We start from the raw sequence: 288,358 nt of genomic DNA on the forward strand, positions 1-288,358 counted from the left end.
CTTTAGTCAAACTTCTGAATGCAAGACACAATGAGGCATAGTGTTGTAACACCAATAACATTCTACCTGTGTAGAGACAGAGTTGAAAAATCATTCTGACATAATGTGCTTGGAACTTTCAAAATCTTTGACAGTTATGTCATCTTGTAAGAGAGTTTAAGATGTATATTTCAGTTGATCCAAAGTTTATTGCAGAGTATACACCTCATTCTTTGTTTCTACATAAAAGAAAAAGATGTGTCTGAGACTCTTGATGACTGCAATCCCAGAGTTTTCTTGGTAAGGGTTTGCAATTACTTTAAAATTTCCCAGTCCAGCCAACAGCCTTAGAATCTCCAGGTAATTCTTTTACCCAAATATTAATCAGACAAAAACCTGCTCAGCTTCTCAGTTTAGCCAGGGTCAGCAAGGTATTGTCCTTTTCTAAGGTACATATTAACTATTAATGAAAGTTGACTTGTGTCTGTGCTCCAAGCAAGTATTGGATCAAATGTAATTTTACGATTTCTTAAAGTTTCTTAGAGTTGCAATGGCATGGTTTTGGATTGCCTAAAACTTTAATGGGTTGCAAACTGCCAGTTCATTCAAAATGATACATCTATGGATACTTTAAAAAGTCTTAATGATTATATCTTTAAATAGGGAAATCCAGGGTGAATTTGTATATGCTTATTCTGCTGTTCATACCACTGAATTCAATACTTGTAGCTAACTTTGGCTCTTTTGCCATCTACTAAATACATCTTCCAGTTATTTCTAAATGTGTATCAAAGCTGACTCTCTGAATGGCTAGGTTGACACAATGTACTAAGTCACATTTTGTTTTTAACCTTTTAAAGTTAGGCCTAGTAATCCTGTTTACACAACGTTTATCTTTACAAGCTAATTCACAAATCCCAGCAATTGGTTTTACACATTGTGCTAAGCTAAAATCACACTAAATAAATTAGAGATTAGTATGCTATACAAACCTCTACAAGGAGAGATTTTGAGAACACTCAGTGACGATAGATTGTTTGGAGATGTAGAATTTCCAAGCCTACTTACCAGCTACATTTGTAACAATTGTTTTCAGTGTGCCAAATGAAACAGTAAGGTTATTTTCTATGTGAGAGTTCTTCTTTTTGATAACATTGGGTGGTGATAAACAAAAACATTGTTAAAAAAAAACCCCAACTCTATCTTTTTAGCCCTGTAATATTGTTCGTTCTTCTCTGAAAAGTAGCCTGAGTAACCTTTGGCTGATAGTAGCCAACTAAACAATGGAATTCAAGAGATTAAATCTATTCACTTTACCCCAAACTTTGCATCTGCAGACATTACCATTGGAGGCACTTAGTTTTAATTGGTGCTCCCTTCAGGTTGTTTCCAACCTGGTTAACTATCCTTTGGTCACAATTCTGTGCAGACTTAATTGAAAGGACCACCAAAGGAAGAATTATGGTATTATTCTCTTCGCCTCCTCTCCAGCTCACTAGAGTATATTAAACAAACATCAAGCCACTTCCTCAGCTTGGTGCCTCTTCAGCTTCAGTAGTTGGGTGAATTCCCAAGGTTCACTTCACCCTTTCTGAAACCATCCAGTGGACCAACAGCTGTAGCTTACCTTATGTATGCCATCCTGGGAAACAGGTTTAAGTTATTATCCTAAACAAGGGATCTCTAATGGGAGGAGGTCGAAATCAATTTTGCCAGATACTCTGATCTTTCCACGGCAGTGCGAGGCGATTGTTCAGTTTATGGTAAGTAAACTCAGAAGAAATGGGCTAAAGCTTTTTTTTTTTAAAGCGGGTAATAAAATTATAAAATAGCAACGGCATCGCATCTTTTTTATTTCGGCTCCCCTTTCAGTCACTACCACTGAACGCTTGTGTGGCGAGACACAAGCAGGCTGCTAAAATAATGGCTTCAGCGTACACCCACCAAGGATACAGTTACATAAACAAATAGGCGGATCAAAACACCCATTTCTTTTCCAAATGGTTCGGTGCGGCTGCTACAACGTTTTGCCTTGAAAAGATATTGCAGAAAAGCATGTCTGCGCCTTCTCTCATTCCCAGCCTGGGGTTTTTGTTTTGCTTTTCTCTGTGCAAAGCGGTCGGGAACGACCTGCGATTCTTACTCCCTTCTCTATGGAGATTTAGCTAACACACAAGATGGACGGAGCAGGCAAAGCCACTCGAAGCAATGCTTCACCGCCTAGCCAGGGGAAAAAAAAAAAAAGCTTCGGCGCCCGCTCTCACGCAACGAGACAAGGCTGAGAGAAAAGGCGGGGCTCGCTAACTGCTCCCGTCGCCCCATTGGCTCGCCTTTAATCATTTTGCATGTCTCGGAGCCTTCTTTTATGCGCTCGGCTTTGCCACGTGATCGGAGAGGTGGTTGGGACTTCCTGTTTGAGGTCAGGGAGGGGAGGGAGAGGGATTCTCGCCTCTCTCTCTCTCCCTTCCTCTCTCTCCCTTCCCCTCTCTCTCTCTTTCTCCTTCGCTCCTTGCTCCCTCCCCCTCGCCCCGTTGTGGTCTCGCGCTGGCTGCCTGCCGGAGCTCTTGTCAGTTAGTAACAAAATGGCTGCGGTGGCAGCAGCTCTGCTCCTGAAGCGGAGGACACAAGCGGCGGAGGCGACGGCGGCTGTTGCTGCTGCTGCTGCTACTACTACTGCAAGGAGGAGTGGAGGGCCGGGTCGGCGGCATCACTGAACCCAGCGGCGTTGCTTGTCCTGCCAGCGGCCCAACCCCTTTTCCCTTACAAGCGAAAAGCTCGGTCCGAGAAGCCGTCCCTGCGGCTGCTGCCTCCATAAATCCCTCTGGTTCCCCCAGAGAATCTCTCGTCAATCGCTGGGGAGGGACAGGAGAGCGAGCGGCTGCTGCTGCTGCTGCTGCTGTGGATTCTGCTCTTGACTGGGTGGATCCCGCGGGGGAGAGGAAACGACTGACGGACCTCCTTGCGAGAAACTCAGTTGCGGGATCGCCCCGGGTTTTGCGGATCCTGTCTTTGTGAGAAAGAGACTGGATTTTGCCTTCTTCTCTGGATCCACCTATGTTTGGCTTGTCTGGGTGGATCCGTATGAAAGACAGTGGTGGGCTCCCTACTCACCACGAAGCCTATTTTCTGGATCCTTTTTAGGATTCCGGTACATGAGAGAGACTGCTGGAGCTCCTTTCCTTGGATCCACGTATGAAAAGCACTGCTGGTGGATTTCCCTGGCATTTGTGGATCCTTGCCTGGATTCTTCTCTCCCTTGGATCTTCCTGAAAGAAACTGTTAAGACCTTTTTTTTTCTGCTTGTGTTCTACGTCTCGCTTTCCTTTAAAAAAAAAAAAGACTTAACTGGGTACTTGGATCTCTGTCTCAGAGTCTTCTGGCTGTTTTTTGTTTTTCTGACCTAATCTTTAAACTTTTGAATGGGTTCGATATTATCCATTTTAATTTGCACTTTTGAAAACAAAATATTCAAATGCTCCTCCGTGTAAACTGAGAATCTACCAACACCTTTTTAAAAGCCGTATCCTGAACAACTACAAAGCATACAGATTTCACGCTCATCCTGACGGTATATTTTTGCTGCAACCATCTATGTTTAATTTTAAAAACAAAATTCTCTGTGCAGAGTTTAACTGAGAACTCATAATTGTGAGTTTTGCTTCATTGAAGAAAAGAATAATTCTTGTTTTGGAATTGGACCTGCTTCTGCTGCACTTATCTTCTGGGCTGGAAATAAAACTGGAGCATACAGCTCTTTTACTGTTGGTTTCTTGTCTGATTTTCCCAACCCCCTTCCTCCTCTTTTGTGGCAGAATATTTTTGGTGGTTTTTGTTTTTCGTTTTAATTTGGAACAAGCATAGATATTGAAAAAAAAAAAACTGACTTTGGCCGTGAGAGATTTTTTTCATATTCAACGTGAAAAATACGGGTATTTTTTGTAAGAAAAAGCATTAAAAGAAAGGAGCACGGTAGTGAAACTCCCAGGCGCCGGACAAAATATTCATTTGTTCTTTTTCAAGGAGACCGAGTCGAAAGCTGCCAAAGAGCCCCAGAAGGAAACGAAGCAAGGTAAGAGAAGGACCATTCACATTTTTAATGTGGAGGCAGAAAAGTTAGATGGAAAAAGACCTCTTACGAAGTTAAGTGCCTGCAGTTCCCTATGAAGTAGCTCTTGATCCAGGACTATACTAACTGTAATCTGTTTTTTAATCATGTAACTATTAAAATGAAAAATTAACAAATCTCCCACTCAAGCTAATGTATTCACAAGCTAAACATATCCCCAATTGACAGCTTCAGATGCTTTAAAAACTTCAATATTTCTCACATTCCTTGTTGCTACTGAAAACTCCAAATGCCTCATTTATTAAAAAAGATGGAAGAAAATGGAAATAATGAGAAATGATTTCTTGAATTATTAGGGTTTGCATGCTGTTGTCATGTGGTGTGCTGTTTGGAAAATAGTGACAATTAATCTTGGCAATTTCAGTGTATTGCTACACTAGAGAAGCTGATTGAATGTAACCAAGTGGTCAAACCTTGAACTTCATCTATGATTAGTTGGGCATTTAAATAATGATAGGTGCAATTCTGTATAGACTTATTTGAATTAAGTTCCATTGTGTTTAGTGGGACTTACCAATTGGTAATGTGCAAAGGATTGCTGTCCCCCTTCCCAAGTAGTTTTTCTGATGTCTCCATTTCTTTGCTGAAGTATTCTTAATGCTAGATTCCCCCCCCCCCCTTTTCATGGTATTTTTCATTCAATGTAACATGATTAAGAATAAACACAGGGATAGAATGACAATTTGCATATAATTTACTATGGAATTTTGCTGAAAGTGTACCCAAATTCCTTAGGTTATTTAGATAAAAAACTGGGCTGTCTAGAAACATAGTTGATGCATAGAAGAGTATTATACTTTTAATATTATAAAGGTGACTAAGGCTGATTTAAAATTATTAATGATTTTGTCATTTTATAAACAATGCTAAAGAATGCTTCGATTACTTAAAAGTCTGCATGTGGAACAGTAAACAAAATAACATCTCTGTAGTACTCTAAACAAATGTTTTTTTATATCGGTAGATTCCTAACATATAAACCTAGATTGTGAGAAATACCTACATATGAAATAAAGCATCTATAATAATTATTGAAATGCTTTTTAAATCCGATAATTTGTTTCATTATTTCTGCATAATTGAGGTTTTGCTGTTTTGTCCATATAGTATAATTATTTTCATCAGAAATTAGAAAAATGAACAGTTTTACACAGGAAAAATTCAAGACTTAATATAACTTGTTATAGGAATTTCTGATTATCATCCGATTTGAGGGTCTCTTTAGGTTCTGTTTCAACTGTATATTCTCAACTTTGATCTAAAATGCCTCAGAAATATTTAAATTTCATTCATGTTTTATTGCTATTATTATCTTTTAAATTTTAGATTTAAATTTTCTACACAAGGATATTAGTAACCCTTCAATTAACAAAATATTTTATCATAAGTAACTTTTGAAAAAAGGATATTGTCTTTTTAAAATTAAAGTATTTTATTTCTTTCCAATGTAATTATAGTTATTGATACATTTTGGTTAACTTTTTAGCATATTTGTAACATAACATGCTTTCCATTTTTAATTACTGTGTTAAGTAAACTATGAACAAAATACAAGATTTCTAGTTTTGAAATGATTCTGTTGCAATCTTAATTTTAATGCAAATTTTTACTGATCAAAAATTAAATGGACTTAATGATAGGGTTTGAATGTAGCCCTTTTAATGCAATATAGAGGACAGAAATGCATTATGCTTTCCCTTATTGATTTTTCATGTTTCCTGAAAAAAATTGTCAAGCTGAGAGTGACTGACCAGAGCAAAAAATAGTGGGTTTATAATAGATATAACTCAATGAACATGTCAATACAGTGCGCAGCAGCTGTGAAAAAAATGTGAATTCCATGCTGGAGATCATTACAAAGGAGCCACAAATACTATTCTGTAATGTTTTAATGCAAATATATGATGTGACCATATTTGAAATACTATATATGCAGCCAACAACTGTACACTAAAAAGCATTTTATCAAGCAGAACATGGTAACCATTATTAGACAATTCCATAATTTTCATATGTAAATTATTGTTTAGTGCTTTTTAATTGAGAAAATGCAAAGTAACTGGGCAAAATAGCAGTATATAAACTGTACATGGTATACAAAGAAATTGAAGTTTTTCTTTTTCAAAATACAAGAATCAAAGGTTGTCAAATGTGTTGAATGGTGAAAATGCTTCTTCACACATATAGATTCTGAAACATGGTATCACAACATGCAGCTATAACCAGCAACTTTGATAATTTTAAAAGGGCTTATATACATTCATCCAGAAGAAAATTGCTAGTAAATGAGGCTATATACTATCTTTAGGATCAGAGATAGCAAGCTTTATCAGTTACTGAGAAACATCAGCAGAGGAAGATGTTGTTCCTTTTTTGTGGGATTTCCATAAACATTTTGTTGGCCATTATAGAAATAAATATTGGACTAAGTAGGCCGATGGTTTGATTCACTTAGGTTCTGGTGTCAACAAGCAGTCTGCAAAGCACTTTAAAACAATTAAAATGTCCCAAATGTAAGTTATCCTCACAATATGAATGAATGTTGGAGGTCCGATATTGATAAAAAATACGATGTCAATGCTAGTCTCTTTATCAGCTAAGCAGGCACAGATTCATGAAGGGTATTTGTATTCTTAAATCATAAGCTCTAAAACTGTATATACTATTTCTCTTGTGATTCAGTAGTCATGCCTTTGTAAAATTCATCACAGTTCTTGAATAGATAAGCTGATAAAAGAAAAGTGAATAATGCATACCTTATGGTGAGAAATCCTACTTTGAACCTCACACTTTTATAAATATGTACTAATAAGATAAATATTCTATATTTTGAAATTCTGTCCTTGTAACAGATTTTTTATTGGGTGAAAGAGATCCTTTCACATAATAATCACTATTATCCCCATTGAAAGCAGTAACTTAATCTTTAATCTGCAATTGTAGCTAATGTACCATTTTGCAACAGTGATTAACATTGTTGGGCAGACAAATAGTAAGGTATTAGTTAAACTTTTGGACTATTTTTGCTTATTTAAATCTTACATCAGTATTCAGTATATCATAAATTGAAGGATCACATGGTAAGTATTGGAGTATCATGTCTAACAACAGGTTTTTTGGGTGTGTCTTTGGATGTGTTTCAGAGATTCAGTATTTCAGCCAGGTGTGAAAAAGGGCAAAAAGGAATACTCACTGTAGCAAAGTGCATATAAATATTTTTCCTTCTGCCTTAAGGATGCAAATTAATTTCTATCAATGGAGAATTCACTTTTATTTACAAGGATGATTGTTTCCTTAATGATAGTAAGCTATAGGAATACAGTTACTAAAGCATCAGTGTAGTTATAATTTGGAACTCAGCATCTTAATAGAATAAAAAAAACAAGGCCATTGAGAAGGAAGAATAAATAATACCTAAAATTACATTTAGTTGTTCTCTGCAGCTGGTCTTGTTGAGATAAATATGCACTTTTCCCAATACTGACATCTGGCTGCTTTCCAAAACAAGCTGGAGGAGGAGAAGGTCAGGGGTGGGGCAGCCTTTTCCTTCAGCAAAGGCGAATTTCAGATGGAAAGAATTGCTAAGAAAGTCTATGTGAGAATACCTACAGACTTAATGCTTAGAAATAAGAATAAATGCTAATTTTTTTGCCTTTCAAATCTATCACTATCCTAGTTGATATAATTACTTCATATAAAGCAGTATTAAATTTAATATGTTTTTGTGAAGCCAAAAATACATTATGAACTATAAAATTGTTTTGGCGGCTGCTTAGCATTTGTATTCCTTGCTTTGCAGGATGTCACTGTGTGATGCATCATCAAACTCTTGTTAAAAACTAAAATCCATATTACAAGATAATGTCATACTTGAAACCTTTTCCCCACTGGTGTTGAAGCTGTAGAAAAGAACTGATCATTCTATTTTAGTACTATAGATGAATGATATGAAGCATCTTAAGTACCTGATGATGATGCAGTCTACCCAATTTAGTATCAGCTGATACCTTTTGGTGATAATGTCTAGAGCTTTGCAGTAACTATAAAGGTACTAGCTGGGTCAGAACTGGAAGACTTAAACATTTTGTTGAATTGTAATATGCTCTGGATGTAACAAACTGATTTACCAAATTAGTTTTCGATGATGCATGACTTTTGCATTGATGCATAAATATAACAAGTTGTAAAGAAAGATAAATCACCATATAAAACATTCTAAATTGGACTGTTCATTGATTTCAGTGGAACTTGCTTTAAACTATGTGTACTAAAAGCTGGGATTTAGAGAGCCACAAAACACTATTGCTGACATACAGAGAGAGAGCAGATTTTTATATTTCTTCATTCCTCTCTAGTTGTGTCTATTTGGAGCAGTGCTTCAATTTTGTTTGTGTCATTTGATTGGATGACAATGAGAAACTAAAAAAAAAACACTCTTGGGCATTTGGCATGTTGTATAGTTCTTTGAACTTTGGTCTACATTTTGAATTAAAACAATATTTGCAACTGTGAAATTCCAAATACAAAGGTATTTAAGTAAGTTTCTGTTCTGTAGTCATATTGTAATCCATTTTATTTGCATGAGTGCTATCTATTTTCATCTTCTCAATAAAAGCTATTGGGAAAGTCATCAGATATTACTATGTAACAAGTCATTTTTGTGTTTTTATTTCTCTGCAATCTAAAAGGTTAACCTTGAATACCCAGTTGGGCGTGTACCCAAAGAAAGGATTCAAAGTGAGGGAAATAAACTTTAGCCTTTGAATCATAAATAGTCTGCGACATATAGGCCGTTACCAGAACTTCTCTTGTTATATTTTACAGCTGTGGAGAGTTTAGGAGTGAAAGCAGAATCTGCTATAGAAGTAATGTTTTATGGCTGGCTGCCCAGATTGTCTAGCTTTGTACACAGCTCTGTGGTTTGTCTTTGGGGGGCTAGGAAGGTGAAATGCATTCTTAATAAACATTTTTTTGGGAATATTGTTTTGTCATTTAATTTTTAAATAAACTGTACATAATCATAACACACAACTAACAAACTCTAGGTCAAGTTTTTTTTGCATGTTTTTAATATGTTTTAATAATGTTTACATTAGATTGCTTCTGCTTATTATTCAAGTTGAAAACATTTTTCAAGAATGAGCCTAAAAATAATTTTAGCTTTTTTTCCCCAAAATAAATTGATTTCCTTGGAGTAGCCATAAATATAAAGCTATTATTAGTACCTTGACATAAAAATATAATTAAACATACAGCACTGTAAGTCCGTTCTCAAGTCCTCTCATTACTGTGGTATATTATAGACAAGGAGAATCATTTACATGCTTTCCTATAGCAGCATTGGTAATATTTTGTTACTAAAAGCTTATTAATTCCCTTTTTTTGTTTCTTGACCTTGTTCTTTTATCTTAAGTTAGGGTGTTTTTCTAATTCAGGTTTTATTTTGTTTAATCTTTGAAAGGATCTCCAGGATTTTTTAAGTTAAAAAGTTAAACTGTTTATAATTAATAGCAAAGATAAATATTTAATATTTAATCTTGGATTCAATTTTGTTTATATACCTGACACTTGTGTTTTGAAACTCTAGGCAAAGTAACTAGAGATTTGTTCTCTGAATATACTGTATGGGAAGGATTGTAGGCAAATGAAAGATTCAACCCAATAGCGGATTTGCTTTACTGCTCCTTGCAATGTCACCTAGTTGTCAGAGATATGGAAATAATATCTGCCACCTGTGAAATTGGAGGAACAAATAATGTGTTGTTTTACAGTTGAGGAAGAGCTGAAAGAACTAATAAGCTTTTTCACCTTGTTAAAAAATATCTGCTTACTTTGAAAGTTGTGGATAATATAAATTGCTGTTAGTTCAACTTCAAGAATACAGTTGCAGAGGTATAAAAAGTATTGTCCATTATTGTATTTTGGCTGTCCCGTGTAGTTGACATACCCAATTCTTACCAGTTTTCAGTGTTTGGTTATTATTATTTCCATACTTTCAAGTCAGTCTTAACTCTTGGCAACTGTTTGTACCTAGTACCTGCAGTTTTTCTTGAAAGATTTCAGAAGTGGTTTACTATCACTTCCTTCCTAAGGCTGAGAGAAGGTATGATCGGCCCAAGGACACCTAGCTGACCTTGTACCTGAGGTAGGACTAGAACTGAGGCTCCCACTTATGTAGTGCCTACACCACTGCACCAAACTGCTCTCCCACCTGATTTTTAGAGGTGGAAAATTAATTTAAAGCAACTACTCAGAGCACAGTTTCTGTATTAAATCTGTAAGGATAGTATGAAATGTGAAAACAACTTAATTGACTAAGTTTTATTTCAGTTCCGTTAATTTGTTTATATTGCATCTTGTTAACTGACTAGTTTGAGCAAAATAAGGAAGAAAGCAATAATAGAGATTTACTTCCCTTGCTGTAAAATATTACTGTAACAGTATTGGTTGAAATATTTTAAATGATAATATTTCATAAAAATTCAGGATTAGTTCATAGTTGTTCAGAAATTGATTTTCAACCGGAAAAATTATAGCTTTCTTTTACTATCTTAAAGGGTTTATTTATGCTTTGGAAAAAAAAAATTATTGATGCACGCTAGCATTTTTGTACTCACATTACAGTTTTAAAGGTAGTGTTGAATGAAAAATTATTTAAATGTCATTGAGTAATGTTTATGCTTGTAGGATAATGAATGTCTATAGGAGCCATGGTAGCTCAGTGTTTATAATGCAGTATTGCAAGCTAACTCAGCCCACAGCCAGGAGTTTGATCCTGATGGCTCAGCCTTCCATTCTTCTGAGGTCAGTAAAATGACCCAGATCGTTGGAGGCAATATGCTGACATTTAGTCTAAGTGCTATTGATATAGTTGGTATTAATACATTTCCAAAATAGTGCTACTTTGGAATTAATATTTAAGTACCACTAGAAAGTAATGCTTACATATAGGTTTAGAATAGTTTGAATATTTTTCTTACAATTTTTATAGGGTTTTTTTGTATTTTTTCCATTATTCCTTTTAAAAAATAAAGAGAATACATTCTTCTATTTTTTGTACCTTTATGAAGTATATTATTTTAACTTTCTTGTACATTTATTGTATTTATGAAGTATATTTATGAAGTAAATTTATGAAGTATATTACACACTGTATTAGTTTCTCCATTTAATGCCTGCAACTGCCTGCTACATAGATGTCATTGTCTTTTCAAAATGCATATACGGAGATCATGCTAACTGGAATTAGGCCATGTGAAGGTGATTCCTTACTCTCTCCAAAAGGCACTTGTACTTGGTCAGAGCTTTGGGGGTTTGATAGGTAGGTCTGCTTCATGAAATTGAATATCCTTCTAGTAGTTTGAACTGAATATTTTTTCTGAGGAAAGCAGCATGATTCACTGAATGTTATCTCACATCAGCCTACTTGAATTTTGCTTGTAACCCTTTCCAGCCCAATCCCATCCAGTTATGCTGAGGTGACAGTTTCCAGAATTCTCAGCTATCTCATTAGTATAAGTGCACAGAACTTGATAAAGTAATCCACCATACTGATTATACTTTATACTGAAATATGTGAGAAACATGTCCCTAAAGGAGGTGTTTCCTGACCTTGAAATGATACCAATTTATAAATTATACCAGTGTGTTTTTAAATAATTATTCTTCTAAAAACAGAAAACATCTTTTGTTTTTTAATATACTGCAGATGCAGATGCAAACAAATATTAATATGATTTCAGAGCAGGTGCCACATTAATAGTTTTGTTTCAAACAAAGTACTGAAGGGAAAACTACTGTTTTATTTGATTGGGGGGAGGGGGGAATGGTTTTTGCTTGGTACATTTTCTTCACACTTATTTGCTACTAATAAAAAAGAGCATGTTATGGATCAAACTTTTAAGAAGCTGGATTTATAGTAGTATTTCTTTGTAATTCAGCTTTGTTACTGAGTCTCCAAGACCTGCATGATTTTTATTCAAACAGGAAGCATTTTGCTTTATTGTGATCCTCAAGTGAAGAAAGCATAGAGCATGAACCTGCAGATTGCCTTTCCCCTCTTCTCCTGCTTTTGAGGGGTCCTTGGTGCTGTCTGAGCTTGGTTGTTTTCTTGCAAACATTTCACTACTTTCACTACAATAGTACGTAGACTTATATACCGCTTCACAATGTTTTACAGCTCTCTCTAAGCTGTAAAGCCCACTCTACAGAGTCAGCATATTGCCCCCAACAATTTTACTGACCTTAGAAGGATGGAAGGCTGAGTCAACCTTGAGGAGATGAGACTTAAACTGCTGGCAGTTGGCAACCAGTAGAATTAGCCTGTAATACTGCATTCTAACCATTGTGTCTCCATAGCTCTTGTTCTGGTTTGTATTGTAATGGTATTGCTATCCTTTCTAAAATAAAATTAATTTCATATTTCTGAGTTCCATCAATCTATTAATTGGATTTATACATCACTTTAGGCATGGTTTGGTTAATCATGATTTATTGAATCAATCACAATTGGTTGGTGTCACAAAACATGCTAAGCTATTAATAATATAGTATAAGTTGAAGCATAATTCAGCTATGAATTATAGTAGGCTATGAAGAAATATATTCATGAGGTGCATAAAACACAAATTTAAAGAAGGGCAAAGAGTATGCACCAAATGTTCTGTACTTTAAAAGTTGTAACAGAAAAAGTAAACATTTAGAAAATGCTAAAACCAGCTGACAGACCTTAAAGATAGACATACTGCCTCTTAAATGATGCTACCAGGTAGGTTTCCATTAATTTTAGGTAGTAAGATAGTTATTGAAAACATTTCTGTTTATTTGTTTGACTTTCAATATAGTGCCATGATTCTCAAACTGTGCTGTTATGCCCCAGAGCACCATAGCATACTCATAGGGTGCCACAGGGTATTTTACTATTTGATAAATGTCATTGTTCTGTCTCCAGGGCACTATGACACATAGTTTGGGAACCACTATGCTTGCCATTAAAAAATTACTTAGACAATAAGACTACCATGAACTGAAAAAACTTGGAAACCTTTGATAGAACATGTGGATTGTTTTATTAAGAAAATATTTTGTAAAATGTTTGGATGTATAGTGAGACACTATTTAAATTTGGATTTCACATATTAAATTTATATTTTATTCTTCCTTACTTTTAAACATCAAATATCTTATTGCAATGCTGCTTGGATATTATTTTCATTAGTTTCTCTTCCCCATTCACCTTTCTTTCAAACATAGCAAGCATAACTGAACTATTTCTTGATTTTCAGAAGTTATTTATCTAGCGTATCACTTTAAATTTAAAAGTTTGGTAAATGATAAAGTGTCTTACCTTGGTTTTTACTTAACTGAGTGCAGCATCTTGTACATAAGAGGTTTAAGTACACATTTTGTTTGAAAGTTTTCAGATACATGGTAATAACACAAAATGGTGATATTCTACTTGACTCTTTCTACAGATATAGTTTTCTTTAGGTCAAGAATTTGTTTAGATCACTTCTAATGAATTACATAGAAATGTTTATGTAACTTTCTTGACAACAATATAGAAGTGGCCATTACTTTTTTGTGGGATGTTTTGACTCCCCTAGCCTAAGTCTGCACTACATTATTTCCTTCTGGTCACCCATCTATATAGGAACTGTATTCACCCTACTTAGCTTTTCTAGATAAGTCATTATCGGATAGGCTCTATCACATAAATATTGTTCACTTGATTCTTCAATTTTAAATCAGTTGTGATACATTTCACACCAGAATTTTAATTTAATATGTATTTAAAATACCTTTAATACTTAATTGACTATTAAAGAGACTATAAAATAGACTATAAAATAAAAAGATACAGACCTTATCTGGTCTACAGATAAGCTAAATATTTTTGGACCCATTTTGGCACCTGAAATGTTCAGTTTATATGTGAGTATATGTTAGTCTGTTAGGCAAAATTGAAGTAAATTTTAAATAATTTAAAATGCAACACATTTATTTTAGAAATGTTAAATATAAGGGTTGGAAAGAATCTTGAAAATCTTTTCCAAATCCTTTGGACAATTTAGGCCCCTGACAGAATCTACCATCTTTCAAGGCAGCTCTTCCATTTTTAAACAGCTGTGTTAAAAATGTACCTGATATCTAATCGACAGGAATTAATGCTTCCTTTTGAACATTTGTTCAGTGATTATTCAAAGTTACAGTGGTGCTGAAAAAAAATGAGCTTACAGTGTGACTGAAATTATGGCTTTTGTAGCACCCCTGTGGTCACATGATAAAAATCCAGGTGCTTGGCAGCCCACATATACTTACAACTGGAAGGATGTTTCAGTTACCTCCACCCCCTCTATCTTCTCTCATTTATGACTCTTTGATCCCCTGATGCCCTATCTTGTGGGATGGCAAGTGTAGCTCTGGAACTGCCTACCACCCCCTAGGAAACTTCATTTCCCCCCAGCCAACACCAGTGAACATTCACCCAGGTGCCTTCTCTCCCCAGCTTCATGTGGCTCCCTGGTTCAGCAAGTGCCAGCAAGTATTCATTTGCTCCCCAGCCCACTTCAGCATGCACCAAGGAGTTGGTTCGTTCATTTGTCCCTCCTAGTTCTCTGTACCAACCTTTCACTTTTTGCTGCGTCCTTTTCAGACCCAGCTTCTCCAGTGAACATTTCCTACAATGTATTTGACTCTTGTTTGAGCTTTTGTAAAGTTTCACTATTTTCGTAAAAGGCGGAAGTCGCATGTAAAGTGATTCTTAATTAACAATTGCAATGGTGATTGCTGGGATTGCCATCATAGGTCGTGGATTCATGTGATGTCTCACTTTTGACTGCCCTGATTTATGATGGCAATCTTGATCCCAATTGTGGTTGTAAGTCCAGGACTACCTATAGTGGTGGTTTGTTATAATTTGAACCTATTGCATATTGTCCTTTCTTTCGGAACAGTTCTGAACAATTCTGTCCCATGTTCTACATGATAGGGATTCTGATAGTTAAAAACAGCTGTCATGTTTCCCTCCAGCTTTCTCCTGTAATAGACTAAGCAAACACAATACCTCCAGATAATCTTTATAAGTATTTCCTCACACACCACCTTGGATGTTCCTGGATACACTTCAGTTTATCACTCTCCTTCCTAAAATCTGATGCCCAGAACTCAATGTAATATTCTAGGTATAGTCTAAATCTGTGATGGCAAACCTATGGCATATGTGCTGAAAGTGACACACATGCCATCTCTGCCAGCATGCGAGTTATCGCTCTGGATCAGATCCACTGTGCACACGTGCGCCTCCCAGCCAGCTGATTGTCGGGTATCTGCCATGCATGCGCAGGGGAGGGGGACATGCAGAAGACATGTGTGCATGTACAGAGGCACGTGCCACATAGGGGGGTCATGCGCGCAGGGGGCAGGGCGGTCATGCATGCAGGGGCAGGGGACTGCATGCGCAGGGGCGGGGGTTGCACGCGCATAGCATTATGGGTGCAGGCACACACACACGTACACTTTCGGCATGCAACGACGAAAAGATTGGTCATCACTGGTCTAAATAGTGGAGAATACTGGAGAGAAGCGTAAAGGCTTTTCTTGTTGTTGACCTTACACTTCTGTTGATGGAGCCAGTGATTGTTTTATTCTTTTATGCAACTGTATCACAGGGTTGCTTCTTTCGGGCACTTGATCCTCCAAATCACACGGTTCTTTTTCACACATACTGCTGGACAGATTCACTTGTAGATTTACTTTTGTTGCACTACAAGACCATGACCCCTTTTTCAACTTTTAATTTCCAAACATTATGGGTGCTCAAAGTTGTGACATGCTTTGGGGATTGGATTGTAAAGATATTTTGGTCACTTTAATATAGTTCAGTTGTGCTTGGTGAATAACCACATAAATATCATAACTTTTTAACATTTTGTTTCATTTCACAGGTTCAGCTGTCTTTCTCTTTTTGTTAAACATTATTTTGTCTGAGAGTGTTAATATAGCTGGCCTCGTTTCCTGTGAGTGTAATAACATATGTAATGGCTTCTAAAAAAAGAACAAGACTGGGAGGGAACATTTACTCATATGCACAACCAAATTGGGACTGGCAGAGATTTGTTGCCATCTGAACTACCAACATTGTGAGACATTCTCAGATATAGGCTACTCTTAAGAGAACAAAGTAGTGATGATGCTAGAAACTACCCAGCAGCCAGTTTTGCAAGAGACATATGTCCAAAAGTGTTTGAAAAGTGGAAGTGAGCGATTCTTTTGTGTCCCCTGTTGTAAATTCACAAGTAACAATTTTGAACAAGATCCAAGAGAGTTGAGATTGAGCCAAAAACATATGTCTTGGTAGAGGAAAGCTAGATGTCAAAGAGACTTTCACTGTGAAACTTGACAAACTGTTTGACATCAAGTGTCAAATTGTTCTGTGTGTCGAATTCAGCTGCCCTGCTGGCTGCAGAAAAGCAGCTCACATAAACTATACCTCCCCCAAGGAGACTACGATATCATTGAAGGAACCTGCTTTCACTAAAGGTCAGAGAGACATTGGTTCTTTTGAATCTCACCAGATTGGCTTGCCAGATGTCTCAAGCAGAAATGACTGATCAAAAGGCAAAAGCAGCAAGATGATGAGAGACAAAGTCTCGCTAAATATAAGCAGAGAAGTATTCAGACATTTTGATACCGACAAATGAAGTACTTATGTCTTATGATGAAAATGAAGGACATATGACTGATGATGAAGATGAAGAGGAAAGTGATGGAAGTTATGAAGAGACCTTAGACCAAATACACGTGTTCTCTACTTCAAAAGAAAAGACAGAACACAATAGATTAGAAATAACAAATGTTGCTATGGACAGCATAAGATGCAATGGTGTCTATGTGCCATGATGCCATTACCACAGCTGCCTTCACAGATGCTGGCTTCATCACAGAAGAAGATAAGAGACTTGCAATTGACCCACAATAAAGTCAAGAGAACCCAGGAAAAAATTATGAAGTCCCTAGATCAAGAATGTAATGAACTCTGTAAGAAGGGCAAAATAGAATGCATCTTCTTTGATGGCCATATAGATGCAACTAAAGTTATGCTGAAATCAAACAATTCAGACCAGGAATTTCCCAGTACCATCAAAGAAGAACATTTTTTCTGTGTGCAGTGAACCAGGTGGAAGATAGATTGATCATGTTACTCCAGAGAAAGCCTCCAAAATAGGAAAACCTGCTCAAGATTGCAGATAATCTGGTGTATTTCATGAAGAACGACATTGACAAAAGCTTGAAGGCCACTGGAGGAGATTCTACAAGTGTTAATATTGGCTGTGAAGGTGGTGCAATGCACTGGCTAGAGATCAAGATTGACTGGGAGTTGATCTAGTTGGTATATGCACTCCACATGAATGAATTACCCCTATGACATTTAATGACAAAATTGGATGGGAAGACCTTGTCTAACAACAAAATGGGCAGGTAAAATTGGCAACTTGCTAGACACTGCAACAGAACTTGACATTGATCCTTCATTCACCAGAGTTTTAATTGGTGAGCCTCTCATTTCACTGAGTGACAGTTTTGTAAAGGATCTCTCTACTGATCAAGCACATGGATAAAAGGATCACAAAGGCAATAAGGACAGGAGATGTTAAAGAATAAATCAAAACAAGATTTGATGAAACTCACTTAAATATTTTTGTAACTCAGATAATTGCTTTCTGATGTTAATTTATGATTGCATGGATTAGTTGTTGCTTAGCTAGATAAGATTCATGCAGAAAAATAAAATTCATTTTTGTAGCACAAGGTGTAATTTTGAGATGATAAAGTGAACAGTATTTGTGGGGTATATGATCAAATATTAGCTAAATGTTATACAATTAACAGCAGATTTGAATTCTTGGTGTAAAAACACATATTTTTAGAACCCCTCACTAAAAAAAATACCAAAGCTAATTTTCACCCCATTAAATGACATGCCCTAAACCCAGATAGTTCCCTAACATTCCTCTGCAGAATTTGGCTCATATTTTCCAAGATCCATTGTTCCTCCAATATATGTGAACTAGCTAGGTAATGAAGCTGCAAAGCAGCCCTCCTGCTGTGCTTTATAGTTAGGATAAGATACTTATGTTGAAGTATAGTGTTTCATTTTCTCCAAAATTTTCTCATTATTGGCAAAAAGTTCTTTCATTTCATCAGTTCATTGAACATCATTCCAGTAGCTTGCTGGATCATCCAAGTAATTTCTGGCAAAACTGAGCTAGGAAGCTATGTGCTTTCTGAAAAGTTATAGTATGTTTTAAATAATTCTTTGCATACTATTCATGTTCATTGTTTCCTTTATGATGGATGCCTGAATAGTGACATCAAATAATGCAAACATGACCTGACTTACCTTGATTTTTTTTGAAATTCCCAGAGTATTATGTACCCTGTTCTTTGTATGATTTTTTTTTTAGTTTCGAAAAGGAGTAGTGTTGATGTTGCATGTTCTTTACACTATCTGCCTGACCATGGATTGATAGAAGCCAGAATATTTGGCAATGGTTTCTTGTCTTGTGCTTATTCATTATTTTTACTAAATTCTGCATACATACACTTTGTTGTTTGTAGCATGAAGTTCATGAAGTACAGAGGAGATTGCAATGGTAGCATCAATGGTGTATGTGGTTTTTTTTTTTCCAATAGGCAAGGGCCCTGCAAATTACACTTGATAGTCATCTCATTGATTGAAACATCTGCTTCAATCTACCTCTTCAGGGAACTGATTATCCCTATTAGAATACGGCTTCATGTATGCTTTCTAACAGACAGTGAATATCCACCCAGTGATGTCATTAAAAATGTGCTACAGTATGTTGTTTTAATGGTGTTTGTTCAATCAGCAAGTGTTATTATCAGTAGTCAAATGCAGTATTGAATGTACCGTAAATGATAGTACTGTGGGATTGCAGGTGTTTAAAAAGTATTCTTAAGTCTCATCACTATAGCCATGGCTTTGCTTTGCAACCTGATACCTATTTACCAAAAGAAGTTATGTGACCTATTTTATTAATCTAAGTATTCTGTATCATGTAAGAGTCTGTTACAGAGGCAAGGACGCTGATAATCCTGCTCCAATTACTTAGTGTTATTAGTAATTTTGTGATGATTCTGATATCTAGGATTGCAGTGGATGTTGTGACAACTGTTTTTGTTACTCTTGCAAATAGAGATTTTCTCTGCTTTAGATAAACACCCACTCATGCATGCCAATGAATGAACGTACAACTACAGGTAGTCCTTGACTTACAACAGTACATTTAGTGACAGTTCAAAGTTACAATGGCACTGAAAAAAGTGACTTAGGATTGTTTTTCACACTTAACGACTGTTGCAGCATCCCCATGGACTCATGATCAAAATTCAGGTGCTTGGCAATTGGTTCATATTTATGACGGTTGCAGTGTCGTGATCCCTTTTTGGAACCTTCTGACAAGCAAAGTCAATGGGGAAGCCAGATTCACTTAACAACTGTGTTACTAACTTAACAACTGCAATGATTCACTTAACAATGGCAAGAAAAGTTGTAAAATAGGGCAAAAAATGTTTCATTTAGCAAAATAAATTTTGGGCTCAAATGTGGTCGTAAGTCAAGGACTGTATTATTTCTTTCCTGCTTCAGAATTGCAGTATACAAACAGCCCTGCTGCTAAGCATGCTTTTGAAGAAGCTTCACTGTCCATGACTCTAATAAAATGATGTAAATATGAACAGATAACCTAATTAAGAGTTACCTTAAATGCTGTAAGACTTTCATATATGTTAACAAGTTCCTCATTATAGGTCTTGTATTTCCTATAAAACCCTCTTTTCAATTTAATTTGGCAAACTTAAACCATTCAGGCAGAGAAACATTCTGTGAAAAGCTTTTTGCCTCAGGCTGAACATGTACTGTAAAGTTTCAGGGTTACGGTTCAGCCATTTCAAAAGAACAAGATGGGGAAAATGAGCTCTTTTAATGCTTCTGTCTTTTGGAGAAACACAACATGAAAAATAGAATTCCTTATGACAACTTGGTTAAGTGTACTTGCTTATTGATTTCAGTGATGCTGTTTTTTTTTAATAAACTAGTGTGTCAGTCCCCTTAATAAGCATGCTCTATTGCTTGGATAGACACATACTCTATTTTTATTTGCTTTTGCAAACACGACATGACCAACTTCATTATTTTAAGTAATATATGGTGCTACATGGAGTGTAAGGAACTAAAGAATAATCACAATCAAGAAGGGGGAGCAGAAATAGTTCAGAGAGGTGTTGAAAGGAAACTGAACAGAAAGTTATACAATCAGTGACATAAGACAGCTTGTCATTTGGATGTTGCTAATTTCTTGGGTAGGCGATGCTTACAGAAACAGGATGGTCTTATGCTGGGATAACATATAATGTCAGCTGAACTTGCTGAAATATGAATTAATGGTTCACAGGCTATTATGTTAATGCATCTCCATGTTTCTCAAACCACTTGCCAAATGTCTGTTAATTCAGAAGCACAGAGGAAGAAGTCTAGAATTTAAAACCAGAAGCATGAATATGTAAGCTTTTTGCTTTTTTACAGAGAAATGGGCAATCAACTCTTGAGTTTGCGATTTAATTGTCTACAATAAATATTCTAATTCAAACAAGTTGCGTCTTGAAATCCCCTGCAAGTCTAGCAGGGTGATTTACTACCAAGTCTGTTAGTAAAGAGCAAGAACAAGTTAATGGTTTAGTGTGTTGTTGAACTCAATTATTGTGCTTTGTTAAAACTATGACTAAACTCCCGTAGTGTAATCGTTTGGACAAAGTCAAAGACTTCAGCTAAACCTTTGTTTGTCTTCTATTATCAAGTTACAGATAGAGCAGACTTGCACAACATACAGACTGCCAAGCACCCTTGAGCAGCCCACTGGTGGTGTTTTTTTTTTAAACTTATCAAATTCACTGACTTCAAAAAAACTAAACAGGATTAAGTTGAATCTGGTTTGCATTGGATAAAAGCTACCAGAAAATACAGTACCTGTAGTGAAGTACTGGGAATCCTTGCTTAACAGCCCTAATTGGAATCAGAGTTGCCAACATGAAATGAAGCAGTTGGTAGGCAAAACATCATATGACTGTACCATGTAGTGATGGTTAATTCCAGTAGTGTCATTTGTAGTTGGTCATTGCTCAGGATTACATTGTTGTTAGGCCAGGACCTCATGCTTCTCCTTCCCTGTCACACTTGCCTCCTTTTCAACTCCCCCTCCAGGCTATGTCCTTCCCACAACCAAGGTTTTTACCCCAATCTCTACCATCTACGCCTGCTGTCCTCTGTCACCCCCAGCTAATTTTTGCTGCTGGCCTGGGTAAGAAAGAAGCCTGGGATGTTTGTGGCAAGGCACAACCTGGCATGTCATGGCAGCAAAGTCTTATCCGCTAAAGGGACCTTTCTCCAGGGAGCTACCACAGCTTCTCCTGAGCACTGTTCTTCATGTCACATGTCTATCTGTCTGCCTCCTTCCTAACCAGGCTAGGTAAACTGAACTGACCAGGTTCTGTTTCTTTGCTGTGCTCACCACAAGCACCCGGTTCCCAGGCCAGCAGTAGGAGGAAGAAAATACTTAAGATTACCTGGGGGTTAGGTGGGAGGAGTTGAAGTGGCTAGCAGTCGTAAATGTGAGTGGACTATCAAGCGCCTGAATTTTGATCATGTAACCACATGCAATTTCAAGGACCAATTGTAACTAACATTTATTCAACACTGCTGTGACTTCACATGTTAAATTTATAATTTCAGCAAGTTGGACAGAAAACAAATTAGTAAATGGTCATTAAACAGATGGCTGTTAATCAAGGATTACCTGTATCTTGGGAGAAATGCTATCAAGAATAAACATGGATGTTTCCATGAATTTTCTGAAACTAAGTTTGACTCAAATATAACTTTATTTTATCTATCCATATAAGTTTAGAAGTTGATTTAAATGTTGTGCTTAATTAAAACATAAATTTGAGGGCATAGTTATTTTAGGATTGGCAAAAGGTGAAATGCAAAAAAAAAAGGTAATAGGAGAAGATAGTTCTGTAAAGTATCAATGTTTAATACTTGTTAAAGCCCACACATTTTAAAACTGGAGTCTACATTGGGGGTACAGAATAAAGTTTTCTCCTGCAAATAACCATGCTATATTTGTATTCTGAAGAAATTGACTTCATTTGGGCAACTTCAATGAAGCTAAAAGTGTATTTGTAGCTTTTACGGATTACATATTTTTACCATAAAATATCTTAATAGAGTTACAAAATGTACACATTCTATACTTAGTGGATTTGGTGTTACAAGTAATAAATAAGAATCAGATTTTCTGTTTTATGGGTTCCTTGATTTATTTGCTGATATGGTTCATTCTCCATGCTGCATGGAGAGCCCAGGATGGGTTGACGCCTTCCTATGACATCATTTAGCCAAGCCTGTACTAAGATATAAAAGCCAGCCCCCGGGAGAGTCCCCAGCTTTTGACTCAGCTCCTTTCAGTCAGTAGCTGTGTCTCTGAAAGCGTTCTGTTAGATAGCACTCACCAGCTATCTTCAGTACTTTTTTCCTCGCTTCAAGCAGCTCCCAGGGATCTGGGCAGCTGCTCTTCCAGGACAGCAGGGCTCTCTCTCCTGCAACGTTGGGAGCAGCATTACCAGAGCTCTGTGCAGGCAAGCTGGGCAGCATCTGTAGACCTCCCCCACACCTGCGGTTTGGAGTGATTGTAAAAATAATTGGCAAACCTATAAGAGCACAAGCCAGCTGATCGTGTGGCCAGTTGCTGTGTTTTTCCCTTGCTGACTTCGCTCGAGGCTCTGTATAGCCTAAGGAGCAATTCTTCGATCTCAGAGCCTGTTTCCTCTAGTCAATGGCCATCTTGGATTGAAGTCTTCCACCACGAAGTGAGCGGCCATTTTGTAAGTCCAGGGGCCATTTTATACCCTAAGGGGCTTAATACAAAAAATTACTAAACAGTTTCTTTCCTACGCAAGAGCCTTTATTCTACAAATGGAGCAAGATAAGGCTCAGGCAGAGCTTTCCCCCCCAGTGGAACAGTCTCTTAAGCCCAGTAAGAGAAAAAGACGTAGGCAATGCACCAATGGGTCCAGAGGGAGGTGGCTGCTAAAATCAGAGCTAAGGCTCTAGCCCCTAAGAAGGCAGCTCAGGCTGAATTGAGGGCAGAGAAGCACAGACATGCAGCTCTAGAGAGGCAGTTCAACAGAACTATTCAAGAGAAGGGAGTGCAACTATAGCATGTTCCAGGTGATACTCGTGGGCCCCAGCCAAGCCCTCCCAGGGGAGGAGAAATTATCTATGAGCCTTTCCATCCTCCTTCCTGGTCCCCTGAGGCTCTTGCAGTACAATCAGATCCTCAGGATCTAAGCAGATCTGGGCCTTATTTCCAACAGGCTTCTGGGCCCTATGCTCCTCCGCCACCCTCAGGCTTCGAACCCCTCCTCAATCTAGACCTGAAGCCACCTTCACTCCCACAGCAGCGGACCTTTGGCCTTCTGCCTCTACCTTTGAGCATAGACCAGGGGATATCCAAGATGTTGTCTCATTGGCCATTAGGCAGGGATTGGCTGAAGGCTTCAAGCAAATTCTTCAACCTCTGGAAAGGGTTCAAGCCCTTCTTCCTTCTCAATCTATAAGTTGCTTGCCTCATCACCCTGATTTACACAGGCCCCAGGCCCTCAGGGTCCATTCTTCTCTACCAGAATGAGAGGCGGTTGATGAGGAAGGAAGGGCTTCACCACCTGAACACAGTTACTCTTCTCATTCAGAGGGTGAAGAGGGTGAGATTTTTGACCAAAATATTTCAGAGGAAGAGGATTCTCGCCCAGAGCAGACTTCCTCTGCATTGGTCTTCAAACCTACCCTCTTCAGGCCATTATTCAGCAAGGCCTTGGTCACTGCCAAGCTGTCACCAGAGGAAGTGGCTCCCGAGCCATAAGGAAATCCCTCTAGCCAAGGGAATTCACTCTTCTCCAAGCCTGTAGTGCATGCAGAGGTTTTGCCTTCTCCCATTTTGTTCCTGGACATGGTCAAGGAGCAGTGCGCTTCTCCTTCGGCAGGTCCCCGCCCATCTTCTCTGGATAAGCGTTTCTACAATGTCAATGAACAGTGAAATGGGATGATAAACGTTCTGAACAGACCCTCCAGCGCAATCACCAGGCCGCTGCTTGGGCTGTTCGGGCTTCAACAGCAGCATCCTTTTTCACGAGGGCATCCATATGGTGGCTGTGCCAACTCCAGAATAGATTGCCTGCTTCTGACCTTCAATCTCACCAAGACCTTAATAAGATTATCACAGAGGCGGAATTCACTGTGGATGCCACTCTCAATTCCACCAAATTTGCATCCAAGGCTATGGCATCTTCGGTAGCAGCAAGAAGACTTTTATGGCTCCGAAATTGCCAGGCGGAGTCACACTGAAAATGGAAGCTAGCTTCAGTTCCATTTGCAGTCGATAAGCTTTTTGGCGATGCTCTGGAACCTTATCTCATCGAAACCAAAGATAAATGTAAAATTCTCTCTTCCTCTGGGAAGAAAGCCGACTATCGCCCTGCTCCTTATCACCCTCCTGCTTTCCGAGAGGAGACCTCATCTCGCTTCCCACACTCTCACAGGCCGTACTCCCAATGCCAAGACCAATGGGTGGAAGCATCAGGTAGGCAACAACCTTCTACTGGTAAACGGGGGAGGGGGTCATTACTTCCATCGCTCTAAGTAATCCTTCGTTCTCCCCACCCATCGGAGGTCACCTAGCCTTCTTTGCCTCCAAATGGGAGGAGTCAACAACGGATGCCTGGGTCCTCAGCACTATTAGGTCAGGGTTACAATTGGACTTTCTAATGCAACCCCCCCCCCCCCATTTTTTGATCTGTCCTGTCTCTCGGGACATTTCAAAGCAAGCCCTCATGAATCAGGCCATTCAGCACGTTCTTGAAATCAGGGCTATTCAACCTGTTCCCCCCTCTCAATGGGGATGTGGGCTCTTTCCTTTTCATCGTTCCCAAAGCCTTGGGGAGGTGGCAAGCCATCCATGATCTAAAATTTCTCAACCAATTTGTAAAATTCAGGCAATTTAAAATGCAGACTCTGCATTCTATTTTAGAGAGCATTCGGGAGGGCGACCTCCTCTCTTCCATTGATCTTACTGAGGCTTACCTGCACATTCCAATTTGGCCTCATCACCGCCAGTTTCTCCGTTTCTGTTATCAGAATACCTATTACCAGTATCGAGCACTTTCCTTCGGCCTCTCATCGGCTTCAAGGGTCTTCACAAAGGTTCTGGCAGCATTGATGGCATCTCTGCGTTCTGTTCCAGTGATGATCCAATGCTACTTGGACAACATTTTGATTCTGTCCTCTTCCATCCATGCAGCCCATCGGGATCTGCAAATTACCCTGTCATGTCTCCAGAGCCATGGATTTTCCATCAACACCAAAAAGAGCCAGCTCTCTCCACAACCAAATTGCAATGCTTGGGAGCAGTCATCGCTACCAAGTCGGGCCAGGTTTTCCTGTCCCCAGCTCATGGAAAGAGCCTTGCAGAGATCATCAGCCAGATCCAGCAACATCAAACTGTCCCCCTGTCGCTGCTGTCCAAACTTCTGGGGAAGATGGTCTCCTGTATTGGCATCGTCCCGTGGGCTCGGCTCCACTCCCGACCCTTCCAATGGTTCCTGCTTCCCTACCAACAAGCAGGAACCAGCCACTCCTCCATCAAGGTCCCGCTTCCACCATAAATCCAGAGATCTCTCAATTGGTGGCATTCCCCGTCAATCTGGAGGGGACTCCTGTTCAGGGATAACCACCGATGCCAGCCTCCTGGGTTGGGGTTCCTATATGCAGGGCCAGATAGCTCAGGGCATTTGGTCCAAGTCAGAGCAGAACCTTCCCATAAATTGGCTAGAGCTCAGAGCCATTTTTCTGGCTCTCAAGCATTTCAGGCAATCAGTGATTGGCTATCATGTTCTAATCCTTAGGGACAACATGGCCACAAAGGCTCATGTCAACCGGCAAGGGGGGACGAGGTCCAAAGCCCTCACGAGAGAGGCTGTATGGCTGAGGTTATGGGCAGTGAAACACCTGTTGTCGATCTTGGCGGACCACATCTCCGGAGTCAACAACTCCCAGGCCGACTGGCTCAGCAGGAGCCTAGTCGACCAGGCAGAATGGTCCATTCCTCCATCTCTATTCAGGGACCTTTCCCTCAGATTTGGAATAGCAAAGGTGGATCTCTTCTCCACTCCTCAAAACGCCCAAGGCACCAGATTCTTCACCAGGTTTCCTTGCCAGGGAGTGGAGGGGACCAATGCTCTTCGGTGCAGATGGCCCAAGGGTCTCCTCTACGCCTTTCCACTGCTTCCCATCATTCCGGCAGTAATTTGGAAGATGTTGGAGGAACGTGCAGAGCTCCTCCTCCTGGCACCCTATTGGCCAAGGATGCCCTGGTTTGCAGACCTGGTCAACTTATCAGTGGCTTCTCCTTGGAGGATCCCAGCCCATCTAATCTCCCTTCACCAGGGGCCCCTGCTCCATCCAGAGCCCCAGTGGTTCAAGCTGACCATGTGGCACTTGAGCGGCAGCGGCTAGAGGAGGCTGATCTTCCAGAAAGGGTCATTCTCACTATCCTGGCATCTCTCAAACCTTCCACAAGGCGCATCTATGATGCCACCTGGAAGACTTTTTCCCGATGGTACCTCAGGGAGGGTCTTTCTCCTGCTTCAGCCCATTTGGCAGAAGTTCTTAGCTTCCTTCACCATGGGCTGGAGAAAGGTTTGGTCCCCAACACCTTAGGCAGGCAGGTTGAGGCCCTCTCCTTGGTCCCTTCACGGGGTTCGCTTCCTTCCTTATCCCATCGCCCTTCAGTCAGGAGGTTTCTGAAAGGGGCTTCCAAACTGCACCCACCGGTGGTTCACAGGTATCCTTCCTGGGACCTTCATATGGTCCTTAATGCCCTTACAAACCCCCCCCCCCTTTGAACCCCTTAGAACAGTGTCTCTCCATTTCCTGACTCTGAAGGTAGTGTTCCTTGTTGCCATCACTTCTACCAGGAGGGTTTCCAAGTTTGCTGCTGTTTCCATCAGACAGGACCTTTGTTCCTTTCATGATGATAGGGTTGTTCTCCGTCTGGACCCCTCATTTATTCTGAAGGTTAACACCTGGTTTCACAGGTCCCAGGACATTGTTTTGCCTGACTTCTGTCCTCTCCCGCACCATGACTTAGGGTGGCAGTGGCACACACTAGATGTAAGAAGGGCTCTTAGAATATACATTAAGCACACTTCCTTCTTCAGGAAGTTGGAAGCCATGTTTGTTTCCTTTTTCCCTTCTCACTTGGGGAACAAGGGCTCTTCTCCTACTGTTAGCAGGTGGGTCAGGTCTTACATTGAGCAGGCCTACAAAGCTGCGGCCCTTCCGGTTCCCCGAGGTCTGATGGCGCACTCTACGAGAAGTGGTTGTGACCCAAACATCCTTGGAGGAGATTTGTCATGCGGCCATGTGGACATCCCCGTCTCCTTTCATCAGACAGTACTGTCTGGATGCCTTTGCCTCGGCGACTGCAGCCTTCGGCAGACGGGTGCTTCAACAAGTGGTTCCACAGTCAGTGTGATGAGCTGGACGAGGACCCACCCATGGACATGCAAGCTTTGGTATGTCCCATCCTGGGCTCTCGATGCAGCATGGAGGAGAATGAGCATTGGTAGAAGTTACCGTGAACGCCCTTTCTAGTTGTGCTGCAAGAGAGCCCAGCCCCTCCCTTCATTCGTCCGGAGAGGGTAAGACGTATTTCTATTCATTTTGTGCTTTCAGAGACACCTTTCAGTCTGTCAAGTATCTTCACCAAAGATGGGGTTTCTCCGGGGGTCAAGAGATATATCTTAGATATATATATCTTAGTACAGATTCAGCTAAATGATGTCGTAGGAAGGAGTCAACCCATCCTGGGCTCTCTTGTAGCATAGATAGAAAGGGCGTTCATGGTAACTTCTACCAACGCCCATTTTAGAGACATTACAAATGTAATATTTAATATTTAAGGTTTTGAAGGAGACTGTTTATCAACATCATATTTTAGTTGTTTTTATGAACTTAAATTTTATGATAATTAAAAATACATTCAAATCTACTTTTATAATCTAGTGAAATCTGAAATTCTGAGTTTTTCAGCAGAAATCATGTTCAACATATGCTCACTTCAGTGAAGAACCAAATTCTTAAATAACAACAAAAAGGCATTGTGGCTCTCTTTAAAAGATTAAGAGAAATTTCCTTTTTAAGACAGCCACATTGGCTTTTTGTTGTTGTTTAATCTCTCCATCTGAATTTTTTCTTAATATAAGTGTTATTTAATAATTAAATTTGGGTAGAGGGAATAAAGTAAGTGGCTTAGTCCTGATGATTGCATATTTCTTCCATTGTGAGAGATAATATCAATACCATCTGTTAAAGAACAAGGAGAATGTCATTGCACTCACATCCCAGTTGTATGCTTCCCAATACAAATGCCTGGAAACAGCAGGAATAGAGTGGTTTACTATTAGAAGGATTGGGTGATGCTTCAGATTCATTTTCAGAAAGGTGCTTTAGAATGTATGCAACATCTTTTTACAACTCTTTTAGGCACCCTAACTTTTCCCTAGGATGAAGTGGCAATAGTGCAATTTAAGGAAAAAAATGAGTTTGCTTTAGTTTAAAGAGTTGTAAATAAATGCTGTGTTTGTACCCATCAGCATCTTTCCAAATTATTTACAAAAGCATACTGTAGCCCACTCAATAGCTATTGGGTTTAATCTAGCATGGCTCTGTTTCCATTTTACATAATTCTATTATGTTTCTAAAATTTTAGAAAGCACCAGAGTCTTAGCATCATAACTTTTAGGATTTGCCTATTAATTATATACAGAGAGCCAGAGCAGAGCCATTAAGTACCCTCTCAATGAACAAAATAAGAGCATTGATATATGTATTGGTGAAATGTATTTTGGTATGCTCTTTGTTACTATGAAGCAAGTTATCTCAGGTAGCCCCAGACAGGTTACATTACAGTAGTCCAGGTGCACGGTAATGCTCAAGGTAGAGATGCAGCTGGTGCACCAACTGAAATTAGATAAAGGCCTACTTACCCATGATACAAAGCAGTGAGTGGATCACAAATGACAGATCTGCTGTTTCAGGGCAGTGCCCCATCAAGAGAAAAATCCTGGAACAGTCAAGGGCTTTGAGGAATGAATATCAAACCCTTTTTGCTGGGATTCGGCCTCTTCATGTTTTATCCCACCCAGACCCTAACAATCTCCTGATACTCAGATAAGATACTGATAGCTTCTTCTACCTGGCATACTGATGATACCACAGCCTGAACTGTTAGATTATTTGTCCAGCCGCTTTTATAGAAGTTTAAAAAAAAAAACAGGGAGAAAACCAAATTTTGCCATAGCCCAGAGCAGCATTTGGCCAGCTGATCTCCCCACTGTTTGAAACTATTGACTGGAACAACTCTAATGTACTCAGTGACTAAGTCTTGACAATCTTTCCCAGAAAGAGTGAATTAGAAATGGAGGTCATGTAGCTATTTGAATAATAGGCAATGAGACTTGTGTTTCTGGAACTGGGTAAGAGTATCTTTTAAAATGTTACATGTCTTCCTTTTTATCTAGCTTCCTTTTCACAGACAATATTGGCTTACCTTCTTGGTTAAGGCCCAGGAATGCTGCACCAAGATTTAGACCAGATAGAGAATGTTTGTGGGTGTCCAAATATTACAGTACTAGATTTTCTAGAATCCTTCAGTGCTGGTCACACGGGCTAAGTATTCAACTTTTTTATAACAAAATACTTTTCGATCACATTAAAATGCTTTAATATTCTTTTCATCTCTATGTTGCAATACATTGATTTATTAGTAGAAAAAGGGATTGGAGAATTACCCAAAGTGCTCACCCTATGGAGGCTGAAAAAGGATGGAGGGGGGAGCTATTTTCTGACCTCGTGTTGAAAACATTAAGGGGCTAACAGTTGGCCCATTTGTTGACATCAATTGGAAGTTGGTAAGGTTTTTTTGGAACATGGTAAGGTCACAACTGTCAGGCACAGGAAATAAAATGGGTTGCATTTGCTGTATAGTTAAGCACTGGCTTGCCCATAATTTATTCAGAATAGAGCATTGGCCTTGGCAACAAAGACTTTTATTCAGATTCTCAATATCAAGGGAGGGACTGCAGCATTGAATCCACAGCATTGAATCCACTTATGAGACCTACTCTATGCTATCAAAACAAAAGACCTAGTAACTTTTCCCCTGAATGTAGAATAGGCAGCAGTTAGACCAAAAGATACACTTCATAAGATTTAGCACTAAAGAAATACAATCAGTCTGATTAAAACACAGTGTTTACACTAATAGTGAGTATATCTTGATTGCTGATAATGCCCATCATGCTGCCTATCTGTTTGAAAGGTGTCAAGATTCCTGGAAGAGGCTTTTCCCCTACATGGTATACTGCTAGCTACAGAGTAGCTGATCCTCTGGGTGTTGGAACTCAAATCTGCTATGAACTGGCTTGCCAATTTCCTGAAAATTTAGCCATTAGCTAAATTTTATTAGCTAAATCACATTTTTTCCTCAATCTCTCACATGGCAAATAGAGAGATTTGTTTTCCATAGTCTTCCATGCTGAAGCCTCCCCATCTGGCAAAATAGCAAATTAACATGTCCCATCATAGAAACAATTCTGCTTCAAAAATTGTATCTGTAGTGATAGCACTGTTTCTTTATATTTAGCCATTAACCCAGAATATTGCAGTTACGTGATGTCTTGTTTAACAACTATGGTGTTAACTTATGAGTGCAGGGAAAGTTACATTGTGAGTCGCAATCATGTGGTGTCTCACTTAATGACCATGTCACTTAACAATGGAGTTGCCATTCCCAACAGTGTATTGTTAAATGAGAACTACATGTATTGTGACATAGATGTATGAAAATAAGTATTTGTTATGTCAATAGAGGACACAAATGGTCCTCCTGCAATGGAAACAAAAGCCAAAATGAACTCACAGTGCAGAGTGCCAAGTATAATTCAGTATTCTTCAGATCCATGTTTGATCTAAAGTTTCCCTATTGAAAATATAGAGAATAATCTCTTTTTCTAGCTAAGAAAGGCAATGGTTTTTTTTAATCCTGGTTTTTTTCCCAAGCATTGCATATGGAACTTTGAGGAATAAAGGAGATGTCCAGTATATACAAAGTTCTGATTTGGAGTAATATTCTGAAACTCTAAGTGACACCTGCTAGATATTATCAGAAAGACTCCTTGTTTCTTCTTCTACATCTTTTCTTGCACTTTTGAAATTGTTATTATTAATGGATAATAATGCATAAAAATTAACTTGACTGGCAAAAAAATCCCCAATCCTATTTTGTAAGTGCATGTGCATCTATGTAAGGGTAAACATAATGTAAGAAAACATTCTACATATATTCATCAAACCTCTGTGGAAAAGTTTCTTAAACTTCAAAGGCATAAAGTTTTTGCCTCCTTCCTTCTCCCTCAGTTGCTTATGTAATTGCAGGGTTTGATATGGTAATTTCTTCCTCAATCACTTTTGCAAGAGACTGAAACTTAGCAAAAACTGTCAAAAATTAAGAACAGGAAGGCTTCAGGAGAGACCATGCTACCAGGTCATTTAAGACAGGTGACATATTTTCTGCAGCAGAGGAAAGTAGATTGCATTTTGCTTGGTGCTTTTCTATGGTGCTCTTCCCACCAATTGCCCTATACAGGAGAATTATATCAAAGAAAAAGTTCTGTTCACTTGAGTGAATATTATTATTATAGAGGCTGCCCGCCTTAGCCTGTCCCTTTAAAAACTAACTTTTCTTGATCTCCCAATGTTCTTGGAATAATCATATTCCTCAACCAACCATCTAAGGATAGTTGTTGTGGGGAAAACTGAGGGAGTATTGTGTATGCTTTCTTGACTTTACAGATAATAGTGGGATATTAAACCAATAAATAACTCAAGTTATGCAGTGCTACAAAGAGCACTTGGGTCATATTTCTTTCCATGTCATGATCTGGTTATTCCTCCCCCCTCCCCCCATACACACACACAAGGGAATGTTTTGTTACATTTGTAGAAAAAAATAGAAAAATTTACAAGCTCTTGTGTCTACTTAGAATGTATGTTAGCATCCTTTATTTCTTGTAAAGAGCAAATTTTTATCTTTTAAGTTAAAAAAAACTTCCCATATTTTTAGCATTCTGTGCTATATTTCTACATATCTATTATATTTAGTTATTCAACAATATATTCTAGTTGATTAGCACCTATAATTGATATTTACCATGTCACATCCAAATCTTTTGAGTCTGTGCTTTCCAACTTGAGTCAGATGTCACTTATCCTGATTTTTTTTTTTTGACCCATTTGTGCCATATGTAGTAGCATTTTACAGATAGTCATTGCTTTCAGTCCACTTGTTCAGCGACCGTTTGAAGTTGTAATAGAGAGAGAGAGACGACTGGCTAAACTCTTTCCAAAACCTTAGCTCTAGAAGTTTTGGATAACCTATAAATAATATATATGTATTGATAAACTGTCACTTGAGGTTAAAGGGAGTTTACCATTTACTTCCAAATTCTGAGTTCCAAGTGTATTAATACTTTAAAAAAATTGCATTTTATACACCTTCTTATAAATAAAACTAAGTGCACCTAAAATTCTTAAGTTATGCAACAAGAAATGTATTTCATATTATATTTCCTTGTATTATGTTCGTGTTCCCCTTTGAAAAATCAAGCTGTAATTGAATAAAAAGATAATGGAGTTTTGAACATTTTTTAAATCCCTATTTATAGTTAATATCGCGGCTGCTGTCAGTATAACAGCATAATTCACAGTTTATTGATTTTGGTTGCTCAGAGCTGTGGTACAGGGTCAAAAGTTTCATCTGCTATCACAACAGGTCAGGATTTTGTGCCCTGGATATTTGACACTGAGTAAAATTGGCAGAAGAATGATAGACTGCCTATTTTCTCAATTTTGCCAATGTACAAACTCTAGCACAATGCCCATGAGACATAGAGTTTTGTTGTTATCAGCCAGGAAAAAGTTGAGAAATGAGCTGTAACTATGCCTATTGAAAAGCAGCTTAGCAATATGCTATGCAGATTTTTTAGCTTAATCCAAATATAATTATTAAATCAAAATTACATTATTTAAATTAACTAAATATAAATTATGAATTAATTTGTCAGTATGTATCATTTTTGAAACCAATCTGAAAATGCAAATTCATTTACCGGTATTTCCTAAAAGATCCCTAAGATTTCTCTGAAATCTGTTTTGGTGTAGTATAGTACAGACTGGGGGATCATGGCTGTTAGGAAATATCTTTCTGTCAATGTTAGTTTAGAACTTGGTGTTTTTTTTTTTAAATAAGATCTTGCTTATTTTCAAACACATATGTAAGTTATAATGCAGAATAAAAATGGTTAAAATGGTTATTAAAATAACAGACTGTATGCTTCATTAAGCAAATTGATTGTGCAATGGACTTTGCTTAAAGATAACTTACAGAGAAGGTTTGGGAAGTACCTGGCAGGAGGGGAACAAAGAATCCAATCCTCTGGCAGATGATGGCCTATCAAAGGAATGATAGTACTGTGTTGGATAGAGTTTACAATAAAGCATGGATTGTTGCCAGTTCTTAAAATTGTTTTCCAATCCATATCCTTTCTACAGCCACTTTTTATTTTGTACTTTTGAAATTAGCATTTTCTAATTACGATAGACATTCTGATTTTTATTTTATTTATACTTCCTGTAAGATTTACATTTCTGGCACATTGGAATCAGCTATGATTTTTGACAAGATTTCTTTTGTCTCATCTCAATTTATAATTGTTTCACATCTTTTTAACTTAGGCTTTTATGGTATATGCAGCACAAGAATCGGACCCAAACAGTAAAGCAGAACATATATCCTCTAATTCTGTCCAAATTAAATTATACTATTGGATGCAGTTTAGGAATTTTGGAGTAATTGTTCCTTTTTAAATGTTTTTTTTAATATAATTTGATGATCAAACTGATTTATTTTTTAGTGAGGAGATTTAAGGTGATGTTTTGTGCAAAGGAAGCTTTTGGTAAATAGGAAGAAAAAAATGTTAATTTTGTTTTGTTCTGTAGACAAGGTGTAAGAAAACTGTAGCCATATACTAAATAAATAAATAATAAAACTACAGAATGTGCAATTGGTATCCATTGGCCAAAAAAACTGTAAAAAAAATTTTACCCTCCATTTTTTGCCTTTCTGGGCCTTAGGGAAGCCTCCTAAGTGAAGCAGTAAGTAAGCGAGGGGAATCCTGGGACAGCTGATCATAGGAACAGTGATCGTCAGGAGGGGGGCCGAGAAATACCTTAAGGAGTGACTGAGCAGGGAAGAATGCAGTCAGCAATGTTGGGCACGCGTGCAATGTCGTGCATGCGGATAAGGACTGACTGGATAGGCAGGGGAGGGGCAGGTGGAGAGGGGTGGAGCCAGCCAGGGCCACGATTTTCCAGTTCTCCAAACTGCATAGAATCATAACCGGTTCTATAGAACCAGTCTGAACCACCCCTGAGTTAAATACAATGTTTGAAAGTGGAGTTAGACATAGAGCAGGGGTGTCAAACTCGATTTAATTGAAGGCCGCATCAGGATTGTATTTTACCTCGGAGGGCCAGAGTGGGTGTGGCTGGAGTAGTTGTGGACAGCTCGACATCACTCGTGTCAGGGGTGCCTGCGGTGGCCCGAGCCCTCTGCCAGAGAAAACAGGCTCCTGAGCTCCATTTTCGGCTGCAACAGCCTCCTGTAAGTAACCCTCTGCCAATGAAAACAGAGCTCAAGAGGGCTGTGTGCAGCCCACCCGAGTTCTGTTTTTGCTGGTAGAGGCACTGCAGGCCAGTCTTTTGCCGTTTCCAGGGTGCCCCTGCAGGCCAGATCTAATCACCTCGCGGGCCAGATCTCGCCCCCGGGCCTTGAGTTTGACACCCCTGGCATAGAGTCAGTGTTTTTGAAGTCCTTAGAACCAGTGATTTCCTCATAGCCCTTTTGATTTCTTCTAATTGTTTCAGAGATACATTGAAGGTACATTTAGAGCTACATTAATTTTGAGAGCCACAGAAGCAATTCTGGTTTATATCTTTGTTTTTAAAACTCGCTGGGTAATTAGACCTGGTTTAATAATGTTTTGTTAGTGTTCAGTTAGCAACTACAAGTAAAAATAAATGGCAACAGTGTAATACGTAAGATGTCTCTCATATATGATTGTTTATTTAAATTGATGTTGATTTAAATTCTGTGATGGAAGTAATTTAAATATATGGTGGCAGATAATTTTAGTGTCTACTGTAATTCAGACTTTCCTGATTTATATAATTGTCTAAAAGAAGTTCAATTCTTTTTTATAAATAGGGAAAAAGAACAAACACAAGAAGAGGAACATTTGATGGAAGAAAAGAAAAAGAAAAAGCAGGAAGAAAAGAAAAAGAAGGAAGGTGCTCAGAAAAAGGTTTGTTAAAGATCTCAGTTGTATAATTTAACTCTTAGCCAATTTCATTAGTATGAGTTGGAAAAAAAATCTTTGTTGAGAAATATAGTCTAATTAGGTTTCATCATTTGTAAAAAGGCCCAAACATTATGCATTAAGTTTGTTCTTATTTTCACTTTTTCAAACTACTATATTCTACTACAAGCAGATTTCCTCCTGATCTGATCAAATATTTTTTTTAAAGCAGTTTTTAAGTAGTCTATGAACAGTAGCTAAACATTACCATCTGAAGCAATTCCCAGATGAATTATATACACTGCTCAAAAAAATAAAGGGAACACTTAAACAACACAGTGTAACTCCAAGTCAATCACACTTCTGTGAAATCAAACTGTCCACTTAGGTAGCAACATTGATTGACAATCAATTTCACATGCTGTTGTGTAAATGGAATAGACAACAGCTAGAAAGCATAGGCAGTTAGCAAGACATCCCCAGTAAAGGAGTGGTTCTGCAGATGGTGACCACAGACCACTTCTCAGTTCCTATGCTTTCTGGCTGATGGTTTGGTCACTTTTGAATGCTGGCGGTGCTTTCACTCTAGTGATAGCATGAGATGGAGTCTACAACCCACACAAGTGGCTCAGGTAGTACAGCTCATCCAGGATGGCACATCAATGCGAGCTGTGGCAAGAAGGTTTGCTGTCTGTCAGCGTAGTGTCCAGAGCATGGAGGCGCTATCAGGAGACAGGCCAGTACATCAGGAGACGTGGAGGAGGCTGTAGGAGGGCAACAACCCAGCATCTGGACCTCTACCTCCGCCTTTGTGCAAGGAGGGACAGGAGGAGCCCTGCCAGAGCCCTGCAAAATGACCTCCAGCGGGCCACAAATGTGCATGTGGCTGCTCAAACAGTCAGAAACAGACTCCATGAGGGTGGTATGAGGGCCCAACGTCCACAGGTGGGGGTTGTGCTTACAGCCCAACACCATGCAGGACATTTGGCATTTGCCAGAGAACATCAAGATTGGCAAATTTGCCACTGGCACCCTGTGCTCTTCACAGATGAAAGCAGGTTCACACTGAGCACATGTGATAGACATGGCAGGGTCTGGAGACACCCTGGAGAACGTTCTGCTGCCTACAGCATCCTCCAGCACGACCAGTTTGGCAGTGGGCCAGTAATGGTGTGGGGTGGCATTTCTTTAGGGGGCCTCACAGCCCTCCATGTGCTCGCCAGAGGTAGCCTGCCTGCCATTAGGTACTGAGATGAGATCCTCAGACCCCTTGTGAGACCATATGCTGGTGCGGTTGGCCCTGGGTTCCTCCTAATGCAAGACAATGCTAGACCTCATGTGGCTGGAGTGTGTCAGCAGTTCCTGCAAGACGAAGGCATTGATGCTATGGACTGGCCCGTCCGTTCCCCAGACCTGAATCCAATTGAGCACCTCTGGGACATAATGTCTCGTTCCATCTACCAATGCCACGTTGCACCACAGACTTTCCGGGAGTTGGGGAATGCTTTAGTCCAGGAGATCCCTCAGGAGACCATCCTCCACCTCATCAGGAGCATGCCCAGGCATTGTAGGGAGGTCATACAGGCACGTGGAGGCCACACACACTACTGAGCCTCATTTTGACTTGTTTTAAGGACATTACATCAAAGTTGGATCAGCCTGTAATGTTGTTGTTTTTTTTCACTTTAATTTTGAATGTAACTCCAAATCCAGACCTCCATGGGTTGCTAAATTTGATTTCCATTGATAATTTTTATGTGATTTTGTTGTCAGCACATTCAACTATGTAAGGAACAAAGTATTTAATAAGAATATTTCATTCATTCAGATCTAGGATGTCGTATTTTTGTGTTCCCTTTATTTTTTTGAGCAGTGTATTTCAGCAACATAACAAGTCTGAACACTTAGAGATTATGTGTCTTCTAGTATTTCATAAAATTCTGTAACTAGTAGATTTTATTTATTAACAAATATTATTTTCCAGGTACATTTTTCAGCACAATATACTGAACACAGATTATATTCTCTCCTAACTTAGAAGTTCAGCTTTTATAATTTTCAGTTTCTGTAGTATTTAGATAAAGGCACTATTGTACTCTGATCTGAGGGCCAGAAAAAATAATTTTCTGTAAAATGTCTGGTATAAAATGTCAGTCTCATTTCCAAGTTCACACAATAGGAATAAGAAGTAGAGTCATGCAACCAAGAGTCAAATAATACTTACTACAGACAATAGCGTGGTTCCTGTCTAGTTCAGAATTCAGGCAACAAAATGTAGCATTAACGGTAAAACTGTCAGATCAAGTAAGAGATTAGGCTTTTCAGAAAGTTGTACAAGACTTCAAGCCAAGTCTGAAAATTAAACTGTTATAAACATTATTTTGATATTTGACTGGTCTCAGAAAAAGCTTAAAAATTAGAAATACTTGAACTTGATTCACATTCAAGTTTTGCTGATTAAAGCTAGTTGAAGAAATCAGCTACTTAAAACTGATAACTATTACTGAGTAGGTCTTAACTGCCAAGTAGACCATTATTCCCAATGTATTTTACCAAGCACTCCTGCACTCCTCCCTTTATTTGCTATTTAGGATTGAATTGAATTGAATTGACATTCTTGCAAGCTTGAAGTCTGTGTGTCAGGAGCACTTGGGAATGAGTCCATCAGAATCTCAGAGCTGGGCATTAACACTACTTGATCAATTTGAGAGGCATTTTTTCCAGTTCATATTCATTCTCTTTCATTCTCCCTCTCTCCACTTTCTAAGGAAGATTTGTCTGAGGGGACCATGGCAATAACTTAAAATTGTACAGTGACTGCTTTTCATTAAAAGTGAGGATTAATAATTACTAACGCTTTTTAAAATATTGCTCTTTATAATAACAAGCTTTATTCCAAGCTTTATTAATATGCTGCAAAGATTTTGCCAAGACCCTTCCAACCAGTGGTGGGATTCAAATTTTTTTACTACCGGTTCTGTGGGCGTGGCTTGGTGGGCGTGGCAGGGGAAGGATACTGTAAAATCTCCAGTCAGAGGTGGTATTTGCTAGATCTCCAAACTACTCAAAATGTCCACCACCGGTTCTCCAGAACTGGTCAGAACCTGCTGAATACCACCTCTGCTTCCAACATTTTGAGGGATGGGGCCGTTTCACCCCACTGGGATTGACCCATCCCACTCGTGTCAGCAGAAAAAGCATGCTGTCAGCTCAATTATTCCAGCTAGTAAGGTCTAGAATGAAGGCCTAGGACAGTGATGGCTAACCTTTTCAGCACAAGTGCCCAAAGCGCGTGCGAACCCCCAAAATGCAATTCGCATGTGTGCCTCAAGCATGTGACCCTCCATAACCCCATGAGTGCGTGCCCCACCCCTGCGCATGCATGGCAGAGACCTGAAGGCCAGCTGGCCAGTGCACACACACATGCATGGCAGGGCTGACCTGAGGCGATGGCTCGTGTGCCCAGAGAGTGGGCTCTGCATGCCACCTCTGGCACAGGTGCCATAGGTTTGCCATCACGGGTCTAGGATCTAGGATCTCTGCTATTGCTATTGCCCACTGGAACAACTTGTCTCCCCCCCTCCACCCCGATGTGAAGTTGCTCCAACCATCTCATCCTTTCTAAGGGCCTTAAAACCTAGCTGTGCGAAGTGGCTTGTGGCCCCAATGGGGAAACAGCACAGTGAAGGTTGGTTAATTGAACAACAGATACTACCTCAGAATGCATGATAAAATCAAATATCTAAAACAGCCTTAAATATAATAATTTAAGACAGATAGAGAGAAGGCAACAGACTTCTCTCAGAATATTGTTTTGCATTTTATTTACAGTAATAATGGTTTTGAGATGTTTAAAGCAGCAGAGCGGGAATCCAGAACTCTGAATAGATTCACGTTCTTTATATATTTAAAACTATCTGAATCATGCTCATTATAATATTAATATGTTTAATATTCACTGATTCATGAGATACTTAAGTAGTTATATCCTTACTGTGTTGCCCTGGAATTGTTGTAAACTATACTTTGTATGTAGGTATACACATATGCACACGTGTATACCCACTAATGTACATATTTCATTACCCAGATGAATTAAATCATTGACAGTCTACATTCTTTTTAATTTGTATAATTATTCAAATACATGTGTAATTAATTTGAAGAGTTCAGTGTAAATATATTGAAGTGTCGTATTTCATAATATGTCACTTTAGCATACATACTGTATATTCAATATTTTCTGGTGGCAAAACAAAGTTACTTTGATCACTATAAACTAGAGCCAGTATAAATTACCTTGTTTACTATGTTTCTTTCATTATTTGTAACGAAAATGTTTTGAGCCTATGCTTTTTTAATGAAATTATGAATAAAATATATGTGGAAAGGAAAGGTGTGCAACCTGATGTTTTATAATTGCTTAATTCCTGGGTTTGTGAAGTTCACTCAAAGGTTTCTGAAAAATTCAAGCTTATATACCACTAAGCTAGAGAGTCAAGAGTCAACAACATAAAATTTTGCTTGTCCTCATGACACTAAATTGGTCCTGAAAGCACTTCCATATTTACATAACCAACAGAGAAATACCATTCCTACGTATTACAATGATTCAAAAGCCAGTAACAGTAAAAATACAATTGAAGCCACAGATGAAATAAAAATTAAAACACTATCATTGAAATAAACCACCTTCCGGGGTTCTACTGCTGATCTTCCTTCCTGCAAAATTGCACAAAACATCAAACCAAAAATTGGCCAGACCATATTAATATGGTGATCATGTTTTATGTATGCTATGACTTATTGTTGGGGCTACATTTTTCCCCACAATTATCTTTCATAAAAAACTGGCTACTAACTGATCATTTTGTTGTTTTTGTCTTTCAGGCTGCTGAACAAAAAACCAAAGGTAATTGCATACATATATTGATTTAAATTGTTTCTATATCTATTAATAGCAAGAATATGGTACAGTATATAATAATATGACAAGAGCATGTTTCATAGTATTATTCAATTTTGTGATTACAAAGGGGCTGCAGATTAACCCTGGTACTGATCTTAATAAGCAAGTTGGTAACTTTATAGCAGTTCCATCCTAGCAGTACAATACTTAAACTGTATGAAGTAGGGACACAGAATATATAGCCAACTTGTAGATGACAGCAAAATTGCAATATTTTTGTTGGTTTTATTATTGCTTTATTACCTTGCTTATCTAATAATGAGGGGATGGGGTTTGGACATAACTATTATTTTCATGTCCAAAAAGAGACAGTAAAAATCTAAAACCAAGTCATTTCATGTAACTTAAAAATAACAATGGATAATAAGCTCATTCATTTCAGTAGTTCTAGAACCCACAGGGAGAAACTGCATTCATTATAAAGGTCACTAAGTATTAAAAAAGCAGATGGTGGAGCATTCAAGCATTGTCTGGGAAATTTTTCTAGTATTTGGGCCCAATTAAACTAGCAAAGTCATAGGCTAATTCTTGTTATTCAGAAATAATAATTATTTAGAATTCTAGTCTAGGTTTTGAAATTTTGAGATACTGCCTAAACCATTTTGTTGTTCTTTGAGCTTAATATGTTGCCTAAGACAATTTCTAGCCTTGTCACATCGTAGAGACATAGATCTAGTTTAGGCATAATAAGCAGATCCCGTTTCCTTCATGTTCCATTGCCTTTGGATTGAGATAAACATTGCTACTGCAAATAAATCAAGAAAATTGGGTTTTCTGTCAACTGTGTGGAGAGCTTCCCAAGTTTAATTTGTGACATAGATTGTCAATCAGAATGATAGATTATCATATAGGCAGGTCTGAACTAGATTTGAGATAAATTTGCTTTATCCTTCATCTAAATCACTATAGCTGTGATGCTGCGAGAGACTTAAATGCCATGTCCAAAAAGTGAAATTGGAAAGAAGCTTGTTTTTAAACTGTAAAATTTCACTACTGTTTAGATATTATTTTAATGTAAAAGTAAAGAAACATTCTCCATGATTCTTAAATATGCACTTAGCCCCCGCATCTGTTTTTATAAAGTAGAATAGTAAATTCTGTGTCCTATATAGAGATTCTATATGATCTGCACTTTACATAATCCTGTAAAAATGCAAAACGTAACATTTATATGGCATAAACACCATTGCTTCATATCAAAAATTCAAATTGTGATTAGGACTAAGCAATACTACACCAAATGGAAAAGATAAACCAGAATTTTCGGAACCCTGAAGGGACTTGGAGTCATTTTGAGCAAGTATGCACTGGAGTTGTTAATGTGCTAAAAGAATCTCTCCCTACTTCCTTTCCTTGTGAAAAGGTTCGTGGACAATTGAGTTGTCATGCTTGGATTTTTCCTTTTATTTTATTCTAAAACAACTAATGGTCATCATTTATAAGCATCCATGAAAGACAGAACACCATTGTTCATTTGAATAAATAAATTAAACTGAAAACAAGAGAGGGATGGTTTACAGATGCATTTACATTCATGATAGCATGAACAAACCATCCAAATAAAAATATATAGTATGTTTTTAGAGAGAAATCTTTTGGGGAAAAGAGGTAGAGGCTTCTGTGTCTGTAATCTGACTACTTTAATAAAGATTATATTTGACATAATATAGTGTGGCCAGTCAAACAGTGCTTAAAAGCTTGCAAAAAGACTATAAAGATAATAGCCATTCCTTGAAGATTAAAACACATTTCTGATAATTCCAGGCCCTTTGACATGAGGCTCCATTCATACATTTTTCTACTAATAGCTTTTGGCATTTAATGTCTTATCAAGTGTTTTAACCTTTGTTTAAAATCATCTAAGCTGATAACCACAGGTAGTCCTTGATTTACAACCCTTTATTTAATGATTGCTTGAACTTACAATGGCACTAAAATAAGTTACTTACAACTATTTTCCACACTTATGACCATTGCAGTATCTGCATGGTCACATGATCCAAACTGCCATGTATTTATGACAGTTGCAGTGTCCCGGGGTCATCTGATAATCTTTTGTGACCTTATGACAAATAAAATCAATGGGGATACTAGATTCACTTAACCATGTTACTAATTTAGCACAACTGCAGTAATTCACTTAACAACCATGGCAAGAAAGATCGTAAAATGGGGCAAAACTCACTTAACCGTCTTGTTTAACAACAGAAATTTTGAGCTCAATTGTGGGCATGTCAATGATACATGCTATCTTAATGCAATTACTTAAGTTAAATATGTGCTTTTGCTAAAATATTCCTGTTGTTTTTCCTAAATCTGATAACCTAAAATTCCTATATATTCTCCAATGAGCGGCTTCCCCCCCGCCCCATTCTTTACTGATCATGATCTTAGTTAGTTTTAAAATATTACTTTTGATATACGGAGCTAGAATTTATTAACCAAACTCTGAAAAAGGGCACATCATATATCACAGATAGCATTGTAGTACTTACTTCCTGATTGATTTTAAATTCCAAAATCAGCATTACTGTCATTAACAATAAATCCCATTGTTGAATGCAGATGGGACTGTAGATAAGTCAAAAGGTAAAAACAAGGGATTATTGAGTATTGGGGGAAATCCAGTGTGTTTAGGCTTGATGAAGCCCACAAAACATGCAGAAACTCTTTAATTAATTAATTAATTAATTAATTGTATATGCCTATTGAAAAGTAAATCCATTGAATTTTATTTAACTTTTCCCTAAAATAATTGGTATTGTAGTTGAACTATTCCATTGAAGGATTACAATTAATACATCTACAAATCATTCTTGCTTTTTGTGGATTTTGTGGATTGCTTTGAATATTGAGGTCATATTCAGGGCAGGTTAGCCTTATATCATGAGATGGCGAAATAAGTGACAGTCCCTTTTTCACTGCCTTTACTTGGAAGACAAACTAACTATTCATGTCCCACAGCCTGTTTTGCACTTCCTAAATTTGCTTAGCAGTAAAATATACTTCAATAGATTTGCATTTGCCCATTATTGGCTTACTGGGCTTCTTCTGAAATATCATTCATTCATTAATATCTATCTTCTAATACCGGTATCTAATGTCTGTTTTCTGGACCAAAGATTTTATTTGAGTCATGCACATCTGTTGCTCCTAATTCAACTAAAAATGGATGTGCCATATCTATTTACCTATGTTTGTTTGTTTGTTTGCCTTTGAGTCAATTTTGATTCTTGAAATTGCCTGGACTATTCCCTGAAGTTTTCTTTGTAAGGTTTTTGGAAATGGTTTGCCATTGCCTGCTTCCTAGGCTGAGAGAGAAAGGGACTGGCCCAATGTACCAAGTTGGCTTCATGCCTAAAGTGGGACTAGAACTCATAGTTTTCTCGTATGTGGTTAACCCTTAATGCCACATGGGCTCTCATCTGCCTATCTACCCACAGGTGCTGAGTAAGGGAGGCATATTACTCTTGGTTGTCTGAGCTCTATCCAATATCTTATAAGAATTATCACATCAGTAGCATTTCGAAAAAATACCCAACATTTAAGCACATTCTTTTTTCTTCCCTCCTTTTTTTCCTCTATCTCAAGTTACTTATATTTGTTTTTATTTAATTGTGTGGTGTATATGTCTTTTACATTTAATTATTTTAACAGTTCATCAATTCACTTTCCACTTGCTTCTTTATCTGATTGATTCTTGTTCCTGTAGCCAAAAACTTACAAAATAAGGCAAAAGGAATGATTTTCAACAGTCCTTTCTCTATGTCTCTGATAACTTTTGTATGTGTCACTTACTTCAATACTTGGTCTCAGTGCCTCCATTACTTATTCTACTTTTGGAATCTTTTCTCATGTTTGAGGCTTTAAGCTACCAGTTATTTTGAAATCCAAAGGACATGACTGCTTCCAAGGACATGGCTTGTAATTTAACTGCCAAGTCCTCAGCACAACTTTATAATCTAGAGAGAAGCTGAGAAATAAATATTATGTAGATAAGCTAAATTCCTCTCTTGTGCCACTTTCAGCATCAGATGCTGTAGTTTCCCCCATGCACCATCCAGAATGAATCCAAAACACACATTTTGTTTCAACACCTACCGTGTTTCTCCAACAATATGGCCTCCAGCAATAGGAAAGCCCAGCATGATTTCTAGGCATGAGGTGAAATTAAGCCCCACCCCCAAAATTTAGGCCTATTTAATCCATGCGTTTCCCTGCCATTTCTCACATCGTTCATTAGAACTACACGAGGTGAAGAGAAATGGGGGGGGGGGGAAGGACGGGGTGGGGTGGGGAGAAAACTTGCCTTTAGGAGTGCCCTGCAGGTAGCCTAGGCTAGAATACCCTGATCTACCGATAGAACATCAGCCAGTAGAAGCTCCCCAAAGGTAGAGTCCCCAGCCGCTTCGGGGCAAGGCATGGCTGCCAGTGTCCCCTCGCCATTAGGCAGTGTCTTTCGGGCAATGGAAGCTCCCCAAGGGCAGTCACCAGCCACTTCGATCGACCCTGGGGACTCTGCCTACAAGGTAGCTTTTGTCGGCCGATAGAAGCGGCCACACGGCGAGGGGAGTGTGTGTGTGCACTCGCCCCAAGGCCGCTTCTACCGGCCGATCGAAGTGGCTGATGACTGCCCTTGGGGAGCTTCCATCACCCGAAAGACACTGTGTTATGGCGAGGGGACACAGGCAGCCAGGCCTCACCCCAAAGCGGCTGGGGACTCTGCCTTTGGGGAGCTTTCCTCGGCCAATAGAAATGGCCTCGTGGAGAGGTACATGCGTATGGGCTGCTCTAGGTGGGGGAGGAAATTAAGTCATCCCCAAAAAGACGGCCTAGCCGTTCTCCTCCATGCTGCATCGAGAGCCCAGGATGGGTTGACGCCTTCCTATGACATGATTTAGCTGAGTCTGTACTAAGATATAAAAGCCAGTCCCTGGGAGAGACCCCAGCTTTTGACTCATCTCCTTTCAGTCAGTAGCTGTGTCTCTGAAAGTGTTTCTGTTAGATAGCACTCATCAGCGATTTTCAGTACTTTTTTCCTCACTTCAAGCAGCTCCCAGGGCAGCTACTCTTCCCAGAGAGCAGGGCTCTCTCTCCTGCAACTTTGGGAGCAGCATTACAGAGCTCTGTGCAGGCAAGCTGGACAGCATCTGTAGACCTCCCCCATGCCTGCGGTTTGGAGCGATCGTAAAAATGATCGGCAAACTGATAAGAGCACAAGCCAGCTGATCGTGTGGCCGGTTGCTCCGTTTTCCCTTGCTGACTTTGCTCGGGGCTCTGTATAGCCTAAGGAGCAATTCTTCAATCTCAGAGCCTGTTTCCTCTAGTCAGTGGCCATCTTGGATTGAACGAGGTGAGCGGCCATTTTGTAAGCCCGGGAGCCATTTATACCCTAAGGGGCTTAATAGAAAAATTTCTAAAACAGCTTCTTTCCAACGCAAGAGCCTTTATTCTACAAATGGAGCAAGATAAGGCTCAGCAGAGCTTTCCCCTCCAGTGGAACAGTCTCTTAAGCCCAATAAGAGAAAAAGACGTAGGCAACGCACCCAATCAGTCCAGAGGAAGATGGCTGCTAAAATCAAAGCTAAGGCTCTAGCCCCTAAGAAGGCAACTCAGGCTGAATTGAGGGCAGAGAAGCACAGACATGCAGCTCTAGAGGCAGTTCAACAGAACTATTCAACAGAAGGGAGTGCAACTACAGCATGTTTCAGGTGATAGTCGTGGGCCCCAACCAAGCCCTCCCAGGGGAGGAGAAATTATCTATGAGCCTTTCCATCCTCCGTCCTGGTCTCCTGAGGCTCTTGCAGTACAATCAGATCCTCAGGATCTAAGCAGTTCTGGGCCTTATTTCCAACAGGCTTCTGGGCCCTATGCTCCTCCCCCTCCCTCAGGCCTTCAACCTCTCCTCAATCTAGGCCTGAAGCCACCTTCACTCCCACAGCAGCGGGCCTTCTGCCTTCTGCCTCTACCTTTGAGCATAGACCAGGGTATATCCAAGATGTTGTCTCATTAGCCATTAGGCAGGGATTGGCTGAAGGCTTCAAGCAAATTCTTCAACCTCTGGAAAGGGTTCAGGCCCTTCTCCCTTCTCAATCTATAAGTTGCTTGCCTCATCACCCTGATTTACACAGGCCCCAGGACCTCAGGGTCCATTCTTCTCTACCAGAATGAGAGGCGGTTGATGAGGAAGGAAGGGCTTCACCATCTGAACACAGTTACTCTTCTCATTCAGGGTGTGAAGAGGGTGAGATTTTTGACCAAAATCTTTCAGAGGAAGAGGATTCTCGCTCAGAGCAGACATCCTCTGCATTGGTCTTCAAACCTACCCTCTTCAGGTCATTACTCAGCAAGGCCTTGGTCACTGCCAGGCTGTCGCCAGAGGAAGTGGCTCCCGAGCCACAAGGAAATCGCTATAGCCAAGGGGATTCACTCTTCTCCAAGCCTGTAGTGCATGCAGAGGTTTTGCCTTCTCCCATTTTGTTCCTGGACATGGTCAAGGAACAGTGCGCTTCTCCTTTGGTAGGTCCTCGCCCATCTTCTCTGGATAAGCGTTTCTACAATGTCAGCGCAGCTCTGGACAGTGCCCTGGCAGTGCCTTCTATTGACATTCCGGTTCTGGCCTCGTTCTCATCTTCTGGCACTCCTACGGAGCCAGAAGATATCCTGAAACCGGATGATAAACACTCCGAACAGACCCTCAAACACAATCACTAGGCCGCTGCTTGGGCTGTTCGGGCTTCAACAGCAGCATCCTTTTTCACGAGGGCATCCATACCGTGGCAGCGCCAACTCCAGAGTAGTTTCTGACTTTCAGTCTCACCAAGACCTTAATAAGATTATCACAGAGGCGGAATTCACTGTGAATGCCACTCTCAATTCCACCAAATTTGCATCCAAGGCTATGGCATCTTCTGTAGCAGCAAGAAGACTTTTATGGCTCCGAAATTGGCAGGCAGAGTCACGCCAAAAATGGAAGCTGACTTCAGTTCCATTCGCAGGCAATAAGCTTTTTGGTGATGCTCTGGAACCTTATCGAAGCCAGAGATAAACATAAAATTCTCTCTTCCTCTGCGAAGAAAGCCGACTATCGCCCTGCTCCTTGTTGCCCTCCTGCCTTCCTAGTGGAGACCTCATCTCGCTTCCCCCGCTCTCACAGGCTGTACGCCCAATGCCAAGACCAATGGGTGGAAGCATCAGGTAGGCAACAACCTTCTACTGGTAAACAGTCCTTTCGGGGGGGAGGGGGTCATTCCTTCTGTCGCTCTAAGTAATCCTTCGTTCTCCCCACCCATCGGAGGTCACCTAGCCTTCTTTGCCTCCAAATGGGAGGAGTCAACAACGGATGCCTGGGTGCTCAGCACTATTAGGTCAGGGTTACAATTGGACTTCCTAACGCCACCCCCCAAATTTTTTTTGATCTGTCCTGTCTCTCGGGACATTTCCAGGCAAGCCCTCATGAATCAGGCCATTCAGCACGTTCTTGAAATCAGGGCTATTCAACCTGTTCCCCCCTCTCAACGCGGATGTGGGCTTTACTCTTTCCTTTTCATCGTTCCGAAAGCCTCAGGAGGGTGGCGAACCATCCTTGATCTAAAATTTCTCAACCAATTTGTAAAATTCAGGCAATTTAAAATGCAGACTCTGCATTCTATTTTAGAGAGCATTTGGGAGGGTGACCTCCTCTCTTCCATTGATCTCACTGAGGCTTACCTCCATATCCCAATTTGGCCTCGTCATCGCCAATTTCTCAGTTTCGGTTATCAGAATATACCCATTACCAGTATCGAGCACTTACCTTCGGCTCCAAGGGTTTTCACAAAGGTTCTCGCAGCATTGATGGCATCTCTGCGTTCTATTCCAGTGAGGTTCCAATGCTACTTGGACAACATTTTGATTCTGTCCTCTTCCATCCATGCGGCCCATCGGGATCTGCAAATCCCCCTGTCGTTTCTCCAGAGCCATGGATTTTCCATCAACACCAAAAAGTGCCAGCTCCCTCCCACAACCAAATTGCAACACTTGAGAGCAGTCATCGATACCATATCATGCCAGAGCCCCAGTGGTTCAAGCTGACCGTGTGGCACTTGAGCGGCAGGAGCTAGAGGAGGCTGATCTTCCAGAAAGGATCATCTTCACTATCCTGGCATCTCGCAAACCTTCTACAAGATGCATCTATGATGCCACCTGGAAGACTTTTTCCCAATGGTACCTCAGGGAGGGTCTTTCTCCTGCTTCAGCCCAGTTGGCAGAAGTTCTTAGCTTCCTTCAGCATGGACTGGACAAAGGTTTGGCCCCCAACACCTTACGCAGGCAGGTTGCGGCCCTCTCCTTGGTCCTTTCTTGGGGTTCGCTTCCTTCCTTATCCCATCACTCTTCAGTCAGGAGGTTTCTGAAAGGGGCTTCCAACCTGCATCCTCCGGTGGTTCACAGGTATCCTTCCTGGGAGCTTCATATGGTCCTTAATGCCCTTACAAAGCCCCCGCTTTGAACCCCTTAGAACAGTGTCTCTCCATTTCCTGACTCTGAAGGTAGTGTTCCTAGTTGCCATCACTTCTGCCAGGAGGGTTTCCAAGCTTGCAGCGCTTTCCATCAGACAGGACCTTTCTTCCTTTCATGATGACAGGGTTGTTCTCCGTCTGGACCCCTCATTTATTCTGAAGGTTAACACCTGGTTTCACAGGTCCTAGGACATTGTTTTGCCTGACTTCTGTCCTCTCCCGCACCGTGACTTAGAGTGGCAGTGGCACATGCTAGACGTAAGAAGGGCTCTTAGAATATACATTAAGTGCACTTCCACCTTCAGGAAGTCGGAAGCCATGTTTGTTTCCTTTTTCCCTTCTCACTTGGGAAACAAGGCCTCTTCTACTATTAGCAGGTGGGTCAGGTCTTACATTGAGCAGGCCTACAAAGCTGCAGCCCTTCCGGTTCCCCGAGGTCTGATGGCGCACTCTACCAGAAGTGCGACCACTTCTGCTGCCTGGGCGACCCAAGCATCCTTGCAGGAGATTTGTCGTGCAGCCACGTGGACATCCCCATCTCCTTTCATCAGACACTACCATCTGGATGCCTTTGCCTTGGCGACTGCAACGGGTGGTTCAACGAATGGTTCCACAGTCAGTGTGATGAGCTGGACGAGGACCCGCCCGTGGACATGCAAGCTTTGGTATGTCCCATCCTGGGCTCTTGATGCAGCATGGAGGAGAATGGGCATTGGTAGAAGTTACCGTGAATGCCCTTTCTATCTATGCTGCGAGAGAGCCCAGCCCCTCCCTTGATTTCTCCGGAGAGGGTAAGACATATTTCTGTATTTATTTTGTGTTTCAGAGACACCTTTCAGTCTGTCAAGTATCTTTGCCAAAGCTGGGGTCTCTCCCGGGGGCTGGCTTTTATATCTTAGTATAGACTCCGCTAAATGACATCATAGGAAGGAGTCAACCCATCCTGGGCTCTCTTGTAGCATAGATAGAAAGAGCGTTCATGGTAACTTCTACCAATGCCCATTTTTTCGGGGGTCAAAAAAAAAAAAATAAATAAGGCCCGGCCTTATTTTGTGAGAAACACGGTATTTAGATTGTATCAGCTGGTGAACCTTGTCAACTATTGCTCAGACTCTAGATCCTGAATCTTGTTCCCCTGTTTTTTTCAATTTGTATTATGCCAACAACAGCGCAGATATGACGTACAGGGCTTCAGTAGGAGGGAGGGATTGGTGAAAATCACAGGTCAATCAGGCTTCAACAAACATGCTCTTTCTTTGCCCAATACTGGATCCAGTAATAGTTTATCATTTTCTAAGATGATTCTGCTGCATTGTTTGCCTCCCAGCCTTCTTTTTCTTCCATCTAGCATAAAATTCATACCATTCATCAGCATATAACTCTGGCTGAAAAAACACAATAAAGGCTTCTGGTTCCTTTAATTTATTATCTGAATCCAAGAAATGAAGGTATTTTACTTACTGTAGGCATAATCCTGAAAGGATTGTTACTTTGTTTTTCCATCAAAAGTTCCAGGACCTTCTGCTTCCTGTTTGTTTGTTTCTCTCTTCATCTCTTTCTATCATGTTTATTATTTTTGTTATATTTTATCTTCTAAAAGTTTAGCATCTATTGTTTTATAAGAACTTAGTCAGGATTCTGAATGTGTTAGGGGCCCCATTTCTTGGCTTTACTGTTAAATTGGATAATTGCCTTGGCTGCTGTATCTACCTATTTTTGCATTGTTTGTGTTATTTTGAAATGTTTTATTGTTTTAAGAAATGTACACCTCACAGAATGACATGGTTGAGATGGATAGCCATAAAAAATTATATAGATAAATCTTATTTGAAATATGGCTATCAAATCTTTGGTCACTAATGGTCTCAAGCTATTCTTAACAGCAGTCTTAGCTGATTGTTATAATATCAGAACTATTTCTAAATAGATTATATACTTCCATTGCCCATTTTATTCAATATGATCTTCATGAGGAATATCAGGTGGTTCTATCCTTTAACATGTATCATTTCCTTCCTGATTTTCTAGGGCAATCTTAATACCAGTGACTGTATTTTTTATGTTATCAGTTTCAGTCCATAGATACATTACACTTTTATTGGCACTGCTTTATTTGCTTTTTAGCAACATCATAATCTCAGCAGATGACAGCACCTGGTTGGCCTTGTCTAAGCTTGAAAGCTGATCCAGTTTAGCACTTGGATAGGACAACTCTTCATTTTTTTTTCTACTTCTGAAAAGCTTTGCCAAGAAAACTGCAATGACTTCTCCTGGCAGTCTTGGAAAATCGGACATGATTAAATAGAAGAGGAAAAAAAGATTACTCCAGAGAATATCAAGGGTACAGGCTGGGAAATTAAAAAAGCATTCCAGGAGAAGGCAGAGCCAAATTAGTTAAATACTGTTGCAAATAAATTTACATGGATACATCTGTTAAATCGTCAGTAGTTGAAATGTCAAACTCAGCTAAGAGACTCAGTTTTATATTTTGATATAAAATATTTTTATGTGCCACAGCATAAAAGTTGGGCAGTATATATTGTAAATTTAATAGATAATAATCATGATACGGTAATGATTACAAAATTGTTTTTCCTGAATCATCTGATGCCATTTTCTTCCAGCTGTTTCAATACTTTTTGTTTTGGAAAAATTTTATGTTGAAATGCAGGCTTTTAAAACATGGTAATTGAACTTTCCTCTCGCCATTCTTGGTAATATTCCTGCTCAGTGTTACCAGCAGAATTATAGCCAAAATAAAACTATTAAAAAATAAGGGAAAGATAGTCATATGCTTGAGGGAAATTTCAGGTTTACAGAGTTATTTAGGTAGGTAATAAAAATTAAAGGATTAACTGACCTCAAAACATACTTGGAAAAATTGATTTTTTTAAAGAGAAAAACTTAGAGGATTAGAGTCTACTTATTCTGTACTTTTAATAAATGGTTTACTGCTTTTTCCCTTTGAGCAATACTAAACACCATAGAAACAGTGATCAGACTAAGAATATTGAGTGCTCCCTCTGCTGTTTGCAAAGTGTTCTTCTTTTCGATTATTCATAAAGAAGGCTCCCATACGCAGTTCTTTTTTCCCGTTGTCAGGATAATAAGCTATATTAGGGCATTGTTGCTTTTCCTCCATATCTTTTCCACATTTTGCATTTTTCTGTGATTCTAGGAAAATCTGAATTGTATGTGATCCTTCAATTGCTGCTGAATATCCAGAATGTCTTTTTTGATGACACTGCTTTGAACCAAATACCAGTGATTCTTGAGTTCAGTCTGTGGTTGTTTAGAGAGCTACTATGAAACTTGAAATGAAACATTTTAGCAGCTAATACTTCTTTGCTTATAACTATAATTTATGCAGAAATGGAACCATGAATACCTACTTTATTTGTATCCTTATTTTGGGTTCTGCTTCATAAATTAGGATTTTTATTCTGCTTACAAATAGTAATACTTTTAGAAACTGTTTACATCTAAGTCAATAATAGTGTAGAATGGATGACATCCCTGAAATCAAGTTTTTCACTTTGTATCATAACTTGATACAAGCAATGCTGTAACAAATACTGATGATTTATTAGTTATATTGCTGCTTAATACAAAGCATGTATCTTGAAGTAAACTGCATAGAATTTTGAATGAATGAAGTAATAGCATAATATTATTAGTAGTTTTAATAAAACATTTAATTCATTTTAACATTGATGTAATAGAAACTGATTTACTGGGAACGGCATTTAATTAATTTAATCCAATTTAGAGAGTTAACTCTATTACATATTAGTACAGAAAATTACCTCTGAACAGTCATTTCTCATTGGTGACATGCAATAAGTTAATTTAGCACTGAGTTCGTTTGGGTGCTTTGTGAGTTGTGCTCACTGTTACCATGGTGATGGGTGCTCAAGCAAGAGCTGTCAACTAAAACAATAAATAGAATAAGCCAGCTCTGCACATTGGCACCGTTGTTGGTAGTCTGTAAACACAGATGTCGGGATTCTGTTTGGTCCACGCTTGATTTTGGTCTCTTTGAGGAAGTCACTTGCTTATGCATTTATAATTGATAAAATTGCCCTGGAAGATTTAGCATATATATCTTTGAAGGTATCTCTGATTATATAAACGAGTGGATATATGTGCACAGAAGAGTTCATTGTTATGTGTGCAACAACTGAAAGGAGTGTTGCTAGTTTTCATCAGCTCCGTGATTGTAGAACTGATTTTGCCCAGCTTTGTGTGAGTGCGTATATGCTTGTATATATGGGAGAAAAAGAGAGTGAAGATGAAAGAGAGGGTGCTTTCTTCCTTCATTTCTTTTGTACAGAGTTGAGAATTACAAAAACTGCTAGATCTGCATTCCCAGTGTTCCTGAATAATTTAAATGCTGCTTCCCATATATGTCATTAATATATGATAGCCCTACAGACATAACATTCTGTTAAGATTCAGATGAATTAATGGAGACTCTTCCTGATAGTGTATCATTCCAGTTTTTCTCTTTTAGACACTGGAATGTGTCTGCTTTAAAAATTTATTAGCCATCTGAGGAAGGAAATTCTTTTGTCATCTTTTAACTAGTAGATGTGATAAGTTTATATCACTTGAATTGTGCCCCTGCACAATTATTTTATATTTTGAAAGCTTCTCTTGTTTAAATATGGAAAGGCTAAAAATATAGAACTCCAAAGATTTTTTTTCTGCAGCGGTACTACATTGAAGTGATCAGAATTGAACAGCAGCTGCAACATATAGCATGCAAATATTAATTAACCATACTTATTTGACTGCAATATGTGAAACATTAAGTATGGGTATGCAGGTAAGAAAGTCACGTATATAATATTTCAATGTGTCCAAGTATGCTTAGAATAGACTGCAAAGATGTTGTAGAAATAGACAAGTGTGTTCAAATGAAACATGTTTACATGTTTCCTACGCCCAGGAATGGGTTTTAATTCTTACAAAGCTTCTTTAGTAAAATACATATAAACCCTTTTTATCTTTTCATATTAAAAATGCGAAGTTGTGTAAAGGATAGCTGGGGATGGCTTCTGTACATGTCCATAGCTATTCCATGGTTGAAGACAACATATGGTTAAATCCAGGTAATGGTGAACCCATCCATGAGGAAGGGAGTGGTTCCACTGGAGCATAAAGAGATTCCACCTGCTCCTGAAGAATTCAACAGTGCTAGACGATGTTTGTTTTGCACCCAAAGTTTCTCTTTTCTAGGGAATATTGGTTAAAAGGTGACCAGTATGCAGGTTTTAGATAAGCGCTAGGGATTTGGAGATTTACTGTCTTTTAATTCTGGAAAAGGTTCACTCCCTCAGACAGAATTGGTATCCAGCTCCCCATTGAAGAGTAGGTGACAATCGTGGCAAGAGAGACTTTACATAACACTGTATCTTGTGCCAATTGCTCCCATTCTTGCATCAGGAGATTCTATATATAGTCTCTTCCCAATTGGACTATTTGAACAAAGTCTACCAAAACTGCAGTACAGGATGGAATAGTATGTTACTGATGAGTGTACCATAGTACTGTGGTCCCCAACCTTTACGGTTTGACAGCCTGGTGGGGAATGAGAGAGGAATTGACCCATGCAAGTGGCAGCCAGGTGCGCATAAGTTGAGCTTTGTGCACACATACGCCAAACAGTTATCCGAACAGGCCACAGCTCAATAGTGAGTCACAGCCCAGGGGTTGGGGACTTCTGCCATAGTATGTCCACTACTTAATGAATTGCACTGGATTCCCATTGGCTTTCAGCTGATGATTATTACCTTTGAAGTTCTTCATGGAATAGTATCAAATTATCTGTGAGCTCCATAGACTGGTATGAAACAGTAAGGAGCTTTCATGCTCTATGGCCTTAATTTAGTTTTTTGGTGCCCTGGTGTTGTGTCAACCCCTGTGATTGGCATCTTCAGAGCTAGAATAAGCTGCTTTGTAGTGTACTTCTTGGCAGCTCATAGGCAACTGAACACAGGCTAAATGGACTATGTATTTGAATGCAAAAAGCTGGTATCTGACTGGCTGATGTCACAGGAGTCCAAGAAAACTGGTTACATATTTGTTCTTAATCTAAGTAGACTTCTGATTGGTCTGTTTTGAACAAATTCCAGGAGAATCAGTTCCTGATTGGCTGGTTTTGGAATCAGGCTGCTGTTTTGTTTTTTGCATAGATAGACTTCTGATTGGTCCCCTCCATGAAACAATGCCATATAGTGGGGCCTAGGAAATGTGCCTTTTCTGTTGTCATACCAGCTCATTGGAGCAGCACTGGATTGGAAAGTCAGGTGAGCCCATTTGGAAAATAGATTTTCCACATGTTGTATTTTGGACTTCAAATTGTGTTGTTTTATATTAAATTATTGTAAATTGTTATTTGTCTGTTTTTGGTTTGTTGGTTTGTTTTGAAATTCCATTTTAGCTACTCAGAATCTCAGTTTACAAGTTGGGAAGCCATATAAATAATTTGCATGTATGTATACATGTATCAGTACATACATAGATCCCCAGCCATTTGTTAAACATAAGTAATGTTGTCTGGCATATTTCAAAACTAATTTCCCTCTAATGTTTTCATTCATTCAAATCTCCAAACTCAGTTATACCTGTCTTTATTTATCTTTAATGTTCAAACATACCCAGAGTACCATTGGATACCAAAGAAACCAAATGCTTCCTCTAATCTGGCTGAGTTGATTATGTGGTAGTATTGAATGTTACAAGAATTCTTACACACATAATTTCAGGATGTATCTGAAGCTTGTGATTTGACTACTGCTGTATCAAGTTTCGATTCTGTCTTAAGTGATTGTAGGTGCTGTTCATGCTAGAATTGTTAATGATAGTGACATTACCCTTTGAAGGCTGAGATCCCTAACTTTAACATGGATATAGATATATGATATAGCTGATGTATTGATCATATTGCTGAATTGTAAAATAAGTAGTTTGCTGGCCTCGGCTGGTACGCTACTGCACTTAAGAATCCTTTGAATTGTTGTAATAGCACAGAGTCTGCTAGTATACACAATACAGCTGAGGTTAAAGAATGGGAGATTTGGCTGCTGCTTAGCTTGTCTTAGAATGGAATGTAGTGTATTAGAGTGGGCTTAAATTGGATAATGGTCACTTGTAACTCAATCTTGTAGTGACAGAATTTATGGGTTACAGTCAGTTAGTTGTATGAAATAGAGCCATAGACAGTACTGGGCCACACTATAAAACTAGGATCATGATTGCATGTTGAGTAGTAGCATCTCTTATTTAGGAAGATCATATGGCATCTGACCTTGGAAAAGCAGTTCTCCAGCCTTTGTTAAAGACATCAACTCTACTGCTGAAGCACTTGAAGTACCTTTTTCTATTAAGTTTCAACCTCTTGTTGATTTGAAGAACTCCCTTCTCCTTTAGTTTCTTTGTTTCAGATCTGAAAACAGCACCCACAGCCCTCACTGATATTTTTTTTTAGGATTAACAGAGGATTTTAGGCCTTACCCATCCTACTAGATCTTAAAATAGCCCCCAAAATAGGTCTCAAGATCTGTCAAACTGATTGCAAAAATTGACAAGTGGTAAGGATCAGTAGCTGAATTTGATTTCAGACTAAGAGAAATGTAACACTATTTTTTATTATCAGATTTTCATGGGCAATGTAGTCTTATTCTTATATAATCTGACCGCAAGTAATAACTGAATGTAAATGATCAAGCTGGAGCAGATTCCGGACTATTTTAGAGCAAAGATATTCTCTTTCAAAAACTGGAAAATTAAGCCTTTGAACGATTACAGACAAATGAATATTGAATCAAAGCTAAATTCCTTCCATATTTTGCTCTGCAGGTGGAATGAGGGGGAATGTGGGAAGAAATATAGAGTTTATCTACACATTGCAATATTTGTCTGTATTGAAATGTCAATAAGTTCAGATAAAAATATTATTCATGACCTTTTCATTTTTCTCTGTATGTTTCTTTTGAGAACAAATTGTATGAATGGGTATGAATGAAGATAATTATTTCAATTCAGTAATCTAAGCAGTGTTCCATATGTTGAATATATACTAGGAATAGTCTGCAAAAAGGAAGCAAGCAAAAATGAAGCAAATAATGAGAATTGCTGTTAAGGATGTAATATGGGGGGATAATTCTTTCTGCTTTGTAAGATCTAAATTAGAGCTTCATATGTTATCATATTGGGGTTCGTTAAAAGGTAAAACCCCTGAAATTAATTTTAATCTTCTAAATTGAAAGTTCTCATATTCAGTTCTCATATTCCTAGTCTGAATGCCAGGTATTATAAATATACAATAAATGTAAATGTAATTGTAAATAAATGTAAATATAAATAATTAATTCAGAGGACAGGTTTGTTCCCCCTCTCCTTTACAATTTGATCCAAATATAGTGAAACACTCTATCATGAAATGTGTCATACAACCAGGAGACTCCAGAATACTCAGATAATATAATGAGTCTTTAAAGTCATTTGGCACATCACTCTATCAGTCATATCATATATGTATGAGGATTAAGTGAATGCTGCATCCAGTGTAGTACACAGTAAACAAAAATGTAATTATAATTAAATGTAACTATATTATAGGAGTATATTATCCAGAATGGCATTCTTTAAAAAAAACAAATCAACAAAATATAGCAGTTAATCTTAAAACAATTAAGAGGAAACATTCATTTTCTTTACTAACAGAAAAAAGGATATTCTCTGACTCAGCAGCTTTCTTAAAAAAAAAAACTCTTAAGAGAGGTAGGCTCAATCCTCATTCTTAAAGCTGAGTGATTGATGGTGCCTACTCTCTTCTGCCTAAGGCTAAGAGATATGATAAGGGTATTCTATTCTATTCTATTCTATTCTATTCTATTCTATTCTATTCTATTCTATTCTATCCTATCCTATTCTATTCTTTCTCAAATTAATGACTCTCTACAGCTAATAACAATGTACAAAAACATAATGTAAAAAACCCTGAACAAATATAATCAGTAATCAGGTTTAAATAAAACCACCAATAACAAATTAATGTAACTATTGAATGAGTTTTGCCAAAGAGATGCATCCCAGAGTCCTAGCACAAAACCACATCCTTAAGGCCTTTCAAAAAGCCTTACATTTAATACCTATTTTGTATGCAAGCCAAAAATAATATCCCCCATCCCTATATATCTATGATTCCACAAAAGTACAAAAATAAAACTCAATTCTCATATAAACTGAAGAACTGCTTGACTTCATATATTGTAGAAAAGCAACTCCTGCTAATCTGCAGATTGATTGCCAGCCAGCTTAGTCCTCAGCAGAGTTCTTAGTTCCAAAGGTCCAGATTTCATTAAGATACAGTTTAAGTTCCACAAATAACTGAGAGTTATTCTTTTCTGGATGTTTCATATTGTCCTTTTACTTTGAGAATCAGCTAAATAGATTTGTTACCTTCTTCATGATATTAGAAACAAAGATTCTCCAAGATAACTTCTCTTTGGCTTCCTTGCCACTGAATATATGTACTGTGTATTTCAAGATCCATAGAAATGGAAGCAAACCCTTGCCACTAGGATTCCTTTACTAAACTCATTTCTGTGAGAGGAATGAAAATCAACTTAATATAGACATTAGCTAATCAGCATAATTAGTATTACTTTTGTTCAGTTCAAAATGATGAAATAATTTCTGGGTGATAGTTCTAGAGCAGGGGTGTCAAACTGGTGGCCTATGGGCTAGATGCATCATGTGCCGGCCACGCCCACCGGAGCTCCATGAATGGGAAAAATGGGAAATGTCACATGATGGCAACATGATGCCACGGGTTTGACATCCGTGTTCTACAGAGTGTGAAATATATAACTAGGCAACATCAATGTATTGTTTTTTGTTGCCATTAGGCATTTGCCAATTCCAAAATAGTTTCAACAGAGCAATTTTAAGAGACACTGTAGCAACTCAATTGTAGTTATACCTTTTTCTTCCTCCTTAGATGCATAGCATTATAATGCACTTTGATGCTATACATTTTCAGATACAATGGAGATAGCCATCATAAGGTCCTCAGAATGGTTTTTTTGGATAGCTATAGAGTTCTAGATAAAATTTGGATTATAGGCAGAATGAGAGAAAAGGGATTGAAATTTGGTGGGAGCAATCTTTTTCTTCCTATAGTATTCATGGAAATGACCCTATATAATCACACCGTGGCATTTTGGAACCAGTTTTAAAGTTTACAAAAGGAATAAAGGCAGGGAAAAGAATCCTCAGATTACTCCATAATTGCTGTACGTTCTTTCATTCTGAAAAGGAAATATGTTTTTTCTTCCATTCACAAATATTTTCTAAAATCCCCTCTACATCCTTTGTAGTTCTCAATTTAAACCACAATTGAGCCAAATATTTCTGTTGCTAAGCAAGACAATTGTTAAGCGAGTTTTCCCCAATTTTACAACTTTTCTTGCCATGGTTGTTAAGTCAATCACTGTAGTAGTTAAGTTAGTAACATGGTTATTAAATGAATCTGGCTTCCTCGTTGACTTTGCTGCTTTGAAGGTCGCAAAAGGTGATCACATGACCCCAGGATGCTGCAATTGTCATAAATACATGCTACTTGCCAAGTGTCAAAATTCTGATCGTGCTACAATGGGGATGCTACAATGGTCATAAATGTGGAAAAATAAGTCATTTTTCAATTCCGTTATAACTTCAAATGACCACTAAAGGAATGTTTATATTGAAGACTACCTTATTAGATGATGTAGTTTGGTAATGCAATTGTTACATAAGTATTTGTAGAAATACTGTTGCCCTAAAGTTTCTACAGATATTTGTGTAAGAACTGTATATCCTAGTATTTTGTGTGATACAGGATCTGTCCTTGCATATCAGCATTTTCAAGATTGGGTCAAATATAAGCATCATTTTTCCATGAGGACAGTTATTGATGAGGTAGTAGAAGGGTGCTATCAAGAAAACTAAACTAGCTAACAAAGAAAGGAGTCAGTATATTTTAAACCAAGATAGCAACTTTTCTTCCATATTTTCTACAAAGATTCAATATAGATAGTAAGACAGTAGTTCCCCAGGGAGTCTGAAGAGATGGAAAAATAATTGAATTTTAAAAGCAAACTTTGAAAGAGATTGTTAGCATAGAAAAGTATATATACAAGCAAACATTTAAGGCTCTCAAAATTAAGGTGAAAGAAATTATATGTGGTTCTTAGCATAATAATACATTTAAGGGACAATAAAAAACAAATCCAAGTGATTCGTGTAATTTGTATAAAGAGATAGGGCATGCTTAGAATGTTCAGTTCTGGACATAATAGTCTTTTTTATTTATTTTATTTTACTGGGTCAGTTTACTTGGATCTTTTTTGGGCTCATGGCAATAATGGTTCTTTTTCAGATGAATATGTGAATGTTAAATTGAATAATTGAATTAATCCATTGAAAATGTTTTGCTATCCATGCATCAGTTTTGCATGATACCTAAATATATTCAGAATTTTAACCATGAATGAATAAAGATGTATAGCACAGTGCCCTGAAAAAAACAACTTTACTAATATCAAGTTAGTAAAACCTTGTTTGGAAGTATCTAAAACTTAGAAGTACATGCATTTAAAGGCTAAAATCTAATTGGAATAGTTCTCTCCCCCCCCCTTCTATAGGCATCTGTACTGGCACCTTATTTGCAGCTCCATATGCTGTTATTTTAAGGGTGGGAATTAAAGCAATTTGAGCCTCAGAGGTTTCATATTCTCATCCCATGCGCAGGGGCTACCCCATCCCCAATTCTTGAAATTGCTGTTTTCAGGCAGCTTGAGCAGGATAAACAAAGAGAATAAGAATTGTCTGACAGGCAGACTCCTTCTCCTTCTATCTATAAGCCACAAAATTCTACTAAAAATGCTAAAAGAAGTTATCTTAGAAGGATTTAGTACATAACTGTTCCCATATAAAAAGTTAATTGGCCAAAAATGCCAGTGCATTAGGCTGCATCAACAGAAGGATACATCAAGATCATGAGAAATGATAGTACCGCTCTGTACTGTATAGTGAGGCCACATTTGGAATACTGTGTCCAATTCTGGTCACCACAATATTAAAAAGGTACCAAGGTCTTATAAAGAGTTCAGAAAAGCATGACAAATATGATTAGAGATCTGGAGACTAAATATGGCTAGTTGTGTTTAACCTAACAAAGAAAATGCTTAGGGGAGTCCTGATGGCTGACTCCCGAACTTGCAGGACTGTCACAGAGAAGGTGTTGATTTATTCTCCGTAGCACCTGAGGGCAGGACAAGAAGAAATGGGAAGAAGCTAGTGAGAGGGAGATCCAACCTGGAAATAAGGAGGAATTTTCTGACAGTGAGAATAATTAATCAGTGGAACAGGTTGCCTCCTAGAGCTGAAGGTGTTTCATCACTGGAGGTTTTGAAGAAAATACTGGACAACCATTTGTCCAGGATGGTATAAGGATTCCTGCCTGGAGCAGGGGGTTAGACCAGAAGACCACCAAGGTCTCTTCTAAACCTATTATAATAATGTCTATGAAGACCATGTACTCATGATGATTAGGTTCTCTAATTTCCTAACCACTCATATAACTAGACCCCCTTGAGAATAAGGTCAATGTGGTTATGAATTAGTTTCACATTTTATTTTGAAGAGCTTCCTGGGCCTTAATTGCCCTATTTGTAAAAAAAAGAAGGGAGGGAGGAAAAGAGAGAGAGAGAGACTTGAAAACTGCAGCAGAAATCTGAAAGTAGCCATTGAAATATTATTTTTACAAAGCCCTTTTCCCCCATAAGATATCTCATACAACGAAATTTCATACATCAAATTATTTCATTCTCTAATACATTGGATATTTAGATTTTTTTTTTTGCATAGTAGATGTCAAAAGAAGGCTTGCTTATGTTACAAATATTATTGCTTATAATAACCTTTGTGATACTTTCACTTTTACCAGCAGATGTCACTGTTGTCAAACTTGAGAGTTTAATAGACAAAGGAAATAATTTTCTGAATAAAAACTCTCCATTTGAAAATGGGAATTGAGGGGTTAAAATAAGCCTTACCAATATGAAACTCTTTCATTGCCATTGAAAACAGAACTTTGTGTATTATTAAGTATCTTGCTTTTTCTGCTTGAGTTCCAGTGTTTCAGGAAAACTTGGGTAAGTTTTCTTTGTTTCAGGCTTTGATAGGGGATAATGAGCATAGTAAACTTAGTTCCATTTAAAAGGTGTTTCCTGCTTCGATTTCCTGTTTCAAGGTTGCTTTAACAACTTATTTCTATACATACTCTATACACCATTTTGTGCACGAAGGAAGCGATTGAAGAGAAGGGGAAAGAAGAACAGAAGAACAGAAGAGAAAAATTGGCCATTTGATTGGCTGGATGAATAGCTCTGATTTATGTGATCCATCTGTTTCCTGTAATGAATTCATAAACCCATCAAACAATGACCCAAACCAATTACAGGGGGTGGGGTGGGGGAATACACTGGTATGCTATGTTTAATGCAGTGAAGCACTTGCATTGTATAATCAAAAATTCTTCTCACATATAACACTTTGTAATGGAGCTTGCTGTATTTAATGGAAGCTGTAAATCCTGTCACAGCAGTGGCTAAGAATGCATTGCTGAGTTAACTGTTCCATCACCAGAATGCTTCTTGTAGTGTTCCCCTTCCTTCTCTTCTTAGTGAACCATTGATATTTTTGGAGAGTGGGGCAAGTGGGATGATGGGGGGATAGCTTGGGAACAAAAGGGTTGTACACTGTACAGTATACATGCAATTATACATTGTATAGCCTTATATGTGAGGAAATTGGGGATCCAAAAGACTAAGAACGCGATGTGAGGCTTATGTAGCTTTTATTATTGCCATGTAATTTTTGCAGAAATGCATTTAAAAGCTGAATAATTAAGATCTGAGTGATTGATCCCATTTATTGCATTAATAACATTATATGGAATTCCTTAATGCTTTTGCATAGAGTTGGTGGGACATCTCTGAATTGGTTTTTCTTCCACATTGGATTATGAAATTTAGATTTAAATTTAAATATGGGATTATTAGTAGTAACAAGCAATTCGCTTTATATTGGGAATGTGGGAGATATTTATTGGAAATTTCCAAAGCAATGTGGTTTCCATGTTACTCTGGTTTTGTGTCACAATGGATTCCTGACCTATATATTTTTTAAAAAGAGGCAGCACATAGTTTTGAATGATCTTTTTAGTAAAAATGAAGTATTTAGTATGCACAGTGAAATGTTTACTCTTATATTTCTTCAACTCCATCGTGATGGCATGAGACCAGATTTCATTGTTTGAATTATAAGCTGCTGCTTACATAATTACATCCATGGAAATACATTACCATCAGTAAAAGGGCATAACAGTATAACAGAGTTGGAAGGGAACTTGATGATCTACTAGTCCAATCCCACAGGAAATCGTATTACCACGTCAAACAATGGTTGTCCAGTCTCTTCTTAAAATCCTCCAGTGTTGGAGCATTGATACAGCTTCTGGAGACAAGTTGTCCTACTGATTAATTGTTCTCCCTGTTAGGAAATTTCTCCTTAGTTCTAGGTTCCTTCTCTCCTTGATTAATTCCCATCCATTGCTTCTTGTCTTGCCTTCTGGTGCTTTGGAGAATAGCTTAGTTCTCTCTTCTTTGATATTGGAGCTCTGCCATCATGTCACCCCTAGTCCTTCTTTTCATAAAAAGATAGTGTCTTCTGTAGAAAACGTCTTGTGTAATTGGGCCTGGTCTTTTCTATAGATTGACAGATTGGGTTTGGGATCTGATTAAATGTATGGTATGCAAGATTTTAATGATCTAATCAAGGTCCACTGATTGGAATTTGTGTCTGTTTGTTAGGTCTCTGTATGAGAGAATGTACAATATATTAAGAATATACAATATATTAACAGCTACCATTTTCAAAAAGTTCAGCTGTGATCAAGAAAAGTTCTTTAAAACCATCTATCATTTAGAAGACATTTGTTGCCATAAAGACATTTGTTATCATAAAGAAAATATTTGCAAAATTAATTCATTCATTCAAATCTACTGGCACAATGCTTTAAAAAAATTCCACTGTTGTTTAGCTAGGGCTGGGTATTATGAAATTACATGCAAAGGATTTTATCCTAGTATATGTCACAACTTAATGCTTTACTACTTTAAAATACCTTTTGCAAATAATTACAGTACTTGATATCTAAAGCACAGGGAGTCATGGACTTAATTCATTTGTGATCTATAAGATTTTAATTATCTTAGTAGTAGTATAGTTAAGTGCCCCTGTTCCAGATTCTATAATCAAGTGAACTTTATTTTTGACAGGCACATTTCTTTTTATTATGTAGTAATTCCCAATCTCTCAATGAATATGAATGAAGCCTATGTTTTTATACTATTGGAACACATTAAAAACTCCTTTATAATAGTTGAAAAATATTAGCCCTACAAAACAATTTTTAAGGTCATTAATTTTAAGTTGGTAACTGATTACCTCTTTATTCTTACCATTGCTGTCAACTGATTAGTTTTTTTAATTATTTTATAGCTTTTAACTGATTACATTTAAATAAATTTACATATTTTAATATACTAATCATTGTGCCCTTATAAGGTTGATAAGAAAATAGGCTCTTTTTGTCTTGAGATTGAAGTATGGGTTTAATTTGTGCTATATCAGTAACAATAAGGGTGTGGGACTTTTCTTTTTCAAACAGAGTCTGGTATAATAGTGTAGATGAGACAAAAAAATAATACAAAAGCAGAGAAGTTCCGTTGTTTTAGATGGATGGATGGGTGGATGTTCAGTTGCTTTATATGTGTGTGTGTGTATAACACCTATCTAATTAAGATAAAATGTGTGGTATTACCTACTTCAGCTGAATGTCAACTTCTGCTTCCTATTGTTTAGAAGAGAAATATACTTTAGTTTAATTGCTATCAACCACATTGGATCAGACCAAAACCTGATGGGCAAAAGGTTTCCCTTCTGTTTCTGTATGGTATATAAATTCCTTTGGGGAACAGACAAGCAGACATGAGAGCAATGGAACCCATCCTTTTCTATAATTTAACAACTATTTCTGTTCCTGGCAATCAGAAATAAATTGCTGGATATATCCATTCTAAATAACAATCATTGATAACTATAGCCTCCAAATGTTGTCCAAGTAATTAACAGTGATTTTACTCTATTATTGCGGGGTCTCCAACCCTCAAGCCATGGCTCATTACTGGGCTGTTGCCTATTTGGAATTGGGCCACGTGAGTGACTGGCTGGAGCATGCACATGCACAGGTCAACTTGTGCAAGTAGCAGGGTAGTGGACACTCAGGAGTGTGTGTGGTGGCCCACCACTCATTCAAGGGTGCATGCACACGCATGCCTATCCACAGCTCTCATGGCCCAGTTCCCCCCTCCTCTCCAGCCAGGCTGCCAAGCTGCAAAGGTTGGGGACTGCTGTTCAATTAGCAGATTCTTTAGTTTGTATTTTTTTTATGGAAGAGCATTTCATTTTATCAATATGTATGCTGAAAGTATATTAAGGGAAGCTGGACTGGAAGAAGATGAGCAATGGAAGAAGAAATATTAATAACCTGCATGATGCTGATGATACTACTCTTGAGAGCTAAAAATGTAAAAGATCTACACACTCTAGTAATAAAAACCAAGGAGCACAATGAAAAAAATGGATTAAAATTGAATATAAAGAAGAGCCTTAGAATTGTCAATGATAGCTTCTGCCTTTTAGAATCAACCATCAACATTAAAGAAACAAGCAGTCAAGAAATATGCCTTAGTAGCATTTGGTTGAGCAACTACAAAGGCTTTGGAAAAGATATTCAGATGCTGTGTTGTATGTATACTTACAAAGATCAGAATTGTGCAAACACTTCTACACAACTTTATAGAAGTGAAAGTTGGATTTTGAAGAAGCAGGGTAAAAAGAATATTGATGCTTTTGAACTTTGGTGTTGGAGAGGTGTCCCAGGTGATACTATTGCTTGCATGATTCTGACTGTTAGAGGTAAGAATCAGCAGAAAACAAAATGGCTGGTAGAAATAAGAAAAACTCTTCTGTTAATGTATCAAAGCTTCCCTCCCCACCTCCCCCCACCCCATAACAATATTTTTTTTAAATAAAAAAGCCATCTTGAAGTTCATTTTCGAAGAGAATGCAGTCAGTTTAAATCAGTGTGGACATTATACATTTCTTAAAGGTGAGCTTGAGTATAGTCTAACAAGAAGTATTTAGTAAGAGATACTCACATGGCCTCTCAACTTAGATTTGAAAAAGCAGAGTTCTGCTACTTAATTCAGGTACTGTAATTCCTTTGTCTTTGGATTTCCCTTCTCTAAGCCAAAAAGAGAAATCTGCATTGGGAAAAAACCATTAGTGCAGGGGTGGGTGCTGATAATTTACGCGCGCGCGCCCCTAGCCAATCCTGAACTGGTAGTTAACCCTGTTGTATCTCACCGCTGCATTGGTGTCATGGGTCTTGGCTGACTTTGTTTACAGGAAGCATTCCTGTGACTGACTGTGGCTATTTCTAAAGAGGCTCTGGATCAAAACTTTCCCATTCCCCTGATATAGCAATGGAACAAAGGAATAAATAAAGCGTATACTAAATAATTTACAAGCAGATTTATTTCATAATAATAATTTCAATCCCATTGAGGTCAGCAGAAAAGAAGAAAATAAAATAAAACTATGGGGGCGGGATGAAAACCATTGGCCAGATAAAATTATAAGAAGATATTGGAAAGAGCAGTTCCTTAGCTGTGGTCCCCATCTCTTTCTTCTGTAAATAATTTCTGCTTAAGTACTGAATGTAGCTCAAGCCGCATTTGAAAGTGTTGGCATATTTAGTTGAAATACCTCTAAAGGGAGATTTCCCCCCCCCCTTTTAATGTAAAACTGTAATTTACTGTTGTATGAACAAGCTTCTGTCTTGCACATGGCAAGAAGCCGCAGCAGCAAGGAGAACAAGCTATGCAAATATTTAGAAGTTGTTTTAGTTTAAATTATTCAAAGACTTTTCCGTTTAAAATATGTTTTATCAATGTTTTAATTGAACACTGAATTATTCGTTCCATAAAGGTTTGATACAAAGCTTTGATGAATCCAATAGGGGAAAAAAAAGAGGCTTCTGATCTTTTGCAAATGCATCAGAGGAGAAAGAGGACACCAGGGAAGGATGAGCCTGAAGTTTGCGTAGGCTTATTCATATAACCCTAAACATACTTTAATATAATATCAAAATTGACCCTTTGGATAAAGCAGCTGGCTTTTAAATGCTGTTTGAGCACATGAAGTAAAATACATTTTTGTCTACTTGGATAATGTAATAATTTTTTAAAGCTGTCCCTTTTATTTCTTATATCATAAAAACAGATGGCAATTATTTCTAGAAAGAAGACTAGAGTTTATTTTGACAAAATTTCTGTTTACCTACTAAAGAAATTTTATGCATTTGATATTGGCCCTACACTTTTTTCCCCATCTACTCTTCAGTCATGTTGTGCATCTGATGTTTAGTTTTTCAAGATTGCCCCTATATAAAACACTTCTTAAAAATAATTGCAGTTGGCCTGTTGCCATATCTAAGTTATTTCTCAAGCCAGCCATGTGGGTTTTTTCCCCACTGTTATTGGTATGCTTTTTTATTTAACCGATAAGAGACATTTCCATACCTTCTTTTTTAAGAGTCTCAAGTGGCAACAACTACAATGTCTATCTTTGGGCAGTATTTGGAATTTTGTAGCAAGAATACTCATGCTTTTCTTTGAGGAATAACTTCTCCCATTTAAGCCAGAAGCATTTGGTTTTGCAACATAGTACCTTTTCTTGTCTAGAGCTTTGCTTGATCTGCGGTAGAAGCTGGTGTACCCAAGCTGGTGTGCCCAGTATGTTTGGTCCTATTAGTTCTGCCAAGGTTAGTATGTGTTGTTTATTTGTTGATATTTGAGGGCAGATGTCTCCCTGTGTGTGTCCCAAAACACCACCTAGATAGCTTTGTAATATTTTGCTTTAGGTAATGAGCACCTGCTATATCTTACATTTGAAAACCTAAAACAGTGCTATCTCCATTAACAAATTACTTTCAACAGAAGATTTTAATCTGACAATAGTATCAGGTAATTGTTTATTTTGTTTGAAATAAAGGCCTCAGAAGCTTTTAATGGTAATCATGTAATGCTTTAATGCATAATTGCCATATAATACTTGGATGGATTCATCATCTAGAGATAGCTGAAAGACTCAAAACATTTCTTATGTAAAAATATTAAATTCTAACAAAATATAGATGTGAGCAAAAATATTGCTTTAAAAATGTCTTGGTTCAGATGGAAGGGCAGTTCCTTTGTGTCTAACTGATCAATTCATAAAGACACTTCAACTCGTATAAAAATAAGCTTCAGTTGTGAGTAAATTAATTTGATAACAATCATATAAGTATATCCTATCTAAACCTTTCTATTTAAATGAGACAAAACCATTTTGTTTGGAAGTATAATAAGTGAATAGTCTCCATGAACACCTTCCTCCTCTCCAATTGTTTTTAGAAAATATCTATATTCTGCTAGTAGATGATAGAATCGACTAGACAACCCATACCCCATTATGACATTTCAGAAATATTTCCTTATCAAAACAGAGAAACAGAATGACCGAGGGTAGACAAAGAAGCAATGGGAGTGGGAACAACTACTGACTTGCCCATTGGGTAATCTGGCAGGGAGCAATGGAAGTCCTTCCCTTCCTTCCCCTCCCCTCCTGTCTCCAGTAGGCAGGTAAATGGCTGCTGCTGGGTGTAGGATGAAAGCAGAATTGTGAGAGTGGCTGGGAAACTGTCCCAGAACATTAAAAAAATCATGTGACCACAAGTGCAGGCAGTAGCACTGAAAGAGCCACAATTTTCCCATTTTTTATTCCCTTAGGACTTATAGGTCCCAAACTTTGGACACAGTCTATAAGTTAGCCCATTTGTGGCACTTCGCTTCAAAAAGCATTGTCCTGTGATAATACCACTTTGTCCAGTTAAAGGTCATGACTCATGAGAATGAGAGTTTTAGTAGTATATAGAGTTTACTTAAAATACAGTATTTAGATCAGGGGTCTTCAAACTTGACAACTTTAAGACTTGTGGACTTCAACTCCCAGAATTCCTCCTCCAGTCATGTTAGCTCAGAAATTCTGGGAGTTAGTCCACAAGTCTTAAACTTGCCAAGTTTGAAGACCTTTGATTTAGATAGATACCCACTGTGTAGCAAGCTGTTGTAGTGGATGCCCTCACTGAGCATGGGATTTGATAAGATGATCTCTAAGGCTCCGCATCAGCCTTATGTCTAAGTTTTTATAGCTTTAATAAGACAAGGTGTTTTTTTTTTAAAAAAAAAATCAGAACTTTAATTCTTCCAGCAAAATGTTCTTTATCAGTTGCTCGATTTCACAGTTGTGGATATAGTGAATGATGTTGTATTGCTCCATTAATTTATGTGTGATTTCATCTATTTTTATATATTTTGACTTTGCAGGTTTTAGTAAAAAAGAAACCCAAATGTGTTAATAGAATCTTTGTTCTGTTTGATAGTGAATTGTTCTTGGATAATGTTACCTTAGTGGGGATCAGGGTCTGGATTTTATTCCAATTAAAAATTCAGGAAGTGTTTCTAGTTTTGAGCAGCTGCAGAGATTTAAACAAAGTCAGTGTTTCATCTATATTCCCAGCAGGGGTGGGATTCTACCAGTTCTCACCTATTCGCTAGAGCCAGTTGTTAACATTCTAAGCAGTCCGAAGAACCGTTGTTAGAAGGAAACATTCTGGTGTTGCTTACAGAAACTACCTCTCCGTTAACCCTTATTACCTTCTTGACAGGACTAGACTTCCTGTCTCAGGAACTTCTCTGGAGTTTTTTTCCCCTCCTTTGCTGGTACTTTGCTTGTGTGGAGTGACCATTTAAAGTTACAATGGCACTGAAAAAAGTGACTTATGACCATTTTTCACACTTATGACTGTTGCAGCATCCCCACAGTCATGAGAGGCCATGTGAGGAGATGTGTGCCTCAATGTGAGTGATGTTGAGTTGGCCACGCCCAGCCAATAACATTTTACAAATGAAGTTGAAAAGAACGTAAAACACAAAGGCTGATGTGAATTTTGCAGGAAATATAAGCTTTTTTTTTATTATTCTGTGGTAGTTCTGAGTAGCAGGGAAAAGAAGATTGGCATCTCTGCTTCCAACATAAGTAGCTGATTTCCATAATTAGAGATTAATTGAGGCATTTGTGAAAGGCAAAATTAAATCTTCATTGTAATTTGTTAAGAAAATAGTAGGATTGCATGAATTTGCCTGTAGTCTTGGTTACAGTTTTGACTTAGTTTTGTGTGTGTGCCAGGGCGATGTTTTGCTCATTTTGAAGATGCTCACCTTATGCCTGGTAACATTCAAAGTAAAAAATATTTCATTCAAACATACATTCAAAGTAGAAATATGGCTTTAGCTTTAAAAGTGATCAGAAATATCAGTTGGCTCACAGTCCCAAAGCAAGACTGGTAAGTGAATCTCAGTACATGGATCATACAACCCTGGCAATATGCAACTTATGTAAATGACTGATTTGTTTCCAGTTCTAAGTCAGAGTACTAGTTTGACCTTTAAGAATGCAACAATGCAAGGCTGGGATACCTTAAGGACAGTCTAGTTTTACAGGTGTGTGGCCTTGCCTTCTGGCCAGCATGTATGTATGTATGTATTTATTTATGAAATTTATTTGTTGCCCATCTCATATCCAATGACTCTGGGCAGCTTACAAACATTAAAGCATTGAAAACATTAAAAACAAAAATAATAGAAACATAGCCAATAAAATCATTAGCAAATAAAAAAAATAACACCAGATGGCAAAAGAGAGGTACCTCTTTTTAAAAGCCATTTCTGCTCACTTCTATGGAAGTAAGATAGCTGGATATATAAAATGTTACTCGTTGGTTTGGTGTCCTGGCTATAGAAAGCTTGTCTTAATAATGCACAGTGAGAACAGAGGGGAAGAAAATATTGAGTATTTTAATGGAGTTTTTCTTTTGAAGTAATTTACTTTTCATGCTTCTCTTAGTACATTTTAAAAACCAATTTACAGTATATTGCTCTAAAATTCTGTTACAAATTGCTGGACTGTACAGAGGATATTAAAATGTTTTGTAAACAAATTTATTATGTAATTATATCATAGTAGAATATGATTCTTAAAAGACAAAACATATAAAGCATACTGAAAAAGCATCATTGATTATTTGTGTAATTTTGGAGCAAACTAAAGCTAGTTGCCTCTCATATTTTAAAGACATAAGAATATTTTTATCTTTAAAATAGGGAATTTTAAGGCACTTTTTAGGTAATTATAAGAAAATACTTTAGGAAATAAATTTGTTTATATCACATTTCAGTGTGAATTTATCTAATGACAACCTGTCAGGGTAATATATAAACCAAGTGCAATGGCACTTTGAGATTCACACATTTTAAAATTTGTGTGTGTGTATTAGATCAGTTTATGCTGCCTTTATTACATATAAGTAACTCAAGGTGACAAAGATACATACTGCTCATTCCTCCTATTTTCCTCACAACTGCAAACACTGTGAAGTGGGTTGGGCACCCAGTCCAACTTTTATGTTTAAAATGGGATTAGAATTCACAGTCTCCTGGTTTCTAGGCTAGCATCTTAATTGCTACACCAAAAATGATTCAGTATATTATTATTATGGAAAACTGCTTCTTACAAATGGAGCAAAAGGACTAGCAAAACTGACATATTTTGCTATTTCTTAACTTCAGCAATTGTAATTCCATATAGGTAATTCTCAAATTACCATGTTTCTCCAACAATATGCCCCCCCCCAATAAGAAGACCCAGCATGTTTTCTAGGCATAAAATGAAATTAAGCCCCTCCCCCCCAAATTTAGGCCTAGTTTAAAACATGCGAAATTGGGGGGGAGGTGGGGGGGAACTTGGCATTAGGAGTGCCCCGTGGGCAGCTACGCCTCACCATCAGCCGCTCCTAACACCATGGTGGAGCACAGAGGGCTCCCTTACTCCTCCCTTACCTGGGTCAGCAGGCGGGCAGCGTCAGCATGGATGTCCGGCAGCATTTCAGCCGCTTCTCAGGCCTCCGTAGCTTCCATGGTTCCCACCAGTGCTGGCACGTCTCTCGCCAGGGCCGTCTCCAACAACAAAGTCTGAGTTGCTCCTGCTTTTCCCCTGTTCCCCTAACAACAGGGAAAAAAACATATTGAGGTAGCTGGGAGCACCGCGTGCTGCGTTTTGGTTTAAGCCCGAGTGACTGGGTGAGCGTGAGAAGAGCCGAGCGAGCGTTTCTTCTGTTGCTACCCTTGGTGGTCCAGCCTCAGGCTCTGCAAGTTTGCAAAAGTCCCAGTGCGCAGCCCATTCCTGCATTCCAAGCTCCCAGGCCTAGCTGCAGCTGTCCCTCTCTCGCCAGTGCCATCTCCAATAACAGCGGCAGCAGCGGCGAGAACCGTGGAAGCGTTTTAGCTGCTTCTCAGGTGGGGGAGGTGCCTCCGTAACTTCCATGTTACGTGGCACTTCCATGTTATGTGGCATAAACTCTGTTTCCTAAGTGTTATATGCTTGATTACTTCACTTGTTTATCCAAGCAAAGAGCATGTTGATGCATTTTAATTTCAAGTGCATTTAAGAAGAATTGTATTTAATTCTCCCTCTTTATATTTTCTTAACTTTTTATTTTCTTAGTGCCAGAACCTATTAAGACCAGTTTAAGCCAGCCCCAACCTGCCGGTACCAGTACCAGTACTTCCACCAGCACTATTACCAACAATAATAATGGCAAGCGTGCATCTGCCAATGGGCAGCAGCCAGCTGCATCCCGATACCTGCCTCGTGAGGTGCCTCCACGCTTCCGCCAACAAGAACAGAAGCAGCTCTTAAAAAGAGGCCAGCCTCTGCCTGCTGGAACTCTGATCAGCACAAGCCCAGCGCAAGGTACTGGACAAGTAGGAACAAGTCCTCCTCCACAACCAGGAGTAGGGGGACATCACCACCCCAGCAAGACTCAGATCCCCACAGGTGAGTGATAAGGTTGAAAGAAATGTGTTATAGGCTGGACAACTGTTCAAGTGCTTAGCTAAATAGTTAATATTTACCTCACAGTCGCTGTTTTCTGATTTAAAACACCATGGTCATATAGAAAGGAAAACACATTTTCTGTTCTCTGTTACAGAAAAAGTTTCACTTGGAAAGTATTGGTGAACAGTATAGAGACAAGACCTGAATGTAGTAATATTGTTAGTCAACTGAACAGGAGATTCATTGGAATCCTTTGTTGATTATGGGCCTCTTGTGGCCATAATCTACTAGAGGAATTTTCTGTGTACTTCTTTGAGTTAGACTCTATAGAAGAGACAGAAACAAAACCAAAATTGAAACCATTATCAGAATAGACTATAAAAAGTATTGTTTTGAGTATTTTGAATGCAGAGCATAGCTTCCATGTTCATATAGATTTGTTTTGTGTTTGAAATCAAAGTTCAACGGTTCACAGTGAAACATGCATGATGCAAATTGTTTGTGTATACAGTATATATAGTTATGGATACTGTTTGAGAAATCCTACTGTAGCTCATGCAGCCGTCATAAATTATCAATCCATCTATATGGATACACACAAAAGCAGGAATGCTAGGAATGTAGACTTTTAATGCCGAATAATTTGTATAATGTTGTCTTTTTTTTTTAATAAAGTTTTATTTGGGTTTTCACACATACAAAATACAAGTAAAACATCTTTTTTGAAAATAGCATGGTCCCGGGTTGAACTTCTTTATACAGACACAAAACTCAATTTCATGCTCCTTTTTGTATTCTATTCCATATCTTATACTATTCTACATTTTCTATATAGTTTTTCCCCTCTTTTAATTTTCTCAATTTTATTTCGATTATCTCATCTCAATTCAAATCATTATATTTATACTTTTGTCTGTTCTGTTTCAATTTCATATTATCTTTTCTCATTAAGCAAATTTTCTCCTGTAGTTACTAATTGGAGTATGACACCTTTATATCTTTTAATTACATCCATTCAACTCTTACTTAAACTTCAATATATACCTTAGGTTTATGACCTTCAATATAATACATAATACATAACTTCCAATCGAATTCTGCTTGGTACATTCTTATAATACACACTATATTCTTTTTTTAAAAAAAGAAAGATTGTAAATATATGTAATTATAAACCCTCATTCCATTCCAGTTCAGTTCTATCATTAATAATCATCAAAATCTGAACATCTTTAACACTTCTTTTCAATTAAATATCATACTTCTTTAAAAACACATATAATGGTCATAATTAATTTTTCCCTTATTTCTCTTCACATATGTTTTGTAAATCATTAAATATTCATTTTGTTACATTTATTTATTGACAAGCATTCCACTGAATTACGATAGCTATTTTATCAAACATTTTAATCATACATTGTTTCATATTTTCTAAAATTATTTCTGTTTCTAATATAACAATACTATCTTATGTACCTTTGCAGAATCCCTTTTTCCCTTAAATTTTCACCCATTATTGCTAAATAGGCCCTGTTTCTCTATATTTTGTTTCTGTCCTTAATAACTTCTTTTCCTTTCTTTCTTCCCCCTCATCTTCTCCCTCCCCTTTTTACCCCCTTGTCTCTCTAGTTCTAATTCTCTCTTCTGCATTTCCCTCTTCTGTTGCTTTCTGATTTTATACTTATTTTTCACTGTATTTTTTTTTTTTTTGGAGTTGTTTTTCCCAATCTTAAACTTTCCATTCTCTTCCCCCGCTTTCTTTCCACCCCCCCCCACCTAAAATTACTTGTTCATTAAAGATGGCTTCTTCTTTGTTGCAATCTTCTTGTTCTGCAGGCATTTCTTGTTGTTTCTCATAATTCCAAATCTCCGTTTCTAAGAACTGAAATACGAAGCCAAAAGAACCTCTCCCTTCTTGTGCATCTTCTTTGTACTTTTTAAGTTCCGTTTTCAGTTCTTCTGAAAGTGGAGCCATTTTAAACAGTTTTAAACAACCACCCGATTGATTTTAGTTATTCAAATACAATAACCAAAAATCCAGAAATCATCAAGTAATCCAAATAGTCCCGAGTTATATCTTCTTATTTCTTTTTCCACTTTCTCTTTTTGGGGTTTTTGTTGCAATATTTCAATTAAAATGTATCTTTTGGAAGTCTTGTTGAGATTTTGCTGTAAGTTCTTTTTAATTCCAGGCAGTCTCCTCCCTTCCAGATCCTGCCCTTTTATTCTTTTTCTCTCCTTTCCTGTTTTCAAAAGCTTCTGATTATCCAGAAATCTTTATTATCCCTTTGACTTTTTATTTTCAGCATTAAATGCCTATTAGTGTCAAAGTGGATTTTTTTCCAATTTCTTGCTTAAGTCTCTTAGCTGTCAGTATAGGAAAAGGAGAAAAAAAAAAACCCAAATCTTCCCTTTTCTCTCTCCTTTGCAGCTTAAACATCTTCTTAGGGAACAATGTTATTGGGTTTTTTTAATAGTTTCAATTCCAGGGTACCTTATTTGTTGCTTTTTCTGTTTGACCCGGTCAACCAAAACTTTCTCTTCTTATCTTCCTCCTGCACATTCTTTTCCGGTCGAGTTCTTCTTTGTGGTGGCCATTTCTGACCACCGCTGCAACCGCCTTCGGGAAAGGGAGTAATGGCCAACTGGGGAGGAGAGATGCAGCTCTCCTCAACCCTTCAGGCAGTCTCCCCCCTCTTCATCACCTCTGCAGAGTGGCTTAGCTCCAAAACCAGCCGGCTCGGGGCGTTCCAGCAGCGAGCATGGACCGAAGCCTTGCAGAAACGAGGTTTCGGTGTGTCGCTGAAGAAGTTCAAACCGGAAGTCCTATAGTGTTATCTTAATATATTTTTTTCCAAAGCTGAATGATTTCACGTCCAGGTATTTGAAAAGTTAACTTACAGAGATTATTGCTAATGCTTGCAAATTGGCTTCTCAAAAACTGAGTACAAAGTTATTAGCTATTTAAAGTAAACCATGATTTTTGCAGTTGTTGCTTTAAGAAATGCCAGACCATGAGTTGGCAATCATGCATACTCTAAATCTATTATGAGATATTGTGGTAGGATGAACTACTCCTGTGAGAGTTAATGGGCTTTAATCCAAGTTGTATCATAGATGAGTGGAATTACTTGTGGATCTCAGAGTATATTTCTTCCTAAGAATAGCTAGAGAAAATGAGAGCTGAAAAGTCTACTGAAATTGATCGAGCAATGTTAGATGTAAGGCTTATTTGGAGGAAGTAAATGAAAGGAGAAAGCATCTCCTATCATATGAAACAGCACTCAGAAAAAGTAACAGCCACTTGGTTCAGTAAATAGAGGGAGTCCAGTAGTATTGCCATGCTTTTAAGTTTAGCTTTTAGGCTGTATGTTGACAATATGTTGTTTTAAAGTTCCATTTTAAGAGTTGCTGGAGAGAAGAATACTATACATTCCAAATTTAAATTACGAAATTTGGAACTGCAAAATGTGTTGACGCTGTTGACTTTGGAAGGCTCTAATAGGGATTTAGACAAGAACTTAATGTTGGACAATTATAAAGTATTGGTTAGTAATCTTGGTTCCTAATAGAATTGTCCAATTCATAGTATTGTATCTTTCCATACTGGTTACCAGCAAACAACATTAAGGAAAGGTTATTTCCTTCATGTTTGCTTGAATATTTTCAATTGGCATTTTGTTGGACTTTGTGTGAAATTATAATAGATTCAATAGACTTGTGTCTGATTTAAAGGGCTGTTCTTACATACATGAGTTATAGCATCTTGGCCTAAAAAGTTGGTTGTTTTGCCAAAAAAGCACTCAAGACAGTTAACAGCAAAAGGTAAATGGAATTTGGAAGTGGTGCTTATAATTTTGTCCTCGGTCATCATTTATATTGGACTGAATCTTCACACTTTCACAATATGTTGTCCTGGTTCAGAAGAACACCAAGCCATATTGTACTTTGATTTGTTTGGGGCTTAATATAATATGTGACTAAGAATACGTAGCCACTCATTATGGTTTTCCATTATTTACAAATAAGGCTACTGTGATTTATTCAACAAAGCATGTTTTGAAGCATTCTAAAGTAAAAGTCTAAAAATAATTTTATGTGTAAACTCATTCCTTTTCTGGCTGTGCATCCTTGCTAGTTTGCCATAGGCACTTAGATGAATTCTTAAGTGCTAATAAGTATTTCCAAGTGCAGAAGAAAATCTTCCTTCTTTTTCCACCCCTCTCTGAGAGGGAAAGGTTACGTATAATATTCCAGTCTTTATTACAATTTATGTTTAAACCATTTTTCAAGTTCTTTGATTTTATATCTGTACTTCCTTATTTTCCTGGTATTGTTCATTTGTTTCCTGGCTAGGCTAAGCTGGCTATGTTGAATGTCAATTTTTTATGATATTTTTAACATTACTTTTAGTTTTTCCCTTTGAACTTGAAAACTGTGCTACATTGTGGTTTTACTGTGAATGGAATATTTAGCAAGACAGTGTCAAATATATCATTTCAAATTCCCAGAGTTTGTGGGAGGAGCTGCTGGCTGCTTGTGAAGGAAGCAGAGGGTGAGTAGAAAGGAGAAAGATAGAGGCCCGCACCCCATTAGGCGCGTGAATCATATAACTATAAACCAAGAATACCAATAAGACATTTAGGGTAAGTGTGCTTGAGATTGTGATTTTATTTTATTTCAGAATGACCGGCTTAGTTCAGTGTAATACTTGTTTTACAGCTGTCTTTCGCAGTACTCTTTTCAAACTTGGATACTGTCCTCTTTGTAAAAAAATTACCAATCTTCATGGACAGATTACCTATCTAGAATTTCTAATCTGTGCTCTCCAAGCAGAAATTAGGTGCCCAATCCAGCCATCTATTGAGCTGCCATGCTACCAGCCCCCACTACCACAAAGATCCTACAGGAAAAGGGCAGTATGGACAACTGTGGGATCTGGCAGGGTGAGAGCTGTGGACCATAAACACAAAACTTTTGCTGTGTCCCAGCATAACAGGTACAGTGCTCTTGCTGACCTTAATAGGGACGCTAAAGTGACAGGTCAAGGTATTGTGAAAATGATATCTTAAGAAAGCCAGGGATCATGGTCCTAGAAGAAGAACTTACTTTGGAAAGGAGAAAGTGTGAATCAGGCATTACGTACCAGTCACACAAGAAGAGCAAGGCATCCAAAAAGAGAAGCCACCTTCTGGTTGGGGACTCAATTGTAAGGAATGTAAATTTAGGAAAGAATACTGAGGTTTTGAAAGAGGTCAGGTGTCTACCAGGTGCTACTGCTAGCAGAGACAAGAAGCGTATTCTTAAGATAGTCAAGAATGCCAGCAAGGACTGTGATTATACATCTTGATACAAATGATCTGTCCTAGAAGGATATTCTTTCTGTTCAGAAAGACTTCCAGAGCTTGGGGTATGAACTTAGTAATATGGACTGTAGGCTTATCTTTTCAGAGGTTCTACCAGTATATAAGGAACAAAAAGGGAAAGGGCAGCATCTAGCAGAGTTTAATGTGTGGCTAAAGAAGTGGTGCAAAAGGGAAGGCTTTGGTTTTATTAGTCATGATGTCTGCAGCTGGTCCAATGAAAAATTGTACAAAAGAGATGATTTTCATCCATCAAAGAAAGGGACTGAGTTACTTGGCATTAAATTCACAGATTTCCTGGATAAACATTTAAACTGAACAGCGGGGACAGAGAATTAATGGATTCAGAACATTTCTGTCCACAGGAACCTAAAACTAATAAGGATACCAGTGCATGCAAAATAGATGTTTGTGCAGGTAAGATTATCAACCTTGATGCCAACCAAAACCAAGCATTTAATAGTGAGTTCCATACCAGGTGCACTAATCAAACAGGTGGCAAGAAAGTAGGGGCAGGTAGGCACAACACAGGTTATGGAAGCAGTAAACACAGTGTCAGACATAAAGATCTCAAGTGCCTATATACAAATGCACAAAGTCTGGGGAACAAACAGGGTGAACTCGAACTACAAATACATGAAGGTAACTATTATACAGTTAGAATAACAGAAACTTGGTGGGTTGAAACCCATGACTGGAACATACTGGTAGAAGGCTACAAACTATTCAAAAAAAAACAGACCCCATAAAAGAGGAGGTGGAATTGCACTGTATGTAAAGGACCACTATATTGCTACAGAAATGCATGAAACCAAAGATGAAAACCTAGAATGCATATGGGTCAATATAAAAGAAAAAAAGAGTGACATGGCCATAGGTGTATATTATAGGCCACCCAATCAAGCAGAAAAAATAGATGTCCTTTTTGCCAGCCAACTAACAAACATATGCGGGAAACACAGAACAATAGTAATGGGAGACTTCAATTATCCTGATAGCAATTGGAAAACTAATTCTGTACCAAATGAGAAATCAAATAAATTCCTAACCAACCTAGCTGACAACTTTGTTGTCCAAAAGGTAGAGGATAAAACTAAAGGGACAGCCATACTGGACTTAATTATTACAAACAGAGAAGAAGTGATAGAAGGAGTTGAAACTGCAGGAACCTTGGATGAGAGTGACCATGTCATACTAGGATTCAACATAACACAAACACAAGCAACAGAACATAATGACACCAGAGCCTTGGATTTTAAAAGAGCTGATTTCAATAAACTCAGAGAGAACTTGGGAAAGATTCCATGGATGAAAATCCTAAAGGGGAAAACAACTCAAGAATCTTGGGAAACTCTAAAAAGTATGATTATAGAAGCCCAGACCAGCACAATACCACTAAGAAAGAAAAACATGAAATCCAAGAAGAACCAGCATGGCTGCATAAAGATTTCTCTGGCAAATTGAAAGAAAAAAAGGACAAGTACAAAAAATGGAAAGAAGGACATACAACTAAGGCAGAATATCAGCAGATAGCCAGAATCTGCAAAGACGAAGTCAGGATAGCAAAGGCTCAGAACAAACAAAGACTTGCAACAAAAGTCAAAGATAATAAAAAAAGTTTCTTCCAAAATATAAATAACAAGAAAAAATCAAGGAAACAGTCGGCCCACTAAAGAGAGAAGATGGCAAGGAAGTAACAGGCAACAGAGAGAAAGCAGAACTGCTTAACTCATTCTTTGCATCTGTCCTCACACAAAAAGAAACTATATCTCAACCCACCAAAAACATAATTGTAAAAGACAAACCAGAAACAAAAGTTAAAATAAGCAAAAAAATAGTAAGAGAACACCTGTCTGATCTTGATGAAAACAAATCACCGGGGCCTGATGGATTACATCCCAGAGTTTTAAAGGAGCTGGCAGAGGTCATCTCAGGACCACTGCACCATATCTTTCAAAAATCCTGGAGCACCGGGGAATTACCAGAGGACTGGAAAAGAGCTGATGTGGTTCCCATCTTCAAAAAAGGGAAAAAAACAGATCCAGGAAACTATAGACCAATCAGCCTAACATCAATACCCGGGAAGATACTGGAAAAGGTAATTTAAAAAAATCTGCCAACATCTAGAAACAACTAAAGTAATAACTAGCAGTCAGCACAGGTTTGTTGCCAAACCAATCTTATTTCATTCTTCAACACAGTGGCTAAATTAGTAGACCAGCAAAATACTGTGGACATAATGTATTTAGATTTCAGCAAGGCATTCAATAAAGTAGACCACAACCTACTTCTTAGTAAGCTAGAAAAAAGTGGAATAGATAGCACCACCACTAGATGGACTTGCAACTGGCTGGCAAACCATACTCAATGAGTAGTCCTTAATGGGTCTAAGTCTACATGGAGGGAAGTAAGCAGTGGGATGCAATAAGGTTCAGTCTTAGGCCCAGTACTCTGCAATATCTTCATTAATGACTTAGATAAGGGAATAGAAGGGGAACTTACCATATTTGCAGATGATACTAAGCTGGCAGGAATAGCTGACACCCAAGAAGATAGGCTCAAGATCCAGATGGATCTTGGCAGACTAGAACACTGGGCCATATCTAATAAAATGAAATTCAATGTAGAGAAAAGTAAAGTCCTACACTTAGGCAAGAAAATCCAAAAGTACACATATTGACTGGGTGAAACCAGGCTCAATAGCAGTAACTGTGAGAGGGATCTTGGACAGCCAGCTAAATATGAGCCAGCAGTGTGCAGCAGCAGCAGCCAAAAAAGCTAATGCAATCCTAAGTTGTATTAACAGAGGGATACAGTCAAGATCAAGGGAAGTACTAATACCACTCTATAAAGCCTTAGTAAAACCACACCTAGAGTACTGCATCCAATTTTGGTCACCATATTATAACAAAGATGTTGAGGCTCTAGAAAAAGTACAGAGAAGAGCAATCAGGATGATTAGGGGACTGGAGGCTAAAACATACAACGAACGGTTGCAGGAACTGGGCTTGGCTAGTCTAGTAAAGAGAAGGACCAGAGGAGACATGATAGCAGTCTTCCAATGTTTGAGGGGCTGCCACAGGGAGGAAGGAGTCAAGCTATTTTCTAAAGCACCTGTAGGCCAGACAAGGAATAGTGGATGGAAACTGAACAAGGAGAGATTTAACCTGGAAATAAGGAGAAACTTTCTGACAGTGAGAACAATTAACCAATGGAACAGCTTGCCCTTGGAAGTTGTGAGAGTGCCATCACTTGAGACTTTCAAGAGGAGATTGGACTGCCATTTGTCAGAAATGGGGTTGGGTGGGGGGGTTGGACTAGATGACCTACAAGGTCCCTCCCAACTCTGATTATCTGTATCTGTATTTACAACAGCAAAGTTAAACAATTGTTTTTAACAGTTGCTGTTGCAGCTCTATATCATATGCTTTATATTAACCATTTTCCTCATAGACTTACCATCACTGTGGAACCCAAAATTTAGGTTGCTTAGCAAGAGAGTTGCTAAGTGAATTGTGTCCCATAAACCAAACTTTTTGGCACAGCTGTTAAATGAATCACTGCAGTTTTTAAGTGAATCACATTGTTAAGTGAATCCAGCTTTCCACATTGACTTTGTTTGTCAAAAGCAAGCTGGGAAGGATACAAATAGTGATTACATGAACCTGGGACAGTGCAACTGTCATAAATATGTGCCGGTTGTCAAATGCCTGAATTTTTATCACATTAACATGGGAATGCTACATTGGTTGTAAGTGTGAAAACCAGCCATAATCACTTTTTTCAATGCCATTGTAACTTCACAGTCACTAAGCGAATGGTTGTAAGCCAAGGACTACCTGTATACATGTAATAAGGTTCATCTTTGTTGATGAGTAGTTTTAGAATAGTAGTTCAATTATCACAGTATATTGTGTATTTTTTTTTTTTACTTTTAACCATTCAAAATAGGCTACTTTTGCCTGGATTTGTCTGTAAGCCTGACTCCTCCCTTTATTGTCAGTAAAAACTTAACTATATTAGATGCAAATATAAATCTGTCATCTGGATTCTGAATTGGATTCAAAACCAGATAAGACTTAATTTTAAATCTCAATGATCTTAATGTCTTGGTTGTGTATTAAAGAGATACATGTCTTTATGATGAAATCAATTTTTGGCGGAGAGCCTCGCATAGATTTGTAAGTGCTGATGCTTCTGAAATTTAAATATGTAAGTGGAGAAGGAAAGAGAAAGCTAGAACAGTGATAGTGATCTTTTACTTTTCCAGTAAATAATTAAACTACATTAATAATAAAATAATTTAGGTACAACATAAAATGTCATGCTTGTGTTTGTTTGTTTTTATTTGATTTATATGGGCCCCCATCTTATGTATGGTTGTGGATGGCTGACAATTAAAACAGGATTTAAAAAAAAGAATAAAACACAACCAATATATTAAAAAGATAAATAATACAAAAATCAACACTGTAAAATTCACAATGTTTCACAATCAGTGTAACAGAGAAATGGGCTCATCTATTCTACACTATGAGGGAACCAGACATATAGCAGAATCACATTTATAATGTCTTGCAAATAGCCAGTAAAGTTGTGGCAAATCTGATCTTGGGAGAAGTAATATTTCAAAATGCCAGAGCTATGGAAGAAAATGTTTTTTTTTCCTGGGTCCCACTAAGATGGCACTGTCTTGCAGATAAGATCCAGATGTAACAGGATGGAGAGCCACTACAGATTTTTTTTAAGGACAAGTACACACTACTGGGGATTTGTCCTGTCCGTAATCTGGCTCCAAGCTTTGAAAGACTTTAAAAGTGACCACTAGCATATTGAATTGTATCTGGAAGCATACTGGTAGCTGGTACAGCTCCCAAACCAGAGATATCACAGCACATAGCTGCCCATGCCACCATATTTTATACCAACTGATGCTTCCAAATACTCTTCAAGGACAGCCCTCATATAAAGTAGTAGTTGAATTAGGAGTGACTGTGGGTAAGATTCCCTGGTCTAGAAATGGACACAAATGACACAACCTGTGCAAAGGTCCTTCTGGCCACAGCTGCCACATGCTCTCTAAGCAAGAACCATAAGCCCAGGAAAAGCCCCCCCACGCCCCCCCCCAAAAAATCTGTTAATGCATAAAACAGATATGTGTATTTATTTTTAATACATAAAACGTGCATTCGTGTACATTATCTATGATTAATAATCATAACAGTATGCCATATATATCTCCATTCTTTAAATAAAGTAGCTAGAATAGTTTAAATATGAATTGCATGTGGTCAGCTTTCAAGAACTGTGCTTCATTGAATGCATTCAGATTATTACAAATGTTACTTTGTATATTATGCCAATGTATTATAGTTAGAAAAATACAAAGAAGCCAGATATTCAGATCACATCAAGACTATATTTAGATCTCACCAAACTGGAGCTCTCCAGATGTGATGGAATTGCAAGGAATTCTGGGACTCCATAATATCTGGAGGGCATTATCTTAGGAAGGCTAGTCTGAAAATTAACTCAGACTATAAAGTTCAACTGAGTTCAACTTCTTTAGAATGATAGTGTCTAACAGCAGTGGTATTTTGTCTCAGACATATTTAAACACAAAATGTCTGATATCCCTTAGAATGCAATTTAGTTGCCAATTCACCAAGAAGGAAAAAAGTATAATTATAACAGGGAGCCTTATCCCACTTGCCTCTATTGATGCTGCATTTCCATAATTCCTGGTTTTTATGGCTACTGATGCTTAGCTAGGAATTCTGCAACTTATAGTTCATCTATTATACAGCATGCCATGTCACAGGAATCTGATTCGCCAAATTCTGTTGATTATGATAAATGCATTACCATCTCTTAATCTTGTTATATGTTATACCATTTATAAATTGTTACCCCGTATAGTTAGGAGTCTTAAATTTCAACATAAATTCATTTTATCACAGAATAAATATTATGCAAGTGTATCTATTAGATTGTTCAAAGTATGCTATGCTAATTCCTAACACACCAATTGTATTGCACATGAAAATTATTATTACTTCTTTTAACTGATTTTGTTCTTGAAGTGTAATCTCTGTGAGGTTAAAATTCAGTTGTTACTATATTCCTCAATATGCATAACTATGAAACAAGAAATGACTTAAATTGGTTTCAGAAATTCAACTCATGAATATTAAAAAATGAAAAAAGTGAAATGAAAATATCGCCTTAATATATAATAAATGCAATATATTGAAATTTTATTTTATTGGTAAAAGGAAGAATTCACATTTGGTAATTGACTAAATTTTAACTTAGATTATGAAAACTAAGATAGCTAATTGGCAACCTTTTTATCTCACAAAGGAACTATATATTTTTAGCTCAGCTAATCGGTTTTAATGAGGTTGGAAGTTGACCTGCTCTTTCTGCTCCTTATGTCCACTTGAAGTCTTAATCTTCTTTCAAGAAGTGTATGATATAACAGCTGTCTTCTGTTAGGAATAATTGTAAAGCAAATCAAGTTTAGTGTTATAAATGACAGTTCTGAGAAATAGATTATTCTTTGAGCAGAGGTATGATTTTAGAATACTCCAAAATCTGAGCAATAGGAAGTAATAATAAGGTATAATAATGCAAGTCTTATTTACAAGATTCTTAGTTTATTGCATCTGAAGAACTTAGTGGGGGCATACTTACTTAATCTAATTTCAGTCACATTTTATTTTATTTTATTTTATTTATCATATTTAAAGACCATTAGGAGGCATATGTATTTTGTTAATAAAATGTTCATCCAGTTTGGATTTTCTTCATCTTTCGATATGTGTAATACTGAAAGTTATCAAAGCTTGTCTTACTGATATAATATTAGATTGAGCAAATGCCACCAGTCATTAGATGCTTGTTTCTTTTATTTCATAAAACAAGATATACTAATGGGAAACATTGATTGCCCCCAACTCCCCAGCAGTTCAGTAAATTCAATTAGGAGAATAACTGGGACCATATGTACAACTATTTCATTAAACAGGGCTGATTTGCACTAGCCTACCCATTCAAAATGTCACAATTTTGGTTCCTCTGTGGATATCATGCTCTACTAAAAACAAATTTCTTTCTTAAAATATAATTTTGTTGAAAATTTTAATAACAATAATAAAAGACATTGCAAACTAAACTCAAACCAAAAAAAGGGAAAGAAAGAATAAGTGCAAAATTACGAAAAAAGAAACAAAAGAACAAAGGAAGGAATAAGAAAAGAAACATTTAACTTATTTCATACTAGCTAAATTGTTTCCAATTTTCATCACAAGTACAAACAAACTTAATAATTCTTCTCCACAGAAGGTTACAAAAAAGAATATCATCTGTTAACCTATCTATTGAAGTACATTAGATCATGAACAACAGAAAGTTCTCAAATATATTATGTTGACAAGAAAATGGATGAAAAAGAATAATTTTATTGCTTTGGAGCAGCCAAGTCAATGTTCAGATCTAAATTCTAAAGAAATATTGTGGCTGGCTTAAAATGAGTAATTCATCATGCTAGAGAATTGTCAAAGTTATATGAAGAAGTTTCTGTAAAGCAGTTTGAAAGATTGATAACCAAGTAGAGGAAGTGTTTGATTGCAGTTATTACATTTAAAGCTGATACAATCAATTATGAAATCAAGGGCATGAGTACTTTTTCAGATACATTAATGATGCCTAGCTATATCTCTAGGTTGTTTGTTTGTTTGTTTGTTTGTCTATATTCTTCCCTCCTATGATACAGTTTGTCGCTAAAAAAAAAGTGGCCACTTTTTTATGATGCTCTGAAGAATAAGTATTTTATGAAGGTCTTTGAAGGTTAATTGTATACAATCATTGGTTTTAGAATAGTTGAGTTTTATGATAATATAATTATTATCATTACCTGATATTATTAAGTATCTAGTGATGAACCCTGAATTCTAGTGGCATTTTTCCAACCAGCAAATTTTATGAAAAAAATATTATGTTTTGGTGGGCCTTCCACCATAAATAAGACTACTGGTATTACAGCATCTGGTGATGTGAGTTACAGCTCACAGAAGTTTATGCCTTTTCATTAAGTTTGTTGGTCTGAAGATGTGGTACCAAATTCCTTTCACATTTCTCCATAAATATCTTTATGACTCGCAGATTATGGGATTTTTAATGTTTGAATACTTTTAAGTTGTTTTAAATGTGCTTCAGTGTGGTTTCTTTGTTGTTATTATTGTATTTTGCACATGTTTTTTTAACTCTTTAAACTGACCATAGTCACACTGAGATGGACAGCTAAATAAAATCCTTTGAGGCAGTTAATTGATCTTACAAATAAGCACATAAATAGCATATTTGGTGACTTTATGAAATAAGTAAAATAATTGCCAACATTCTTTCAAACTCCCTTTATGTAAAAGCAAGACCCATTTGAAGGTCTGATACTCTGGGCAACGTAATTCAAGCATTCAAAAAATCCAAAAGGAATTTTCAGAAAATTGTATACAGGTGCTTGGGATTCTTCTAGCAGTAGCTAGATATATATATCATAGCTCATCTCTCCTCTCCCCAATGATTTAAATAATTGAAATAATATGGTTAGTATTTAAAATATTTTTAGCTTCATTTTCAAAAATATCCAACCAACAACAATTGTACTGTACAATTCAATCTAAAAACCAGAATCCAGGAATAAATATGGTATGAAAGATATTCTCACATCCTCCTAGCATTGCTGGCAACAAAAACTTAACATGGTCAACTTTTATAAATGGAAGAGAAGTCAAATGTTTGTTAATACACAGAATTAAATTGACTTGACAATAAGATGTTTGCTGTGTCATCCTTCGCTTTATTGAAAATGACAGCATAAATACTTCAATACTGTTTAATATTTGTTTATCTTTTTCATTGGAATTTTTCTCTTGTGTTCTACATATATTTCCCTAATATACTTATTCACCTCAGTGAAGGAAATATACTGAATTATATGTACACTCTTGGTTCAAGTGCATGAAATGTAGAATGCAGAAATTAAAAAAAAAAACCAAAATAATAAAAAGGTTTGAATGAAATACTAAAACTATGTCCATGAATCTTTTGGTACCAAGTAAATAAAATGTAACTACTGACAAAATTCATGATAGAGCTATACTTGTAGTAATTGCTTAATAATGGTAATTTGGACTTAATGGTATCACTAAGCAACATCAAAAAAGGAATGCCATGTGATTTCCCTGCTTAGCAACAGCAATTACGGCTTTTCCAGTTGCTGTTGTTGTGAATCCTGTACCACCAATAAGTGTGATGTCATATGGTCACCATTTGCAATATCCTGCTGGCTTCCCATTGTTGGAGGCAGGCATCAAAGGTCATGAATAGTGATTACATGGCTGTAAGATGCTGAAAAGTAATTGACAAGTGACTGGATTGCAAATCAATGACTATGTGGACACTGATGACCACAACTGGGAGGAGCCATCATCACAACCCATTCACTGCAGTCATATGTTTGAATAATTGATGAACAAGTGCTTGTTAAATGAGGACTATCTATATAGTCAGAGATATCATGATACATAATATATTTTTAGAAGATAATCCATCATATATACAAAAGTTACTCAAATGTATATAACTTGCAAATTTCAGAATATTTTTATTTTTGCTATATCATGCAGAATAATTATTACTGTTAATATTTACAGTCCTAACCATTGAAATCTTGTTCAGTTGCACTTCTGTTTTTTTTACAATAATGTTTGCACAGTTTTAAAAGTATCTATAGCTATTTTGTTAACTTGTGATAGTAATGATAATTTGATCCATAAGCAAGGGGAAAAAACATAGCTAAGTTTTGCAGAAAGTTAAATACTGTATTTACTTACATGTGCTTGGTGGAATATACACATCTTTATCCTAATCTATGTTTTAGAAGCTAGTGAATACAGTAATTGTAGTAGATAAAAGGATTTCTTTTTTTTTTTCCTGATCTTAAGTGAAGGGGTTCAGGGCTGCTTCCTTCCAAGTCAATAAAGTATAGTGATTTTTTCCCCCCTGTATCTTATTAGTTTGAAAATGTTACATTTTGGATCAGAGTTGGATATCATTATTCATATAAAAATTACAGTGCTTAATAAAAGATGAGAAACAAAATTAAAGGGCCTTAATTATAAATCAAATACTTGTGCCTCCATGGTAGAACAGATGGAAATGTTGAAGAGAAAAAGCGCTGCAGTTTGTCTTGTCATTCCAAGGCATGTAGTAACAATTCCACATGCTCACACACTAAAGCTGTGGGTTTTAATGTATTTGCCCACTTTCTATGTTCTTGATCAGAGCAGAGAAACAATTAAAAGACTTAGGGGAATTACCTGGTTTTATGTCAGGGTTCCCCTTTCTCCCCTCCCCGGTATCATTACCAGTGCTTGTTTACTTAAGTATACAGTCCGTCGTCTTCTTTTTAAGGATGGGAAGAGGAGGGTGGAAATACGAAGGAGGCAGGAATGTGTTTGCATGTAGCCAATCAGCAATATGCGGCTGTTCTTTTGGCTGACTTTCAAAACCAGAAGAAAAGCAGCCACCGTGCTAATTGTGGCTAGGTTTCGAACTGAAAATGTTTTGTGACAGTTGAAAGAATTTAAGGAGGAAGCAAGATCGGTTTAATGTCAGCTGCAATTAGATAATCAAGCTTTTAAATCCTCATCTGTTGATGCCTTACCCAGAGTTAAGGGGGCTATATGCTGGAGGGAGGGGAGGAGTAGAAGGGTTTCCCTGCATAGAAAGAGCATTTCCAAAGCTAGCAGAGCTAAGGCCTGAACAAGCTTGCAGGTTGTCTGGGTGCACACTTGCACTGAGCGGTTTTCTTGGCAGCTCTACAGGATGAGGCTCACTCTCAACACAGCCGACATATTGAAGCTGAGAGTCCAGGCGAACCTAGATGCAGAAGGAGAGGCAGCTCTGTACACAATGTAGCGTCTTCTAGGATGGTTGGGCGTCACCTTTCGTCAGGTATTTTATTACTCATTGGCCCCTTTAGAGCAACAAGAGGAGAGAGAAAAAAGGGAGGGGGGCAAATAGCATCTGCTTCTGTTAAATCAGTTTATTACATAATGTTTTAGAGGCAGCAGTAGCACAGCGTCCTAAGCTTTTGGCTGCCTTTCAGGTTTGATAAAATGGCGTCCTCAGAGAAAGAGCTGCTTGCTATAGATATGCTGCGCTGGGCAGAAAAATGAAGTTATTATTTGTCATTATCTACTGCTGTTTGGTTTTGGAGTGTTAGTATTTCACAGAGTACTCATTATCTAATAATGAAGAACGTTCTCTTTTATGCTGCTCAGCTCTTTTCCTGAATGCATTAAAGGTTCAGAGGGAACATACTTCGTTGCATACCGTGGCAAAAAGAAGAGGAAAAGAAAAAAGAAAAGAAAATTAGGTTTTTCCACATGTGTGGTTTGATATCGGATTCTTTCTGGAAATGAAGCTGTTTTATTTTGGGCTGTCCCTTAACTCTTTCGTGTCTGCATTAGTATTTCTGGCACAGTCTTAGAATTTAAGCTTTTATACAGAAATTCTTATTGGACAAACTTGCAATTTCCACCTAAATGTTTATAGTTGCAAAATTCAGAACACAGACCTAAATATTTCACTTACTATTATAAAAAAAAAACTGTAATAGATTTCTAACACATTTAAAAAAGGACTTGACCCTCAGGTTATACTGTCAACTCATAAAACATGGTATAGAAATCAGGGGGTGTCTCTTAATAATAAATAAACTTTTACAGACTAAAATAGATCCTTTGTGCATGTAAAGAAACCTTTTTTGTCTTCATCTTGCATATCCAAATTATTATACATAAGTTTTGTTTTTGTTCTACTATAGAAATTTTATTTATTTACCTAACTTTCATACTTAGAACACTGCCTTTTAAAATGCCTTAACTGGTCTTTTAAATAAATAAGAAAAAAAACAATGTCGAATTTAACTGTTAAAAATACCCTTAATTGTTCAACATAAAGAATATTGTACTGCCAAGTATTTTGAAGAATCATACTTTAGATATAGTTCATTCCAAAAAGATTCAACTATTTTTTATGAAAAATTACCAGTTGTTTATAGAAGGCTTACATATAATTTTTTTTCTCCAAATTCCAAACTACAGAAAATGTAGTTTACATTTAATAGTAATTCACATTGCAGAACAAAATGCTAGTAGAAACAGCTAATTTATTAATATTTAAAATGTCCTGTCTACATATAAGAATACCCTCCCCTGAATCTCTTTACAAATAGTTTAAACTATAACTCTATTTTCTTTGCTTTTCCTAGTCCTAAAAGTTAGCATTATGCTTTGCTAGATTAGGACATAAGTAAGAGAACCGATTGCTTGCCCTTTTCTTCAAGGGTCAGGATTATATTGACCCTTCTGCCCACATTGTACTTTCATTTATAGGTTTGAAATACTAGCCATTACGTCCAAGTCTTAGTTTTCAGTGAAACAACTAATTCTTCTGTCTTTTTTAATTTTAATGTTTTAAAAATATTGAAAGTAACATTATTGTAATGTTTGGATCTATTAGGCCTATTGTTTCTAAGTTCAAGTCCTAAATATCTGTGATACAACAATAAGTTTTCTAAGATTTAAGGCACATTATACAATCTTACAGGAATTGATTGTCTTTATAAATTTGTGGAAATACTTTTAACTTCTGTAATTTATGGAAAAATATATGAGCTTTGAACGCCCCACAGTATAGGTTAACAAAATTGGTTTTGTTACTTGAGTCTTATAAGAGAAATTTTAATGTATCTAGAAGTTGGATGTATTAGTATAGAGAAGGTTATTTTACCATAGCTTGGAATTTTTAGTGCATTATTGTACCATGGAAGACTATATTTTAATGTATAGAAAAATATATACTTCACCTTTCTAATACATATCTTTTATGCTATCACATAGGCTTTGTTTTTTTTGTCAGATGTGGAATTGGAAATGTGTGTAAAAATATTGTAATAAGCCATATTTGTATATTTGGTCATTGTCAGGTGATTAATTTGCATAATATTTGATTTTACAGACCTTGGCCACAGTGGATTGGGAGACAACTATGAGAATACTCACTGGGGACAGCAGCCCACTTTCCGAAGTGAAGCCAGTTGCGGCTGGGATAAAGTGATAATAGACAGGACTGACAAGGAAGCGTGGCCTTCCATTACAGGAACTGAGACTGAGTCTGCCTCAGAATGTACTACAGACACTGACTCTGCCTCCAACTGTGGCTCTGAGAATAGTAGCATGGCTACAGGGAGTGCCCAAGGCAACTTCACTGGACATACAAAGAAACCCAATGGCAATAATGGCACCAATGGAGCACTCATCCAAAGCACTTCTAACCAGAGTGCCCTTGGAGCTGGGGGAGCAAATGGTAATGGAAACTCGACCAGAGTGTGGGGTGTTGCCACCAATTCTAACTCTGGCTTAGCTCACTGCTCTGCCAGTGGTGGGGATGGAAAGATGGACAACATGATTGGCGATGGTAGAAGTCAGAATTGCTGGGGTGCTTCCAACTCAAATGCTGGCATTAATCTTAACCTTAACCCCAATGCCAATCCAGCTGCCTGGCCTGTACTTGGACATGAGGGAACTGTGGGAGCAGGCAACCCTTCCAGTATTTGCAGTCCAGTCAGTGCCATAGGTCAGAACATGGGCAACCAGAATGGAAACCCAGCAGGCACCTTAGGTGCTTGGGGAAACTTGTTGCCACAAGAGAGCACAGAACCACAAACGTCCACTTCTCAGAATGTGTCTTTCAGCGTACAACCTCAGAACCTTAACACTGATGGACCAAATAACACTAACCCCATGAACTCTTCACCAAACCCTATCAATGCAATGCAGACAAATGGACTGCCAAACTGGGGCATGGCTGTTGGCATGGGGGCCATCATCCCACCCCATTTGCAAAGCCTTCCTGGTGCTAATGGGACATCAGTTTCTCAAGTCAGTGGGGGCAGTGGTGAAGGAATGGGCAATTCAGTGTGGGGAATATCCCCAAATAATCCTGCCACAGGAAACAGCAATTCTGGGTTCAGTCAGGGGAATGGAGACACTGTGAACTCAGCATTAACTGCTAAGCAAAATGGATCCAGCAATGCTGTGCAAAAGGAAGGGAATGGAACAAGTGCGTGGGATCCTGCCAGTCCTGGAGTCTTAGCATGGGGCAGGGGCAATGGCAACAATAGCGTTGGTAGCATGCATTCTGGTGCTTGGGGACATTCAAACCGCAGCACTAGCAATGGTATTAATGGTGAATGGAGCAAACCCCCAAACCAGCATTCCAGTAATGACATCAGTGGAAAAGGATCAACAGGGTGGGACAGCTCTAGTGTTACCAACCAGAATCCTGCCATGCAGCAGGGCAATGATCAAATAAACTCTTGGGCCAAAGCTGCAGCAACAGGCAACACAGGTAGTGAAGGAAGTAATGATAGCAATGGAAGTCAAAATGAAGGTAGTACTGGAAGAGAAGGCCCTGGAGAGTGTCGAAGAAGAGACAAGGGAATGATAGACCAAGGGCAAGTCCAACTGCCAAGGAATGACCTTGACCCAAGGGTTCTTTCCAACACTGGATGGGGACAGACGCCTGTAAAACAAAACACTGCCTGGGAATTTGAAGAATCTCCAAGGTCTGAGCGAAAGAATGACAATGGAACTGAGGCCTGGGGTTGTGCAGCTACTCAACCTTCAAATGCAGGGGGCAAGAATGATGGGTCCATCATGAACAGTACAAATACCTCTTCAGTATCTGGGTGGGTCAGCTCTCCACCTGCATCCGTTCCAACTAATACAGGTTGGGGTGATAACAATAACAAAGCGCCAAACGGCCCTGGGGGATGGGGAGAGCTAACAAATTCAACTGTTGTCAATAATGCTGCTGCTGCCAAAAGTGGCCACACTTGGAGTGGGACCACAAATCAGGAGGACAAGTCGCCTACTTGGGGGGAACCTCAAAAGCCCAAATCTCAAAACTGGGGAGATGGACAGAAATCAAATCCAGGCTGGACTTCAAGTGGTGGAGATTGGGTTGATTCCTCATCTATCCCTGGACACTTGGGTGATGGGAAAAAGAATGGTTCTGGATGGGATGCTGACAACAGATCAGGGTCTGGTTGGAATGACACTACACGTTCTGGGACCAGTGGATGGGGAAATGGCACAAATAGCAAAGTTAATACAGGTACAAGCTGGGGGGAATCTTTAAAATCTGGTCCCCAACAAAATTGGGCTTCTAAATCCCAGGACAACAATGTGAGTAATTGGGGCGGAGCTGCTTCTATTAAACAGTCTGGATCAGGATGGGTTGGTGGACCACTCCCAGCCAAACAGAAGGATAGCAGCGAAGCAACTGGGTGGGAAGAGCCCTCTCCACCCTCCATTCGGCGCAAGATGGAGATAGATGATGGTACCTCAGCTTGGGGTGATCCAAATTATAATAACAACAAGACTGTAAATATGTGGGATAGAAACAATCCTGTAATCCAGAGCAGTACCACAGCTACCACCACTACCACCACTATCAACGCAAACATGGCTGAACCTCAGCCACCGCACCAGTCAAGTGCCCAGTCAAACCGGTCCCCTCTGCTTGGCCCAGGTAGGATATATATTTTGATTTTTTTTAGCATGAAGTAATAATGCTTGTTAACTTATGTATTCAACCTTAAATATATGTTAATATTTAAGATGAAAGTAGAAGGTACAAATGTAGTTTCCAATATGTTGCTTGCATAAAATTTATTTATTGATTTATTATTTATTTGATTATGACATTGATTTATTTCCCATTCAAAGTGAAAAAATTGAGTAGGCATGAATGGTTGACAGTTCAGCATCACTGGCTAGCACTTCATATGACCATGTGAAGTCCATCAGCACTTCACATAATTGATTCTAAAATACTGTCTTAATCATTTGTGCCATATTTCTCCTCTTTTCTTAGTTCTGTTTTCTCACATGTTTAGTCTTTGATTTTCATTATCAGATACTGCATCTTGTAGTGCAATCAGGTATTACATCTGAATGTTTTTTTGCCAAGGAGGTATTTCTTCAGTTATTGCTAACCTAAAATCTGCTTAGTTATTGGAGTCATTTAAAAAAAATCATTAGCTTTTATAAGGATATTTTTGTATGACAATATTGGAAAGCGCTTACATTAAATAAGCAATAGCAGCAAAAAAAATTGATAACATCATAATGAAATGTCTGAAAACATCCAAAATCTTTCTTCTCTTCCCCAGGTTTAAGCTTTTTAGACCCCTACAGGAAGAATTCAGCTCATACTGAAAACTCTTTGTTATTTAGTTTTAGTTGAAATGTATTTGTGCTATTTTCTGCGTTTCATTTGAAACAGAGGAAATAGCACAAATATTTAAAGAAACAGCTTTCTATTTCATCCAATATAAATAGGAATTATCCATTTCTCATAAATATGAGATGCCATATCTCTAGGAATGATTGAATATGTTTTGATTAGATGTGATAGCTACTGCTTCTTCCAATTACTTTTTGGATTTTAAATAACTATTAACTTACTCAAGTAGAACTGGAGTATAGGGAGCTGCAGTATTGTACTCTGCTTGGAATAAAAGGATCAAGCATGAGAAGGAGAATTTTCAGTTTGTATTACTACAATTGTTGAATAATTGAAATACCTAATTGTTTGGAATAAAATAGAAAAGTGTCCATGGAATATCTGCAGAAAAGCGAGTATAAACCATATTAAGTAAGTAAATAAATAGTTTAATCAAAGGAATAAGAATTAAACAATAAGCTGCATATGTGCTTAAACAGTTGAGAGCAGATTAGGAGCAACTGCATCATTTATCCAAATATTCCCTACTACAAACAATACAATACAGGCCTATAAAGGTAGCAGAAGGGGACCTTTTCTGCCAATCCCTTTGGCTGATTGATGACAAAGATAGGTTTTTTTATATAATATGTATTTAGCTTATTGCAACTTCCATGGATTGATAAAGATTTGCTTTTATTCGGTAGTTCAGAGGCAAATAAAATAACATATATAGTTAAAATACATCAAAGTGTAGGGGGGAAAAAACAAAAATATGGACATATAAAACATTTAAATCAAGCTGCAATATAAAAGGCAGAAAATGTAGAGGTCAAGGTGGTAAACATTCTTAGATTATCTACTGTTATGAAAATCCCTGGGTGCTGCAGAACAACCCTTTTCCCTAAGGACATCCCTCTCCCCGAAATCTCATAGCTATCCATAGTCACATCTGTAGGCTTCTCTTTATATACATCTGAAGCTTAAGACTCTTTGGTGTTACATGCAGACCATCCAGTGGTGCATTTTAAATACGTTTACTGCCGGTTCTGTGGATGTGGCTTGGTGCACTTTGCGCATGCGTGCACACTTTGCGCACGCACACGTGCCAAACATGCACTTTGCGCAGGCACAGAGACTTTCTGACTCACCTCCTGCAAGCCCGAACTCTCCCTGTCACTTTAGCAGCTGCTGCGTGGCAATCTGCTTGCTATGCAAAGCAGCTGGGCTTCAAAAGCAGGACATAAAGGTTAGTATGGGAGCCCGGGCAGGTGGTTGGTCCCAACAGCAGAATGTTGGAGAGAACCGATTCAGTCTCCACTGCTCATCAGCACTACCGGCTCAGCAGAACCAAGCCGAACCGGTAAAATACCGCCACTGGGACCATCTCTTATTCCTCCAAAGACTTGTAGAATCAGACTTGATACCATGTTTCTCCAACAATACAGTCCACCCCAAAATGAAGGCCCAGCACTGTTTTGTTCTCATGCAGTTAAATTAAGGCCTGCCTCCAAAATTTGGGCCTATTTAACTGCATGCATGGCCGTTTACTACATGAGGTGAGGAGGCATGAGGTGGAGGGAGGGGAAACTTGCCCAACTCATCCCACGTGACTCACCTATCCATCGGATCACACTCCATTGTCTCTGGAACGCTGCTTCTTTTGATTCCTGCTTTCCCTGCCAGAGTTGTCGCTCATCAAGAGCCCGCCCCCCGCCACCTACCCCCCCCCGCTTTCTTTCTCACACACAAGAAAAACAAGCAAGAAAAAGAGGGGGGGGAGGCACTTTTGAACATGTCCAGGGCTTTTCACATGATCAGCCCCTGCCATTGATGTGTGTGTGTGTGTGTGTGTGTGTGTGTGTGTGTGTGTGTGTAGGGGGATGTTTCTGGCAGAGATTAAGGAAAAGAGAGGGTGGATTGGAAGAGATTTTCCCCATGAGAACACATATCCATGGCAGGGGCTGATCATGACAATGTGAAAAGTCCTGGATGTGTTCAAAAATGCCTCCCCTCCTTCTCCCTATCTTTGTCTTGCATGCTTTCCTTGTGTGTGAGAAAGAAAGTGGGGAGGTGGCAGGGGATGAGCGATGATTGTGGCAGGAAAAGCCGGAATCAAAAGAAGTGGCGCAGTGGCCAGGCTTACCAGGCTTTTCAGAATGGACGACGGCAGGCCCCAAGTAGGCAAGCAAGGGTGCACGTGGGGAGCTCCTTACAGCCGCTAAAGCAGCCCGTTGGAGAGACAAGGATGCACACGCCGGGGGGGGAATTAAGGCACCCCTCGAAAAGACAGCCTAGCCATTTTTTCGGGGATCTAAAAAAAATAAGGCCCAGCCTTATTTTCTGAAAAACACGGTAATAGCATCAGGAGCCCTTCAAGTGCTTTCAGAATTTCCTTCATTGTTCAACAGTCCTGAAGTAGTATTTGCCACCAATATGTCAAAATAGCAAAAGACCATTAAGGGCACTATATTTATCCCGCCTTGGTCTAAGGAAAGACTCCTGAAGCGATTAAAGAACCCTATGAGGGCACTACTTGCTACCACAACAAGAGCAATTTTGATGAACAGGAGCAGTACTCTGTCACTTTCCCTAATCCATTGTCTAGTTGTTTGAATGAATGCTCCTCAGATTGTGTAGTTGGTGCTACGAAGTGCTGAAATTTTAGGGATCATCAGACTCCAGTTTGTATATCAATAGGATAACATTATGTGGCCTTGATTTTAGATTACTTCTACTAAGTATATTAACCAGAGACCAGTAGTACATTTTATAATAACAATTTTAAAAGTTTCCTTTTTTCCCTCTATGTAGAAGGTGTTCCGTATGACAGTTGTGCAGTTATCTTCATGAAAAGGCTTACTTGAAGGGGCCTCTTTGTAGGATGAATAACTGAGGCTATAAGTCAAACCATGCCAAAGATTATTGGCATGGTGAAGGGACAGGGCTTATGCTTTTCTACAGCACATTTCTGATAGTGTGCATCAGGCTGGCTGGGTGGATGGTTTTGAAGACCATTTAATATCATTTTGAATAGAGAACTTAAAACTATAGTAATGGAGACGGGATTTAATTATGAGAATCCTTAAAATCCTATTTATATATTATGTCTTTGAAAGAGGATTGAGTATTTCCTTAAGTTTGAGAAAGTAATTGATCAGTTTTTCCTAAAAATTCTAAAATAAAGTAGCACTATTAAATCACAATAGGATAGGATACAGTGCATTAAGACTACTAATTATTACTTACTTTATATCTAGTAATTCTAGAATATTCAAATAAATGTGAACTATAGAGTCATATGGCTCTAAGAGCATTCTGTATTCTAAATTCTAGTAATGTTATGTAATTATCTGTAAGGCTATATTTCTTTTTAGGTTACCATTGTATAAATGCAGTGTTAATTATCTTAGTTCATTTGAGAACACATAGCTGATTAAAGAACTAGTCTCCATTAATAAATTATAAATCATCTTTTTAAAAACAGTTAAAGAACATATCATCAAACTGTCAAGTATGGATAGCTTTTCAGTTAAGTCAACCTGAAGATTTTAAGGAAGTTCAAATATTTGTTCTGGAATGGTTCTTATTTGGACCAGCAAGAATGCTTTGCTATATGAATCAGTTTAGATTGAGACATTATATTCAAAGAAATTTCAGATAAAATAAATCAGCTTTAATTTATTTTATCTGAATAATTTGTGTATGTAATATTTCCAATATCTCACAATTTGCCCTCTTCAATCAGGTTCTGTCCTTTTTCATATTGAGCAAATGAAAAGACCTAAACGCTTAATTTTTTGGTTTAGAATAATTTTACTAATGTTTTGCTTTGCTTAGTTGTAGTGTTTTGTATTCATATGTAAATAGTACAAATATCCATAGCTATTCTTAAAATATTAGTAGAATTTGGACATTTTTCCCCAGGATTTAAATATCAGCAACACCCAAATTATTATTTAAAATTTTTCATATGGTTTTTCATAACCATCATTATGACTGCAACTTTTTTTGGATTTAGTTTGATCTCTGGAGAACTTTACAAATTATGAGTGTCTTAATGCATGTTCTTGTTGTCATATAATTATAACTCATTTGGCATGGCATGAACTCCCTGTTTTGAGAAATAATTTAGATAATATGTGGCTCAATACACAATGTATTTAGATATTATTTATATTTTGCAGATTGAGTGTTTTTAATAATTACTGAATTTAAAGAGAACTATGGGAAACAATTCTTTTTCTTTAACAAGAGTAGATGTTCTATTATTATTATAGTATTGATTTTTATTCAATTGAGAAGCTAAAGCTTTTAAAATAATATATACTAAAACATTTCCGTATCTTCCCAGCAGCTGTTCTTAAAGGGGAATATTTTAAAAATCCCTTATAAACTTAGGCTATGCTGTTTTAGAGAAGAATCAATTCAATCTGTAACTTATAACCTTTCATATTTTTCCTTCTGTAAAGTGGAAGTTCCACTCTATAGCTTCTTATTTGGCAAAGTAACCTGTGAATTATTATCTATTTTATCAGACTTATACTGTTTTATTTCCTTGAAGTTTGTCTATTTACATCATATTTGCTATCTATTTAAGTGGCTTATTTCATAATATTTGTACTTAATTTCCTGAATGGTATTGTAATTATGGCAGGATATGATTACGTAATAAATCAATTAGTGAAGGCTTTTAACATAGTCCTGTTAGGAACAATCTCAAATCTATATGTGAACATCACTGGTGGGATTCAGATTAGATTTATATTTTACTACCATTTATGTGGGCATGGCAGGAGAAGGATACTGTGAAACCTCCAGTCAGAGGTGGTATTTGCTGGTTCTCCGAACTATTCAAAATTTCTACTACCGGTTCTCTAGAACTGGTCAGAACCTCCTGAATACCACCTCTGATGAACGTGTGCCCCTTACTTCAGAACTCCTACTTTATGAAACACTCCTATCTATATCCATTCTGTTATGATTTTCTTATTAGGTCTTTTCTGCAGTTTTCCCATAAGCTGGTTATTCCTTATTCCGTTGCTTTTCATTTCTTTCCCCAATTTTTCAAAACCTTTCTACTTCGATACATTTTTTTTAAAAGGTCACATTATGCAACATTATGTTTGAAAATAAAATCAACCAGATTCTGGGGTTTCTGGTGATTGTTTTAACATTCCACACCAGTTTTAATTTACCAAGTGATAGGTAAATCCTATTGTGATAAGCTCCTAAAGTCATTCCTTTGTTCTTGGATAAGGACTTGTCCAGATGTTTCTAACTGATGGATAAAATGGGATTTGGGCAAAGTTTTTGAAGAAACTCCTTCCACTACCTAGTTTTGAGATATACATTACTAAAGAGATATCATTCTACAGATGGCCCAGAAATAACTCGCCTTGTTATATATTTGATTACAAGATGTTTGAATTCTCTACCAAAATAGCAATAAAATTGAACATACCTCCTTAACACACAATAACTGTTATATCAGACTGGTTTATTCAAAATAGTCAGTTTATGGGTTAAAAATTATTGTTTCATGATATATGAAACAAGTGTTGTTTTGTTGAAAATAGGAGGAGGAGAGAGTGTTAGATATGTAGAATTATTTATAAAAGTAATAAAGGTGATGCAAGTAAATAATGTAATAAGTTTAATGTTAAGCTTAATAGTTTTAAATTTTACATCAAATATTTAAGAATAGCACATAGCATTAAAAAAAAAATTAAAAATCAGAGAGAAAAAAGTATATTTTAAAAGCCCTTTTAAAAGTTATGGATGAAGCCAGCACTGTTTTTTTCTCAGGGTGAATTTCAGAGTTTTGCTTTGAAAGAATTGGAAAATTCTTGTGATTTCAGTCATCCAAATGAATGAGTAGATGCTTTTGTTTATTATGGAAGTGTAATATTTTTATAAGTTAATAAAAAGTTATATTTTTATAACAATTTTATAAATTGTGAAAAGATTTGAATGTGAAAAGATTTAGCAAAGGATTCTTATTGTAGTGCAGTGATTCTTGAATCTTCCTTTAAGAAAAGAAAAGCAAATCTTGTCTTAGGTGACTAAACTTTATCTGAGCTCGCTTCAAGGTGTCCATAATTTTTAAATAAAATGATTAAACATGTCATATTAACAATTAATTCTGTGTTTTGGTTTCATCGTGGTTTTTCAATTTCTAATTTCAGCAGGTTGGGGAGAGATGCCTGCTGTCCATGCAAAGCCTGAAGCTTCATGGGGAGAACCTTCCTCCCCGTCTGCTGCAGTTGATAATGGCACTTCAGCCTGGGGGAAGCCCCCTAGCAGTGGTACAGGGTGGGGAGATAACTCTGCTGAGTCAGCAGGGACATATGGAAGAGTGAGCGCACCAGCTGCTGCCCCAGCACTGTGCAAACCAGGTAAAATCTGTAGTTCATTGATTGGCTTGGCTAAGGTGGAAGGAAAAATACTCCCGCTTTTACATTCTTCTTCAATTTAAATAGGTATTCTTTTATGTTGTGGAAGATGAAAAATGTATCAGCATCTAGAATTGCTGTCCTTTTTGTTGATTCATCTGTAGGCTCTCCAATTTTATACCAGTAAAGTAAAATATGGTGTTGCTATGATTACAGATGGCAAGATTTAAAGAGACTAAGAAAAGCTTACTTAAATCTTCCCTTTTCTTCCTTCATAGCTTCTAAATCTTCTATGCAAGAAGGCTGGGGCAGTGGTGGAGATGAAGTAAATCTCAGTACAAGTCAGTGGGAAGATGAAGAAGGAGATATGTGGAATAATACTGCTTCACAAGAGAGCAATTCCTCTTGTAGCTCCTGGGGGAATGCCCCAAAGAAAGGACTTCAGAAGGTAGGACTGAAACAGACGGGTTACAAGTATCAGCAATTTAACAGTCAAATGATTCAAGCAATGATACTGCTTTCTTTATTGAATAACTCAAATCAATTATTATTGTTACAGGCCAGCATATTTTATTATTCTATGGAAGGGTAATAGCCATTGTTTCCACATTTGGTTGGTGTTGTTATTGTTGTTGTATGGGCCTGGTACTCCAAAGCAGATATGGTAACAAAACTAATTCTAAGCAGCACGTATCTTTTAGAACCATAAGCTTTTATTAAAACCATTTTACAACTATGACATCAATACAAAAGAATTAGAGTACTAAACAGTTGCCTTATAGTCACATCTCAGCAAACAAGAGTTCCAAAGTTCAGCTGGAAAGGCCAGATTCTTATATCTCAGTCACATGTTAAAAGAGGAGGATCTACAGCATTCCCTTTTGACCCCTGCCTTTTTAATGGGCAGATTATATATCAGGAGCAGAAGACCCCAAGGGCAAGGATCCAAGCTTATTAGGGGCTTTACAAATAATACCCAGAATCTTAGTGGAAACACTGAGCTTTGTATCTTTAATAAGAGTGTTTGCTATTACTGCAGGTCATATCAGTTATGGGTTTCATTTGCCCATTTGAATGAATATAAATATTGAAATTATCATTTAGCTCAAGGAAGTCTCACTGTTTTAATACATCTTGATATATGGAAAAGAATAGTTTGTGACTGGCATGGCCCATATACTTAATAAAATATGAATTAATCAGTTAAACCTATGGGAAGATTATTCCAGAAATATTGCTAATTTATAATTTAGTATTCTTTTTCTTGAATTAACATATATACAAACACAATTTAGTTGTCCCCTGGAACCTTGATCTTGTGAAGCGATATAGGACACTGATAGACTTACTAAGATGATTTTTGAGGGGCTGTGATTTATTTAATTGATCATAGTTTATGTATGTATTTACATTTATGATAGGGTTTATGCACCACCTTAATCAATCAACCCTTGGTGGCTTACATTAAATAAAGCAAAATAATAATCTAAGCATATGGTAAAATACTAGCCCCTCCCCCAAGATCCATGAAACATTATTTTCCTCTCTCATTTTCCCCAATTTCTATAAATTTTGTAGTTATTGTACTTTAATTTTTATTCCATAGTTTTATACATTGCTTCAGGATAACTTTTATACATTAAATGAATAAAATGCATTTAAAACCACTAAAGGAAAAAGCTCAAAACTTAATGCCAGTTGCACAAAATACAGCAAGCTGTGCTTTTGCAAATTCAGTTCTCCACTTTTTCATTTAACACCAATAAGAAGTATCTGCCTTCATCTTTAAAGTAACGTTTCCTCCATATGTCTAATTGAGGAATTTCAAATGCTGGTTAATTTGAAATTGTGATGAAACTACTGCATTTATTCATTAATTACAGTTTAAACCTACGACCTCAAAGTTTATATGGATGCCTACAAGTCTCCAAAATTTGTTAATCTCACATGATAGGTTGCTCAGATTAATAAAAAAGCATCTACTTCAATACTTTTTTTCCTGATCTATAAGAGCAGAAAAGAGGACCTGGTAGTAGACCCCAAAATCACTGCAGTTTCTATTCACTGCCATGTCCAAAATGCTTCCTATTCAAAATATTATACAACAGTAACCATATACATCTTGATCCTACTGATAGTTTAAGGGAAATATATATATTTAGGGTGCAGTCATGTATCTACTTAGTAGGAAATAAGGCAGGGCTACCATTAGGGTTACAAAAACCTCAGTATTTTCTTTGCTCCCATCTAATGGTTGTCCAGATTTGCAAGCTATGTAGAACAGTGCTAGAACAAAGTTCATTAAATGCAGTAGACTTTTGCTGAGTACATACATTTAGAATTTGGTTTTCTTGTTTCTTTTCATTTTCCTAGGGCATGAAGACATCTAGTAAGCAAGATGAGGCCTGGATCATGAATCGTCTGATAAAACAACTTACAGACATGGGCTTCCCAGTAAGTTGTATTTAAATTTCAAAATATTCTAAATGTGAAATTGATTCTTTTCTAAACAATGTGTCATTAAGATCAGACTCTAGATGTGATGACAAAAATGTAGCTGATAAATTTAAAAAAAATACAGAGCAGATCTGGCAGATTAGAGGCAATAGCATGCAGTGGAGGACAGAAAGAGGATAATTTCAAAAGTTGAAATCAATGTGAAACCAGCTCCATCCCTTTTGTCCAAATGAAGCACTGTTGTACTTATTGAAGGAGGCTGAGTTTGGGTCACAGTGCTGCTTTTGTCATATTTATGAAAGCAATTAATCTTGTAGATGCCTGGAATTAAAGATTCTTAATTTTCATTCTGGGAAAATTGGCAGAAAGCTGGTTAAAGGTAAAATTGTTTAACATGTAGAAGATGGTAACTTGTTAACAACCAATTTCCTTTTACAAAATTAAATTTTATAATTTATGAGAATTCTATTTTATTTTCAAAATATTAAAAAAAACAGATTAAAGACTCCTGAGGATATTTTTTTTGATATTGAGTTGTAGATTGCTTGAGGAAGTCTTCATTTAATTAGTACCTTGTTACAAAACAAAAGGATTTTTTAGTTTTGCAGCTTCTTTTATATGACCAGTGTAATACTTTTTTCCACATCATTCTTCCAGTGTCATTTTTAAACCCACTTTTCAAAGTAGTCACTATCAAGTAAGATAATCCTTGTCCTCTCAGACACAGATAACATTAGCTTCTGGTTCCATTGTTCGAAAATATCCTTCAATATGTCCATATTGAAGGATATTAACCCTATTAATAAAACTGGCAGACACGTTGTCCTTTCTCAAGCCAACAAACCGTTGAATCTTCACGGTACTTTTATGAACTACTGAAGCTGTGCGTTTTTAATATACAGCCTGTTTTCAGTAGTTCTTTAAAACATTGCGCAGCTTCATCCGTTTATTGGCTTGAGGAAGTGAATGCCATCCACCATTTTTAGTAATGGCAGTCCATTTGTAAGTACGAGTTTCAGCTTACATGCAAATTCAAGTGAATGACAAGAGTTGGGAATCAAACACATTCTTAACCTTGGGTCTGTCTGCCTGTATTAGCAAGTTGAGTAAGTTGAAATTAAGTTTAAAAATCTTGCTCAAAGTAACAAGGTATTCTATCACAAATTTGTGAAAGAGGAAGAAGGGATTGGGTGCAATCTTAAAACATCAGATGCACCACTTGAACACCATCAGGTGATTGACAATCACCATCAATCAATTGCAAAAGACAGGTTTACTTACATCCTATGGCAATACCTTTCACACTATCAAACAACATCTTCCCTATCCCAGGTCTATGGGAAAGACTTGATAGATTAAAAATGCCAACTCTAGTCTAAACATGTGGCTGACTGTGTGGTGGACCAGAATTTATTAAATTTGAATGTGTATGCTGCCCAATTCTCAGTAACTGAGTAATTCACAACAAGCAAAGAAATTACAATAAATTCAATAAAAGATCAAACTTGGCATGAATGATAAAGTGAGCAGTCTCAGTCTCCCTTGCCAAAAGCTTGAGTGAAAATAGAAATGAATGAGAGATAATTAGGAGGAAAAAAATCAAAGCACCAATAGAATGGGTATATGGAGAAATCTGTGTAAACCTATCATTTCACTGTTCTGCAGATTATTTGAAGTGGATTGTGCTACGGTATGGTATGCAGCTTGAGTTGGTTTGTTTTTTGTAGTCTAGCATTTATAGTTGCAAGATTTTACTATTTTTATTGCACATGGTTTTTGTTTTGTTTTTTGTCTTTTTATTATTAGTATTTTTTATTTTAAAAGAGTGCAAAATGCGGGTAAAATACCAATAAAACCACAAGAGCAAACTTAAACCAAGCAATCTTTAAAGTTAAAAAGCAAAAAATGAAAAAAAGTCTATATATTAAACTTAGAGTCACTAGTTTACTGAGAATATTGTATAATATTATATAATACAATAATGCAATCAGATGCAAAATATTATTTAAAATATAAAATCTGTGCCAAAGAAGAACATACTGCTCAATCCTTTGGTGGAAAATATTACTTTTTCCAGAACGGATAAGTTGCACATTCCTAAAAGCCATTCTAATATCTAGAATAATGTCACTTTTCCAATTTCTCGTTATTGTTCTTAGACATCTCACATACACTGTTCATAATTCCTTATAGGTAATTTGATTCCAAAGCTTTGATGAATAATTCAACATCACATTAACTTCTTTAATATTTAAAGGTTTCCCCATAAATCTACTTATGTGCATTAAAGTACTATTTCAGAAAAGTATCATATGTTCAATGAACCCTTAATTTTTCTTTTTACATCTTCAACAAGAAAGTCTAACATTTTTTGAGTATATTCTTTGGGATGTTCCCATATACTGTAAATATAATTATTTTTATGAATCAGCTTTAATTTCAAATCTGTTGATACCATTTTAAAATTCATAAGAATATGAAGCCATTTGAGGGGCATTTTGGCTCTTTCCAGTTCTTTGGTCCATGTTTGAAATATCCCAGTAGTGTCTACTTTAAAATATATTTGATTTTTGGTAAAGATATGTTATAGATTTAACTTCTGAAGCACCTCCGCCTCTATTACATATTTCTATACAATTGTTGCAAAAAGGTAAAGCTCCTGGCCTAGGTAGTTTTTCAATGGAATGGAACGATGCATTTGCAAATTTTCTGGCCATGTACAATCATTTTGTTAAAAATTTAATAGTTTAGTTAAAAAAATTGATTGATTGATTGGATGCACCTAAGATAGAATGGGTTGCAAGAAAAGAACCAAGCTCAAAGAGTATAAAAAACCCTTCATTTCAACCCTGAGCTACAAATATTCTCCTCTATAAAATGGACTATATTTTTTAAAAACAATTGATGATTAGATATGATTTTCCAAGGAATTTTATTCATTAGATTAAAGTTCATTATTTGAAATCCTGCACTAAAGTAATAGCAAATCAAATGATTTCAAGCTACCCACTTTCACCCTTGCTATTTAATTTGATTGTTGAACCTTTAGCTGATATTGTAAGGCACTTTGGAAATTAAAGGTATTATCTTTGCAGGGTGAGTACAAATAATTGTATATGTTGGTGATATTTTGCAGGTTTGGAGAAGTATTTCATGTTTTTGCCTAATTTTATAAAGATACTACAGTTTTCAGAAAGTACTGTGGCTATAAGATTAACTAAGATAATACTTGCTTACTTCCCTTAGACTTCCCTTAGTTATATAGAGGGTTGGTTTTGTCATTTTCATATATTAACTATCTTGGATTTTACATTTTTCAAAACATTTCTAGATATGTGATATGGATATAAATATTTTGAATTTTGTATTAAAAATGAATGGTATATAAATAGCTAAAATCCCCTTATGTTTGTGGGGTAAAATGAATGTTATTAAAATTAATATTCTTCACTTTATTGATGTCCTTAGAGGTATCATAACATGAATACCAAATAAACATTTTCCTCAGATTGACAGGCTATTTAATTTATTTGCAATAGTAATCCACCAAGGTTTCCATTAACTAAATTGAAATGACCATTTGAGGATGGTGGCTTTAATTTATCAGATTTGAAAACTATCATTGGGGTTATATTTTATTAGCATTGCAAATTAAAATTTAGTGAAATATCATCCTGTATGGGTTATGTTGGAATTTTATTATTTATTCCCCTTGCAGTCATGAGAAGTTCTTAGAACATGTATTGGAAAGTGCAATTGTTGTTGCCCAGTCTGTGAGAAATTTTGGAGCCATATTGGGGCATAGATTTTTGATAATTACTCTTATGAATATTAAACTCTTTGGAAAATTTCTTTTTAAAAATGAGTGGTTACATGTTATTTAAAAGTATGGGCAAAATTCAGGATAATGACTTTAAAACAGTAACTGTGTAATCATCATATTAAGGATTTTTCCCAATTACCAATTGATTTTTTTCTAGTTCACAACTAGTTTTCAACTTAAGAATTTTTTGTGGCTCAGAATAGGCTAGATGCTTTGGCCATTTCAGAAGTATCTGAGATTCATTCTATTACATGGAATCCATGACAGAAGTTATGGGATATGATTGCCAAACAAACAACTGGCAATCATATTGCTTATTTCCAGGTTGTAGATAGGCTCTGAAACTGGACTGGGGAACTTATAGTTGCCATAGTAAATTTGAAAGCCGGCACCTATTTCCTATTCCAAATTGTGGTTGAACCTAAAATTGATATTTTAAGTTTGCCAGTTTTTTACTCATCACCAGCTGTTGCACACCTAGACATTTCTTGATCTGCAGGTCTTGGCAGGTGGTCAGTTGTATGTATTTATTTGCTATGAAAAGCTTTGTTTGCTGTTTCAACACATTAACTTGCTGCTTGACCATAGGACACACTCCTTCCCTCACTTGAGTTGCAAACTTCTGGATATTAACTGTTGAAATTTCAATTATTATCACCTCTTCACATAAATGTAAATTGTTCTTATATCTGGATATAAATTCTGTTTGGTGTAGTTAGCAACCAACATATTTTCTTATTTTTGCAGAGAGAGCCAGCAGAAGAGGCCTTAAAGAGTAACAGTATGAATCTAGATCAGGCCATGAGTAAGTACTTTTGTAAATGATATACTTATAGGTATGATTGAGGATTGTTCTGTTTCAGTGAAATAAACTGCATTATTTTAAAACCATTTTATGTAAAAGTTGGGTAGGCTATAAATCTGCTTTAAAAGAGCATGTTTATTTTAAATTTCAAGTTTTAAAATGTATTGATACTAAGAAAAGTGTAGTGAAAGCAATATAAATATAATTTCATCTTGACTTTGATAAAGATCCCTAATTTTCTTCTGACATTTTCATATTTGCTTTACCATTTACAGGTGCTCTGCTGGAAAAGAAGGTGGAAATGGACAAGCGTGGAATGGGAGTAGCTGACTACAATGGAATGGTCACCAAACCCCTTGGCTGCCGCCCACCACCAATCTCCAAAGAGTCTTCCATGGACCGCCCCACCTTCCTCGACAAGGTAGGGGCAGGCAGCATTCTAGAGTTAAAAAATAATAATGGAGGATGACAACAACTGATGAAAATTTGATTAACAAAGGAGAAAAATTAGAGATAGGTATTCTCTTTGCTTGTCTCCTGTTGATTAATCTCATTCTCTATAAACTTTCTAACTTGTTGTAGTAAGATTACAGGAATCAACAGAATGCCTTAATCAAGAGGGACATGCATGATTTAGCAAGTTAAAACAATCAAATGACTTTTTTTGCCTGTAAGTTAAATTCTAGTCTCCTTTAGAGTAGGGAAATAGTCTTTTGGATTTATCCTTCATTTATTTATTCGTCAAACTTGTGTAGCCATTTATCTCACAAAATGTGTACAACATTTATCTCACAAAATGCATTGAATAACAAGAAATATAAAAAAATCCAGATTAAAAATAAACATTATAAAAAATATGCAGACCCTCAGCAAAAGAAGAATAATTACCTAGCATATCTGAGTATATCTACAGTTCCCTGTGTACCCCAGACCTGATTATATAACCAGGTCTTGGGACATTTTCAGAATGTCAAAAGAGATGGCATGAATCTAATTTCAATAGGAAGAATATTCCATGAAGAGGGCACCATGATAGAGATGTGTATCATGTCACTGGGACCCATGATATGTAGGTCCCTAGCTGATGGTATCCACAGTATGCTCCATATCTAGTTGGGCAGGCTGATATGATTGGGAGGAGATGGTCTCTCATATATCCCAGTTTGTGTGTGTGTGTGTTCCCTAGCTTGCTTTATATAAATTATTTTGACACTAGTTGGACTTGGAGTCTTTTTAATAGTATTGGTTTGTAATAGGCAAGTGTGTCGACAGGCATATGAATAGAAAGATTCATAACATAAATTAAATTTCTCCATTATGTGACCAAAATTTCACATTGCTCTTATCAAAAGTTGATAAAAATAAATAAATCAAATGTGCTAAATTCCAATTCTTTTAGAGTTTCAGATACCTTTCAAATTACTTTTCATAGATTTTGCTACCCATATTTACATTGGCACTTATCAAAGAGATTAAGTTTAGAGCCACTTCTTAACAACATTCCATGACATATTGGATGTAAGCATTAGTTATACAAATTTGAACACTCGTGATTAGCAGAACCATAGGATGTTGAATACTGTTCGTATTTGAGACTCAAGAAAGGATTGTAAAGAGCAGAGGGAAGAAATCTTTGAACCTGTTACTGTCATGCAAGCTGTAATTTGTGGAGCATGATGGATATCCTTGCGGAATGTTAAGCATGTTGAGCTAAAGGCCTTGAGGATATGACTAGAAAATGTCAGGGTCCTCCCTTAGGGCTTTCCAGCACTAAATAAACATCAATTTGATTGATAATAAAGAAAGGTTGAGGCTTCTGGGGGGCAGAGTAGAGGGGAGAACCTCTAGTAGGATTTATTTAGAATGTCAGAGGTTTTTTTTATATTTGATTGGCATTGAACATTGTTTTCCCTGTGTCAGGAACATGGAGTATTCCCTGATAATCTGAGTGAATAGTGAGAAGATAATGCAGTTTAACTGTAAAATAATTATTTTTAGGAAGTTAATGAAGTGCATGTATTCTTGAATCTACTTTTGTTTGCAAAGTACAGACCAAATTCGATACATCTTTTCTACCATGCTTCATGTTTTAAGTTGAACGGTATTCCCCTGCTTAAGAGGATATTTAGGCATTAAAAAATTAGAAAATATATATATAAAAAACACATTGTAGAGTTCATTGTAATAATTCACCATAAAGTGATGGCATGAGTGGACACATGAAAATGCATGTATGCAAAGATCCTTATGGTTATACCCTACACTTGGAATGCAAACAAAATCCAGGAAGACCCCGAGCTGGAGACCAGCTCTGTCTGTGCAAGAATGATGCCATACAGAATCAAAGCTGGCTGTCTCTTAACTCAATAGCTTGTGTGGGTTGTAGGTAGTATTTAGAAAGCAATTATGTTTAATGGCAGTATAATTCCTGTTTTATCATCTTTTTTTTCCCCCAATAAACACTTTCCCATTGGAAGATTTCTTATAGTTTCAAATTTTTCATAAATGTTTTTATAAAAATTTAAACAATCTACAGGAAATATTCTTGTATTCCAAGTTCATCTGGTCCCCTAATTCATTTATAACTTTCCAGAATCAACATTCTAGTCATCCTTTTGCTATTTGTTTTTTTAAAAAATTCTTTTTAAAGTCCTAAAATTTGCATGGAACGTCTTTCCTCAAGGATAGAAGGAAACTCACCCAGTGTAATGAAACTTAAATGGCTTTTGGATGGTAAGAACCTTCTGAAGGTTCTTACCATCCAAAAGCTATTTACAAGCAATTTCCTAAGGTGGTTAAGAAAGAAAGTACAATGGAACCTCAGATTGCGAACACTTCTGTTCGCGACCAAATCAGGTGATGACCAGAATTTTCAGAAAAGTTTTGTTTCTGGTCATGAAGACATCTTCAGATGGCGACCAGACACAGCTGCAACAATTTCCCCTTCTGCGCCATTTTTTTTGTCCGCGCATTTGCAGACGGTTGTGCTTCCAGTCACGACCAAATCGGGTTGTGATCGTAGTCCTGGAATGGATTACGGCAATGACCCTAGGTTCCACTGTATGGGAATCTAATGTCCATTTGAAGGCATTGAACTATGGTTTAGGCATAATGATTTGCCCCAGCTCCCAGAGCTCTAAAAGGTGCAGCAAAGCCCTTTGCGCCACACTGCTGGACTGGAGCTGGGGCTAGGCTGCATGCTGCATTGAATCTCAGGGGCTCTTACAAACCCAGAACTGCGTCACATCAAGAAGCCCCAGCTGCCCAGCCCAGTCCTAACCTCAGTCACCCTTGCCACCCTGCACTCTGTTGCCCCAGCTGATCTTCACCATGTTCCTGCTCCCATTTCCTGATGAGACATGCATGCCCTGGCCCTTCAAGAAGCAGTTGCTAACCACCTCAGGCGATCTTCCCCGGGTCTCGTGGGGAAACCTCTGAGCATAACCTGAAGAAAAGATTTGTGAAGCCAGTAGCTGCCTTGTGGAGGGTCAGGCTGGCCATGCTTATCAGATGCAGGAACAGGAAAATAATGGAAATCAACTAGCATAGCAGGGGCCGCAAAGTGCTTGGAGACCACGGGAAGATAGATGGTGTGGTGATACATGGGTGGCAGGAGTTAAAGCATCCCTGTGGTCATGAGAAGGCTGCCAAGCACCTGAAATTTGGGGACTTGTACATCCCTTCATTTAGCCCCACCATAAGTTTAAACAGTTACAGAGCAAATGATCCTTTTGGAACAGATGCAAATATTTCAAAGTCCTTTCTATCATTTACTCTTCTCCTTGAATACGGTTTCTTTAATTTTGAGGCAGACCATAGCTTAAACCAAATGGGTAAACTATGATTTGTACTATCTCTACAAAGCAAAGTGGAAATCAGTTGCTAGTTTTAACTCTTAAGCTGTGCAAGTAGTTCCTATAGAAGAGAATATTTGTAGCTCCGGGTTGAACTGAGCTTGGTTGTTTGCCTGATTAGGTAACATCATCAATGCTAGTCATCGTAGGGTTTGCTACATGTTACCTATAAACAATAGCTTGTCCTGATGTTGTTGATGGGGATGTGAATGTAGTCCCTAGATTAGGGTACTGTTTTCTGCTTGATATCTGGTATTGATCCTTGCTTTTCTGAATGTTGGTTGCTGATGTGTTTTGGTGTCTTTGTTTTCCTTCTTAGCTTTTTTATTTTCTTTTTTTGAATGATGTGTAAATGTAGTTTATCACTGTCTGTTTATTGATGGCTGATTTGTCTGAATTTCAAGTTTCCAGGAATTCCCTGACATTTCTGAATTTAACTTGGTGTGGGATTCTTATAGTTTCCCAGTTGAAACAGTGGTTAAGTCTGTCTATGGGCTGTGAGATTAAGAAATTTTCATAGTGTCTGCTGACTGCTAGTTGGTTTTATGGACATGTCCTGTTAGTCTTCCACCCTGTCTGGAGGATAAAAAATCCTCCATAGTAAGTAGGCAGTTAATGAGATTGGTTGTTCCTCGAAGAATCAGAATTATTATGTGTATCAGTGGAACTGAAATAAAAGTATCTGTTTCTTCAACTTCTTAAGAAATCTGTCATTGTAAGAAACATAATTATATCCTGGTTTTTGTTGAGACAGCTTGCTGTGGAGATAGTTACCTAGAGAATTATGCACCATTATTAAGCCTAAATATTTATGCTCAGTCCTTTTACCTGAACAGTGAGATCTATATAATTGCGTTTATGCTTTAGACTGTAATTGACAATCTATCCAAAAATCCTATATAATATTTAGATTAAGGCACCTGCTTTGAGATGAATTGTCGTAGCAATCTTATCTTCTTTCCTATTTTTTAAATTACTAACAGATTTTTTTAAAAAAAACTTCATTGTATTCAATGCTTTCAGTACTATGCTAATATGTTTTTTTTAAGTCTTACTCATTCACACAATGAACATGAGATTGTATAGAGAGCTAATAGAATGTATTTTCCTAACAGCTTTTTTGCAGGTTAGAATTTACCTATAAATTCTATAATAATTATGTGTATTGCCAGAGGCTAAAGAATTTTGGCAGTCTGAAGTTTTTCTTAATGTCACAAAAGTGACTTTGTTCCAAAATAGTAATGTTGCAAAAATGCAGTGTTAGTTTTCTTCAAAATGACTATATGTCTTTGGGATAGTTTTTTTTTAATTAATAGAAAAAATAGTTTGATATGAAAGTAGTAATTAAAAATAGAAATAATAATCTTTTTTGATGAAAGGACATGCAATTGTTCCAAATGAGGCATGTAATATTTGCAATGTGATTCCTGTCTTAAAAGTGTTTCAACAAGCGTTTGTTGCTTTTTATATTTAAGAATGATTATATATTTACAATTATGCATTTAAAAATTTCAAAGGAAAAATTAAGACAAACAGTATCTTAATTCTGTTTCTCTTTTTCTTCTTCCTTCCACTCCATACTTTTCATTATGTATTCCTCATGCCTTTTTAAACAATATTTTGATCTTTTATTCATCCATGTTCCACTTATATTTCCATGGGAAACTGTTTTGTGCACTGTCTGTACCTGGACACTGCACACAGCTCACCCTTTCTTTTTTCAATCAGGATGGCGGCCTAGTGGAAGAGCCCACTACTTCACCATTTTTGCCTTCACCAAGCCTGAAGCTCCCCCTTTCAAACAGTGCACTCCCTAATCAGACCCTGGGTGGGATTGCCTCAGGGCTGGGCATGCAAAACTTGAATTCTTCTAGACAGGTAAGGTACCTTTTCAGTGACAACTGTGTGAAAGTCGGTTGCTGTCTTAGTAAAAGGAATATGTTTTTTCCCCTTATTTCAATATCCTTTTTTGAAATGTAAGTAGTAAATGAGTCTAAATCAAAACGTAATTTGGCATCTAGACCTTCTTCAAAGGGAGGTCATTACTATAGGAGATAAACAAAGGACTTTTAGCTAAATATTATGCCTTTGCCTTTCTGCTGCTGCTACTCTCCACAACTCCTGAACCACTGCTTCTATTTCTTTTCTGCTGTTTTTCCACAGCATAACTGGATAGCGTTACTCTATCCTGTACTCTTGAGTGACAACAGAAATCACACTTCTCCCAACTTGTAATTCTCCTCTTCTTAGGCTTCTTCTTTTCTCCTCCTCAAACAATTATCATTTACTGTGTGGAGGGTATTCTGGCTCCCAAGCAACCTTTCTTGACCGCAGTATTTGATTACTAGTTGGGATTAAGCCAGGTTCTATTTTCAGTTCACCCAGTCAGTAGAGTTGGTGGTATTGCCAATCCTGAGTGATAAATCATTTCTCAGCACCACAGAAATAGAATATTTCCATTCACGCTATTGTTTATGGGGTCTTCAGCTTTGTTAGGCAAGTGAGCACCTTTGGAACTTTGAAAATGCATGATAAGTACTTTCAGAAGTCATAAATATATTTTCAGTTCTTGGGAAACTTAAATATATTTTCAGTTCTTGGGAAACTTCCCAACAACTGAAAATAAGGCAGAGGTGAGGACTGATACCTCAAAACATCAACTCTTTTGAATTTATGTTCTTTCCAATTTTTGAGGTCTAAAAAAACAAAAAAATCATTCAAGATCTCCTACAAGGCAGAGATGGAGTTGATGTCAATTACATAACTTCCCTGCAAAACAAATACTACTTTCTCAGACTGCAAACTGTCGATTTTAAAGAGGCACGCATACATGAGCACATGTGAACACACATATTTTCAGTCTTCTCTGCTCATTTTCCACTGCACCACCTGCATACCTACAGGATGATCTTTGTAAAGTCCATCTCCTCCTACTACCTATTTTATTTCCTGCATATCTACCAGTTATTTTTTTAAATGTCCCAGTAGCTGATGTTTTGCTCTGCAGCATGTCTGTTTCCTATTTATTTATTTGCTTTTTGTTCAATTTGATAAATATTTTAAGACTATTCGAGGGGGGCGAAGGAAAACTCTAAGGTTCTGCAGGTAATATGATGCCCATAGGCACAACATTGGGATCCCCTTACTGCATTATGCCAGTTTGCATACTGATTCTAGTGTATTTAATAATTGCTAATTTATTAAATTGAGTCAGTCAGAAACTACATAGTATATCTAGAGCAGAGTTAGGCAATCTTTGAACCTACTGTGTGGTTTAGTTGTAACTCCCTAAAGCCTTTTTTAACAAAGGGAAACATGTTAAGGACTTTCCTTACGTTTTTATTGTTGTTTACTAACTTCCTACCCAAAAAATGTTATGGGTGGGTACCCACAAGTATATAAGTAAAGGCAATTTACACAACATTGAAATAGTTTATTTTAGTTTACTTTACTTTATTGTCATTGCACCTTGTACAACGAAATAAAACACCATCTTCAGCGCACATCATGACCATGAAAATAAACACAAATACACATCCTTCATACTCCACATACTGAACCAAAAACCCCCAACACCACACCAACACTGTACTATACAGTAGAATTCAGAAGAGCTACTGCCCTGGGATAGAAGCTGTTTTGCAGCCTATTTGTCCTTGTTTTTATTATTCTATACCATCTGCCAGCGGGTAATATTTCAAAAAAAGGGTTCCCAGGATGAGATGGATCTTTGAGAATGTTTTGAACTTTCTTAAGGCAGCGGGAGCTATAAAGCTCTTCCAAAGAGGGGAGAGGGCAACCACTTGAGACTTTCAAGAAGAGATTGGACTGCCATTTGTCAGAAATGGTGTAGGGTCTCCCGCTTGGGCGAGGGGTTGGACTAGATGACCTGCAAGGTCCCTTCCAACTCTGATTATCTGTTATCTGTTATGATCTTTTGGGCAATGACATTAACCCTCTGGAATGCTTTCCTATCTGCCATTGTGCAATTGGCAAACCATACAGAGATGCAGTAAGTTAAGATACTCTCTATGGTGCAGCGGTAGAAGGTCATCAGCAGTTTTTCATTCAGATGTTGTTTTCTGAGAAGTCTCAAGTAGTATAATCTCTGCTGGGTACAAGATAAGACTGAAATGTAACATAGGAAGAAAACAAGCAAAACCAACAGTTTAAAAATAAGCACCAGATCGGAAAGCAGCAGATCACGTAACAAGTTTGCAATTTCCATTAATTTTACATGTTTTTTTTCTTTCTCTAACTTAGGTATCTTTTGCTAATCTTAAATTTTAGACAATTAAGAAAAAATATTTACAAGGAAGATGCCTCAGAGCATGTTAGCTTAAGTTTCTATGTGGACCAAGTGACTGACTCTTTTGCACAGACTTAGGGTTAGCAAGGAAGGAATGTAGCCATCCATTTTAAAATACCTTGAAAAGAAAGAAAGAAAACCTGAATCTGTCTCATCATTACCAGTGTGGCGGATAGAGCCTCCTCTGTTGTAGTACCAGGTTTCTAAAGAACATTTCGTTGATTCTATTCACAGTAGCTTATATGGAGGCTATGAAGACTGCCTTTATTTTTATGAGTCCTTTTATACTGTTGTGGTACAATGTGCAATGTAGCACTGGCTTTTCATTCCATTTGATTTGTCTATATTGTATACTGTAGACTTACATTCTAACTTCGTTAAACATTCTGTATTCTGAAAGAAGAGCAAAGTTGAAATCTTTAGATAAGAAGAATCATAAGAGGAATCATTCTGAAATATTTCCACAATAGAATCATAAAATCATTGTCATTATAGTAAGAAATCGTTTTGAAAATTTGCTACTTTGGTTGGTGATAAAGGAAAAGTGGTACCATTTCCACACATTCATCAAAACTGTTACACTAAAACTAAAAACGAACAAAAAATTCTTAGAAGGAAATGACTATATTATCTATCTATCTATCTATCTATCTATCTATCTATCTATCTAAATCTACAAGGATGTGGGAAACATTGGCTTCTCTGTTTATTTTATTTGTATTGCTTTAATTTACAAAAGAAAGGAAAAAAAGAAAAATAGAAAACAAAAGCCACAATTAACCAGACAAATGCGGAAAAAAAGAAACAACAAAGCCATTTTATACTACATATAAAAAGCAGTTAATCTCACATTTTAAACACATCATTAAACCTTGAGCAGACAGTAATTTGGATTGGTCTTTCCATTATGTTGATCAAGAGATTGTTCAAAGCACACAGGTATTAGTGATCCAAGATTGTAAACATGGGGTGAGCAATGACTTTCCTTCATTAAAAAGTGAATTTTAATTTTTAAAAACATAAGTAATTTAAAGTAATTTAAAGTAATTTCTCTTGGTAGTACAATAAATATGACAAGAATCTTTTGTGTGTGTGTGGTTAAAATCATAAAAAACTAAACTTAATATTTTTTTAACACCTTAATCTTCCAATATATTAATCAAAGTATTCCGACTTTATATACCTGAAGTGCCCAAGTATATCACATCTATTTCAGTAATCATTTTAACTTGTTTATAAAAATATTATAGATTTAGAATAATTCAAAATACATTGCTATTGACAGTAATTCAATAATTCTAAATATTACCAATATGCCTGAACCAAACTGTGAAATCAAGAAATTTGTAATTGAAAATGACCAGTTCACAGTTTTAGGTAATCCAGATTCCTCTCACAATAACACAAATTTTTTAAAAAATGGATTGGTAACAAGCTGATCCATATACTGTATTTTTCGCAGTATAAGACACACTTCCCCCGCAAAATAAAGTGGATGGAAATGTCTGTGCGTCTTATAGAGCGAATGCTGCCAAAACCCCACCCACCTGCCAACCCTCGGCCTCTGCCTCCCAGCAATTTTTCCTTGCAGCAAACAGCAAACAGCAAACAGCCTGGTCAGCTTCAGCACAGCCTGATTTAGCACAAGCAGCTGGTTGGCGGTTGGATCGGCCTCCCAAAATACCACCAAACAGCAGTTCCAGGCTGTGGGGATCGCTACTGCCCATTGCCACCATCGCCACCAATCGCCGCCATCTGTCACCGTCTCCGTGCAACCTATTTTCAGCCTCTGTGTGACCCATTTTTGACCTCTGCGCATCCCATTTTGGGCCCATTGCCGCTGCTGCCTATCGCCGTTAAGCGAGACACGCAGAGGCTGAAAATGGGGCATGAGGAGGCAGTGGTAGGTAGCAGCGATGGGGCGGGGGCGATCCCCACAGCCTGGAACAGATGATAGGCAGTATTCCGGGAGGCCGATCCAAGTGCCAATCACCTGCTTGTGCTAAATCAAGCTGTGCTGAAACTGACCAGGCTGTTTGCTGTTTGCTGCAAGGAGAAATTGGTGGGAGGCAGAGGCAGATTTTTTTTTCCTCCCCAAAAGCTAGATGCGTCTTATGGTCTGGAACGTCTTATAGTGCAAAAAATACGGTTACATATATATACATGCACACATATCTGTCTGACATTGCCATTCAAATCTTAACTGTTCTAAATATCACATATATTGCCAACTGGGGTAAAAGAAAAAGCATCTATGTAGTTACAGAAAGTGAATATCAGTTTTTAAATACTATTGATACTAAATGAATAGAATAGCTTACATATCAAATAAGGTTAAATTAATAAAAAATTACAGGGCGTGTTACAGTGCAATCTATATTTTTGACTGTATTGTAAAGAATCAAAAGAAGAATATACATATAGTATATGTATATTGACACCAGCATGTTGAGTATATTTCTATAATTTTGTAAGACAGTCTTAAATATGTATGTATGTATGTATGTATGGTATTTAGCTTTGGGTATTTTCCCACGTCATAGTTGTGCTTTTAAAGTTGTAGCAACGTTTCGGCAGAATCTCATCTGCCATCATCAGGCTTCTGTATTGTGTTCGTCTGTGAGTCAGACTTTCACATCCATTTCTGTTTTAAAATTTGTGCTAGCCTACTGCTATGCCAGAATGGTTTTTTCTTCATTCTGATTGGTTGGGAGTCTTGGTCTGTGTTTATTGGTCTTGGAGTTTGCTGTGTTCTGCTTGATTGGTGTTTCTAATATCTTCTGTCTGTTTTGTAGCTTTTTTTGTCTTTATTGGCTGGCAACATTGTGTTTCAGATACAAGCATATTGAAGGAGCCCCTATGGGATCACCACTGTCACCCATCATTGCAAACCTGTTCATGGAATAATTAGAATCCAGAGCCCTAGCCAATGCCACCCACAACCCAAACTATGGTTAAGATACATCGATGACACATTTATTATTTGGCCCCATGGAAAAGAAAACCTAAACAATTTCCTAACATACCTAAACAGCACACACCCCAAACTCAAATTCACCATGGAAACGGAAACAAACAACTACCATTCCTAGATGTACTAATCTACAAAAAAACAGATGGCACACTAGGACACACCATATACCAGAAGAAAACACACACCAACTGCTACCTCAACGCCCAATCCCACCACCACCCAGCACAGATAAACTCCGTGGCCAAAACACTAATCGCCAGAACCAAATGCCTGGCAGACATGACACATAAAGACTGAACTATGCACCCTGACTAAAGTACTGACAGCTAACGGCTTCCACAAATCACCAGCTTGATCCACAAAAACACACTGAGACATAATGGAGACCTAGAAGATGAACAGACCTATGGAACAGCTGTCCTGCCCTACATAAGAGGCACTACAAATAAAATCAGTAAGATACTACACAGGCATCACATCAAGACTGCCTTCAAAACAGACAGAAAAATAGCAGCCATCCTAAGAAACCCCAAAGATAAAATTGACCTGGAAAATCAAGGCATATATGAAATCCCCTGTGCATCATGCCCTGCCACATACATTGGACAGACCAATAGAAGAATAAGTACCCGCCTGGATGAACACAAAAATGCAGTAAAAAAGCTGGAACACACTTCCTCACTAGTCCAACACATGAAAGCAACAGGTCATAGCATCGACTTCAATGGCACCAAAACCCTAGCCACTATAGAAAACCCCAGCTACAGAATTATCAGAGAAGCCATAGAGATTGAAAAAAGATCTGAAAGCATGAATAGAAGAGATGTCTCCACCAGACTGACAATTATCTGGAAGCTTGCATTCACAAACAAAAAAATCTCCACACCACAAGCCAACCAAACACCTGGGCACAAAGAGATCCCCCCTGATACCTCCAGCTCAAACACACCCCAACCAGGCACCCAGATGAAAGCTAGTTTCCTAATAAATGATAGCCGTCCATTTACTCAGAGCCAAACCGCACTAAAAGCCTCCAATACAGCAAACATAATGTTGCCAACGAATCAAGACAAAAAAAGCCACAAAACAGACATAAGATATTAGAAATACCAATCAAGCAGAACACAGCAAACTCCAAGACCAATAAACACAGACCAAGACTCCCAACCAATCAGGATGAAGAAAAAACCATTCTGGCACAGCAGTAGGCTAACCCCAAATTTAAAACTGAAATGACTGTGAAAGTCTGACTCACAGACGAACACAATACAGAAGCCTGATGATGGCAGATGAGATTCTGCCGAAACATTGCTACAATTTTAAAAGCACAACTATAATGACATGGGAAAATACCCGAACAAAGCTGAATACCATACATACATACATACATACATACATACATAATACATACACATACACACACACCATTCCTAGATGTACACACACACACACACACACACACACACACACGTATATTTAAACCATTTCTATTAGGAATTCTCTCCATACGGTTGTGCTGTTTTGACCATATTGTTGACTCTTCTAACAGTGCTTGCAAACTGAAAGTTTTGAGGTAGCCACTCCTTCCAGGTAACCATCAGAGAGGGAAGTGCCCACATATGGCTGACCACAAATATGAGTTTTATATACTGTACTTTTGGATGGTTCTAAGTAGATATTTGTGGATATATCTACTAAAACATCAGTATATTAGTTACTACTGATCTATCTGAGCTTTAATGTAACATTTCACTCAAGTATCGATTGAAAGTTTGCTAGTTTTTACGGTGGGGGGGGAGGTGTCCTGTTCAATAACATTTAGAGCAATTCAAATGATTGCCACCAAGCAAAATGCACTTCTGAAAAATGTGAATTTTGTTATTCTGCAGATACCGAGTGGCAATCTAGGTATGTTTGGCAATAGCGGAGCAGCACAAGCCAGGACCATGCAACAGCCGCAGCAACCGCCAGTGCAACCTCTTAACTCATCCCAGCCTAGTCTTCGTGCTCAAGTGCCTCAGTTTCTCTCCCCTCAGGTTAGTGGAGATTGACAGCATTATAGGCGGCAGAGCTGGACACCAAGGGCTGATCAAGCCACTTCTTAAATTGTGGAGAAATAATTGGGTGGATCGTTTCTAGAGGAAAAAGAGATTCTCTGATGAGAATCTTTCATGATGCTTTCTTTTGGGATTTAATGGGAGCTGCAGAGACCACCAAGGACCTTCCCCCCTGCCCTCCTCCTCCAAGAAGGATGGTAAAGTTGAAGATAAGACAACCTTGGAACTAAATAAGGGAGAAACATCACAACGAAATTTGAAAACTTTTTTTTAAATTAAAGAGAATTGGGAGAATTTCTTTGTTGGTAGCCAGGAGTATAGAAATCCAGGTTACATTAACCACTAACACTGATTATTCCTGAAGCAATCAGGATGCTACTTTCTTTTCTTCAGTTATTCTTCAGTTTTGCAAAGATTTATTATATTTCTAGCAGTGACTATTTCTATACCATGTTCAATACATATTAAGTAGCAATCTTAAGTAAGGAGACCCTAGTTATGATATGCAGCAAGTACAATATGCTACTATTTTGTCTGAACCAAGCAGTTACTATAAATTTCTTGGGTTTTTTATATATTTATCAAAAATAAACACAAAAGAATCACAGAAAGTCAGATCACATGCCATTAGTGTTCTGGTATGCTTAAATTCTGGTATAGCAGAATGTAAATTATAGTAATAAACTGTTCCATTATATCTCAGGTTCAAGCACAGCTTTTGCAGTTTGCAGCAAAAAACATTGGTCTCAATCCTGCACTATTAACCTCGCCAATTAATCCTCAGCATATGACGATGTTGAACCAGCTCTATCAGCTGCAGCTGGTAAGTAAAAAAAAAAAAAACCAAAGAAATTATATACAATTAATAAAGGTATTATCTTCCTATCTTCTTTTGAACATTTTTAGTCTCATATTTTGCTGATTATTTTCAGATTTTTCTGCTCTTTAACTTCTGAATCATATAAGCAGCAGCATCACCAAAACCATTTCCTAGTACTGCTAGTGTTTCTCAGAATGTTCACCATATTTCTATCGCCTTTCTCTTTACCAAAACTCAATCCCTATAATTTTATCTACTACATGTTAATCATTACTAAGAGTTATGTATGATTTCTTCTCAAAGTAACTATAATTGTGCATTTATTTTGCTGAAATATTTTATCCTTTTTATTATTTTTATTAAAAACTCAAACTAGCTAACATACTTAATGTCCCTCTCCTCTTATTTTCCCCACAACAGTTAGGTGAGATGGACTGAGAGAAAGAGAAAGTGGCCAAAAGTTATCTAGCCAGCTTTCATCCTTAAGGCAAGACTAGAATACACAGTCACCTGGTTTCTAGTCTGGTGCCAGAAACACTAGATCAAGCTACCTCTGATCAACCTGTCTTTTGGACTTTTTTCGATGGGATTCAGAGCACAGAAACAACATTATGTTACATCACATAACTCCAAATGTTAAAATATTACTATGGAATTTAATGTATTCTTTTGCAAGAGCTGAATCCAAGCCATGCTATTGAATTTGGGATTGTTTATTTCTAATAATCCCAATCTAAAAGATGGAGAGAGAGGTGTCTATGGAGATTCTCAGTCATCCAGGTCATGGTGGCCCCAAAGGTGCTTTTTCAAAGAGCAACTGGATTTTCTTTGTTTTTTCTTGAAGATGTTTCACTTCTCATCCAAGAAGCTCCTTCAGTTCTGACTGAATGGTGAAGAATGGAAGGATTTATATTCTAAACCTCCAAGTGGCCTCAGCAACTCTCAAAAAGAGTGCTAATGACCAGATGACTGCAAGGAATATAAATCATTCCATTCTCCACTCATTCAGAAGGGAGCTTCTTGGATGAGAAGCCAAACATCTTCAAGAAAAAACAAAAGTCCAGTAGCCTTTTGAAAAAGCACCTATAAAAAAGAAGGGAAAATGGTTTTGGCAGTGATGGAGACTGGGCAGAGAATAAGTGAGTGCCACAACCATCTGGTTTAAAGGTAGACTTTAAAATGATTCTTAACCTATCTTCTTGAGCAATTAAAAAATAAATGCTTTAAGACAGGCATATATTTCACATCAGAACCATCATTTAAATGGTTCATGCATTAATGGTTAATGCAGTTGATAGATTAAAGTCTTAAAGTCACTTTGGCATAGCTATCATACATACAATGGATATTCATATATATTAGGAATCCTTTTTTAATTACTGGGGAAATGTGTGTGTCTTAATTTCATAAGCAGAGGTGTTCCATGATAAAGTTCTTGTTTCTGGTAATTACAAAAACCTATTAGCTTAGCTGCTCTTTTTCAAACAAAATGGAAATCTAGATCCCTGGGATATCTTCCAAGCGCCACATGCATGTCCTTCCTCAGCTTCCTGACCTCAACAAATTGTCTTGAATTCCAGAAGTAGCTAGTCGTAGCAGGGTTTCCATCCATAGAAAGCATCTATAGAAAGGTTTCTTTTTAAAATACGTATCATTTTTGTACCCTTCTGTTTCTCATCAAAATGTAGCCTTCTGTAAATCCATGCCAATTTTACATTTAGAAATCCAATATTGGCATAAGTAGGGTTTCTTTCTAAATATGGTTCTGCAAGCAAAATAGGCAAGAGGGTAGTCCTGGACTGAATGAAGAGGTGTATCACTTCTCATTTCTACTTTTTAAAGTGTCATGTTCAGATGATGATACTTATACTTTTCTCATTGTATATTTAAGACTTTATCCTCAGTTCTAACTGGCCAAATATTGATTGCAGCCCATGTTTGCTCTGAAACTTACTCAAATTCAGTGCAGTTAGGAATTTCAAGATTTTGGAGCACAGTTCAGTGGAATGGCAGAATGGAAAAGTACTAAAGCTATTCAAATGCTGACTAAATACACTGTAAGAATTGGATGTCCTTGTTCTGTGATCATATGATTCCTTTCTTTGTATATTTCAGGCATACCAACGTTTACAAATCCAGCAGCAGATGTTACAGGCTCAGCGTAACGTTTCCGGACCCATCAGACAACAGGAACAGCAAGTAGGTTTCACTCCTTTCCAGATGTACCGTCAGTAAAGACTATTTATAAAATAAAGATTCTGTGCTGCATTCTTTTATCCAAGAATAAATCAGTAATTGTACAGGTAGTCCTCAACTTATGACCACAATTGGGACTGGAAATTCCATTGCTAAGTGATGCAGTTGTGAAGCACTAATCTCGTGACCACATTACTTCTCTATGTCAATCCCGGCAGTCTTCATTGACATCATAACTCTAGACATCCAGATCATTAAGTGGGAAGCAGAAAGAATCCTGGGTAAGGAGCACAGGGTGCTGTGGAGGGGCACCAGGCCATGCACAAATTTGGGGTTGTTGCAGTGCAGCAGGAACTCAGTGAGCCTAGGGAAAAAGGGTGTAGGGTGTGTGCATCCTTGTGTGTGAGCTCAGGGAGACCAGGGAAAGAATATATTGCAGCTTTGATACACTGAGGCTCTGGGACTGCCGAAAGCCTCTATGCTTCAATGCAACATGAAGCCCAGCCCAGCCATGAAGCACCAAGGGGCTTCTTGGCATTCCAGGGGCTGTGAGGCTATAAGAACCCAAAAGGTGCAGCACATCTCAAAGCCCTTCACAGTATGCAGCCCAGCCCCAGCCCAACAGCATGGCATGAAGGGATTTCTTCTACAAGAGCCCCTAAGCTGCGTCTTGAAGTCCTTTACAGTACAAAGTACAACCCAGCCCCAGCCACGTGAGGGTGGCACAGGGGGCCTTCTTGCCACCCTGGGAAGTTACAGGGAGCCCAGCAACAGTCACCCTCACTACCCCGAACTCCAAGGCCCTGCCACCTTGCACTCTGCCACATCAAATGATCTTCACCATCTTCTTCCTCCCACTGCTGATGAGGAATGCCTGGCCCTACCCTTTGTGTGAAAATGATGGCCACATGAGGCAGCCTACTCCAGATATTGTGAGAAAATGGCCATGAGTAACCCGGGGGAAGAAAGCTGAAGGGCCACACTAGGCATGCTTAGTCAGACAATGATGGTCAGCTAGGGGGTCAAGGATCACAGAATTGCAGGTGGTCCAAAGGGCATAGGTGGGGGGAGGGGATAGGCAGATGGGGGTAAGTTGAAGCACCCCGGTGTGTGAGGCGCCAAGCATGTGAATTTTGATCAGGTGACTGTGGGGATACTGCAGTGGCCATGACTTTGTGGACCATCGTAAGTCCATTCGGCACCACTGTAATTGAATGGTTGCTAAACAAATGGTCGTAACTTGAAATTTCGACTACCTGTAATAGCAGATTTCAGTTTCTGTATCCTATGCCTGACACATCTGATGTTTCACCAATGAGTTTATTGCTCGTGTAGCTCTTTGGCTCATAGCACAAAATCGTGTCTTTGGGCTGTTTTTTAAAATTGTTGTTACTATTATTTTGTAGGTTGCACGTACAATCAATAACATGCAGCAGCAAATTCAGCAGCACCAGCGCCAGCTGGCCCAGGCCCTGCTTATGAAGCAGCAGCCACCCCCTCCACACCTATCTTTGCACCCCTCTGCAGGCAAATCAGCCATGGATAACTTTTCACCCCATCCCCAAGCTCCTGGCCTATCTGATCTGCAGACCAAAGAGCAACAGTCTTCACCGAACACCTTTGCTCCTTACCCCCTTGGTAAGTGTGGTTTGTGTAGGACTTTACTGTTCATAATTTACTAATAATATTCTCTCTCTTTCTCTGTCTCTCTCTCCCCTCATTATTGCCCAAGTCTTTTTGCCTCACTCATCACTATCAGATGCAGCTTCTATGTTTTTCCTTGAGTAAAATGTGGATGATTCCTATTCACAACACTAGGTGTCAGCAAACACAAAACTTTCTATTTGGGAAATATGAATGGTTAACCTAGTACGCTCTAATATTTTTCTGGATTTTGATCCCAACTAGTCCTTGGTCATATAGATTATGAGAATTACAGTCCAGAATATCAAAAAGTTGTCCAATTGCCTGCTCATGGATAACTAAAATTCCTCATTCTTTGATTCTGTCTTCCTTTAGTTTCTTCTTCTACATGTTCCTTTTGCATTTTTATGATGACGTAGTTATTTAACACAGGACACAGCAGTGCAGAAACACACACACACACACACTATAATTGAACTCCTAGGGATTAGATCTATGCCATTTTGGGGGGCGGCATTATAAAAGTGTCATTGTCTTCTTTGGAAGAATATTTTTTTAACTTCCCAATCTAACAAATATAGAACTATAAATTCTCTACTGGTTTCCAATCCATGTATTTCTTATATATAACAACCATTTTTAGTTAGAGAAGAAAGAAAATATGAAGACATTTACAGGTTTTCAGTACATATATCTATTTCTGAAAGACCCCTGCAAATTGTCCTGTATTTGAACACTTTTTTTCTGGCTTCAGACTTCATTATGGGATTAAAGTGCCTTGGAAGAAATGAATATAGTGGAAATATTGTGATACTATACTTAATATTTCTCTTGAGTGCCTGGCTGATACAGATTTTGCTAATGCTACTGTGCAAGTGATTGGATCCTACATATTGGAATAATCCTAAAAAGTGGCCATTAACCTTTGGAGTTCTTCATGTTGTCACTTTTTTTTTCATCTACAAAGTTGATTAAGGAAAAGATTGCATAGCCCATATATCCTCTACCTCTTAAGTCTATCTTTTCAGAAATATTACTCTCTTATTCCTATAACACCAGGAAGATTTCTCCAGTAGTATTAAAATTTAGGATCTTAGAATGACAGAAAGTAAACTCCATGTCAGCAAAAGAAAAGAATATTTATACATCTGTATGTTGAGTTTTTAGAAGTAATGAAGTGAGCTAAGGCGATATTTGATTTTCTTTTCTATTCCTAATGCTTTTTTTCTCCCTTCCCCCCTCCTCTCCCATCTTCTCCTCATTTGCCTTATCAATAGACATATACTGTTAACTTATGACCTGAAATATAAATTGCCATTAAATGCTAGGAATTAAGAAAGTCTGACAGTTTATCTACTTCTTTTTAGCTGGATTGAACCCAAACATGAATGTAAACAGTATGGACATTCCTGGTGGTTTGTCAGTGAAGGATACTTCTCAGTCCCAGTCTCGCCTTCCTCAGTGGACACACCCCAATTCAATGGATAATCTTTCCAGTGCTGCTTCTCCACTTGACCAGAACCCTAGCAAGCATGGTAATGCATATACTTTATAAATACATAGAACTCATTTGTCATCCAAACCTAAAATCAGAGTGTTGGAAATGCAAAAAGAAATCCGGTACATTCTTTCACATGTGGTGGACCTGCCCCAAAGCGAAATAATTCTGGAATAAGATACAGATCTGGTTACAGGAAATAACAAATCTAAAGATAGTACCCAAACCTGAAATGTTTTTATTAGGGATAATTGAAGGAGAATATAGAAAAGAGAATGAATGTCTAATGATACACATCTGAACAGCGGCTAGGATACTATATGCTCAAACTTGGAAATTAGATGGTACACCCACAGATGACATGATTATGAAAAACGTAATGGATTGTGCAGAAATTAACAAATTCACAGTGGGATTTCAGGAGAGGGAAGATAAAGAATTCTATATGGCCTGGGAAAAATGGTATGTCTGGTTAGAAAATAGAAAGAAAACATAATGCAAAAGTAGAAGTTTTAAAATGTAATTGTAAATAGTGTATATATATGTATGTATTAGAGAATGGTATAACTGATGTCACAAATAACTCAAAAAATGTATACAGAACTTATTTTTTTAAAGGTGAAAATTTAATAAACTTTATTAGAACTAAATAAATAAACAAACTTTAGGGTTTTATTTTTTCCTGAGAATAATGCTGTTGAACTCAGTAGGAGTTTGCAATCATATCTAGCTTAGCACTGTTAGAAAATTTAATTTCTTCAAAAATTCTGAGGAATATTTTGAAATATTCACAGAAGGTTTATTTTTTCATTTAAATGAACAACTCCAAAATTATCCTAGAGAACAGAAGATTACTATCAACCATGCTTCTATTATTAATGTAAATTGTATGTAGCTTACAACCGCTGCATCCATAACTATACTTAAAATAATGTATGATATTCAGAATCATTATATATTACATAACTTTCCTAATTTAATCTTCTATCCTTCCTTTAAATGCACAGAATCATACTGCCTTTGGTGACTGAAATGTAGTTTCATTTGTTTTTGATAATGAGATGCAATAGGAAACACTACCAACATTTAATATTGTTAATATGCTTATGATCTCTTGCCTGTACCTCTTCCATTTCCAGGTGCTATCCCTGGAGGTCTGAGTATTGGCCCTCCAGGAAAGTCCTCCATTGAGGATTCTTATGGCCGGTATGATCTTATTCAAAATAGTGAATCACCAGCCAGTCCTCCTGTAGCTGTTCCTCATAGCTGGTCACGTGCCAAATCTGATAATGATAAAATCTCCAATGGCTCCAGCATCAATTGGCCACCAGGTAATCTTCAATAAGTATTGTGCAAATGTTATCCGGAAGTAACATAGTTGTCCTTTGCCCTGAAATGCACTATTGTTGAGAACCCAATGTACTTTTTTTTTTTTCAGACAAAAGATAAGCATTTCCTTACCTAGCATTCAAAATGCACTGGCTTACTTTTTATGTTCCACTTCCTCATTATATTTCCACTGAATGAAATGAATAAATGTTCTTTTAAGGATATATCTAAACACTTTATTTACCTCATACTGTTGTTGGACAAAGAATATAGAATCTCAGGAATCCCAGGGGTCTAACAATGAACAGTGATGCTGTCAGCCTTCAAGATCTTCTACTATTGCTTTGCATCTTTTGGCTGCCATAAGTAACTGGGGGAGGAGGGGGTAAAGTCTGGGAAGCGAGCTGGAGGTGTTACATTCTAGTGTTGTGTAAAATGAGGAGGGGGGAGTATAAATTCTTGCTTAGGTTTCTATTTCTCACTTAGCTTTCTTTTCTCTGCGCAACTGCAAACTTTTATCAAAATATGCCAAGGTCAATGGACAGAGGCCTCATCGCCACCTGAAGATGTCCACACGATCATATTCATAACTTTTAATTGGAAGAATCATTTCAACTATTGGGGGTGGAAACATTTCCATCACTTTGTATATGTGATTTGCGCGCCTAATTCCTCAGATTCAGAATTCTATGCTTGCTACCACTTCAATTTCAGTAAAAGATATCTTTTCTCTAATCTAAGGAGTCTAAGTATTTCTTTCTTGAATTCTGAATGGAGCTCCACCTGACAGATGCACTAGTTCTGAAATTTAAAGCAAAATCCACCCACCAAAACTTCCATAGATGAGGCTCTCCATAAATCTCTATTTTCTGTGACTCTTGAGAAGTAAAACATTGATTTCATCTTGTTTGCCAAGCAGAATTTCATCCTGGAGTACCATGGAAAGGATTACAAAATATTGACCCTGAAAATGATCCTGATGTTACCCCTGGAAGTGTTCCTACAGGTCCTACAATTAACACCACTATACAGGATGTCAATCGCTACTTACTCAAAAGTGGAGGTATTGTCACAGTCATTTGTCCTTATTGATTTTTTGTTTGTTTGTTTCTCTTCTAATATATATAACATATATGGTTTTTAGAGTACATGCCAGACTGTGTTCAGGCTCAGAATTACCAAGTTATACAGCAGTGCGCATGTTTAATTGGTTTAAACCTCAAAACAGCTTTGATAACGAAATCAGTGAAATAGTGTGGGTTAGAGGCCCTTCTTCTGTAACTGGTTTTGGAGTGTTTGTTTGTTTTGTTTTTTTGGCAGAGATAGGTTGTACACTAAAAATTCTTCTTGGCTATCTTTTTCTTCAAAAAATATATGCGCATTTATAGGTCTTAAGCCCCATCTTGTCTGCTTACCTTCACAGCCACATAATGCTAAATTACTTTTCAATTTTTATCTGAAAACAAAAAAAGGGGCGGAAATGTTGTTGCTCCTTGCCATGTCTAGTTTTATATTCAATCTTGTACAATTATAAATTGAAATACCTGAATTGAAATATCTGATGCCTTGTCTCTTTTAAATATAAGTGGTTCAGCGGAAAGGGTTTTTTTATTGCTCTTTGGAGCTTTCAGCCTGTAAGAAAATTAATAGAACTCACTTAAACTTCTCTAGAAGTTGCTCTGTTTTCCTTGGGACTTAGTGAAGTTTCATCTCTCACTATGATTCCTGTATGCTGTAGCATAGAATTATATTTTCAGATCTAAGGTAATATTCTGCAATTACCTTGTTACTTCAATAATCAAGATAATAATTTTTATTGAGAGAAAATATAATTCTGATCCCAGAATTATAAAAGCAATATAAAATGTAACAGTTCTTTTTCATGAGATTTTCACTTTCTTATTTGATCTTTTTCAAATATGATGGTATTAAGCCATACTATATGTTTAAATCCTGTAGAGCAATGTAAGATATCTACAATGTGTACTGTCTTGAAAAGAGAAGCATTCCCTTTTTTGTTCATAAAATGGAAGTAATGATCCACAATCCTCTGCATCTTCTTGCAAAGGAATGGATCATTTTCCTCTACTGTGGAAGAGAAAATAAATACTGTTCCCTTTCCTGTTTTGAACATAAGACTGCTGGGAGGAAGGGTGGCTGATATCAGTGATATTGTCAGGGAGTAGGATGTAAGGAGAAAACAAAACTAAGGCTAGCTGCTTTATTTGAAGAGAACTTTGCTGCCTAATTTAAATGTGTAATGCTACTAAAAGTGCTATTGTGTTCTGATATGAATTATTCATTCTTCCTTCCTGGTGTAAAATATGTTACTGTTTTTCACAGTGACTGAGGAGTGGGATTACTCTTAAAATCTATATGCACTGGTGACTTGCAGGCACCAGAAGCCCTAGCCTTGTTTTATAGTTAAAAAACATATTGTATTTGTGAGATAGAATGCCACCAGAAAGAATTTTCTGTTGAAGATAATTTTTTAAGTCTTTGGCCTCTCAACACTTTAAGGAAGATAAACTTGAAATTAACATGTTGGTTTTATGAATTACATGTGAATTTTGTGGACATGATACAGGGAACTTAGGTTTGAGATTCTTGATGAATAATTAATGTGCATGCATTTGTAAATATCTGGTGCTTTTCCTTTCTTTATGTCCTGTGATATTTTTCTTTTCCTTGCTTCTGACACTTCCTGTACAATGTCTAATTGTGTTTTTCTGCCTACCTTTTGGCTGATTGAGGGAATTTGGAAAATGCATGGTTTTTCAGCACTTTCCCAACATTTTGGGTAAACATCAGAAGTAGAGTGAAAAAAGTATATACATTTTCACAAACCTTTTAAACGGTTCCCAAGACCTTTCAGAGACACCCCAGGAGCATAATTTTTAATGTGTTAGATAAAGGAAATAAATATTTTCCAAGGAAAATATATTAAATGTTATTCTGAAAACCAATTTGTTGGTTGGACCTTCACATATCTTCAAAAGCCAACGTTGCCCTTTGACCTGAAAAAAAAGATACACTTGATCCATCTGCTCAATGTGAAAGTGAGCATAAAAGCATATCTATACAATAGTTTTATTATTTCTCTCCCTGAATTCATAGATCTATGATGGAACCGTTGCCAAGTTGCATTGGGCTGTTTTGGGTCTGTTGAATTACAATCATTGGGGTCCAAATTTGCAAATAGATCAGAAAGACATCCATAGTCAGAGTTTCTGCTGCAGCCTTTTAAATGGTTTAATGATTTGCTGAATGGAATGTTAGAATCTTAACTGTGGGGCTTTAGATTATCTCTATTAATTTTTTTCTCACTTTTTTCTTTTCACTGTTTTTACTTTTGTCACTGTTTGCCATTTCTACTTGTACTATGAAGAGTAGCTCCTATGTATTTTCCTTATGGAGCAAAAAAATAAATCCAAACAAACCCTATTATAGCTAGGGAAATATTTTGATTAGGAAGAAGATATGGGAGGTACCTATTTAAGTTTCTCATTTCTATTTTGGATTTTTATCTTGCCTTTTATTTCATCCTAGACTTTTATGAAACTTATTTTATTTTATGTTATTTCTTTTAAAAAGGAATCAAGAACATCTTCCTTGACCATTGAAATTCTTTAATATTTCATCTTACTTTTCTTATTAATTTTGCAAGAGAAAAGAGTTTTTTGTAATATAAAGCAAAATCAGAATTTCATATAGAGAATATTTGACTGACACATTACAGAAACCTTACCAACCCCTCGTTTTTTCTCACATTTGGATTCAGAAAACAAGAGTAAGTCATAAAAAGCCATTGCCAACCAGTATCAACAAAATTATGTCAGATAGACCAGCAGTCTATCAATATTGGGGGACATTAATTTAGGTTCTATTATCTAGAAAACATATATAATTTGATGCCAGGCAGTTTAAAAGCCTGCTGCTGTGAGTTTGCCTAGAATTGAAGACACTTAGTGTAAGTCTTTCTGTCCTACTATCCTACTGTCCTATTATCTCTGAAAGCATATTTTGTTACAACACAGTTTCTTTATAACAGGACTAGTTGCTTACTGAGGTAAGCTGAAGTACTGTAGCTTCATCTCAGTATCCTGATATACAAAAAATAGTGTTTGAAAGCATCCTATTTCCAAAACCTTCAGTAAAGGAAAACAGCTAGTTCTGTTATTGTTTCTGTTAGTTTTTTATAGATCCAAAATTTATCTGAGCAAAACCTAGATTCGCTACCACACAGATCCTTGATCATTTCCCTTATAGATTCCTAAATGCATGTGACCCATTAAAGGACCTATACTCAAGATTTTTAGAGTACAGTTGGGGTGAAGTTGCTCTTCTTTTTTCCCTTCCTTTGTTGATATGGAAGTACCAAAGAGGGTATTCATATGGTCCCAGTTGCACAATTACTTTTATTCCCAATGAAACAGAATAAAAGCCCTCTTCAGCCCTTACTTCCTGATCCAGAACAATACCACAGTGAAGTGTCGGGGATATTCTGGACAAGATTTCCAAGCAGATTTTGTATATTTACTATGTTAAAGTGAAATAAAAATTCAAAATACACATTTATGTCTTTTTTTAATTCCAGCTGTAAGTACATCATTATATACCTAAAATCTGGATGTAATTTTGTAAATTTAATTATATTATAATTGGAATAAAGTCTAGGTTTTCATTTTTTATTTTCTGGGGATTGTTATATACTGTAGTTTGAATATTATCCATTCACAGCACTTGTATGCAAAAGACATCATTCTCCTAGGCAGCATGATAGAGCATGATAAATAAGAGGAAATGGAGCTCACTTTCTCTATGAATGTAGTACACATTACTTATGCTTAGAATTAGGTACAGTATAGACAAGGTGGCATGAATGTGAGGAGTAGGAATAAAACAAGTTTCTACTTAATCTTAATAGCATCCTGTCTTGTAGACGCAGCTTTCACAGAAAACATCATCATCTGTTTTCTGTGGAAAATGTATTTATTAATTTATACTCTAACTTTCCATTCAACAGAATATTCAAGGCATCATGTTAAAGTTAAAAGCCATTAAAAGTAATTAGAATACGTATAACAACACTTCATACATGATCAAAGTTTGAATAGTTTCAAAATGGAATATACTTACAGCTAATATACAACAATCACAGATTTTAGAATAATATTTCATAAGCAAACCATGAATCACAAACAGAGGACTTCTTCATATCCCCTAAGTCAGACACAGTCATTTCAGCACTGATCTTTGACTTTAGTTTCTGATTTACAAACTGCTTAAAATGTGGGAGTAATATTTCTTTCATTCTTGACTTTTTAGAATAGATGCTTTTGTTGGTAAAATAATAATAGTAAATTGTGTATTATTGGTTTGCATTCTTTGAAAAAACTTTATACTAAAATTTATTTCTTGAAGTGCACAGGTTAGGCAGAAAACATGGGTATAAGAAACATGTTTGCATTTTCTGCCAAGGCACATATATGCATTGGAAAATTATTTGTGTCACTTTCTGAAACAAGCATGACAACAGATATAGAATTCCAGATGGTTCGTAGTAGTGTGATCATCTTAAAGATGGATGGTTTTCAACAAATCTGTTGAATAGAATCTTACATTTGGTTTTCAGTGTCTCCTTGCATAATGCAGCAATCATAAATTTACCCTGTGTTGTGGTATAATATTGAGTGTCACCATCGTTGTAGCAAGGCTTACCTAGAACACACATTTCAGCAAAATTGCAGGAATGTCAAGGGGACAAGAATGGTCAATGGTGGCCATGGCAGGGATTGTTAAAGGCAAATTGGGCAGAGATGTGCCTTTTCTTCTGAAAATACCTACTATAGAATATAAGGTGGACTCATCATAATTAACATGGCTGCATTTTCATATTTTTCACACGCAATTCATAATTTGTGGATACAATGGCAGTGAATATCATTATCTTGACTATGACACAGAGTTAAGGAATATATATTTCTGCATGAACACCATTTCACCATCTTGAACACCATCTTTCTCACCGTGTTGCTTGATAGTGAGTTCACTACCGTACATTGAACCATGCTTTCTAGAACATTTCACAGCTAGGGGTCAAAAGGCAGGGCTGGACTAGCATCTTCCCTGCATGGTTTTTGTTTGCATGTGATGGTGTGAGACTTGCATATGCTATCGTAGACACCATTCTGCCCATCTTTCTTAGTTGCTTCTTTGCTGGTTCTGCAGGGTCATCCCCAACATCATCTCAGAATGCCACGCTGCCTTCATCGAGTGCCTGGCCACTTAGTGCCTCCGGCTACAGTAGCTCTTTCAGCAGCATTGCAGGTATGACCAATGGCCTTTCTCCTAAGAGGCCCCTGGGATAGGAGGTTTCCACATGGCCTCTGTTCTTTGCAGTAACGACAATGGTACAACAAGTGTACTTCTTTTGCATACTGGGCTCCTTTGTTCAAATGACTGTCCTAAGAATTTAGCAGTAGTGAATGTGTAACGGGGATTTATAATATGCGACTGGCCATACCAGGCTATGCATTGCTTCAGTATGAGAAACAGACATTCAGTATAGTGCTAATTTCTGTTAAACTAATCAGGACATAAATGTTTTCTTCAAATACCTAGCATACATGCGATTCCCAGCAGAAATTATGAAGCAAAGAACACCGCCTGTCCGACATTGAGCATTTTATTTAGGGAGAATGACTTGATCCAAAGAAGCAGCGCCTATTGCTCTTCTGTGCCCTCTCTCCCTCCCTTTCTCCACTATGTCTTGTTTTGAAGAGAGTAGTAATAACCAAGATGGTCATAATCAATTTGGGTAAGACTCACTGTGTTCACCTGTCCTCACGCTTTCATGGTGCTGGCAGCTATTTTATTCTTAAACCATTAGTGCAAGTAGGAATTCAGAGACTCATAAGGAGGACACGGGAGAAGGATCCTTGAAGGTAGCAGCACACTTTATTATGTGCACTTTTGTCAATCTCTAAACTCTGACGCAGTGCTCTTATTTGTGCTTTTTATCACATTTTCTTTGTTCACTTATTTTTAGCCACCTCAGTCACCAAGAAACTCTAGGTGGCATGTAAAGATTAAAAATATCTTTAAAAGAGACATCATGTACCTAACAGTAAGAAATGACTCACCTACATTGTGGAAACAACAATATAAAGCAACATATATGATGCGGGATCATAATGTATAACTTTTGTGTAAAATGAGAATAACAGACAATAATCTTGTTCATCATCTGCCTAATGTTGTGCATAATTTAAGGCAAAAAAATGCCAGCTTTGATTCTCATCATGCAGTCACTGATATGCACTGATGGAGTTAGAAAAAGCAAATGAAAAAAAAAACCATGCATAAATGGTGTGTGTTTTATTTAGTCAATGGGAACAATAGGTCTGCCTTTTCTATCACAGTGTATATTATATATCAGATAATAGTGGACCCAACATTCAAAAATATACTGACAAGTTTCTTCCTCAGTAGCAGCTCTTAAGAATTTTGTTGTATTTGTGCACTTGTGCATTTGTCATCTTTCAGTGGGACCTTTGCTAATCATAGCTAATTTGTCACCTGAGGTTTCCCCCAATTTCCATGATGGGACCCAGAATTAAAGAATAGGAAGAACTAAAGAACTTTAACTAGAATTATACATAATTTCTGGGAGCCATGCAAAATACTGTCAGTCGTATAATCCTGTACTACAAGTAGTCCTCTACTTAGAATAGTGCTGATAAAAGTAACAACTGTTTTAGTGTTCCCACAATCATGCGATCGCGATTTGGGTGATTGGCAATTGTCACTCATTTATGATGATTATTGCATTGTCCTATGTCACACGATCACCTTTCCATTGAAGCTCTCAGATTGCAAGTCATAGCCATGTGATATCTCACTTAGCAACTATGGTTCTTTGCTTAACTACCGCAGCAGAAAAAGCCTATAAAATGTGTTTACATGATGCCTCATTTAACAACCGCACTACCATAATGAATTTTCTGGTCCCTATTGTGGTTGTAAGTCAAGGACTACCTGTATGCCTTTTTTAACTGATTCACTAACAATAAGGTAATTAACATCTCATCAATCTTTCAAAATAGCATTCTGTTGTCAAAATATTGTTTTATTTTAGTGTGTAGACTGAACTATGTCAAAGATTTGGATTTTATCATAACCTGAAAAAAATGTGGAAACCTCCATATAGCCAGGAATATATAAATCTATTTCTTTTTCTCCACCATATGTGCCTTTATAGTTGTTACCTTCACTGATTAAAAGTATCAGTAACCCCTTTCACAGACTATCCCAAAGGTGCTTTTTCCAAAAGGTTTCTTTTCAAAACCAAAAAAATCCAGTTGCCTTTTGGAAAAAACACCTTTTGGGACAACCATAGCCTGGATGATTGTGAATCTCCATAGACATTTATCTACAGACTCATCATAACCTTTAATTGCAGTTAAAGCAAATTTTAAGAAATTAAGATTTAATTAAAATTGGCAGTTAAAAAATAAAATCTGAAAGTTCTCTTGAATCTTCAATTCAACAGGTTTTAAAATAAAGAAATAGTTGCCGTTTATTTAACCTAGGATGCATTTTCCTTTGGTGGGGCTGTTTTTCTCTTTTGGATGAAATTTGATTTAGATCCGCAACTTAATTTTTCTGAATTTACTGATTTTGTGCAAATAATCGATCTTTCTGGAAATGGAGAAATAAATAACTTGACAGCAACCTAGTTAATACAAGCTACAGCTTTATACTTCATAAAATGTTAAGAACTGAGAAAAATGGTAAGAAAACCTATGCTTAGATGGTGGCATAGAATGGGAGTGGTCTTTTGACTGAAGCTCAATACTTGTAGCAGAGTTTAGTAGATATAATCTATTAGAAAGTGTATTTAAGATTGCAGTTTTAGGCTGTGTATCAATCACCTTCCTTTATAGACTTTGGGAAATATTTCAATGATAATCTGTTACTCTATATTTCTGTTAATTGACATTGAAGTATGGTTTATTCATATGATTGCTATTTTAATATGTTACTCGGTTGCCTTAATCATCTTTCAGATGTTTCACAATATTTGCTATAGAAATTGAGGTTAGAGATAGTGATGATAAAAACTAGTCAGAAATATATGATTGCAGGAATAAATCATTGTCATAAGGACCATCTGGTGAAAGTTTTGAGAGATTCCCCTTTTTCTTCTTCATTCCCTGTGATAGCTAAGTAGATAAATGAAAATAATAAATGAAGCAAGTTGAAGAGTCTTCCTCATTTATCTTCCTCTTGTTTTGCATGCTATCCTTCATCCTCATTTTATTATTCTCTTTTAGTAGGGAGAGGAACTCTCTTTCAGTTTTATTCCTATAATTCAGGAATTAGGTTTATAGAATATACAGTACTTTTTTTTCGCTGGGCTTCTGCGCTTTAATAGCCAAAGGAATCAAGCCAATTGTTGTTTCTGTGAAGCATCCACTGTGGCTAACTGAAAGTTACAAACTTTTCCTAAAGATCTTTGTGGATCACAAAGTAGCCTCTATGTACTTTGTGAAAATGAACGGTTTCTTCCCTTTTCTGTTGGGGGCTGGGAGAGTAAAATGATATTATATGCTTGAGACTGGTAAATATGTGGGTTTATTCTGAAGTTATGATGCCAGAAGAATTTCATATTTTTGAGCTTTATAAAGACCATTTTAAGAATCTTCGATGGATTAATGAGACTTACATAGCAGAAAACTGAAAAAAGCATTAACAACAACAAAACGAACAAAGATGAGCAATGTTCTAACACTGTTTGCTTGAAATTCACTGTTTATATACAGACAACAGAAACCTGGGGATCCCAGATTGTCGAAAAATTCCACATTCTGACATTTTGAATTGCATTTCTCTGTTGTAGGTAAATTGTCAGACATCAAATCAACATGGTCTTCTGGTCCAATTTCTCACACGCAAGCCTCTTTGTCACATGAACTTTGGAAGGTTCCCAGGAACACTACAGCTCCTACAAGGCCACCTCCAGGCTTAACAAACACCAAGCCATCGTCTACCTGGGGTGCCAGCCCATTGGGTTGGACCAGCTCTTACTCCTCTGGTATTCCTGAGTTCTTTCTTTTTTTTCTTTTGACTTAACTACATAGATTATATCTTCCTTTCCTTTGAGAGTTAAAGGCAGCAAACATATGACTTTCTTATCCAGTTTTTCTCCACAAAATCAACCCTCTTAGGGCTGAAAGGGGTAGCCAATCTAAAGACAATCAGTGGTCCTCTTGGCTAAAGGTGGATTAGAATTTGGGTCAGTCCAACTCTTTCTTAGCTAAATAAATACAATATATATTTACTTTGTGTTTAGACTTGACCTAAAATTAGTGCATGTAATAGGTTCTGAAAATAACCTTGAGGAACAGGAGGAAGTGCCACAACCAAGGCAAGAATCAGATAAATTTAAATTCAAAGCAGAAGGGTAGTTTCAGAAAGCATCTCAGAATTGATCCTTCCTATTTTTTGTATAGATAAAAGCATGGAGGGGGGAGGTGCTTTCTGTCATGCAAGGTTTTTTTTCACTGTAACTATAATAAAAAAATAACTTAAGCATTAATTACTTTGTTTCCCAAGTCTGATCCACCTCTAAGGAATTCCTGGCTGAGTTGAAGTTCACAAGTTTTAAAGTTGCCATGGTTGGAGACCCCTGCTCTGAAGACTGACAGTGCAATATTGTCAATGTCAGTCACTTGAGCTCAGATGCATCTGCCTTCTATTTATAGTCTGAATTATTTAATTTGTTTTACAATCTTATACAGACATACCCATGAATATATTTTATTACACTCAGGTTACCTTTCGTAGATGATATAGATATATGTGTGGCTTAAAAAACACTATAGAAATATCAACAAATTAAGTTTATACTGAAATGTAGTCATTTTATTGTGGGCTTCATCTGATAAGACATGCTTTCATTCTCTCTTCACCTTCTGTTCTGCTTTACTCAGTTCCTTGTTATCCTCACATCAGTCAGTCAGCCTATATCACACTCAAAGGACTGTTGGAACAGATGTTTCTCTATCCTCAATTTAGTGTATTTCTGCAAATCTCACAGGTTTCCAAGCATAGTGCTCATAAGATTAAGTTGTATACAAGCAAAATCTAAAATGTCATTTGTAATACCAAGCATGCTAATAGATGTGTGGCAACTGCCTATGTAAAGTCTGTGAGTTTACATAGTGATCCAACGTTTTTGTAAAGTGTCATATTGGGGAAGCCTAGTAAATTATGCATTGGTTCTGTTTATGTCAAGCAAAATTCTCAGTGAGGAACTGAACATGGAGGGAAGTGAGGAAGGCTAGCAGACATTTGCTAAATCTTCTGATCCAAATACAGTTAGAAGTCCTTCTAGAAAATGTATTCATCAGGTTTGTGTCTTCTGCTCTTCTTCTTCAATTGTTGGGCTGGGCTTTCCCTAATGTTTTCTTTATTGGGTTGTAGGCTCAGCCTGGAGTACTGACAGCTCAGGAAGAACAAGTAGCTGGCTAGTTCTCCGTAACCTCACTCCCCAGGTAAATGAATTTACAGTAAATTAGAGGAAGAGCCATAAAAAACAATCAACATTGTACTTGTAAACTCAGACCCTTCTGCTCTTGATGTGTCTTATCCAATTTTGATATCTTAACTCTTGGAGCTTTCTATTTTAAGCATTTTATTTCTAAAACAGCAGGTTGTAGGATTGACCTACTTGACATTTTTATTTATTTATTAAGTGCTAGAATGGCATAAGCGCAAGCTGCAGTGGGGCTGTTTGTACTTCACTCACTGAGGGTTTGATGGAGGGCTGGGGTTATTGCAATTATTGCTACACTATAGGAGAGAGATCGTAATAGTGAGGGCCCGGTTTCATGCTCCCAAATGATTACATTCTCTTAAGACTAAGATATCTGAGAAGGCCCTCTATCCCTGACCTCACTGGATTAGCAGATGATCTTAGATCGGTTAAAGATAACCAGTTCCTAAGTCATCTGTAGTCCTTTAAAGATGACAACCAGAGTTTAAAAGATGACAACCAGCACCTTGAACTAAATCCAGATCACTATTAATCATGGCAGTTCTCAAAGTGTTTCACAGGTAACAGGAAGAATACCAATAAATACTTCAGCAGCTGCATTTTGGGTGGTATTCAAGGGCAGTCCCATGCAGAGTACTTTGCAGTAGAAATTGATGAACAAGATGGGGTTATGCAAAGGTCCTATTGGCCACAGCTGCCATTTGCTCATTGAGCAAGAATAATGAATTTAGGAAGATCCTCAAATTATGAACCAATTTGAAAATAGGGAGCTCAATTCTGCCTAGAACCAAAAATATTCTCAGACTGGCCAGGCCTCTGAACTCACAGTCACTCTGCCTTGTGAAGGTGGAGACTGAGTATGTTCTTCTCCATGTAGATCCTAGTAGCATCAGGGGAGTGGGTCACTACTTAGGTCACACCTTCTACTCAGTCCTGTGCCTCACTAGACAAATAAGTATCATCAGTGAACTGATGCTACCTGACCCCATGTCAATAGATAACCTCTCACAGTGGCTTCATGCATCTGTGAAGGAATAGAGGAAAGAGAGTTGAGCCCTGCAGGTCCCAACAGTGTAGCACCTTCTGACTCCAATTCTTCCCTCCCACCAACAACCTCCAGAGCTGGCTCTAGGGAAAGGGCAACTACTGTAACACTCGCTTCCCACTCTCAGCTCCCAGGCATGATCCAGAACAATACCGTGACCAATGGTTATGAAGACGGAGAGATCAAGGTGGATCAGGAAGGTCATAAAATCTTGGTTGTCCACAGATCATTGACAAAAGCAATCAATGTGTTCCCGATATAGTACTCTAGCCTGACACCCAGCTGAAAAGGCCCAGATATTCAAATTTCTTCCAGGACCCTCTGCAACTGAAACTCTACCACCTTCTCAATAACCTTTACAACAAAGGGAAGCTTGAAATTGCTGACAGTTTTCCAAACTGTCTAGGTTTAATGGTGGCTTCTTCAACATGAAGTACATCAATGGTGGTACTACTCCATCCTTCAAAAGTGTATTCATTAGAGATCTGACTCTCCCATCACTTTTCTGAAGGCAACTAGGAATGCTAAGGTTCTAATCTATAGGCAGCAGAACTTGAAGAAAAGTAACATGCTCCAGAAATAGCTCAATTCTAGGTGCGCCTGTTCAGGTAGGGAGAGCAGACGATGGAAGAGTTATTTCATCAATATACTAAATTTCTGGGAGGAATGTGCATTGTTTTATTTATATGTTTTTAAGATATGGTTTTGACTTCTTATTACTGTGTTACTCTCCCTTTGTCAGAATAGCAGTGCCACTAGGGAAGGAGAGAAATTACTCACACTTTTTTCCCCCTCTCCCTTTCTCTAATTAGATTGATGGCTCTACACTGCGTACTCTATGCTTGCAACATGGTCCTCTGATTACATTCCATCTGAACCTGACTCAAGGGAATGCTGTGGTCCGATACAGTTCCAAGGAAGAAGCAGCAAAGGCTCAGAAGTCTCTGCACATGTATGTTATTTGATTCAGTATTTACTGTTTTTCAAGAATGGCATGCTCACTTGGTGCTTGTGTTATAGTTCAAGATTGCCTCGGACAGTAAAAAGGAGGCATGAATAGTGAACAAAGAAAGATGGCATATAGAGGGGAGTGGGGCGTAATGTAATTAGTCAGTCTTATTTTGCAATCTTATTAAAAAAATAAAAATAAATCAAGACTGTTTCTGCTTTCTCCCTCATCATCCTCGGGTATCACTCTAAATGTCCACAATGTTATATTCCATATTCAAAACTTCCTGGTCAAGTTTGCCACTGTAATATTTGGTTATTTCACAATCAATGTTCTACCTCTTGAGTAATGTTTAAAGGAATGTATATACTGTGGTCAGAATAAATGCATAGGTCCTGGGAAGAATGCCTCAGCAGTTTTCCTCTGTGTTTTCAGGTGCGTTTTGGGGAACACTACCATCTTGGCTGAGTTTGCTGGAGAGGAGGAAGTGAACCGTTTTTTAGCACAAGGCCAGCCACTGCCCCCCACTTCCAGTTGGCAGTCCAACACTGGAACCACTCAGACACGTTTGGGCTCCACAAGCAGTTCTCATGGCATGGTGCGCAATGATGCAGGCCACTGGAATACCCCCTGCCTTGGTGGGAAAGGGAGCAGCGATCTGCTCTGGGGTGGGGTCCCTCAGTATTCAAGCAGCCTTTGGGGTCCTCCCAGCACCGATGACGGCAGGGTTATCGGAAGCCCAACGCCTTTGAATACTCTGCTCCCAGGGGATCTTCTCAGCGGGGAATCCATCTAGGATGCCGGAAAAACAAAATGGAAGTAACAATCATCAGCACTAAAGGAAAAAAAAAAAAAGAAATAGCAGTAACCCTTTCCAGTCCAGGGCAGCACGAAGGATCCAGCTTTAATAGATCAGACTGGCAGCCCTTTTTTTAGTACCTCTGTCTAATTTTGACTATGAAACTCTGCTGGAGTCCCTTGTGAACTGTTTGCGTTAACAGTATGGGCTCCCTTTGGTCAGTGTCATGTGCTAATGATAGATTTTTGTGTGGGTTTTTTTCCAACGGCTTTTTAATTTTATTTTTATGTTTGTATGGTGTTTTTAAAGACGTATACAAGCTGCTTAGACTAGTTCTATCATGAAGGGCACTTTTCAGAATTTGGGCTGGAAAGGGTTATTTTATCAACTTGGGGGAGTTGGGGTTGGGATGAAGGGGAGGTGAGAAAGCCTATTTAAAATGAGCCTGTGATAATTATGCACATTACCAGAGGCGGATCCAGTAATCAGTGGGGGTGGGGGTGGGGTGGCATCTGACCAGCTTGTCAGCAGCTATTGGGGAACAAATCTTAAAGCCCCTTGGCTGGATGACTTGGATTGAGAGGTGGGGTGGAATATCCAGGTCCACTACTCCCGTGGGTCTTGCCTATGCACATTACACTTGTTTCATTACTTTTTGTGTCATTTTTTTTAATTCTCCCCCCAAATAGTTCAAAGGTCTTTTTTTTTAAAAAAAGAAAAGAAAATGAAAGAAAGAAAAAAGAAAGAAAGAAAGAAAGAAGAATTAACATATCAAACATGCAATTATACTTGAATCCAGCAGGCCAATAACAAAAATGTGAACACTTTCTATTATTACACTTCCAGGTTGGTATCAGAAAACAAAAGAACAGGCTCTAGGATTATTATTATTTTTGGTTCTTTCTTACATGTATGCATTGGGGACAAGTTGAACTGATGTATGAATGTATGGATGTGTGCGTGTGCCAGGTGTACAACTTAACAAATTGTGTGACCTTTTTTCCCCCCCCTTCTCTTTCAGTATATGCTTTTGATTTGCTTATCGGTCAAATGTTTAATTGTTATTAGCTTCTAACTTTGCACTGAGTGTCCACAGCCCTTCTTGTAGCTAATCCTACTTGTTTTTTTAAAAATTAAAATTAAAAAAAAAAAACTGATAGGAGGGGCTGGCGACAATTCACGTGTAAATGTTTACTCAAGGACTCTTACCGCATTTTAAAAACTTACAGTGTGTATCTCTGGAGAATAATATGTATATCTACCTTTAGCAGCTTTTTATTGTGGACTAATGCAAGAAAATAATTACCGGAGTATTGCACCATTTTTTCCCATTCGGAATATAAAGTTTAAAAAAAAAAAAAAGGAAAAAAAAACTCTTGTTGAACTGTGGCCATAAATACTTGTAAAGAGTGGGTGGTTCCCTGCAAGCTGGAACAGAAACAAGCACTTGGACATAGGTTTTGACTGCTTTTGGAGGAGCCTACGATTTCAGCTCCCACCTGTTTACAAACCTTTTTTTTTCTCCTTCAAACTTTAAAATAAAAAAGGAATTAAAAAAAAGAAAAAAAAAGACTTCCATCATAAAGAAACCTATTTTCAGAATGAAGATATGCTACTTCAGAGCTCTGGGATTGAACAGTGTTTGTTGTTGTTACTGTTGTTGTTACTGTTGTTGTTGTTGATCCTTTTCTTTGGCCATTGCTGTGTACTCTTTTTTTTTCTCCCTCATCTTCGTCAGAGTGGCGAAAAATATTGTGATCACTATCTTGCACATGGTGGAAGATGTCTCAGGAAAGCCGGGTTTCCCGAGGAGCAACTCCACACCATTTCATGTATTTTTTAAACCCAACTCCTAGCACTGAAGATATTATTTAAAAAAAACAAAAAACAAAATAAAAAAGACAGTAAGAGAAGAAGAAAAATACCTAATCTAATGTGTAGCAGTTACATACATATTTACCAAATAATGGACTCAAAAGAAATAGATGTTTGAAGAGTGCTTTATATATTAAAAAAATTGCTTTATGTTTAAAAATGATCAATGTTTTTTGATTGTTTTGAAAGGAAGAAAGACAATGGAATAACATACCCTTTGAGTATGTTTTTAAAAATTATATGAACATTGTGCTCCCTGACTGCTTGGATCAGGAAACTTGTGCATTACGTTTTGTTTTGTTTTGTTTTGTTCAAGGTTAGCTTTTTAATGGTTTTGTCAAATTAAAAAGGGTCCTGCGAAATTGCAAATCAACAAAAGCTGGGTTTTTTTTAGAGGATCATGAACTATGCACAGATTGGGTTCCAGACTTGTGTTTTCTCAAGTTTTCGTAGTGTATTTAGCTGCATACCCTTTTCTCAGAGCGATTGCATCTCATTCTCATTACACGCACTCTACATATGTATTGTGTATATATCTCTCTTTAACACACAAATACACACACACACACATACACACACACATTTATATATAAAATACATATGTGCCTATGTGCGGATTGAAATAGTCAATACAATTTTCCATGCTAAAATTTAGTAATGAATTGTAGAAAAAGAACTCAACAATCATTTGAAATTGGAGATGGACATTTTTAAAATAATTCCTGTTGAATTTTTATTTTTTATTTTATTTTAATGTTTTGCCTTTAATTTTGAACTCAAGATGTCTGTAACTCTGAGATGAAAAGTTTTTAAAAGTTTGTGGCTTTTAATGTTATTTCTCCTCATAGAATGTGATTGTTAAAAACATGCACCAGAAGTTGCTTTCAAGAGTACGAAGATTCTTTGAAACTTAATAAATTGCAGTTTTTCTTGGCTGTTAAGAAGGCATGTGTATTTTTCTTGTGTACAGAGATGACTGTTAACAGATAATCTCCTAGCATTTCTAAAGCTTGCCCCATTCATTACCTGTTAATTGTTCAACCAGCAAATATCCGAAATTATTAAAATGTCACTTTCAATGTGTGTATGCCATAATTTACATAATTTACATAATTGTTGACTTGCTACTTGTGATTGCTTAGTATTGTTATTTATGTTTGTTAGTTGCCTTTTCAATTTCGTAATATAAGACAGGATTGAATTTTTATATGAAAAAGTTGTAAAGTAATTGTATTTTTGTTAAATGCTGTTTCCCTCTTTTTTCTTTTCTTTTTTTTTTGTCTCTGACATATTATGGAAAAAAAATCACTGCTCATAATTCAACGTATATACTTTACAAACATATTGTCATATTTCTGGCTAATATTCCTTTTGCTTTAGACTATAACTGGGAGGTTTCTAAACAAAATATTATTCATGGTTGCCAGGACTTTTTTTCTTTTATATTAGTTTGTGAGGGAACTTGCTTTTTTTCCTTGATATAATATTACATCAACATAAACTGTTATGTCTTTTATATAACTTCCAGAAAAAAAAAGTATTTGTAAAACACGAAGATTTTTTCCTTGGCCACAATAAGAAATTCAACATGAAAGTCAGGTTTTCTGAGTGATACGCTCCAAAGCCATGTTTACTTTTTAAGCTAACTCAGACTACTTATATGTATTGTCTTGATCTAGCTTAAATAATGAAATACCCATTTTTTAAAATAGTTATGCGTACAGTACTCTATTCAGTGTGTATGTTCCACAATAGAGAATTAGCATAAATATTGGAATAATTTTTTTTAATGTAAATAGTTCTGTTTTAGTCAACAAAGTGACCAGAAGGGCTTTCAGATGGGTCAATAGTACTATGTAAAATCTCATTTTTAGGATTTCCCTGTAGTAATCATAATAACTTGGACTTTTGAGAGAGGTCCATACATTTTTTTAGAAAAAAAATGCTAATATAAGGTGCTAGTGTATTTATTGATTTTCACAACTGTTTTCATTTTAAATTAGCTTATGGAAACCTACCTTGACACATCAGAATTCCAACATAGGTCATTTTTCTTTACTATTTTAGATCATAAACCAAAGCACCAGCTTCTTATTTACAAGATTGCCTTTGGGTTTCCAGTTGAGTTCCCTTGGCTTTTTAAAAAATAAAAAAGAGAGGTAGCTTCAAAATCCTGCTTTGTTTGAAAATATGTATAGAAGCCCTGGGGGGAAAAAAGGAAAAGATCATCTGTGTCCTGAAGGACTATGGAATGTCCTCATTACTTTGACTTAAGAAGTGTGATCTTTTAATTGATCACACCTACTAACTAGAACAACCAGTGGCAAAAGGCCTTCTAGGGAACACTGCCAAATATTGTACTTTCCTAGACCACAGGAAAGCTGGCAGATATTTTCATGTTTAAACTCACCAAATAATAATATGTTCTAAATATTACATAATTAACCAGTCAGGGTTATGTTCCTTGCTGTTACGATGTAATGTATGTATTTTCAACACTGATTACTTTCTATTAATAGTGGAAAGAAATTGCACTTTTTCTATTAGAATGTATGTGTGCATTACATCAATTTGTATGACAGCTTCCTAGAATCTAGACAGCTTACAATATTTTTTAAAAAAATCTTCCAGCGATGTCAATTACTAAGGACTCTCCATTGTTTTATTAAAGAATTTTTAAAAAGATTAAACATTAATACATATTAATATAAAAGAAGAAAAAGAAAATAAAGAGAAAGTTAAAAGTGCAAGGAAGAGAAAAGAAGTAGCTTCTGATTTTCTTCATAGCAGTTTTAAATACAATTATGAAATTACCTGTTAACTCTGTGGTTACAATTTGACTCTTACTATAATCTGCCCTGTGTAATGATCAAATAAGCGGCCCCAAACCTTTTTGGCATCAGGGACCAATTTTTCCACAGATCAATGGGAGGAGCACACAACCTAGATCCCACACATGCTTACCCACTGCTCAACTTCACCTGTACAGCCCAGTTCCTAACAGGCCACAGAGTGGTACCTGTCATGGCCCAGGGATTGGGGACCCTTGATCTAAACCATAAATCATAAGTTCGTTTTATGTTTCCAGTCAGCAGTAAATGAGGTGTAAAGTCTTTTCTCTGATAAAAATCAATTTAGACACTTGGTCAATTTCCATCATATTCAGCCATTCCTCCATTGTGGATGGTGTTGAATCTAACATTGTGCATACAATAATCTTTCTGCGGTTACCATGTACAAAAACAAATTCCATGTCTTTTTTCTGACTGTCCATGAATCCCAAAAGAAAACCTCTGGTCTCAATCTTTAAAAATCTCTAAATCAACATATGTGTTTGAATCCAGAACTTTCTAGCTTTTTTACACCTCCACCAAACATGTCAAATATCCATAAATTTGAAGTGCCTTTATACATTCTAGACTTGCTCTAGTGAACTATACCTCTAACAGCATTATTTTCCTCTTCCTCTATGATAAAATATAGAAGGGTGGGAGGGCAGAGAATTCCACAGAAGCTGCTACTGCTGAGAAGGTGTTTTGTGCCCCCCGTCTCCTTGATCAATAGGTCATTAGAATTTTTTATTGGCCAAGTGTGTTGTACACACAAGGAATTTGTCTTGGTGCAAATGCTTTCAGTGTACATAAAAGAAAAGTTACATTCGTCAAGAGTCAAGAATCATCAGGTACAACACTTAATGATAGTCATAGGGTACAATAAGCAATCAAATCATACTAGGAAAATATAAATCGTAAGGATACAAGCGACAAAGTTACAGTCATACAATCAAAAGTGGGAGGGGATGGGTGATAAGGAGTGATGAGAAGATTAATGGTAATAGTGCAACTTTGTAAATAGTTGGACAGTGTTGAGGGAATAATTTGTTTTGCAAAATGATGGCTTTCGGGGGAAAACTTCTTGTGTCTAGTTCTGGTGTGCAGTGCTCTATAGCATCGCTTTGAGGGAAGGAGTTGAAACAGTTTATGTCCGGGATGTTGGATCTGTGAATATTTTCACAGCCCTCTTTTTGACTTGTGCAGTATACAGGTCCTTAATTGAAGGCAGGTTGGTAGTAATTGTAATTTTTTTCTACAGTCCTAATTATCCTCTGAAGTCTGTGTTTGTCCTGTTGGGTTGCAGAACCAAGCCAGACAGTTATAGAAGTGCAGATGACAGACCGAATAATTCCTCTGTAGAACTGTATCAGCAGCTCCTTGGGCAGTTTGAGCTTTCTGAGTTGGCGCAGAAAGAACATTCTTTGTTGTGCTTTTTTGATGACGTTTTTGATGTTAGGTGTCCATTTTAGGTCATGTGATATAATAGAACCTAGAAATTTGAAGGTCTCTACTGTTGATACTGTGTTGTCTACTATTGTAAGAGGTGCTAGTATGGGAGGTTTCTTCTAAAGTCTATCACCATTTCTATGGTTTTGAGTGTGTTCAGTTCCAGATTGTTCTGGTTTCACCACAAGGTAAGTTGCACAACCTCCTATCTGTATGCAGATTCTTCGTCATCTCGAATGAGACCAATCACTGTTGTGTCATCTGCAAACTTCAGTATTTTAACAGATGGATCATTGAGATGCAGTCATTGGTATATGGGGAGAAGAGAAGTGGAGAAAGCACACAGCCCCTGTGCTGATTGTACAGGTATTGGATGTGATTCTGCCTAGCTTCACCTGCTGCTTCCTGTCTGTTAGGAAGCTTATGATCCACTTACAAGTGTGGTCAGGTACCGCTAGTTGGTTTAATTTACTTAGAAGAGTGTCTGGGATGATGGTATTGAATGCTAAACTGAAGTCTACAAAGAGGACCCTTGTGTAGGTATTTGGAGATTCGAGGTGTTGTAGGATGTAATGCAGAGCCATGTTAACAGCATCATCTGTCAACCTATTGGCTCGGTATGCAAACTGCATGGTTTCTAACAGTGGATCCATGATGGTTTTCAGGTGGAACAGCACTAGCCTTTCAAAGCTTTTCATAACTACAGATGTTAGAGCAACTGGTCTGTAGTCATTCAGTTCCTTGACGGAGAGCTTTTTTGGCACTGGGATGATAGTAGAGCATTTGAAGCAAGAAGGAACATAGCACATCTCTAGTGATCTATTGAAGACTTGGGTGAAGATGGGGGCCAATTGGTCATCACAGACTTTTAAGCAAGAAGGAGTTATCTTGTCTGGCAGTGGTGCTTTTTTCTGGCTTTTGTCTGTGATCTCTTGGGAGTGGGTGTCAATATCATTTCACTTTACCTAGACTGCTGGAGACAGGCAGATTCTCACTAAAACAGTCCTGAAGGTAGCAGGTTAGGTGATCCCCAGCATTCTTAAATTGTTCTTGGAATACCAGTCCTACAAAATAGGTCTTCTTCTGTGGATCAGGTAATATATCTGTCTGTAGCTAAGTTACTATGTTCTATATCCATTGGGCCTTGGGGTCTGTAAGGGCAGTTGTACAGGGAACAAATGGCAGGAATTTGTAAGATAAGGCACAAGTTATCGTCTCTTAAATGTAGAACTGCTTTGCTTCATTTTAACTTTTGTTTTCCAAGAACATGAGCTATGAAATCGCTCACTTCTTATGCTGCTTCTCTCCCTCTGCCACAAAAAGCTTCAGCAGGCTTTATTCTGATGATTTAAGAGCATTGCTTATCAATCACAAAGCCATTGGTTTGTTCCGTTGAAGGAAGGATACAAAAGCAGAAGCTGGGTGGCCCCCTCAGCTCTGCTGCTACTTGGATTGCTCCAGTATGCTAGTTTCTAGCATACTCTTTGATCTTGAGAGGTGGGAAAAGCCAAACCTTGGTCATGCTCTGTGGGCTTCTTTTCTGTTGAGTAAGAAAGCTGGTAAGAATTGACACAAGGCGGACCAGCTGCTCTTGTCAAATAAGCCGTATACTCATCACCACCACGGTATGTATCATAAGTAGGAATTTAAGCATGTGCCTAGCCAAGACTTAGTTTACAAAATGAGGCCAGCTTAAAAGTCATGTACAGCTAAATCCCACTTTTTTGTGCCAGATAGAGGTAGCAGCAGGGTCAATATTTTCCTTCTTGAAATCTCAGACCAGTGGAGGTTCACTGCTGAGTCTAATTATTCTTTAGCTCTCTTGCTTCTCCTTTTCGCAGTACTGATCTGGAAGAAGTTTTCAGCCAGCAAGAGGAGAACAGGAGTTCAGTGATTAGATCAGGGGTAGTCAACCTTTTTATACCTACCGCCCACTTTTCTATCTGTTAATAGTAAATTTTTCTCTTAACCGCCCACCGGTTCCACAGTAATGGTGATTAATAAAGTAGGGGACAAAACCCCTACCGCCCACCATGAAAGCTGGAATGCCCACTAATGGGCGGTAGGGACCAGGTGGACTCACTGGATTAGATCACTCCACATGCCTTTCTCTTTTAGCAGTGCTGAGGCCTAGAGCAGTGGTTCTGCCGAGTCAGTAGTGGCGATGAGCAGTGGAGACCAAATCAGTTCTCTCTGCCGCTCTGCTGTTGGGCCTGCCCGCCCAGTTCCCAAACTCACTTTTATCCTCTGAATTTGAAGCACAGCTGCTTTGCGTGGCACAGCAGAGTGCCGCACGGCAGCTGCTGAAACGACTGGGAGAGCGCAGGCTTGCAGGAAGTGAGTTAGAATGCCTCTGCGCCTGCGCAAACACTTCTGTGCCTGCATAAAGTGCGTGTTTGGGCTGGTTCATGCACGCAAAGTGTGTGCACACATGCAAAGCGCGCCCACCAAGCCATGCCTGGTGGTAAAAATATTTGAATCTTACCACTGGCCTAGAGGCTCAGTAAGCATCAAGTAAGAATTACAGGGAGGAGGAGAATGCAGTATCAAACTATACAACTGAATAAACTTTAGGGTTATATAACTGAGCTTAAAAAGTCTGGATGACTATTAGATGATGTCAAAGATACTGGATGTGGCTGCTGCACAAAAATGTTGGTGGAAAAAAATGTTGATCTTAATGGTTCGTGTTCATTGACTTTAACTTGCAGTTCCCAGTCATTTTAGGGAAAGTTTTAATGGAACTACTCATTAAATATGGATTCAACACCACCAGTATTAAACCCATTGTGGCCTATTATAATCAAGAAAATATCTATGTAAATCAATTCCTCTCACACCCAACCTATTGTACACTTTTTGAAAGTCCTTGACTAGATTCATCTGAATTTCTTCTTCATACAAAATAAACATATGGTTGTAGTCTTTCTCAGATGACTATAACTTAGCCAGTACTCAATTGTATTGACTAAAAATGATTTTGAAGAAGGTTTGACCCTCCAAATTCAATAAGATTATTGAAATACCTGTAAATACACAGTCATATAGAAGTCCCAATTTGGTAAATACTTCATCAAAGGCAGTAACCTTTTACAAAAATGTGAAGAACATAATTGGATGACTCAGATGATACCTCCAAATAATTATACTTTGGGTCAAACTCAAAATGTCAGAGGTATATCACGAATGCTCTTCAATATTTATTTAAAAGCAATGTAAATGACTGAAAACAAGACTTTTATTTTGAAAAAATAAAATATCCAGTTATATATCCCTTGATTTATGAATCTGACTTAGTTCACTCCCAGCATATTAAATTAGTTTATTTAAATACTGTAATGTGTGTTTATTTAAGACGTAGTTGCAAAATATTCATTAAGGGAGACATCAAGTGCGGTGCCTCAAAGCATATCCTTGGGCCTCTACTCTTTAATATTTGTATCAGTGATGTGCAAATGACAGTAGAGGGAATGCATATCAAGTCTGCATATTACAGACTCACCAATGAATTAACCTTAGGGCAAATGTATCCACAAGGGATCAAAAAAAATTAGTGATGGAGTTGTTGCCAAAAAATTGTGATGAAGTCAAAGCCCCACTCCTTTTCTATTGATGCTCTCCTTATTTAATTATTTAATGTTGATTGGATATCCTAGAACAGTGTGTTTTAACCTTGGCAACTTTAACATATGTGGACTTCAACTCCCATAATTCCCCAGCCAGCATGTTCTACTTAGATGATTCCATAAATCTCTGGTGGGGAAATAGCCTTGCAGTTCACGTAACCCTCTGAGCTGCAAGCAGACCTTCTCCTTCCACAGTGGTTGCTTTTAAAGAGACAAATCCTAAATTTTAAATGCCAGCAACACTCAAGATTTGCAAACATTGTACATATTTTATCCTCTAGACATGTCCATACCTAAATCTAAAATGCAAACTAGCCTGCACAGACTAGCAAAGAGAGATCTTTAAATGTCTGAGTATTGATTAGGAGAGATATATATTAGTTTGACACTGTCCACAGATCTGCACTAGTTGGAGGTACAATATGCATGCAAGACCATTTAAAAACATTTGCATTATTGGTTGTATGTTAACTAATACTTCCAGAGAAAATCACTAGAGGGAGTAGTTGATTTAAGTTCAAAACTGGACATACAGTGCAACAATTTTATATGTAGTTGTCATTTTCTGACCTACTTAGGCCTCTGTGTATTTCCACATATCTTTTGCTTTTCTTGTGGTAATTTACAAGGGAGAAGCAATAGGCTGTCAAACTGCTGGCCTGCAGACTGGATGCATCATACACTGGCCATGCCCATGCCTGGTTTAGCAAAGGGGAGGAAAGTCCCAATACGTCACATGATGACAACATGAGTTTGATACCCTTGCAGTAGAGATTACTTACAGCCCTACTGAAAACCATTGCAGTCATTAATGTCTTAACTGTACTTGCTATACTTGAGGAATTAGAAGATGCAAACAAAACTAAGATTATTTGGCTAATAGATAACATTTCTAGTTGCCCTAGTTTCCCTGTGTATCCCTATATAAAACTACACTACCAGGAAAAAAAATCTATTGAATGCTCATGTTTTCTAGTAGCTAAGGTAGGCTGATTCCATTTCCGCTGCATTTTTCTGTTCCCCCATTGCTGAGCCAGAAGCAAAATGGATGTATCCCCTAGGCTGCTGTGATTCGTAAGAATGAGACTAGAAAGTTTACTCATATTTAGAGGCCCACTAATCTGTGAAAGCCAGTGGGAAGGAGCCAGATATATATTTGCAAAGTTTTCCACTTTGTGACAAGAAGAATATCAGTACCTTGAATAAGCACCTGCATTTAGCAGTCTATGTTTGATTCTAAAAAAATCTTTAGCTTTGCAGATAAATTCCTTAAAGCAACTGCATCTTTAAGCTCAATACGGAGAAAAAAATGATTATGTTAAAGAATGATTCTGCTGCTGCATACCTCAAAGCAGCTTTGGAGAATAAATGTTGAGTCACAACATGGGCACCCTCATTCACAGCTTGTCATCCTGTTACACGAGACTGCACAAAAGGTCCATACAAATTCAAATCCACATTCACCTTTTAATTTTTTGATGAAGTGGGAGGAGTATGTAGAATTTACTTCCCTGAGCTCATGTTTGGAAATACTGACCATATGTTGATTGCCTTATAGATTCTCCTGCTTTCCGAACAAGAATCTAGGAAGCATTATTATTAAAAAAGTTGAAACAATGTGCGGACTCTTAGTGTACCTAATCATGATAAGAACATGTCTCAACAGTCCCAAAGCACCACTTCCCACTTGGTTTTTAAAAATGAGTTAATCTTTTGAGTTAGCTTTTGTTGGGGAAGGCAACCAAAGGATGGGGATGAGACAGTCAATCTTTGCATTTCTCCATTGGTCAGGTAGATAGAATCCTGATTGGCTTGTCGGGCTTGTTGTTAAAGAGTGGTATCAGCAAGGAGAGTGACAGAGTGGGGTAAAATGGTTGTAAGAGTTTAAAGGGGTGAGACAAACCAGATTGTAAGAATGTATCGCCTGCTACTAGTTCCGTGTGCTAGGTATTGCTGTCCATAAACAAAGATTCTTTTTTTGTACATCACCTGTCAGTTGGAGAGTCTGTCAGTTCCAGTAATGTAGGAAGATGATCAATACCTCTTTCAAAATCACGAGAGATCATGAAGCGCACCTCTCAGTTGCAATGTCCAAGTCATATTGATGTTATGGTGGATTACATATTACAGATCAACTTGTAGGTGAAGCATAATTAAACAGCTCTTTTAGAACGGCATCTGGGTAGATGTAAGGACTATTAAGAAGCCTTCTGCAGCATTAATGCTGTTCATTTACATTAGGGAGAAATAATCCATGATTCCAAAGATGTTGCACTATAGATGCAAGCATCCCTCATATTGGTTATGCTCAGATGGTTGGGAGTTGTGGTGTTGAGCATCTATAGTATACAAAGCCCTCATGTGGAGTATATTGTGAAATATGGAATGATAAAGGGGACATTACATAGTATCTTTAAAATGCTGAGTAGTCTGATACAAAAAAGATGGATTAAGATGGAAAAAAAATAAAACTCTGACTGTTCTAAGAGTAGAGAAAATAATTCTAATATAGGATTATTTTCATAATATAGACATATTTTCCTTTCCTTTCAGAATGTAAATCAAAAAAGGAGTAAGAAGAGCTGTTTGGTGCCTTCCAAATATTGTATATAATATTAATTATCTGCTAATGAAATAGTTTTTATTGGAATTTTTTTTTATTTTTCTCCTTTATGACAGGAGGAAGGGAGGGAAGGAGGGAGGGGGGAAGGTTAGTTCCCACTGGTTTTGACAGGAGAGGCAAATTAAATGTGCATTACTTTTGCTGGGATGAACCTTCTCTTTGATCAACAGAGTACGAACAATCATAATTATTCTGTATTTATCTGAACTCTCATTCCTAAGACATGGCCAACATCAGACATTCTGAAGGAAAGGTTGTCTCCAGAGTTCACTCTAATAGAAGGATGTCTCATGCATGCTCTTATCCTTTGCTCACCACATCCCTAGATCTCCCTCTTCTGGGAGGATCTTGTGCGCTTCTGCATGATAGAGTCACACATTCTCCCTGCAACCATGCCAGTAGCAAATCTGTCCTGAGGAATGTACTGCTTGACTCCCATATATGATGTTCCATAGTTCCCCACAACCAATCAGGATACAGGTATTAATCTGTGAAACAAGTATACATGGAGGAAATCTTCAGCCACCCATTATCATTTTAACACAATTATTCCTTCACTAGCAGCCAGACCTGAAGGAAGTATCTTACCTTGTTTCATTCCTCAAGGTCAAAAATGCACAGGAGCACTGAACAGGTAGAGACAGGTAAGACACCCAATACCTCCCTATTATACTGGGTATTGACCAAATAATCCAGAAGAGAGGAATCATGCTTATGTGTTGGACTGGCTATATGAGAGAATGACAGATTCATCTGCTAGAATCGCTAGTGAAAAGAACTGGGAATTGAAATAGCAGAGGGAGCAGCAGCCAGAAGTAGGAAGATTGCCTTTACTCATAAAAGCTTAAATAAATACAAATGGGATAGTTCAATGGGTAGCCCACTATTCTGGCTTAATTTATGAAGATTACTAAAATATCTTATGTTCACCATCCATTCTTCTGATTGTAATTTTGTTTACTCTCAGTTTACTTCTATTTATGGCTTTGTTTTGCAGTATGAAAAATAATTTCTTCATAAAATACACACTATTTCTTTTCTGCTGTGACAAACACAGAACAAATTTACCTAGTTCCTCTTTTGACAGAACTCAGAAGTATTTCATATTAATCTATATAGCTCATGTGAACTGAAATCCAAAGCACATCAGTCACAATGGTGACTTCCTTATGCCTCTAAGACTTTTATCCTAGCAAGTAAATGTTCAGATAACCCACAACATTTCTTTCATATCTTCCTAATCAATAAGAGGGATTATTATCATTCTCATTTGGCAGAAATCCAGCTGAGAGAACAAAATATTCCCAGAGTTTATGCCCACAAAGGTATAACTGAGAAAAAAACTGACACTGATGTCTCTTAAGGGGCAACTTCTCAGTCTTATATCTGTCCCAGAAATCCTAAGAGCATAGAAACGAGCACAGCTCAGCAGGTGCATGACCTACAAATGCATGAGAAGAAAAGCAGAAAGCAAAATGTAGACATCAGTGCAACGGAAACTGGTGATATGTTCCTCTTGTAGTTACATCTCTCACAGGAAGAAAGCAATACAGGATGCTTCTGACAGAATTACTGGCAGGGTTTGCCTTTTTCTTTTATTGGATCAAGCTTTCCAAAGTTATTTAAAAAAAAAACAACCCAAAATCACATTCAGGCCAACTGACACACTCGATGATGCACCTCTTTCCACAGTATAGATGCAGAGATGTCACCAAGATTGTTTAGCTCAGTGTAATCATAATCAGTGCAAGGACATATTCATGCAAATATTAGAAATAAAAAAAACCACTGTAGTCTAGGAAGCAACACACGCACATCTGCTGTTCAATAAACATGAAACTGTCTACCCTCCCCTCTTGTAACAAAATCTTCTCAGCCATCTAAAAATACAAACAATCAGTAGATGCCCCCAGAATGAAATGTTCCTTAAGAGATTCCTCAAATGCTCGCCATTGCCGTTCATGCTCTAGACCTTGCTGGCCTCCATTATTGTTTCAGACATTAGCCAACTGATCCATATTACCTCCTTTAGCCAAACTTACTCCTAGAGCTCTGTGTCATACAAGAGACGTCTCTTCCACTTCCACGTTACAAATTACAGCCTTAATTTGGTGAGGAGCTCGCATTGGATTTAGAGGTATGACACTGTTTACAGACAACATCCCATACTGATAGTGACTAGGTTTTGCAAAACAAAACAAAACAACATCATCTTGATGCTGACTTTCTCACATTCAACAGATGGTGCAACTATTTGCTTTGTTCATGGGAGGCCTCAGGGGGGCTTCACTGAAGAAAGTCTCACGTCTTCTCCGCACAACAGGGCTCAGCAGGCTGGGCAGGTTGACTTGCTGAAGCAGCTCCCTGAAAACTTCTATCACATTCTCATTCTCCTTAGCAGATGCCTCCAGGAAACGATTGTTCCAGTCAAGCTCCACCAAGGAGAGAACATCTTCAGGCAACACTTGCCTAACCCCACCAGTTTCAGCCTTATTGCCCACCACTACGATCAGTGGGGACTTATCGTCTTTCAGTTCCAGGATCTCCTCGTGCAAAGTCTTCACACGCTCAAAGGACTCCGCATCATCCACAGCATAGACCAAGGCAAAAGCATCACTGTTCTGGATGGAGAGCTTGCGCATCGCTGGGAACGAATAACTTCCACTAGTGTCCAAGATCTCCACCTTGATGGTCACTCCACTGACCTCATACTCCTTGCTGTGCAGCTCCTCTACTGTCCGGCGATGTTTTGGCTCAAATGTGTTCTGCAGGAATCGCCGAATAAGAGATGTCTTGCCAACCCCAGCTGCCCCCAGAAACACCAGGCGTACTTGGCTCTTCTTCACAGCCAGAGACATGCTTCTCTGGATCTTGCAGGCAAGTGGAGGCAAAACTTTCAAGTCCTAAACACCAACAGAAGAAAGCTTGCCGGTTTTTAGGCAACCTGGCTTGAGGGAGCAGTCTCGTTTTCCACTGTTGCCTTGCAAGTCACTTGCACTCTTGTCACTAACTTTGTCTAGTTACTAAGAGAACTGCCACTGTGTTCACAGTCTCCCTGCTTGTTTTCTCTTTATTTACACTCCTTCCTGTCACAGACACAAACAGAGAGAGTCTCAAAGCTCCCCCAATCCGTGCTGGAGAGAATGTTGAGGGACGGGCAAAATGTAGGGGAGAGAGAAGAAAAGTCTGGACCAATCGGCTGACTGCTGTTTCTGAAGTCAAATCTCAGCCTGTGGAGGGAGGAAAGGAGGGAGGGAAAGAGAGAGAGAGACTAGAAGAGGCTGCATATTGTAAAGGCTTGTCTGGCTCTCAGCTGCCATGGACTTCTGTTTTTCTCCCTTCTGAGTTTAGCTGCTATGGCTAGCGCATCCACGGTGCCCTCTGCACTGCCTAGTATAATCAATATCTGTTCCCCTCTTTGAGTTGGAAACCTTTACCATATCAAAAAGCTTAAGACAAACAACATCTTTTATTGCCACTTCAGACAGAGCTGCTTTGGACTTTGGATTTTGCAAAACCTATAAGTGAATGTGAGGAGAGGGATTGAAAAGGAAGACTAATATCATTGTAAAATTCAGGCTGGGAAATTAGAGAAGCCTCAAATGTTCTAGCAGACTCTGTTCTGGTTGCTTAATTTGCATTGAGTAAATACATTACAGTAAATGATTATTCTTCCAAGCAACCTCTCTTTCTTCACCATGGGCTGTTTTTCAATAATATACAACTTCTAGAAGATACTTTCCATTGCTGTTGGGATGTCCATTTGAAGCACATACATGCCCAACAAAAGACATAACATTGAAAGAAGTGGGGGAGGGGATTCCTTTTCCATACATCTCTATATATGTTTTAAGGCCAAGATTGTTCCATACCCAAGGAAGGGGAAATGGCGAATAGGGAGAATAAAGGGGCACAAAAATTTGATAAATAAAATAATAAAAAAGAGACATGGCCTGGAGAACAGTCTATGAACTTGTTCTTGCACATGTGCATGCTTAAGTTTAGGTCTTTGATCTTTCTTTTTTTCAGATAGTTTTTTTTAGTAAAGCTTTACAAAGCATATAAAACTATCACAAAGTAATAAAGGGCTGAAGTAATAAAGAACAAAGAAGAAGAAGAAAAACAAAAGTGTAGAAAGAAAAAATGAAAAAGACAAGATTTTTCCATATGTTGCCATGTAACTTAGCAGTTGAGCTTAACTTACACCAATTGCAGCTTCTGTATATTTTTCAAGGATGAGATCACATTGCAGAGCCAAAGTAAATGTAATTCAGGTGTAAATAATGGCTGAGTTATCCGGCTCAGGAAGAATCTCAGCAGGCACACAAACAAAATAACAGAGTTGGAAAGGAACTTGGAGGTCTTCTAGTCTAGCCCTCTGCTCAGGCAGGAAACCCTATACTATTTCAGACAAATGGCTGCCCAGTCTCTTCTTAAAAACCTCTAATGTTGGAACACCTACAACTTCTGGAGGCAAGTTGTTCCACTGATTAATAGTTCTAACTGTCAGGAAATTCCTCCTTGGTTGCTTCTCTCCTTGTTTAGTTTTCACCCATTGCTTCTTGTCCTGTCCTCAGATGCTTTGGAGAATAGCTTGACTCCCTCTTCTTCGTGGTAGCTCCTTAGATATTGGAACACTGCTATCATGTTACTTCCTAGTACTTCTTTTCATTAAACTAGACATACTCAGTTCCCGCAACCATTCTATATATGTTTTAGCTTCCAGTCCCCTAGTTATACTAGTTACAAGGATCAGGAGGAGTTTGATAGAACTTTTTCTGAACAGCAGATTTCATTGAAAGATGGGCAGTGAGCCAGCATTAACTCTCTGGATTTTCATTTTTGGTTGCTTCTGGAAAGTCTTTGAACGTCATGAAAGGAAAGCAATGGCTACTGGTTTCATATTTATAATTATATTTTTATTCCTCTAGGATGGCAGAGTAGGTGTGATAAAAGGAACCATTCTCTTGCAAAGCACAAGAGTCGAGAAAAAATTCTATTAATGCACAAATCCATTTATTCATTTCCATGTATGTTATTTTCCTGAAGCTGAATGCATGAGATTTTAAAACTATGTTACAATATTTGTGGCAAAAGAGAAAGGCTAAACTTAGATTTCTCCTGCTAACCTAATACTTTAAGGCATGATCCAAATTTTAATTCTAAATAGATATTAAATGAATCAAAAAACTCATCATCTGTTCTTGTACTTTATTCCCTTCCCTTTGTTATTATATTTCATTTTATATTTTTGTGTGGTTTTATTGTATGCTGCGTAGAATAATTTTGGAGATTGGTGGTGCCTAAACTGAAGAAATTAAATTAAATTAAATTAACTCAGCCAAGTATTGAGTTACAAAAAAGAAAACATATAATTTCTAGTTAATACCACTTTGGTCCTATGTTGAAAGCCAGATGCATAATCTTGTAAATAGACCAAGATGTAGCAGGACTCATTTTGAAGAGAAGTAGAGATTCCACCAGCAAAAATGGAGGCAAAAAGGATTTTTCAATACAAACATGCCCCCAAAAGTTATTTTTTTCTATTGTGGCCTCATTACCTTCACCTGAACTACTGTCCTTATCTGAACACCCTTTAAGATGATCTTAGCTGTGCTGAGATTTCCTAATGCACGTTTTGATAGCTTACAATCTGATATGCTATTATCACATTTTCCCTATTGGGTGATGCCTAGTGGCAACTTTAGGTTGGTGTAGGTTTGCAGGGGTGGGATGCTACCAGTTCTGCCCAGTTCAATAAAACTGGTAGCTCTGAAAAGCAGCAGACACTGAACCGGTTCTGGGTTTGCTGCTGTTTGGCCTGCCCGCCCACCTGTCCTTTATTTCCTGCTTTTTCAACCTCAGCTGCTTTGCATGGCACAGCTGAGGTTGAAAAAGCAGGAAAAAAGTGGCTTTTCAAATGCTGCACACTCGCGCGCAGTGCTTTTCAGTTGTCTGGGCGGCACAGCTGATTTTTTTTTTACACGCGCACACAGTGTGCAAAACGTAATCACCGAACTGGTAGTTACACCGGTTGAATCCCACCCCTGTGGGTTTGCCTCTTCCCATTCAATCCCTCTACCATTTTTCTGCTTTGGGCGTCTGAAGAGTCTACTTCTTTCAAATCAGGTTCTCTCCTATATTGTCCAAACCTCTAGCTGATGCCTTGGCTTGGAAACCAGATCAAGATGAACAGAAATGAACCAGAGATGGCCATGGGGGTGGTGTACATGAAGAATGGGAGCAGAAAAGATGGAGAAAACCCCTTCTTGTACATGTCAACTATTGTCTGAATATTTATAAACACAAGTTTAATCGTCTTCTGGAATAGTATTAAACCCATGTCCAATAGGAGCTTAATCATCCATCTGGCCTAGTCTCAATGCATTCAGTGGATGCCCATCTAAGCCAAAAGAATAATAATGGTGACATTCAAGTTACCTTTTGAGAAACCAAGAAATGGTTAGAAGGTCTTCTGTATTTTTCTCCAAAGCAAACTGGAAGCTAATAATTAGCAGAACCCTGACTGAAGGTAAGTGCTATTCTTCAACGATGCTTATTATGGAATAGCATTAAATTTTTGGTACGGATATAATCTAGCACCTTCACCAACAATGTAATTGCTGATACAATGTTGTGGTTAGCTGGCAGTAGGTGTGGATGGCTGAGGAGAGCGAGGACTCAGATGAGGGGCCAGGACTATTAAGAGAGTGGACTGCTGCCTTCAGAGATTGTGGGGGCTGGCAGCAGCGAAGAGGACGTTCCCGAGGAGCCAGTGCCCAGTGCGCATGCGTACAGAGCTGCTTGAAGGAAAGAGCAGCTGCAGCAGCACGGGAGACTCAGGAGTAAGGCTGCAAGGTAATGGCCCCTCCTTCAAGAAGATAAAAGCTAGCTGTGAATCAGACGTTCTTTGTAGGAAGCAAAAATGTTTTGAAACTCCAGCCTCGTGGACATTGCAGTATCTTAGTTGGTATTTGAAGACTCTTGTGTTGTGAAATATTTCTTATCTGTGATTCTTGGCAGTCTCGCACAGTTTTGATGAGGCCTGTATTTATCAAAGTTAATTAGTTTGCAGCAGCCTTTTAACCAGGGATTCGTAAGAATTGGTTTCTGTTCCCTTTGATTTGTGTTTGCTTAATTGGAAAAGGGTTTGGGTCAGAACATACAATAAGTGTGGGGGGACTTGTATAGTTCTTATTGGCCAGTAAAGTTCAAAGTTGACAATCAAGTGCTTCTTAAGTACTAGCAATAAGATAGGATGTAATAATTATAGCAGTGCTACCTCATTCTAATGCTCTGAATAGTTAAATCAAAAATTAAACAGCACGGAGGACAACCCAGAACTCTATAGGATTTCTTATTTGACATCATATAGTGTTTGAAATGGTATTTTTTCAATACAAATTTCTGGATGTAATAGAATGAATTACAGCTAGTCCTCAACATATAATAATTCATTTCATTCAAAGTTACAATGGCACTGGAAAAAGTGACTTATGACCGTTTTTCACGTTTACAACTGTTGCAGCATCTCCATGGTCACATGATCAAAATTCAAACACTTTGCAACTGACTCATACATATGGCGGTTGCAGTGTCCTGGGGTCATGTTTTCCCCTCTCCTGACAAGCAAAGTCAATGGGGAAACTAGAGTCCCTTAACAATAGTTCCTAACTCAACTGCGGTGATTCACTTAGCAACTATGCCAAGAAAGGTCACAATATGGGGCAAAACATCACTTAACAATGGCCTCGCTTAACAATATTGGGCTCACGTGTGGTCATAAGTTGAAGACTACCTGAACAAACTCTGACTATAAAGGCCCAGGGACCAGCACTGTCAGGTAACCCAAAAGCCTGATGTCAATGAAGAAGCACTGAGATGTTCAGGGGACTGGATAAGAGGACGATTTCCCTCCCCCAGCGATGTGCTCGAAACAACCTCACTTCTGTAAGCCTAATTAAAACCCTGAGGGAGTAGTTTAGCAACTGAAGGGTCTACCCACTGTCCCCTTGGAGACAATGCAGCTCTTGGAGCTCTCCACTTAGTGAGAACTCGTCATGTTCTTTTATTTTCTGTCGACTGGGCACGTAAACAATAACCTATAAGAGGCATTGCTCAGTACCAAGCTACAGACTGCAACAAAGCTGATAACAGAGCCAGACCATAAATTACAAGCTCTCCTGGTCTATAAAAGCTTGTGGGGCTGGCAGGCTTCTGAATAAAGGGGTGTCCTTTATCCCCTAGGGCTACCCTCTTATTTAATAAAGGGGGAAAATTATTATGTCTTCCCTTATCTGTTCACCTCCTGTGATTGTTTCTACTTATTCATTGCAATGATTGCCCTGGTCGTAGACAGCAAGCACAAAGGACTGCAGCTGCGGTCTCCTTTTTCTCCTCTCTCCTTCCTTATCTTTCATTGCTTATGTAATGCAGTTAAACTGGGAGCTAATTTTCCACGTTAAGAACAGCCACAGCCAGATCTGCCATCATGCTAAGTGTAATTGACATGCTGTCACAATTGCTCTGCTGGCTTGGCCACCAGGGTGCTGAGAAACTGGAGGAGGAAGGGATTGCAGAGCTGTCAAGATACTTTATTTCTAGGACAAAATCATGCCTCAGTAATCAGCAGTGTTCTTTATTAGCCTACAGGGTTTATGTCTGGACAGCTGTATCAACAGAGGGTTGAGCATATAATTCTTGCTTCTCACTTTCCTCTTTGGGGAACGCTTCCATCCGATTCTTGAGCCTGTGGAAGCGAAAGAAACTAGGACCTTATGTGGTCCCCATCTAGCATCTTTGTTTTCGCTGTGAAAGACACAGAATGCCAATTTTAGAAAGAGATGTTGCCAATTCCATGCATAGTTATTAAGCATCATTGGTTATTATTTGGTTATTCAAGATCACCCAACCTGTAAGGTCCGGCCTGAATGGCAGATCACTCTAGAGATCTGACACAACCCATGGAGCCATCTAACCATACTTTTCTATCCTTTATATACAGCCAAGAGATGTGTCAAGATATTTAAAATTTAATAACTGGATCAGGAAGGTTGTGCAGTGAGCCAGAACACACAGTTATAGCTGTTTGGTTGGGGAGTACTGGCTCCTGCATGAGGCAACCTCTTCTGTGATTGGTTGCTGTGGGTGTGGAGGGGGGTGGGTTTCCCATTTTTCCCGCCTTTTTCTTCGGTATGCCCTGTGTGCTCTGTGACTTACCTCATGATGTTCCTATTTGCCTGACTATCTAGTTTGTTGTAAATACAGAGGTGAAACATCTTTATTTACATAAAGCTACAAATACATGTCAGTGTCTATGACTTCATTTGGATACCATCTGAGCAATTCCCTGACCAGAAATATATTTCAACAGTATAAAGAGGATGAGCGATTTACACAATAGTGTGATTCTGTGGTGGAACTACCAGTTGGCGGGAAGGGGATCCTGCTACAAGTCATAAGGAGAGGCTCCAAGTTATAGTCTGTTTAGGAGAGGAAATGTCTGTGGTCAAGCCCTTAAGTCTATGTCTACCATTTCCCAAGAGAAGGCAGGCAGTTTGATGAGATTTTTGTAATATAAGTGATTAACAATAAAATATCTGCTTGGGCCTACCCATGAGTAGTTCTGGTTGCTTGTGCCTGACAGTCTATGGAGATTCTCAGTCATCCAGGTCATGGTGCTTTTTCAAGAGGCAGTTGGACTTTCTGGGGGGAGTGGCGGGTGTTTGAGCCGAAGAAGCTTCTTGGATGAGAAGCGAAATGTCTTCAAAGAAAAAACAGAAAGTCCAATTGCCTCTTGAAAAAGCACCTTTGTGCCTGACAGATTCCTTCCAACATCATTTCCTATTCTTTTACAGCCTTTGTATTTTAGACGGAGAGCAGCAAAGAAAAGGCAGGTAACTGCTACTGTCAAATGTCTCTAAAGTTCATTTTTAATGGCTGCATATCAAACGTGCCATGGCTTGAACTACTGTTGAGTAGAAAATATTGCAACTCTGAGCATAATAATTGATTCTTCTCCGGAATCATATTCTGATTAATAATGGTATGCCTTCTTGGCTAAATTTATGTTGAGGTGCCTGTCAAGGATGCCCTATTCCTCCTTTCCTTTAAAATATGGCTTTAGAATCTCTAATAAGAATTTCTGGAAATATCAATGGAATTTTGATAGAAGGTCAAAGGGTAATGTTTGGTGATATTTTATGATTTACAAATAGAATTTGAACTTCTATTTCTAATCTTACTTCATTAATACCTGATATTGGGATCCAGTCTGCTTATTCTATACATTGCAATACATTAAACTGAATGCCTTGACACTGGTTCAAAGTAATGATTTGTATGAAAATAATAACTTTAGCTTATGCTTTGACTTCTTTATTAGACAAAAGGATTTCTAGGAAACCAATTTAAATGTTAATGTTGAGCTTATCCCTGTTTTGATAATCAGATGAAAACCAGTTTTGATAGGTAAAATAGGGTGATCTGAGCAATTCAAGATTACCAGGAAGCTTCTCTTGGTACAGAATGCAACAACCCGCATGCTGGTGGGGGAGAATGCTTGAATAGTGTTACATTTATATTGTCAGTGTGACATTAGCTACCGAGAGATTCTAAGTAAAACTTAAACTGCTGGTTCAGAACTACAAAGAGGATCATCTTCTCCAGATAAAAACTATCCACCATGCTTGAGCACCATGAGTAGGGATGCTTCAGCTATCCTCTTCTCAAGTGGTTGAAATGGCTGAGAACCCAGGAGAGGCATTCTTGGTCATAACTCATCGCAACTGATCATGCTACTCCTAAGATCCAGATAACCTCAATCTTTTAGTGTTTTGGAAATCAATGAAAACCTAGCTAATCCCCTGAGGGTTTCAATATTTGTTGTGCAGGGCAGTTTAAATTTTTTTAGCATAGCCATTGCCTTTATCCTGGGGCTCAGAGGGAGTTACTGGCCCAATATCAGTCAGTTGGGTTTCTGCCTCGATCAACTTGAGCTATATATGGTATTCATCTTTGTTCGGGTATTTTCCCACGTCATTATAGTTGTGCTTTTAAAGTTGTAGCAACGTTTCGGCAGAATCTCATCTGCCATCATCAGGCTTCTGTATAGTGTTCGTCTGTGAGTCAGACTTTTACAGTTGTTTCAGTTTTAAATTTGAGGCTAGCCTACTGCTGTGCCAGAATGGGTTTTGCTTCATCCTGATTGGTTGGGAGTCTTGGTCTGTGTTTATTGGTCTTGGAGTTTGCTGTGTTCTGCTTGATTGGTATTTCTAATATCTTATGTCTGTTTTGTGGCTTTTTTTGTCTTGATTGGCCGGCAACATTGTGTTCCTGTATTGGAGGCTTTTAGTGCAGCTTGGCTCTGAGTAAATGGGTGGCTATCATTTGTTAGGAAGCTAGGTTTCATCTAGGTGCCTGTTTGGGGTGTGTTTGAGCTGGAAGTATTGGGCGGGGTGGTGGTCTAAATTTAAAACAGAAATGGCTGTGAAAGTCTGACTCACAGACGAACACTATACAGAAGCCTGATGATGGCAGATGAAGCTTTGCCGAAATGTTGCTACAACTTTGAAAGCACAACTATAATGATGTGGGAAAATACCCGACCAAAGCTGAATACCATGCATGTAAGTACCCACAAAAACTTAAGAAAACAAATATATAAACTCACAAGGCCATCACACAGCCCATTATACCAACATCAACTTCATCAACCAATCAAGAGGCAGCAGCGCAGCCAACCAGCCCACCACACCAGCCTCCACCACCAGTATTTATAGAGAGACGGCAGCTCCAATCACACAGTGCTTGCACTGGCACGAAGCCGAAAGCACCAGCCTGAGGATAGTGAGTGGGACCTCGCTGAAACGTCACCAAGATATTCTTAATCTTACACAGGAAAAGACCCAAATACACCTAGACCTACATACCTGTACCCATGAAAATCTACGATATATATATATGTGTGTGTGTGTGTGTATTGTGTGTATTTATGTGTGCTTGTACGTATGTGTGTGTGTGTGTATGTATGTGTATGTGTGTAATTCGTATTGCTAAAACAATTCCCCTAAGAAGGGGAAATTTAATGAAATTCCTTGAAAGAAGCTTTGAAGTTCTATTAAAACAGAATAGTTAAGCCACTGAAAGAAACCTGAAAGGGCATAATAGTTATGTATCTCCTTCTTCCTCCATAAAAAAAGCAAACATTTAAAAGGCATGTGTGGTAACTATGATATGAAATTATTCAGGGCAACTTTTATTAGAGTTAGAACTAGCAATGGAGATGGTAATTCTGTATTCCTTGCGAAGTATCCCAGGGACTTTAGGGGACTGCAGGACTTCTCACTGAGCAGAATGAAAGTCCTGTTTTCTAACGTTTTTCTTAAAATGTCCCTGGCAGTAAAGAGGTGGGGATAAGATTGAAGAGACATTGTTCTGGGAATCTATTAAGAGTTCACTTAGAGAAAGGGTTTGAACCATTGTATATCATTTAAAAATTGATGAAAAACTAATCAGCAATCATCTTTCTCTGATTCCCATGAAATCATCTAGAGAACACTTTGAATGAATGATCAAGCATCAGTCAGAACAGCTGAGAATTATGCTACTGAGCAGTTCACTTAGCCTCTGAAAATGCTGGCCACAGCTGCCAGTGAAATGTCAAGTTATCAAAAAGTCAGACAGTGCCCATTTAGCCTGAAAACTCATCACCATTTAATTGATGCTGGCCACAAAAGTCAACACTATTATAAAAAAGAAAATAACTCTTCCTTGGCAGGCTTAGAAAATGATATTTCTTCTACCATTAAATCTCCTCCCTTTGATCCCACAAGGTTGCTTTGCCTGTTCCTTTTAATGTCTTGTCTTAACCCAAACTTCTGCACAAGTTTTCTCCAGTCACAGAATTAGGAAAACTGCACTTCCCAGACAGTTGAAATTGAACTAGCCATTTTCTTTTTTTAATACTCCTTAAATAGGAAAGGCTCCACCTGACCTGTTAGATCCATTAGACTGAAAGCTTAGATAAAGAACTCAGTGTTTAATCCTGGGAAAATCATAACCTCTTCTTTTTTCAATTAGGCCAAGAAAAGTAAGTGAAATCTTATGTGTCATACTGACTGGTCGAGGCATTGAATAGCAACAGGTAAGCAAATGTTAGGATTGGGCTGGTCCTGGTCATTGGCAATTTTTTTCCTTTAAAAGGGATCTTCTATTCCATTAACTTATCATTTGAAAATGATGGGAGGTGTACTCTCTTCTAGGTGTTTTATCTTGGGTTTTCTTTTCTTAAGTACTGACGGTCAAGTGTTTACACATCATTTTACTTTCACTGAATTAAAGAAAACACTGTGATGCCACAAGCACTTGCTTTTTTGGGTGTTATGTGCCAGCACAACAAAAGTTCAAGTGGGGGCACTGACCAAAGCAGCAATGCCCAACCGCTGGTGCTCCTGGCTGTGGAAAGAAACTTCAAACAGTCTATAAAATGCTTGGCTTAATTTAACTGGTGAAGAAAAACAGCTTAAGTGATTAAAGAGTTGTAACCAAATACTGTGTATCAAAATCATTTCCTGATGTGTTTTATTTCCTCTAAGTCACCCAATTAGATTTCCATGAGATTTCAGCACATAATCTATCCTTTTGAAGCAACTGTTTTGTGGGTTGTTAATATTATTGGTATTTCAGCAAAATGTGTTCCTGATTGTATCAGCCAGCTCTGTGAATGACATCTTCTGGCAGTTGGCATGCCTAAGGAAGACAGGAAGCCCGAAAATCAACTAAGGCTGCAGTCACTCAATGCACTCACATTTGCCTTGAATCTGGAGGTAAGACATCTATGGTTTTGGATCTTAAATGGTGTCTTTATGGCACTCAACCTGTTCTTATGATCTCCCTCACTGTACAGTATGTAACAGACACTCAAATAAAGTAATCATAAAATTTGTCTAATGCTTTAATGAAATATGATCATCTTTCTTTGGAAAAGGATAGCTCCATTAAGAATTGCAAGGAGGGAAATGGATCCACTCAGTTAGGACTGTCAAAGAGTAAAGTGATGCTTCTAGAAAACAGCCAGGTGTCAAAATCTGTGCTGATGCACCATCTGGGCATATTACAATGAAATGTGTAAGGATAACAAAAACATGTCATGCCAGTCCTGGTTTGCACATACTTATACCCGCATATTCATATCAAAGAGCCTTGTTTATGATACCAAAAAGAAGAAAAGTCTGGTTGCACTCTTTCAGATGAACATATTTCATTAATAAGGACTCCATGTGTATGATAGAGAAAGATGTAGCTCACAAAAGTTGACTAAAATTTGAAAAGAAGAATTAATTTAATGTGCAAATTGAATTCAATCAGTTAAGAACTTGGCCATTTTTGTTGGTTCAGCCATGCCACAAGTTTCACAGCAAGGAAATAATAAAATGAAGTCTTAGAGTTGACAAAGATAGGCAACATGCTCTGTACAATACATTATGTCCCATTCACTTTAACAATGCAGAAAAGATAAGTAAATAAGCAGGCCTCTTGTGTGCTCCTTAGTTTCTAGGCAACATGAATGTTAAGCTGGGAAACTAGGTTTGGTCTCCAGTTTCAAGTTCATTTAAAACTTGCAAAAAAAGAGAATTTGCAAGAAAAAAAAGCATGTTTTGTTCAAAACTTAGTGAAATTTCCAGTGCAATTAATCATTAGCCAAATAAGCTAATGCAATACTAAATTTTATTAACAGGGAGGGATACAATCAGGGGTGGGATTCTACAAGTTCACACCTATTCGCTAGAACCGGTTGATAACATTCTAAGCAGTTCAGAGAACCGGTTGTCAGAAGAAATTACTGGCCTAATCCTGTAAGGAAGGCAGGAAGGAAACATTCTGGTGTTGCTTACAGAAACTGCCTCTCCGTTAACCCTTATTACATTCTTGGCAAGACTAGACTGCCTATGTCAGAAACTTCTCTGGAGATTTTTTTCCCTCCTTTGCTGGTACTTTGCTTGTGTGGAATGACCATTCAAAGTTACAATGGCACTGAAAAAAGTGACTTATGGCTGTTTTTCACACTTACGACTGTTGCAGCATCTGCCTAGTCATGAGAGGCCAGGAGAGGAGATGTGTGCCTCAATGTGAGTGATGTTGAGTTGGCTACACCCAGCCAGTCACATGACCACCAAGCCACTCCCACCAACTAAGCCATGCCCACAGAACCGGTTGTTAAAAAATATGAATCCCACCCCTGAATACAATCAAGATCATGGGAGGTACTAATACCACTATAAAGTCGTAGTAAGACCACACCTAGAATACTGCATCCAGTTTTGTTCACCGCATTATTAAAAAGATGTTGAGACTCTAGAAAAAGTACAGAGAAGAGCAACCAGGATGATTAGGGGACTGGAGACTAAGGCATATGAAGAATGGTTAAAGGAACTGGGCCTGGCTAGTCTAGTAAAGAAAAGGACCAGGGAGACATGATAGCAGTCTTCCAATATTTGAGGGGCTGCCACATAGAGAAAGGGGTCAATCTATTTTCTAAAGCACCTGTAGGCCAGACAAGGAATAATGGATGGTAACTGAAGAAGGAGAGATTTAACCTGGAAATAAGGAGAAACTTTCTGACAGTGAGAACAATCAATCAATCAACGGAACAGCTTGCCCATGGAAGTTGTGGGAGCGCCATCACTTGAAACTTTCAAGAAGAGATTGGACTGCCATTTGTCAGAAATGGTGTAGGATCTCCTGCTTGGGCAGGAGGTTGGACTAGATCAGGGGTCTCCAACTGTGGCCACTTTAAGACTTGTGGACTTCAACTCCCAGAAGTCCCTCAGTCAACAAAGCTGGCTGAGGAACTCTGGGAGTTGAAGTCCACAAGTCTTACAGCGGCCAAGGTTGGAGACCTCTGGACTAGATGCCCTACAAGGTCCCTTCCAACTCTGATTATCTGTTATCTGTTATCTCCTTCTTGCCACAGGCAATTGGCTAAAGAGGGACAGAGAGAACAGCTGCACTAGAACTAACATGCTTCATCTCTCCGGACTTTTGCTTGCAAGCAGGACTTCTTGGGGAAGGGTGGATTGTCAACATCAAAATGGCAGGCATGACCAGGTCATTGAAGCCCCTCCCCTTTTTAAAGTATATGCATATCTGTTATGACTCCCCTCCAAAATTCCAACGAACAAAACAGAAAGCAGCCGTTTCAAATTAAATCAAACAGAAAGAAGTCTTACAAGATAACGGCTGGCAGGAATCTCAATCCACAGCATAAATCTTTACTCTGTCCGGCAAACCAGTCCTGGCAATATATCTCTAGTCTCAGAGCTTCTTGCTGAAACGTCCTCACTCAAATAAGTCACTTTGTTCCTGGCAAATTGTACCAGCCCAGCTGTGTCCTTTTATACTCATTGAGGCAACGTGCTAATTTACTGACTCGCTCTCCTCATTCGCTCCAGCTGATTTTTCCTTCTCAACCGTCTTCTGTTTTTTACATTTAACCACAAATTTTCCAAGTTCTCATCTCTAGAAGACTCTCTCAAAACTTCCCTGTCAGCCATTCCCTGCTGTTGATCAGATAAGGAACCAGAAGAGGTCAAAGGTCCTGACAATTCTAATACATCAGGTCTGTCGTCCTTTGTCACGTCCATCTCCTCATCCTGGTTACCAGTCCAATCACTGAGCCATGCCGGCTTATATTTTTCTGCCATGACCTCCTCACTTGAACTCATATCAGTCACAGGAGCTGAATCCAAGCCCGGATCCACAACACATATCCATATAACACATAACAGATAATCAGAATTGGAAGGGACCTTATAGGTCATCTATAAAGGATTAGGGCTTTGATTGCTGTTCATGCCATGCACAGCTGGCCCTTGCTTCAAATGATGATGATGAGTAATCATTTTAGAATAATTATAAAAACATCTACAATTTAGCTTAGGGAGTAAACCACAGTGTTTTCTGTTTCCGCTTTTAGTCACCTTATATTCTTGGTAATTAAGCAGAAATATTGGAGGCTATACTCTAGGAATCTGTCAATAGTCAACTAGCATACTTTCCTAAAAATTCTACCACATTGCACCATATAACATTGCTTAAGATTTGATCTTGTAGAAGAAAATATGACACTGGTCAAGATTAGTGAAATATTTATGTATTTATTTATTTAATTCATTTATATGTATTTATTTATCTATCTTTTATGCCATCTATTTCCCCTACAAGGTGACTTGGTGGCTTGCAGGTTATAAAACAAATAAAAATAGTTAAAATATTAAAACAGAAATCTTTTAAATTTAAAATATTTAAAAAAGATTAAAATAAAAGGAAAACACCCCCTTTATATTTACCTTCCAAGATATTTGAAAAACAGTGGTAAAAACCTGTTACCTGAACTATAAAATATTTAGAGGGCTAAGGTCCTATATATTGAGAAGAAGATACTAGGAGGTGAACATTAATTCTGGAAAACCAAAGACAGTTTAATAGTTACTCACTTGAAAGGAAATATAGTGATGAAGTACTCTTTCTTCTCTTAAAACCAACTGCCCTCTTTCCATCATAGTTCCATGTTATTACGGATCTCACTAAATTCCTGATGTGCTGCTATATCCAATCAAATACTTTGCCAGTATATTTAATCACACATATATTCACCTTTCTATATAAAGGGTTGCATCGCTGCCTCTTTTTAAGTTAGCCCTGCTGCCACACACACACACACACACACACACACACACACACACACACACAAAATCTGGGCCTCAGTGAAATCATATAATGGTCAGCAGTGTTAAACAAATGCGAGATTTGTGAGGTATTTTTCCTACAAATTCATATCAAAGCCTGCAGTCAGGTTACTGATTAGAGCAGCAGACATAGTTTATAAATATCACTTTGATAGAATGGGAACAATCCTTTCAAATTTTTCTATAATTGCTCCTGATCTTGACAAACCAAATACCTGTCAGTCATATGTTTTCTACCTGGACATCAGTAGAGAATATTTATATTAATATAATATTAAAGTAAAATCCTAATACTTGGACAATAACATTTATTGCATTGCATGGTTTTTCTCAAATCAATGGAAAGCATAAGGAAAGATAGGAAATCACTAGTCACAGTTTGATCTGATCATAATTCCTTATTGCATCTACATCCCAGATGAAAATTCTCTTTCTTAGTCTGAGGAAATTAATTGCTGGATCATTTTGTACATTTTTTTGAGCTGAAGGGCATTGAATGTGAAACAGTTGTGTCATCATGTATTTTAAATAGGTCAGAAGAGTCTATTGTTTCAAATATATTCTTGTTGCATTTAGCCCCCCAAAATAACATGAAATCATATGAAATACCTCTTGAAAATTAGAAGGTACTATGCACGAGGATGAGGTTAGGAAAGCTTCTGCCAAGAATTTCTTATTGTCTGAGGAACATCTGAAGATTAATTAGTCTAAAGCAAATGTTCTAACATACCAGAAAATGCTTCATGTCCCAGTTAGCTGGGAGATCAATGGAAGATGAATGATCTATTAAGCAGATTATGATTTTTAACTAGTTAGGAATTCATTTTCAGCCCCTTACTGACTGGATCAAGCAAGCGAGGAAACTTCTTGTAAGAATCATTTGCAATATTATTAATAATATTGACAGAGAAAAAAGTACGGACAAGCAGCTATTAAAAAAGATTTGAGGCTGAAATTTTGGGCTTTGTTCTAAATGGAATGCAGATACAGACTGTATCTGTAGGGACAGTTCCATTTTAGAAGTTATCCAGTCTAAATTCTTAAAAGCTATTATCTGAATTCCCTATGCTCCATTTAACTCTCTTATTCCATTACAATTAGGCTGCATCTCTTGTAAGGCCTATTTGAGCCTATGCCACCTGAAATACTGACTAAAATAAATGTTGGGGGAATGTCCTTGGCTTGGCTTACCTTATTTGTTATATCTGAACCTCTCTTAAGAAAAATAAGTCTTTGTTTGGCTTATTGTGTTTTTTCATAACCGGTTGCCCTCAATTCTTGACAAAATCATAGTGATCTCAAGCAGAGGATTTGGGATCTAGATCTTAAAACAAAGCAGAACATTTGCATTGTAGCTCAATAATTACCCTTTCCATACCTTGATCATTCCAGATACTTAAAAAAATATTTTACACATTTCATTTTTAAAAAAAATTTAAATACTGATTTTTAAATCAGTATGCCTATGAAAACCATCCTTATGTATGTTCCGATTCAGTAGTTGTGTCTGTATCTCATATACCAGGGGTGTCAAACTCGATTTCATTGAGGGCCACATCAGGTTTATGTTTGACCGCAGGGGGCTGGAATGGGCGTGGCCACGGTGGGCATGGCCAGCTTGATGTCACTCATGTCAGGGGCATCTGTGGTGGCCCGAGCACTCTGGCAAAGAAAATGGGCTCCCGAGCTCCATTTTCAGCAGCAATAGCCTCCTACCAGCAAAAACGGAGCTCATGCAGCTCTCCCAAGCTCCATTTTCCATGGTAGAGGCACCGCAGGCCAGTTCTTTGCTGTTTTCAGGACAGCCCCATGGGCCAGATCTAAGCACCCTGCAGGCCGGATCCAGCCCCCAGGCCTTGAGTTTGACACCCCTGTCATATACCATTAGAATACTCATTATGTATAACATGGAGGACAGAACCTATACCACCAATGGTGAGAAATATTAATTGTTCTTCTGAGGAAGGAACACTGCTTTCCTCCTACGAGACCAAACTTCAGCCATTTCCAAAACGGTTACCAAATTTCTAATCATAACAATAACAGAACAATACAGTATCTCTGGCTTGTAGAAGTCACTGCTAATCATTTCAGGCTTTCTGCCTAAATTGATTGTTGTTTTGTATTGGATATACTATTGTCATGTCTTTAAAAATTGGTTTCAGTTCATAAACAAACAAACAAATGGAATGTTAATCACAATAGATCAGATTTACTTCATAAACTGAAGTACACTGTTATTTGCGATGTCTTTCTGTGCCTGAAGGAACTCTTGAATTCTGCATAGTTGCTAGTTTGGGCTTTGGACAAGTATCCCATGACTAGAATTTTTCACTGTCATCTTTCTGACAATGTTGTCTTTTGAGTCTTATGCTGTTTCTTCCTCTGCTGTTGCTCAGCAATTGACATCCAAAGACTTTCTGCTTCTGCTTCTGGCAAGCACACACACTAAACAGAACCATTAGTTATTTTATTACCTTACCCTCCGTGAATTTGTCTAAAATCCCCTGTTAGAGTCTTGTATGAAAAGGCTTACTTTTGCCTGTTGACAGCTCAGTTACACTTGACACTATTCATGTGGTCAAGAAGAGTCAGAACCCAGCCAAAGGGGAAAGAAACTTAGTGCCTGACACCCGCTGTTAACCTTGACCCCAGTGGGGGTTTCCTTCCCACTATAAATATAACTTGTAGGGTAATTCCAATCAAATCAATTGCAGGAATAAAATAATGTGATTATTGCTATGTTTCAGATCCTGCCCTGAACTGGATGCTTCAAACTGCTTCTCTGATTAGATCTTTATTGCGTCTTTAAAAAGGTATTAAGTTCAGCTTTTGTTTCAAAATTGTGCAAATGTTCATAGTTCATTCAGGTTCCAGAAGTCTATTTCAACTATCCTCATATAAAAATTCAGGGTTTATTTTTAGCACTATACACATTTTGTCCTGAGTATTTATCTTCAGTTATATTTAAAAAGAATATGAGGGTTACTTGGCAGTGAACTGAATAGCAACCTACTTTGAGTTGAGATATAAATTATGGAATTCTTTCAGGGTCTAAGATTCTGGGTCTATGCATTTGCTAGATATGCAACCAGTACCCCAATCTTAAGGCAAAATGAACCAGCTTGGTTCCTTGGTTTTTTTTTCCCTTGAAAACATTTCGTTTCTCATCCAAGAAGCTTCTTCGCTTCTGAACTGAACTGAACTGAATTGGAGAAGCTTCTTGGATGAGAATTGAAACATTTTCAAGAAAAAAAACCAAGAAAGAAAAACCCATTGCCTTTTTGAACAGCAGCTTTGGGACAGTGGTGGGATTCAAATGTTTTCACTACTGGTTCTGTGGGCGTGGCTTGGTGGGCGTGGAGGGATACTGTAAAATCTCCAGTCAAAGATGGTATTTGCTGGTTCTCCGAACTACTCAAAATTTCCACTACCAGTTCTCCAAAACTGGTTAGAACCTGCTGAATACCACTTCCTCTTTGGGACCACCATGACCTGGATGACAGAGAATCACCATAGACATTTAAAAGCAGCCCTTCATTAGTTTTAATTTATTTTTGCCTTGCTTTCTATTTCACGATAGCACAGAAGTACCATGTATATTTTTCACCCTACAGCTTGCAACTCATTTTTTTTAAGTGATAAATATCTCAAATGCAAAAAAGTGGGCCATTTTTGAAGGACTTTTAATGCTCTTCTGTAAGATTATAAAGCAGATGTCCGTGTCTGTAAGAGCACAGACTACCATTGACTTAACAGAAGATAGGGGAATAGAAGTTTTTTGCTCTTCTTTAATACTATAAATACTGCTGTCCATGATCTCAATAAGTCAAAAAACTATATATAGAAAATGGAGCACACCGGCCAGCAAATTTCTTCCTAAGGGTTTTCCCTAGGGTCAGTGCTATTGAGTGGGGAGCAGCTCTTGCATAGTGATATTTTTCTTTTGCATCTCAACCTTGACTTATCAATCAATCAATCAAAATAGAGCTGTAAGGGACCTTGGTGGTCTTCTAGTCCATCCCCCTGCTCAATCAAGAGACCCTATACCATTTCAGACAAGTGACTGTCCAGTCTCTTCTTAAAAATCTGCAGTGATGAAGCACCTACAACTTCCGAAGGCCAGTTGTTTTCCAGCTACCCCTCCTTTTGGTTCTTTAGAGATACTACATAGCAAGGTTTTTCTCTTTCCTCCCTTTTCTTAAAAGATAAAAAGATGTGCTGTATGATTTTATGATTCTTTAAATGTCTACCTGAAGCAAGAGGGAGGCAACTACAGAGTCATGTTAGCATGCCTTATTTAATTTACCAAATGAGATGCTAGAGGCAGGGCCTGAAATGGATTAACATGGAAACCTCCTATGGATTGCCTTAGCCAATTCCTCCTCCTTTCCCAGCCCAGTCTGGCAGGTAGAAGTGGAGTCCTCTGGCAGTGGCTTTGGGATCACTGGGAAGGTCTCAATTTGGATTTCAACTGAACTGCTCATAGTCTATGTCGTGATTAGCACTGAAGGCTTCTTTTCCTACTGTGCTCCAGGCACTGAAAGTGGACTACTGTAAGAAACATGGACACTATCAATTTTGGGGTGTTGGAAAAGCGAAGGGAGAAATAGAAAAACATTGTGCAAAAATGCAATTTCTGACTGGCATTCTGGAAAAGACTATGCCATCTTAATTGTTAATGTGTTATGTCACTCAGGTTGGGAAATTATGGAAGTCCTTTTCTCAAAAGGTGCAGTTTTTTTAAAAAAAAATCCTACCCAAATCAACAATTAATAGTCATGCCCTCCAAAGGGGGCAGAAATTGCTTTTCAGCAGTTGCTTACTTGCTCTACGTATAGGGCATTTGTGGGTGCAAGTCAATATCTCAGTGATACATGTGTCTATATATATGTGCAAATTTTTAATACCACACTGAAAGGATAGGAATTTCTTTCAGTGATATTCATAAAACCCACTCATAAAAGTTTATCTCCATCACTTCAAATCAGGAATCACTGCAGGCCAAGGTAGGGACTATGTAGTCTCCAGGTGTTGCTGAACTGTAGATCCCAGAAGGAGAATTCAATAACAGTGGGAGAATAACAGGGATGGGCTACTAGCTGCAAAACATGTGGTTCCTTTCCTTTTTCATTGCTAGCCATTGAACATCTTAAGTCTAATCTGTATAACTCTAGTATTGATTGGAATTGACCCATTTTCTATCAATATGTTACAGTTTCTAATAATGCAAATCTAAGGCAAAGTCATCTATTAGTTTACTGAATTAATATCCTGCCTTTTCACTGGGGGTTCAAGGCAGTTGCTCATTGAGCTAATTGCTTGCTGGGTACTTCAACCTGGATCTTCCTGGTCCAATGTCTCACCTTAAGCATTCAGTGTACTAATTAGAACCTCTCAAGGTTTCTTCTGTTAATATAATTCTTTAAATTCTGCAATATAATATAGCAGGCAACTTAGCAAACCTCTGTGAGCCAATGGACTTTATATTTGGAGGCGTTCCCCCTCTTCTATTTTAGTTTAGCTCAGCTGTTACTTCAACTCTACAGTTTCCTTGGCAACCAACAAGGGTACCATGTCTCTTTCTCTACAACCCCACCTCCATACAGTATGCTGCTATACGCTTGACATTCTTCAGATCAAAATTTGCAAAATGAAATATCAGCCCGTTGCCCTGATGGTGAGTCAGCTTAAGTAGCTGTAAATATCATAGGCATATTTGAAAAGATATGGAGATATGTTTAAAATCACATGTAAAAAGCCTCCTCCTTCTAACCTAGCCATTTCATCTCGCTGGTGTTCACTTGGTTTCACTTTTGACACATCAAGAAGTTAGGCCTCACTCACAACATTCCTCACCTTGCCATTTTTTTTCTCCCATGCTCCAGCTTCTCAGAAGACAACCTGGATCATGATTGGACACTGGGGTTGATGGAGCAAAAGTTGCTATGGGTGCAAATGGTGACAAGCTTGTTGCTATACTTCCACCAGTGGGGAGGTGTTGGTGATAAATTCTGCTCCTGAGCTTTGAAATTGATCCATGTAGTGATTTACTGAACTTGGGATTCTACATGGAAGCATTTTGTTAGAGACAAAGTAAGATAGAGCAATCAACCTTGTATGAAAGAAACAAAATTTAAGACTCCCTAGTGATTTCAAGATTAAACTGAAGAGACACCACAGGTGAACAAAAGATGTTGCTTTGCTTTTATTGTCTGGCAAGGACATAAATATGTTGGTGTGAAGAGACAGGTGGATATTTAAAATGGTGATATTCCTTCTACCGATCTTGTTTTCTCCTTCAATCTTTTTTTTTCTTTTGTCTCTAGCTATGTCCTTTGCTAGAGAGGGCCTTGAACTACTTCAGAGTTTAATTTTCTCTTCCTTAATTCTAAAATGTAAATGGTTTGAGAACCTGGAAGAGAATTGGGCAGAGGAAAAAATGAAGAACATTTCACATACTTTTCAACTTCAATTTAAAGGAATAGTTCCTAAGATGGAAAGTTTTAGACCTACCCTAATACTACTACTGATACGTTAATCAGTACTTCTAATTATCAAGATTATGTGTAGTTTTACAGAACAATACCACAGGCAATTTTCCACTCTAGATAAGGTGAAACATGAAAAAGAAAAACAAAAATAGGTGTGCAGCTGGAAGGAATGCCTTGATTTTCACTTTTCTGTGTCCTTTTGATGGTTAGAACAAAGGCCAAAATACATCAGTTGTTCACATAATAATTCTGCAGATACAAAATGGTATTCCAACCTTACTGGTAAGCTTTGAAGTGCTGATAGGAAAGTTTAAGGCATTTATGGCAAAGGGTTGGGTACTTCAAGTCTATCTGCTTTGAGTCTGTCTGTTCTGTGTGATCCAGGAGGCAAGGTGCATTATGGGAACCACCTCTGTTGTTATGAGGGGCCGAAGGATAAGTCCTCTTGGTAGTAGTCTCCCTCCACTGGAATTACCTTCCCCCAGTGAAAAGCTGATTCATTTTTACTAGTGTTCTGGAGACTGGTGTTTTGAGAAACAAAGATCACTTGAAGGTATGAAGGCTCAATTGCCCTAGGCAAAAGGTACTATAGCATTTTTAAAGTCAGAACATTCAGATAATATTCAGAAGAGACTCAGACAGACTCTTTTCTAATTTACCAAACTATAAGATAGAGGTCGGGTACAAGACAATCAGACTTGCAAGATTCTGTTATTATAGCCAATCTTAATAAACATAGTTTTAATCTTCTTGTGGAGTTGATTTCATGGGCTGGTTTGTCTCCTTACAGGCAGGGAAAAGCTGGCTATTCCATAAGGGTTTTACGAATGGAATTAATACCTTTTTTAAGGTAAGTAGCTTAGGATGACAGAAGGATTTGGGGGCAAGTGTGATTTCCTTCTTTTTTTTTTATTGTATCCCGGGAAGCTGTGCTTGCTAACATTTTCATTTCTGACCTAGGGTTTGATTTCTTTCCTCTCTCTTTAGACTTTTGTAACTAAAATGTCTGAAATTGTGGGAAGCTTTTCTCCCTTCCTGATTACAGATGCAAAGTCTCATGTTGGTTTCTGCTGAGCCCTCCCATAGCAAGCTGTTCTTGTTTTGCAGTCTCATTTAGACAGGGGACAATTAGCTATAGTCTGAGTTAAACTGAAAGCTGTGCTCTTAAGTGGTTATTGATAAATAGCTGTGTTGCTAACATGGAGCAATTAACATCCAGGGTTGCCATTCCCTAATTCAAGTTTTTATAGCTTAATTATCAGATGATACAAATACTGGCTTCCTGCGTCCAAGGTAGTAATGACAGCTCTCCACCAAGAGCCTTCATCTTGGATATTAAAGTTATTGGCTAAATACAGACTCTTAATGTGTCACCCTAGCAACCAGAAAACCGTGCTCAGCATTTCAATGGCAATAGGCCCAATGGGTGTTCTGTTTCCTGAGGTGGCCATTTCTGGTGGTTTTAAGATCACCCGGTCCTCTTGTCAGTACGAGGAGCAGCTAGACTCAGCTTTACATTTATCAAACACAGCTAATTCCCTTCCTTCCCCAATGTAGTATTTTCCAGATGCAGAAGGAGTGGTGGCTTTAAGAGAGCCAGAAGGGATCCAACTTGGGGAAAGCAGGTACAAAGATGAGATCTGAGGCTGCAGCTGTCACATTACCATAACAATAACAAAAAAGGACTTTTTAAAGAAATTATCCCGTCCTGTGATTTAAGAGACAAATCCACAAGACTATTTCGACAACAATATTGAAGTCGTTTGGCACTGCCTTCATCCCAGGTTTTTTTTTTTCCATTTTCAGAATTCTGTAGCATTCAGATCCTAATCAGGATGAAATCTATTTAGTTCCTGAGCCCAAAGAAGAGGTCCTTGATACACTCTAAGTTTGGTTGGTTTTTTTTGCAGACATTTCATTACCCAAACTAGGTAATATCATCATTGACTAGCAGTTCTCATTTCAACCCTGAGCTATAAACATTACCTATTATTGAGCCCAAATAAGGTTAACCAGGTACCTCTTTTTGTTGAGAGGCTGCTGAAATACTTGCCCCCATCCATTTTCATTTAGACCCTTTTGCATTCGTGTCAAAGGGCTAATTTAGAATTTTAACCTAAATGTCTTAATTACCCCAACATACAATTTCATTTTTCTCCCTCTGGATAGAGAAGGGAGGGTGTGTTCACTGAGCCATTAAAATGCTTTACCGAGAAGCCTACAGGCAAGCTCATTTTTAAGGCGTTTAAAAGTGGCTTCATATTTAAATGCTATAAACACAGTATGAAAAGAACATATTTCAGAGATAGATGGCTGTCCATGGGAAAACGCTTGGACAATTTTGTCTGCTGAGGGCTTTTTCTGAGGCAGAATGATGAAAAACTCACTCGGTTCAAAATCTCTACAGGAACATTTACAAAGCAATTACAAAATGCCCGGTATTATTGCTAATAGGACAAATTCTCCATTTATTTTTTTTAGGCTCCATTAACACTTAAAAAAAAAACCCCAATCTTTGCCACTCTCAATCATTTAGTGGCCATGTCATAATATTCTTCCTCCTAATAAATATAGAACTACCAATTAAGAAATATGCCACAGACTGGTGGCAATGAAGATCTTGGAAAACATATTCAGATGCCATAATATGTCTAAAGCTATGAAGACTGAAATCTTGCAAGCAATGTTTTTTCTTGGGACACTCTGCGGAAGTGAGAGTTGGACTTTGAAGAATCAGGGTAAAAAGAGTAGTGATAACTTTAGAACTTTGATGCTGGAGAAGATGCCTGAGAATGGACAAGCTCAGAAACATTATGTGCAGACTTAGCTCTCTGGAGAAGGCTCCAATGCTGGAAAAAGTTAAAGTAAAGAGAAGCCATTTGGGGATAGTTTGTCATGGAGAATATCTGTCTGTCTGGTTGCTAAGAGTGACACTGACTTGATGGCACATAATCCAATACAGAAGTAGGAATGTAGGCCAGCTGCTTTGTGAAAGTGCAGGAATAAACCACCCACAACTGTGAGAACTATGAGAAAATATGAGAATTAGTTCTTAGGTCATTCTTCTTTTCAGCCTTTCTGCAGAACTGATATGATTATATAAGTTTTTGCTTGCTCTCCTCCTCCTTCTCCCCACTGAACTACTGGAATAAGAGAAGCTGTACAATTCACAAATCTGTATCATCCTCAGGAAAGGAATGGCCCCTCTCTTTAGGGATATGAAACAGGCAGCAGGTTGTAAGCCAACTCTTGCCTTTGGTTGGCAAGAGTACTAGAGAGTCCTTTAGGAAGGGAAGGGGGAGAGAGAGGAGAGAGAGAGAAAGCCTGGGCTATATCAGGGATCAGTTTGAAGATTAAGATAGAAAGTGTGGAGAGAAATGGCTTAGAAGAACATGGGTTTATAAAAAATATATAATCTTAGGATTCCAACAACTTAATCCAATACCAATAGGTTCATGGTCTCCATAACTACAGCAGTTTTACCCTTCCAGTGAATTTTACACCATGGAATAATAACACCAGTCAAAGTGCTTAACATGTTATTTTGGTCATCCTTATTGAGAGTCTTCTAAGGCTGCTGAATTATCCCAAATTGTAACTACTGGTGGTACACAGGTGAGTGGAGGGGGAGGGGATTGATAATAAGAGAACATAGTTCTTATGTTATGGGTATGGTGTGATCTACACATCTTGTTTCCACCAAATTTATGCAATTCATTTCTCTACAAGTTCCACTGGAATTTGATGTTACTAGATCAGTGGTATGTTATCTCACAATACCAGCATATTAGTAAGTAGTTATTTGAAACAATTATACTTAGGGAATGTTTTATTTTGTGTAAACTATATATACATAAGTGTTTCAAAGCTACATTAAGACACTGCAAAGTTACTAACTCCTGTGCTTGTATATGAAGGTGAAACTTAAGAATATTATTCATATAAATTACTTGCTGCTATCACTTAAATAAATCCCTTTATTTAAAGTAGCACTTTACTGCTACTGAAGTCCTGAACAAATAAGAAGACAGCAACCCCTAGGAATTTCATTTCCCTTCTTTCACTAGCATAATAATTATATATTTAACACTGGGAAGTTATTTCATATTTTTGTAAGTTCCATATATCACAAGCAGTACAAGAAGGACTGCATCTTTGTTGGGACTATTCCTATAGAAATTTTCAAGGTTGAATATTCTTCTATACCAAATATATGAAAGTAGAGTAATAAATAATGAAGGTATATATTTCTGCTTAGGCCATATGGAAAGAGTAGCTAACTACAACTCCCTGCATCAAACACAGTCTCTCTCTGATTTTCTTTGGCCCTAATAGAGATGGCAAAAGAATGTGAAGTGGTGGTGACCAGTGGTGGGATTCAATTTGTTTTACTACCGGTTCTGTGGACGTAGCAGGGGAAGGATACTATAAAATCACCAGTCAGAAGTGGTATTTTCTGGTTCTCCGAACTACTCAAAATTTCTGCTACCAGTTCTCCAGAACTGGTCAGAACCTGCTGAATACCACCTCTGGTGGTACCAAACTTTCTTTAAAAAGGTTTCTGAGTATATATAGGCACTGGTATTAATTTTTGAGTTTACAGATGTGGTTAAAATGCATTGTACCATCAAACAGACTATTACATATTGTATATTTAAACTTCAGAGAAGAGTTGAAAAATCTTTCCCTTGTTTTCTCCCTGGTCTATTTTGTCTGGTCAATCATTTCATTGGATAATATTTACTCCAGGATCATTAGAAGGAGTGGGAAGAGGTGGGGTTTTGTTTGTTCATTGATCGCTGTGCTCCTCCTTTGATCAGATTGCTTCTCTGTCATTCTGCTTTCCCCAGATAGATCTTCTCAAATAATTAAATCAAAATATTAAATTGTAGAACTGAACTGTGTTACCCACTCTGAATCCTACACGTTTCTTTTCAAAAGCAATCATCTTAATATTTTAACGGGCTCCTTTAAAGCTATACTTTCTAGGCAATTGCTAACACCTGTTTGATCTTTCACAGAACAGGGAATTCGATAATGCTTTTATAACAAGGTGTTATTAAAAATCTGAATTCGTAAAACAGAAAGGAAAAGACTGAGTTGGGGGACAGAAGGGGCATAATTAACATGAGGCGACTCTAAAAGCTAATAATTGGCATTCAATTTACACATGGCGTAGCAGGTCAAATACTTTAGCAGCCTTTATCTTATGGCCTACTAGATAGAAGAGGAAATGGGCAGAAAGCCTTGTTTCTGCACTCCTTTCCTTTTATAACTTATCTTATTTAAATATTGCCTTTCTCTTGCTTTCCCTGGAAACCACAACAGCTCTAAAATATCAGCTCACGTGACGATGGTGCTGGGCTCTGTGCTTGACCAGGTTTGGTTCCTACATAATGGATCTGAATGAGCCGAGTGAGTCCAGCCTCCAGGGCAAGAAGCTCCATCTGTTGCTTCCTCTTTCCTCAGACTACAATAGACGTGGATTTCCTAGGCTGCCCATGTGATTAATGTTTCTAATGGAACTGCTTTTTGTTTGATTGGAAACCTCCAAAAACATTTACTGCAGTGCTCTCTTATGAAGTAATGATCCTACAGGACAAAATTTTATAGCTCTCAACATATAAAATTGAGATCAAAGGAAGTTATTATGTTACAAATAAATTCAGAGGAAGGTAGAGTCTTTATACCTTCCCAGTTTTGGCAATCAGTGATTCTTTGGAATAAATGGATTTTGGTACCATTTCTTTTACACTTAATAATGATCTTCTCCAGTCATTGCTACGAGTAACTTCTTTGACCTCCAACATCGGAATGATGAAGGCTTTAGGGCAGGGGTCTCCAACCTTGGCAACTTTAAGCCTGGTGGACTTCAACTTCAAGCAAAACTGGCTGGGGAATTCTGGAAGTTGAAGTCTGCCCGGATGAAAGTTGCCAGGGTTAGAGTCCCCTGTTTTAGGGAGATGAGTATAACTAAGCTCAAAGTAGAACTGTGGTCTGCTCCAGTTTAGCTGTGCCCTAACAAGCTCAGCATTCTGTGTTGAAGCTGTTTGGATTTCAGCCTTTAGGTAGATGAGAAACAGTGGGAACTGGAGCAGTGTGACCATTTTATTTATTTTTATTAATTTAATTGATTTGTCAATCGCTTACAAGATAATAGGTATAAGTATAAACATGAGTAAGAATACAGGAAATAGGTACAAATAAATGTGGACAATAGGACAGGGACGGTAGGCACGATGGTGCACTTATGCACACCCCTTACAGACCTCTTAGGAATGGGGTGAGGTCAATAGTGGTTAGTTTGAGGTTAAAGGAGTGGGGGTTAGAGGATGTAACAACAGAGTCAGGTAGTGCATTCCAGGCATTGACCACTCTGTTGCTGAAGTTGTACTTTCTGCAATCAAGTTTGAAGTGGTTTACATTGAGTTTGTATCTCTTGTTGCTCTTGCATTGTTGTGGTTGCATGCAGAAGAGCACTGAATAACTCATATTGTCTTGCATTTTTAAAAAGGTTTTGTTTGCAATGGGTGTCTGCAGCATTTAGATACATGAATAAAGAACCATAAGGCTGTTTTGCTGTAATACTTTTGGGGGAGGGGATAGGATAAGGAGGAGAAGCTGTCTGCACTAAATTAAACTGAGAAAGGAGCCATCATCTGCTTTGTAGAACAACTGTGAAAAATATTTATAATCAGTTTCTATCCAAACAAGAGAACTGTGTTCTGATCAAGCCTTGCAAATCCTTTTCAGTGGGTTTTTTTTTAAAGCATTGTGGATTAGACAAAAAGAGAGATGACAGGTATAGGAGCCATTCAGGGTAGGATGCATATGTGGAGTGCTGTCCTTATTTCAAATCATGGTAATCTTTCGGGATAATCTGTATCCTTGGGCAATTATTAACATTATTATTGTTATTACATTATTAATATTATTATTACAATAATATTAACTGTGATAGATAGTGACTGACTATGTCATATACTTCAGCTTCTCTCAAAAGGCTCCTTGTTAATTTTGGCCTTTTTCCAACTGAAAATTGCAATGAGGTTCTGGAGAGCTAAAGGGATGTGATACTTCTTTTGCATCTCCTGAACTCATCCCGAATCCACCAGACTGTCTCCTAATATCCTAACTGTGTGAGCTTGAATTGTTGAACCAACTGAATGCATCTGTTCATTTGCAGTCAAGGTCAACCAAGCACACACAGCCAACATCCATCCCAATGTTCATAGGAGCATGAGATGGACGCATCTTGAACCACTCTTGGGCATTGTCAGGACTTGTTTTAGGTTGAGAAGAAAGATGTGGCTGCCGTGACCTTCTCTTTCTTGGTAATGTTTATAGATTTCAGAATTATTTCATAGGTTTTCTACAGGTGCTATAAACATCTGGGGCCTTGATGCACTGTATATGGGTGGGGAAGCTATCCTCTCCTACCTTTTTAATCAACCTTTGTGTATTTTCGTTGGTAGATACCTTCTGAAACTGAAACTCACATTAAAATGTTAAAGATTAAACAATGTCCTGTGCTTTCCCATTGAATTACTGAGGTTTTCCTATTTTATTTGTTAATTAAATTTTAATGCCACCATTTCACTGATACACCAGAGTAGTGAATACTCTGGGTAGTGACTCTGGGTGGCATACACTATTACAGTATATTCGTTTTGGGCAAAATTCATTTTATACAAAATATATTTATGTTGTGCTGTGCTGTCTGCTACAGAATTAACTTTTTTTTGGTTTAAGAAAACAAACCAATGATGAATGAAATTATTTGCATGATTTGAAATTTAGTGGGCTGAGTTTGAATTCATGCCTTTCAATGCCATATTCTTCAAAGCAAAACAATGCATTATGCTTAATTCATATTTAAATTCCACCATAAAAGGTAACTATGACCAACTCAACCATTTTGCTGTTCATATATAGAAACTAGAGTATTATTTTGAATTTTGAAGAACTTTATTGACATACAACGAAATTGTGGATGCACCCCAGCAACTGTTCGCAACACAATAAAACCAAAGTACTTAAAAATGAAGATAAGAAAAATAGAGTACCCGCGTGTCCATTTGCAATTTGAGAGTACAGTATCTATGAATATACACAAAATATACATCCAACACTGACTGTAACGCTTATTTATAAATTATATTTGCAGAATGGCCTCCCTGCACCACACATGGAAAAAGAGGCTAGGGTTTTCTTTTCTTTTTCTTTCTTTCTTTCTTTCTTTCTTTCTTTCTTTCTTTCTTTCTTTCTTTCTTTCTTTCTTTCTTTCTTGTTTGTTTCTTTCTTTTCTTTTTCTTTCTTTTTTTTGAGTCAAGTTTTTTTTATTTATACATACAGGCTAGGATTTTCAAAGACACGATTATTTTGAAGACTAAACATTTTTCAACATGGTTTTAAAATAAGGCTTTTGTGTTAAGATTAACACATCTCCAAACATGCCAGATTTGACCATGAAGCACTAACCACATCTAACCAACATCAATATTGGGATGAAGGGATGAGACTCTTTCCCGACTTGTACTGAATGCCTATAGGCGCAGCTGTAGAAATTCCAGAGGTCGGACTCTGAACTAAGTTGTGTATTCCATGTCTATGTAGTCCAGTTTGCAGTTTATATGGAAGTTACCAGATGATTGAATGACTATCTCAGAAGTGTGGAAATGACAACCCCAAGTTCGTAAATATGTATTCACAAATTGTAAAATGGATGCAGGCTGTTCACTCAAGGGAACTTCATGCCACAGATCCAGAGGACAGTTAAGGGGTAACATATGAAGAATGGGTGTGAATTGGTTTTATTCAAAGTCTTCTTCTGAATTGTTCTTTTAAATTTCCCTGATTGTACATTCAGTCTGCAAGCATGATGGAGTGATGCATCCTTCAAAATTCAGCCATCTGTAGCCAGGAATGCACCATGAGCACTTGCTGCTGCTAACTCATCAAAGGGCAGTTTTTCAGGCATACAGAGAACCGTATGGTTTTTTTTCCCTACAGGACTGAAGCTTGCTTAAGATTAAAATGCAAAATAGAGAATAGTTCATGGACCAGATGCAGCCTTATGGAAACTGAACACGAAGTCAGTCAGCCAGTGAAGGTGAAACTCATTCTCCTCTCTCTTCTCCAGGTAGATATTCATTTGGAGAATAGGAACAGCAATCAGTTGCTAAAGATTACTTGCATCATCTAGTGGGCATTCTTGACTCTGCACCATTTGTATCAGCAAAATTGAGTCAGTAACGGTCTGAAGAGGTCTCATGGGCATATGCATCCATATTTCAGGAAAACTGATCGGAGACATAAGACAACCAGGTTGTTTTCCCCAGGGTGATTTTATAGTCAAATATTCGTATTATCGTATCACAAGACTAGGTAAGAAATATTCAGAAAAGGGAAAGAGAATGCTTTTTAAAATGACCAATTTTAGCCTTGCCTTCTGTACATTTCTAGATATTTCTCTGTAAGAAATTGCATATCTCTCTATCAAAGCAGTTTCTCTGACTGCAGTTCTCCTCCCCCAAAGTTTTAATCTATCTTTATGATATGTTAGCTTTCTTGCTTATCAGCAACTTTATAAAATACATAGGATTGTTTACAAACACAATATGGCAAATCAAAGTGTGTGTTAATCCTACGGTCACATTAATAGACATCGCTTTAGAAAGGGAAAAATGTAATTATTTAACCAGTTTGGTGTAGTGCTTAAAGGCACCAGACTACAAACCAGAAGACTGTGAGTTCTAGTCCCACCTCAGACACACAGACACTGAATGAGTTTGAGTCAGTCATTCTCATTCAGCCCTAGGGAGCAGACAATGGTAAACCACTTATCTTGCTATGAACACCTCAGTCAACTGACCTAAAGACATCCTACAGCTATTTATTTAAAATATTAGTTCAAATGCAAAGTTATCTTGTTGATATTCCCATTCTGAGCCCTGGTGGCACAGGGATTAGAACACGGGTCGCCAACCTTTTGGACCTCAGGGACCACCAGACTCATAATTTTAAATCCCGCGGACCAGAAACCCTGGGAAAATCTCAAAAAAGTCTGCAGGAAAATTCCCCACCCCGTTTTCCTACCGATCGATCATTCTTTATTTGAAATTACAGGATATCGTCTCCAGCTCTGTTCTCAGGAGAAGCGGGGAGGAGAGAGACAGACAGACTTTTGGCTTTATGCAAGGAAAGCAGCAGAAGTCTTTCTTTCTCTCCCCCAAACTCTGCCAGAAATGAGTTGGTGTGAGACTTGTCACGCTGAGGCAGCCTCTTGGAGCAGGATGCCTTGCAGGGTCTCAAAGACTCATTTCTGGTGGAGTTTGGGGAGAGAAAGACTTTTGATGCTTTCCTTGTGGGCAGCCAAAAGCAGAAGCAGAAAGCAGCCCAGTGGCCAGGCGAGGTGCGTGGAGCAAGTTCCTCCCCTCTGCCCTTTCCCTCCTCCCCTCACTATCTTATGTTGTTCACAATGCAAGCGACACAAGCCTTGTGTTCCCATAGGCCATGTGAGCAGCACAGTCTTGTGTTCCTGCACAGTCTGGATTAATTGCTTTGGGGGTGCCATTTCTCTGCGGACCACCAAAATTTTCTTATGGACCACTAGTGGTACCCAGCCCACTGGTTGGCAACCACTGGGTTAGAATGTAGTACTCCAGGCTAACTCTGACCACTGCTCGGAGTTTGATCCTGATAGAGCTCAACATTGACCCAGTCTTCCATCCTTCCAAAGTCAATAAAATGAGAACCCAGATTGTTCGGGGGGCAATATGCTGATACTGTAAACTCCCCAGAGAATGCTGTAAAGCACCATGGAGCGGTATATAAGTCTAAGTGCTATTGCTATCCTTCTGCAGGTTATTGAAAGGAAGTGGGTAAGAACATAGTAAGAGTAGAAAAACATGTAAATAGTACTTATGTAGTCTACACTACCCTGTTAAAGTATGACCAGCAAGTGACATTAATGGAGAAGTAGCAAAAAATAAGTGGCCTGCCACTTCTATAGAATTGTCAGAACTCATCAAAATTCAGTTTAAAAGGAAAAGGTAGCTGGGATTATGATTCAGGAGACTGTGATGGTGCTCTTGGTACCTCACAGAGTCTGCCTTCAACCATATTGGATCATACTTTCCCAGTCTCCTATTATGACCCTCTTCAATTCCCATACAAAATAATATATATATATGTAGTTGCATGTTCACAATATAATTTTCTAATTTCAATGTATCTTCATTTAGCCAGATGAATTTGGGAGGAGTGTTTATAATCTGTTCCACCACAATAATAGCAATAGCACTTAGACTTATATACTGCTTCAGTGTTTTTCCAGCCCTAAGCAGTTTAGAGTCAGCATATTGCTCCCAACAATTTGAGTCATCATTTTACCGACCTCGAAAGGATGGAAAGCTGAGTCAGCCTTGAGCCGGTGAGAATCGGACTGCTGGCAGTCAGCAGAATTAGCCTGCAATAGTGCATGCTAGCCATTATGCTATCACAGCTCAATAAAAATAAAAAAAACTAATAGAATCTGGTAGAACAGCCTGGTTATTCAGAAGTCAATGCTATAAAGTTTAAATAGGGCTACCCTGTAAGAATATGGAAGACTGTAGTCTAAGTTTACTACATATGTACCATTTCTGTGAAGTATTTGCCCTCTTTCAGTTCTGAATGATTGCATTTCTTTGACACCAAATGTTATCAAAGCTTCATATAGGTTATAAAGGGAGTCCAAAAGTACCAACACTTTCCAATTTTGATCCTAGTTTCATTTATTCCATTAAAAAAACCCAAAGTATGCAATATGCCCGGGTGAGAAAGTAATCATCCTGTTAAATTCAGTAAACGTCTGTTCTTTCAACTACAATAATTGAACCAAATGCTGTTATAATTAGTGACCCGTGTCTCACACCTTCAGCTCAAAAATATCTTTGGATCTTCTTAGCATGAACAGTTTATGACAGGTTTGGCTACATTTCTGGTTTAAATATGAACTTGGCTGTAACACTGAAAACACTGAAACTTGCAGACTTGCTTTCATGTTTGAAATCACTGTTCTTCTGCATGTCCCACCTGAAAATCAGCTCCAGCTGACAGGAAGATTGATATTTTTGTAAATTTTTGTTATAATTCAATATTTAAGCTTTCTTAAGGGGTGAAAAATAATTTGGGTCCTGCGGTAGTACAGGATTCCCAAACAACAATACTGTCTCCACGTTTGATGGTTGGTATAAGGTTCTTATTATGAGTTTCTGCCAGCCCAAACAGCATAGCCTGAAAAATTTCATTTTTGGCTCATCTGCCAATAGAACTTTTCTCTGCAGGGTCTGACTGCACAGATGGAACTATTAAAAATAGGTTTGTGATCTCCAGATTCATGGGTATCAATTACATTTCAATGAGGTCTTCAGAAGTATCTTTTGGGCGGGCAATGGATGTCTGTAGAATCTGTGGTGACACCAGTGACAAGGGACCCTATGTGAGATTCATACAGCACACAGAACTAATTATTTAATGAAATAGCCACACAACCATCCCTACACTTGGCACTCTTGTATCTTGTAGAAAATCACTTCTGAAGCATGCTGAGAAGAAATAGATTCAGAGATTTTTCCCATATCACATTTATTACTGATACAAATAAAAAAAAAATCTTTAAAAGACTGTTACCTTATTACCAAGATTGAGGTAATATGTTTAGAAAACATTTACAGAAATCAATATGAAGTTCAGGAACAGCGATAAGGTGGGAGAAAGTTGCTAAATTAAGTTAATAGAAGGAAGGATTACCAGGTTTATCAGTTCTGGCAGAACAGAGACAGAAACAGTAAGATCACACACCTAGAAGAGCAAAGAGTTAATTGGGCCATAGGTGGGATGTCATGCTTTTTATAAGGAATAACAACCCTTCCGTTCCAAGTGTGTGTGTGTGTGTGTGCTTTGAGCTCTGAAATGCACTCTCCTCCCAAAGTCCAACATATTGCCCTCCAAAGGACATTGCTGAGCAAGCAGACATCTTAAGACAGAAAACAGAACTCCAATGGTTTCTGCAAAATCAGACATCCATGGGCTGATAGCAGCCACTGAATGAAACTAGCTACCAGCAAAGTTGCCATGGGAGAAGAGGAATTCATCTTTAACAGAGCCCGTTTTGGAGAGGGAAGAATGTACCATTTTGCAACCAGGCAAGGGGGACACTAATTACAAGAGGATGAACACGGCACCATGTTTCTGAGTCTGGTGACCATGTTCATGATTACATACCAACAACTAAAACTGCTAGTGAAGATAATTACCATACTAGTGCTCTTAGTAGTTAAGAAACTATCACAAAAAAGCAGCAGCTGGATGAAATACAGCATGTCTGTGGAACAAATCTATACTCTTTCAACTCCATTTAACCAGTATTCAGAATGGTCATCAAGATTAATACTTAAAGCACTCACTGGTTTTAGTTTTATAATTCATATGACAAGTCCTTTCAATTTAGCATATAAACACTCTGATCTTAAAATGCGTTCCTTTGCCTCTCTAATTAATGCAGGTTGCATTCATCATTACTTTCCTTTTTCTGAAACAGACTGTACGTTAATCTTCTACAAGATATGTAAGCACAGAGTCTTCTCTAAACAAGGCTGTAAGTATACACCGGAGGGGTGTGTGTGTGTGTGTGTGTGGTAACTAGAGCTTTATATGGGAATGAATGAATCCAACAGATACTATTTCAGCAGCTATTGTTGGCTATGTGAACAGATTTGCAATCCTTGTAGAACTGTACTCATTTCACTAGCCTGGCAGCTGGCTGTTTTAGGTTCCAAGGCTTCTAAAAGGCACGCTTCAAATACTAATGAAGCAAGTGCTGGAGAGTTTAAGCAACCTTTAGCAAATTTACTATTACGGAAACATGTGGATGTCTGCAATGAATTATTGCCACAGCAGGCTGTGCTCTGTTAGGAGGCTAAACATCCCGTCTGCACTGCAGAAGCGCACAAGGTTTCCCTTGGCATTCACAGGGCAGATCAGGGAAGTGGAGAAGGGCACGGGAAGGAAAGGACCGATGCAGCCACTTCTCCAGGAAGCTCTTGGCAGAAAAGATGCCACTTTTCAAAAGGATATTTTGTAGAGGATGAAGAGAAGCAAACGAGGTACAATCATGTCCGCCTCTGGGGGAGAAACAAACCTGAGGACTCAAAGGAGGGCCAGCCTTGGGTTGAGTTGAGGAGAGCCTGCTCTGCCCTCTTCCTTCCCACCTTCGATGCTCAGAAGTGTATGTCCTAGCTTAATGCCTTTCAATGCCCTAAAAAAGGAGTCTGTCCTTAACCATGTGAGCTAGCAGAATGAACTCGTGTTAAAAAAGCTGCCTGACAGGATGGCAGCTCGCCTCCCGCTGAGAAAAAGGTAGGGAAAGGGGTTCAGCCAGTTCACCAGCTGGCTTTTCAAGAAATGTCAGGCACCCAGCTCCTGCACTGCACTCCTTAGGCCTTCCTTAATACTGGGCTGTAACAAAGGAGAGACTCGGCAGAAGCAGAAGGCGGGGGGGAGGGGAAAAGGTGTACTTGAACTTTGCAAAAGTCTCACTGGCGAAAGCTTTGGGACAGACTTCTAATGCATTACAAATATATCAATAGGAAGTTAAATAAATTCTCAGCCATACAACCACTGATTGATTCTTCCTTTGCAAAACAGCCCTTTACATTTCCAAGTGAGGATTTGTGCTAGTGTATGTATAAAAAACTATGGCTATTAAGATTAGACACACTCTTTCGGTTCTAATTCAAAACAAAACCAGAATATTTAAATGCACACAGCTACTTTTACTATCTATAAAAAGACCTTCCATTTGTGTGTTTGTTTTTGCAAGTGTCACTGATGATGACGACGACGATGCTGTATTGCAGAGGACTGCCGTAGACGAGGGTCCAGCCGTCTCATCAACTGGCTTTTGTAGGCAATAGCACTACCTGGAAATCATGGAGCTGGACTGAGACTGGCCGGAGGAAGTTGTAGCAGCACTGAGCTGAGAAAATCCACTGTGACTTGATTCAAGGCTGCTCATAGATCCCCTGTGGAAAGATGGACTCACAGTAAGCATAAGACACCTTTCACATGCCGAGCTGTATGCAAAAACCTATCGTTGGCAGTCTTTGCCAGAGGCTCAATGCATAGTACTGATCATGGAGTTTTTTCATTAGTTTTAGCTTCCACAACTTCCTGGCCAACCTGAGGAACCATATGGGATACAGCAGGTGGAGAAGGACTGGTTTATATAGTCAGTTAGCCAAGGAACCAGAAAAAATCATCCATGTATATGCCAGCTTTCTAACGTCTCAAAGCAACTTCCAACTATTACAATAATCAGCAAGCCTCAAAGATACCAAAGTTGTATTATTAAAAAGCCAGATTACAACAAAAGAATAAAAAGTACTAGGTTGCCATATGTCTTTATAGCTAGCACAACTGAAAACAAAACAACTATTCCACAATACTTTGTTTAAGAATCTACAGTAAGAAAATAAAGTGTTATTCAGGACTTAACTGAAGGACTACAGTGACTGATCCCTAGTAGCAATGAAGAAAAAGGTACTTCTTACGATTCCCACTTCTTAATCAATAAAAGAATTTTTCAATAAGAAAAATTAAGTTTTCTCTAATAAATAAACACATAGTGTATGGGATCCAGAAAATTCCTTAAATTGATTCAGATTACAAATGATTAATCTGAGTCAATTCAATGAATCTTCTGGATTTTATATATTAAAAAAATGTTCATATATACAATTGCCACTTATAACCAAAAACCAAATTGATTTGAAGAGACAAAATGACAATGCCTGCATCAAAAAGAGATTTGCCATAAATTCATTTACAAAAGTATTTGGCTTGCTATTTTCTTTTCTCTTCAAATCAATAAGCAAAGGTTGCCATTGTTTGATGCAACTTGCTAGTCTAAGAAAATATTTTGCAACCATGCAGACAATGTTTGATCTCTTTAATGTTAAAAAAGCCCAGTAAAGCTATTTACATAGTCCATGATTACTGTAGAGACCTGCACATAAGTTTTAATCATAACAATTTGCCCCTTATCTCTCATCTAAAAGATGATCTAACTTTTTTCCTCTGTCTCTATCAAACCAACGTTTGTTAGTATTAGTCAAGTGTACTTATTGTTTAGAGGGCAGTGGATATATTAGGTACCCCTAGAGATTATCAATTTTTCCTATAGGACAAAACAGTCAAAATCATTGTCCAACTTTGTATAAAATGCTTTTTTTGTGAAATCAGTCAACCAAGGCAAGAAAAAAATTAAGGTTTTGTTAACTGAATAGCAATATAATATATGGATTTTTGCTATGGAGCCCAGCAAGTAATGGAGATAAGTGAATACAGTAAGAGTGAGAGACCATAAACATCAGATGAATTGCTTTTAACCAATGTGGTGTCTGAAAGTCACAGGTATTTAAATATCATCTTGATGACTCTAAAGCAAGGGTCTTCAACCTTGGCAAGTTTAAGACCTGTGGACTTCAACTCCCAAAATTCCTGAGCTACCATGACTGGAGGAGGAATTCTGGGAGTTGAAGTCCACAAGTCTTAGAGCTATTAAGTTTGAAGACCCCTGCTCTAAGGTCTCTAGGAAAACCAAGTCATGGGAATGCTGCTGTCCTTGTACTATTCTAGGTAGTCTTTGACTGCTTGCATTTAGCCTTAGCGAGCCATAAGACATTTTCTCTTTAAAAAAAAAAAAGACAGGCATTTACAGTTAACTTTACCTGAAATCTTCTGACCCAATTACTTCTGTGTAGTACAACACTTTGCACTTGTGAGATGAGACCTGTAGAGATGCCAGTACATCATCAACACGAGGCAGACTGGTGGTGGCGCAGGCAGGCATACTGTGGAACTTCCACTGGAGAATGTAGAAGCCAGGCCATCTAGTCACATGAGATCCCTTAAAGCAAGAGCAGAGGAAACCAGCGCTAACGATAACTGTCCATTTGGATATAACGTAGTGCACTTCATCAATTGGCAGTTGTAAGTTGAGTCTCCCTTTCATGCTCAGCCTACTTGATCAATTCAGATTGATCTGGCAGGCAGGAACATAAGAAACATAGTTCCATTAAACACAATTCAGTTTTCTTGAGTTTACGGTTGTTGATCATCATGACTTATCATAGATACATGTGAAAAATAAGGGCTTAATGGGCAAGTATGGCATACCTATATACCACGTGTGCCACAGGTGGCACGCAGAGCCCTCTCCGTGGGCATGCATGCCCTCGCCCCAGCTCAGCTTCATCGCGCATGTGTTTGCACCTCCCGCCGGCCTTCAGGTCTCTGCTGCGCATGCCGGGGGGTGTGTGCTTTACGCATGCATGGGGGGGTCTTGCATTTTGGGTATGAACACGCACGCATCCTTTGGTCACTTGGGGCCCAAAAGGTTCGCCATCGCTGTTCTAGGCTATAGCTGTTTTTTAGGGGAAATATCCAAGTTTTGGACTCTCTGAAAATTACTTCTTTGTATTTTAAAAGGGTGGTATACAAATTGTATGACAGTAACAAATTGGTATGTTCTAAGCTATGCATAACTCCATCTGCAGGATGGTGGGCGACATAATTCATTACAACTTTATGATTCTACATGCACCAGTCTAAACACTGAAGCTTACCACCAAGTCAAGATGTAGTACTAGGTATTATGTATGGCTAGAAGAAGGTTGCAAAAGTTTAAGGAGGGATAGAGAGAGGGATTAATCACCAACTAAAACAGTCAAAGATTGGAAAGTATATCCCCTGGCAGAGCTTCCTTATTGACATACAACTGATCTATGAAGTGTATGACTGATTAAAATATCACTCTCCCCTTGCCTTGAAAGAGCAGTTACTTTAAGGTTGAGTTGCTGAGGACCTCTAATTTCAATGTTGCATTAGCATCCCAATTGATAGAACTCTGAAATGAGTCATTGGCCAAGTGTTCTGGCCTGAAGCAGAAGGCAAAACAGATTTAGTGAGAGAAACCAAACTATTTGAGAAGGACTTAAGATCTCTTCCCCTCCTACAGTCATATTAAGGCAACCCCATTTGGATGCAAAAACACACGAAGCCCTCACTTTCTAAGAATTTCACTCTGCTACAATGATACATTAGGAATTCTATTAAGACTGGCATAATCACAAAGAAGCAACACAAGAATGCTGTTGTGGGCATTCAAAACATGCTTGAATTAAAAAGCCCGTTCCGATAAATCCTAAAAACATTTCGTGAGGAATCAAAGTAGGGTTTGTGTTTAGAGACATGTTCTCACCTGCACGCTTTCCCCTTCCTTGCAGATGAGTGGTGATTCCACCATACTGTAGTCTCGTCCCAGTTGCCAAGCTTTGTCTATCAACTGTACGTTATTGCCACCAGGGGAGGTAATACTATGCGCCCCTACCAAAGAGTCTTTTTTTGGAGGCTGAGGGGCTCTCTTGGAGTGATAGATGTTGAAAACAATATCACCTTTACAAACATCAAAATCCCAGGTGATCACAGAGGCAGCTTCCACAATCTGAATGAAAATCTGGAAAAGAAAAGCAAGTGGCTACATTAGAAACTCACAGATATCTCTACCGGCCGAGGCTCCCCTATCAGCCTTCTCTCAATAAGAATTGTGCACTGTGTCTGGTTTGAAACCTGCTATTTGTATCGGTTACAGTACCAATAAAGGATAATATTTTTGAAATATTTTGAAATATTTTTGGTGCCCTCTGAGCTTGCAGATGTTTCATTAATCAAAACTAGGTAACATCATCAGTGCTACTTGGGAGTGGGGTTTGCTCTCAGTTTCTATTGTAGCAGCTTATCCTGTCAGTATTGGTGGGGACGTGGTCTTAAGAGCAGGGTGGCCCACATGCTGGATGCGTCACATGCTGGCCCTGTCCCCGCCTGGTTTAGCAAAGGGGAAAAAAAGTCCTGATACGTCACATGATGCCGCCATGATTCTTTGAGTTTGACACCCCTGTCTTAGAGGTTTGTGGTTGGGCTGCTTACTGTTAGCTTGTTTGGCAGATCCTTGACTGGGGTATTGTTTACTTGATTGTTGGTCTGATGTTAATCTTGGAGTTAAGCTATGCTCATCTAAGTGCTGATTGCTGGTGGACAGGTGCTTTGGTCTTTTTGTTCCCTTTTTGGCTTGTTGATTATCTCTTTTGCATATTATGTAGATATTGTTTATATCTATGTGTCTGTTGATGGTTAATTTGTCAGGGCGCCAGGCTTCTTGAAATTCCCTGTTTTTGGACTTGGCTTGGTGTAGGATGGTCACAGTTTCCAATTGAAACTATGGTTAAGTTTGTCCATGGTTACAGTGCCACCTATCAGAAATCAGATTGAAGAGTTCATCTAGCTACAACATCCATTAATTGTGTCACATGCTATTGTTCAATTTTAATATCTTCACGTTAGATGATTGTTAAAACCTTCAAATTGCAAATCAAAATCTGATACCCGATGTCAGAAAACAAAGAAAAGAGCTATGATTATTTAAGCAAAAAATAATCAAGAACCAGACCAGAAGAATAGGAAGACTAGGAAAATACTGTGAGCCAAGCATTAGCAGAGAGGTCTCCAAAATTGGCAACTTTAAGCTATGCTGGCTGGAGAATTCTGGGAGTTGAAGTCCACAAGTCTTAAAGTTGCCAAGTTTGGGGACCCCTGCATTAGCAGAACTGTTAACACTTGAACTAGTTCTGAAAATAAAATTGCTTCCAAAAATCCTCCCCACATACCTTTTTGGCTATCTTTACCGTAGGCTGCCCAGATAGATAGCAGGCCTTAAGGAAAGCTGAACTGGTTAGTACTCAGAGGAGAGCCTACCAGAAAATAGCAAAACTATAGAGGCTAGATTAGGAAGTTAAAAAAAAAAAGCCAGAAAATATCCATGGTAAACCATTTCCTTAATAGTCCTAAGAAAACAACATGGACTTATTCATGAGGTTATCAGGAATTGACCTCGAATGGAAGATTATTTTTTAGCAAACACCAGAGGTAAAGGGGAAAAATAAAATGATTTACCTCATGGGGAGCCCCTTTGAAGACACTTGCAGACTGATAGATAGTTTCTGTCCACAATTTTATGTCTTCATTTTCCAATTCTTCTGCTGTCCGGTACAAAGATTTGGGAACCAGCCCACCTTCTGGAACTTCACACTAAATAAATGTAATTAAAGTGTGGAGAGAAAAGAGTTAGAAAAATTGATCTGTTTCTGCCCCAACTGAAAACATCCCAGGAAGAATATTCCAGAGTCAATTTGAAATAGCAAGAAGCTGTAAACAAATTAATGAATAAAGCTGACTGGAAATGTGACTGGAAATGACCCAATTTTCTCACTGTAGCTTATGTCCGCCCTCACAACATCAAGCAGACACTGATGAGGCACAGACTGAGGGTTAGTTAATTGGCCTGAAACACTGGGTTCTGCTGACTTCACTGCAAGACAAGCTGAATTCAATAACTAGCTCTTCAGTAGTAAAAGAACATCATCTGCAGTGCTATACACAAATGAATACTGCACATAGGCAGGATTTGAGTGCATTATTATCAAAGGTATATATTACAACATATATTCTAAAGATGTGGCCTAAATGACATGGTTCTATCATGGGGTCTGGGGATTCTGCAGATGTGGGGAGCCAGCAAGATGGCTGTTTCTGTGAGCGGTAGCTGGCAGTCTCCTACGCATTTACATTTTTGATTTATTGTGATTTTGATTTATTTATTTATTTACACAAGTTTGGTTTTTGCTGTTTTAACTTGAAAACTGCTTAGAATCATGGAATAAGAGGGGGGCTATATTAATTTTAAAGAAAAGCAAAACATTTTCTTGAAGTAGTGACTGTGAGGTTTCAAGGTTGGGTGGACAATGTGACAATACACTTTGTAAGTAGCCATCCTGAAGTTGTCTCTCAGAGTAAGCAGCTCCAGGCTAACTTGAAGCCTCTTCTAGAAAGCACCTCAGAGAAGTAAGTGGCATGGCAAAGCATGTTTCACACCACTCAACTGTCCCAGCTGCTTGCCAACAGTGAGAGAGGCCAGCAGCCCAGAAAACTCCTTGTTGTGTCACTTGCCCCTCCCTGATTCCCAGCATCTAGCTGACAGAGGAAAGCATTACACAAGAATGCATTTTCTCATGCTGCTTTCCTTATCCCAATTTCTAGATTCATTAAGAGGACTAGTGGCACAAAAGCATGAATCTTGCTGGAGGCCCAGAAAGTCTTTGGGAGTGCTCTAGAAAAACACTAAGAGCCCTCTCCATAGGAAGTCCCTTGGGGTTAATTAACTCACAAATGCTGTGAGACTGCCTACAATATGTGCTGAAGGGCCCCAGACCAGAAGTGTGTGTCAAAGGACTTTCAGACTGGGTGACCTTCACAAAGCCTTTGAGAAATCTCAAAACGTCCCAGCCTAGAAACACTTGATTCCACTTGAGTCCAAAGGGATCCAAAGCCACCCAAACTGCTTTGCTAAGTTGAACTGGATCGTCCCTTCAGAAAATTGTGTCATCTACGCAACTCAAATGGCTTCTCTGAAATCAATCTAGGCCTCTTTTCACAGACCTAATAGACTGACTACTGGATTGCACTACACTAGCACAGAAATTGAATTATTTCAGGCCATTGAACTTGGTTGTCAAACAAACTGACTTTTCTACCTACCATACATTCTCCACCAAGAAAATCGGGAATAATTTCTTTGTCAATGTAATCCAACAGCCCACCAGGACCCTGGTAATCATTGCCAGCGTAAATCAGGAATTTCTTTCGAGTGTTGTCATCAATGAAAGGGCTAACCTACAAACAAAATACTAAAGTAGTAATATTCCCAAGACATCAGATGAACACATTATTCCATTGGCCACTTGGGTCTATGCTCTAGCTGGATTTCTACTTATGGCTCCAAAAATCAAGCACACTATAAATATCAAGCTTGCCAATCTTGCTTATTTCAAAGTACACTGACCCCAATTTACAAAACACAAATTACTAAACGCCGAGAACCAACTTAAGAACCTACCAGAGTCCAAAGGACTGGAAACACTCTGGGAGCGCGGAGAATTAGAAGACGTCCTAGTGTTTCTGGATAATTAGCTTCTACCACCTCAATGATCCTCAGCAAGGCCTTGACCCCAGGTCTCCATAAGTGGCGCATGTTCAAGCCCTCCAGATCCACCAAGCAAGTCCAAGAGCTGGTTTTTCCCAAAATAAAACACAATCAGCATGTTCTTAAATTAATCGAGCAATTGTTTCATTGTGACATTATACAAATATACCATACTATATTAGATGTTTTTACTCCTCCCTTAAATTCTGATAGGTCGAAATGTTTTAAATCATAAATGTAATACCTGAAATATTTGTTAATGAGAGAAAAAGAGAATAAATTTACCCTCCCCTCTTTCAAATACTTTTAATTCCTTCAATATCCTTCCAACTCTTTCAATGTTTGTGTTTAAATGCATTGGTCACTCATGAAGAGCAAGCACTCCCAATTTCACTTATCCCATCTTTTTGGCCTTACAATATTTTTATTGATTTGTTTACATCCCATCCCAATTTATTGATTTTTTTTCATCCATTCTGGTTTTAAAATATTGTATATATGGAATTCCTAAACAGTCTTCTTTTCATACTTGTTCAATATAATTAGCAGAGCTACACAAGATGGTAGAACTATTTATTTTTCATACTGCTGTTGGGATTATTATCACTTTCTATTTCCACCTGCACTCATCTGGATCTATTCTTAGCTCTTAGTCTGAGGTATCTGACACTGCTGTTTAATGACTAAACTTTAGCAGAGTGGGTGGGATGCCAGAATCTTGCAGAATCAAGTCTGGCTATGTGTGCATGTTGCATAAATGACCACTGGAATTGTGCTAAACTGTTCCATTTCTTAACCTAGGATTGATCAAAACATTGCACAGCAAAACTTTAACTCAATTAGCATAAACATGTCTTAAGTTCAGTGAAACAGACTCATGCGACTTCAAGAAAGTTTTTTTTACCTAATAGGCCTTCCAAATACTTTTGTATTTTCTTTACACCTCCTCAATCCTTCTTCATTTATAGATAGAACCTGCACATTAATAAAAATAAAATAGATGAGAATGTTGAATTATGTTGTTGTAAAATAGCCATGGATAAAATTTCAGCCACAGCATTACTTTGGGTTCAACTCTGATTTTTGTAAGTAATTTAAAAATAAAATAAAATGAAAGTTAGTATTTTTGTGTAGGATCTGAACTACAAAATAATTTGAATATCTAGTTTTGAGGAATCAATATGTGCATATATTTTAAAATATGATATTATACCTCTTACAATTTTAAAATGAATTGCATATATCAGAAGACATTACCTTATATACTTCATAAAATGTTTAAAAAGAAATTAATATGATTTATGTTGATGACATAAGAAATGTGAAAGTTCATACAGTCTTGTCCATCTACAGCTTTGTTGGGATTTCAAATCATTACATATGTTAATACAATTTGGGAAAGAAATATTGCAGCCAAAGATCTCAAAGTAATGTTGAGCTATTTTTCTAAAATGTAGAATTTGTTATCTCATTGAGATGTTGGCACTTTGGAGCTAGATCATGAAAAAATGGTTTTTTTTTTATGAAATTGGAAAAACAATTTTTATCTTATATTCAGAAGCAGGAAGGCTGTCCTGATATCAGGATTTAACACCTCATTCTCCTATTCAGAAGTGAGCAATCTGTAGTAGCCCCAGCTTAGCTGGCCAACAGTGAGAGATGCCTTATCTCAAGAGCAAAAAGCTGCCCATGTTTATTCTTGCACAACAGACAGAAGAAGCACATTACTATTCAAATAAAAGAGATATCAATATGAACAGATTGTCAATGACATTCTGGAGTGTTCCCCACTGTAATGTAACTTTTTCCAACTGACAATACCCTGCAGATATTTTGGACATGCTTAATAGGAGCAACCTAACTGAAGAACATCCAGTTATGCTTACTGATACAAGATATGTAACATTCTCCAGAAAAATCACCTGCAAATTGTATCTGAGGCACTTACATAGCGAAGCAGGGCTTCTTCTCCAAGAGCTCGCACCAAACCTTTGGTATCCATCTGGCCTAGTCTCAACACATATAGTGGACGCCCATCTGAACCAAAAGAATAATAATGGTAACATTCAAGTTATCTTCTGATACACCAAGAAATGGTTAGAAGGCCTTCTTATTTTTCTCTAAAGCAAACTGGAATGATCTATACTTGCTTATAAACTTAATTTCCAACAAATTATCAAATTAATTTTGGCTACATAAATAAAGATGATACCTAAGTAAAGATGATAAAGATTTAACATTCATTAAATAAATGGCTAATACTTTTGACTGTTCGTTTAATGGCTGTTCAAAGTTATGAGGGCCTCAGGAAGGGTGCTTTACAGCCCATACAGCACTTCCAGCGACTGTAAAATGTCATACTGCCCCCAGCCTCCATGATCACATGACTGCATTTTGGGTGCTTGGCAACTAGCTTGCATTTACCACTGGTTACCAAGAAACCCATAACCATGTGATTGCCATTTGCAATCTTCTCTACCAGAAAGCCAATTCTGGTCATATGTTAAGGGTTGACTATAGAGGAACTGCTGGCTTGAAAATGCTTATTATCATTTTCCTTTTTATTATTTCATTTTTTATGATTGCCCAGTTATATATCATTCATCACCTTTGTTGTATTACTGTATTATAACGAGAAGAGACAATGTGAAAGAAAAAAAAAACCAAATATGATAAACAGAATATTTTCCCCTAGATGAACAGGACAACCATGAGTTAAGGACATACTGAGAAGTTATCAATGAAAGTTGGAAGACAATGGTCTAACTCTAGTGACTCTACATAGTTATGCCAGGACACCTTTCCAATGGGTATTTATTTTTGTTAGAGTTTGAGGCCACTTGATTCCAAAATGATTTTGGGTGGCTTAACATTTTAAAACTATTCATGATATAAAAAGGGAGGGGGGAATAGTGCCCAAACAAAGCCACACAAATAATAACTCCCCAAATCACCAGTGAGTCCCTAACCCGAAACCTGAGAACAGAGGGAAATTTTCAGTGGCTTCTGGAAGGACAGGAACCATAGTGTGGGGATCCCAAGGTGCTTTTTTTTTCAAAAGGCAACTGGACTTTGATTTTCCTTGAAGACGTTTTGCTTCTAATTCACGAAGCTTTTCAGTTTGCTGCAGAACCGAAGAAGCTTCTTGGATGAGGAGCAAAACATCTTCATGGAAAAACGAAGTCCAGCTGCCTTTTGAGAACAGCACCTTTTGGACAACCATGACCTGGATGACTGATAATCTCCAGAGACATAGTATGGGGATGCTGTTCCAGAGAAGGTATGCTTCTCTGTTCCCAGGAGATGGCAGTTAACTGAAGAAATCTGGGGCACTCTCACTTTGCCCGATCACAGTGAATGGGCAGAAACTATTGGGAACATGCAATCCCTCAAATAACCAGACCCCATGCCCAGAAAGGCTATAGAAGTGATGGTCAGCATCTTGAATTACAGCCAGAAGTCAACTGGCAAATAATACAGCTTGTAAAACAGCAGTGACACATGGGAGTAACATGAGACACCATTACAGCCTAAGTTCCTGAATTTTGGACCAGCTTTGGTCTTCAATGGCCTCCAAAGATATAACTTGATTTGATTCCATGGCAGCATTTGGGCCAGTCACTGCTATATGCTGTGTTCATCAAACTCCCAAACGGTGCATGATTGAAAACCGAGCAGAAATCTGAAGTTGCAGATTGTTAATGTATTTTTTATAGTGTCTTAATCTTGCATTTACCACTTAAGAGTTGGCAATAACTGAAATAGCTTGCATGACAAATAATGAAGGCAAGACTTCTCACTCTTTCTAACAGGATACCTATATCTTTATATCTTACCTTTTACTCCAACAAAAGCACCTATCATTTTTAAGTACTTAAAGTAAGTCCCACTTGGCTCTCTTCAGCAAACCACACTGGCAGCATTTCAGAAGACCTAAGACTTTCCACTATAAGATTTCTGCATCGTTGTTACTATACCTTTGTCATGATGGTGCCAACCGCCTGCATAATAATCCTGCAGTACTTGAGGAGGGTTCCAGGTATCCAGGATGTAGTCCACCTGATGCTGTTTGCGCCACGTTAAAGACTGGCACAAGATTTCTCTGGCCTTATCGATGTTGAAATCTCGGGCACGCAAGAATCTTAAGATGTGCTCATCTTTGGGAATCTATAAACGTAGTAAGAACTGAGTAAGAACTGTCAAAAGTATATATAATACTCCATAAGAAAATTTCAAGGAATAAGTTGACTTAAGCACCTTTCTGTGCTTAAGCCCATCCCTTCTTCACAAGAAAGCTGCCATTTCTTTCATTCATTAATTCCACAGAAAAACAGAATAATTAGACAAGAAATTTAAAAGAATACTTGGAGAATACCTAAAAGCTTTGATGAGAAATACAGTGAACAGAAGTAAACTGGCATACACACACACACACATTCATTAACTAAATTCAAAACAAATAATTAAGACAATTGGAAGTTACTCTATAAACAATAAGTTACTCTATATACAGTACTCAGCTCAGACTTCTGAAAAGAATAAACTCTTGGCTGCAATAGAAAAAATACTTCCAAGTGTTAAGCAATGTGATCTTAAAAGCTTCCTGCCTTTTTTGCTGCTAGATAACAGACACTGTAAGCAGCATAAATAAAATGAAATACATAATTAAAGGTAACTATCATATCATTTCTTTATTATTGTCATTGGTCAGCACAAAGTAACAATAATTTAACATATCAGCTCTGGAAAACTTAGCTAAAAGTAAAAAAAAAATACTGGTATACAAAACTAAGAAATACTTACTAAAATACTTAAATCTATATAAAACTTATAAAATAGAATTTAATTTGAATCAAGACTACATACAATGTAATATTTATTTATAACCCACCTTTACTATTTTTACAAAAAATTCATGGTGACAAACATAGCTAACACACTTTCCTCCTCCTATTTTCCCCACAACTCCTCTGTGTGAGAGAGTGACTGGCCCACGGTTTACTCAGTTGGCTTTTCTGGCTAAGACGGGACTTGAATTCATGGGCTTCTGCTTTTCAGCCTGGTGCCTTAACCATGATTTTGTTTCATGCAAAGCCTATATATTTTAGTAATAATACAGTAAAAGTCTATTCTATTACTTAAATAATTATTTGATAGAACATGGCAATGAAGACTGAAAAACTAAGCAACTGGAGTTAATAGATGATAATGTAAATATGACATAATTTCTGTTCAGTCCAACTAGCCTTTTTTAATAGTCAGTTCCTGATGTGGTCTATGGCTGACATATGCAAACATTCCCCAGAGGCTCTTACCACTCTCCCTTTAACAGGAACCACATGCTGCTACTTTTAAAATCAAACACAGCACTGTCAGGTTTGGGAAGTTATAGGGGTAAGGATGGGCGGAGATCCATTCAAATTGCAATGCTTAAATTTATAGTGTTAGCAGCCCATTTGGTCCTTCCTCTCCCAATCTTCTCTAAGCCTCTGCCAATAACATTTGTCTTATTCCTGCCCCACCACCAAAACAGAACACGTGTTTTAGGTTCATCCTGGAAAAAAAAAAATGCAAGTTCTGGTCTTGCACAAACCATTTGAAATTGATCCATACACAAAGCAGTTCATGAACAGAATGTTTTGCATATCCTTCTTTAGGAAAAAATAACTAGAAATCCAAGGACAAAGAAGATGTCTTATGGCAGAATGGAGAAGTGTAGGCAGGAAATACAAAAACATAGTCCAGGAAATTTTCTACCGTAGTACCGTCATAAAAACATCACAAGGAGGAGGTCCTAGAGGAGGGAGATTCACGTAATTTTGAAATAGATTTAGGAATCTAAATTTTACACTATGGGAAACTAAAGATTAGAATTTTCTAATCTATAAATAAATACATAAACAATTTTGTGCTTTGTTTTCCTTCCTCTGGACACTGACATTCTGCCAGACATTCTTGTACACCATGCATTTTTCTGATGGATAGGAAGTGAAAGAGAGACACATCCTCTTACTTTGCCTTTGTGTGTTTCCTGGAGCCACTGCCGAAGCCTGATGAGGCAGCTTTCCTGAAGTGGGGTCAGGTCGCCCAGATACCTCTTGATATAATCTGCATCTAATTTATCTGAAAAATGTAAGTAGAATTGTTTTCATTGCCCAGACTTCCAGTGGAAACCCTCATTTGCAAACCAAACTGTTTCAAATATTCAATTATTTTATGTAAGTTAGCCACTAGTAGTATTGATAGATATTTTCATCAATTCTACAGATCCTTGTAAGCTCCGCATTGCTCACTGTCTTCAACATCTACCGTCCAGTTGATGGTAGCTACCAGCTGATAAAAAACGAAACTATGTATCTACTTGATATTCTTGAAAAGAGATATAACTGTACAACTGCTTGCCTGTAATTTTTTTTTCTGACTAAATTAATTTAGTTCTTTGTTTGTATCCTTAAAATCCAGCGGAGATTATGATGGCATTCATGAAATAGTTATAAGAGGGGACAGGACAAACCACATACCATCAGGGGTTCCAGCCACCAGTTCTGATGCATTGTTGCACGTGTTGATTTCCTTGGAGTTCAGTCCCTCTTTGACGGTAGTTTCTGGTATGTTGATTGGAGGGGATAGCGACCGTCTAAAGTGAGCTGTGCCGTGTTCAAATGCAAACATAGCAGGGGGAGTCCAACGAGGAATAAATGTTACACCTTCTTCTTCTAGCTGCTTCAAGTAGTACTCTATTATCTCTTTGCCCTTTCAAAACAAGACAATTCCTACATCAAATGCATTGTAAGCGCAGATGGCTGGGGTGTGTATGTGAGACAGAAGAACTCACATAATTAGCCCCTGACTGAAGAAAATTAAGTCTGCTGGAATTGCAGGAACCTAGTGTTATGTCAGATATTTCAGTTTAGCATTACAAATTCTCAGGTAGAAACTCAAGAAGAAAAGAACAAATATATTCCCATGGTTTAAATACAAAAAGAAAAAAAAAGAATGAAATGAAAAATATGTCCTCTGGATATTTTTGTTCAAAAACAGACATAACTGCCTTTTGAATCATGAAGATCATTCCAGGTCATGGGTAACTTCACTCCTTCTAAATATAAACTGTAAAGTAGACTATTTTTAGTGGCTTAGTGTTTAAAGGCCAACGTCTTCTAAACTTGTTTATTCTTCAGCAGAACATGAACCCCAATATTTTTGTATTCATTCATTCCTGTTATTGGACAATTATCTCTGACAAGATCAAATGGTGGGAACTGATGATGGTACTTCTGGATGACCAGAATACGCCATACTCAACTTCCCCTCTTGCCAATATAATAAAGTAGAACATGCCTCTAATAGAAGATGAGAGCAAACACAGACTATGAAGTATAACAAGATCAATAAGAACCTTCTCAGGAGCTGAAAATTGTTCCCAGCCTTCAGGAAATCACAACATTATTTGTGTATAAAACAAAATATTACCTTTTTAATATTGCTAGTGTATTGCTTCATAGCTATCTTTTCTACTGTGCTTTCAAAGCCAAAGAAAGATTTAATATCAAGACTTGCAGACTGCTCAAAACATGTCCAGTCTTCATTGTCTGGGTGCACCTGGAGATTTAAGAAATAAAAGTAGGCACAAGGTTTAAGAAAACCTTAATCCAGTAGCACAGGACAATAATTTGTTGAGAATTGAATAGTGCATTTTCCTTTTCTTTACTTACAACTTTTTTCTCTTTTAAATCTTAAAAACCACGGAGCCAATAATTTCTTTGAATGGAAATTATTGGATCCAATAATTTGGAGAAAACCTACAAATTCAAATCTGGTGAATTAGATTTTCCTCAGATGAGAATTGCCAACAAAAATGACACATTCTGAATATCACAGAACAATTTACATCACAACTTGTCTTAAAGTGATCAGAAAATTTGTTGGGTATATTCTTCTTGCTCCAAAACTCCCCTCAAGAGCTACTCATCACTATGCTTTCTCATCACTATGCTTTCTGAAAAGTAAGCAAGAACATCTCTTCAAACAAGTCTGTAAAGTCAAATCAATAACAATGCTTTATGGGTTAACTGTGCTTTTAATTGTTTCTATTTTTGTGCCCTTGGCACCCTAGATAGGAAAAACAGAATCATAAATAATTGAAACCATAAATAACAAAGAATCTTAACTACAAATAGCTAGACAGGCGTTCTTAGAAAGACTGTAATATAAAATTGAAGCCAACCCCTTACTCACCGTATATGAGCATTTTTCATTAATGACAACTCTGTTTGAGAAAGTTTCATTGTGGGCCTCTATGTGTAAAGTGCGGTCTCTTCTATTCAAGGAGTTCTTTTGGACAAAGTAAACATAATCTACCCCTGCAATCTGAGAAGGAGAACAGAGATGAATTTAAGAAGCATCCCAATAGATGGCTGTTTGGGCAAAGAACCGGACTAGGTGTTACCTTTTTCAGGAGCCGTGGAGCATCCACATCCAGTTTACAACGCCTTTCAGTCACGTGGATTGCTCGGTCGTCACTCTTGAATTCACTCACAGTATCACTGCCTACAAACATGGGGATGAGAGGGCAAGTGGGAAACCTTTTCTCATATGCCTGTAAGAAAAGGAGAATATAAACATCAACCTCTGTCACAAGACTCTCAAGGCAGCATTTCACATACTTGTTAACTAATCATAGATGTCCTCTCCACTTTAATAAATGGCTGAATTCTATTCAACACTAAAATGCTAGCTTGTATTTCTCACATATCTAACAAGATTAGTGTGTGGCACTGGAGGTAGGCAATTGTCCTTCCAAAGTACTCCCTCCAAGCCTAATAAAGAAATTGAAAGCTTATTCCTTCCATACTGGTTGTCCCCAAGCATCATCATCATCTTCCCCAGAATCCCTTGCGGGGTGAAGTCTGGGCAACTGAATGGAGCTAGCAGAGTGTTTTAATGGCCGGATGCCCTTCCTGTCGCCATTGTAGAGTTTTGTTCAGCAGATATATTCTCAGTGTGCCGAGAGAGAGAAATAGCTGCCTCTTCCTAGGATTGAACTCACAGCTCCTGATTGTGAGGCGAGAGCTCTACCTCCAGGCCACCGCACCACTCTCAACTGTCCCCAAGCATACCTATACAAACTGGGGCCATCATTTCCCAGTCTGTATTCATGCCTAAATACATACAGGTAGTCTTCAACTTATGACGGCAACTGAGACCTAAGTGACAGCAATCCCTGCAGTCCTGGTTGCCATCATTAATATGGTTATTAGGTAAGACAGCTTCCTGCAGTCAAAAGTTATTGGAGAAGCTGATAAAAGTTGCAGGTCCCAGGCTGGTAGGCAGGCAAATGGCTGCTGTCAGTTGTGTGTGAGGCATGCTTCAGGAAGGGTGCACGAGGGTGAGGTATGGGTTGGATGCAAAAGGTTGTATGAGAGAAGTTGGGGAGGGTGTACGAGAGGGTTTGTGGGGGCATATTCATTCATAAACCAATCCTTGTATCAGATCACATTCTTGTATGAGATCATTGTTACTTACCTATTCCCACACATTTGCACTGAAATCACTCATTAAGATGATATGTCTGTGCATGTTTTGTGCATTTATTAATTGTATCATGCTTTTAACTTCTTAGAATTTCTCTATTATGCCCTCATTTTTATTTGCCATAGGGGCATACATTTGGGTGATTAATACTGACATGGTACGCTGCTAATTGTAATATCATGATATAATCTAGTTTCAGAATAAACTTTAAGATATTTCAGCATATCATTATTATTATTGGGTTTTTTTTTGGGGGGGGGTTTCAATTTATTGTATCAAGTTATCCAGATACTTTCCAACATATTCACTTATTCCTAGGCTATGAATTTGTAATCTCTCCATCTCTCAGGGAGCTTTCAGCAGCTTTTCTGCTGTGAATAAAATTGTAAGATTCCTGGCAAATCTTTGCATACCCTGAAAATCTAAGTCTGCCAGGGAATCAGTTTTTCATTGCCTTCTGATGTTATTCTTCCACTGTATTAAAATTATCAAACTAATATTTTTTTCTTCTGACAGAAAGCTGGACATTAATAAAAGGTTATTTCTTTTTCTGCCTCTAAACATTTTAGCTTCTGTGTGAAAGAACACAGTCCTTTAACTTGAATGTAGTTTTAACACCCTAAGACATAAATATGAATTCTAAGAATCCATTCAGACACAATAGTGAATCAAACTTTAGAAATCCACCTCTAGTGCTAAAGATTAGAAAGACATGTCCAAGGTGGAATATATGAATAGCAGTATGTGGTTTTAGAATTCAAAATGAATCTGAAGAAGCCATTTTTGCTAATGGCTTAGAAATAATAGGGAAACAGAAGTAAATTCAGAAACATCTGACCCATGAAAGAAGCTTTACAGTAGATACCTAGCTTTTCTGCTTAACTGCCTTTCAGCTATTATAGAAGCTGAGAATCTTGAACATCCCTCACCCTCCCCAAAATACACATGCTGTGCAGGAAAACAATAACTAATATAAAAATCCATCCCAAATTCACAAAATCTGTCCCACTTAGTGCATTTATCTTTGCTTTTTGACTTCTTGGTGGTTTTTGATACCATCAACCATGGTATATTTTGGGGCTGACTTAGGAAGTTGGGGCAATCATCTAAATTTGATGATGACAGATAGATAAGTAAATAGATACAGACAGACAGACCACATTTGAAGGTGTCTGTTTGCTTAGCACCAAATTCTGTAATGTAGGTCTTTCTTTTATAGGTAGGTCTAACCTTCATTTAAACCTTTAAAAATGCAGTGTATTAATACCCTGTGCAACTAGCCATGTTTAGAATGTTTTCATGAAAAAGATAACAAGGCAGGTACTTTTAATTTAATTTTTAAAAGCTCAGCACGTATGCGTCTTCAACAGAGCTGCGTGAAGCCAGCTGCAGTGGCATTTTATTTTCCAAGAACAGTTTTCTGGCATTATGTGTATGACAAAGTCTGGCATCAACTGCAACTGAACAAAGCCTCCAGATATTATTTCCCACATACCAGCTTACAAATCTTAACTCAAACCGTAAGTATGTAGTTGCTTAGCAACCACAAGATTTGCAGTAAGCTTATTTTTTCAGCCAGAGGTTTAAGCATTCAGTTTCCTGCCTGCAACATTTTATGATACATTTGCATTAATTTTAAAGATTTTATATAAGATTCTAGTGATATCCCCAAACTGTGCCTGAATAAATTAGTCTAGATGTATCAAAAGAATAAGTGATTATCCATCACACAGCCATAGCATCCTAAATAGTGTGCTAACAGCCAAAGCAGTGCTAATGTCAGCATGAGAGAAGCATTTGAAAGATCAGTTTTATAAAATCAGTGCTATATTGGGAAATGTTAAAGTGATCAAGAAGATAGTGTTAATGGCGCTCTCTTCCGTTATGCTGGTGCTATTGCTTTCTAAAAATGCTACAGAATATGAAAGCCACCTGCTCTCTCCTTTAAAACAGATGTCTGCCAAGAAACCACATGGGAGTTTAAACCCATGTAAATATTGCTAAGTGCTACTCACAGGAGGGTAGTGACAATTATTTTTATTTGACAATATAGGTACTCCAAGACAATGTATCAATATTGTACCTCTTGGCTACAAATGGTTGTATCCACTCATTATACATACCAGTTTAAAGTTACCAAGAATTTCCTCTGACAAATAGCAGAAATGCTATAAAACGCCCAGGGATACGGTTGTGCCATTTCCATATCATATTTTATGAACCACAGTAATCATATCACAATTATACAAACATTGCAGGCATACCGCCATTATCAGAAGCGTACCAAAAGGGTTTGGCAATCTAAAATATAATGATACACACACACACACACACACACACACACACCCCTTCCTCTTTGATAACATTTCTTCTTTCTAGTTCAGTTAAATTTCTGTTTTATAAATTAACCACTCTACTAAATGCAGAAATTAACTCTTTTTTTCTCTTGAAGCATATTGACTATTTCCACACTTGCCTCATTACAGTAATGTAGATCCCTTCACCTAATTATCTAACTCAGTGGTTCTCAACCTGCAATGTCATTACAGGTGGTCTGTGAACAGTTGAAAATGATTTATGTTTTAAGTCTTGGAGGGTCTGTGGTCATGGTCCGTGGCAACAAAAGGTTTTTAAAGGGGATCCACGGTGAAGAAAAGGTCTACTAGAACCACTGATCTAAGTTATGCCTCTAATGTGAATAGAGCACCATTCATGATTCAGCAAGGTAAATATCTCGTCTTTCTTACAGCTACTACTTAGAAAAGCCAACCTTAAATATGCTAATCCTAGACATCTTTTCCGCCTCAACTTTCCTTTCTCACAATTCAAATTATCAATTGGTCAACGGTTGTATTATTGCTGTTTTAAACTTTTCTATTTTTAAGACAAGGTTTCCAGGTCTTGTTCAAGAACATCTGTCATTTATATTGTTGGCAACCACTTTAAACTACTAGAAAATCTTGATTGTAGCTCCTAGTAACAAAATGCATCATCATAATAGCAGTTCACACCTTGAATCCAATTCAAAATTGCACACAAACTTGAGTGTGGATAAGAAAGTTTCAACTTTAAAAGTTAAACTGGACTTCTCTCATACAGCATCATCATTATAAGAGCCTTGTGCAGATAACTAAGTTATAAATGGCCAATCTAAACTGTGTAACGGCTTATAAAGAAATTTGGTTAGAAAATATTCTTAAATAATTTTGGTGAAGTAGATCCACTTAAGACATCAAGATCTGTGGCATTTCCTGTAAGAGGCTGGTAACAAAATTAACTAAAGAGATTGATATAAAGGTAAACTGATGCTGAATACTTCACATATATTTCCTTATAAGATGTGCATAAATATCTTTTCATACTACCATTCTTTGGGTAACCCACCCCAAAAGCCTGGAAATACTGTATTAACAAATGAACCTGAAAAAAACCATTCACACTCAGTTCTACTCTTTACAACAAAAGGAACATTTTACAAACCTGAGAAATTTATTACCAAAACACAAATAGTATTCTCAACTGGACAATCTAACTTCAAGATTGTCAAGCAAAACTATGTAAGTAACAAAATGAAACATACTAAATGAACAATTCAAAATTCACTCTTGGGACTGGAGGAAGAAAACGTACTAGCAGAGCTAAGTTCTTGAAGTTAGTCCAAGATTGATGTCACTCACATTTCCTATCACATGGAGAAACACAACATGTTTTGGAAAAGAAAATAATTCCATCAGGAAGCTCATTACTTATTCTGATATTGTGATTCAAACATCTCTAAATGCTCTGACACTTATTCCCACCATTTTGCGGGATTCAAGAAATGTAAGAATATGGCAAACAAATCCTTTTAATCATTCAGGGCTCACACTAATACTATAGCAAGAGCATAATAACATCTTTGCCTGTTGTAGTGAAATCACAATTTGCATCAAGAAGGCCCATGATGTTAAGACAGCTTGAAAACGGTTGCCTCATTAATTCTATTAATTCATCTCCTTCCATAACCTGCTTACAATATATGTGAAAGTTCTGAGATTTCGAATTTGGATTCTCAAAACTCTCAGTTGCTTCCTTGTATGAAACATTTATCCTTTTCACATTTGATATGATAGTGAATATTTTCCAGCAGGAGGCGATCAAGCATGTTAATCCTAATAGGTATGCCACACCAACTCTTCTAAAAATGTTTTACCCACAGCTACAAATGAAGACATCTTTGTAACACAACTGATATCCCATAAACTCATAACCCATATAGTTAATTGCCTCTCCCATTATTTCCCAGGATATTTTCACCCATTAATCAAAGAATGTAAATGTTACTACGTTTCTTACATTTAATTACTATAAGATAATATTTCTTTATTGTACTGCTGCTTAGAGATCTTCACATTATGGCTTAATGCCTATTTATCAGTGACATGACATTTTAACAAATTAGAACAAAAGTGCCCTGCAAGATGGCAAAAATAAAGAAGCACTAAAATATACAGAATAACAAATTCAAGGGGAATAGATTCCTACGTCAGTTCCATGATCTGAGTAATAAATGCTCTCTTCTTTCAGTTCATTAATTATTTTAACTGATCTATAAAGCTAATAAAATGAGCCCTGTTTAGCACTTGGATGGGGAACCATCCAGAAAGCCCAGGTTAGATTAGGAAGCTGAAAAAGAGAATGCGATGAGAAAGTATTTCCACCTTATTGCTAAGGAAGCTGCATTACAATGCTCCATGTAAATCATCATGAATTGAGCATTAATTGAAGATATTTTTTACATAATGCAGGTAGCTCTTGCTTACCAACAGTATTTTGGACCATGAAGTCTGTCCCTAAGCAATGCAGTCATACACCATGATGAGACATTTACAACCTCATTCCTACAGAAACCAGTAATGAAGGCTGCAAATGGCAATCACATGGCTGTGGGATGCTGCAAAGTTGTAACTGCAAGTTGGTTGCAAAGTGCTTGAATCATGATGGCATGTCTGTGGGGACACTGCAATGGCTACAACTACAAGGATGCATTGTTAAGTAACTGTCTGCAATGAATAGATATCAAAAGGTGGAACAAGAAGATATTGTAGACAAAAGAACACCCAGCTTTTTGTCTGCTTCCTCTTTTATCTATTGGAGTAGCTAGATGAAAGATGTTTTACCAATAGACAAGACATTGCAATATTGCAAAGTTACTTATATTTAGTAGAAAAATTCACTACACAAGGACACTACATTATTCATAAATGTCACAGGAAAAAAATTTAAGACCCGAGGCTCTATTCTGGAGTTGTATAATGACTATATAATTGTCAGGAAGCATCGATGAATATTTCCTCTCACTAAAGGTTTGGTTACTATGGCCTCCCTTCAGCATAATATATATGTATAAATTAATTGCTATCCTGCCTATTTTTCCACTTGACATTCAGGACAAATTAACAAACATATCAAATTCATAAAAAGTATAAAAATAACAATTAAACCAATTTACTATTGTTGGATGTATACATGTTTTAATTGGAAGGCCTTTGGAATACTAAATATCAGCACTAAACCCAGGAGGAATAAAAAAAAAATCTACGTTTCTTTGCTTGTCTGCATATTAAAACATTTTGACATAGTTAATGATAATGCATAGATGCATCCAGACACTTAAAAAAATAAACTAAAGTTAAATTACAGCTTAAGCCTTGAGTACAATGCCACAATGCAGTTCAGTTGGGGACTTAATAGATATTTCAATCTCCTTTTTATGACTATATATGTAATAGAGTTCAGACAGCACTCTACTTATAAGTTAGGGATGTCTCTCAGTGGGGTGTCAGCAGCGGCTGTTTTTTTCTAATTTTGTTTGCCGGAAAAAACAAACTTTCAAACTAAGGGCTTAGCCAATTTTGATAGATGGTGCTGATGAACTGGAAGTGACCGAGATAGAGAGGTCTACTCTCCTTCAGGATGAGAAATGGTAGCAAGGACCTTGTTGTTTATAGCTTCAGCTATCCCATAAATCAGGAATGTGGTATAGATATATCTGTGTCTGTGTCTTTGAGGGGAGGGGTTATTGCTGAGTGACTGGGACAAAAGATTTGGAGAACTAGATCAGCCAATTGGTTAAGATGGTTGTCTCATCTGAGTGTTAGCTGGGATACTTTGATCTGGGAGAGGTATGCCAGAAGATGGAGGGAAAAGAGGGCTGCTAGGAGCAAAAGAGTAGACAATATCATGGGAGTGATGGGCAGGGGAAGGTATAACAGGGCCGGAAGCTCTTGGAAAAGCAGCCTTAATATACCTAAACTAATTCTGTGTTCCATATCCCCGAGGCTCTACCCCAATACTCTATCACCAGATCCCTCAGTGGCCCACATTGCTGGGTGGACAGCTATGGGGGAACTTTCCATTGGCTTTCAAGCAACAATCTTGTGCAAAAGTAGAATGGCCTTAGTCATCTGGGAATCTTTGAGGGTTTTCAAAGGTATTGTTCTACAGATAGCAGAAGGGAAATTCTATGTGCAAAGCCTTCTTGGATCAGATGGGATTGCTGCTGCTATGCCAGCCTTCCTCCAGTGTAATGACTTTCATGGCTGAACTGCTGGAGCCTGAGGCTGGGTTGTTGGTGAGGTTCCTAAGACTAACAATAATAAGGGACTTCAAATTACCTTCCCTGGGTGCAGAATCAGTGGCTTTGGAAGTTTATGGCCACAATGAACCTAACCTAATTCATTGAAGACCCAACACAATCCAGGAGCCTGCATGCCTGCCACTTTCTATAAGATGTCACAAATTTGGTTTTTCCCTTAGGCATTAGATGACCCTACTTTAGGGGGCTCATCTAATGCTACATAGAGAAATAATTATAGAAAGGGTGGCTAATAGTTTTTAGTTTTTTGCTCTGATATTTTTGTCTGCTGCTTTTAATCTGATGTTAGTCATTCAGATTTGCATGTGCTACTTGACCAGTTATATAAACTGAATGAATCAATCCGGTTTTTTTAGAATCTCACATCTGATTATGATCTATAGGCATTTAAGTCTAAGCACTTTCAATTAATGGAATTCAACTTATTCCATTCTAGATTGTGCCTGAAACTGCAAGCGGAGGAATATTAAATAAGAATTTCAATTAGAATGTTTCAAACTTAAAAAAAACCCTAAGCTATAACATAAGGCAACAATAACTATGATCTATATACTTCAGCCTACAGCAGTCAAGTAAAAACTTCACTTGTCTAAGAAAGGAAGAAATGTTTTGTTTAATCACAGACCAATATACTTTAAGCAATCATTGACAAGTAATTTTTTTTTCTATTTTCAGTTGCAAATAATAATCATGATTGATCCTGCTCTATTGTTTTCTACTCTGGGTGTATTTCAGAATGCTAGAAATCAAAATCAGCACAATTAATATTGCCAACCTTGTAACTCATGAAAATTAAATGCATTTTCTTTTCTAAAGTTCCATTTCACTGAATATATTTGCTTTATTAAAAGAATACAAATAAATTTTATTCTTTTCATATTTTTTTCCCATTTCATGCTTTGTTATAAAGCTTATTCCTGAACCAGCTCTGACTATAAACCTTAGGTATGGATTAAGATGCTTTAAAATTTTAATATCCAAAATGGAGTTGATACATATTTTTAGAACAGATCTCATGAAACCCACAATTCAGTAGTTAGGACCCCAGATATATTTCACATAATTGTTTTATCCATTTTTGTTGGATGCTTTAAATAAAAAAAGTATTTCCTGATATGTATCCACTAAGCAGAACTCTCTATGCTTCATATTGCAAGACTAAAAAAATCCACTGCATTATTTGTATAAAAAAAATACTTAAACAGCTTTGAAAAATCTATTTGGCCATTAGTGTATGACATTTGGCATACACAAACTATGAATAAAGATATTCTTACAAATTTTTAAAGCCATCTGCAAAATGCTTTTGGGGGGGTGGGCATTTCAACATTCAGGAAAGAGTTGAATTAATTTATCTGATACATATAGTGTCTTTCTTTTTCTGAGTTCTATTCATATGTACTGTGGAAATGTAACAAAATCATTGATCAGAGCAATCGCTTGAAGGAGATGTATTTGAGATAACAGAAAGGTTATTGTATAGTTGCTAGTAATGAAGACAACAGAGTCAATTTGCATTCAGAGACAAACCGTACCAGAACAAGACTTTACAAGAGAGACTGTAATTTAAATAGAATCATTGAATATAGGAGCTGGATGGAACCTCATCTAATCTTGGCCCATTGTTAATACAATAATCCACTAAACCACTTCCAGCATAAAGCTCCACTTTCAAATTGAGGTTTTAAAAGCTTCACTGCAAGGAAAAGCAACCCCCATTTTTAAACCTTTCTTTTACTTTAGACCACTAGCCCTTGTCCTCCTCTTGGTTTCAACAGAGAATAGACACCTCTCCCACATGATAAGTCTTTTCAATATCTGTGGATTGTTGTCATGTGGCCCCTTAGTTTTTTTCCCTTTTCTTCCTTTTTTTTAAAGCTAAACATGCCCAGGTCTTTTAGGTAATTCGTATAGGTCTTGGTTTTCAGAATCCCTATCACCATAACTTATGTTCCACCTGTTTCATTTACCTTTCACATTACACTCAGAACTGAATACAGTATTTTAAGCATGGTCTAACTAGTGTAGATTGCAACAAAGCTATCATCTTCTGTCGTCTGTATGGAACCCTTCTAGCCAAATGTATGATTTTACACTTGTCCCAGAAATAATTTCACTGCATTTGACCCAATGTTCAACTATTCGATGGTGATAAACCTGAGTATTTCAATGAGAATCTCATGGAGGGCAAATTTCTACTAGAGGCAAACTCTAGTACAAGAGACAAACTCCTTATATATCTAATCACACTTGGCCAAATAAAGCATTCAATTCAATTTGATTCAAAGTTAATTGAATCAAACATGTCATGGTTGAATTAGGGGCCATAGTGGACGGCAATGGTGCCGAAGAGTTGTTTAGCGTAACAGTCCTAGCATTACTACATAATTTTAGAATTAGTCAAGCAGCTAGCGGACATCAAAATAATATTGCTTTGCAAATGCAAATAATCCCTGGATTACCTGAGGGATGGCCATGCTAAAGCAACAAAAGTGTATTACATTTAAGACCCTACACCACAGGTGTCAAACTTGGTGGTGTCACATTGCCCTCACATGACATTTCTTGACTTTTTTCCCTTCACAGAGCTAGGGTGGGCGTGGCCTGCCTGTGACGCATCTGGCCCATGGGCTGCCAGTTTGACACCCCTGTCCCACACTGAGAAAACAACAAAGTGGGTGGGATGCAGGAAGCAGCAGTCGTGATAAAAGACAGAATAAAGAGGTAGCAATAAATGTCCAGGGAGCATAGATTATAATCCCAGCTGTTAGCACACATGGAATGCAACATCTCACTAGGCCTTGCAATGTTTCTATGGCTTTCCCATGTTGTCCATTCCCATATTGTCCTCAAACATGCCCCCCTCCAAATTTAATCAGTTTAATTTTGTCTCTCAGCTCTCAATTTTCTTGAGGATCAGGGTGGCCAGAAGCCCTTTTCAATTTTTTTATATCTTGTGAATTTCTCCTATTCACATGATCAGCTTCCTATGGACAAAAAAATGATACTATCCCTACAAAAGCTATTCAGAAAACAGATACAGTAGTTTTACTAACCAGTAAATCAAAAATACAAGCTAGAGGAACAGCTGAAAACTTCCCAATATGGCCAATGGTGAGGAATGCTTTGAACAACTGTAAAGCCAGCAGTACTAGCTAATCTACATACTACATACTACATACTTCTTTCTATTGCTACAATTTAATTTTGAAGGTTCTGTAGCCAATGATATATTAAAAAGCATTTAATAATATGTCAAATACTGATATCATTTTATCAGTATTTCTTAGCACAAAGCAACTGTTTTACATAGCACATTGTGCCTATTTGCTATTGCCAACTCCTTCAGATGTGCTGTTCCACCTACAACAATTCTGCCAGTAATATTGCTGGTTCAGGAGCAAAAGATTTGTAAAGGTTATGGGAATTTCCCCCCCTCTCCTACAGGAGAGGAGGGGAGGAGCGATTCAAAGTAAACCAGGAAAACAGTAAACAATATTACAATCTCAGAACCAGATACTCCAGATTAGCTATTTCAAACATCACTTAACCATTGTATACCAAATATTTTTTATAATGCAAAACTACAATATGCAGAACATATCTTTGGATTCTAAAAAAAATTACAGCAACATAATAAAAATTATAATAAAAAGGAAATAATTACTTTCCTAAATAGAGAAAAATATGATTTTACAGCACTGTTTCTGATTTCATCAGCAGATAGCAGTCTGTTTAAAGCCAAGCAGTCAAAAATAATATAATTAATATATTATGCCCAAGTTAATTTTCTTAGAAATGCATTTCCATAACATAATTTAATCAACCAATGACCTCAATAGTCATGTATATTATTCTAATCTTTTTCATATTGTTTCAACTCATATATTTATGTCATAGAATAGAAATAAACATGACATCTTGAATATACACTGCTCAAAAAAATAAAGGGAACACAAAAATAAGACATCCTAGATCTGAATGAATGAAATATTCTTATTAAATACTTCGTTCATTACAGAGTTGAATGTGCTGACAACAAAATCACACAAAAATTATCAATGGAAATCAAATTTAGCAACCCATGGAGGTCTGGATTTGGAGTGACACTCAAAATTAAAGTGGAAAAAAACACTACAGGCTGATCCAACTTTGATGTAATGTCCTTAAAACAAGTCAAAATGAGGCTCAGTAGTGTGTGTGGCTTCCACGTGCCTGTATGACCTCCCTACAATGCCTGGGCAAGCTCCTGATGAGGTGGCGGATGGTCTCCTGAGGGATCTCCTCCCACACCTAGACTAAAGCATCCCCCAACTCCTGGACTCTGTGGTGCAACGTGGCCTTGGTGGATGGAGTGAGACATGATGTCCCAGATGTGCTCAATTGGATTCAGGTCTGGGGAACAGGCGGGCCAGTCCATAGCATCAATGCCTTCATCTTGCAGGAACTGCTGACACACTCCAGCCACATGAGGTCTAGCATTGTCTTGCATTAGGAGGAACCCACGGCCAACCACACCAGCATATGGTCTCCCAAGGCGTCTGAGGATCTCATCTCAGTACCTAATGGCAGGCAGGCCACCTCTGGCGAGCACATGGAGGGCTGTGAAGCCCCCTAAAGAAATGCCACCCCACACCATTACTGACCCACTGCCAAACCAGTCATGCTGGAGGATGTTGCAGGCAGCAGAATGTTCTCCACGGCATCTCCAGACCCTGTCCTGTCTGTCACATGTGCTCAGTGTGAACCTGCTTTCATCTGTGAAGAGCACAGGGCGCCAGTGGCAAATTTGCCAATCTTGGTGTTCTCTGGCAAATGCCAAACGTCCTGCACGGTGAGCACGGTAACCACAACCCCCACCTGTGGACGTCAGGCCCTCATACCACCCTCATGGAGTCTGTTTCTGACCATTTGAGCAGCCACATGCACATTTGTGGCCCACTGGAGGTCATTTTGCAGGGCTCTGGTAGGGCTCCTCCTGTCCCTCCTTGCACAAAGGCGGAGGTAGAGGTCCAGATGCTGGGTTGTTGCCCTCCTACATGTCTCCTGATGTACTGGCCTGTCTCCTGGTAGCGCTTCCATGTTCTGGACACTATGCTGACAGACACAGCAAACCTTCTTGGCACAGCTCACATTGATGTGCCATCCTGGATGAGCTGCACTACCCGAGCCACTTGTGTGGGTTGTAGACTCCCTCTCATGCTACCACTAGAGTGAAAGCACCGCCAGCATTCAAAAGTGACCAAAGCATCAGCCAGAAAGCATAGGAACTGAGAAGTGGTCTGTGGTCACCACCTGCAGAACCACTCCTTTACTGGGGATGTCTTGCTTAACTGCCTATGCTTTCTATCTGTTGTCCATTCCATTTGCAACAGCATGTGAAATTGATTGTCAATCAGTGTTGCTACCTAAGTGGACAGTTTGATTTCACAGAAGTGTGATTGACTTGGAGTTACATTGTGTTGTTTAAGTGTTCCCTTTATTTTTTTGAGCAGTGTATCTAACTGGAAGCAACTTCTTTAGAGTAACTATATTCAAAACCAATTAGATTTCTTAATCTTTTCTTAATTAACCAATCAAGCAATAAAAAGAGCCAATACAATTCATGATATTACCAAAACAGATACTTACAGCCATAATTAGCTCAAAGGGGTGTTTATACACCCTCACGGGAGACTGGTATTTCTGCACCATGGTTACGAATAATTTGTATTATACAGATCTAAAAATAAAAGAAAACAATTATAGGTATATTGCAGCTGAAACTATACTCACCGAGACTTTGTAGATCATGTAGTTAGCACCCCAGTTTCTTACTTGACTGATCTAAGCAAACAGATCTTAAAAACTGTAAATAAAAATTCACTATATTTTATTTGCAGTAGCATTCCATTTTGTTGAAACATCTCAGGTGTTTAGAGACACCATCCATGTTTCCACCATTATTTAGGTAGAAGAGATATAGAAGAGATACAGTAGTTATTCTATTTTAAATATTTAAAACGTGGAAGATTCTTACTATATATGTGTGCATGCATGTACATATAAAATTACTAGAAGACGTTTAATGCCATATTTATACTCAAAATCAATACAATTGGAGTTTCATGCTATTAATATAAATATATTTAAGTACAAATGACTGTAAGATAGAAATTCTTAAAAAGGTGAGCTTCAGATACTTGCAAACAGCCATTTTATCTTTCTTCTATGCATACCCAAACCAGCCAAGACACTACCCTGGAACAACAGTTTTTATGTTTTCTGCGCTATTAATTAAGCATGATTGTTTTGCAGCTTTTTTATTTATGGTTTTAGAACATTTAAGTAACTTTGTAACTTTGTAATGAGATTATTTGGATTACTTAGAAATAGAGAGAATTACCAGTTTCCCAATTTATGTAAATGGTAAGCTATAGTGAACAGTAATTTCTTAGCTAGTTTTGCTGCTTGCAATTAAGAGAGAAGGATAATGTTTTGTACAAACAAGGAGAATAGAAATTAGACAGTAAGAGATATAGCCCTCAGTATTTAAGAAGTCTTCCAAACTATGCACTTGAGACTTCTATTTCAAAGAAAACGAGAATTACTCTAAAACAAGCAATGTAATTTTACACTATTGCTAATATAGTCACAGACTCAATTTCACTTGAGAAATAAAATGATTAGGTTTATTTACAAAATCAGAACAAGACTATTACTAAATAAGACAGGAGAGGGGATATTTAAGACTGTTCTTACTCTCTAATGTTTGTCAAAAAATTTAAAGTGATTCTGACCAATATACTTATATAAGCCCTTGAAATTCTGAGTACAAGTTTGAAGATATTACCAAAAAAGATATATAAAGTGAGCTGTTCTCTAAATCTAATAGCTAATTTTGTGACTTAAACAATATACACTAATTATTAAATTTCTGCTGGGACTCAAGATTGGTAATAATCATTTTAATTAACAAGTTTATTTTAAAGTCATTATTAAAATATAAAAAAACCCATGAGCACAATAAAGAGAATATAACACAATAGCTTTCATCCATACATTTTGTTATGTGTTTCACAGTATTTTCATGGATCCGTTTCTGTGCTGATAAATACACACAGAAAGCTGATACTAAAAATAGCAATCACACAGCACACCATCCTTAAGGAATGTGTAGAACTGAGTTATTACTGCATATTGATATATTGGTTTTTCAGAAATAAAAGCCATAGTTGTTCTTCAAAGAATATATACATCTAACTAACTTCCTACATTAATTCAAAGAGCAAATAAGCATTTTAAAAGCAATAAAAAAATTACAAAAAAAATCAAGGAGAAATTAATAAGGAACACTTTCTGCACCTGTAAGGGGAATTCTCTTTTATCAAATGACTACTTTAAATCCATTGGCAATCTGAAGCTAACGAAGATTTCTACAAACTAAGGAGAACACTGAAGAAAAGTGAGTTCCTTTCAAAGCAAAACCATAATCAATTACTTGCCAGCAAGCCATAAACAAACTATTTATAGTCAGGTATCCAAGCAGAACCATCAGACCAAATCATAAGCCCATTCTTGAAAAGCAACTGTTCTTTCCTCTTCCTGACTATTTATGCAAGACTACAAAATAGCACAAGAGATTATTTATTATCGCTCCTCTATTATTAAAAAGAAAATAAAACATGGAATCTATTTACTATGCATCAACTTGACAAAGATAGATGACAAGTTGAATTTTGAACTGAATACCCAGCCCTCCTCTTCAGTACTGGTGAATACAGTTTAACACGGAAAGGAAGCTAGACATCATGCCAACTTGAGATGCCTGGCTGCAAAAAAGCTACGAATTTCAGGGACCAGATGTAGAAAATGAATGCTAAAGCCAAAGCAAGGAAAACAAGCATACAGAAGAATGGCGAAACAGTTTACAGAGTAAAGTAAAAAGGGGGAATAAAATGAGAATTCTGAGGTAAAGGAAAGGTGTGAAAATACACTGAGTTTTTAGTTATAAGAAGAAGAAAAAAACTAGAAAGGAAAAGAGAGGTGCATTCCAGAGCAAGGGTGAGTAGAGTTCAGGAGGAAAGAAGCCAGAGAATAAGAATGCAGAGGAACTGTCTAAAAAGAGATTGGGACAACCATTTGCCTGAAATGGTATAGGGTTTCCTGCTTGAGCAGGAAGTTAGACTAGAAGACCTCCAAGGTCCCTTCCAACTTTGTTGTACCGTTAAAATGGGGCTGACCACCCGCAATATCTGGTAGACCATACATTCCCCATGTTCTATTCTGTTGTTCTGTTGATGCCAATTAGATGGATTTGGTTGGGCAGGAGGGCCAGAACAGATTCAGAGAAGAGAGGCTCCTTCCAGTTTAATGGTGCAAGAGTAATGGAAAAGGGAGAGTCTGCGAAAGGACTCCAAAAGGATGGGAAGGAGTAGATTCGGAGAAGGATGGGGAGGCGGGGGGGGGGAAGAACTCAAGACCAACTGGCTCTAACGCGGAGAAAGGCGCTTGGGCAAATTTAGGGTCGAAGTGGCGAGTTCGATTCCCGCGTGGTGCGGAGTAACCCCGAGTAAAGAGCGAACCGGGACGAGCAAGACGGGTGAGTGGGTAAAGGCTCACCCGGGACTGGAGAGAGAGAGAGAGAGAGAGAGAGAGTGGACACAGCTTCCCAAGGCAAGGTCAGGGCAGGGAAGGCGAGCAAAGACGACAACAGACCACCATCATTCGGGGGGACGCGAAGGAAGAGGGACGGAAGAAAAGCAAGGCAGGAGAAGCGGGAAGTATTCGGGCCCGCTCCCAACCGCCCACAGCCAGCAGGTCCAGACGCGCCAGATGCGAAGTCCTCATTTAAAGCGCAGAAAACGAGGATGGGGAACCAACCTGGGAACCGGAGCCAGGAGGGCACGAGATGGAAGGAAGGAAGGGGGGGGGTGAAGAAGGTGGTGGGAAGAGCCCGGATGGGGGGGGCGGGTTGTGGAATAGGAAGAAGCCCATCAAGGTGGTGGGCGAAGCGGAAACCCACCTTCTTTATCGCCAAGGCCGGCAGCTCTCCTGCTTCATGTCGGCTCCCCGTCCTTGTGATGCCTCAGGCGATGGAAGGGGCCCCTCCTGAGTGGTGCTGCCCCCCCGCCGGTTCCGGGAAGGCGACAGAGGCGGCGGCGGAGGAAGCCGAGCGACAACGGGCCGGCGGTGTTACCCAGTGGCTAACCAGAGGAGGAGGAGGAGGAGGGGCCCTGTCGCTCGGCCGCTCGTGCGCCCGCGCACTCTGAAGAACTGCTAAGCACGCCGCCCCCCCCACCGCAGGAAGGAGCTCTTTCTGCGCATGCTCCCTGCAAGCCTGCTTCTGCGCACAAGCTTGGAGCGAGGTGTGTGGAATTCAGCCCTTCCCCTATAAGTTTTCTCAATTTTTTTTCCCCCTCTCTCTTTAAAAAAGGATTAGTTTTTCACGTTGGGGTGAAATACTGGTTTATAGGAAGGTTTCACGTGTTCGTTATATTTTTGACAAAGTGAGTGAGAGAGTGACGTGATAGGTTAGGAGCCAACATGGGTTTAGCCCTTTGTGTAGATGAGCGGTTATTTGGATTTTCAGCCCCAGCAAACAAACAAATAACAAGAACAAATGAGTATCTATGCTTACTTAACAACCTTTAATAATAAAGATACACTTTCCAGGAACCCACTGCTTAGTCATTCAATCATCTTCTATGATTCTAAGGGAAAAATAAGTCAACGGAAAAATTATTCCCCTTACGTCTTACATCCTTTTTGTGGAATAGTTCAGTAGCTTACACAGAATATTGCATTTTAGGACTGCATTTTTAGGATGCCTAGAAATAATCAGATGTCGAAGAGGACTTGCATAATTGTAGGCTTTTTAAAGGATAAAGCTCTATGAAAGATAGTTTGTTTGCTGTACTGAATGTTTCTGTACAAAGGAAGAAATAAAGCAATAATTGGAAGTGTTCTGGTTTATACACTAGATTATAGCTGGGTTTAACAGGTATAAATGCAAGATATGTTTGCTCAGGAAAGATACCACCATCTATTTCTCTGAAATAACTTTAGGAACAGCTTGTGGAGACGTTCTGTCCTATACAGATAGTCCTTGGCTTACAAATTAACCATTCATTTAGTGATCATTCAAAGTTACAACGGAACTGAAAAAGTGACTTATGATTGTTTTTCACACTTAATGACATTGTAGTAACCCCCCCCCCCATGGTCATGTGATCAAAATTCTGACACTTGTCAACTGGCTCATATTTATGATGGTTTCAGTGTCCTAGGGACATACGATCGCCTTTTGTGATCTGACAAGCAAAGTTAATGGGGAAGCCAAATTCACTTTACAGCTATGTTACTAACTTAACTGTGGTGACTCACTTGAAAAGTATGGCAAGGAAAGCCATAAAATGGGGTAAAACTCACTTAACAACTGCCTTGCTTAGCAACATAAACGTTAAACTTTGCTTGTCAGAAGATCTCAAAAAGGTGATCACATGACCCCAAGACATTATAATCATCATAAATTCATGCCAGTTATCAAGGGTCTGAATTTTGATCATGTGACCACAGGGATGCTGTGATGGTCGCAAATGTTAAATAATTAAATTGGTAAAAGCACTTCCTTTTATACCTTACCATCACATAAAGCAATGCTGCACCATTATGATTAATAAAAGTGGATTTAGTGGGAGGACTGAATAAAAAGAAATTACTCCACCAGTATTGGTCACTAACAAATGGCAATACTGACGTATTGGAACTTCTGATGTATTCAGTAGCATCCGTTCTTCTATTTCAGTTACCATGAAATTGCTGTGAGAAAAGGTTATATTGCTTTTGTTCATGAAATGAAACCCTGCAGTGAATACTCAACAGTGCACTTTAAACAAAGGGTCGTGATTGAATTTTTGACTGCTATAGGTGTGCAATTGAAATTCATTACCGTATGCAGGCGGTTTACAGTATTGATGTGAGGACTATGCCTTTCTGGGCTAAAAAAATGTAAAGATAAACCAGGAAGAATTGATTTGTATGATAAAGAATGAAGTAGACAATCTGTGACTGTAACCAAGGAGCTTCACATGAGGAGGTTGATGAACTGATCAAGAACTATCAGCAGATCACTCAAAGGGAAGTTGCTGTATTTTATAAAAAAACATGACACTTTACAAGAATGTGTGGGTCAGGTTGTTGAATAAAGGAGCTCATTGTAAATTTAAAGACTCAGAAAAGTAAGCTGGAGGAAGAAAATAAAGCAGGGTTGCCAATGATCTACGCTCCTAAACCAACAAAGGCCAAGAGATATTTCATTTGCTATTACATGATGAAACTTTGGTAAGAGACAATGTGAATGGTTGTCAGGACTATTTTTTGCAGGTAGTCCTTGACTTATGACCATTCAGTTAATGACCAAAGTTACGATGCTGGAAAAAAGTGATCTATGACTGGTCTTTGTACTTAATCAGACCATCACTAAAATCATGTGTTCAAATTCGGGCACTTGGCAACTGGCATGTATACTGCATGAATCAAAAAGAGGGCTGTTGAAATATCTACAGACTCCTCATATCCTGGACATAAATTGTTTCAACTTCTACCCTCAAAACGACTATAGGGCACTGCACACCAGAACAACTAGACACAAGGACAGTTTTTTTCCTGAATGCCATCACTCTGCTAACAACTAATGCCCACAACACTGTCAATTTATTTATTAAGACTGTATTAGTATTATTCCTCTACTACTAGATTATAATAATACTTCCTAGTACCTATTTCTTCCCACTTATGCCTATAACCGTGTTGCTTGTATCTTTACAATTTATATTGTTTTATTTGTTTCCTAGTATGATTTGATTGCTTATTAGCAACCGATGACTATCACTAAGTATTGTATCTTATGATTCTTGATGAATGTATTTTTTTTCCTTTATGTACACTGAGAACATATGCAGCAAAGAAAAAATTCCTTGTGTGTCCTGTTACACTTGGCCAATAAAGAATTATGTTCTATTTATGATTTACAATTGTTTCAGCATTGTGAGGTCAGGTTGCCATTTATGTCTTTCCCAGGGGACTTCCAACAATGGGGGGAAACCATATTCACTTAATTACTATGATTCACTTAATGACCATGGAAAAAATTGGTCTTTAACAATGGAAGTTCCAGTCCCAATTATGGTCATGTCAAGGACTCCCTATACTATAAATGCATCTGAAAGCATGTCAAAACTTGGTTGGGCCATTAGGCCTGGGGTCCCAGGGGACTGGCAAATTAAGGTGGTTCCAGTACAGATAGTCCTCGATTAACAACAGTTCACTTACTAACAGTTCAAAGTTACAATCACACTGAAAAAAGTGACTTACCACCATTTTTCACGCTTATGACCTTTGAAGCATCCCCATGGTTCATATTTATGACCGTTTCAGTGTCCCAGGGACATACGATCCTCTTTTACAATCTTCTAACAAGCAAAGTCAATGGTGAAGCAAGATTCACTTAACAACTAAGTTATTAACTTATCAGGTGCAGTGATTCACTTAACAACTATGGCAGGTAAAATGGGACAAAACTCACTTAACAAATGTCTCACTTAACAATAGAAATGTTGGCCTCAATTGTCGTAAGTCAAATGCTACCTGTATTATTAATGTGTTTACACAATATTCCTTTTTAAATCTTGTTTTGAATAATTATAATTGATTAGTATTGATTAATTCACTGTGTTTCACTTTTTTGTATACCATCCAGAAAATGGATGTCTATATAAATTTGACAGATGAATAAATAAATGACAACAGTTCTGGTCACAATAGCATTTAAATGTTTATTAGTAATTAGTAATTACTAAGTGAATGTGACATGTTCAAAAGGCCAGTTTCTGAAGGGAGATACAGACAGGGTCAGAAAACAATATATTTCCAGGTAACATTTTCATAAACTTAAAAGATACTGCATTTATTATCTAGTGTAGATAACTACCATCTGACCCCCATCACCTTTGATTATCAGAGGAACTAAAGAAAAAGCATCGGGAATTAACAAATATTCAAATTTAACATTTCAGTTAGGGAAACTTCCCTGTCTCCCTTAATTAATCCTTTCAAAACTTCACTATTTTGTGAAAACCTGTTTAGTTTAGACCAGGGGTGTCCAACCCTGGCAACTTTAAGACTTGTGGACTTCAACTCCCAGAATTCTGGGAGTTGAAGTCCACAAGTCTTAAAGTTGCCAAGGTTGGACACCCCTAGTTTAGACAGTTACTATGTTACAAAGTTCATGTTGCAAGCCAAGATTCTGATGAAGTTGTCACTCCCTATAAACAGATCACATTTTCTGGAATTGCCGTTTCTTCTCATCAGCAATTTTTGATTGCCAGAGCACTACATTGCATCATTCAGCAGAGAAGCTCTCTCAGACTTGATCTCCTTCAGATTCATTAAGATCTGCATAAACTCCCACTCAAGGGCAATGTTCTCAGAATCACTACTTTGGCCAAGCAAATCCTTAAACCTTACTAAGACCAGCTGAGGAAAATTACAGAGTAGCACTTACTCATTCACTACTTTGCAGAGTCTCCAAACTTTCCATTGCTTCACCCTGGCAAGGCTAGTGAAAGCTGTAGTGGCAGCCCCACAAGAGTACCATCTAATCCTTTCAGCCTTTTACTAAGGATATACAGATTGATACTCTGGGCTTCGTTATTTGTAGTCTCTTCTTAATGGCTTCATGAGTGATGGTATGGATGCAAGGAGACAACAATGACCTCTATCACTTCCAGTCAATATAAACATTGGTATGGTGTTTCTTCTTTGTCCCGTAGCTGTCTTTTCTTCTTCACTAGGAATCCACTCCAGTCTTTCCTCTTTTTTTTTTTCAGACATATTCCATTTCCAGCTTTCCACATCGGAGATCCTTTGCCCTTGCCGTTCTTCCAACTTATCTATTTTATTTCTCTCTATCCAATTCTTCTGTCTCCATTCAAGAGCACAGGATTCAACAGGATGTCTTATTTTTTTCTCTCTCTCTTTAGCTTGCATCCACTCACTTCCTCATTTTATCCTTCTCATGCCTTCATCATGCTGTCAGTTTATTTCTTCTCACATCATCTCTGGTTACTGTTTTCCTAATTGGGCAACATGCAAAGAAATAGGATTACTGATACAAACTTCACTGCCTGGTATGGTAAATTTCTCCCCCCACACTCCCCATGGGTGCTTGTTCTTCATACAAAAATGGAAAAAACTACTTGCACTTTCCTTCTGCACCCCACTGAAATGCACCCCCAAAACTTGCAACAGTATCATGAAGATCAAAATCCTGCAGTAGTATTAAAAAAAAAAACCAATTAAATTTCTTCTAGCAGATAAGCCTTGAAATAGTGAATGTTAATTATCTATTATAATCAAATAAAAAATCAAAATATGGTAAATGCTTTTCTTGAATATTTGGATTCATGTGAGTTATTAAGAAAAATGTGGGATCCACTATGCAAAAGCAGAGATAGATTTGAAAAGAAGACAAATTGGACACCATAAAAGTACTGTGAGAGCTGCTTGATTTCTAAGAAAAATCTGATACGAATGTAATGACGGGTGTTTCCGTATCATCTTATCCGCTTTGCAATATTCAACCTTACCTTTGTAAATAAATACAAATATTGACTTTTTAGGAATGGACCTTCCAAAGGAAGTCATTTGAGATAAAAGCTGGACTATTGACCTTCACTTCTTAGAACAATACGATAAGCCTGACTCCTGGTGGCCTTTTGGGACTTCCAATAAATGGACAAAGGTAGAAATTTGCCGCAATATTTAAATACTGTCATGGATTAATTTTTATTTTAAGTTGCTGCCAATGTCTTTATTATTTAAAAAAGAAAAACAATGCATTGGATCTTGTTCCTTCGTGCCAGGATATTTTTAAAAAAAAATTCTTGAAAGGTTTCATTTCAACTAAGATCCCACTAGCACCATCAGAAGTACTTATGTCAGTGACTTGATTGTTTGAGTTGCCATTTTCTCTTTCTTCCTCCAGGGACTCTTTGAGATCGGACAGCTAGAGGGCCCATAACACTCCAAATGTGGGTGGTATCAAAGATTTAAATGGTGCGATGGTGACACTTGTTTATATTTTTAGTCTTTGGTATCACTCTATAACACTGAGTATATTTCTCCCTGCTTTAACATAGTAATCATTTGAATATTCTTTTAAAATAAATAACTGAGAAGTTCAAAACAGAGTATTAGCTCAAAAAATTGACCTTCACTGCATTATTGCCTAAGATGTATGTAGACTAACACTGGTTGTGCCTGCCTGAAAACCAAACATGACTCATGGAAATTTTAGGAAAGAAAGATCATATGATTTGCAATAAGTTTGGTAAGTCACCACTCTCTTCCAAGGCATTTTGTGCCAAGGTTTCTGTATACATACAGAACTAAGTGCCAACATCTATTATCACGAGATCAATGAAGCAAGCTAGAAAGCAAAACAGGAGGTTGGATCTCCTAGCCTATTTTAAGGGAATGACAACCTTTAAAAGCAGATTATCATAGACTTGTGCATAAATTAGACAAAGCATCATCACAGACATTCAATTTTAGGTTGGAACATTGACTGGTATGCTTAAAATTCAGAAATCAAGTCTTGGCAGACAATTTTAAGGCAAGAGGATTAAGTATCAAGCTGGTTCTGTGTATTTTCCATACATGCAATATTATCTTCACAGTCAGCACAACAGTGATGGGAATGAGAAATGAGTCTTCCAGAGAACCCTCCTTTTCATAAGGGTTGTTTTTCACCCATATAAAGGACCTTTTGATTCCAAACCAATATTTTAAGGCATGGTGTTTGTCTGCCCTGTTTCCCATTTATGTAACTGGCAATAGTTGGGGAATTGACAAAGTGGCTATTGCATGTGGTCACTACTTTAAAACGTATCTGCCAGAAAGCAAGCTCAGAGAGCACCACGGACAACCCCGCCCCTTGCTGCAAAATAAATACTGCCCTTTAAATGGACAGGAATTCTTAGAACCTTAGAATGGAAACTGATTTACACCAATCAAACCAGGAGCTCAGCATGGTTTGCTATGTTAACTGGCAATAGCTTGCCAGAATCTGAAGTGTGGGGAGAAGAGTAAGATGCCAAGGATTTCTCCAAGGATTTTCTGCATACTAAGTACGTAATCGATCTCTAAGTTATATTTTCCAACCCATCCCAGTCTCAGTACTGTACTATTTAGTGTTTAGTCTACATAGTCTGAACAATTGTGTGAACCGCACAAGTGGAAAGCATGAGAAGAAAAAAATGGAAGGGATGCGTGTAAATACGCTCACATGAAGTAAGATACTGTAGCTCCAGACAAAGCAAGCATGAAAACAATTGCTTTCTACCTCTCAACCCATCATAATGGAAATCTCTCTGCAGTACTATACAAGACCAGATAACTGGTAAAGTAAAGGGGCAAGGGGAAGAAGAGAGAGGGAGTTGGGGAAGAGAGAGAGAGAAAAAATGAGTAAAACTTCACTCTCTTGTTGTATTTTCTGTATGATGATTACCACTTTAAGAATTTGTTTTTGAAATTCATTAAGGATAGTTATAAAAAAAACACTCTAATGGAAATAAATTAAACAGAATTTTATTCTGAATCTTGTTCTAAGTCTGAAAAGCTTAGATGGAAAAATACTATGAAGGAGAATAAGAGCATTTGGACTGAAGAGTTCCAACAATGGATTTCTGTGTTCCTTTCTTAATAGCCTTGCTTTCTCAGTTGCTAGCTAAACAAGCTGCTACAATAAAACATCTGTGGCTCCATGGAAAACAATGACCCAGGCAAGTTTCTTCAAGTCATGGATGTTTCCAAAACTGGGGGAAGGAAGGAAAATAAGCCAACTTCATACTGATGTTCATTACTTGATCTCAATTCTGGATGGGCCTTTCTCCAACTGCAGCTAAACACAATATCAAGATATCCTGGCATCTTCTTTTTCCACTATAACTGGTGCAACCTTCATCTCATCCATAGACCATGAGTGAGACTGGGCATTAAGTCACCCTTAGCTATATTGATGTTGAAGTATTATTTCCTCACTTATTCTGACACCATCCAAGGGAAGCCCTGAATTGTACAAAGTCCCAATAAGACCAGCCTGGCAGCAGCTGGAAACAGACTGTAGAAGCAGGGAAGGGATCAGCGATGGAAACAGCCAATGTTATGCTGATATATTTTCCTGATAATTCCTCGATGGAGGAGTACTTTGAATTAACATTAGTAAAAGACCCAACAACAAACCCCAGATCCAACAGCGCATGCACCTTGCATGAGCAAAAAGGCAGTGTTGCTTGCACTGCAACACTGCAACCACCATCTTATCTTTTTTTTAGATTTTTTTTAATCCCACCTTTATTATTTGTGTAAATAACTCAAGGCAGCAAACACACACAAAATTCTTTCCTCCTTTTATTTTCCCCACAACAGTAACCCTGTGATGTGAGTTGACCCGAGAGAGTGAGAAGCCCAAAGTCACCAGCCTGGTGCTTTAACCACTAGACTGAACTGACCAAACCCTGTTCCTTGAGGTGCTGTTGCCTGGATCTGGAATTTGATGGATACCAGTGTCAAAATCACCAATATTTCCAGCCCCTGGTTAAAATGATTTTTTATTTAAAATAAACATTCTCTAGAAGATCTGCATCAACAATAATAGCAATAGCACTTAGACTTGTATACTGCTTCCCAGTATGTTGCAGCCCTCTCTAAACGGTCTCTAGGCAAATTGCCCCCAATCTGGGTCCTCATTTTACCCATCTTGGAAGCATGGAAGGCTGAGACTTCTTTGAGCCAACCAGCATCAAATTGCTGGCAGTCATGAAGCAACACCAGAGGCGATCACTTGAATAGCTGAAATGGACATCCAGCTATGAGGCTACTATCAAATCCCTGTAGAATTTTTGTATATAATTATGTGGATTGTGTGTATTTGATTACTTCTGTCATGTTCTCAAAATACTCTAAATAATGTGTGTGAGTGTGTATGTGTGTGTGTGTATGCATTTTTGAATAATTGCAGTAATAGACCGAGTTTGTTTTTGCAATATTATTCAGCTTCTGTAACCATGGAGAAAGCACCGTCAGCAACACACCTCCCTCGCTTCACCTCTGAAACCTCACAGGACTCATAGTTTCCACAGGATGGAAACTATGTGTACAGTGTACAAGCCCAAAAGTTGATATTCCTGAGAGATGCAGCTGGGAGTCTCACAAAACTTAAATAAATGCCCTGCCCGATAGCACATTCCAAAAATTTTCTATGCTCCGAGGAAATCTTTACAGCCCTAAAGGTTAACGCATTTCCAGCAAGCCTACAGCAAACAGTGTAGCAATCATTGGAGTGGGTGAAGGATATTAAAATAAATCGTTTTATGTAAAAAGAAAATCCTAAAATACATACCAACTGAAGGCAGATTATGAGAAATTAAAAGACAAAAGCACTATGTAAATTGCAATTAAAATGATAGCCAAAAAAAAAAACATCAACCAGCAGCAGAGAATATCAGTTAATCTTAACAAAAAATGAGAGGAAGATTTTGTTGTCTGAGAAAAAAGAAAACAGATGCACAACTGCACTTCAGGGTCGGGGAGCTAAAATGATGGAAATGTTTATTTTTGTATTTCTATGCATCAGTCTTTTTAGGGCTGGGGTTGGGATTAGGTGTGAGAGCAGGTCTCAAAGTTGGAATAATATTCGCAAATAACATATTCCTCCAGGCTCTCTCAGAGATTTGAAAAGACTGGGGATATTCCCAAGATTTTGAGATTCTTAATCATTTAAAAAATAAAATGAAAGCATGCATTTGAATGCCTCTTCTCCCAAATAGGTCTCCTACCTCCTCGCAGCCCGCCTTTAGTCCCTTCATATAGGAAGAGAGGAACTAAGTAAAACAAATCTACTGCATGTCGGATATCCATTCCTAATCTAACCTTGTAACAACAAATGTTTCCAGTCAGACCCTCAGGAAACTATGATGGGATATGGTAGGTATTGGAAGATCTTGACTTGCAATGTTTCTTCTCCAAGTTAGCCAAATAACTTTCAAGATTACTTGCCATGGAAATTATGTTGAAGCAGCTATAGAATTCCCTATGTAATTAAGCCAACAACAGGAGATATTACAAGGTTTGGGACTGAGTTAGTATCATGGTGGGATTCTACCAGTTTGCACCTATTCGCTAGAACCGGTTGTTAACATTCTACATAGTTTGGAGAACCAGTTGTTAGAAAAATTACTGGCCTAATCCTGTAAGGAAGGCAGGAAGGAAACATTCTGGCGTTGCTTACAGAAACTGCCTCTCCATTAATCCTTATTACAATCTTGGCAGGACTAGACTTCTTGTCTCAGGAACTTCTCTGAAGTTTTTTTCCCCTTCTTTGCTGGTACTTTGCTTGTGTGGAGTGACCATTCAAAGTTACAATGGCACTGAAAAAAGTGATTTATGACCATTTTTCACACTTACGACTGTTACAGCATCCCCACAGTCATGAGAGGCCTTTCGAGGAGATGCGTGCCTCGATGTGAGTGATATTGAGTTGGCCACACCCAGTCAGTCACATGACCACCAAGCCACGCCCACCACAGAACCGATTGTTAAAAAATGTTAATCCCACCCCTGGTTAGTATATACTAGTCACAGCCAGTTAAAAAATTGCCAATGAGGCAAATGCATTTGAATCCGGAAACTGTGATGGATTAAAGGAGATTTCAAAACCCTGAAACTGAGACAAGCTATATATTAGAGGTTATGGTGTATGGTTAATATTGAACTCTATCAATTGACCATCTACCAGTTCGCTGATTAATCTATTGTTTGAACTTTAATGTTTTTACAGCCCTAAAAATAGTGCTCTATGGGCAGAAGAGGGGATACAAACTTTAAAAATAAATAACAAAATAATTGAACTTATGAAAACAAATTATGTTCCTAAGTAGCTTTTTTTGAGAACATGAAAGGAATCAAAACCTGTCTTCAAGGGGAATTCTTTTCTTCTTGTTTTCTTGCTCTGACCTTTGATTTGCAGCTGGAGTAACAGAGTTGCAGATTTACAGAATGTAAAAACCATTTGTCATAATGGAAACTCTCTTTATGAGAGAAAAAAACCCAAATTACTTCCTGTCTCTGAAAAATCTAGCACTATTTTTTTTTTTATTTGTCAATTGTTTACGAGATAAGTAAAAGTGTATACATAATTATGAATACATGAAATGAGTACATATAAGAAAAATAAAAGAAAAATAAAAGAAACAATAGGACAGGGACGGTAGGCACGTTGGTGCACTTATGCACGCCCCCTACAGACCTCTTAGGAAAGGGGTGAGGTCAATAGTAGACAGTCTAAGGTTAAAGTTTTTGGGGTTTGGGGAAGAAACTACAGAGTCGGGTAGAGTATTCCAGACATTGACCACTCTGTTGCTGAAGTCGTATTTCCTGCAATCAAGCTTGGTGCGGTTAACCTTGAGTTTGTATCTGTTGTGTGCTCTTGTGTTGTTATGGTTGAAGCTGAAGTATTCATTGACAGGTAGGACATTGCAATGTATGATTTTATATACCATGCTTAAATCAGACCGAAGTCGGCGTAATTCAAGGTTTTCTAGTTCTAGAATTTCAAGTCTGGTGGCATAAGGTATTCTACAACGAGTAGAGGAGTGGAGAACTCTTCTTGTGAAATATTTCTGGACTTTCTCAATTGTGCTAATATCAGATACGTAATGTGGGTTCCAGACTGATGAGCTGTATTCGAGTATTGGTCTAGCAAATGTTTTGTATGCTCTAGTTAGTAGTGTGATATTACCAGAGAAAAAGCTACGTAAGATTAGGTTAACAACTCTTAATGCCTTTTTGGCTATGTAGTTGCAGTGGGCACTAGCACTTAGATCATTAGAGGTGAGTATTCCAAGGTCCTTTACAGAGCTTGGATCATCAACAAGATCTTGACTATTCAGCTTGTATTTTATTTTCGGATTTTTTTTTTTTAACAATATGTAAGACAGAGCATTTATTTGTTGAGATTTGAAGTTGCCATTTGTTTGACCATTCTGATACACAGTCAAGATCTTTTTGAAGGGTAGCAGTATTGTCTGTGGTATTGAACAGCTTTACATCATCAGCGAAAAGAACGCAGTTGCTCTTAATATGATCACAGAGGTCATTTATGTAGAGTATGAAGAGAGTTGGTCCTAGAACACTGCCTTGGGGGACACCACTATTGACAGGTACAGAATTTGATAGGACACTCCCAATTTTGACCATTTGTTGTCTGTTTGACAGGAATGCTTCTATCCAGTTATGTAGATGTCCAGAGATACCATAGGATTTTATTTTTAGTAGTAGTAGTTTGTCATGTACCACTGAATCAAAGGCTTTACAGAAGTCTATGTAGATTGCATCTATTGTTTTGCCCTGATCAAGTTGTGTAGTCCATATGTTTTTGCAGTGTAAGAGTTGCAGATTACAGGATAGTTTTTTTCTGAAACCAAATTGTTTATTGGAGAGTAGGTTGTTTGTCTCTAAGTGGAGGATGATGGATTGGTTAATAATTGATTCCATGACTTTACAGGTGACGCAGCATAAGGAGATTGGTCTGTAATTTTCAACTAGGCAAGGGTCTCCCTTTTTTGAAGATGGGGATGACTGTGGCTTGTGACCATAGGTTAGGCAAGGAACTGGTCCTGAAAGATTTTTCAAAGATTATGCTTAGAGGTTTGGCTATGGCAGTGGATAACTTTTTTAAGAAATAGGCACATATTCCATCCGGTCCAATAGATAGGGATGGTTTTAGATTGCGTAGTGCTTTTTCAACATTGTCTTCTGTAAAATCGATATGTATTAGATCACTGTAGTTATCTGTGGTTCGGCTAGGAAATGCTGGGCATGATCCATTGCTGTTTACAAATACTGAGCCAAAAAATGTGTTAAAGATATTGGCTTTAATGGTGTTGTCGTTGCAGTCTTTACCATTAGGTCCTATCAGGGGTGGGATGGACCTTGAATCTTTTAGTTTGTTGTTTACAAAATTGTAAAAAGCATTGGTGGAATTGGTGCTTAGAAGGTTTTCCTCTTGTTTAATGTGATAATTGGTGCATTCGGTCTTTATTTGGTGGCATAAATTTTTGTATCGGCTTTTGAAATTGGCAACGTGACCAGATTTGTTTTTCCGACAGAGTGATCTCTTTTTGGATTGAAGTTTCCTTATTGTTATGGGCAATCTGTTTTTTTGTTTTGTTTTGGGAGTAGTTGTTGGTACATATAGTTTGATGACTCTTTTGACTTCAAGTAAAAATATGTTGTAATGGTCTTCAACAGTATTGCATCCAGTGAATAGAGATTGCCAATCAAGGGATGAGAGATCGTTGTTTATAAGATCATAGTTGCCTTTTTTGAAATTATAATTGGGGATCACATCATTGTGGTGGTTTTTGTGTGGACGTATGTTGAGACAAAAGTCAATCATATTGTGGTCACTGCTGGAAAAGGGTTCTTTAGTTTGTATTCCGTAAATTAAATTCAAACTATTGCAGAAGATGAGATCGAGGCAGTTGTTTAGTCTAGTGTTGTTGGATACTAGTTGTTCCAGTCCCAGATTTGTAACAGCATTGTAAAAGCTTGCATGTATGGTTTCAGTTGTACATTCATTTAGATGTGGTTTGTAGCTATTGGATGTTCAGGTTTTTGCGTTGTGTCTTTTTTTTCGAGGTTGGATAATCTTTCTTTTAAGGCGTCCAGGGATGCTACTTTGGTGTCAAGGGATGTTAATCGTGTTTCAATGGTATCAACTCTTTCCAACAGATCCAGTTTGGGTCTGCATGAATTGCAGAGAAATGGAAACTCATTGGATGATTTTAGGTATTGAATCAATTGCTTGGGTAATCCCAAGCAGTCATGATGAGCGTATTTGTTACACAGAGAACATTTGATGGAGTTTTCATTATCCTTTAGAGTTTTGTAGCATTTAAGGCATGTGCAGGAGTCTTGTGGTTCATTGTTGGGGATTAAATTCTATTAGTGGACAAGTGGCTGCTTTAAATTTTCTCCCTTTAGCATATTTAGAAGATAGAGGGCTCCTACATAGAAACAACTGACCAATGCAAAGTTGCAATTACTGGTAATCCAGGGAGTCTTGGTATAATATAATTAAGGATGATTGTGATGTGCAAAATATAGCATTGGAAAATACACAGGTTGCAGTGGCTACATATACGACTGAGTTTTAAAATTACAATTCTCAATTCTAGACATCAAGTCTAGAATCTTCATGGGGGAATCTTAGTGCAAATACTAATAATTAGGTTGGTATGGCACAATGAGGACAAGCAGTAACATTACAGTATTTACAAGAGCTGAAAGAAGATTCTTGAATCAGGTCTACTGTATAAAGATGCTATATTCAGGGGTACATTCCATTTATATCCGACATGTGTATTGCAGTAGACACAGTGCTGGCGTTATTGGACATTTGTCCTCAAGGGACTGATGAAAGCAAGTGTTTATTCAAGGAAAATTAACTTCCAGTACTTCTGCACTGATAAGCACATTTGTACTTTTCATTTTTTTTAAAGTCAGGGAGAGAGAAGGAAATCAGACCAGATGAGGCTTTGTTAATAGAACACTTTTTATAATTTCTGCTGATAAAGCCACTCTGAAAAGCAGCAAGCAACCTTGGTCAAATTCTTGGCAGTCAAACCTAGTCACCCTCCAATTAAATTGCAGCCACTACAGTAGAATTTAGGTCACTGTTTAGCTCTGTAGAATTTATTCTGAACACTTCTTTAAATATTTAAGACATGGCTGTCTAATTAAGTCTGGCCATTTAAAAAAAAAACCAAGAGGCACCATGTTCATTCAAAAATATGATTATGTTTGCTCTTCTTTCATATTGTTAACATTAAAAATACTGTATAAATCTCCAAGGCAGCATAAAAGAAGCTGTTTAACTATACCCAGAGGCTGAACATTTTCCCTCTTTGGACTGCTTTTAATAGAGAAGTTTCTCCAAACCAGTGTTTTATCAGTGTGAAGATTAGTGAGGTGATAAAAGATGCTACCTGATTTGCTTTGATATCACAGCTAATTAATGTGGGATAATGGCAGTAAAGGGATTAAACCCAAGAACGTCTGTTGTACACCACCTAGAGTCATTTGTCTTGAAATGAAAGGGCTATATAAATTGGTTTAGTAAAAATAAATAAAAAAGTAATGAGTTCACTTCTTATAATATTGTGCCTCTACACTGACTCATCAGTGGCTATATTTGCTTAATCCCAGTTTGTAGACCAAAGCACAGCAAGCTGGGTTCATGAACCTGCTAAAGCTAAGCCATCAACCAGTGTTAATAAAACCAGTGGTTAGACATCAACACACAGATTCTGAACTAAAGGAAGCATACCATTACAGTCTCCACTTAGCACTTACCTGAATTTAGGAAAAAAAATGATTCCCCAAATGGTTCACTGCTCTGTTTATACAGAATAGAACAGAGGCAGCATTTGCATGTCTAAACAAATTATCTGTTGGTAAAACAATCACAATGCCTTGCTACTACTGTACATTTGAATATTAGGATTATGAGAAGCTTCTTTATATTGCTGACCAACTTAGCTCTCATTGTGAATAGCACACACTTCTATCTGTGCATATTTCAGATACAGTATATTGCAATGAATTTTATTAATTATCATTTTAGCAACTTTCCAAGGTTACATTGACTCATCAGTGGCTATGTTTGCTTAATTATACTGTAGTTTGTAGACTAAAGCAGAGGAAACTGTTTTTTTCAGTTTTCTTTGAAGATGTTGCAAATTAAAGCTGGAATTTTTCGCAAGCAAAACATGGACTCTACTGCTGAACCACTTCTGTCTTATGGAGTGTTTACAGATGTAACCAAATGTATTGGCACCCCTCCACTTTTTCACAGTGTCTGCTTTATGGACTATGGAATGAAGAATGTTAGATGCTGTTTACTTGTGGCAGTTTCAACTTATTTCATAGCAAGTTGGGATTCTTCAGGGGAAAATGTGAAGGGGTATCAATATTGTGGCCACATCTGTGCACTGCATTCTTTTACCGCTACGGCAGCCTTTCCTGAACTGATGACCTCCAGAACGTATTTGTTAAATTTATTTTTGCTTTTTCTCAGAATAGAATGATTAGCACTCACTTTTCCCTTTCTATAATAACAGTCCTATAAGGGAGGCTGGCTTAGACACAGTCTAGTGAGCTTCTATGACGGAGGATATAGATCTGAATGTGGACTTCAGATCTAGCCAGCACCTTTACCAGAAGGCTGCATACATTAGCCTTTCATAATTCCAAGCCAACACAACCAATGGTCATAGTGGCTAGTGTTTATGGGAGGTGGCTCCCTCCAGCTTAAAGACAGAGCTTGTTGAGATAAACAGAAGATGTCTCAGGAGCTTGAATGTTGCCTAGGTTGCCTCAAAACCCCACTAAAAAGTAATGCTGGTCATTGTTGATAACTTAGTGCAGTGCATGATTCCACCTCTATGATTTAATTAGCTAACCATGATTTTTAAAAATTGTAGGCCACTACATTGTGGGAACCCAGATCCCCCCAGTTGCAAATTTACATACAGCAATATTGTCCCTCCTCCCAATTGAGCTGATGTTGTGAAGGAACTATAATTTTGGATCCTCTACTTTGCCAATATGTTTTCCTCATATTGCTTAAGATGTGGTGGTCAGAATTATATTACAATGCTTGTCACACCTCATAGCTAGCATCAAAAGAACTCTTTCTTCACAGCATTATATAAGCCACTCTTTTTATACTGCAACAACAACAACAACAGTCACAGATTTCAAGCCATGTTCCTGGTAGACACAAAGGGAAATTGCATAAGGCATACTGATAGCTGCCAAAACCACAATGTCCATACCCCTGCTGTCATTTTGCTACTTTTCCCACACAAACCATGATTATGGAAGTATTTCTATCTATGTTTCATCAATGCCATGTAGTTCACAAATTATTGTGTCAAAAGCTGTGCTGCTATTGCAGCCAATTGCTTTTTTGTGCGTGAACAATTTGCATGTATCAGTAACTACTAGTTAGCAGTTGAGCATTTCATTCTTTTGCTATTTAGCCTTCTGTCTTGTGACATTTTTATGAAACGGTATCCACTGTTCTTTTAAACTGGCATAGCAGGAAGTACAAGAACGTCTTGTACAAGAATTCTGTCTTGCTGGACTGGTACAAGTTAAACGAGTTCTGTCAGCTATCAAATAATCTACAAAAGCTCCAAAGCATCATTCTTTTTAGATAATCATCTTATCAGATTTTGTTCTGATTATTTCATAAAGTAACTTTTATGGCAGTTTTAATTGTGCAAGGAAATCCCTCTGATCCACATGCATTTAAATGAATACTTTAAAAAAATTGTGAAATGCCATTCGAAGGGAACTAGATGCAGAACCTCAATACATGTGTACAGTATGACCTCCATGAATAAAGGCATGCCTCCCATGAAGAGGCAAACAGAAAGGAATCAAGATTAGCATCTTGATGTTTCATAGAAAAAGTCCCATTGTCTTATGATCAGCCTGTTCCATTTGGTCTCCTTGCCCACTCCCCAAAGTCTCAAAGTCTCTACTGAACAGTCTTCCTAAAATTTGGCAGAATTACTTCACCATTTTGATGTAGGATTTGTAATTGTGTAAGTTTTGTAGTTCCAAAAATTAAGACATTTTGCCTTTTGTTCCATCTATTTATACTCTCCCAAAATGTTAAATATGACCTGCCCACATTACTGTCCAACTATAGATATTTGCAATAAGGGTATCCTACTTCTAATATTTTCTCATTCCACCTTACACTATTGGATACAATATCTGGAACTACATATCTGCATAAAAAGAATGCATTTCAGCTTAAGCAAAATGAATAAAAAACCTAACAACCTCAATGGATGAAAAAGGTTCCTGCTAAACCCTTGTTAAATATATATATAGCAAGAAAAAGACAAAATTATCCTAGTCATTAATAATAGAGTGAATGAAGATGATATGTAAATAGTGTGGGAGTTGGTATTATTTGCTATTTTTAATTATGTAACTAAGTAAATAAATAAAAACAGAACAATTTCCCTCAACTGGGTGCCTCCAGGTGCATTGGATGGCCATTTCATCAACCAGCCAAGCTAAGTCTTAATCAGCGGCCATTCTGTGTAGGAATTATCAGTGTAATTGGAGAACACCATGGAAGGTTAATAGATCAACAACATAAGGTAAATAGACTGTACCACTCCCTATTATCATAACAAAAGTGTGAGGTTTTTGGAAACAACTTTGTTTTCAAAAATACCTACACAAAGCACTTGATTTGTAATTATCTTTGAAGCATTAACAAAAGCATATTGACCTCTCTGAAACTTTATAAAGGAATTTTGTTGCAGTTGTGTGGAGAATAACAACCTGTTGCTGAACAATAAGCAACTTTGTGTTATGAATCTGAAAAATCCTTTTAAATGTAAATGTAATGTAAATGTTTATTCAGTGAATGACCAGCAACATAAAACAGACAAAAGGAATGTCCCAATATTTGAGGGGCTCCTATAAAGACAAAATGGGTCAAACTATTTTCCAAAGCACCAAAAGGCAAGACAAGAAGCAATGGATGGAAACTAACCAAGGAATGAAGCAACCCAGAACTAAGGAGAAAATCCCTAATGGTGAGAGCAATCAACCAATGGAACAGCTCATCTTTAGAAATTGTGGGTGCTCCATCATGGAGGCTTGTAAAAAGAGACTGGAAACCATTTGTCTAAAATGGTAAAGGGTCTGTTTGAGCAGGGGGTTGGACTAGAAGATCTCTGAGGTTCCTTCCATCTTTATTATTCTATGTTTTATGAACAAGGCAAATGAATACAACTACATATTGGCCAGTAAATAAAGTATTTGTAAGTAAATCAAATACAGAATACTTTGAATACTCCTATTACAACAATATCATGTTTGTTCATGTAGTGTGAAGTCTCTATAAAGATTGCTTACATCTAAAACAGACTTCTGAATTCTGGAAGTCTTGTCTATTCATTAAATGGGAAAAAAAATCTCAGAATTTTTTGTATTCCTGCTTTCTTGTTTTCCTGCCCCCCCGCCCCCCAATTTCTTTGTATGTCTGGACAAATTTTAAAGGCTATGAAAGTATACAAGATAGAATGGTACTGGAGGAGTAGCTTGCAAGGATTGAAAGAATGTAAATAAAAGCTTTCAGGGAGCATTTTCATTTATTAATAGAAACTTATATAGAGCCACTTTTATCTTCAGTCATTTCCTCTGTAATAATGAGGAAGAGAAAAAACCGTCACCACCAATTAGCAGAACCATGAGATTTTTAAAACGTTTGGGCATGTAGCACAGTCTCCAGAAGAGAATGCATTCTATAGGAAATAACTGCCACTCTCCTGCCTAAGGCAGTTGCTTGAAAAATATTCCCACAGTCAAAGTGTCCTTCCCCATTTCATGAGTGGAAGTGGTCAAAATTCTACCTTGTTGTTCTCCAACAAGCTTTGTGCAGCTCAACAGCCAAGAATAGCAGCCCACTAGGAACATTTTACTCATGCAATGTCCGTTATATACCATAGGCTGAAGAAATTACCACATTGTGTCCTGACCTTGTAGCTTAGATAGATGGGAATATATAGCAATTTTGATGCAACTGCAAATGGTTCCCCTCAGGGGAAGCTAGTACAAAGTGCAAAATCACAGGATGCAAGACTAATGTGCAACGTTTTGCCAAATCATCTTTTTCTTTCAACAGGGCTTGAAGACAGATTCCTTAAAGTATTAGAAAGTTTTACTAAACTGTTTCATCATAAGTACATCTTTTGTAAGCAAGAACATCTCCTCCTCCCCTTTAAAAAAGAAAGCTTATGATAAAATAATGATGGCGGCACACATCAGAGAAACCTCTGGATACTTCTCTCCGTCTTCCTGTTTTCTGATAAATAGTATTTCAGTAAAATTAGTAAAATGGAAATGCTGCAAGGATTCTGCAGATGATCAAATGAAAGCAGGGCACATAGGAATACCAGAAGTTGCTTTCCATCAAGTCATAGTATATGTGCATCTAGTTAATACCAATTACATTGACCAGCAGCAACTCCCCATTATGCATAAGCGCACCAATTGTGCATACCAATCGTGCCTACCGTCCCTGTCCTATTGTTTCTTTTTATTTTTCTTATAAGTATCTATCTCATTTATTCAAAACTATGTTTATTCTTATACCTGTATCTTGTAAGCGATTGACAAATCAAAATAAATCTTCCATAGTGGTCTTTCCTCAACTACACAGAGGTAAAACTAGGAACAATTCCATATAAGTTATAGGTACTAGATTTTAAAGGTAACCTCTTTCCCAAGAGCTCACTGAAGCTTGTTTTCACCAGAATTACTCAAGAAAATAAGTTCTTTCTCAACTATTTGTCTATGCCAGCCAATATTTTGTAAAGGCCAAAATCAATGTGCTGTGGTAGATATATTGAGCTGGAAACTTGAGCCAATCTCCTTACCTCCTCCGCCCCTATTCTTGTGATAATGATCTCTGGACAACAACAATAATATCAAGCCCTTGGAAATGTTCATAAAACAACTAAAAACAAAACAAAAAACAACTCTTAAGGGTCACCCAGCTAGTTTCATGTCTAACATAGGACCAGAATTCTCAATCTCCTTGTTTCAAACCAGTAGTCTCTAAACAAACTGAGTCTAGGTTGACCAATGTTTAATACTCTAATCATTTGAGAAGATTTCTGTCTCCTAAATTTTTCAGTGATGATTTTCAACTGTGACTGTTTTTGAAGAAAGGAATTTCAAAAAGAAAATCCAATATGAAACCACTGAATAAAAACAAGTTTAGTTCTATCACTGGAGCTGAGATAACAGATTTATATCATTTTAGATATTATCAGTATTGTACCAGTGTTAGGTGGTTTTCTGATATGTAAATATGATTTATGATTTTTTTTGTATGATTGCTATGATTTTTTTTAACATACACTTCAGCTTTAATTTAATTCTTTCCCCTCACTACCAACACCAACTTTACTTTTTGTTGGGTGTGGATTCTCCAGGCCTCCTGTCTATGAAATGATATGTTGTGCCTTACACACGTGGCCTCTTCTTCACAACCATTTAGGACATAATCAAACCATTATTGCCATGTTACTTCCATGTTACAGAACATACTTTCTTAGCAATCAGCACTTAGTTCCCATTCATTCCACATACAGAATGGAAACAAGGCTTTCCTTCTTTAACCAGGTCTTTTGAGTCAGATTAATAATGATTTGGTTTTTAAAAATCTGGTTTCATTTTTTTTTCATATTTAGATTCAGCTGTTATTGCACTGATTGTACTGTAAGCTCTTTTGAATGAGAGACGTAAGATGTAAAAATGAACTATCTATAATATAAGCTGATTTTTTTTTTTAAAGAATAAGATAGGCAAGTGTTTTGAAAGAATTGTGTCCTGCAGAAGATCACCTAGTGATCGCACAAAAGAGGCAATATTTTAACTAGAGCAGAAGTAAGAAAGAAGATTGATTTCAAATCTTACATCTTTTCTCTACTTCTCTTACATAATCCAGATAAGGTGATTAGTGGAAAAAAACCAAGGCACAGTTGTAATATATACTTAGTTCTTGGGAGGAGCCATTTCAAAGTAAAAGGCTAGGTGTCTTGAAAGGACAGCTTTGACAATTTCTTGGACCCTGTGTTCTCTTTCAGGGTAAGGTCACAGGGTAATTGGGACTCAATAAAACTAGCAAACACCATATTTGAGGTGCTTCAAGTACAGGTAGGCCTCAACTTATGACTGGTCACTTAGCATCTGCTTGAAGTTACAATGAATAGCAAACAATTGGTTGACTTAATGACCATGATGTTTGCTTAACGACTGTCACAAAAAAGGTTGTAAAATTGTGTTGGTCACAGGGTTCCATTATCATCATAGTGGCTTAGATTGATGGGCATTGGAAGGAGTCCATTGGATAGGCTACATTTAGCTCCTAGGTCAGAGGTTCTCACACTGGAGAGTGTTCAGGCCCATCAAGTTCAGGCCTTACCTCCATGTTTCATTTCCTCTTATTGTTATATCACATTACAAATTTTTTGAAAAAGCTGTTTCAATCGGCAAATTCATAAAGAGGGGAAGTAAAGGTTCGGAATTCTCTAGAAATTTAAACAGAGGCAAAGCATGCCAACATTTACGAAAGAGCAGCTTCCTATTCCAGAGGGTAACAATAACCACAGGAAATTGAACTTACGGTATGCCCATGTAACAGAGATATGACATAATTTTCCATCAAAGGGTTTATCTTGCTAGGTGCACATTTCACTACAAATAGCTAGCTGTCCATCAATTTTCTTTTTAGTGTGTTGGCAAAGAATTTTTAAAACCAGGAGATTTCTTGAGTGTTGCAAATGCAATATACATTCCCAACCTTTGGTGGTTGAGAAGGGAGCTGTCATTGTCATATAATTGAATCTCTCATTCTTAGAACGATACAATATTAATTAAACTATTTGAAATGACTAAAATGATTTTTATTAAATTCTATAGCAGCCTTCCCCAAAACCGATACATACCAAAATAATTCTCTCTTCAGCCCTGAGGATTGCAACAGACGCTGGATCAAGAGTCACTAATACGTAGATACAAAATCATTTTCCTGTTCTCCCTTTGACTTTGCTTATGCTTCCTGTTTCATGGTTGCCATAAGCAGCTAGAAAGAAGTGCTTTAAGCAGAAGAGTAAGAAAGAGAGGACATTTTGAGAATATCCCTCTTTTCCAGTATGAGAAACCCCAATTTTTTGCAAACAGTGCTCCTTAAATGATCTGGTAGAAGGCTGAACAGACAGAATTTATATTGTATGTTCAAAAAATGTTACCCCATATTATACAGAATACAGTACAACAGAGTTGGATATCTTGAAAGTCTTTTAGTCCAACCCCTGGCTTAAGACCTTGTACCATTCTGAACAATTGACTGTCTATCCTTGAAAACCTCCAGTGATGAAGCACCCACAACTTCTAGAGGCAGGCTTTCCACTGATTAATTGTAATACCTTGAGTATCTTACTACCCTGTAGAAAAGGATAGATCAGAGTATAATGGAGACGCCAGAAATAATTGTGGCTGAGTTTAGTTACTTAATATCAGATTATGGGATGTAGAGTCACCTAGTAGTTGTCTAAAGGATTTCTTCTTCTGAAAGTTAAAAAAAAAACATTCTTATTCCCAAGACAATGAAAATAGAATCCGACAAGTCCAAAATATTTTTGTTCCTGTTGAATGAGACATCAATTAAAATCTGTTGAAAGGTTGGGCATTGATGTCACTATCTCTTCTGGAGCCAGGAATTTCTATTATGACTCATGATGGTAGTAAGTTGAGGTACCCATGATTTTATGACTTTTTTGGCAGCAGCCATTAAAACAGTGTATTATTATGGGCAGTTTTTGGCCGGAAACTGGCCGAAAACTGCCTCAAAGCAGCAAAAACCATTGAAAATCGTGATCGCGTGATTATGGAATGCCACAACTGGCCATAAAGGTGAGCATATGAAATGCAATCACATGACCACAGAGGTGTGTGCAGGACCAGAACTCCAGAACTGAGTCATAAGTAATTTTTTTTTTGGGGGGGAGTCCTTCGTAACTTTGAATGGTTGCTAAGCAACTGGTCGTAACTGGAACATTACCCGTATAAAGAATAAATGAACCCCTACAGATTTTACTTGGCTGGTCATTACCAACTATAGGGAGTATGCTCACCTCCTTTTTAAGGCCATTGAACCAATGCTGTCTGAAGATGTTTCCATAGGCCATCATGATGTCACAGAGTACTGTTACCTTCCCACTGAAGTGGTACCTATTTATGTACTCACATTTGCATGCTTTCAAATTGCAAGCTGGGCAGGAGTCTGGGGCAAGAACAGGAGCTCACCCCGTCGTGTGGCACTTAGGTCTTGAATGTGGGCTGTTGACTTTCCAATAAACAAGCTTAGTGTCTTAACCACTCTAGCCATCTCACTGCCCCTGTATAAAGAATAGACTTCAGTAAACTATTATGTTGTTGGAAAGACAATCAGACTATGGCTTCCCTGAAACTTCTCTTTCTACAGTACCCCATCATAGTTCTGTTTTGGGAGGGAGCTATTACATGTGTTAACTTTGAGATGTTTTAATATTCTCATATATTCATATTGTTTTGAACTATATTCTTACTGCATAGAAATTGCTATGTACAAAGAAAGTGGTTTCTGTGTCCTACTTAGAGCTAAAATGTTTATTCTTCAGTTTTGGAAAGATGAATATATTGTCTCAACTACACAGTCAGCAGAAATGTTACTAGAGAAGCCTATGAACCAATCTCCTATCAATATAGATTTCACTAAGTTGGGTAAGCTTCAGTAAATAGTGCTATTTACGGAAAACCTTATAAAGTTTGTATGTATTAAAAACTTATTTGTGTATGTATATTTGAAATATTGTATACGTACTTACAAATATTTGTCTTTTATGCTTTTGTTGTTTTCTTTTGCTGTATTCATTTTCCTTTTTTTATACCTTTCTGTGTTGTTTAGGTTTTTTTCATGCTTTTGCGGGGGTATTCAATTACAGTTATTAAAGAAAAACAGAAACTTCCATCCGAGGCATTGCTGGTAAGAAAATAGAGAGGTCATGGCTTTTGTCTTTAAAGCTCTAGAATGCTGCAAGCTGTTTCTACTGCAAACTCTTTCTGCATTCTAGCCATATTGGGTTGCACAATGGACTGGAAAGTTTGTCTGGAAATCTGGCATGTCATGACAAAGCAATATACCTTCTGAGGGTATTCCATTGTTAGAATGAGCTCAAGATATGACTAAGATGAATGGCCATTACCAAAGATAAGCAGCATCATGAAAAGATTGTATTAGAGTCTTCTTGTTGGCAAAATGTTCTGAAAAACACACTGCCATTATAAGCATGCTGGCTAATTGCAACCTAACACTTTATGGGACTTCAAATCAGCTGCCTATGCCAAATTATGTAAGCTTTCTTAAAACTGTGGAGCTGATTGTTGAGTTTGATGCTATTCTTTGGCAGCATCTAAGATGAGTCATCACCCAAAATATTTACATACAACCCTTCCTTGGAAAACAATTTAAAATGAGATCACTCAGTTCTTGGCAGATTTAAAGAGAGCAAACAATTGTTCTGTTATTCTGTTCTGCATGCCCAATATCAAGCATACAAAGTAAATTAATGGTGTATTTTCTAACAAGAAAAGTTAGGGGAAATGTTTCTGCAGTAGTAAGCACCAAAGAATATTTTCTAGGCAAGATGGAAGGGAAAAGGGAAGTACAGAGAAATGGATCTGAAAGTTGAATCGTCCATAAGCTTTCGTCCTGTCCATTCCTCATTCAGTGACTGCAACGGTCAGGTGCTTATTTTTTTTAAAAAAAAACCCCTGTAATTTATGTGCTTTTCAGTAAACTGAGAAATTTTTGAATGGTAAATTTTGAAGCATTCAAGTACTGTATTACAGAAGGAATGTTGAATAGAAAACATGAGATAATCTCAAACAATCCTTTGAGCTTAATTTCTTTTTGCAAGTACAATTAAATAAATAAACTAGATTGTGCAATACAACCAGTTGGATAATGTTTGCTGTGGCTTATATTTGGAATATTGCCCAATATCGCAAGTTCTTTGGTATATCTGAGGAAAACATACACCAACCATTCTGGGCACAGACATACTATTCACACAGGATAACATGTATGATGTTGATGTGAGAAATTTGGGTGACAAACTGAAACCATTTCAAGATTCATCTCAAAATGATCAACTAACAAAGGCTACTTACTCTGGAATCAGTGGCATTTGTAAGGGGGCAAGAAGATCTGACAAAAGCAGTGACAGGGTACCGTAGTGGAAGCAGTACTCTTTTCTATGTGCATCATAATATACATATTCTCCAAAGAGTGACGTTGATAAGTGCTAGTGGAGAACATGCTTCCCACAAGGAAGGTAGCAACAGATGTTTCTCTTCCAGGGTGCAAAGAAAAATTATCTGCCGTAAACTCCATGTAGGCATCAGGAAGAGCATCCAGCCAGTAAATGTTCAGCGCCATCCAATCGCCCCGACTCCACCCATATTAAAGGATTACAGGGTCGTAAAAAGGAAGTGTATGTGTGTAGATATGTATATACACATACATTCATACGCACACAAAGAAAACCATCCTTTTTTTCTATTTATTAAAACATTTGAAAAACATGAGAAAAAACAGAATAACTACAAAATAGAGAAAGGGGGAGGGGAGAAATTAGTGGATAAAAGGATATCAGCAAATAAACAGTGAGTTTGCAATTTTCATGACATTAAAAGTTCGGTATTTATTAGTTAGTGGATTGATTGTGTAGAACTAAATACATATATCTTTTTTAAAAAAAGAAATAGAAATCTCTGAACAAGAATATAATCATTATTTATCATTATTCCAAGGATAAAAACACGTAATATATTTGGCAGCATATAAATTTAATAATTTTTTTAAAAGAAGGAAAGATCAATAGAAACAAAAATATTTGTTTTCAAATTCCTTCCCATTGTACCCTAACACATCATCACAATCAACATGTTTATTAACATTTGAAATTATTTCTGATTACACCACTTGTTCTCCCCCTAAAAATAGTTATCTTTTTGTATGTTGTATGAAACATAATTTTGCTTAAATTAGGTCAAGCTTCTGTTCTGAATATATATTATTAATTTTGCTATGGCTGTCTTTTTTCCAAATTTGGTCTCCCAGTCTGATATAGTTAATGAAGTGTCTCTTTATCAGTGCTGAACTAGATTTGTCTTCATGTCCATCAGGACACAACTTAATATACTGTGGTGTTTTTTAATCTATGTATTTTGGAACAGTTCCTAATTTAAAAAATCTGAGATTTCAATTCACTTGTTTTTATGGTTTTTAAAAAATAATCTTGAGCATTTCCTTCGAGTACTTTCAATTTTTATATGGACACTACATATGATAAAATGTGTACCTTTGCATTTTCCATCATATTTTATGACGTTATTTATTCATTTTTGCAATGGCTGACAGTTATATACCATCTTAAAACATTTAACACCAATTTTCTCTTAAATTATAGCTTGGAGTTCATTTTATTTTTTTTCCCCCTGTTAATTGTTCACATTCTTGAATTATAATTGTTTCTTTAAAATGTTGCATCCACTTTATAATGCAATTTTGCATTTGTTCTCTCTCCATGTTGTACTATAATAGCAAATAAATATACACTCTAGTAGATGGTTTTGATTCTGAAACATTTGTAAAAGTGCTTCAAATTATGCCATTTTTTTAAAAAATAGCCCTCCTTCTTTCTAAATATTTTTCCCCCAACAATCTGTAATTACATCACCTATGGTAAATTTTGACTTTCAACCATTCTTGTTGTATCTTTAACCTACTTCTGGAGTCTGAATGCACCTTTTTTTTTTCTTTTAACGACCTTGTAATCCTTTGCACTGAAGTGGAATTGGGGTGATTGCACACTTTTCTTGCAATAATTACCTCCAAATAAAAATATTGGAGGGTGAGATAAGAGGTAAAGTTGCTGGTCTTATTTTTTTTTTTTTTGGTAAAATTCCATGTTTTCGTCAAGTTTTATTTCATAATTTGTCCTTTCTTTTGTATCCTGGAACCAAAACTAGATAAAATCTCCTGAAGATTTTATCCATTTAGTTATCCATGACAAACAATTTGAAGAACAACATAATTTGAAATTTGGACAAGCAAGTCTCTCTCCCCCACCCACCCCACAATGCTTTTGTTGCTCTGCATGTACTCCTAAAACGTCCCCTTGCCAGCGGAGAAAACAGCTTCCCCAAACTGTAGTTAATAAAAACACAACTTTATACCACAATAGCACAGGAAAAGCTGGTTGCCTATGTCAAGACAATATAAGCTGGCCAAAACTGGTCCTTCAGGAAGCAGTTCGGATCAAAATAGCCTGGAAAGTATACTCATAATTCCTTAATCAGATAAAAATCTCAGTGTTTACTATGCAGACAATCAAAGTTATATTTGTTCTTCAGTCATTTTAAATTTACTTAATTTTTTTAAAAAAACAAAACAAAACCATGTTAAGTGTTACTTCTCCATTACTGAGATACGTAAGCAAAGTAGCAGTGAGAAGATTTCAGATAACAGATAATCAGAGTTGGAAGGGACTTTGTAGGTCATCTAGTCCAACCCCCTGCCCAAGCAGGAGACCCTACACCATTTCTGACAGATGGGAGTCCAATCTGTTCCTGAAAGTCTCAAATGATAGTGCTCCCACAATATCTGAAGGCAAGCTGTTCCATTGGTTGATTGTTCTCACTGTCAGAAAGTTTTTTCTTGTTTCCAGGTTAAATCTCTCCTTGTTCAGTTTCCATCCATTACTCCTTGTCTGGCCTTCGGGTGTTTTAGAAAATAGCTTGACCCCTTCCTCCCTGTGGCAGCCCCTCAAATATTGAAATATTGCTACCATATCTCCCCTGGTCCTTCTCTTCACTAGACTAGCCATGCCCGGTTCCTGTAACCGTTCTTCATATGTTTTAGTCTCCAGTCCCCTAATCATCTTGGTTGCTCTTCTCTGCACTTTTTCTAGAGTCTAAACATCTTTTTTATAGTGCGGTGACTAAAACTGGATGCAGTACTCTAGGTGTGGTCTTACTAAGGCTTTATAGAGTGGTATTAGTACTTCCCTTGGTCTTGATTGTATCCCTCTGTTGATGCAATTTAGGATTGAAGAAGAAATGTGGCAGAACAAAGAATCATCAGGGTTTCAACCCTAGTGAGAACCATGGAGACAGCATGGTTATCAAAATGGCACAGGAAAATCCTTTTGAAATAGACTTAAACCTGGGTTTCTTTGAGCCCATCCCACATCTAATTTGCTGCTCCATGTACCAGCTCCAGTTATGAGATAGAATAAAGGAATAATTTTAGAACCAGAGTTCTTGTAGTAAGTCAACCAAGAGTTAAAGTTAAAAAAAAATCTTGTTCCTCACCTTGCAAACAAACCCTAAACAGGAACAATTAGATCTGAAACAAAATAGCTATAGCTGCTTCACATTTCACTAAAAAGAAGCTAATCCATAGAAACATGATTCAACATTCTTAAACCTTGATGTGTTAATATTTTTGTCATAATCCATCTACATTTCTCAGTAATAGGACTACACTGCAATGGCAAAACAAATATACATATATCAGTTCATGTTCAAAGCTGCATTATTTTTTCTTTTGGTTAATCTTCCCTCCACTTGCTCATAATACTTGCTAGTATTGTGAGAAAGCTTTCTCTCAGAAAAAAAGAAATAGCTGAGGCAATACAGATAAATGCAGGTTAGGCAAATTTAAAAAACCTGTAAATTGAAACCAAGTTCTCCCATTTGCATTCATAACACACATTCCATGCAACTCTGGGCTTTGAGTTTATGAGCATGATCCAAGATTGCAGTCTAGTCATGCACCAGATATCATTCTTGGTTTCTTTGATAGCACAAAGATTGCTTTAGAAATTTCTGTTAATGGGTTTTACAGGCCCTTTTCAATTTTTGCCAACTCCTTTGAGATATTATGATTACATAAAAGGGATTTAGGGCTTTTAAAAAGGAACATAACAACCATTGTAGCCATATTGCACTCTTGTTACTTGGCACATTTTGAATCATGGGAACAGTTTATGAATCAGGAGTTTAAAAATGTAGTTGAGAAAACACCAACTTAAATGGAAACATCCAGGTGGCCCCAGGTGGCTGTGGGACACAACTGAGACTCTCCCTCACCTAGTCCACAAAAGAGCCATGAGGACCAGAATGACCACTATGGTGCTGATGGAAGCCCAGATGCCAGAAAACAATCACAAGGGCTCCCAAGACTGCTGAGATCCACCTTGGTTGAATTAAAAGAAGTAACTGTCAGAAAACTACTATGAGAGAAGTGTTTATGGGAGAAAGAGGACAACTAAAGATTCCCAGACCCAACCCTCCATTTCCCATGGCCTCAAGACCTTGTCAGTTGCGATTTCCCTATCTGTGGTTTTATACTGGAATGAAAGATTTGCAATTAACAAGGAGGCACTGTGTACCTAGTTATTAAAAGCCATAATACAAAAGGAGTGACAAATTCTATAGCAGCCATCCAGCCTAGTTAAGAAATATCATAGAAATGGGCAAGTAGGAGAGAACCTTTTACCAAGACTATTGCAACTTTGGAGGAAAAAGCCACTGCCACTGGAGAGAAGATAGAAATCTAGAAAATTATTGCATTAAGAAGAGAAAAAGAAATTGTAACTGGAGATACACCATGATTTTGTTGGAGATAAACAACTAGCAAGTTCAGACTACATGATACATGAGCTTATGCCCAGGAGGGACAAGGAGTAATATGGTTCTTTGCACAATTACAAAACATTGCACAAAACAGGGGAGCTAAAGGCCGCATTTTAGAGTGTCAGTCTGGCCACACCCAATATGGGTGAAGGAGGTTAGGAAGCTCTTTGACTCTGGGCTTACTGGAGGGCATGTGAAGGAATCCCTGTCAGTGCATTTCTTTATATATTTCTAAAACTTTTTGTTGTTTTATTTTGCATTACTTAGGAGATGCCTTTCCCCTTCTTTTTAATTTAAAAGTGTCAGAAAAGATACTCTTAATGTCCAGATTTATATATGAATCATGAGGCATTACTACACCTCAAATAGAACAATAGATGGAAACTTTAATCTTCATAATTGAATAAACTGTGCACTGATTTGGCTAGAAATAAAGATGGCATGGAAAAATGAGGGTTTCTCCCAGAGAGCAAGGCTATTTACTGCAAATTGGCACTATTCAAACCATTATTTTTTATAATGCCTCTTTCAGGCCAAAATGCACACAGAATGTCTTGCTGGTTGAAAATATCCCTGCCATCAAGGTAGCCCAGCATTGGGCTAGAACTATATAAAAGTATGTTTTTATTAAAATGTTTAATCTTTTTATAATTTAAATAAATAATTTCGCTCCTTCTAGACGAGATGAGGCATGTTTGAAAAAACTTACCATATGTGGTATCTTTAAATCAGCACCTTTGGTTACGCTCCAATTGTTTTTGCAAATATGGAATTCCCCCCCCCCTTTTTTTTTTTAAGATGAGCTACTAGGAAGGAGTGATATGCAATATCACACCAGCTTCACTTTGATCCTTCTGATTGTGCTAAGTTAGTATCATGGGGAAAGCCAAATCTGCAGGTAACACAATGATTTCCTTGTTTCCTTCTCTCTTTTCCCTCCCTGTGTGTTCCTGACTGGGGCATGGAATGCATAAGTTAATAAGATTACAAAAAAGTACAGAATGCTCCAAAGTGACATGTTGATGTGGGTGGGCTTTTGTAACTGTCCCACAATTGTGAGGCAGTTAAAATAGTCCACCCACATCTATATCTCACTTTGGAGCACTCTGTACATTTTGGTAAACTATTTAATCAACATTATAAGATTTAAAATATTATTTACATAATAACAATCCACTACTATCTATTTATAAATGGTTCTTAGAATATCCTAAATTAGGTATTCTAGAATATAGGAAAAACATGGAAGCATGGAATAAGAGGGGGAACTGGTACAAGAGGCAATAGAAGACCATAGATACATTTATTTATTTGTTAGAATTTTTTTTTATCCTGCCTTTTATTACTTTATAAGTAATTTATGACTGTGAACATACATAATACCCCTTCTTCCTGCTATTTTCCCCACAAAAACCACCCCGTGAGGTAGGTTGGACCAAGAGTGAGTAACTGACCCAACTGGCTTTCATGCATAAGGCAGGACAAGAACTCCCAGTCTCCTAGTTTCTAGGCCAGCACTTTGGTTTTAACTCACTATGATTGTTTCATTGTTCTGAATCATTGAATGGGCAATACCAAATACCTTGATTTCACATTACATTTAGTGCAACAGAAATAAATATTTTGTGTATAGTGGACAACCATGCATCTTTTTAGGGGAAAAATGGGTTGATTCAGCTAACTTTGATGACTATACAGAATTTGATTTTTTAAATAGGATTTCTTAGTTTGATAAATCTGACTCTCACTACAAAAGAATATGCTACATTTGAATTCTACTGTATAGTGCAATATTAATGCAATATTGGGTTTTCAATTCAATTGTATAGAATGTGAAGGATGTGTGTTTGTTTCATTTTTATAATGTACACTGAAAATGGCATTTAATTTTGTTGAACGAAATTAAATGACAATAAAGTAATCTAAAGTGGCATATACCTTATCATAATATCTTTGTATCGTAAAGCATTTTGCAAATTTCATTACAATGTAGTGACTTACTACACAATTTTCAGAGATAACAGAACTTCAACTCTGATCTAGAGAATTGTAGCCATTATCCTAGTTATAGGGACTAAAAGGCGATGAGCAGTTTAAAATATGGTCACATGAGGGAATGTCATTAATTATATATTGCTAAGTGAAAAAAAAAGTAATACAAAACTGACTTTTTTGCTCATAGCCCTTTATACACAAAAATTGTGTTGTGAAAGCATAGATTCAAATGAATACATGGGTAGTTTAGGCCTAAGATTCCCCAAAATCTCTCTGAAGTTTCCCCTTCTTTTACTAGACAGCTGTTTCTTTCCTTGTTTCTTAATCTTAATCAAGATTACGAAGCAAGTAATAGTCCACACCCAGTATTTGCTTTTATTTTATTTTTTAAATCCCTGCCCTAGCAACCTTAGAAAACTATTTAATGATGTAAAAAGGCCACAGTTGTGGTTTACAAACACCTCAGTAAGGCTTAAAAAAAGAAGCAAGCAAAAAATGACTCCTTTCCGCTCCCAAGATTATACTGAAGTATGGCCATCTTGATATTTCTAAGACAGGATGTTAAACAATTTTTTTACTTACAATTGACTTTTAAGAATCATTCCATCATGTGGAAATTTATAGTTAATTCCTTGAAAATAATCCTAAGGTTGCTTTGTGTTACATGTTTTCAGAGTGGGTTAACCCAGTTTTAAGGAACAAGAATGATGAGCTAGCTCACATACATGCTACTCTGAATTTTATTACTTTCATTTCCTTCATTGCAGCAGATCATCAGCAAATTTTGTCCTTCCCCATAACAGGGCCCACAAGATTGGGTTGTGCCCAACAACACGACAGTAAGATGAATAAAATTTTGGCGAAGTATGAATCAAAGGAGGCAGAGTCCAAGATATTTTTCGTTATTTTTCGTTGAATATGAGGAAACTGTAAATTCTATATATCTATTTATTTAACAGAATGTGTTGACATTTCTAGGCAGACAGAGTAGCCCCTTCGGCTAATCTGTAAAGCAGAGTTACAGGACACTTCAGTTTGCTATTTTAAAATGTTAAAATCCTTACAGCTTTAGTGTTGTAGTGTTCATGTAGCAGAAATGGTGAGACATAGTGGTGGGATCCACTTTTCCCCTGGTAACTTATATAAACTCTGTTAACCTGTATCACCCATATTGTATTGCTGGCTTTTGCACTCTGCATTTCCTTTGATTACCCTCTAATAACATTATCTTCTATATTTAACTTCTGTCCTAGACTTATTTATCTCAACTTCATTATTGTAGTGAACAGACATGTGACACTCTAAAAGGGAGGAAAAGTTGATGGATGCCAAGAAAAGACAGGAATGTTCTGGGTAGGCATATCCAGATGCTAAATCAAATCCCCCACCTTAATAAGTAAGCTAAGAAAAATCAGTCAGCTGAAAACTTCTGTGTACTGTAGACATTATGTTCCAGCTGGCATAAAGGAGGTCCATCTGCAAAGGGGTCCATCTCTTGAAATTCTTGTTCACAAAGACACTTTATACATTATTTTTAATTTGTGCAAATTTCTGGACTCATTTTTCTATAAGTATGCTTGTCTTAAATCCTAAAAGAATGTACTGATATTCAACTAATCACTCAATGCCAGAACATTATAAAATAATTTAAGGGACATCATCAAATTGTGTGATGAGCCACTGATTGAGTAAGAAAGCTTGGGCTGATTGTGATTTTGTGGCTTCTTGTAAATCCTGCTTGCTTTCATCTAGCCACAATTCAGCCTGATTTTGAGTCATCCAGGTTTCATCTAGCCACAATTCAGCCTGATTTTGAGTCATCCAGGTTTCCATTGCAAACCCGGAAGTTCATTTTTAATATCACTCTACAGGTGGAAAGAAATTGGACCTTTTACTCTTCACGTCTATCCTCCCTGAGTGAAAATTCATTTTCTTTGCGTTCCTTCATCACTTCCATGTGGTCTTTTAAATTACGTATTTATCACAAGAGCTGGTCCAGAAAAGTCTACCTCAGTGCTTTAATAAGGCCAAAGAGAAACATCACCTGGTAGGTAAGAATACAGTATGTTGTGTTAGTATATATGGCTGAATGCTAAGCAGTATCAACACAGGTCAAGGATGCAATTTTTAAAGTGACACCTCAATCTTAATATTAAGAATAATCTTTGATTTGTAACAGTGGCTGTCAACTAACGGTATGCCAAATGAGTCTAGGCAGGGCACAAATTCCATCCTTAAATTGAGAAACACGAGAGGGGTGAGAGCAGGTGGTCTCCAGTTGAGTATGCCAAAACAAAGGAACCAAGTACATCTTGGCAGAACATTTTGGTGAAGTCTAGGACTGGAACAGCTACTGAAAGATTATGGCTTAGGAGCCAAAATAATATTTTGCACTGATTAGCTAACTTAATGTTTGTTTTAACCTGAGTTTAGAAAAAGATAATTACTAGAAAATATTGCTTTGCTCACAATTAGTTATATTTTAGTTACAAAAAGTATTGTAAATAGTATCAATGCATTTTTAAAAGGCTTACTATAAGTGATAAGCTTAACAGAATGCCTATAAACCACGGTTTTTTGCTTATCTTATTAGAACCCAAATTTGTTGAAAACAAATGGCTGAGAAACATTAAATTGGAAGATATTTCAGAAAAACTTACATGAGCAACATGTTTTAAGTTGCTATAGCAACACAACTAATACAAAAAAAGCATTTTAAAAGATAGTATCTTTATCAAGGAAACACACTGATATGTTCTTAAAACTAATCTACAGATTATCATTCTGCAAAATGCTACAACCAAGATAACAGTGTTTGCTTCACTGAAAGATGGTCAATACAGGCAGGACTATTTGAATCAAGATACAATATTGTGAGCATTCAAGAGACAATAAAATCAAGAAGTTGTTCCCTTTGCTCCTGTATGTGCCTCTTCTTTCTGTTACGTCAGCCTGAAGTGATTCACATTTTCTAGCAGGACAAAGCCAGCTCCCTATACTTTTCATATTCCTCCAGTAGTAAATGATGGAAGACAGATATTGGCAAAAGTAGTGTAATTCCTGTGCAATATTCAAATAGAGCTTCATATACCCTTACGTCAGCTATGAATTAGCTTTATGTTACAAGCATTCCAAGTTTTGAATCAATAAAGCAATACATATATATAGCAAGACTCCCTTAGCACTGATTTTCAGGAAGGGAAAATGAGTAACTGAAGTAAATTGCAACCACTCCCAAAGTTACAACATTACAAAACATGAAAAGAATTATACGAAACAGACTTCTCAATCTCAGATGTTTAATTATGAATCCTTGAGAACACAATGTCATTAATCAATATTTATATATATTATTGCTAGAATGTAAGGTTTACCAGTCCTAACCAATATCCTAACCAATCTGTTTTGCAGTTCTTATATTAAGTAAACGACTTCCTCTAAAGACTTTAAAAAAGGTTCCCTTTCAACTTCCTTCTACTACCCCAAAATTGTTTTCAAATTGGAATTTGAATTAACAAGCTGACATCATGTCTCCTTATGTCAAAATGTCCTGCTAATATAATGTAGTAAGAACATGCAAAGATTAGCCGTTTATGATATGGGCCATAAAGCAGCAGTGTTGCAGAAAACAATTTTAGTTAACCAATTGACTTAAGGACTTAAGAAACGAAGTTTCTAAACTCATGGGCACCTGAACACAATTGATAATTAAAAAATCCCTCAGTTCTAGATTTCCCTATTTGACTGAACTTGAAAATATTCAGCACTGTCAATTTTGGTAGTTACTTCATCCACTGTTGAATTTATGTGGAATCAAAAGAAGTGCTTTTAGTGTCAATCAATTGAAAAAGCTCTATATATTCCATGTCTGAAATTAGGAGAAAATATAAAAAGCTAAACTTTCATTTTCTAGTTTTAGCAGAAATTTTTGTGTATCTCCTCCACTTTTAATACATCTCTCCTATTTCTGCCTCTTACTACTTTATACTTCAAAAAGACTTGAATTAAATGACTTATGCAGATGCCCAGTGTTCTTGCCTTACATAAAGCACAGTTTGTTTAAAGTCCTCTGATGGAATTTTCCAGAAGAACTTGTTCCTCAAACTTCCTGAAATGGCTTGCTAAAAAGCACAGCACTTGTTTTCCTTCCTTCTGTTGCTCAGACAGTTCCCTTATGTAATCAATTAGGGTAACAATTCTTGGAATGCAATTACAGCAATTTTGTTTATAGCAGAAGATACCAGAGAAAGCAGGGCATTCAGAGAACTTTATTCCACCTAGTGGTAGAAATATATTCTACCATGTAGTGTTATTTGAAAAGCTAATGTCACAACATAAATTGACTAATGAAAGTTATCAAAAATCCGAATTCCACAACTGGTACTGAGTCAAAACTTAAGACAAATATCTTGGTATGTCCTTTAGTAAGTTAAGTAGGGGTTCTATAATGTAATTGAAAAGCATTAAAACCTCAATTCTTATAAAACTTCAAAAAGCAATCTAATTAAACTTCTTGGTATGACAATGGAAAATGTTTTGTTGTTATGGTCAAATTCAATAATTCACATCCACATGCAGTTGTAGAGAATATATTTATTGTTTTGGTGCCTATTTGTGAAACTGGTGTGAGTTTATCTCAAAAGAGAATCCTACTGAACCAGACTTCCAACAAGACAGATGACATATAAGTATACCCAAAAGAAGGTTCTGTATTGCCCATGCAATTCCAAGTTAGTGACATAATTATCTAGCTCTACATGACATTTAAATAATTCTGCAATCCTAGATCTATATTTTAAAACATACACTATTTTACAGTACTGAAAACAAGATTTCTGACAGAAGACCATATGGCAAAAGAGTATATATACAATGAGGCTTTTTCCCGAACTGAGTAAACTGCAAAAGGATTGTTAAGTGGTCAAAAGTTTATTTTTAATCAGAAAGTTAAAATGACCAGCCAATATAATCTTCATCTAGACAATCTAGACTTCAGTTGTAAGTTTGCATATATACCTGGAAAAATTTGAATTGATTCCAGCAAAGAATAGCTAGATTATGGGTTGAACTGAAATCCAATGAGGGGCTACATCAAACATTTAGCTGCAAATAATTTGATGGGGGAGGACTTTTTTTGAGTGGAAGTACCTCAGTATTGTTGCACCATTCCTCTAAGACAGTGCTGGTGATCTTTTTGTTGTTGTGTGCCGAAAGTGCGTGTGAGCGCATGCATAATGCAATGCACGCACGACCCCCACCCCGTGCATGCACGTGGGACCCCCGCACTCCTCCTGCCCCCTGTGCATGAGCCTCTTGCATGTGCCCTGCCCCCCCACGCATGCACACCAGATACCTAAAAATTAGCTGATTGGTGGGAGGTGCATGCGCAGGGGAACTGAGCTAGGGCGATAGCTTGCGTGCCCGTAGAGATGGCTCTGCGTTCCACTTCCGGCACGCATGCCATAGGTTCGCCATCATGGCTCTAAAATGCCAGTTCAGCATGATTAACCTGAGCTTCCCTCTTGTTCTAAAAGTATGCCTAGTGAATTACCCTGAATTTGTCAGTTGATTATATTCCCCCACATTGTTTGTCAACAAATGAGATATGTTTTGGCCATTCTGAGCTTCATTAGGTTTTCTTCTTATTGTCCTACTCATGGAAAAAACACCTTGCCTTGTGCATCCAAATTGCAGGTTGAGAGAAGTATAGTGACTTTCAGATCTCCAAAGACACTCCATATATATTTTTCACACTGGATCTTTTTTTCTTGTCCTCTTATAACTCTTTCCTGTTAGCAGCATGGCCAACTTGTGGACAATAAATTATTCTCATTATGAAAAACAGCCTTCTGGCTTAACTTTCAAGGAGCCAATGTTTTACACTGTGTTCATGGCCAAGAGCCTCTATAACTGAATAAACATATTTACAAAATAGTACATCTTATTGGGAGAATATATTGTTACATTCATTATGGCGGCTATGAAAGGGGAAAAACCCTTAAGTATCATGACAGTGAAGATTCCATTTCATTTTGTTCTTAAAAGTTCATCCTGCTTCTAAGACAGCTTCAAATCATGAACAAGATTGTTCAGATCTCCTTGCATCAACATATGTGGCTCATTTCAGATAACCTAAAATGTTAGATCAGAATTAAGATTTTCCTTTTCTGCTTTACTTAAACAGATGGTAAAATGGGGTATTTCATAGTGTGGTTACTTTAGAGGTGATCCCTGTTGTGTTTGTTAGGCAGAAATAATACAAATTGGGATGGTGGGGTGGTTGATTCCTCCAAACTAAACATAACTGATACATATACGTTATTATAGTTAACATAAAGCACCATGATGTCACTAATTGAACAGAATAATAGGGTCACAGAAAACTAAGCCCGATAGAAAAAAATTAACTTCATTTTTGAATTCAGCATGAAAAAGGTTTAGAACACTTATTACAATTTTTGTGACAAAATTGTTGACTGTGTTATCTTTCCACCTGATGTGTATTTGATCAATGGACTTTGATTAATGGAGGAAAACTTGGTTCTTCCTGCGGAATTTGACCACTGCTCTTCAATAAATGCGTATCTGGAAAAATAGTAAGAGATATGATTAGTAAGGTTCAGACTTAAAATCATAGCTAATCTTTCCTCAATTTTTTAAAGATCATACAAAGCTCAGCAGATACCCTGTCTCTCTCTGGGCTTGACTGGGAGAATGTAAGTCTGGACCAAAGTTATATATACAATATAACTGAATCAACTTCTTTCAAGGATAAAATGTTCTACTAAAACTCAACTATTTCACAGAGGATGCAGAATTATTAAGCCTATCAAAGGCAAATGGAATGAGGCAAAGTGAGAGTGTAAAACCTTCTAATCTTATTAGAATACATACTGCATTCAAGTGTGTGCTGGAACGCTGTTAGGGAATTATGTCCATCAGCAGAAAGCAATGCGTTCACTCTATAAATTCAATTCTTGTAGTTCAAACTGACTTCACGTAACATTTATTGTGGAACATTTTTATAAATGTTTAATATTTTTCATATTCAAAGTACTTCATTTTTTATAATCCACATCCATCCTAGATTTTTACAATGGTGCCTTCTTCTATAGATTTAAAAACCTACTAAGCAGAGTGAAATACTGGATAAGAAGCAATGGATGGAAACTAATCAAGGAGAGAAGCCACCTACCATAGAACTAAGGGAGAAATTTCCTGACAGTGAGAACAATTAATCAGCGGCACAACTTGCTTTCAGAAGTTGTGAATGCTCCAATACTGGAAGTCTTTAGGAAGAAATTGCACAACCATTTATCTGAAATGGTGTAGGTTTCCTACCTGAGCAAGGGGTTGGACTAGAAGACCTCTAAGGTCCCTTCCAACTGTTATTATGTTCTGTTCATATTTGACTAACCTAAGAACTGAATCTGAAATTTAATCTCCAATTTTTATTATATCATATTCCTGCTGCAGGCACTTAGGAGAAAATCTGTGTTTTTCTCTCTGCTCCCCTATTTTATCCTTCCAACATCCTTCAATTAGTCAGGTTAAATAAGAGTCAGTCTAGAGATATATATTTTGGTGAGTTTTAATCCTGAGTCTTTACCCAATCATTCATCACATTTAGGCACTGATCTTATGGCAATAAAACATTTAGCAACTTTGTTGAGGCAATGTTGGCCCTCTTTACAGAAGAGCTCCAAGACTGAGCACAAGGGCTCCCTGTGCCAAGGTGACCATTTAATTTAGCACTCCATGAACAAAGATAACCAGATTAATTTGTTATCTACAGAACAGTAAGAGTGCATATATATAATTCAAAACTGATATTCAGCTCCACTCTACAAAATACAGCCAGTATAGCTTGGTGGTCAAGATTTTGGACTTGGAGGTAGGGGAGACTGGTTCAGGGTCTTACTTAGCCAGAGTTCATTGCATGATTTTAGACTAGTGATTGCAATCCAACCTATTTCATACAGTTATTAGTGGATCTAATATTTGGAGAAATCTTAAGGAAACCGCACAGAAATCTTCAGAAACGTGAATGCAATAACACATACCCGTGGTGCTATGCGTATAAAATAAACTGCTCAAAAAAATAAAGGGAACATTTAAACAACACAATATAACTCCAAGTCAATCACACTTATGTGAAATCAAACTGTCCACTTAGGTAGCAACAGATTGACAATCAATTTCACATGCTGTTGTGCAAATGGAATAGACAACAGGTGGAAAGCAGAGGCAGTTAGCAAGAAATCCCCAATAAAGGAGTGGTTCTGCAGGTGGTGACCACAGACCACTTCTCAGTTCCTATGGTTTCTGGCTGATGGTTTGGTCACTTCTGAATGCTGGTGGTGCTTTCACTCTAGTGGTAGCATGAGACGGAGTCTACAACCCACACAAGTGGCTCAGGTAGTGCAGCTCATCCAGGATGGCACATCAATGCGAGCTGTGGCAAGGTTTGCTGTGTCTGTCAGTGTAGTGTCCAGAGCATGGAGGCGCTACAGGAGACAGGCCAGTACATTAGGAGATGTGGAGGAGGCCGTAGGAGGGCAACAACCCAGCATCAGGACCGCTACCTCCACCTTTGTGCAAGGAGGGACAGGAGGAGCACTGCCAGAGCCTTGCAAAATGATCTTCAGCAGGCCACAAATGTGCATGTGGCTGCTCAAGCAGTCAGAAACAGACTCCATGAGGGTGGAATGAGGGTCCGACATCCACAGGTGGGGGTTGTGCTTACAGCCCAACACCGTGCAGGACATTTGGCATTTGCCAGAGAACCCCAAGATTGGCAAATTTGCCACTGGTGCCCTGTGCTCTTCACAGATGAAAGCAGGTTCACACTGACCACATGTGACAGATGTGACAGGGTCTGGAGACGCCCTGGAGAACGTTCTGCTGCCTGCTCTAGCATGATCGGTTTGGCAGTGGGTCAGTAATGGTGTGGGGTGGCATTTCTTTATGGGGCCGCACAGCCCTCCATGCGCTCGTCAGAGGTAGCCTATCTGCCATTAGGTACTGAGATGAGATCCTCAGACCCCTTGGGAGACCATATGCTGGTGCAGTTGGCCCTAGGTTCCTCCTAATGCAAGACAATGCTAGACCTCCTGTGGCTGGAATGTGTCAGCAGTTCCTGCAAGACAAAGGCATTGATACTATGGACTGGCCCGCCTGTTCCCCAGACCTGAATCCAATTGACCACATCTGGGACATCATGGCTTGCTCCATCCAAGAATGCCCTGTTGCACCACAAACTGTCCAGGTGTTGGGGGATGCTTTAGTCCAGGTGTGGGAGGAGATCCCTCAGGAGACCATCTGCCACCTCATCAGGAGCATGCCCAGGCGTTGTAGGGAGGTCATACAGGCACGTGGAAGCCACACACACTACTGAGCCTCATTCTGACTTGTTTTAAGGACATTACATCAAAGTTGGATCAGCCTGTAGTGTTTTTTTTCCACTTCAATTTTGAGTGTAACGCCAAATCCAGACCTCCATGGGTTGCTAAATTTGATTTCCATTAATAATTTTTGTGTGATTTTGTTGTCAGCACATTCACCTATGTAATGAACAAAGTATTTAATAAGAATATTTCATTCATTCAGATCTAGGATGTCTTATTTTTGTGTTCCCTTTATTTTTTTGAGCAGTGTATAATGTAACATTGAATTATATGCTAATTTCTCTTGTGTGTGCATTATATTCTTGTACACAGGAGGTAAGGAGGACTACATTTTCCCTATTCACGGAATTTCTTCAAAAGTTTAAAGCTCAGTAATGACTCTATTGTGTTAAAAAATCACCAATGCTAAATGAAATGGGAATTACCACTCATATTCATACTGTGCATGCTTAAGCTTTAATAAATAAGAAAAGTTATTTTAGTCCTGTTGTTTTGTTATAGGGATCTATTTTTGAATTGAAGTTATTTCTGTGTTAATTTTGTTTTCTAATATTTATTATTACATATTACAAGGTTGGGAAACGACAGAACGATAAGAGAAATGGAGAAAAAATTACAAGGCCAGAAAGGACATTGAGCCTCCATTAACTGTATAACAGTCTGTAAACAATTCAACTCTCATTCTACATTTGAAAAAGCATAGTACTATTGGGAGTCCCTTTTGAAGATCTATTTAGCAATTAGACTTGTATGTACCAATTAATATATTTAATTTCACATTTTTGTTATCAAATAACTTAAAAGTCAAAATACTGCTTCTAAATAGAACACTGGGAAGCTTAAATACAAGATGGTTACCTATAAAGAGTTGCTGTAAATAGTCTTTTTTTCCCCTGTTTTCTTCTTGTTTCATACATTCAGCATCTATAAAAAACACTGGTTAGCTACGGGTAAAAATAAAAGCATATCAGCAAGATTCCAATATTTATTAAAAGGGAAATTTAAAAAATCGGTACAGGATCAATTGCTTTTTGCTTATGCTGCATACCTCACTTTTTAAAAACCAAAACCAAATATAGTTACCAAATATAATTACTTAACAGCAGTCAAAGCCACAACAATCATATAAAACTATGTCGCACATCACAACTTAGCACATCTTTTCCTGTATGGTATTCTGCACAAATACCACACAGGAAGATCTGTATGCAGTATCATACATGACCATCAGGTTCCTGTAAGGATGCTCACACCTGTTACTGCATAAGGCGGACCCCTAAAAGGTTGCCTTTTCTTAATCTTGGGCAAAGTCAGGCTCACTGGTATAAAACAGGACCCCCAAGGAGACCCAGCCACACAGCAGCCATTTTCTAGCCCATGGACGTTAATGCCAGCAAACTTTAGCACATATTTGAAACGTTCAAAGTACAATATTCTCCTATCCGCTAACCAGCAGGTCCAGATGTGCCAAATGCAAAGTCCCATAAGCCGAGGGCAGCATGACTTGAGAACCTGGGAGGGTACGAAGGGAAGGCTTTGAGAAGCTCCGGGAAGGAAGAAACCCACCTTCTACGTCACCGAAGTCTACAGCTCTCCTATCTCACGTCGGCTCTCCACCTTGAGATATCGCTAGCGAAGGAAAGAGGAACGGAAGGCGAACTCCTCCGGCCATCACGTTAGCAAAGGAGACCTTAGTAGGCCAGAGGAGGCGGCGCTCCATTGCCGGACCACTATTGCGCCTGCGCACTTAGAGGAACGCAACGCTGCCCCACAGCGAAGGGAGGGGGAAAAAATGTTCTTTCTGCGCATGCTCCTTGTAGTTCCCTTGTGCTCCACGCTGTCACAGGGTACGGCGGCGTGAGAGTTACTCGGTTGTTAGACCAAACGCTACTTAATGGAGAATGAGTTTTTACGCTAAGGTGTCTGATTTATCACTCTTCGTGGTCTTAACAGTGGCGTGGAGGGTTGTTCGGAGCCCTCGCTTTTTTTCATTTGCATTGATAGCTCCAGTTTTAGAAATAGAAAACCTCAGCTAAAGCAGTATCTGTAAAAAGTGGAGTGTGATCTATTATTGTTCAGAAATAATAGTACAAACCTGTGTGCCAACTCCTTATCAGAAGCTTTCGGCTTCAGCTACAGTGCCAGGTTGCATATACAGGTAGTCCTTGTTTTATGACTACAATTGTACCTAGAATTTATTTTGCTAAGTGAGAAATTTTGCCCCATTTTATGTCGTTTTTTGCGACACAGTTAAGTGAATCACTGGTCGTTAGTGAATCTGGCTTTGCCATTGACTTTGCTTGTCAGAAGTTTGCAAATGAGATCCCAGGGCACTACATCCGTCATATATGAACCAGTTATCAAGCATTAGATTAGATATGATAGATTATAGGAAGAAAAGAGACATGTAACTTTAGAGAGTTAAATTTATAACTCTACTTAAAATTGCTGGTAGAGAAGATCAGTAATCATTTATCCTTTTTCTTGTTTTACTTCTTATTTTTCCCTTTGAACTTTTTGCTTTCTCTTTGCTTTCTTTCTTTTTCTTACTTTGTATTTGTTTTTATATTCCATTGCAACTTTTAATAACATTTTTAAAAAAATTGTGCAAGCAATGGTATTCCATGTGATATTATGGAACTGAAAGTTGAAATTTGAAGAAGCAGGAAAGGAAGAATATTAACATCTTGAAATGATGTGTTGAAGAAAACTCCTTGAAATAGCGTGGACAACCCAGAACATAAACAATTAAATGGAGCATTAAATAGTCAATTCCAAGTTGTCATTTGAAGCACAAATGACAAGGCTCAAGTTATCACAGTGTGGACACAGGGCAGCTAATTATAACATGTAGTTGGTTTTCCAAACGTTCAATTTCAGCTAGGCAGGATGAGGTGAACTGTACCAATGTCCCAATATCAGATGTGAATATGTAAGTCATAATTTGTATAATGATGTCATACATTTTGTCATTTGCTTCCATAGTGGCACCCACACCACCACTCCTTCCCAGCAGATACGTTTTGCCTCCTTTCAAGCTTTTGCATTGGCATAAGTGGCTTTTGAGGCTACATAGATAATGCTATGCAAATTCTCCCATTGCCATTCCTTTGCTATCTGCCTTTTGTTCTAATTTCCAAGCTACTCTAGGGCCACCAGGTCTGATCTGTAAAAAACAATCACTAAATGGCAGCAAACTGGTATGAAACGGCAGTACTTGTCATCTTGTGGTCAGTGGGATTTTTGCAGACTAGATCAGTTGACCCTAAACAATTGTTTTTCCATGCAGTAGCACCATAGATTTAATGAATCTAAAAGCAATACAGCCCATAACCTTTTAGAGCTAAATACAGAAGACCTGTTTATTAATATTAATCAAGTCACAAGCAGTGCAAGGAAGAGCACTTTGTAGCTGAAGAGCCATTTTCATTCTCAACTATTAAGTAATTTGTGTCGCTTTGCAGTGAATATCACTCAAGTGTGTGATAAATATCCATGCAGATGATCATTGAAATGGAACACAGCTCTCTGGAAATGTCTCTTTTCCTTCCTGACTCCTACTGTTTTATATGTGTACTGTAACAACATAGATTGATGGCAAGTCCAATATTAACGTCTCTGAAATGCTATTGTGTCAGAATTTGACACTTCTACTTCATTAATAAGCGATTCATAGATTTATGGATCATGCTCTGTGTCATCATACCTTATGCTTGACATTCCAGACACAGCAAAACAATTCCCAAATTTTTACTTTTAATTTTTATCCCAAAGACTAGTGGAAATATTAATCAAATACCTAACAGAATTTATAGTTTTGTATTTTGATATTTTAGTGCTCTAAAGAGTTGCTGAAAAACAAGTTTCTGTAAGGGAAGGGCTGTGAACTGTGCTTTCACTTCTCCATATATGAAAATTGCCCAAATGGAAAGCCTCACCCACCTTCTAATAAATAGAGTATTTTATTGTGGTTGATTAATTATAGGAACTTTGAGAAGAAGATACTGTATATCTAACTAATCTTTTTGTCCAATCCAGCCTCTAACTTTCATAGTTCTCTTACCATTGAAAAAAAAGTAAAAAAGGAGTTATTTGTGGTTTATGTATGTTACCAGGTATAAAATATCCACCCACACTCCATTTTGGTGAATTAGGAATAACCAGTTATAATATTTTTCACTATTATCCTCCAGAGCTGACATCTAGAACCAGGGACTTGGTTTTCCATCAGTGGCCTATTTAAACTATTTTCTGCAACCCTTCTGATCTTATCTGAGTTTTTACATTGTATTAGTTTGTGGAATAAGCCACAGTAGCTAAGTCCATAGATAACATTAAGCCATAAACTATGGCTTAGTGATCCATGTGGTTGCTCCATCACCGGAGGCTTTTCAGAAGAGATTGGACAACCATTTGCCTGAAATGGTGCCAGAGGTGGCACATAGAGCCCTCTCTGTGGGTAGGTGAGCCATTGCTTTAGCTCAGCTCCACCGCGCATTCATACACGCCTCCCGCCGGCCAGCTGGTCTTTGGGGATGTGCGTGCATGGTTTGTGCACCCGGTGCTGAAAAGGTTAGCCATCACTGGTATGGGGTCTCCAGCTTGAGCAGAGGGTTGGACTAGAAGAGCTCCATTGCCCCTTCCAATTCTGCTATTCTATTATTCTGTAGTTCACTACGCTAAGTAAACCAAACCAAGTGTATTGTGATTGGAATTACTACTAGTCTTAACCCCATGTAAACTGTTTTTTTAATAGACATTTTTGTGCCTAAATTATTTTAATGCTTTAAAAATCCAGAGACTTTCCTCCCAAATCCTGATTTCCACTCCCATGATGATTCTTCTCATTTTGTCTGTCTAATTGACCCTGACCCCTGGACTATTTTTTTTCCTGAATACAAAACCAATCATATTTCCCAGGGAAATATACTGGAAAGGTTGGGTTTATTTTATTTAATACTGCAAATACTGAGAGTATTTGCACCAAGACAAATTCCTTGTGTGTCCAACCACACTTGGCCAATAAAAAATTCCTATTCTATTCTATTCTATTCTATTCTATTCTATTCTATTCTATTCTATTCTATTCTATTCTATTCTATTCTATTCCATTCCATTCCATTCCATTCTATTTATCTATCATATTTTGCAATTGCCCATTTTGCTTACAGAGGGACTTTCCATTATCTTTGTAGCAATATAAATATTGCTGTTCTTTATTTAAAAAAAAAATACCACTGTATTTTCCAAGGTTCTATCTCAGTAATTTCCCACGCAGTATGAGTGGTCTGTTCCTAAAGTTCTTCATTATATATTAATACTGTCCAATTATATACTTGCTTTGCAAGAAATACTCATATTAGAAGCCAAGAATCATGAACTATTCAAAAGGGTAAGTGGTTCACTAACCATCTCATTAACTACTTAATGACAGCTAGTGGCCTAAACCTTGCATACTCTTCCAAGTAGTTAGCATATAATTTTCAACAAATTGCTTTCCCTCTTAGTAGGTTAGACTAGGAATGTGTTTAGATCTCCTGGGGATTTAAAATTCCAGCTGAGCCCAACAGTTTCCTCTTAGTGCTTTAGTGATTTGCACTACTTCTTCATTCTCTAGTCAATTTCAAGTTCCTATGCATTCAGGCAAATATCAGAAGCGGGTTATGACAGTCAAATAGATCACTAATTTACTGTTCCAGGTAGGTTTATTAATGTGCAATTGTATTAGCATCCAAGCTTAATATACAAATTTGAAATAGTTTACCTAGCTTATAACCAAGTTGTTTAATAAAATTATTTTTTATGCATTTATGGCAGTTACAGTGTCTAGCGGTCATGGGATCACCTTTTGTGACAGCTGTGGTAAGTAAGGTCATGAAAAGGAGCAAAATTCACTTAACAACTGTCTGGCAGTTGTAAGTTGAGGACTACCTGTAATGTGGAGATGCAGCAACAAATGTATATCATCTACCCATTCAAGGGGATGGAAATGAGCCTCCGAGACACTGATGTATCCCTTCTTCTTTAACTAGACTGTCCTCAGATGGTTGTGCAACACAATAATATGTGGCTGATAAAATGGTTGAGAGAAAAACATTCAAGTCTTTACACTGCCAGTCTTCCCTTTAACAGAAAGGCCTTCAAACTTGGCAAGTTTAAGACTTGTGAACTTCAGCTCCCAGAATTCCTGAGTTAACATGACTGGAGGAGGAATTCTGGGAGTTGAAGTCCACAAGTCTTAAAGCTGTCAAGTTTGAAGGCCCCTACTTTAACAGATCATAGGGTTTCGGGGAAGAGCCCTGGTGGTGCAGTGGTCAGAATGCAATATTGCAGGCTAACTCCATTTCCATTGCCAGGAGTTTGAACTTCACCAGGCTTAAGGCTGACTCATCCTTCCATTCTTTCAAGCAATGGTGGGATTCAAAATTTTTTACTACCAGGTCTATGGGTGTGGCTTGGTGGGCATGGCAGGGGAAGGATACTTTAAAATCTCCAGTCAGAGGTGGTATTTGCCGGTTCTTGGAACTACTCAAAATTTCCACTACCGGTTCTCCAGAACTGATCAGAACCTGCTGAATACCACCTCTGCTTCCAAGGTTGATTAAATGAGGACCTAGATTGTGGAGGGAAATGTGCTGACTCTAAACTGTTTAGAGAGGGCTGTAAAGTACTATGAAGAGGTATATTAGTTTAAGTGCCATTCTATATTTCTATTTTCTGTTTATACGAGTGGCATAGTAAGGGTTTTGTACTGTTGCAGGGGTGTCAAACTCAATCCAGATCTGGCCTGTGGGGTGCTTAGATCTGGCCCATGTGGTCAGCCTGGAAGTAGCAAAGGACTGGCCCACGATGCCTCTACTAGTGAAAAGGGAAGGCTCCATTTTCACTGGCAGAGGGCTGCAGGCGGGTGAAAATGGGGCGCAGGGGGGCTCATGTGCCCCCCAGCTCCATTTATTCTAGCAGTGGGCTATCAAAACAAACTAAAAACAAAACAAAAGGAGAAGTGTTTCCCCTTTCCCATTTGAACATGCATGAAGGGACAGGAAAGCAGAAAGGGGAAAAGGAAAGACAAAAAGAAGGAAAAATGGGAAGAGAGCAAGGAAGGAAAAAGAAGGAAAGAGGGGAAGAAAGAATGAAGAGGGAAGGAAAAAGAAGAAGGAAGGAAGGAAGGAAGGAAGGAAGGAAGGAAGGAAGGAAGGAAGGAAGGAAGGAGATTATGATGAGAGTGAGGGATGGTCTCAGGGAAGTCCTGCCTTAGCACTTGACCACCACAGGTGCCCCTGACATGAATCCCATGTTATGCCCACCAGGGCCATGCCTCTGGCTATGCCCACCAGGGCCATGCCCCCACTCTCCCAGCCCTCCAAGGTCAAATACAACCTTGATGCGGCCCTCAATGAAATAGAGTATGACACCCCTGTACTATTGAATAAATATAACCACACATATAGGCAATGCATTTTGGGCCCTGTTCAGAAGGTAGCTGCAGGGTTCCATTTAAAATTTAGCACTCATTATTTTTCTTGCCTATCTGCTTCCATTTTTCTGTGCCTGAAGTCAGCTTGCAATGTTGTGTATATTATTTGTAGCCGGTTGGAGGCTAAGAGACCAGACTAGAAACAGGGAGCCTGAGTTCTAGTTGCACCTTAGGCCCAAAGCCAACTGGTTGACCTTGGGACATCACTCTCCTCCAATCCAGCCCACCTCACAGGGTTGTTTTGGTGGGGAAATTAGGGAGTCAAAAGAATATGGTTTTGGCTATACATTATGGATGTTTGACACCTTGAGTTAGTTATAAAACTAATAAAGGAATAAAAATATCTAAGTAAATAATTTTTTACAGTTCACCACAGCCTTGTTACCTGGAAGCAAAGAAAAAAAGTAGTTTGAAAACAAACTAATTATATTGTATTATTCACCCCTCCCTCTTTTCTTTGTCTTCTTTCTCCATCACCTCATTTTTTTTTTGGATAAAGTTTAACATTGGTATGAAATTCTCAGACGATAGATTGAGCATAAACTTGCATTATTTTTCTTCTTTTTTTTCCAGGGGGCATAAGGCAGACCTTGTTGTGCCTCTCCCAGCTTGGCATTTTGGAGATGTCCCTATTGAAATTTAAACTCCCTATTTGGTTGTGGTTACAATTGTATGTGAAACTGCAAGCTAATTCTTCCACATGCTCACTAATTTGTTGATACTTCTCATTCTTTCATCAGGCAGTCAGATCTTGTTCTAACTAGATAGTTTTCTGCCACAACCCGTTTGCATCACAAGCCATCCTCTAAAATGGGGCATGGAGTGGGAGGAAAGTTCATCGTTTTAAAACACTTTGCAACTTGCCAAGTCCTACTACAGACATTTCTAGCTATTGCAGGAATGTTTCTAGTGCAATAGAGTTTCCAGAGTGAAGTCACTTCATTTTGCTATGTAGTTTCAAGTAATTATATGATAATTTCCTTTGGCCAGTTTCCCCTGAATGGCAAATGAGGCAAGCCCAAAGTTCTCATACAGGTCCACTCCCCATGAAATCATAAGAATACTAATAAAATATAATGAAACATTTATCAGATCAGTTATGAAATCATCAGTCTCAGGAGACTTTTAAAGTTTCAGAAAAATATTAATTCTTGAATTTAAGGAAGCTGTGGAAGCACAATTGGATGCTTTGATACCTGTGGATTCTCTGCAGCTGAACTTAACAAAACAAAATAAAAGAGTTTGAAGGGACTTTGGAGATCTAGTCCAACACCCTGCTCTCAAGCAGAGAACCCGATACTATTTCAGACAAATGGTTGTCCAATCTCTTCTTAAAAACCTCCAGTGATGGAGCGCCTACAACTTCTGGAGGCAAGTTATTCCACTGATTAATTGTTCGAACTATCAGGAAAGTTCTCCTTAGTTCTAGGCTGAGGTTTTCTCCTTGATTAGTTTGCTGCTTGTCCTGCTTTCAGGCGCTTTGGAAAATAAAGATGTGAGGGAATCAATTATGAAAGCTACACATTCTTTCATAGGGTTTTTATTTTGATAGGAACGAGATGGTGGTTTGTTGAAGTACTGAGAAATGAAAAAAAAAATCATGATTTGGAAATCAAATCAAATATCTCTATTATGGTCAGCTTTTACAATAAAAGAGTACAGTAAAAAAAAGGGGTAGTTGAACACAACTCTTGGTTATCCAGGAAGGGAAAAAAAATAATTAGGTAGAAATAACATTTCTACCTAAATACCGGTAGTAGCTTTGTGTTGTTGTATAACTTGGTGAAGATATTTGGTCCCCTGATATGCAAATGTGGGGTCAGCATCCCTTAAAAATAATAAACAAAAAATCTGTGTGGCCCTTGTAACTGAAAATAATTGGGGTGATCAGGGCATGTATACTATTTCATTATCCAGTAAGAGCTAATTTAATGAGATTTTTTTTTTTAAGGGTCAGCTTTCACTGTAATCGCTGTACTATGTACAATTATTCTGATAACTGTGCTGTTGATAAAAGAAAATATATTCTGAGTAGTAGTTCAGTTAAGATCCTGTCTATGTTGCATAGTGGCTTGGTAACTATGGAAATATTATACAGGAATTGTAATGGCAGTTATGTATAAATAATGAATATGGTTACATAAGAACAAGCATAAGACCTGTGTAAGAATAGAAGATTGAAAACTTTAGCTGTAAACCATTGTGTGGACTTGAAAACAACATGAACATTTTGTTTCTTTATTAAGTTGTTGGACATGTATTACAATCAAAAGCAAAGTTAAGAAGACAAGAGACTTACAAATAATGGAGAATGGAAAATTAATTTCACTCCTATATTATTATTTATTTGGAAAATTTCTGATTAGTTACAATATTTGTATATTTAAGAATATATTGCTTATTTATTACGTAATTGTGTTATTATATTTTGATAATTCATGGATTTGATTGATTGATTCAGTGGTTATGGGCTATTAATTTGGTGTTGACTATTTGTGACCACATAGATTTTCTCCACAACAATCTGCCCCTAAGATAGTCCGTCGTGTCTTCCAACAGTGCACTCACTACCATCTTCCTTGCTGCTGGTTGTCCTCACCTTCTCTTTCCTTCCACCTTTCCCAGCATTCAAACCTTTTCCAGAAAGGTAGGCCTTCTCCTAATGTGTCCCTAGTATGATAATTTCACTCTGGTCATTCTGCCTTGAGCGAGAACTTTGGATTGATGTGTTTGATGATCCATTTTTGTTTTCTTGGCTGTCCATAGTATTCTCAGGAGTCTTCTCCAATACCAAATTTCAAAAGCATCAATACTCTTTCCCATCCTGTTCCTTCAAAGTCTAACTTTCGCTTCCATGGAATATCTATTTCTTGTACTGTCCTGATCTTTTGTTCATAATACTATTTTGTTGCATGGGATTTAATCAGGTCTCAGGAGTGAATTATGCCTATACAAAGACGGATTCTCTATTGAATAGTTTCCAAAACAGGGTTTAATTTAGGATGATTAAATGATTTCTTCTGGAATGCAAGTTGTTAATGAACATGTAAGAATCCCAAACTGTTAGGATTTATATTAGTTATAAATCTGTTACATGGTCTTACAGCACCTTAAAACTACTGTGTTTATTATAGCATTTATAGTAAATTGTTAATGTGAGTTAACAGTAATGTAAGAAGGTTTATGGTTTCTAATTAGGGAAATATATATGTTCATGATTAGTAATAGGTTTTGAATTTTGTTTCTTTATTTAGAGTAATTATTCACCCTAAATAGTTGTTTCACCTTTAAAATAGCATAACTGAAAGAACAGTTTATGTTTTTAAATATACTATTGATTTTTAATTTGAGGGCATAAATGCTGACCTTTTTTCTACATTTATGAAAAATGGTTATGCTGTTAAAGATTTTATGTTGAAAAATGTTTGACTAGCTTATAGCTTATAGAGCTAAGCTCTTTTAGAGGTTTACTCTTCAGAATGCAGCAGTAGGTGGAGGAAAGATCCAGTAATGCTGAGGATACATTGCAATAAAAACTAAAATCCACAATGACACCATTTATAGTGGTGGCACAGTGATTAAAATGCAGTATTGCAGGCTAATACTGCCGCTTGCCAACAGTTTGATCCTGACTGGCTCAAGGTTGACTTAGTCTTTCTCTCAAGCCCCAAGTAACAGTGGCGAACCTGAAGTATCAGTAAATTCAGTTACCATATATCTAAAAACTAATAGAAAAAGAAATACTAAGGCTAATATAAAATATGGCTATACATGTCATCTTCAGAGTTGACACTTTCACCCTTCCGAGGTTAATAAAATGAGGAGCCAGATTGTTGGGGGCAATATACTGAATTTTTAAATTACTCAGGGAGAGCTGTGAAGCACTGTGGAGTTATTGCTATTCATCTGGACGGAGTGTCTTAACAAAGTTTGGTATATTTATATTTCAGTACTTCAACCAGTCTACCACAAGCAGAGATAGGAGGAAGGCTCTTTTCACTCTTCTTCTCTTGGTATCACTGTTGAGATTGTATAGCTCAAAAATGCCACTATTATTTTATAATTTGGCTGGGAGGGTTTTTTTCTTATGTCGTAAGAAAAAAAAAACTTATGTTGTTTTCTTGTACCAAGAGACAACTTTTCAAACCTCTTCTATTGGTATCAAAATTGCTCCCAAAACAATACAACAGAGGTTTTCTTTTTTTTAAATTGCAATAAAACATGTGTAAAGAGTTCCCCTATACACAACAATGTTCTTGTCGTAGTTATATGAAATTAGGCAAGTTTATTTACCTCACCTGAAAGGCAACTTTGTGATTATTATCAGTTCTGCTAAAAATAAAATTACAAGAACTAGTTCCTTAAAAGAAATGTGAAAGTTGGTTCTCATCTAGCACAAGTCACCAAAATAATAAACTACGCAAGTAGTCCAGCCAAAGCAGCAGGCTTTCAAGCACTGCCTATTATAAAAAGTCAAGAAAATGGACAAGAGTTTTCGACCATAAGATTTCTACATATTGGTACTTAATTTAAAAGTCAGTTCTCACTATAATGCTTATGTTGTAACCTTAACTCCCTTTCCAATAAATATTACTAAGCAGAGTTCTGAGAGATTTATTCTTAGGATTCTTTTTCCCATCCCAATTGTTAGAACATATCATAAAAATATTTGGGGGACTAAGAGGACTAGAACTTACTTTTAGAGCCTATTTTTCCAGGCAAAGTTCATCCCACTAGGTTGGCTTCAACAGGCCTGCCAATTATATTAAAAAGAAGTCCCAGTTGATTGTAGATGTCTCATAATTAGCTGAAGATACAGAGCCTCTAGTTGTCAAATCTCACATATAGATTAGCTTGAATCAAATGGAGCTATTTTTGGAATTGCCAAATTTCAGGCATGGATTTTTGTGGTCAGTAAACAACATCAGCCTTGGGATAGTTAGGTAAAAGCCTGAAATTAACATGTCAAATAATCCCCTTGACAAAGCCAGAATGTATAAAATATGTGCTTGCCAAAACTGAGTACTACAGTAACAAATTTAACTGTAATTACATCTTCCAGATGGACTGGCACATAAAGTGTTTTAGCTGATGACATACCAGTGCATCTTTATCTCTGCCAATTATTTTAACTATTCTGTTTATTATTTAGCTGTAACTCTGCAGTGGCTGCTGTGTAATTTCAGCAACAAAAATTAATACCCCAGGGCTCAATCTGTTTATCTACCTATAATCTGCAGCAATAATGCAGCATCTGGATATGACTTTGGGACACTAAATTAGATGTTCTTTCTGTTCCGGACTAGCAGGCTTGTAGCCTGCAAATCTGATTGGCCCGCTGAAAGCCGATCGTGATTGGTCGCCATAGACTGATGCGATTGGCCAGTAAACGGGCTGCCGTGATTGGCCCTGCCAAGAGCGGCAAACTCAAATCGCCTTCATTGGCTGCCTAGCCGCAGCCAGCCCTATATAAGGGGCTGCTGCGGCTGGGGTTAGTTGCTCAGATCTGAAGTCACAAATAAAGAGCTTTAGTTACTATCTGAGTCTTGCCTCCGTTCTTGAACCGTCCTCCCAGATATAACACTGGCGACGAGGATGGGATGCGGAGGCAACAGAAGCTATTGAATTGAGCTAGCCGAAGGATCATGTGGCTGACAGGGCACAACGACGGCGACATGGCCAGCAGCGCTATACCACCCGCACCATTCGATCCAGCTAGCGAAGATTGGGACTCATACATGGACAGATTTCAAATGTTCCTGGAGTCCAACAACCTCCAAGATGCCACGCCCAGCAAGAAACGAGCTGTTTTTCTAACCCATTGTGGACCAGCCGTTTTTAAGATGGCTAAAGCCTTAGCCAAGCCAGCTGAAGTTAAAACCATAGATTGGGACACCCTTGCTCCCATCCTGCGCAACCATTACACCCCAGCCATGCCAACTCTCATTCGCAGGCATGAGTTCTACCAGAGGGACCAACGTGAAGGTGAGAGCATTGGGGATTTTGTGGCAGACCTGAGGAACCTGGGTGGTTTGTGTGGCTTCGCCAACCTCGAAGAAGCCATGAGAGATCGCATCGTCCTTGGCCTCAGAGACCCAACCGTCCAGAGCAAGATCATGGCCAAGGGAGACATCTCGCTTGCAGATGCCATAGCAGACGCCACAGCAGCCGAAGCCACTCGTAAATCAGCAGCACGAATGCGTCGAACCAGCGGGACCAACCGCCAACCCACCAACGATGCTGGGAAACCTTCAGACAAGTACACATCAACCACCCATCATGAAGACGTCGAGTCATCCTCAGACAGCGAGGAAGAAGAAGTCCACAGGCTCCGGTCAGAACGTGAGCAACGGGACCAGCGGGTCGCAAAGCCAACTACTAATGCGCCGGATGCGGGGAAACCATCCCGATCCGAATGCAGATTCTTAGATGCCATATGCCGCTTTTGCGAGAAACGGGGACACATCGCGAAGGTATGCAGAAACAAGAGAAATTCCAGCCCCAGACGGAGAGGGAGCAGCCCAAAGAGAAATGATGGCTATGCCACCATGCAAAGGGACCGCCCTAGCAACCAGTGGAACCGGTACAGCAGACCCCGAAGGTTTAACGACGCCCCCAGACGAGAGGAGGCTCATCAAACCATCACCATCGGCCACGCTTCATCACTTGACGCTAAAAAGATCCAAGTAGAGGTCACGATTGAAAACAAACCGTGCAACATGGAAGTCGAATCTGGGTCATCACTATCCATGGTATCCTGGAGAACACTCAAGCAGCTAGTCCCCAACATCCGACGCCAAGACCTCAGCAGTCAGACTCATACTGAAAGACTATCAAGGCAACCGGATTCCAGTCGCAGGTACCCGCCATGTGCACGTCTCGTTCAAGGGACATAAGGCAATTCTACCACTCACCGTCATAGACCGAGACCAGCCAAGTCTATTGGGTCTTCAGTGGTTCGCGCCATTAGGAATTGGAGTGGCTGGCATCCATCATACTGAAGACAATGACTGGGAGGCGGCTCTCATCCACGACTTCCGAGAAGTGTTCAACGAAAGCCTAGGCAAGTACAAGGGATCCCCTATTTCATTTAATCTTCACCCCGACATAGCACCCATTCGTCTAAAGCCACGCCGAGTTCCCTTTGCTCTTAAATCCAAAATTGATGAGCAACTGGACAAATTAATTGCGCAAGGCATGTTAGAACCTATTGACCACGCCCGATGGGAGACACCAATCGTCACCCCCATAAAACCTGACGGGTCCATAAGAATCTGCGGTGACTACAAGGCCACCCTCAATCACGTGCTACAGCAGAGCGCCTACCCAGTGCCAGTTGTTCAACATCTCCTGCATTCACTTGGGGGTGGCAAAATATTCGCAAAATTAGATCTGGCCCAAGCGTATCAACAGCTACCAGTTGATCCCGAGACTGCAGAAGCCCAAACTATAGTCACACATCGTGGTGCATTCAAATGCAACAGGCTCCAGTTTGGTGTAAGCGTAGCCCCAGGCATCTTTCAAAGCCTGATGGAGAGACTATTACAAGGGATAAAGGGGTCATGCCCTATTTTGATGACGTATTAATAGCAGCACCCACAAAAAACCAATTAGAAAAACGTCTCAGAACAGTCCTACAGAGGTTCAAACACGCTGGCCTCAAGGTTAAGAAGGAAAAGTGCCAGCTTTGCACAGAAAGGGTGGAGTTTCGTGGCTACCTCCTTGACAAGCAAGGAATCCACCCCACAGAAAAAAAAATTGGCAGCTATCAAAAACGCCCCAAGACCCAAAAACAAAACCGACCTCCAAGCCTTCCTGGGACTTATTAACTTTTATAACATCTTCCTACCCCAGAAGGCGACTGTTGCTGAGCCCCTTCATAGAATACTCGATAAAAGGGCATCCTGGAATTGGGGACGTCGGGAGGAACACGCCTTCCAGCAAGTAAAAGACCTCCTTACCTCAAAGGCAGTACTAATTCAGTATAACGAGACACTTCCTTTGACTGTCACGTGTGATGCCTCACCATTTGGGGTAGGGGCCATCCTGAGCCATGTCCTACCAAACGGCTCAGAAGCACCAATTGCATTTTTTTCACGAACTCTATCAAAAACAGAAAGAAACTACAGCCAATTAGATAAGGAAGCCCTTGCTATTGTCTCGGCAATAAAACGATTTCATGAATATGTTTATGGGAGACCGTTTTCTATTATAACGGATCATAAGCCACTACTTGGGATCCTGGCGGGCGACAAACCTACTCCACACATTCTCTCCCCCAGAATGACGCGATGGTCGGAATTTCTCGCTGCCTACGACTATCAATTAAAGTACCGCCCGGGGAAATCTATTCCCCACGCAGATGCCTTGAGTTGCTCACCGCTACCCGAGCCACAGGAAGACCCAGCTCCCACACTCCCCGTACTGCAAATAGAGACAATGCCATCGCCTCCACTAACGGCTCAAGACATCACTTTTGAAAACAAGAGAGACTCTTGTTTGGCACGAGTTCTTGGCTGGGTGGAGAGGGGATGGCCAGATTACGACACTAAGGAAATGTTTAAGCCGTTTAAAAACAGACAAACGGAACTTTTTTTCACAAAAAGGGTGCGTTTTGTGGGGAGACCGAGTTGTTGTACCAACTAAGTTACAAAAAAGGGTCTTGCAAATGCTACACAATGGACACCCGGGCATTGTACGTTTGAAAGCGCTGGCAAGAAGTTATGCCTGGTGGCCAGGTATAGATAAACAAATCGAAACCTGGGTCGCCTCTTGTAACAAATGCCAGGAAAACCACTCAGCTCCACCTAAAGCCCCACCAACAGAATGGGAAACACCCAGGGGTCCTTGGTCTCGCATTCATATTGACTTTGCAGGACCTACGAGAGGCCGCACCTTCTTAATAACTGTTGATGCCTACTCAAACTGGCTTGAGGTCAATAAAATGAAAGCAACCACTACTGAGGCGGTCATTAAAAAACTGAACAGACTCTTCGCCACAGACGGGTTACCAGATGTCCTGGTCTCTGACAATGGGCCCCAATTTACTGCCTTAGCCTTTGAACAGTATTTAGCGGAATGGGGCATCCGACACGCACTCACATCGCCGGCTCATCCTGTGGCGAATGGCCGGGCTGAACGAATGGTTCAGTTTATGAAAAAAACCCTACAGAAAATGGATCAAGGCAACATCCACGACAAAGTCACTAGAATGCTGCTCCTACAACACATCACACCAAACAGCACGACCAACAAGTGCCTAGCTAAACTCCTGATGGCCAGGAAACTCAGATCGCCTCTAGATCGTTTGCACCCTGCCTACACCCCGGAAAAGCCCCTGGGTTCCAGCAGCAAGCACCGTGTTTTCAAGGTAGGAGACCTTGTTTTCGCAAAAGTTTTTTCTGGGGATCCCCTTTGGATTCCTGCCCAGGTAACTCAAGTTACGGGTCCCCGCTCCTACCGTCTACTCACCACTGATGGCAGACCATGGAAACGCCATATTGACCAACTGCGCTCCAGACTAACCACATCTTCCAACCCTGACCCTAACTTTGACACTAGGGGGGGAGGGGAAGCAGTGAACTCAGAATTAGAACCAACACCTGTTTATTCCTAGCTATCACCGAGATCACCGCACCATGGTTGGCAACACTCATCAGCTGCAACTGAGACTGGACAGTCGAATGCTTCGCCAGGAAGCAGCAACCAGGCAGGTTCAGCGAGCCCCGGGAGCCATGACGGTAACAGCGAGGCTGAGGACTTCATCACCCCGGGGGCACCAGAGGAGAGCCCTAACCATGACACCGGTCCACCGTTCCTGTTTGATCCAGCAAGCAGTCCATCTGAACCCGGGTTTGAACAGGGTCAAGCGGAACTGCGTAAGTCAGGCAGACAGGTGCGAAGACCTGCTTACCTGAGAGACTATATTACTCCACCCCTTAAACGGAACTGAGAGGGGAGGGGTGTTCCGGACTAGCAGGCTCGTAGCCTGCAAATCTGATTGGCCCGCTGAAAGCCGATCATGATTGGTCGCCATAGACTGATGCGATTGGCCAGTAAACGGGCTGCCGCGATTGGCCCTGCCAAGAGCGGCAAACTCAAATCGCCTTCATTGGCTGCCTAGCCGCAGCCAGCCCTATATAAGGGGCTGCTGCGGCTGGGGTTAGTTGCTCAGATCTGAAGTCACAAATAAAGAGCTTTAGTTACTATCTGAGTCTTGCCTCCATTCTTGAACCGTCCTCCCAGATATAACACTTTCTTTATTCTTTATAAATATCCTGACATGGAAATAAATGCATAGTCAATGAAAAATAGAAACTCACTTTTTATATTCTTGTGTTAGTGCTTTACATCTTCAAAATACTTCACCTAGGTATCATTTTACTACCTTAAATGTTAAACTATGAAGGTTTAAAATATATTCATTTATAAAAAGTATTTTCTTTCCAGGCAAGACTTAAATTTGAATGATGCAAGATGAAACACTACCACATGCAATTATCCTATTGCACTGACAAATGTTATAGGAGATCCAAACAACTTTCCATTTGTAACCTTCCTTGCTTTCCCATTACTGTGCAAATAGTCCTTGACATATAACAGTTTGTTTAGTGACTATTTGAAGTTACGACAGCATTGAAAAAAGTGACTTACGACAATTTTTCATGCTTCCAACCATTGCAGCGTCTTCATGGTCAGGTGATCAAAATTTAGATGCTTGGCAACTGACTCATATTTATGGTGGTTACTGAGGTTGTGTGATCACCTTTTGTGACCTTCTGACAAGCAAAATCAATGAAGAAGTCGCTTAATTAGCAACTGCAGTGAGTCACTTAACTGTGGCAAAAAAGGTTGTAAAAAAGGGCAAAACTCACTTAACAACTATCTCCCTTAGCAACAGAAATTTTAGGCTCAATTGGGTTCGTAAGTTGAGAACTACTCATATTTCTTCTCTCCTTGTTTCCCTCCACAAAATGAATGGAGGAATGAGAAAGATTTATTAAAGAGGAAAAAGTGCGATAATCCATATTATCATTCTGGTAATCTAAGAGCCAGATGTCTGGAAACTTCTGTATCAGTTTGTGTGAGAGGCATATTTAGATCAACAATATGCCTCAAGGATCTCAAGGAATAATACTTAAGAAAAACAGCTTTGATCCTTAACGAGCTAACTTTTGGAGCATTGTAAGTCTTTCAGCTCTTTACTGATGAACATTTGTTTCCTATTTCCATTTTTTTAATCTAAATGCAAAGAAAAAGTGTGAAAAAGAAGGTAAAGAAAAAAGGATAACCACAAAACAGAAAAAGATTGCTTATTTTGAGTCAACAAGGAGGAGGAGCTACATCAAAGACTTCCTTTAAAAGGGGTGGGCATAAGTGTTTATGGCTTGAGAGTAATCTATTGGGGGATAAGTATGCAATAAAAGAGATCAGAACAAAAGTGGGAGGATAAATGTCTCCTCTTCCCTCC

At 37.9% G+C, this 288,358-nt stretch overlaps 2 protein-coding genes, 2 long non-coding RNA genes, 1 other non-coding gene and 1 pseudogene across 14 annotated transcripts; 1 reads left to right on the forward strand and 5 right to left on the reverse strand.

The window, feature by feature from the left end:
- The first annotated feature begins 2,358 nt into the window (after positions 1–2,358).
- TNRC6C (trinucleotide repeat containing adaptor 6C) lies at positions 2,359–146,721 on the forward strand. 8 transcript variants are annotated; one of them, XM_026702069.2, is made up of 23 exons: positions 2,359–4,048; positions 35,626–35,722; positions 40,607–40,628; positions 73,025–73,357; positions 91,813–94,389; positions 101,274–101,483; positions 101,759–101,928; positions 103,854–103,934; positions 108,508–108,565; positions 108,841–108,986; positions 114,148–114,297; positions 121,592–121,738; positions 122,463–122,582; positions 124,695–124,778; positions 126,182–126,413; positions 127,787–127,954; positions 129,057–129,248; positions 130,166–130,309; positions 135,478–135,576; positions 139,151–139,345; positions 140,737–140,807; positions 142,667–142,806; positions 143,239–146,721. In XM_026702069.2, the coding sequence occupies exons 2-23, from the start codon at positions 35,660–35,662 to the stop codon at positions 143,597–143,599; spliced, it is 5,763 nt and encodes a 1,920-aa protein (XP_026557854.1). In that variant the 5' UTR covers positions 2,359–4,048; positions 35,626–35,659; the 3' UTR covers positions 143,600–146,721. The 8 variants fall into 8 exon arrangements, with proteins under 8 accessions (XP_026557854.1, XP_026557855.1, XP_026557857.1 ...); XM_026702070.2 differs by having other exon boundaries at positions 101,277–101,483; XM_026702072.2 differs by lacking the exon at positions 135,478–135,576.
- A 10,843-nt stretch (positions 146,722–157,564) lies between these two features.
- LOC113436975 (GTP-binding protein Rhes pseudogene) lies at positions 157,565–159,205 on the reverse strand (annotated as a pseudogene). The gene has a single exon (XR_015741790.1). The product of XR_015741790.1 is annotated as a GTP-binding protein Rhes pseudogene (transcript).
- Positions 159,206–192,860: 33,655 nt separating this feature from the next.
- SEC14L1 (SEC14 like lipid binding 1) lies at positions 192,861–227,803 on the reverse strand. The gene is made up of 16 exons (XM_026702068.2): positions 227,564–227,803; positions 224,191–224,281; positions 210,838–210,987; positions 210,627–210,758; positions 209,862–209,990; positions 208,910–209,141; positions 208,402–208,511; positions 206,366–206,555; positions 204,337–204,425; positions 203,293–203,363; positions 202,302–202,473; positions 201,944–202,078; positions 200,303–200,437; positions 198,555–198,809; positions 197,023–197,201; positions 192,861–195,315 (listed from the first exon to the last, which is right to left on the reverse strand). The coding sequence occupies exons 2-16, from the start codon at positions 224,251–224,253 to the stop codon at positions 195,210–195,212; spliced, it is 2,148 nt and encodes a 715-aa protein (XP_026557853.1). The 5' UTR covers positions 224,254–224,281; positions 227,564–227,803; the 3' UTR covers positions 192,861–195,209.
- A 3,545-nt stretch (positions 227,804–231,348) lies between these two features.
- LOC113437191 (uncharacterized) lies at positions 231,349–265,571 on the reverse strand. Of its 2 annotated transcripts, XR_015741799.1 has the most exons (3): positions 264,048–265,571; positions 231,791–232,673; positions 231,349–231,676 (listed from the first exon to the last, which is right to left on the reverse strand). It is a non-coding gene; the product is annotated as an uncharacterized LOC113437191 (long non-coding RNA). The 2 variants fall into 2 exon arrangements; XR_015741798.1 differs by lacking the exon at positions 264,048–265,571 and having other exon boundaries at positions 231,791–236,121.
- Positions 265,572–266,397: 826 nt separating this feature from the next.
- On the reverse strand, positions 266,398–271,155 carry LOC113437186 (uncharacterized). Its single transcript, XR_003374194.2, has 3 exons — positions 270,978–271,155; positions 270,270–270,335; positions 266,398–266,589 (listed from the first exon to the last, which is right to left on the reverse strand). It is a non-coding gene; the product is annotated as an uncharacterized LOC113437186 (long non-coding RNA).
- Positions 270,612–270,790, reverse strand: LOC113437263 (small Cajal body-specific RNA 16). The gene has a single exon (XR_003374205.1).
- Positions 271,156–288,358: the final 17,203 nt, after the last annotated feature.

The sequence above is a fragment of the Pseudonaja textilis genome, chromosome 2 (assembly GCF_049901715.1).
Source record: "Pseudonaja textilis isolate UNSWEBS1 chromosome 2, rPseTex1.2, whole genome shotgun sequence".
Taxonomy (NCBI): Eukaryota; Metazoa; Chordata; class Lepidosauria; order Squamata; family Elapidae; genus Pseudonaja; species Pseudonaja textilis.

Excerpts from the sequence above, each read along its gene's own strand:
- TNRC6C (XM_026702069.2), top strand. The coding sequence starts at position 35,660 with ATGGAAGAAAAGAAAAAGAAAAAGCAGGAAGAAAAGAAAAAGAAGGAA. Across the intron at positions 101,929-103,853 it reads CAAAGAAAGGACTTCAGAAG|GGCATGAAGACATCTAGTAA; the intron begins GTAGGACTGAAA and ends TCATTTTCCTAG. Across the intron at positions 124,779-126,181 it reads TCAGACAACAGGAACAGCAA|GTTGCACGTACAATCAATAA; the intron begins GTAGGTTTCACT and ends ATTATTTTGTAG.
- SEC14L1 (XM_026702068.2), bottom strand. The coding sequence starts at position 224,253 with ATGGTGCAGAAATACCAGTCTCCCGTGAGGGTGTATAAACACCCCTTT. Across the intron at positions 210,988-224,190 it reads CCTTTGAGCTAATTATGGCT|GCATATGAGAAAAGGTTTCC; the intron begins GTAAGTATCTGT and ends CTTTTCTTACAG. Across the intron at positions 200,438-201,943 it reads TTCTTGGTGGAGAATGTATG|TGTGAAGTTCCAGAAGGTGG; the intron begins GTAGGTAGAAAA and ends ACATTTATTTAG.